General features: G+C 44.4%; 2 protein-coding genes and 3 pseudogenes across 3 annotated transcripts; 2 read left to right on the forward strand and 3 right to left on the reverse strand.

Moving 5' to 3' along the window:
* Nucleotides 1-62954: 62954 nt before the first annotated feature.
* On the reverse strand, nucleotides 62955-63019 carry LOC142447573 (U7 small nuclear RNA; annotated as a pseudogene).
* Nucleotides 63020-71900: 8881 nt separating this feature from the next.
* On the reverse strand, nucleotides 71901-185561 carry PRMT3 (protein arginine methyltransferase 3). The gene is made up of 16 exons (XM_075545969.1): nucleotides 185298-185561; nucleotides 184974-185109; nucleotides 183585-183667; nucleotides 182234-182283; nucleotides 179077-179179; nucleotides 170193-170352; nucleotides 168352-168487; nucleotides 164046-164111; nucleotides 157206-157327; nucleotides 143490-143589; nucleotides 132326-132404; nucleotides 120888-121075; nucleotides 119224-119310; nucleotides 92104-92154; nucleotides 91827-91914; nucleotides 71901-75547 (listed from the first exon to the last, which is right to left on the reverse strand). Exons 1-16 carry the CDS (start codon nucleotides 185323-185325, stop codon nucleotides 75438-75440), a joined length of 1587 nt encoding a protein of 528 aa, XP_075402084.1. The 5' UTR covers nucleotides 185326-185561; the 3' UTR covers nucleotides 71901-75437.
* Nucleotides 174160-174663, forward strand: LOC142446655 (ubiquitin-like FUBI-ribosomal protein eS30 fusion protein pseudogene; annotated as a pseudogene).
* A 1929-nt stretch (nucleotides 185562-187490) lies between the features above and the next one.
* Nucleotides 187491-206800, reverse strand: HTATIP2 (HIV-1 Tat interactive protein 2). Of its 2 annotated transcripts, XM_075545970.1 has the most exons (6): nucleotides 206673-206800; nucleotides 206053-206310; nucleotides 200796-200903; nucleotides 192237-192374; nucleotides 190237-190298; nucleotides 187491-188233 (listed from the first exon to the last, which is right to left on the reverse strand). In XM_075545970.1, the coding sequence occupies exons 2-6, from the start codon at nucleotides 206254-206256 to the stop codon at nucleotides 188005-188007; spliced, it is 741 nt and encodes a 246-aa protein (XP_075402085.1). In that variant the 5' UTR covers nucleotides 206257-206310; nucleotides 206673-206800; the 3' UTR covers nucleotides 187491-188004. The 2 variants fall into 2 exon arrangements, with proteins under 2 accessions (XP_075402085.1, XP_075402086.1); XM_075545971.1 differs by lacking the exon at nucleotides 206673-206800 and having other exon boundaries at nucleotides 206053-206438.
* A 48616-nt stretch (nucleotides 206801-255416) lies between these two features.
* LOC142447571 (U7 small nuclear RNA) lies at nucleotides 255417-255490 on the forward strand (annotated as a pseudogene).
* Nucleotides 255491-288358: the final 32868 nt, after the last annotated feature.

The following is a 288358-nucleotide window of genomic DNA, read 5'->3' on the forward strand; positions in this document are numbered from 1 at the left end:
GATGTCACTGAGATAGCCTGTGATCTCCTAGGGCTCTGCATCTCATTTCAGTGTCTTTGTGTCCAGCTAAACATCCTCCTGGATGGGGTTTAGAAATAGACAGTCACGAGTTTAATCCACTTTCAGTCACTCACTAGCTGTGTGGTCTGACTTGTCCTTAGCGAAGTGCGCCTTACTTCACTTTTCAGCGAGTCTGGTTCTTGCAGTGGTTCAGTGAGACGAAGTGTGTGAAAACCTCTCGCAGTGCTTGACACAGAATAAGATCTCCTCTCTTAACGGAGTGGGTTGGGAAATCACTGTCTGAGATTGAATATTCTCTTAGAGCATACCCAAATGACTCCTTTCTCTACAGTGAATTCCTCCCTACCCCGTATGATGAATGCCCCCAAATGTAATCTCTCAGAGACTTTTCATGAACAGAGTTAATGTCATCAAGTACTTTGTGATTACTTATTGCATGTGTGCCATCTAGGTTCCTACATTATCCAATACAGTTGCTGCTGGTCACTCAATAGCTACTTTATTGACACTCAATAGCTACTTTATTGGCCAATGCCAATTCCATCACTGAAGAACATCCTACTGGAAAATTCTACTGAAAATTCTATTTCCAACTTCTGACTCACAGCTACCCTATAGGACAGGGTAGAACTGTCCTTGTGGGCTTCTGCAACTGTAATTCTTACGGGGAGTAGAAAGCCTTGTCTTTCTCCTTGGAGCAGCCGAGAGCTTTGAACTTCTGGATTGCAGTTGCAGCCCAGCATGTAACCATGATGTCACTACAGGGTCACCCTGAGACTCAGTCGACTGGACGGCCGTGAGTTGAGTATTTCAATTTAGATCCAGTGGTAGTGGGCGCTGAATGTTACTGGACACGTGAATGAGGTGCATGGGATAGCCTCTTCACCTCGGACACACTTTCTCTAAACCAATTCAAAAATTTCAAGTCAGTTTTCATTTACTACATGTACATTGCAGAGAATTTCAAAAAACCTATAGAATGTTGAAAAGTATAGGTTTCAACCATCCCCACAAGTATCCTATTCATATCTTGGTGCATGCCTGTTAGAATGTCATTTTCATGGAAAGACCGTTTAGTTTTGTTTGTTTAATAAACCAAAGATCATCCTACTCGGTCTTTTGTAATCTGCCCCTATTCGCTTCCATTACTGACATAGCCCAGTCCCTTTGCCATTATATCGACCTTATCATTCTTAATTATTACCCAGATTTCTGTAGAATGGATATAACCCCAAATTAACTAATAATCAATTAGTGTTCATTTGGATTATTTCCAATATATATTAAAATATAGTACCTGCTGTTGTTTTGTTTTATTTGGTTGTTTGGTTTGGCTCTGTCTTGTTTCTGTGCATGTTATTATCTCCGCAGGTCTATCTAGATAAGATTGGCTGGATGAACAATCTGGAGGAGAAAGCAATGGGACTGACAGTTCCAGGGGGACATGGGAGAGGGGGAGGTGGGGGGGAAAGGTAGTGGTGGTAACAAACCCAGGGGCAAGGGAACAACAAGTGATCCAAATCAGTGGTGAGGAGGGAGTAGGAGGCCTGGTAGGGCGTAACCAAGGATAATGTAACTGAGAGGAATTACTGAAACCCAAATGAAGGCTGAGCATGATAGTGGGACAAGAGGAAAGTAAAAGGATATAGAGGAAAGAGCTAGGAGGTAAAGGGTATTTATAGAGGTGTAAACACAGGCATGTACATATGTAATTATATTTATTTATATATGAGGATGTGGAAATTGATCTATGTGCATATATTTATAGGTTTAGTATTAAAGAAGCAGATGGACATTGGGCCTCCACTCAAGCACTCCCTCAATGCAAGAATACTTGGTTCTATTAAACTGGCATTCCATGATGCTCACCTTCCCAACACTGTCGCTGAAGACAAAGCAGGTGCATTAGCAAATGTGGTGAAGAAAGCTGATGGTGACCAGCTATCAAAAGATATAGCATCTGGGGTCTTAAAGGCTTGAAGGTAAAAAAACGGTTGTCTAGTTCAGAAGCAATGAAGTTCACATGGAAGAAGCACACCAGCCTACATGTTCCTGAGGTGCTGAAGGGATCAGTTATCAGGCATCAAAGAACAAAAAATCCTATCATTACATACTCATCTGCCTGGTAGGATCATTGAAGACAAATGGGTGCATAAGCAAATGTGGCAAAGAAAGCTGATGGTGCTTGGCTATCAAAAGATATAACAGCTGGGGTCTCAAAGGTTTGAAGGTAAACTAGCAGCCATCTAGCTCAGAAGCAACAAAGACCACATGGAAGAAGCACACCAGCCTGTGCGATCATGAGGTATCAGGCATCATCAGAACAAAAAATCATATCATTGTGAATGAGGGGGGGAAGTGCGAGGTGGAGACCCAAAGCCCATTTGTAGGCAACTGTCCATCCCCTTACAGAAGGGTCTCAGGGAGGAGATGAGCCAGACAGGGTGTGATGTAGCAACGATGAAACATACAACTTTCCTCCAGTTCCTTAATGCTTCCTCCCCACCCCACTATCACGATCCCAATTCTACCTTATAAATCTAGCTAGACCAGAGGATGTACACTGGTACAGATAGGAACCAGAAACACAGGGAATCCAGGGTGGATAATCCCTTCAGGATCAGTGGTGAGAGTGGTGATTCCAGGAGGGTGGGGTGGAAAGGAGGAACCTATTATAAGGATCTACATATAACCTCCTCCCTGAGGGACAGACAATAGAAAAATGGCTGAAGGGAGACATTGGACAGGACAAGATATGGCAGAATAATAATTTATGAATTATCAACGGTTCATGAGGGCGTGAGGAGTGGAGCAGGAGGGGAAAAATGAGGAGCTGATGCCAGGGGCTTAAGTGGAGAACAAATGTTTTGAGAATGATGAGGGCAATGAATGTACAAATGTGCTTTAAACAATTGATGTATGTTTGGATTGTGATAAGAGTTGTATGAGCCCCTAATAAAATGATTTTTTTTAAGATGTTGCTTTGAGGACTAAGATGTGTCTGACCCAAGGCAAGGTACTTTTCATTGCTTCGTTTGCACGTGCAATTTGGACACTGAATAAGAATCCTTGCCTTGGGATTGTGGTGATGGAGAAGAATATTTAAAGTACCACGGAGTGCTAAAAGGACAAACAAATCTGTCTTGAAAGTACAGCCAAAATATTCTTTAGCGGCATTATATACTTTGGACATGTTGTCAGGAAGAGACCAGTCCCTGGAGAAGGACGTCAAGTTTGGTAAAGAAGAGGGGCAAAGTGAAAATGAGGAGGACCCTCAATGACAGGGAGTGACACTGTGGCTGCAACAATGGGCTCAAACACAGGAACAACTGAGGATGATGCAGGACCATGCAGTGTTTTGTTCTTCTGTGCATTAGGGTCACTCTGGGTTAGAACTGACTCAATGGTACCTAACCACAACATTACACACAAAAAATAGAGAAACAGGAAAATCAGGTTTCCGTTTTTGCCTTAAAATGTTTTGAGAACGATAACGTCAACAAATGTACAAATATGCTCGACACAATGGAAGTATGGATGGATTGCAATGAGTTGGTATGAGCCCCCAATAAAATGATTAAAAAAAATAGTACCACATGAAATACCTTTATCTATTCCTCCACGTGTACCTTTGCTCTTATCTCTACTGTATTCTTGCCATGGCTTCCTAAGCATGGGATTATGATGTATAGAAACGCTATATTTTTGAGAATTGGACCCTTGTTGGTTAGAACATTTCACAGGCTGCCTGCTTCAAGACTCAAACACGGGGCAGTGTATGAAAATGGGTCAGAGCCCTGCGCAGAGGGCGACAGTGGTCTGCGGTTTGTCTGCATTCCCGTTCCCAATGGTGCCCAGTTACCCGCGAAGGCTCTGGCTATTTAAAAACATCCCCGAGAACAAAGAAAACCGGTCTGTTTCCATAAAAGCGAAGCTCACTTTCTCTTTGGCAGAAAGGATTTTTTAAATGGGAAGAATATTACTTGGTAAATGCAAATATTTATAATTGTCAGCATGCACAATACCCGAATTTTATAACTATTAGGACCAAACAAATAAGCCCATCTGTTTACTCGGGAGTTAATTAAACAGTAGTGAGAAATAATGCAAACATTGTCAAAATATGCAGGATTTGTGAACTCATCCTCTGCAGCGGAAATGCCTGATTCAGGGCCGCCCCCCTCTCTGGTTTCTGCAGATTACATGGATGATGACATGCTTTTCCAAGTCATTAACTTGGGCACAGCTTTGAGGCCAAATGAGAAGCTACATCCAAACCTTTCTAAGAGTCTGGGTGATTGGTGGAGCCAACAAAGGCAGAATTCTCTGTTATTCACCACTGGGGGAGCATTTAGGGAGTGTGATTGCTTCTGAGGATGCATGGCTCAATGATTTTATTGTTTCATGAAGGCCTGGCTTTGTTGATACCAGGAGAAAAAGGTGGCCGGTGTCTCCACATAGGCTATTAAGGTGACATTGTCAAAGATATTGGAATGGATTTCCCCCCTCACCCCCCCGGGAACTTAATTGTCATTTTTTAACATTACAAAGTTTCCCATATTACATTATTTGTAAAAATAAATAAAAAGAAGAAAGGAAGAAACATCATCCCATAGGACTCTTCCAATTGCAAGGAAAACTCACTGACACTCAGGGTACCAAGTCACACGTCAAGACGGCGCTGGCCTCTGGACTAGGTCCAGGGGCACAGCATCAGGACCCTTGGCTTATATTCGTCCGCCTTTCACATGTTTTCAGGCCCTTGTGTAGCAGGGGCATGCAGCCCAGAGCTCAGGTTCTCCAGCTTATACATCGTAATCCAAGGAGGAAGCGATAGCTATAGGTCTACTTCCCACTTGGGAAGGTTAGGGAAAGGATTGTGTCTGAATTCCCTAGAACTGTCATAACAGAAAACCCGCAAGTGTGTGGCTTTAAGACAGAGACTTATTTCTCATCGTTCTGGAGGCTGGAAGTCTCCATCAAGGTCGCTTTGAAGCCCTCTGCAGCTCTTTCTCCTCGTTTGTGATGACTGCCCTCCATCCTTAGCGTTCCTTGGCGTTCTCGTCTTCCCCTCATGTCTACTCTGCCCTTTTCTTAACTCAAACGTAATTCCGTATAGGATCCATCCTACACTATCAGGGCTTCATTAACAAAAGATGATAAACCACCTATTTCCAAACAGGACACCAAAGTAGATATAGGATTTTACCTGTAGGTATATGATTATGTACCTGTAGATATACTGTCATATCTACAGATACAAGGGTTAGAATTTCAGCACCTATCTTAAGGGGGCAGAATTCAATCTATAACAGACTCTTATAGGCCAGATCCTAAAACCAGATCTTCACTGAAGGAACATTATTTGCGTAGTGATTCCAGGAAACACGAGTGGGGAATCAAGGGAAGCGCTACAAGGGAAGGAGGAGAGCAACCAAGTGTGTGACTGAATGAATGACCATTCGGGACAACGAGAGTCTGGACCCACCAGGATGCTCTGAAGTACCATGTGGAACACACACCAGGATTCTCCCGTCAGGAGACAAGGAAGTGAGAGTCTTTGTGCATAGACTCCCATCTTATTGGCTGGGGATCTTCCCTGGGGATGCTAAAGCTCCAGCTCTATATTTCGTAACACTGAAGAATGAACTATCTCAGAGAGAGAACTGGTGCTCGAAGTGAGAAGCTGTCAGGATGCCAGAACTTGTCTGGCACAATTATAGGTGCGCTTAGAAAATAGATGAAGAAAGGCAAAGAATCCATGGCAGGTGTTGTGCTCGGCTTCATTCGTCCTCCCCCTGAGACCAAGCACCATCTATTGCTCAGATGTAAGTTCAGGTTGAAGCTGAAGAATATGAAAAAAAGTCCACAAGAGCCAAATGTGACCTTGACTACATCTTACCTGAATTTTGAGAACACCTCAAGAACAGGTTTAAACATTAATGACACTCATTAGAACATTAGTGATAGAAGACCTGATGAGCTATGGGAAGACATCAAAACTATTATACATGAAGAAAGCAAAAGGTCATTAAAAATACAGGAAAGAAACGGAGAATCAAAATGGGTCTCAGAAAAGACCTTAACTTGCTCTTAATCATAGAGTAGCTAAGACAAATGGAAGAAACAGCAAAGTCAAAGGGCTGAACAGAAAATTTCAAAAGACAGCTAGAGAAGACAAAAGAAAATATAATTTAATGTGCAAAGATCTAGAGTTATAAGACCAAAGAGGAAGAACACGTTCAGTATATTTTAAACTGAAAGAACTAAAGAAAAGATTCAAGCCTCAAGTTGCAACATTAAAAGATTCTATGGACAAAACATTAAACAATGCAGGAAGCATCAAAAAAAGATAGAAAGAATAAAAAGTCATTCATTATACCAAAAAGAATTAGCTGGCATTTAGTCATTTCCAGACATAACATATAAACAAGAACCAATGGCCCTAAAAGAAGTTCAAGCTGCACTGAAAACATTAACTAAAAACAAAGCTTCAGGAACTGATGGAATACCAATAGAAATGTTACCAAAAATTGATGAAGCTCTGGAAGCACTCACTTGTCTATGCCAGTAAATTTGCAACTGACTGGAAGAGATTCATATGTGTACCCATTCCAAGGAAAGGTGGCCCAACAGAATCACAAATTATAGAATAATATCATTGATACCACATGCCAGTAAAATTTTGCTGAAGATCATCCAACAATGCTTGCAGCAGTGCTGACAGCAAGCTGCCAGAGGTTTAGCCTGTATTCAGAAGTGGATGTGAAGCAAAGGATACCATTGTTGATGTTAGATGGATCTTGGCTGAAAGCAGAGAATATAAGAAAGGTATTCAGTTGTAACCCATTGATTATTCACAGGTATTTAACTGTGTGGAACATGACAATGCATTGACAGCCTTGAGAAGAACGGGGACTCCAGAAGACTGCAGTATACTCAGCTGAACCTGTCCATGGATCAAGAGGCAATTGTTCAAACAGGACAAGGAAATAGTGCACGGTTTAAAGTCAGGAAAGGTGTGCATCACGGTTGTGTCCTCTCACCATATTCATCCACTCTGTGTGCCGAGCAAATAATCAGAAAGGTTGGATTACAGGGAGTATGTGCCATCAGAATTGGAGGAGGGCTTATTAACAGTTGACACAACCTGATTGCTGAAAGTAAGGAGGGCTTGAAGCCCTTCCCGATAAAAACCAAGGGTTACAGCCTTTAGTGGGTTTACAACTCACTGTAAAGAACATCAAAATCCTCACAACTAGATCAAGAGGTAACATCATGATAAATGGAGAATATATTGAAGATGTCCAGGAATTCATCTTGCTTGGATCCTCAATAATGCTCATGTAAACAGCAGTCAAGAGATCCGAGGATGCATTGGGTAAATCTGCTGCACAAGACCTCTTTTGATCATTGAAAAGCAAGGATGTTACTTTGAGGACTAACGTGCACTTGAGTAAAGCCAGGGTCTTTTCAATGGCCTCCTATGCATGTGAAATCCGGGCACCGAATAAGGAAGACCAAAGAAGAATGGACACATTTGAATTACGGAGCTGAAGAAGACAGAGAGTACCACTGACAGAGCCCGAGTGCTCCTCACAGGCAAATAGGGGAGACTTCCTCTCACCTACTTTGGTCATATGATCAGTAGAAAGACATCATGCTTGGTAAAGTATAGGGACAGGAAGCCCGGCCCACCCCGCTCCACAATAAGATGGATCAGCACAATGGCGGCAACAATGAACTCAAACGTAAGGCTAATTATGAGGATGGCGTGGGACCGGGCGGTGTTTCATCCTGTGGAACCTAACAAACAACAAGCCAATCACCCCCGTACCTTGACTCATCCCAGCTTGGCCATAGGTCTGTCTCTTCGGTGTGGTAGGCTAGCATGCCATGAACGGAAGTAAGGGAAGCAATTTCCTCCAGAAAGGATGAGGTAAACTGCTATTACTGGAGGAAGGGCAAGAGAGAAGACAGAGAAAATACTAATAACAATAAAACACCCACTTCCAAACTGTAATCCTCTCGAAGGATAATATCCACGGAATGTTTTTATCTTATGTATTGTTTATATCTATTTAAGCCTTTGTTCTTCAAAGAAGGGATGATGCCAATCATATATTATATACCTTCATTTTAACCTCACAATATTTAATAAACACTTTAATACACAGTGAACATTTTACTATGTTAACACACATATCATAAAAATAAAATACATTTATCAACACCTCTTAAGGAGCCCTGGTGATACAATGGCTTACTAAATTCAAGGTTCCAACCCAGCAGCCGATGCTCGGGAGAAAGATGAGGCTGTCTGCTCCTGTAAGTATTTCCAGTCTCGGGACCCTAGGGAGCAGCTCTACTCTGTCCTTCAGCATCACTTAGAGCCCAAGTGATGGCAGGGGGTTAGGCCTATCCATGTATTCTATACATTTTCTGTGTGTTTGTTTTGCTTGCATTTAAATACTAAGTGGTTCTTGACAAACAAGTCCTCCCAGGCTGGTAGGACAAAAATAAAAAATTCCAGCAGTAACTCTGCCCAGAGGGAAAAAATCCTTCAGGTCCCAGAGGATGCTGTGTTACTCAGTAAAAAGAGAACAATTAAATTGAGGATTGCACTCCTTCTCTCATCAAGAACTATGTGACCTTGTTCCCTTTATTTAATTTCACAAGGCCTCTGCATTCTCACATTGTATACGGAGCAAATAGCAAACAAATAGCTCCCAACTGTTATTATCATGCAAAAATTGAGACTCAACTCCATTTAATTGACAGTGTTGCCATGAGGCTTGGATTAGTCGTGCAGGTGATGTGCTCTGAAACACAGTACTTAATTAATAATAGCTTGCTACTAAGCTCCCTCTCTTAATTTCATTTTAAGGAAGACTGCTTTCCTGCCAGACAAAGCAGCTGGGAATCAGAGCAATATTTATGCCCAAAGTAACTCCCAAACATGAAAATCTTTCCTTTGCCCATTCCCCTGAAATTGCACCAATTCCAAAGTCATTCAGTGTCATAACCAAGATTTTTCCAATGAAAATGAACACACTCCAAGACTGATGAGACATGCACAGGGAGTGTAAACTTTATTAAGTGACCGTGCTCTTTACACCTAGTTAACATTTGCACTGAAGCCCTGACGGCTCAATGGATTATGAGTTGGACCACTAACCAGAAGGACAGTATTTCAAAACCACCAGTCGCTCTGCATGAGAAAAAATGAGCCTTTCTCCTACCATAAAAGCTAGTTTCAGAAACCAACAGGGGAAGTTCTACCCTGTCCTATAGAGTCTCTCCGAGTTAGAATCAACAACGCAATGCCAGGGAGAGCATTTGAATTGCCCATCAACCCTAGTTGGAGACGAGAGAAATGAAGATATCACTCGTTGGTTCCTTGGGTCACTCTGGTAGAGGGCCCCAACAGTGGGCAGTGAAAAAGAGAAAGACCTGCTTAAGAGAATAGACAGACAGGGTGGCTGCAAAAATGGGCAAAACTGCATCAAAGCTTGTGAGGATGTCTCAGGACTAGGCAATGCTTCACAGAGTCACTTTGAAATGAAAACGACACGACAGCACAGACCATAGCCAACAGTGGGGGAGCTCTGGATGGCCAAAGGAGGCATGTGATGATGGGGTCAGAAGACAGGTATGGGAAGATGCCTGAGAAAGACAAACCTTCTCTCCTGTTTCTTTTTTAAAAATCATTTTACTGGGGGCTCGTACAACTCTCATCACAGTCCATACATACATCCACTGTGTCAAGCACATTTGTACAGTTGTTGCCATCATCATTCTCAAAATATTTGTTTCTACTTGAGCCCTTGGTATCAGTTCCTCATTTTCCCCCTCCCTCCATGACCCTTGATAATTTATAAATTGTTATTTTGTCATGTCTTACACTGTCCATCTCCCTTCACCCACTTTTCTGTTGTCCGTCCCCCAGGGAGGGGGTTATATGTAGATCTTTGTAATCGGTTCCCCGTTTCTACCCCACCTTCCCTCCACCCTTCCGGTATTGACACTCTCACCACTGATCCTGAGGGGTTCATCTCTCCTGGATTCCCTGTGTTTCCAGTTCCTATCTGTGTCAGTGTACATCCTCTGGTCTACCCAGACTTGTAAGTAGAATTGGGATCATGATAGTGGGTGGGGAGGAAGCATTTAAGAACTAGAGGGAAGTTGTATGGTTCATCATTGATACACTGCACCCTGACTGGCTCATCTCCTCTGCAAACCTTCTGTAAGGGGATGTCCAATTGCCTACAAATGGTCTTTGGGTCCCGACTCTGTACTCCCCCTCATTCACAATGATGTGATTTTTTTGTTCTTTGATGCCTGATACCTGATCCCATGGATACCTTGTGATCACACAGGCTGGTGTGCTTCTTCCTTGTAGGCTTTGTTGCTTCTGAGCTAGATGGCCGCTTGTTTACCTTCAAGCCTTTAAGACCCCAGATGCTCTATCTTTTGATAGCCAGGCTCCATCAGCTTTCTTCACCACATTTGCTTATGCACCCATTTGTCTTCAGCAATCATGTCGGGAAAGGGAGCATCATGCAATGGCGGTTTAATAGAACAAAATGTTTTTGCATTGAAGGAGTACTTGAGTGGAGGCCTAATGTCCATCTGCTGCCTTAATACTAAACCTATAAATATATGCACATATATCTATTTCCCCATCATCAGATATAAATATATTTACATCTGTGCATGCCTGTATTTAGACTGCAACAAAGGCCCTTTGCTTCCTAGTTCTTTCCTCTATTTCCTTTTACTTTCCTCTTGTCACACTATCCTGCTCAGCCTTCATTTGGGTTTCAGTAATTCCTCTAAGTGACATTGCCCTTGATCATTCATTACCAGGCCTCTTACACCCTCCTCTCCACTGCTTTTGGTTCACTTGTTGTTCCTTTGTGTGTGGGTTGGTTAACACCACTTCCTTTCCCCAGCCTCTCCCTCTCCCATGTCCCCCTGGAACCACCAGTCCCATTGTTTACTTCTCCAGATTGTTTATTCAACCTATCTTATCTAGATAGACCTGCAGAGATAATAATATGTACAAAAACAAGACAGAGAAAAACAGAGCAACAAAAGAAAACAACAGCAACAAAAAAATGACGCAAAAAAAAAAGAAAAGCCTGTAAATTTTTCAAGGTCTGTTTGTTGACCTTTAGGAGTGTTTCCCGTTGAGTCTGATGGGGTGCCACACCCTGGCCCCAAAGTCTACTTTTGGTATTCCCTGGGGACTTCCTTGCTCTGCTCCCCTTGCTGTTCTGTTGCACGCCCTTAATGTTTTGCCTCAGTATGGTCAGATCGGGCATAATTCCCACACTGTGTCTCCAGTGTTGTCCCCTGTAGGACTATGGATCAGTGAGGGATGCCATGTCTCATAGTGGGGCTGGCCATATGGTCCTCTCTGTTCATTGGCTACTCTGCACAAGAATATTGTCCTCAAGGCTTAGTGGGCCAGGATATGCTCCATTCTCTCTCTCTCCCTTTCCCTTCATTTGTTCCTGTGTGCTCTGATCATACATGTCCCACTCCCTCAGCTGTAACTTCAGTGCTGTCCTCTGAAGTAAATTCTTCTGGGGGGGGGGGGAGTGGGGGCAGGTGTCCACGTAGTTGGGATTGGAGCTAACCCCTCAGACCTCTCTACTGGTTCCCTGCTTCATGCTGGTATATTGCATTCACATCTTGGAGCACCAGGTTGAAGTCTGGTCCCTCTTTCTCTGTGGAGATATAAACAATATCCTGCCCTTGGGTGGGTTAGTTCCCTGTTCTCCCACTACCCATTTCTTTTTTTTCTACCCCCTCCTCATTTTTAGTTGGCTACCATATGTATCCCTGGATTTGGTTCAGCCCATGCCATGCAACTTGGACCTTGCCCCATCTCTCCTATTTCTAAACTACTTTCAATCACCACTTCCCTAGAGTTACTAATAAGAACGGGTGGATTTGTTCCAGTTGAATTGAGTTCCAATTCCAGGTCTTTTCCCTTGGCTCTACATGGAAATAGCCCTAAAATGAGCATTAGAAGCCCTGAGTCTAGCACTTAGGAGTTTGTGACCTTGGATAAATTACTAACTTCTCTGAGACTCAGTTTTTGCATTTGTAAATTGGAGAAAATAAAGCTTGCTTCATCTAACTCTCAAAGCTGAGGTGAAAATTAAATAAGGCAATGAAACAAAGAGAGCTTGGAAAATTGTAAAATACTTTATAATCCTGCTATTGAATCTCTACTATCCATAGAATTAAGAGATCTGAGACTGAAGGTGTGTGTGTGTGTGTGTGTGTGTGTGTGTGTGTGTGTGTGTGTGTGTGATAGATAGATAGATAGATAGATAGATAGATAGATAGATAGATAGATAGATAGATAGAGAACGCCTGTGGGTGTTTCTTGGGAAAAGAAGCATACGTAGGAAGGTGATTTGTCTAAAGATCGGGCCATTGGTGGGAAAACAGTGTTTGCACCACTCTGCGAGCTGTATTCCTTCTTCCCGCTGTTGGTTCCTTTCTTCTTTCACACTAATTGAGCTTAGCCACCTTCATGGAAAATCAATTAATGATGGCATATTCGAGTGTTTATTGCAGCTAAGTAAGTTCTTGTGATCAACTTCTGGTCAACAGGATGGTATCAAAATGATGTGTGTTTTGAGAATCTCTTGCCCTTTAGAAGCCTGAGCATATTTTCCTCCTCCCTGCTAAGTACAGGGTCTCCCTCATTTCTTGTTGATTAGGAGATGGCAAGAGCAGCAGACATCACTTTGGAGCTACAATGAAGAGCCATGTGTTAAGAATGGCGATGAAAGAGAAAGAAACCCTACTCTAGTTGACCAACGGAGCCTGCCTAAAGTTAGAGCCAGGACCATTTATCAAATTGAGGTAGTGCACATGCCAGTCAACCGAAGGATTCTCTGCCATGCTGACTGACTAACAGAGCTTCCTCAATCCTTGTTCACGACCCCACATGGGGTCATGTAACCGAATGTGGCAGGCGCAAGAAACTGGGCAAGAGTAAAAGGTTTCTGAACATGCAAGGACTAAAACTTAATTCAAAATCGAATGCATAATGAATCTGAGGTGTGTCTGGCACTGCTTGAGCGGGTCACAAATTTTTCAGGCCAAAAGGAGTCACAAGTGGGAAAAGTTTTCAGAAACTCTAGAGACCAGTGAACCATTTCCTGTCATCCTGGCATGCCAAAGTCACACATGTGAGTCAAGCAGCAACTCGGATGGAGGACAGAGCATGAATCACGGCTAATGCTCCCTCTGCTGTGCCGCACTGAGCGAGTTTCCACAGGTTAAGCACAGTGTGTGCTCCTGAGTCATATCCCACCCCCCAATAATAACAATAGGTCTCGCGCGCCTGTTGTGATCCAAATGCTGGGTCTGACACATTAAACCCATACTCTCAAAGTAGGTGGCTTTGAGATAAAGCACGACTTTAAAGAGAGACAGATAACCCAGCCGGTTACTCTGGGTAAAGCAGCCCATAAGTAGTAGATGCCAGACAAATAGGGACCAGTGCTACTTCCACTGCATACACTAATTCAAGGCATGGTTTAAGGCTGTTTAAGCAAAGCTGGCTTCTGCCTGTTGTTCCCAGGTCCCATGAGGTCATTCTGACCCTTAGAGACCTATGCATTGTCGTCTACTGATGGCAGTCCTATGCTATTCTTACACTCATATACAGGGAACGCTATAAAACCCTCCTGCAAGAAACCAAAGGAAACACACACAAGTGGAACAAACTACCATGCTCCTGAATAGGTAGACCAGATATTGTGAAAATGTCAATATAACCAAAAACATTACAAATTCAACACAATTCCTAGGCAAATACCACCACAATTCTTCAAACAAATGGAGAAACTAATGACCAACTTTATATGGAAATGAATGAAAGCCAGCATAAGTAAAACACTATTTAAAAAAATAAAAACAAAGTAGGCGACCTTTCACTCTCAGTCATGTAATCAAAATAACCTGGTACTCAGACAAAATAAATAGGAAGACCCATGGATTAGAATTGAGAACCCCAAAATACAACCATATACCTATAGACAACTAATTTTTTTTACAGACACCTAATTTTATTTTGGTTTTAATAAATAATTTTACTGGGGGCTCTTACAGCTTTTATAACAATCTGTACAACAATTGTATCAAGCACATTGGTACATATGTTGCCATCATCATTTTCAAAATATTTCCCTTATACTTGAGCCCTTGGTATTAGCTCCTCTTTTTCCCTCCCCCTTGTGACCCCTTGATAAATTATAAATTATTATTATTATTTCATATCTCGCACCATCTGTCTCCCTTCACCCACGTTTCTGTTGTTCATCCCCCTGGGAGGGGGGTGTTACACTTCAATGATTGCGATCAGTTCTCCCTTTCTTCCCCTTCTCCCCCCACCTTCCCCCTACCCTCCTGGTATTGCTACTCCCATTATTGTTCCTGAGGGATTTGTCTCTCCTGGATTCCATGTGTGCGGGCTCTTATCTGTATCAGTGTACATACTCCAGTCTAGCCAGATCTGTAAGATAGAATTAGGGTCATGATAGTGGGGGAGAGGAAGCATTAAATAACTAGAAGAATGTTGTGTGTATTCTTGGTGCTATACTGCACCCGGGTTAGCTCATCCCTTCCTGTGACCCTCTGTGAAGAGATGTCCAATTGTCTGTAGATGGGCTTTGGGTCTCCACTATGAGACCCCTTATTCACGTTGATATGACTGTTTGTTTTGGGTCTTCTGATGCCTGATACTTGATCCAGTCCACACTTTGTGATCACACAGGCTGGTGTGCTTCTTCCATGTGAGCTTTGTTGATTCCCTACTAGATAGTCATTTATTTAATTTCAAGCCTTTAAGACCTCAGATGCTGTATTTTGTAATAGCCAGGCACCATCATCTTTCTTCACCACATTTGCTTATGCACCCATTTTGTCTTCAGTGGTCGTGTCAGGAAGCTGAGCATCACAGAATACGAGGTTATTAAAACAAATTGTTCTTGCGTTGAGGGAGGACTTGAGTAGAGGCCCAATGTCTGCCTGTTACCTTGAAACTTCACATATAAATATATATACATAGACCTCTATCCATATCACTATATATTAATATATTTACATATGTAAATGCTTATGTTTATACCTCTATAAATGTCATTTGCCTCCTAGTTCTTTCCTCTATTTCTTTTTACTTTCCTCCTGTCCCACTAATGTTTGACTTTCATTCGGCTCTCAGTTATTCCTCTTAGCTACATTGCACTTGATCAAACCCTACCAGATGTTCTACATCCTTCTCACCATAGATTTTAGATCTCTTGTTGTTCCCTTGTGCCTGAGTTTGTTGGCTCCCTCCTCCCTTTCCCCTACCTTCCCCTCTCCCCTGGCCCCCTGGAACTGTTGGTTCCATTGTTTTCTCCTCTGGGTTGTTTATCTTGCCTATCTTATATAGATAGACATGAAAAGAAAGAAGAAGAAAAAGGGCCTATAAGTAGTTCCAGGTCTGTCTGTTGACTATTATGTATGTTTTCCGATCAAGTCTGATGAGGTGCCAAGCTCTGCCTTTTGAGTCTGAAGTCTATTTGGGGGATTTCTCAGGGACATTTTTGCCTTGCTCCCCTTGCAACTCTGTTTTGCCCCCTTCGTTTCACCCAGGTGGGGGTAGAGGGTGTCAGACCGGGCACAGTTCCCAAAGTGTGTCTCCAGTGTTTTCCCTGCAGTGGGTCAGTGAGGGGATATCGTATCTCGTGGTGGGGCCGGCCCAATGATGCACGCTTTTTCTTGACTGCTCCGAGCAAGAGTGTTGTCCTCTGTGTTTGGTGGGCCAGGATGCAGTCCACTCACCCTACCTCTCTTACCCTCTTAGTTTGCTCTTGTGTGTTCTGGGCAGACCTGCCATTCTCCCTGGGATGTATCTTCAGTGCTGTCCTCTGTAGCACAATCTTCTGGGGAGAGGTGTCAACATAACTGGGGTTGGGGTTGCCTCGTGGACCTCTCTGTTAGTTTGCTGCTTCATGCTGGTATGTTGCCCTCAAGGTTTGGCATACCAGGTTGAGGTCTGGTCCCTCCCTCCTTTTCCCGTGGAGACATAAACATTACCCTCCCTCTGGGTGAGTTAGTACCCCTTTCCCCCCAGTATCTACATCCTCTTTTTTTTTCTTCCCTTTTCCCCTCCTTTTTAGTTGGCTGCCATATGCATCCCAGCATTGAGTCTGACCCTTGCCAGAGTGCCTGGACCTCACCCCAGGAATTTATGCATTCAGTGGCTTTTCCCCTATGTCCCTTGCAGACACCTAATTTTTTTATAAAGGCCTAAAGCACATTATGTGGGGAAGTGATAAAATTTTCAATAAATGGTGCTGGAGAAAGTGGATTTTCACATGCAAAATAATGAAACAGGATCCATACCTCATACCACATACAGAAAAACAAACTCAAGATGGATCAAAGACTTAAATATAACTCTCATACAATCAAAAGACCACTACTGAAAAAATAGGGACAAACTTAAAGGCCTTAATACAAGGCATAGACACAATACTGAACATAATGAAAAATATCCACACTACAGAAGACAAAATAACAGACTTGGACCTTCTAAAAATATTACATTGAAGCATAGTAAAAGGCTTCATCAAAAGAGTTCAAAGAGAATGATGATGGCAACATATGTACAAATGTGCTTGACACATGGATGGATGGATTGTGATAAGAGTTGTATGAGCCCCAATAAAATGATTTATAATAAGAAAAAAGAGTTAAAAGAGAACCCACAGATTGGGGGAAAAGAACAATTGGACTGACTATATTTGCATGTGTAAATTTACTTTCGCTGCAAATAGACTGATATAGTAGAGCATACTCTATACAAATAGACTGGTATAGTCTATACAAATAGACTATATATAGTATAGTCTATACTCTATATAATATATATAGTATACTATATATATATAGTATAGTGTATACTCTATACAAATAGACTGATATACAAGTAGACTGATATAGCATACTCTACTGATATAGTAGAGCACACTATACAAATAGACTGACATAGTAGAGCACACGGGTGATAACTTCTTGGACATAAGCAAACCCCTTGAGAGAATGAGTCGTTTTGCTTAGGAGGTCAGCACCATTGTCAGGGACACCAAAGTCATTGGCATAACATAGGTCACAGAAAACGATGTTCCCCATTCTAATTTGGTGAGTAATAACTGGGGTCCTAAAAGCTCCTGAGGCACGTTTTTTAAAATCTTGTGAAACATTTATTTCTAATGATAAATAAATGACATTTTGTCTTGAAGCGTGGTGTAGCATAGGCAACCGTCTTCACACCCATTCAACACTTTTTAAGGTACAAGGATTGTTCTCTCCCATCCGGAGGAAAGAAGAGGGAGAAAGTGAGAAGTCCAGTGGAAACAAGAAGTCCGAGGGATGATGCAAACATCAGGCTCCACCAGCTGAGAGCAGACTAGATGGTGCCCAGCTCCCACTGCCAACTGCTCTGAGGAGGATCACATGGTAGAAGGTTCTGGATACAGCGAGAGCAAAAGGTGGACCAGAACTCCAAGTCCTACAAGATGCCAGGCTTACTGACCAGATAGAGACTGGTAGAATGTCACAAGAGGACGGCCTTTACCCTTCACACCTGGAACACAACTCACTACCATGCTAGGGCAGTCAGCTCTTTAAGGTCCCAAAGGCAGCGTTCAACCAAGGACAAAATACAGGGCCTTAGGAAAGGAGGGATGCAAACAGGATGCACAGGGAGGAGGTGGGATAAGTGAGGGGACATTGAGGATACTGCAAGGGGTGAATTGAAACAACGTGTGTATGAATTGTTGAATGTAAAACTTTCCCTGTAAACCTTCACCCAATTCACAATAACTTATCTAAAAATTACTTTCTAAAGAAAAACCACTGATGTGGCCTCTGCTATGCATAATCTCAAACACCAAATTCCTGCACCTGCCTTGAAGGTCGTTCTTCCCGAAAGGGAAAGAGTGCGAATATTAGGCACATTAAAAGTTTCCAGCCGTCACGAAAATGTACACTTCTTTCTTTTCTCTTTGCCACATCTCCATGTGTGATAAAACAAAGCCAAAATGTTTAGACAAGAAATAGTGTCCTTCCTGACTCAGAAAACCAGTTTTCCAATTACTGCCGAATTTCTATATAGAAAGATACCATAATTGCTCAAGGTGAAGGGAATGAAAGAGATAAGAAAGTAAATTCTCGAGAGGATCGATGGCAGAAGCTTTCTCAAGACACAGGGAACATTTTCCCATCTTACCTGTCAGACATGAGGGGATAAAACTGCACACTCGGCAAAAAAAAAATATAATGCTCATGAAATCATTCTTGTGCCAGATTTTCCTTCCTTGCTTTTACACATACACACCAAAGAATAATTCTGTCACAAGTTTCCAGTCGATCTGAAGAATAACAGTGAGTTATGTGAGAGCCCAGAGAATCGGAGCTGCCTGCCAACAGTGGGAGTCGGGAGAGCAAGCATGGTAAATCACGAGACAGGAGAGGTACTGGAGGAATGGTTATCTGCAATGGTGGAGCTGTGATGCATTGTTAGTTCCTACATCCAATCTTTGATTACAGGCTCTATCTTTAGAAGGCCAGGCTTGGACAAGGCCAAGGTAAAATGCTTATGGACAATTGCTCAACACTGACTGTTGAATATTTTTTTGGCTGACCTAGTGATTTCTTTTTCTTGATTGAGTAAAGCTCTCTAGCTGGGGGCCTTATGAACACATGTGTATTTTGGTTTTTGAGCCAATGATGGGAATTCTTCTTGAAGAAGCTGTCTAGTGTTGACTGAATTGCTGACTTTAACATCTTTCACTGGCTTCATGAAAAAATAAAAGAGAAAAAGTCTTTCCAATGGGGATAATGTTGGATGGATTTATATTTCATACACTGCTCACACAGTGAGATATGCGAATTTATCTAATATGCATTGATGGTGTAGTGTCTCTAGGCCGACTCTTCCTGAGGACACAGCAATCAAGGAATTGCAGCCTCTGTATGCACAACATGTATGACCTGTCGGGGAAGGTCAGGATGAAACTGAGGACAATAACAGTAAGATTTCATTGAATAGTTGTCAGGAGACAGGTACAAAGAGCATTTACATAAAGCCATTCATCCACGACAATGATATAACGATGGTAATATTGTTATCCCCATGTCATAGATGAGGAAATGACGGGGTAAATAACCACCTAAATCACTAACTCTCATAAGTATAGGCTTGGGTTGTGAGCTTAGGCAGGCCAACTTCAGAGGTAGTGTTGTTAGAAATGATGCTTTCTTTTTTTAAAAAAAATCGTTTTATTAGGGGCTCATACAACTCTTATCACAATCCATACATACATCAATTGTATAAAGCACATTTGTACATTCATTTCCCTCATCATTCTCAAAACATTTGCTCTCCACTTAAGCCCCTGGCATCAGCTCATTTTCCCACTCCCTCCCTGCTCCCCCCTCCCTCATGAACCCTTGATAATTTGTAAATTTTTATTTTGTCATATCTTGCCCTGTCCGACGGCTCCCTTCACCCACTTTTCTGTTGTCCATCCCCCAGGGTGGCGGTCACATGTAGATCCTTGTAATCGGTTCCCCCTTTCCAATCCACCCTCCCTCTACATTCCCAGTATGGCTACTCACCACTGGTCCTGAAGGGATCATCCGCCCTGGAATCCCTGTGTTTCCAGTTCCTATCTGTACCAGTGTACATCCTCTGGTCTAGCCAGACTTGCAAGGGAGTATTCGGATCATGATAGTGGGGGTGGGGTGGGGAAGCATTTACAAACTAGAGGAAAATTGTATTTTTCATCATTGCTATACTGCACCCTGACTGGCACATCTCCTCCCCGAAGCCCCTCTGCCAGGGGATCTCCAATGGCCTACAAATGGGCTTTGGGTCTCTACTCCACACCTCATTCACTATGGTAAAATTTTTTGTTTTGATGATACCTGATCCCTTTGACATCTCGTGATCCCACAGGCTGGTGTGCTTCTTCCATGTGGGCTTTGTTACTTCTGAACTAGATGGCCACTTGTTTACCTTCAAGCCTTAAAGACCCCAGATGCTATATCTTTTGATAGCTGGACACCATCCGTTTTCATCGCCACATTTGCTTATGCACCCATTTGTCTTCAGTGATTGTATCAGGGAGGTGAGCACACAACTGGATGGTTTTTCTTTCTTTGATGCCTGATAACTGATCCCTTTCGCACCTCATGATCACACAGGCTGGTGTGTTCTTCCATGTGGGCTTTTTGCTTCTGAGCTAGATGGCCACTTGTTCACCTTCAAGCTTTTAAGACCCCAGATGCTATGTCTTTTGAAACCTGGGTACCATCAGCTTTCTTCTCCACATTTGCTTATTCATCCATTTTGTCTTCAGTGGTTGTGTCGAAAAGGTGAGCATCACAGAATGCCAATTTAATAGAAGAAAGTATTCTTGCATTGAGGGAGTACTTGAGTGGAGGCCCAATGTCTTTCTGCTACCTTAATACTAAACCTATAAATATAGGCACATAGATCTATTTCTTCATCCACATACATAAATATATTTGCATATGTACATGTCTTTATCTAGACCTCTATAAATGCTCTCTGCCTTCCAGCTCTCTCCTCTATTTCCCTTGACCTTCCTCCTGCTATCCCACTATCATGCTCAGTCCCACCAGGGTTTCAGCAATTCCTCTTGATTATATTACCCTTGATCATGCCCTATCAGGCCTCCCACACCCTCCTCACCACCCATTTGGATCACTTGTTGTTCCCTTGTCCCTGGGTTTGTTAACACCACTTCCTTTCCCTCCTCCCCATCTCCCATGTCTCCCCAGAACTGTTGTTCCCGTTGTTTACTCCTCCAGATTGTTCACCCAGCCTATCTTATTTAGACAGACCTGCGGAGATAATAACATGCACAAAAACAAGACAGAGCAAAACCAAGCAACAATATACAACAAAACAACAACAAACCAATGACAAAAAAAACCCAGCAAAACACAACAAGAAAGAAAAGCTTGTAGTTAGTTCAAGGATTGTTTGTTGGCCTTTAGGAATGTTTTCTAGTCCAGTCTGTTGGGGCACCACGCCCTGGCCCCAAAGTCCACCTTGAGCATTCCCTGGGGACATCACCGTGCCGCTCCGTTGTCTTGCTGTTCTGTTGAACCCCCCCTTAGTGTTTTGTCTCGGTGTGGCGGGATCAAATCGGGTGCAATTCCCACACTGTGTCTCCGGTGTTGTCCCCTGCAAGCCTATGGATCAGTGAGGGGCATCATGTCTCATAGTGGGGCTGGCCATGTGGTCCTCTCTGTAGACTGACTGCTCTAATTGGGAACATCGTCCTCAAGGCCTGGTGGGCCAGGATGTGCTCCACTCTCTCCTCCTCCCGCTTCATCTGCACCTTTGTGCTCCGATCAGCTATGTCCCTCTCCTGGAGATGCAGATTCAATGCTGTCTTTTGAAATAAATTCTTCTTGGGGGAGGGGCAGGTGTTCACTTAGTAGTTGGGATTGGGGCCGGCCCCCCAAACCTTTCCACTGCTTCGCTTTCATTAAAGTAGCTCCACAGGCATCAAATGGGGGAATGGAGTTCTTTCACCTGGTCCAGGCTTTAAAAGGTGCTGACCTTGCTGAGTCTTGAAGGGCAAACAGGCTTTAGCCTGGGTATAAATGTGCTTAGCTGAAAGGAAGGCAACCAAGCCAACGTGGCATGAACAGAGGACGTTATTCTGCTCCATAACAAGGTGGCTGGTGGAAAGTGGTTTTGAGCATGGCCCACAGGCTCTAGGATGTCAGGGTTCAGCTCAGCATCCCATGGATTTCTCACTGTGGTCTCACAACCCCTTCTGGACAAGGAGGTGAGGATTTGTCTGTGCATATAATCCTCTTGTTCAAAGGGGATATTTCTCCCAAATCCTTATAAATCATCCATCTGAAATGGTTTATCTGTTCCCTTCTAGACCGGAGCTGTGGCCGACCTTCCATGAGACCTGGGTTTCCAGGATTCTGTTCACAACAGAAAGAACGAATTTTGAGTTGGTGATCAGTAGCACCTTCCTGAGCAGAGAATGTTGTTCTAGGCAGGGTGGAGAGGCTATGGGTACAAAACGTGGAAGGAAACCAGAGCAGGACAAAAATTAGAGGTAGGACGATACTCAATATGACTTCAGACATGTCGTGACAGATGACAAGAGATGAGGCTGGAGAAGGATAGGGAACTCTGGTCATGAAGGGCCGTGCATGTCATGCTACGGACATTTGCTTTGTCCTCAAGATAAAGGGGATCCTAGAAGGGTTTTAGACAAAATCGTTAGAAACGAGATGACTTGTTTATAACGCTCTAGACACAGTGGATGATTGATACCAATAATTGTACACATGGAGATCCGCAAGGAATATGGCCTCGCGAGTGTTGAAAAGAAACCGGGACCTCTCCCAGAGCCAAGGGGAAGAGAAAATCTCCTCCTAAACGTGGCAGCCTCCTGAAGTGCGGCCGAGCCCGATGTTTGCCGGCACCACCCACTTCGGCATTTCCGTTTTAGCAGCATTAGACACCTGTATATCAATTAGGCGTCAGGGACCACTCCAGTTATTTCAACAGAAACAATGCAATAGAAAGACCTGTTCACCAGGTAAAACGAATGATAACCTGGGTGAGCAAAGGCACCAGTAGACAGGAGGGTGCCACAGAGGCAGCTACCTCGGAAAGCTCCTGTGAACAAAGGGCAGTGGCTGGGCGTAAGGAAACCTTACACCCTGGAAGAAGGGTTCCCAACCCTGAAACCAAAGCCCGGAGAAGTCGAAGAGAGGGGACGGTTGGCTAGTTCTGGCATCTCTGACAGGCACGGTGAAGCTGACTCTGCAGGTGTTGGCAAAACGGCACAGTGGGCTTCCCAGCTGTTGCAGGAAAGCTGCCAACTGCCTGCCAGTTGGCTGAACTGTGGTGGCTTGTGTGACGCTCCCCCGGTAGGGTCACCAGGGTGGAGGCTTTTCGATGGAGCTTCCAGACTAGGAAAGAAAGGCCTGATGTTTTCGCTCTTGAAAAGCAGCCGATAAAAACCCGATGGAGGTCAATAGAGCAGTGCTGGAAGAACACAGTAAGTCGCAAGGCACTGAAAATACACAGTAGCCACAATAATGGCCTTGGCATATCAAAGATCATGCAGGGAGTTGGGGACCAGGCAGTGTTTGGCTCCATTGCCTACGGCGTCTCCACAAGTTGGGGCCAATGCAACCAGAACGGGTAACAGCAGGGGACCTTCTGCTACCAGAGGAAAGAAGAGTTGCTGCCGGGATGCTTTCCAATTCTACTAGTAGACAGGAAGGCCAGAGGAAGCGAAAACACAAGAACAAATACGTTCCTTTGTCTTCAGCCCTCTGGTCTCTCTCTAGCACACTCTCCATTAGCAGTACGTAACAGGCAGGGTGCCCGTTGGCCAAAGTGAGATGCGATTTGCCGCGATGGGGAGTGCGTGTAATCAGTGTTCTAGGCTGCTTTCAGAACATATCACACACTGGGGGGATCAGAGATGTATTATCTCTGAAAGCTATGAGTCCGAATGCAGGGGTGTCGGTGGGGCCATGCTCTCTCTGTAGGAGATCCCGTGAGGTGCCCCTCAGCTTCCAGTAGCCTAAGTGCCCTTAGGCACTTGTCACATGCATTTTTCTCTGTCTCCCTGTCTTGTCTTTCAAAAGGACATCACTCAGATTAAATTAGGACCCACTCTGCCCAGTCTGACCACAAACCCACTGCCACGGGGTAGAGTCAAACTCACAGTGACCCTCCAGAGGACTTCTGATGCAATAAATCTTTCCAGCAGCAACAACCTCATCTTTCTCCCAAGGAGTGGCTGTGGGGTTTGAACTGTTGACCTTTCAGTTAGCAGTCCAATGCTTACCCAACAGCATTCCATGTTTCAGGGCTGCTTTTGGTATGGCCCCAGGCTAACGTAACTGCAGACACCCCATTGCTAAAAAGATCACCGTTGTACACACCAGGAGTTAGGGCACAACTGTTTGGAGGGACACAGTCCCATCTAGAGTAGTGGCTTCACTGCTGTAAGACACCTGACATACCCTGTCTTCTGGTTTCTATGCCTTTATGTTTCTTGAACATTTGATAACTTTCATCTGTTTGTTGTTGTTTTTAATATCTGGAAACATGTTTAATTTACCAGCCCCATGGTCATTTGGCTGATGATTGCAAGGATCAAGTGTGGCCTCTCCTATGAAACAGCTCTGCCTCCGTATTGTGAAGATGCTGCTCCATCCTCATCTTGGGTACACCATGCCACCAGGAGGACTTCTTTGTTTATGACTTGTTTTATTATTGGCTTCATTTGCTTAATCTTTTCTCCAGGAGCTTTTAGAATGTTCTCTTTATCTCTGCTGTCCTTAAATTCCCCCCAAACGGTTTGTTTACCTTTCTTCTAGTGTGGGGGGTTTTTTTTTTCTTTGATTTTAATTCATTCTGCCAAGTACTCAGTTGTTCTTTTCAAGTTGGAAACTCATTTACTTTTGTTTTGGAAAATTTTACTGGAATTCATTGGCTTATATGATAATTTCCCCCCCTTTCTTCTCTCGCGCTCATTCCAGATCTCCTTGTAGTCCGGTGGAGAAATGATCCAATTCCCTCATTCTTGTCCTCTTTCTGTCAATTGTGCGGACATCCTCGTTCCGGTCTTTTCGGCGTGGCGCCCCATTTTCAACAGTGCCTAGTATCCCAAGAGTCTTCTGGTTTGACCTTCCCACAGGCTGCATCTCCGGTGTCTGGAACGTGAGAGGGTACTTGTTTGCTTGTGTGGCACAGAAGCAAAGACCTAGAAGGTCAAGACAATGCTTCTAACACAGACTTTCGACACGGTTTCCTGGTTTAACGCTCCCGGTGTTCCAAATGCCAGCTGTGCTGGGTGCTCTCCGTGTGGCAGTCCCAGGGTTCTGCAGCATGAACTCGCTTCCTGTTTCATTTCTCCTAGTCCAGACGTTAGTACTAACAGAAGATCCACCTGCCCGGCCCCAGCCCGAATTACTGACTCACAAAATTAAGAGGGAACAAAATGGCTTTTTATCACAGGCCACTACGTTTGATGGGCAAATGGTAACGGATAGGTAGGCGATGTGCTGAAGGTTTCTCTTTCCTTTCTTTCGGGTTTCCAAATCACACAGAGTATGTTGTTTTTGTTCTGTGTGTTCTTGTTGGTTGAGACTGGTTTTTATCCCTTTATATTATCATTTTAATGGTGCTTTGGGAAGGACCAGAAATAAGCATGCTTGTCCTGTCCATCATATTTAACTTGGCATTTCCATTCACTTAACTTTGATTCGCCCAGCAGGTATTTACTGAGCACCTAGGAGGTGCCGGGGGTGCCAGTCACACAGAGTACTTATAGTGTCAAACCCACGGCTGTGAGTCAATCTGACCCCTAACAACCTTCTAGGACAGAGTAGAGTTGCTCATTGGGTTTCCAAGGCTACAAATCCTTACAGAAGCAGACAGACACCTCTTTCTCTCATGGAGCAACTGGGGGTGGAAGAGCCGGCCTTGGGCTAGCCATTGTCTCCTCAGGGCTGGCTGCTTCTACCACCCCTCTGGTCTCATGTTTATCCCCGCAGTGCTAGGTGTTTGTTTACCCCTGTCACCGAGGAGGGAACTTGGACTCAGGGAGGTGAAGTGACTTGCTCAAGGTCACACAACTCATAAGTAGAATTGTCAGGATCTGGGCCCTCGGTTGGGAGGGTCAATAAAAACCCCTAATATTTTCACTGCACTTGCCTGAACCAGATAATGGCTAGCAGAAGCACAACAGTGAGACGGACGCAAGATCAATCACAGAAGTAAAATTGACCGAAGGGCGGATTGGATAGGAGAGGGGAAAAGGCAAGGGTGCCTGATAAGTCCCCCTCCTATTGATCTGCCTTTGGCCCCATGGTCGGTACTGGATAGCACTGCTAACAAAATGGGACAAGAGTCATGGGCGACAGACAATTGGGGAAGATGGAAATGGTGCTTCTGAAGAGCTATGGGGGTGCTTTCTCCTCCGAAACTCCAAGTCAAGGTCCTGCTGAGCAGGGATAGGGATGTCAGCATTGTGTGTAGTCTGCTTTGGATTGGGGAAGATTGGTGACATTCCTGCAGGGTAAATGGCGGTTCCTGATTGTACCCCTTGGTGGTGGGTGTGGAGCTAAGCCCGTGAGGCTCATTAGGGTTGCCGGGCGGCAGAATGGTTCAAACCCCAGGCACTGCTTGGCAAGTACTCCCAAACACCTCCCAATGCCTCTGGCGCTCCGTGGAAGGGAAATTAGAGGGCCGAGAAGAGAGTGTTCAATTTAGATCCATCTGGTCTGTGCTGTTCCCCTCCCTGCTTCTTCTCCGAAGAAGGGCTATTCAAAGAACTCAGAATTGGCTCGGTGGCAGTGAGCTTATTCAAACAGAAGTACTTTGTGATCACGTGGACCTGGTAGGAAGTGAGGGAGCTGCCAGCCAAGCAGAGTGCAGAATGGCGAGGACAAAGGGCCCTAATTCTAATGGGTAATCAGACCAGCCCGAGCTGCTCATCATCCAGCAGCCTGGTTACCCAGGAGACGGCACTTGGGAGGAAGAAGAGCACCTGGTTTGAGAACATTGTTGAGCAGGATGAAGAAGGAGCCCGGCTGGAAAACAGTCTCACACATAGTACCTTTGAGCCAGGACATGGGGATTGGGAGTTTCGATGGCTAATGTCACTGGCTGCCGAATAAGAAAAGCAAAACCATTTACCTTGGATTTGCCGAGATGGCCTCCACTTCAACTACTCAGTATTGGGTCACAAGTGTGGAGCGGGGGAGGACAAGTCTATCTGCAAAGCACAGTAGTTATAAGGACAGGAGACCCTAACAGTGGACCCCCCTGTGCTGCTACGGTATGACACTGAGCCGACTCCGACTCATCATGACCAGGGCGATCGAGTGGAACTGCTCCGCAGGGCTCCCAAGGTGGTCATCTCTGTGGCGGCAGATCACCAGGTTCCTCCTCTTGCAGAATGCCTGATGGCTTCAAAGTGCCAGCGCTCTGTGATCAGCAGTCGGACACTTACCCGTTGCATCGCCAGGGACTCTATATACCCAAACCCACTGCTGCTGAATCGATTCCGACTCATGGTGATCCTGTACGGACAGTCATGCTTCCCCCACAGGGTTTCTGAGACAGCCTCATTTTTCTCCCTCAGAGCAGCTGGTGGGTTTGAACCCTAGACCTTGCCAGTAGCAACCCAAGCTTAGCACACTGCACCACAAGGCTCATTTGAAATACTATATAGCTGTTACAAAATTGAAGCCAAAAAAGTTCTGCAGTTGGCATCCAGTTGATGCTAACTCATGGTGGCCCTCTTTGTGTCGGAGTGAGCTGTGCTGGATTTTCAATGGCTGGCTTTGGGGAAGATTACTAGGTCTTTCTTGTGAGATGTCTTGGGGTTGCCTCCAAGCACCAAACTTTCCGTTAGGAGCCAAGAACATAACTATTTGCACCACCCAGGGACTCTGGAAGGGTGGTGGATAATATTAATTAAAGTTCATTAAGCAATCACCAAGTGCTAATCACTATTCCAAGCTCTTCCCTTGCGTTGCTGCCCCCAGCAGCCCTGGGTGCCTATCTCATCTCTTATTTGTATTGCTAAGTAAGCAGAGGCACGGGCGCTCTATGTGCTAAGCTGGGCCGTGGATCCAGTCGACTGGTTTCAGAGCCCAGGTGACTTACCTTAGGCTGGAGGCGGTCCAGTCAAAGAGATAGGAGGTTGCCTATGAGAAAAGAATGTCACAATCTACTTCATGAAATGCTATGTTTTATTTTCCCACCTTAAATAGGAGCTTTTAAAAATTTAATTTTTTAAAAGCAAAAGAGGAGGAAATGGGATAGTAACATAGCTCTCTCTCTCTCTTGCAATGTAGCTTTTTGAGTCCTGATAAAATACTCTTCTTACCTGTTTATTTTCGGCACCAGCCAGCCTCTAGAATAAGAGCCGGGAGCTGGGAAACGAAGAGAGAAGCCAGGAATCTGGGCACAAGCACATTTAAGGTGATTTATCTTCACAGTCTCTCGTCCATGTGGCCCGTGGACATCAGGGTAAGCAGTAGGAAAGTGAGCCCCTGGGGCCGAGCTGGTGCTGGTAGGGGCGGCGGGGGTGTCCGATCACAGCAGCCCTCCCTCTGTACTGCAGCTCGGCACATCGCCCGTCCGCCGCCATTCCCAAGCACCGCTTTCCTCAGCCCATCCTTGCGGCCACGGAGGCGATCGGTCCTACCCGTGGTGGGTCTGCCATCTTCTCACGGAACGCCTCCTTTCCCAAGTATGATATCCTTCTCCTCGCTCGGCACCTCCTGATAACACGTCTATCTTCCCTTCTAAAGAGGATTTGGGCCCCACTTCTTCCAAGATGACTTTGTTTATCCTTCTGGCAGTCTATGGACTATTTCATATTTCTCACCAACTCCCTAACCAAAGGCACCAGTTCCGTCTTCCTTATTCACCGCCGGCTTTGGTGTGCATAGGAGGTGATCGAAAATACCGCGACTTGAGCCAGGTGGGCTGTAGTCCTGTCCGTTACACCTTTGTTCTGAGTGTTGTGAAGCGGTCTTACAGCCGATTGGCACAGCACAATACCTGCTTTCATTGTTTTCCCTGACTGCAGTGTAAATGCAGAGAGCTCACACTCTCAAGGGGTAAGCAAGGAGGATGGTGAAACAGACGCATGGAGCCCAAGAGGAACGAAGGGGTAGAATACAATAAAATGTGGACGAAAGTCATTTTTTGTTGCTTTTTTTGAAGATCATGTTGTTGGGGGCTCTTACAGCTCTTATAACATTCCATATATGCATTGTATCAAACATATTTGTAAATATGTTGCCATCATCATTTTCTAAACACTTACTTTCTACGTGAGCCCTTGATATCAGCTCCTCTTTTCCCTTCTTCCAACCACCCCCCATGACTCCTTGACAAATTATAAATTATTATTATTATTTTCATATCTTACACCAACTGCGGTCTGTCTCCCTTCACCCTTGTTTCGGTTGCTCATCCCCCTGGGGGGGGGGTGAGGGCAGGTTAGGTGTCCATCATTCCCCCTTCCTCCCCCTCATCTTCCCCTGCCCTCCTAGTATTGCTAATCCCATTTCTGTTCCTGAGGGGTTTATCTGACCTGGATTTTGTGTGTCACAGCCTCTTCTCTGTACCAGTGTACGTGCTCCAGTCTAGCCAGGACTGAAAGGCAGGACGCGGGTCATGATAGTTAGAGGTGAGGAAGCCTCAAAGAACCAGAGGAATATTGTGCTTTATCGGTGCTATACTGTGCCCTGGTTGACTCATCCCTTCCTTGTGAACCTTCTGTACAGGGGTGTCCTATTGTCTACAGATGGGTTTGGGTCTCTGCTCCAACACCCCTCATTCTCAACAATCTGTTTGTATGTTTGTTTGGGGTCTTCTGGTGCCTGTTACCTGATTCTGTCAACACCTCATGACCGTACAGACTGGTGTGCTTCTGCCATTGTGGGCTTGTTGCTTCTCTGCTAGATGGCCGCTTATTTAACTTCAAGCCTTTAAGACCCCAGATGCAATATCTTTTGATAACCGGGCACCATCAGCTTTCTTCACCACATTTGCTTATGCACCCACTTGTCTTCAGTAATTGTGTCAGGAAGGTGAGCATCACAGATTGTCAGGCTGTTGAACAGAGTGTTCTCGCCTTGATGGAGGGTTTGAGCAGAGGCCTAAAGTCTGTCCACTGCCTCAATGTACTGCCATATAAATATGTGTACATAGGCCAATACCTCTATTTTTATGAATTAATATGTTTACATAAGTGCACACCTATGTTTATACCTCTATCCATAGCTTTGCTTCCTAGATCTTTCCTCTGTTTAGATTAAAGTAGTTTTGAGGCCTGCGGCAGGTTGACATGTTGCTAGGAAAAGGCAAGGGAGCTTATGCCTCGGCAGGAAGCCTCTTCCGTGGGTTGTGCTGGGTCCCCGGGTGTAGATAAAAGATGAGGTGGTAGAGAAAAGGCAAGGAGGGAGATGAAGATGAGCGAGAAGAGGAAGGTTGGGGGAAGAAGAATACCATATGACTTTGATGTCGAGGGTCTATCTAACATTTTGCAAGTTTATTTTCTGTGAAATATGCTTATTAGCACATAGCCCTCCCTTTCAGCTTAGTTATATGGAGAGCCCTCAGAGGATAGGGATGGGATAAGAATTGTTGGATTAGCGGGTCTATCAGGCATGTTTACTCATACCTGATAGAGTTCCTCTAGGTTAAAAAAATCCCACTTTAGCTTAACTGTTTTTTCCATATGATAAACTGAGTCAACAATGTCTTATTTACTACAGCACCATACCCAGCACTGGGCTTGTCACATATTAGAAACTCAGAAAATATCTGATAACTAAATTTTTTTTCTGAAATCTTTGAATAAATGAATATCATTGAGAAACACGTTGCCACATCGTGGTTTGTCTTCCATCAGTAATCTTCACTGTAGTGCTGGTCTTTTTGACGGCTAGCATTTAAGGAGTACTTAATAGGTGCTAACTCTTTGTTTGTTTGTTTTGCTAACTCTTTTTCTTTTTTCAAGTAACAAGAAACCCATTCAAATTTCACTTTAAAACCCCAAGGACACACCAGAGGTCATGTAAGGCTGAGCAGGGCACCAGCTGGCTTTTACTGTAATTTGGCTCTGCCTTATTCCATGTGTTGGCATGTCCTCAGGGTGGATTTACTCACAGGTGTACAATAGTTGCTGGCAGCAACTGCGGCCACGTAATCCTTCATTTAGATCCAGAAGACAGAGAGAGAGAAAAGGAGGGGCAGAAAGAGGAAGAGAAGGTGTCTCTTTCTACTATTTCACCTTCCTGAGCTTTCAGCCGCAGGGTCATCACCTTCACAAAGGTAACCACTTATCCTGATTGCTTAGGAAATCCCTGACCTGACCGTGGAGTTTGCGAAGACAGACATGGTTGTTGAAGAGGCAAATGAATGTCCACTCACTGAATCCTGACAACACGCTGGGAACTAGACCCCAGGAAGAGATGCAAACATTGGTCTCCAAGAAGCTGAGCAACACGCTCAAGAACACACAGCTAGAGATGGGCACCACTGGGATTCAAACCCAGGATCGTCTGACGCCAAAGCCCACATACTCGATCACTGAGATCTACCACCCCACAGTCAGACACTGTCCGAGTGTCTCAGAGGACTCACCTGTGGTGGGGAAACCCCTGGGCCCCAGGCCCGGATGTTTCTTATTCCACAAGAAAGGGTATTCCCACAGAGCTCAGGTGGTCAGAGGCGTTTCAGAGGCTGCAGATTCCAGCCTCGCTGTGAGGAGCAGGGCACGCTTGCTTGGGTTCTGACCCAGAGGCTGCTGTAGAAGCAGGACAGACAGTCCCTGTGTCATCGTGGTCATCCATCACGCGGTGACCAAGCAGCTGCTCTCTGAGGACCCATCTGTCTGAACCAAAGCCCGAAAGGCGGTTTCCAGTGTCCTTATCTGGTCTATAGTCTTCATCTGGTCCTTTGTTTATCGTGCCCAGGAACCGACTCCTCCTCGCCTGGGCTGACCTTTCTAGATTAACGTTCCTGGTCATCTCAGACCTGCACCCGCCTGCTTCCTTTCTTTGGACCAGGCACCCCTAAGATGGTACATGCAGAGACACATCTCTGCTGCCCCTTTCAGTCCCTCACAATGGCTGCCTCAAGAAGGGGGCCCGAGTCTGCATCCATCTCGGAGGGCAGGGCGCCATGATCTGTCAGCAAGGTCTGCCCTGGGAGGAGAGGGTGCGATGGGCAGGGCGGCTATCTGACAACCCGGCCCACATGCTCTCTGCAGTTTCAAATTTGGGACTAACAGACCCAGTGCCTTCTCCCTACTCCCCACAGGGCTTGAATTCTCCGAGGAGAAATGTTGGGTGGCAACACGTGATGTACAGTGTGCCCCTGATGCTCGAGCCTGCCTTGTCCATGACTCTGAACACAGTCATGCTGTTACATGTTAGGTACTGGAATGATGGTGAGGTCTGGAGAGGAAAACAGCAAGTGGAAAGAAGTCTGGCCTCGAGGCTGCAGAGCTCTGAGCAGTGAATTAGGACGTCTGGGTTCATGTGCAGCTAAGCACTAACTCACTCTGTGACTTCGGGCACGTTTCTGCCCACGCTGCAAAATGATGATGATGATGGTGGCTTGCATCAAGGACTCTCTCTGAAGGTGAAATCATTTCCTGAGGGCTGATGTGTAAATATGTAGGAACCCATTTTTCAGTCTGACAATGACTGGAGACTGCGTCTGGTGGTCAGTGGGCAGGGGACAGAGATGTTAAATATCCTACAGGGACAGTTTGTCACAGTAAACAAAACACTGTTCCCCATCCTGTGCATCTGTCATTGTGCTAGCCTGGGTAGACTAGAGAAAACGAATTCATAGACACTAATGTGTGTATAAGAAAGAGCTTTATACCAAAGAGTAAGAAATATATTAAGAAAACATCCCAGCCCAGTCCAGATCAAGTCCATAAGCCCAATATTAGCCCTTATGTCCAATACTAGTCCATTTCCTCTTGAGACTCACACGACACATGTAATGACACCAAATGCAGGAAACTCACAGGCCAGTGGGTGGAAAGTCTTCTGGATCCACTGGCAGTGGAAGCATCTCAGTGCTAGCAGGGGTTTCTATGTGGCTCCTCCAGGCTCTAGGGTTCTGGAATAGCTCCATGTGTCTTGTCATCAGGAATCCCAAGCAGTGAGTTTTTGTGTCCTACCTCCAGCGAGCTATTTATTTCCATCGCGCCTCCAAATGAGGCCATCAAGCAGCGATCTGATTGACAGGCTAGACTCCACCCCTTCACTCTTAATAGTCTCGAGTTGGCACCAGGTTATGTAACTACCACCATCACATATCCTACTGGACATTCAGGTAGGTGAGAACTCACAGATGTTCATAAATATCTGACTCGAACCTAGCTCTGCTTTAAATATGAACACAAGTCTTTTGGGAGGCACAATTCCAGTATATACCGTATTTCTGAGAAATGGGATTATTTTGTAAATCAAGGGGGAAGGTATACTTTGAAAATAGTTGTATTGAAGTATGATTTTTTTCATCCACTTTAGAGCGGTAAGCATGACCACAATCTAGTTTCAGAACTTCTCTGTGTGGTTGTGAGATCAGAAAATCAAGAGAACGCAGCTGCTAGCTGGAGAGCCAGAGCAGGCTGGAGATGCGGAGCAGGCCACGAGTCTGCGCAGAGCTCTTGTCTTCTCTCGACTGTGGACACCGAGAGCCAAGTCAGTTTCTGAGGGCATCCTCAGCAGACGGCAGCAAGGGGGTCAAACTGCCAGCCCTCACCTAGCCTGGCAACCCCAAACATCCAAATGACAGCCCTGAGGGTCGGGGAAGAGAGGGGGAGAGGGAGCTGAGAGCATTGACGACAGTACAAACCCACTCAACGGGAGTGAGCAACAGAGTTGTAAGTGGATGGATACAGTGGATGGTGTAAGATATTGCAAAAAAAATGACATAAATAAATAAGGGTTCCTGAGACCTGGGTGGGGGAGGGGTGGGATAGAAGAATGCTGATAACAAGGCGCTCAAGAGGAAAGAAAATGTTTTGAAACTGATGTGGCAGCGATTGCACAACACTGCTTAAGGTGGCTGAGTGTGGAAGGTTCTGATGTCTGAGAGCTCCCAATGAAATGGTTTTTGTACAAAAGAACTCTGTGTGTCAATTTGCAGGTTGTTCCAATTCCCATCGGGCAGCCTGAGGCAACCTCTGATTGGCTGGCTATCGCGGCGGATGTGTCCGCCCAGCCAGTGGAGTCCCCGCACTGGCCCCAGCAGAAGGACAGTTGTGAGGGGGCGCAGGGCGGGCAGGGTCTCGTTCGGCTGTACCCAGACTCCTCAGAGGAGGAACGGACTCAGGGCATCTAACAACGCTCTCCGCACGGTGCCTTCGAAGGATCCAGGCAAAGCCCTGGCCTCTGAGGGGCTCTGTTGGGCCAGTTACATTCCAGTTAGAGAGGTCAGCTTAGACGGGTATAGCAATTGTTCTTTGGGGTTCCCAAGGAATTATCTGGATAGATTTTTCTCAATGGATATAAACAAATCCCAGAAGGCTGCCTTGAAGAGATTTTTTTTTTCTGCCAAGGCAATGCAACTGCTTGGTCTTCAAGGGCAGCAAGGGCCACCCTATGAGACTTTCCAAGGGAACCCCCCCCCTCCCTAGAGCCCGCTGTAACAAGGCTTTGAAGGAATACAATTTGGATCTGTCACAGATGCCCGCACTACTGTTTGACATGGTGTAAAGCAGAGCACACACACTTCTCTGGGGGAAGGGTAGAGTGATGGAAATAGCGCCTTCGGAAACATACAGTCCTTGATAAAGGATATATCAAGAAACAGTAGCTCTGAGTTTTTGTCCTTTAGTTCAATAATGATTTCTATGATTTGGTAGCCAGATTTTGTACTTAGCATTTTTATAGTGAAGACATTATAATGGTTTTTAAAACCATGGGCGCAGGTGATGTGCCGGAGGAGTCCTGGGGCCTCGGGGTAAGCGCGAAGCTGCTAACTTAGGGGTCAGTGGTTTTAATGCACAAACCGCTCTGTGGGAAAAGACATGAAAACCTACTTCCATCAAAAGAAGAATTTTGAAAACCCCACGGGGCTTGAAGATCCTACTTTGTCCTTTAGGACCAACAAGGAGTTAGAACTAGCTTGATGGTAACAGGGTTGATGGTAACAGGGGGTGTTTTAAGCAACGATGGTTTATATTATTTATGAATGTTTTTAAGACTATAAAGAGGGCATTTATTTTATTTTATTTTTTTTTAATGACAGAGGAGCCCAGGGCCAGGTTAGGCAGGCCCGGTGATTCTAATTCCTGCTCCGTCCTGTGATGTGAGTATTTAAATCTCACTTTCAGAGAAGGCTTAATTAGAAAGGCAACTGGTATACCGGATTTGAAGCCCAACGCAAAGCAATCGTCTTGCACCAGTTGCTTTGAGCATCAGATTGTGGCCCAGTTCTTTGAGGCCAGACTTGGATAGACTGTGAGGCATAAACCAACCCAAGAGAACCATCAGGAAAATGTGCAGGACGATCTTTGGAGTCTATTGCTCAGCCCCGGTTTCAGAATGAGTCACAGGCTCACAGGCTGAGCCGGCAGGCGGGTCCTGAGAGACCCGTGCAGATTCGCATCCTCCAGAAGCCGGAAGGAGGCCTGGCAAAAGGGCGGCGGGGCTTGGCACAGTCACACAGCTGACCTGGAGGTCCTGCGAGCCCACAGTGAGATGTCTCTTCCATCACAGTCTCTAAATCTAGATACTCTAGTCATTAGGAAGCGAGGCTGATCCCTCTGTGGCAAAGGACTGTGATGAGAACAAGGGCTCGGCTTGTCTCCTCCTTTACTCAGAACTCTGGCCTCAGACCTGCCTCTCCACCAACTAATCCCACAAGGTTGGTGGTTCATACCCAGCCACTGCTCCTCTGCCGAAAGTCGAGGCTGTCTGTTCCTATAAAGATTCACAGCCTCAGGAACGCTGTGAAGGTCACTTGGAGTCACCTTCCTTTGAAGGTAAATGATGTTACTAAAGCAAACACCTTTGGGAGTCGCCCCCCCCCCCCCACCAGATTCAAATGGCTTAAAGAAGTACCAAAAAGAACCTCCCAGTTCAGTGCTCCAGGGCTAACTGCAAGGTTGGCTACTGAAACGCACCCGCGCTCCACAGAATGAGAAGAGCGGCGTGGCTCTTAAGAGCTTCTGTCAAAATTGACCACCTTGGGACCCCTGTGGGGCTGTCCCAGTAGGTGCCATGGGGTCGCTGGAAATCAAAGTAGACGCTACTATTAAAAACAGAGGGTTTTAAGGAAGAATCCCTCATTCCTTTTCCTCCATGGAGTTCTGGAGAATAGAGTGACTTGCCTCACCTGACATTTCCCAGCGTCTTCTCGCCTCTCCTGTGGGGACCTCAGATAGTCGATGGGCCCTTACTTAATCGGGGTGTGCTCAGCGAGGCAGGCTCGTCCCATGCCCTGACTGAAATACAGAGACGCCTTTCTTAGAGTAGTGAGCCTGGGTAGCGGTTACAAGTTGACCACCACACGCAGAGTCTGCAGTTCAAAACCAGCAGCCTCTCCGCAGGAAAAAGAAGGGGCTTTCTACTCCCATTCACAGTTGAGTCTCGGAAACTCGCAGGGGCAGTTCTACCCTATTCTACACAGTTGCTATGAGTCGGTGTTGACCTGGTGGCAGGGAGTTTGAGTTTGATCCTACGTCCTACCCCAACCAGGGTGCTGGGGGCACAGACATTGCCCTAGACCCCTTTCAGCAGCCTGTGGGTCATTTGTAGGCAGAGACCTACACGGGTAGGCTCGGTATCTCCAGGCCCCCCACCCCTCATGGATGGTCGTTGTGAAGGCAGGGGTCACGGGCTGAGTCTCTGTTATCCTAATTGAGGTCATCATTCAGCTGTTTTGAGGGACTGAAAATGCCTCCTTTGTTTAGCATCTACCCAGGCAGTTTCGTCGTGGGACACGGAATTTCTGTAAAGGCTCTGGTGTCCACAGCTGTCCTCCAAGCACGGTGACCTGCGAGTGGGAGTCCTCCCAGGGCCATAGTTTCTTTCTCTGTCACTCGGGGCTGGCTGTGGCCGACAGACATCTCTTCTGTCCAGCACATGGGGCTGGACAGAAGGTGCAGGGATCTCGGAATCCCAGGCTTGGTGGGCAGTCCAGAGAAAGGCTAGCACAGCATGGGAAGAGATAGAAGGGGAAAGGACAGGGAGGTGGACTTGGGAAAAGAGTGAGGCAAAGGAGGGAGAAGAGGACAACGGGGAAGGCAGAGATAGAAGACAGGAACAAGAGAGGCACGGGAATGGCTGTGGAAAAATTCAGGAGGCAGAGAAGGGCTGGGCAGGGAGGGAGCAAAGAGAGAGGCAGGGAAAAGTGGGGGAGGGGAAGGCCGCTGAACAGGCTGTGGAGGAGGCAAGGCCTTTCTGGAGGAGGGAGGTGTGGAGGGGGAAAGGGGACAGAGACAAGGCTGTGGAATTTTCACTGAGGCCAGCGCCAGGAGGAGGTCTCCGGAGAGGAAAGGTGACACGCTCCACACGCGTCCCTAGAGATCTGCTGGCACCCAGATGCCAGGCCGACCTCCTTTGCAGGGCTGTGGATGGTCTCAGGGTGAGACCATCCTAACACTGTGAAAAAGATAGAGCTGGTGGGGATCAGGATCCAGGGTGAGATGAGGTCCTGTGGCGCTCTTGCAGGCCAAGATGGTGTTGGCTGGAAGGCACAGAGGGCCAGTGCCTCAGGAGGTCAAGGATCCCACATAGAAGCTCCTATACCCACCATGCGGCCCAGGTGTCGATAAGAGACCTCAGTGCTGGCCTGGAGCCCAGATAGCCACACAGAGCCCTAGAGGCCTGCCAGGAGTCCACCTGTTCCCACAGACACCCAGGCACCTATGTGGATTTCTACTTGGGGCCACCGTACCACACAGTGGAGGCCCACATGCCATGTGGAACCTGCAATATTTGCCCACAGCTTGGCATTGACCATTCCATGGCAAGCTCCTAGGCTGGACTGAGGCTTCTCAGTTATAAATTCACCATAAGAGAATTTGGGGTCCTCTGTGAATCCTCTGTAATGAGCCCTGGTGGTACTGTGGGTTAGGCTTTGGGCTGTCAAGTACAAGGTTGGGGGTTCAAATGCAGCAGTTGCTCCACTGGAGAAAGATGAGGCTGTCTGCTCCTAAGGAGATTTACATTCTTGGAAATCTTATATAGGGTTACTCTGAGTCAGAATCAACTCGCAAAGGCAGTGGGTTTGGTTCGGGCGTCGTCTTCATTGGGCTCAGCTCCTTTGGGCAGCATAAGGACTGCCCATGGAGTGTGGGGGAGGGAGGGGGAGGTGGGAAGAGGCAGCAGCCAGAGCCGCAGACTCCAGCATGCGGACAAGCCTGCAGCGAAGGCTGTGCGTGAGCAGTTTGTCATCTCCCTCTGCTCACGACCTTCCCAGAGTCATGTTCCCGTGTTTGTGATGGAGGAGTCGCCAGCGTGGAACAATTGCAGTGTTGCAAGCACAGCATTATGACTGGAGGTGAGAGGAAAACACATTGCAGGGACTTTGAAATCTGGCTTCTGGGCTCCTGCAGCAAGCTTCCCACGTGAAGAGCATCCGGAGCTTCAGCAGCCCGCTGGGAAACTGCTGGATTACAGACATTTGTAGAAGCGAAAGCAAAAACCCAAGTCTGCATGGCTGAGATCAGAGGATCACATCCAGCCCCAGGGAACCAGGAGTGTGTGCCTCGCAAGCAAATGGTAGTGAATGCCCGAGCATCAGGCAAAGCTAAATCCGGGGCTTTGAAAAACGACAAGATTAACCGCCCCCTCTTCTTGCTTTTAAGAAACAGAGCAAGGAACGAAGGGGTTATTTTTAACTCAGTTCTTTGCTTACTGCTGATAAAGCACGTGGGTTCCCTTGCACGTGGGTAGAATAAAGAAAAAGCCGGGCTCACTGGAGAAGGGGAGGCGCACAGGCTTCGGCGGGGCCAAGCTGCCTGGTCTTGCATCTGGCCTCTTGACTTCCTCATTTTGTAAGCCTTCAAGCCTCCATTTCCGACAGCCTCATAGCGTTGTGAACATTCAATAAGGTTCAAACTCAGTGTTTTGGTAAGTATCCTACTGAACGTTAGCCAAGACTGATATCCCCACCACCAGTTTACATATGAGGCAGTTAGTGTGTAAACTAATTAACTTTCATGATCAAGCGGTGCCATTCTGTCAGTGCAAATACGACTTTCGTGCTAACGCCGACGGGCCATTCTTTTCCTGGGAAGGCTGGTCCCATTTCCACATGGACTGCTGTTCTTTCTATAGCATGTCAAACTGGGCAAAGAACAAGGTTTTTGTTCTCCACTGCCATTGAGTTGATTTGGGTTCATTTTGGATAAACCCTATTGGATAAATTGCAGGGCTTCAGATGCTGTACATTTTTTGTACAGGTAGACTGTCTCATTTTTCCACAAGGAGTAGCTGGTGGATTCGAACTGCTGATCTTGCAGTGAGTGGCAATCTGGTTAGCCCTCTTGGCCTCCAGGGCTTTTTCAAATTAGGCAAGATCTCAATAAATTATCTTGCCTAGACAATTTCATTTTTAAGTATATAATTTAATGATTCCACATTGTAGCATACATCAGTACTTCTTTATTATAAAATATTATTCGACTATAGGGATGGAGATATCACATTAAAAATAAATCTCTACTATAATAAATCTATTCATGAGTTGATGGGCATTGGGTTGCTTCCACTTTTTGGCTACTATGAACTAAGCTGCCGTGATCATTGGGTATAAATGAATGTCTTCTTTTGGATATACTAGGAATGGAATTGTTGGGTTTTAGGGTAACTCTATGTTTACCTTTTCAGAAACTGCTAAACTGGTACCCTCAGTGGCTACATCATTTTAACACTCCTTCCAGCAATATAAGGAGCCCTGGTGGTGTAGCGGTTATGCGTTGGGCTGCTACATGAAAGGTCAGCAGTCTGAAACCACCAACTGCTCCTTGGGAGAAAAACAAGATTTTTGCTACCGTCAAGAGTTACCATTTTCAGTGGAGAGGTCTGGGAGGCTGCCTCCAGCACCAAATATTAAGTGGATGCCTGCCCCTCCCCCCAGAAGAATTTGTTTCAAAGGACAACATTGAATCTGTAGCTCTGGGAGAGGGACATATCTGATCGGAGCACAGGGGAGCAGATGAAGGGGGAGGAGGAGAGAGTGGAGCACATTCTGGCCCACCAGGCCGTGAGGATGATGTTCCTGATTAGAGAAGCCAGGCCACAGAGAGGACCACATGGCTGGCCCCACTATGAGACATGACACCCCTCATTGACCCATGGCTCTGCAGGGGACAGCACCAGAGACACAGTGTGGGAATTGCGCCCGACCTGATCCCACCACACCAAGGCAAAGCACTGGGGGAGTGCAGCCGAACAGCAAGGGAATGGAGCAGCAAGGTCCCCAGAGAATGCTGAATGTGGACTTTGGGGCCAGGGTGGGTGCCCCAACAGACTGGACTGGAAAACACTCCTAAGGGTCAATAAACGATCCTTGAACTAACTACAAGCTTTTCTTTCTTGATGTGTTTTGTTTTGTTCTTTGTCAGTGGTTTGTTGTTGTTGTTTTGTTGTATACTGTTGCTTTGTTTTCCTCTGTCTTGTTTTTGTGCATGTTATTATCTCCACAGGTCTGTCTAAATAAGATAGGCTGGATGAACTATCTGGAGGAAAAACAATGGGACCGACAGTTCGGGGGGACATGTGATAGGGGGAGGTGGGGGGTAAGGAAGTGGTGTTAACAAACCCAGGGACAAGGGAACAACAGGGATCCCAATTGGTGGTGAGGTGGGAGTGACAGGCCTGGTAGGGAATGAAAAGGGGTAAGGTAACGTAATAAAGAGGTATAGCTGAAACCCAGGTGGGGACAGAGCATGATAGTGGGACAGGAGGAAAGTCAAGGGAAATAGAGGAAAGAGCTGGGAGACAAAGGGCATTTATAGAGGTCTAGACAAAGACATGTACATATGCAAATATATATATGAGGATGGGGAAATAGATCTATGTGTCTATATTTATAGGTTTAGTATTAAGGTGGTGGAAGGACCTTGGGCCTCTACTCAAGCACTCCCTCAACGCATGAATACTTTCTTCTATTAAATTGGCATTCTATGATGCTCACCCTCTCAATACAACAGCTGAAGCCCAAGCGGGTGAACAAGCAAATATGGTGAAGAAAGCTGATGGTGCCCAGCTATCAAAAGAGATAGCATCTGGGGTCTTAAAGGCTTGAAGATAAACAAGTTCAGAAGCAAAAAAGCCCACATGGAAGAACACACCAGCCTGTGTGATCATGTGGTTCCGAAGGGATCAGTTATCAGACATCAAAGAACAAAAAATCATATCATTGCGCGCACACCTCCGTGATACGATCGCTGAGGACAAACGGGTGCATAAGCAAATGTGGTGAAGAAAGCTGATGGTGTCTGGCTATCAAAAGAGATACTGTCTGGGGTCTTAAAAGTTCGAAGGTAAACAAGCGGCCATCTAGCTCAGAAGCAAGAAAGCCGACATGGAAGAAGCACATCAGCCTGTGTGATCACGAGGTATTGAAGGGATCAGGTATAAGGTATCATCAGAAAAAAAAAATCTTACCATAATGAATGAAGGGGGGAAGTGTAGAGTGGAGACCCAAAGCCCACTTGTCGGCCGCTGGAGATCCCCTCACAGAGGGGTCTAGGGGAGGAGATGAGTCAGTCAGGGTGCGATGTAGCACCGATGAAGAATACAGCTTTCCTCCAGTTCCTAAATGCTTCCTACCCCACCCCACCCCACCCCTTACTATCATGACCCAAATTCTACCTTGCAAGTCTGGATAGAGCAGAGGATGTACACTGGTGCAGATAGGAGCTGGAGGCACAGGGAATCCAGGGCAGATGATACCTTCAGGACCAGGGGTGTGAGGGGCGATACTGGGAGGGTAGAGGGTGAGTGGGTTGAAAAGAGGGAACCGATTAGAAGGATCTACATGTGACCTCCTCCCTGGGGGATGGACAACAGAAAAGGGGGTGAAGGGAGACATGGGACAGGGCAAGATATGACAAAATAATAATTTATATATTATCAAGGGCTCATGAGGGAAGGGGAAGCAGGCGGGGGGGGGGGGGGAGGACCTGATGCAAAGGGCTTAAGTGGAGAGCAAATGCTTTGAAAATGATGAGGGCAAAGAATGTACAGATGTGCTTTATACAATTGAAGTACTTACGGATTGTGATAAGCGTTGTATGAGTTCCTAATAAAATATGTGGGGAAAAAAGAGTTACCATTCTGGAAACCCACAGAAGCTGTCATACTCTGTCCTGTAAGGTCGCTGGGCCCTGGAATCGTTGCAATGGCAGTGAGTGAGCCCAGCAATACCTGAGTATGCTAATTCTGTTTCCTCATCAACACTTGTTATTGTCCGTCTTCCTTAATAACCATTCTAATGGGTGCAATGGTATCTTATGCTTTTGATTTGCATTTTCCTCATGGTTAATTTTCCCACTCATCTTTTCATTACTAGCCACTTTGAAGAAAAGTGATGCTAGGCATACTGAGGATTTGCAATCGAAGAGATGAAGCAAAATGCGTAAGAATTGTTGAATGTGATGATGGCAACAAGTGTCCAAATGTGTTTGACACGATGGATGGATGAATGGATGGATTGTGATAAAAGTTGTACGAGTCCCCAATAAAATGATCTTTTAATTGATTAATTAATTTTAAAAATGAATTCTTGAATGTAAAACTTGATTATTAGGTTGGCAAACCTTCATCCAATCTACAATAAAAAGCAATAAAATAAATATATAAATAAAGAAATCAGAATGCAAACCTAATTTATGGCCTGTGTGTTCATTCTGAAAAGGGGTTGGTCTTCTATTCGAGGCTAACAATGATAAGAATAGTTCATTTCTTAAAATTGCTGTCGGTCAGACACTGGATGACATTCACACGCATTTTCTACCTTTTTTTTGTTTAAGTTCTTTGCTAATCCCAAGACTCTGTCCTCTCCATATGACGATGGTAATTAGCTTTTCCATCTTTTTTTAAGATGAAGTTGGGATTTGGACCAGAATTGCATTATATTTGTAGTTGCTTTAAGCAGTATGGGCATTTTCACAATGTTAAGTCTCCTTATCCTGACACACAGGGTAGTCTTTCGTTTGGGTGGGCCTCTTTGGGTTTCCTGTCATAATGTTCTGTAGCGTCGGGGCACAGGGCTTTTGTCTCTCTGGTTGGAGGCATTCCGAGGTAGAGCATCTTCTGTGGCTAGTGCAAATGCAATCCTGTTCTTGCTGTCTCTTTTGGGCTCGCTTCACTGGTAGACAGGAATTTGACTGATTTCTGCTGGTTGATACTGTATCCTGCTACTTTAACAAATCGCTCCATTGTTTCCAACAGTCTTTTTGTGGAGTCTTTGAGGTTCTCTGCCTATAAAATCTCTGCAAATAGTGAGAGCTTTGCCCAGTTTTATCCCCCTGATTTCTTTTTGTTGTCTAATGGTTTGGGCTAAGATTTCTAGAACAATGTTGAATAGTGATAAGGAGCACATTTAACTCCCGTTTTCAGGAAAACTGTTTTCAGTTTTTCTCCACTGAATGTGAATTGGCTGTTGATTTTTCAGATATGGATTTTATTATGTTGAGGAATTTCCCTTATATTCCTGTCTTATGGGGTGTTTTTGTTACAAATGGATGTTATATATTATCAAATTATTTTTCTGCATTGATTGATATGATCATGTGATTCTTATTTGTCTTGTTTATGTGGTGGGTTACATTCGTTGTTTTTAACTATTGAACCATCCTTGCATCCCTGGTATGAATCTCACTTGGTCACAATGAATTATGTTTTTAATATGTTGTTAAATTTATTGGCCAGACTTTCTGAGAAATTTTACATTTATGTTCATGAGGGATATTGGTCTGTAGTGTTCTGTCCTTGCCTGGTTTTGGAATCAGGGTATGCTGGGTTCACAGAATGAGTTTGGGAGTTTTCTCTCCTTTCCTATGTTCTGGAATTGTCTGGGCAGAATTGGTGACAGCTCTTCCCTGGAATTTCCCTGGGAAGCCACCTCATCCTGGATTTTTCTTGGTTGGAAGTTTCTCGGTGACCTTCTCTATTTCTTCGTTGGTTATACCTCCATCTGTTCTACCTCCATCTGTGTTAATTTGGGTAGATGGCGTATTCACAAATGCTTTATATTTGCATTATTGTTTGTAAATAGGGAATGTTATCGTATGAGGATATTATGTAAAACGGAGATGTTGGTACTCAGAAAGCTTTTTCAGTAGCATGTCCGAAGTCAGACCCAGTAAAGAGGTGGGCTCTCGCTCTCTTTATAGGATATCCCATTAGAAACGCTAACATTTGTGGCTGACACTGTAATAAAGAACTTCTGACAAGCTGGGAACCTACTGAATGACATGAATGGGAACCAAACTGTCATGATCACTTCTTGTCACCTTTATGGGTACGTTCTGTTTTTGCGGGGCTATGCTGATTTGTGGCAGTGAGAACCCTGCCACCACAAAGCATCTGGATGTGAGGAAGTCATGATTCTTTTTCTTTAAATCCAATTTTCCAGTTGGTTTGGCGAGGGCAGGAGGATGTCAACTTCAGTGGCAGAGGTCAGTCTTAGAAGGTGTTTGTCTCTGCTTACATAATTCATCAGAACATTTCAGAGGCGTGGCAATCCATCTTCACAGACGTTCACTCCGTGAAGGGAATCTTCCTGCAAGAGGAGGGAAGCAATCCCAAGCTCAGATGTCCGTGCTCGCCACGTACAGAGGTCTCCATTTGTGGTTCCAATCGGGCATATTTACTTACATGTAGAAATTCCCGGTGGAGAGCTGAAGAAGACAGCTTAGGAGTGGTCCCCAAGCGGGACATTGAACAGCACACTGAGCTCCTTTTATTTCCATTTAATTTACCATCGGTATCAGCACCATCATTTTGCTAATCAGCTCACTAGCAATGATGTAACTTGGGACCAAGGTAATTGCAGCCAAATGGGAAGGATGCTTATCTGCAGTCGGCAAAGGCTTTCATTCACCTTTTTAGGGATGGATTTTAGTTCTCTATCCATGGAGCAAAGAGCTGCCCTGAAATGCTGAAGATATTAAGAGCCCCCTGCAGCTTAATGAACTCCACACTCCGTTGAAGAAAGGTTTCTGCGACTTTCAGCTCACTACTGCCTGCAACAGTATCACACGGCACAGTGAAGCCGTTTTCTGAGATTCTAACAAGCCCTGGTAAAACAGACCACGTCTGCCCTGTGGTCTAAACAAGGTGGAGTCCACGATCAGGACTTTGCCTGGAAGGAAGGACATGACTCCATTATTAGATAACGGTGTGCAAACTGAGGCAAGATGCTCTGAGTCTCTGTTTTCTTAGTGATTCTAAAGAAGGTGATACTATTGACCTCACAGAGTGCTGGGCATTAAATGAGGTCATATGGGCAAAAGGTACAAGACACTCTTTGGCCCCTGATAGGTGTTGAACCAATGCTGCTTCCTTGTAACAGAAGTGCTGGCGCGTGAGCCTTTTCCTTTGAGTGTCCCACAATTGTTTGAGAGCCAGGTCCACGGAGAGTTGTAAGGAACTACTGGCTGGAAGAAGAGACCCATGAAGACCTTTCACAGGTTCCGAAGGTGTGATGGGCGGGGCTTGGTCCCCACGATGAGTGCGTCCAGGAAGCGCCTTCGTTTGAGGGTAGAGACCCCTTCCGTGTCATCTAGCCCCTGCCTACCTTCGCCCTTCACGTTGCACTTCCTGGCCTGCATTGGCTCTCCCGTCACACTCAGAGTGTAGGGATCTTTCCACTTCTCCAGTGTGCGAAGTGGGTGTCTCTTCAGGAGGCTGCTCACTCTGTGGGCTCTGCTATCTCTCCCAAACCCCATCATTTAGGTGCTGTGGAGTCCTGTGTGACAAAGCAGAACTGCCCCGCTGCTGCAATCTCCATCTTTCTGGGAGCAGGTCACCAGGTCTTTATTCCACAGAGCCTCCAGCTGGGGTGGGGGTGGGGGTGAACTACCATCTTTTCGGTTGGCAGTCAAGCGATTCCCCCTAGCACACCAGCGCTCCCTGGCTCCCAGTCCCCCAATGTCCCCCTGATAGACTCACACAGAAGCCCCGAGGGCATCTCTGCACAGCACAGGCTGGGTGGTAGTCCAGCGGGCTTCTTTTTGAGTGCTTCCTGTTGTGTGGCTGTTAGGGGCCATCGAGCCAGTCCCTACACCTGGTGTTCCTCTGCACAACACGCAAACACAGCCCGGTCGGTCCCGCGCCATCCTCACATTTGACATATGTGAGCGAGCCCGTGGTTGCAGCCACCGTGTCAATCAAGCCATCTCGTGGAGGGTCTCCATCTTTGCTGCTGCCTACCACCAAACAACGGCCTCTTTAAAGGTGAGATCTGGCACTTTGGCTCCCCCCTCATCTCCCCCTGGGGGGTGTGCAGTAGTTGCTGCTGGATGACTTGAATAAATGAATGCATGAGGAGGCCTTTGAGGAAAATGAAAAGAGGGCTTTGATGCTGCCGGCTGAATTCCCGGTCTTGAGTTAAGACTTCGCAGCAAAGAAAGGAAGATGAATGTATTAATACAGGTGGACACAGCAGGCTTTCCATCAAGATGCCAGGAGCTGCTCTAAACACTGCGTTGTGCACTATTAGTTCATTTAAGCCTCACAGGGCCCTATTATTATGATCATCATCCACACTGTAACGACGAGGAAACTGAGGCAGAGAGGAGCCACTCGGAGGCAAAGCCACGACCTAAATGAAGTATCCTGGTCCCAGACACACACTCTTAGCCACTGTACTTGACCAGTACATCTCCTGCCGTCCTTCCCCCATCCTCTGCCCCCACCTCGCTCGCACACTGCCGGGCCTCAGTTTGCAATGGAAACAGTGCTTGTTTAGAGAGGCCTGCCCAGACATCAGAGCGGGCTCTGGTTCATCACTCACGGTGTACGGAGCCTGGTGTTCACAAATCCTGACGGATGACTTCCTTCCCAGTCCCAGGCCAGATCTTATTTATCTCTGCTCAAAAAGCATGGATGAAAATAGAATAATCCCATACCCTGAGAAGCCAACTGTTAATGAGGCCCAATTTGAGCAGTACCGACAATAACCATTACACCTACGGTATGTGTGTATCTAACCCAGCTACCCCCCACCTAGGATTACCTTATGGAGAACATCATTCAAGTACCAGACAATGTAAGTGCAAAGACTCCTAATAATGGCAAGAATTTTGGACGAACCTAAGAAGCAAGTCAATTCGGAACTGACTGAATAAATTTTGTACAGGTGATGGCAGAGTCCTGTCTGTGATACTGATGAAGGTACAAACAAGGCAAAACCAAATGAACCCAGCAGATCAGCCGTGACTTGATGGGGAGCTTACTGTGCAACGGGAACGACGCTCAATCCTTGTGTGCGCTTTGCTCACTTAATCTTTGCAACACTGTGAAGGAACGGCCTCGTTTGGTTACAAACCCCAAGTTTTACATGACTGATCTCTTGAGGAGCTTTATTCTTATGTGCTTGCTGGTGGTGCAGTTGGTTAAGCATTGGGCTGCCAACTGAAAGCTTTCTCCGTGGGAGAAAGATGAGGTATGAGGCCGTCTGCTTCCCCCCAGGTCTCAAGCGCGGAACCCTCGCAGGAAGCTTTCTGTTCTGCCCTCTCTTGGGTCCCCATGAAGCAGGCTCAGCTCAGCGGGGGGGGGGTGGGGAGGGGGGAGCTGATCATTTCTGCAGCCCAGGTTGCCAAGAGCGAGAGCCAATTGATGGGAACAAACAAGAACAGACTCGACTCAGTGGCTAAGTCATGCATCTCTCCAGAGCCTGTAATCCTTATCACTGGATTATCCAAGGGGACTTCCAAAAATCTTCCAAGAAAATTCCCTGAACTTTAAATTACATTGTTCCATGATCTTTTTGAAACACCCTTGTACTATCTCTGTGAGTCTATTAGGCAAGCTGGCATAAATATTGTGCTAGCTATTGCTAGTACCCCTGGAGATCTGTTTCTCTCATGGTAATAGGACCTTGAGCTAGGCACATGGCTGCCAGAACAAGGACTACATTTCCCAATGTCCCTTGCAGCGGAATATAACCATGCAATGTAAGTTAGACCACTGAGATATAAGCATAAATATATTCCTAGATTCAGAAGGCAACATTCTTTTTGTTCCCTTTTCTTTCTTCCTTTTTCCATACATCTTCTTGCTGTTGTCCAGAGGGCATATGCTGTCCTTTGGTTCATGACCCCAGCCCTGAACCACCCACCACCCCGTCTTCCCTGTGTGAGAGAAAGCAGCTTCCACTTGCTACCCCACCACTGATTGGGCCGTCTGCACCTGAATGGAGCTTCACACATGCTCCTGCATATGCACATGCACACGTGTGTGCGGGGGAGGGTCATCAGAATGTGACAGGAGTTGCCTCAGGGCTGTAGGATTTGCAGTGAGCTTTTATGTTGGCTTCGTATGTCTCCAGGCACATGGGTCCCTCCTGATAAACCAATCAACGCAAGCAACATGACATAGGACTCTCCACCTTCTGGCCTTCAGTTTTGGGTCGGGGGCCAAATTCTCACCCGAGCCCAGCGACAGCAATGTGACTGGCTGGAGCTCACTCTGGTTCTCTGGGGTGCATTTCTGCACCCTGCTTCTGGGGTGCCAGCTTGACAGTGAGGCTCAAGTTAATATCCCCAGAAAACAGGCAAGGGGTACCCGTCAGTTAGGAAGGGAAAGGGAGGTGACTCCACGGCCTCTTCTCCCCAGGAGGGAACACGGGGCAGTTTGTGTTTCCAGAGAGGAGCCAGATGGAAATAGACAGAAGTTTCATTTATTCTGTAATGATGGACCTAGGTCTCTCTGGACCCAGCTCTGCTCCAGGAGTCGGCTAGTTCAGGAGGAGAGAGTCTTTGTTCTCGTGCAGGCAGTTGACAAACATGCTTTTACCTGGCGCTGTCAGGTGAGCACTGAACTGCTAAATGAAAGCTTGACGGCTCAAACTCACCAGGTGCTCTGAGGGAAAAAGATGGGGCTCTGTGCTCCTGTACAGATTTACAGCCTCAGAAAATTCGACGGCGGGTCAGTACGTGCTGGAACTGACTCAATGGCAGTGGGTTCGGTTTCTGGTGTGAATGTGCTTTCCCAAGCCCATCAGGCCTGTGCCCCACGTGGTACTGTGAGCCCCACTTTCCACATGCCTCGCTGTGTCCTTGCTTCATTCACCCATTGCCACCCATTTCTGTCAGCTGAGGACATGTCAGGCAGAAATAGGGTATTCAAAGACGAGCAAGACAGGCTGTTCTCGAGATTCTGTCAGTCAAATGGGAGCATCCGATCAAAAGGCGGCAAGGTAGTTAGACAGGAGGGATGACCCCTCATGTGGGGTCACTAGGATGTGCTGAGGAGCACCCCCACGATGCTGGAAGGGATGTTCAAGGAAGGTTGGGGATCTTAAGAGCTCAGTCACTTCCTGAAGGATAAATGAAAGTTGCCAGGTTATGTCTCAGCCTGGTGAGAATGACGCCCCCCCACTGTGCAGACAGCAACCATGGTGAAATTATGTGGGCCTTTTATCTTCCAAGAACATCAGGGTCTCAGCTCAAGTCTCAAATGGGAGTCTGCTATGGGTGATAAGTAGGCGATTTAGCTTCTTAATGCTGAGAAGTGTCATTTCAGGAGAGTTGAAGAGGGAGGGAGAGAGGAAGGCAGGGTTGGAGAGAAGGCTGGGGTGTCTGCTCAGCCATCAGTCCCCAGCCTGGTCCCAAGGACTCATCTGAGCACTAAGGAGGGCAGGCAGAGGCTGGAAGAGCTGAGAGACTGCGTGAGACATTAGGAGAGGGGAATCTGCTTGGAGCACTAGTGGCGAAGGGGCAGGGGGATGCCCGCTCCCGGCATGCTCTAGTGCTGCACTGTGGCAGACACTGTTCACCTGCTCCGAATGCACCGCTTTCTGAATTGGACAGGGTCACAGGCCAGGGCGCAGGAGTCAGGCCCCTGGGAGAAGCAGGTGCCAATGGAGCACAGGTGGCAGGACGGGATGGAGAAGGCAGCTCCTTGAAGACTTCTCAGGCAGTGACTCTCAGAGAGGATGCCTGAGCAGAGGACATTTGAGGAAGGATTGTGCCAATAGGTAAGCTGACACTGAAGATTCCCAGAAATATTGGAGGAGCCGGAGGAAGAAGAGGAAGAGGGAAGGGAAAAGAAGGCACTGGCTTATGGGGCTAAGGCTGAGGTCCTGTGTTGGCGACAAGGACGTATGATCACCATGCGGTCCTACTGACTCATCATGTCTTACCCTGAGATAGAAGCTTACATGGAGGTAACTTATTTAGGACAATGACCGCAGGGGGCAGGCAGGCTAGTGAAACACGGAAAGGGACACGTGGTAGGAGGAATTGGTACAACATCACGAGCTGTTGGGTTGACCACACTCTGTGGGAGTTTCGGAGGAGCCTACAGGCATGTGTCTGCGAAAACTGCCTGCTAGCGATGAAATAGGCAAGCGTTGATCCAACGACTTTGGTGCCTTATGAGCCAAACGTGACCCCAGGAGTGCTAATCACCCAAATATACAACAAGTTCTAAGGTGTCTCGCCCAGTAGGGCAAAAGGTGAGTGACAGGAGGGGTAGCCCAAGGTAAGGCGCTGGCAGGTGCACCTGCTCCAGGCTAATGGGAGGCTGTGCTGAACCACTGCCCCACAGTGGCGATGTCCAAAGCGGGTTGAGAGGACGTGAGGCGATGGACAAGAGGGGTCTCTAACAGGGGCCCATGAGCTGGTGGGCCCCAGAACTTTGATCCAGAGGTTTTCAGAAACAAGGACGCACCATGGTGGTTGTTACTTCCAGTAATAAACAAGTTGCTATGGAGGGTGGAGGCTGACGCAGAAACCCCATGGATGTAGACCCGCTTTCAAGCGGCTGGGTTTTCAAAAGTAAAACACCAGGCCTTTCTACTGGGTTACCTCTGGGTGGACTCAAATTCCCAACTCTTCAGCCAGCAGCTGGGCACGTTAACTGCTGTACCACCAAAACATCAAGCCGAAACTCACTGTCATTGAGTGGATTCTGACTGCTAGTGATCCTATAGTACAGGGTAGACCTGCGCCTGTAACTTTCTGAGACCGTAATGCTTTGGGGGGAGGAAGGGAGGAGAAAGCCTTACCTTTCTCCCTTAAAGTGGCTGGTGGATTCAAACTGCTGACCTTGTAGTTAGCAGCCTAACACGTAATGACTACCAGGGCTCCTCCCTGTACCACCAAGGAATTCCATTCATAAATAAGAGCTGGTTGCCCACAAACTATGTATTAAGTCATTAGGGAGAAATCATTTCATTTAATCCCCAAAATACCTTTGCAACATGCATGACGATTGATCTCTATTTTACATGAGGAAACTGAGGTAGCATATCATTTCCTCAAAGTTGTGTAGCTTAAGTGCAGGGGAGGAGAGCGGCTACTTAGCTCTGGGAACAGGCATATCCCCCAAGCCTTTGACTGTCGACCCCCCCACTGCCAATGTTAGACGTTTTAAAAGAGCGGTTGCAGATATACAGAAATATTGCGCACAAGTAGAGTCCCCATCTCTCCCTTCTCCCCACAACTCGGTCCCTCCACTTATTAACAGCTTGCATCAGTGCGGTACAGTTGTCCAGTTGGTAAATCAATGCTGATACATCACTATGCATTAAAGCCCATCGATTCCAATCGGGCGCACTCTATGGGTTGTGGGCTTTGATGGCCGCCTAACGTCAATATTATGCAGAATAGCTCGACTCTCCTTACAATGCCTTGTGCTTCACCTGACATTGCTTTTCAAAGTATCAAGCTAGAGTAGCACTTGCAGGTCAGGAGATTCCCCTATTCCAACCATACCACAAATGACAGTCCCAAACCAGCATGCCCTGCCCCAGCACGCCCCCTCCAGCTCTGCGCGCGCCTGGACAGCGCCCTCTGCACTCCACCAAGGGCCCAGGGCCCGGAGCCTCAGCCTCTGCCTTCAAAGATTCCATTAGCCAGCGCTCTGACATTTCTTCACCTGGAGCTAACTGCAGGCGGTTCTGTGATTACAGTGGGTGGTGTTTCTGTTAAGGTTTGGTTTTTCAATAAAGAGAAAGGTTGAACAAGTAATGTTAACATTCAACCTGGTGTAAAGACATTTCCACCAAGACGTTGGAAATTGTGTGTGTGTGTGTGTGTGTGTGTGTGTGTTGAACAATCTGGAAGGCATTTGTTAGAAGTGGCTTATGTTCAGCTCTACTGGATGACAAGAGCGAGTGGGGGTGTCAATTGAGAGCAGCTGTTCTCCAAGTGTGCCTGTTCCCCGGAGGTCGGCAGCATTGGCATCATCTGGGGAGCTGTGAGGAATGCAACTTCCCAGGCTCACCTGCTGACCTACCAACTCAGAGACGCCAGGGTCCGCTCCAGTAAGCTGTGCTTTCACGAGTCCTCCTGCACACTCAAGCTCGGGAAACTCTAGTTTTGGTGGTCATATAGAAGTCATCTCTCAGGAAGTCAAAGCACATATGTGCAGAGTGAACTACCTGATAGAAAGCGACTTGCAACATTTCTATCCATCTTGTAGTTGTCAACAAAGCAACCCTTTCTCAGGAAACAGCTTCCTCTTCTCTGCTCCCACAGGCCCACGTACTTCTTCCTTTGCAGCAGTGATCATGGGTGTATTTTATATTTCTGCTGTATGGTCGCTTGACTGAGGTTTACGCCTCCCCACACGCTCTGCACCAGACTGTAATCTGCTCCGCTGGGCTACCATCCCAGGGACGTAGCCCACCAGCGAAGACCAGCTGGTGTTGAGTGGACTCTGACTCACATGAGCCCCTGTGTCAGAGAAGAGCTGTGCTCCGTGGGATGTGCAAGGGCTGGTTTGGCAAGCAGATGGCCTGGCTTTTCTCCGAGACGCTTTGTGGGTGGACTTCTGCTTCCATTTGGCAGCCAAGTGCATTAGTCATTGTATCACCACATAGTAGGCCCTCAGTGATAAGAGTGAGGGGTAAAGGGACACATCCTTGATAGAGTCTTCCCTGGTTCTCTAACACCTTCCTTAATTCCTTCATCAACGACGTCACCGCTTTTGCAGGTTTTAAATCTTGGTGACTGCTTGAACTTGCCATGTTTGTTCATCTCCGGGGACTCATCAGGCCTCAAGTGCTGAAGACTCCTCCATTGGAATGTCTCTACCTTGCTTTACCAAGTTACCGCCTGCCAACTGCTCACCAAGGCCCTCATCAGGGCGTGCCCAGGTAAGGGGACCAGTCTTACAGTTGACATGAACCTCTCTTCTGTCCACAGGGCCAATTTCTCCCAAATGGTGGGCTCACAGAGTCATGCATTGCAACCTTTGATATCTGGTCAGATCTTAGAGTTTCCAAAGTGCTGTCACTTATCTTAACATGCCATCTCCCATTTGTTGCTAGGCACTGATGGCGCTGCTTTAGGTACTTTGTTATTTTTTTGGGGGGAGGGGATTGTTCTGGTAACAATAAAGGAGGGGTATTTATTATTTGTCCTATATTTTCATGGAAGGGTAAAGTCAGGGTCAGAGAGAGCAAAGCCCTGGATCCCCAAATCGCTATGTAACAGGTAGGGGTTGATCTTGAATTCTGGCTGAGTCTGTGACCTACCCTCTGTGCTCTGCTGCCTTCCACCCCAGGGTCACCCACCTTCACTCAAGTTTTACCAGCTCAGGAAATTGGATCCCAAATCTGGTGCCTTCTGGTACTCATTCACATCACTCCTTCCCCTCGAAGGCTTGCAGTGGAAAGAAGCACAGTCCCTGCAAAGTGGACGAACATGGCAGACAGAAACTCCATGGCAGACAGACACTCCATGGCAGACAGACAGAAACTCCATGGCAGACAGAAACTCCATGGCAGACAGACACTCCATGGCAGACAGACAGAAACTCCATGGCAGACAGAAACTCCATGGCAGACAGAAACTCCATGGCAGACAGAAACTCCATGGCAGACAGAAACTCCTGAGAGCAAGTCTGAATTCTTCCACTCTCCTAGCTGGGGGATCCATGACAAAGGATCAGTCCTCTCTGCACAAGTCTGTTTCTCTATGAAATAAGGACCAGTATCACTGTGACCTCATAGGGTCCCTATGAAAAGTTAATGAAACCGTGCATTTACTAGAATGAGTATCAAAACAAACAAACAAACTCACTTCAATCGAGCTGATACCAACTCACAGTGATCCTATTAGGCAGGATAAACTGCCCCTGTGGGTCCCCCAGACTGTAAATGCTGACAGAAGTAGAAAGCCTCAAACTTTGAGGACCATAGTCCAACTCATAACCACCATGCCATCGAGGTACAACCCCCACCCCCACAACCCTAACTGCCCTCGAGTCAATGCTGACTCACAGAGACCCCCCTGTAGGTTTGTTTCTGAGACTAACTGTTTAGGGGATTAGAAAGCCCAGTTTTTCTCCCAAGGAGCTGCTGGTGGTTTTGAACTGCCAACCATGCGAATCATAGCCCCACACATAACCACTACGCCACCAGGGCTCCTTCCACCAAGATACTGTAAGCGTTACTTATTATAACTATAATTATATTTAGGAATTGTGGTGGTGCTCTTGAGTAAGCAGTGGGCCACTAGCCATAAGGACAGGAGTTCAAATCCACCAGCTGCTACTCAGGATACAGATAAGGGCATCTGCTGCCATGAAGATCTGCAGAGACCTGCAAGGCGCTGGAAACTCTGTCGAGGGTTCCTCTGAGTCAGAAATTGCTCTATGGCACTGAGTTTGGTTTTTTGGTTTATTATTATGTTTAAGGAGCTCTGGTCGCATAGTGGTTACACATAAAGCCTGCAGTTTGAAATCACCAGCCTCTCCCAGGGAGAAAGATGAGGCTTTCTACTCACGCAAAGAGTTACAGTCTCAGAAACCCACAGGGGCATTCTACTCTGTCCTAAAGGGTCACTATGAATCGCTATTGACTCAGTGGCAGGGAGATTTTGACTGAGGTGGGATAATGGGTTATTCATTGAACTGTTAATCACAGAGCCAGTGATTTGAAACTCCCAGCCGCTCCGAGAGGGAAAGATGAGGCTGTCAGCTCCCATAAGGATGCATAGTCTTCAAAACCATATACAGCAGTTCTCCTTGACCCTATAGAGCTACTATGGTTTGGAACCAGCTCAAGGGCACAGAGGGTTGTGTGTGTGTGTGTGTTTTGTATGGTTGTATCTAAACTTTTCATTTGTTTTACATCAAAGGTGACCTCTATCTACCTTGTGACTTTCCACAGACTCGTGGAGTCCCCTTCGACAGCTCACGTGTCGGCAGGTTGGCAGGAGTTTGACTGCCTCCCGGGCTGGGCTCCCCTGGGCAGCTCTAAGTCAGACTGCGGCTGTGCTAGCTGAAACTGGCAGGGGTGGCTCCACTCCATGTCTCTCACCCTCCTGCTGGGACCAAGGAACCAAGTGGGCATCTTCTTCTCATAAAGAATGCAGAAGTACAAGATGAGAAACAGAAACATTCAAAGTTTCTTAATATCTAGACATAATGTCACTTTAACCCACAAGCCATTGGCCAAAGCAAGTCACATGGGCAAACCCAAGTAAACCAGCAGGGACATATACTGTATGATGAAGCCAGAGAGAAGAAGTATACACAGCCTGGGGTGAAGAACTGAGACCAGCAAGTCAATCTAACACACACACACACACACACACACACACACACACGATTATTTCTGATTTTGATTTGTCATAATTGTGAGATATTGAGAACCTCTTGGTATGCGTCCATTTAAAAAATCATTTTATTAGGGGTTCATACAGCTCTTATCATAATCCATCCATCCATGTGTCAAGCACATTTGTACATGTGTTGCCATCATCATTCTGAAAACATGTTCTTTCCACTTGAGCCCTTGATTAGCTCATTTCCCCCCTCCCCAACCCTTCCATCTCATGATCTCTTGATAATTTATAAATAATTATTTTTCCATGTCTTACACTGACTACTGTCTCCCTTCACCCACTTTTCTGTTGTCTGTTATATATAGAACATTGTGATCGGTTCCCTCTCCCCCAACCCCCACCCCGCCTACCTTTCCCTGCCCCTCCTGGTATTGGTTCTGAGGGGTTTATCTCTCCTGGATTCTCTGTGTTGCAAGCTCTTATCTGTACCAGTGTGCTTGCTCTGATCTAGCCAGATTTATAAGAAAGAATTGGGTCATGATAATGGGGATAGGGGGAAGCATTAAAGAACTAGAGGAAAGTTGCGTGTTTTGTCGGTGCTATACTGCACCCTGACTAACTCATCACTTCCTTGTGACCCTTCCATAAGGGGATGTCCAATTGTCTACAGATAGTCATTGGGGCTCCGCTCCATACCCCCCTTCATTCATATTGATGTGATTTTTTTGTTCTGGGTCGTTGATGCCTGATCCCTGATCCCATCGACACCTAATGATCACACAGGCTGGTGTGCTCTTCCATGTGGGCTTGTTGCTTCTGAGCTAGATGGCCGCTTGTTTATCTTCAAGCCTTTAAGACCCCAGATGCTATATCTTTTGATAGCCGGGCACCATCAGCTTTGTTCATTACATTTGCTTGTGCACCCACTTTATCTTCAGCGATTGTGTCGGGAAGGTGAGCTTCATGGAATGCCAGGTTAATAGAACAAAGTATTTTTGCACTGAGGGAGTACTTGAGTGGAGGCCCAATGTCCCTCTGCTATCTTAATACTAAATCTATACATATATGCACATAGATCTATTTCCACATCCTCATATATTTACATATATACATGCCCTTTATGTATATCTCTAAGAATGACTTTTACCTCCACATTCTTTGCTCCATTTCCTTTGACTTTCCTCTTGTCCCACTATCATGCTCAGCCTTCATTAGGGTTTCAGTAATTCCTCTCGGTTACATTACCCTTGATCACGCCCTACCAGGCCTCCTATACCCTTCTCACCACCAATTTGGATCACTTGTTCCTTTGTCCCTGGGTTTGTTAACACCTCTTCCTTTCCTCCCACCTCCCCCTCTCCCATGTCCCCCTGCCACTGTTGGTCCTGTTGTTTTCTCCTCCACATTGTTCATCCAGCCTGTCTTATTTAGACAGACCTGCGGAGATAATAACATGCACAAAAAGAAGACATAATAAAACAAGCAACAAAATAAAACAAAAAACCAATGACAACAAAACAAAACACAATGCACCAGCTTTATCTTCAGCAATCGTGTCAGGGAAGATAAGGGTATGCATCCATTTTTATTGACTTGCCTCATTTTCTTCTTGTGATGAAATTTCAGAATCAAATTGCTAGTCAAAGAGCATATGCATGTCAACTATGGCCGGTCTCCTGAGACATCATGTGCTCCTCACAGCAGCCTGGGAAAGTTCCACTGCCTCCCACTTTTGCCACTACTAGGTCTTATCCTTTTTTAAAAAAATCTGTGTTCATTATGATAGAAGAAAAGTGATATGACCTTAATTTTATCACATTTTTTTCTGATTTGAGTTGCTGCTGCTGGTTGTTAAGTCTGAGTCAGGGTAACCTGCTGAGTATGGTGCAGTGTAGAACGATGCTATAGAATTTTCAACGTTGTGACCTTTCAGAATCAGATGTCTGTCTTTGGAGGTGTCTCTGGTTGGTCTTGACCTGCCAACATATTTATTAGGAGTGGATTGCTGAACCGTTTGCAGCACACAGAAACTCTTTAATTATTAGCTTAAAATATTTTTAGGTGTGTTGGTCATGTCTGTTTCTTTCTGTGAAGGACTTCTTCATGACCTTTACCTAAATCCAGTGAAGTTAGGGTGAAGTCATAGCTCATTTCTCTAAACCCAATGCTGTGGAGTTCTGTGTGCTGCGGCCTCATCACTGCCCCCTAACGAGGGCAGAATGCCGTGAGCTGAACTGGCAGGAAGGCCAGGCACTGGGAGGTCCCGTGCCCTTCGCCGGCCTGACAAAAGGCCATGGGAAGGAGATGGCCGGGAAGGTGAGGCGCGGGAGCTGGTCTTCTGTGAAGGGTGCTGAGTCTGGCTTGTGCTGGTGCTGACTCAGCGTGAGGAGGCCTTTGACAAGGCTGGGATTGCTTTCTGGATGACAACCCTCTACAACCAATGCTTTGGGAAAATGAGATCATTTGGTCTCTTGAGAGCCAGTTGTTATATTTTCAGGGATTTTGCAAGCAGATTGTTAAACTCATGCATTAAAAATTAATGTGAAAGATACTCAAACTTTTCATGTCCTAGTCATTCACGTACACTTAACTAGCATCTACGTTTGTGAGGGTATTTGTTCTATCGTGTCTGAATGGTAGGAATACTAGGGGGCTACGTTTCTCCCCAGCTCCTCATTCAATGATGTCACGCACGTTGGTAGCTTGAAGCCCACCACAGCAAGGGTGAAAACAGTTTTCACACTGTGAAAACTGGCAAGAGTTCCAAAGAAGGTGTAACAGGTTTATTGTGCCAACCTGGTCAATAGGAACATGTGGGATTAATCAGGTCACAGTTTGATTGGAGGGCAAAGACATAAATGACTCTGCAAGGCCTGCCTCTCTCCCTCTTGCTCTCTAGTGATCAGACCAGTGTGTGGCTCCTTTAGCTAGTTCTCTGCCTCAACTTGTGAGTTATACTACCTGTGGGACAGTCAGCCCATGGATCGTGTCACCAGAATTTGAGGTTCCTCGAGACCTGCTTTGCCATGCTGCTGGTGTGTACATCACTGAGCTTAAGGCTGGTGAATCCTCTCATCTTGCATTGCTTGAGTTCAATGTCCCATCCGGGCCTGCTTCGTCAAGCTCCTGAGCTGCTGACTGTTGGTGACCTGCCTTGGTGTTTGCTGCCTGTGGGTGGACTGCCTGCATTGCCCGAGGGAAGACTCAGCTGTCTGCTTCCTTGACCTTGGACTCAGCAGCCCTCATGAGTTGAAGGACTTCCAATATATTAACTGTTCCACAGAACTGAGTTGAGCTGAGCCTTCTGTACTACTGTGTGGACTAATTAGCTGTTATATTCCTCTGTGCTGTATAAATCTATGTATGTATCTAATCATAAGTGTTCTGGTTTTGTTTCTCTAGAGAACCCTGCCTAACACTGCTGGGTTTTCACATTTTGAAATATATTTAAGGAAATCTTGTTTTGGGGAGTTGGATATTAAATATCTACCAGCACACAACTGAAGACATGTATGCTTAAAATGCTGACTATGCTGGAATTCTGATTTGGGGAAAGGATTTGATATCTTTAAACTTTGGCTTACTATTTCTTAATACTGTTGTAAGGTTACTGTATTCAATTTTGGGGTTTTTTAGTGGTGCTATAACAAAGTACCACAAACTGGGGGTTTTAAACAGCAGAACTTTACTCGTGCTCACTTTTGGACCCCAAAGTCAAAGTGTCAGGGGCTCCTTCTCTCTTGAAAGGATGGGGGTGGGCGTGAGGGGTGAGGAAAGAATCTGTCCTGGGCTTTTCTGGCTTTTGGTGGCTCCAGTCTCTATAAGACAGAGCAGAACTGTCCTTGTGGGTTTCCAAGACTCAATCTCTAGGGGAATAGTAGAAAAACCCATTTTTAATCCCATATGGAGGCTGGTAGTTTTGAATTTCAAAAGCAAGATGTCACAGAACTAAGGTGTACCTGATCCAAATCATGGTGTTTTGTGTCACATACCAGGGGCAGGCGGTTTTGAATCGCTGGTCTTGTGTTTAGAAGCCCAATGTATTAGCCACTGTTCTACCAAGGCTCGGGAACCCAAATGATAGACTAGAATGGCCTCATAGGAGGTCGCAGGCTGTCAGCGTTGTGGATGCACATTGCCAGACCTTTTCTCCATCGGAGAGAGAGAGAGGCCCTTTCAGTTAGCAAACAAGAGCACAACCACCGCGCTCTCAGTGCACATTTCTATCCAGCCCCAACTCGCTGTCAAGTCATGTCAGCACTCATTGGGGTTCCATATGAATAATAATAGATTTCCTTGCACCTACTCTCTTCAACATCTACGGACCCAAACCAACTACGTTTAATTTTTAAAACAACTTGTTTCAAATTGCCTTCGGGGGTCGCCTTTAAATCTCAAAATAATAGGCATCTCTGTTTCTTGACGCATTCGTTTTCGACATTATCTATTGCTGCCTGTCTGTTGCAAACTACTTCTTTAAAGTGTTCGAAGCAAGATGTCACAGGACTTGGGGGCCTACCCAAACACAGGCTTTTCCACTGTTTCATATCCAAGGGTGCTTTAAACTGCACGGGAAGGTTTTATTTATTTTTATTATTTTAAATTCCGTTTTACATGAACTTTTTGAAGGTCCCTTGTCCAGGTGCACCCTGGACAATGAATAAGGAAAACCAGAGAAGAAATGATCCATTTGAATGATGATGCTGGCTAGGAATATTGGAAGTACCATCACGGGGTAGCTGTCAGAAGGACAAATACTTCTGTTGGAGGAAGTACAGACAGAAAGGTCCTTAGATTAAGGATGGCAGCACCTCATCGCATGCAGCTGGGTACATTTTCCGGAATGAGCAGTCCCTGGAGAAGGGCATCAGGCTTGAGGTAAAATGCTCAGAGGAAAGAAGAAGCCTCAAAGAGGAGGATGTGCACGGTGCCTGGCACGGTGGGCTCAAAGAGGAGGATGTGCATGGTGCCTGGTATGGTGGGCTCAAAGAGGAGGATGTGCACGGTGCCTGGTATGGTGGGCTCAAAGAGGAGGATGTGCACGGTGCCTGGTATGGTGGGCTCAAAGAGGAGGATGTGCACGGTGCCTGGCACGGTGGGCTCAAAGAGGAGGATGTGCACGGTGCCTGGTATGGTGGGCTCAAAGAGAAGGATGTGCACGGTGCCTGGCACGGTGGAAGAGCGTTGTTGGAGGGCTCCACAGTACTTCATTCTGTTCTACACTTGAGTCTGAATGAATAGCAAGAATAATGGCGCCAACAAAAGAATTAGCTCACGCACCCTACCCTAACCTACCTTTCAGCCTTCTCAGTGCATCTCATCATTCTAGTTCCATAGTTGTCTATGTAAAGTTCTATAATACACGTGTACAGCTCATTCCATCAACCCTCGACGGTTTTGGGTCCTCTTTCATATGGAAAACTTCAGAGCTCCTGCTTTTCCCTCTGCAACCTCTCAGCCCCGCCCCCCCCCCCCCCCGCCCGGCTCCTCCCAGCTAATGTCCTCGGGCTTTCCACGCGGTTAATGCCATGTGGGCTTTGTGGGAAGCCATCTGCCCAGACCTGATGGGGTTTTGAAGATCAAGTGGCCGCTGTGATCTTCCTCAAGGAGCACCGGTGGTGCCGTGGGTTGAGTACTGGCGATTGGTGGTTCGAGCCCATCAGCCACTCTGAGGGAGAAAGATGAGGCTGCCTGCTCCTAGAAGGGTTTCTAGTCTCTGGACGGGCTTGTGATTGCACAACTCAGGTTTAAGGCGACCTAACCGTGGACGGAGGGAGGGATGCTCGGACATGGATGAGGTGATGATTGTACAATTGTCCTCGATATGACTGAACGAATGAACGACTGAATTGTACCATATGTCAATCATGTGCCAATAACACTGTTGGGGGAAAGGATTCTGTCTCGGCACCTGAGTGGAACGGATGTACTCTGTCCTGTAGGTCACTGTAAGTCAGGGAGGCTTCAAGGGCAGCGAGCGGGTCTTAGGTTTGTGGCTCAGGGTTTTCAAGGCTGCCGTCAGACAGCAGGAAACAGTGGCGCAGAAGGTCAAATCCCCTTAGCAACACCTTTGCCTGTGCTAGGAAAAGAAAGCCCTCTCCCTAGTGCCCCCCTCCCCCTGCTTTTCTGGATCACAGGAGTTGTCTCATTAAACAGAACACCACGGAACAGCAGGAGGAGCCAGGGCAAAGGAAAAGGTGCAAAGGGAAGAATGCTATTAGGGCGCCCAGCAGGAGGCTCACTGGAGACAAACACGCTAATGAATGCAAGACCTGGAGTGCCATTCATGTGAATGTGCTCTCGGCTCCAATTCCGGACCAGAGAGCAAACCGTGCACAGAACATTCCAGAGACCTTGACAGACACACAAAAGGTTTCTGTCTTCCTTTAAAATACAAGTAGCGGGAAAGACACCTTTTAATAAGAGAATTGGTGCTGTTACTATTGTAGAAGTCTCTCGTGTTTAAAAAAAATGTACCACACAAGGGTTTTCATTAGCTAGCATATTCCTAGTAATTAGTAATAATGGGCTGGTGTATATGTTGAAGGTTTATACGTTTTGTAGTCACGATTGTGTCCCTCTTTGCTTATTAATTGGGAAATCAAACAGCATTAAAATATTCAAGAAATAAGTAATTTGACCCTTTCAGATGAAATCGTCCCTGTATCTCTGAAAGCAGTTTCCCACACTTACCAGGACAGCAAGATTAGCCTGTGTCCACTCAGTCATACACTCTTGGAAAGGACAATGAGAAAGTCGAGTTCAGAAGGATTAACATGTTTTGTCTACGAAATTCGACCCATCCATGTGCAAAGCCAGCGTTTCCCTCAGGACTCAGAATTATTTGATGGCCTTAGGCCCTGAATGTAAAAACACCCCAGTGGTTGTAGGGGTGGGAGGGTGAGTCATTTAAATACACAGTAATGACATGCAAGGGGTTCCTAACTCAGAAAGACAAAACAAAGCAACTCTTACATTAAAATAAATAAGTAATTTCCAGGAGAAACTATTGCACTATCATTGGGTAATTAGAGTAAGACCAGACCCATGTCTCGGCTGGTGGATGATCCATGCCTTTATTCATCCAACAGATATTTGGTGAGCTCCTACCATGTGCCAGTGCACAACACAGCCGTTAATACGACAGTAAGCCCCTGACTTCCCAGAGCTCGCATTGCATTGTAGTAGAAGGTGAAAGAAATTAGAGACACGGATTATTAAATGATATTGCTTAGGAGATGGCACTGAGTGCTAAGAAGAATTAAGCACACAGCAGAGGAGAGGGAGTGTCAGGGTGGGATTTGCGATTTTAAACGGGCAGCCAGAGAACCCTGAGGGCGGCTTTGGAGCTCAGACTGGAAGGAGTTGGAGGGAGCTATGTGGGCAGCTCAAAACTCAAGTTCACGGCCGTTTTACCTCCATTCTAACTCACAGGCAGGCACCCTGTAAGACAGGGTAGAGCTAACTGCCCTGTGGGTTTCCAAGACTCATAGCAACCAGAGGAGAGAGTGGAGCTGGCTGTGTGGGTCTCCGAGATTTACAACTCTTTCTTTGTCAAAGGTGGGGGGTGGTTTCTGGAGAAAAAAATGAAAACCCACTAGACAAATTCTAAAAGAGCTGTAATACTGCGAGACTGCAACTCTTTATGGGAGCCAAAAGCTTCACTTTCCTCTCGAGAAGTCGCTCTTACTGTCTGTGCTTGAGTCGATCCTGACTCCTTGTGACCTTACTGGACAGGGCAGCAGTGTTCCTGTGGGTTTCCAAGCCGAGACTGGAATCCTTTATGGGGGTAGAAAGCCTCACTGCGGATCTTCCAGCTAGCCCCCCAACGTGTGACCCACTCTGCTGCTCCCCCTGCTGATCCTGCAGTCCGCAGCCCAGTGCGGAAGGAAGCCACGATGCCGCCAGGCCGCCTTCCACGCGGCCCTCTGGGGAGGGCTCGGCTGTTGGCAGATGAGCTTCAGGCTGAAGGGTGCCTGACGGAGGAGGAGTAGCTGCTTCTGGGATGTAATATACAGATTACTTCTATACAGAGTCGACAGAGAAGCAAAGTATCTAGGCTACTGGATAGAGTTCAGCTTTTATTCTGAGTGAGATTGGCAGCCTCTGGGAGGATTTAAGTAAAGTAGGAATCGTCAGACTCACAGATTAACAGAATTCTTGTGACTGACACACTGGGAATAGAGACCAAGGGGGAAGGAAACAGAAGGGGAGAAGGTGGTGGGAGAATGGGCGAAGCCAAGAGCAGGGTGCTTTGAGAGTGAGCCCGCACTGGGGGCAGGGCAGGTCAATGGAGGCTGTGGGCGGACCCGGCATGAGCAGCATGCTGCTGGCGACTTTCCTCCACGTGGGGCGAGTCTGCGGCAGAAGGAAGATCTGGGCGTACCTATCAGGGAGGCTTTGTTCATGATCGTCCGAATCCGGAGACAACCCCAATGCCAGCCAACAGACCAACAGACAAAGAAGGCCATCCTATTCATGAAACGGAGTAATACCCAGTAAGTGCAAGGACTAGACGGATACACACCCGGACAAATCGCCCAACATCATCCACAGTGACCGCGAGGGCCGGAAGGCTGCGTGATGTGAGGCGCGGCCCTGCAGAGAACCTCCACGTTTGACTTTCCAGCCCCGGGTTGTCAGCCCTGGGGGGTGGGGCACAACTGGCAAGCTCCACACCAGTGTGGTCTGTAAGGGGGCACCCCCCCCAAGGGTTTAACCAGCATTCATTTAAAGACAGGGTCCCTTCAGAAGAGCTGCAGAGTCCCCCTGGTGAGGCGCAGAGGACATGCTAAGCATCGCTAAGATAATCCTTGCTGACAGCGAAGTGGGCCCCCCTCAGGGCGATGAGATGAGCAGAACTGTCCAGGGGACACTTGTCGTTCTCAGAGGGGAGACGGCCGCCACATTATAATTAGTCACTGTGTCCATCCTTGGGTCTCCTACATATTTCTTCTCAATTTGTCTCAGGTGACAATTCTATGCCACCGTAATCTCAGGCTGTAAATTCAGTCTGGGGGAGATGTTGCAGGATGTGCGCTCAGCCTTACCGCAGCGTTAGGACATTTACCGGGCTTGTGATCTCAGGGCCACCCTACCCTGCAGAATGTGCCTTTTCCTAGCCCGCAGCACGCTCGATCCCGTCCCGGCAGGGCGCTCATTCCGAGCAAGCCGGCGCTCCTCTGGGCAGGCGCGAGTTACTGCTCTGCCCGTGCTCCGTGCCAGTGCTACTCGATCCCATTTCTAGAAAGGTCTGGACGAAACTGCAGGTTGAAATTAGAGGAGGGGTTGCCTGGGAATCATTTGAAAGTGGCATCAACTTTTTGCGATATTCTACAATGGCAAGGTTGAGGATTATTACGTGGGTGTATTTGTGAAAACCGAACCAGCTAGGCACTGAAAACTGTACATTGTCAAATCAATCATACCACAATTCAGCTCTGCCATCCGGTCCATTCTGAGCCTCGGCGACCCTCAAGACAGGGTAGAATGCCCCCTGGGCATTGCTGAGGATGTAGCAGAGCCCATCCTTGTGATTGGAAGACCACATGTAACCACGAAGCCGCCAGGGCTCCGTTATACCAGTGTGGTTAGGGTGATGGAGTCAGCTCTAGCCCACAGGGCCTCTCTGCGCCAGAGGGAACACTGTCGGGCTGAGCCATCCCCACAATGATTCCTGTGCTTGAGCCTGAAGCGGTGACAATGAGTCAATCCACTACGATTTTACGGTGGAAATATCGTATAGCTAGAATGACAGACTTAGTTGAGAGGGAATTTAACTAGAAGCCCTCCACGGCGGTGACCTTGAGAAACAGGCCTCTAGCTTGTCTCACAGAAAATCCTGTGAGTGTCCAGGCACAACGTCTCACTGCTACTAAGCCAATGACCGCTTCTCATCGGAGTGCTATGAATCTTCCAGGCTTCCCCCTCCCCTCCCGAAGGGCCGGCACCTGCAAACCTCGTCCGTCTTCCCGACTTAGGGTCCCAAAGTAATGGAAGCTCTGTAACACGAGGTCTTTGTTCAAACAAAACTTCGTTTTCCTAGCTCGTACCTGTCACTCACGATTTGTGTCTGTCCGAAAGAATTGTTTCACTCGGCCTGTATACTGTACATATTTCTGTGTAAACCAAGTTTTTTGGCACATTTTTAATGCCGTTTTTGTGGTAAAATTAGGTGCCTTGGCTGATATTTGGGTTGGCTTATAGTCAAGTATATACGGTGTATATCCCGTGAGGACAAAGGGATGGGCTGAGGGACATTTAAAGGAGCCTCCCCTTCTCCTTTCCCCTGCATGTAAAAATAAAACCCGGAATCTTTCAAATCCCCCTGGTTTCTGTAACCAGGCATCGGTGAGCAGGCAGCGGGGATCTTCTAGGTGCCCGCCCTACAAGTCCACTTTTGGAGCCTCTCGTCAATCCAGCTCCTTGAGGACCACCCTCTCCTTTGCTTCTGCTCTTCCGTCTCTGCTGACATGTTCAAAGGAGGTAAGACAGTTTGCCATCTGAGGTAGTTTATTGTGCCAGCCTGGCCGGTAAACACATGTGGGGTTAACTGAAGGGCAGAGAGATAAATGGCTCTGTAAGCCTTGCCTTTCTAGTTCTCGGGTCTCTTGCTTTCTGATGGTCGGACCAGGGTGCAGCTGCCTTAGCCAGTTCCTTGCTTCAGATGGCAAGGCTCACTTCCTGCACGACATCCCTGAGAAGCCACATAGACCTACCCCGATGTAGTCCTGGGTGCTGGAGCATCCATGTGGAGACACCTGCCAGTGCTGAGATGCTTACACTCACCGACTCAGCTTCCCTCCTGCAGTCTGCATCATTGTGTTTTGTGAGATGGGAGGACTTTGTGGACTGGTGTTAATGTTGGACTTGTAGTCTTGGGCAGCACTGGGTTGGGATGTCTTCATGTGCACTTAACCTTTATATAAAACTCTCTTACACATGAGTTTCTGTAGATTTGTTCCTATAAAGTACCCAGACTAATACACCATCCTTGCCTCTAAGGGGGCATTCTGGCCAGACTTCTTCCAAGACAGATTTGCTTGTTCTTTTGGCAGCCCACTTTGACGACACTGTAATTCAAACGCATTAATTCTTCTTTGGTCAATGTCCTACTTTCACCTGCATGAGGTGACTGAAAATACCTTCACTTGGGTCAGGCACACCTTTGTTCTCAAATATCCTTGCTTTTCAATACTCCAGAGTGGCCAAGCACAGTGAATTTCCCTAATGCAATGTGTCATTTTTTTTTAATTAACATGCCTGTTCTTGAAGGATTTCAAGGTAAAGTGAGAAATGTAGCAACAGCAGAAAGGAGCACAGAACAGGACTCAGGAGGTTTTTGTTGTGTTTTTTAAAATTTTTTATACTGAGGTAGGAGAATAGCCTATTTGTATGCTGAGAGCTGGAGCAAGGGAACAATGGATGAGATTGGAAGACTAGTGGAAACTGAGTAAGAGAGGGAAGTGGGATGGGGAGCCCAGGGAGAGGTTGGCTTTGGCCTGAAGTCCTGGTTTATGCAGGCTGAGGCTGGAAGGCAGTGTGTGGACAGAGGCTGGCTGGGGAGTGGTGTGTTGTTCTTAAGTACCATCGAGTTTGTCCTGACCCATACCAGCCTTGTGCACAACAGAACCAAACCCTGCCCGGGCCTGCACCATCCTCACAACTGTTCTCATGCCGGAGCCCTTGTCGCAGCCACGGTGTCAATCCAGCGCCTCGAGAGCCTTCCTCTTCTTCACTGCCCCTCCACTTTACTTATCATGATGGCCTTCTCCAGGGACCCGTCTCTTCTAACCACCTGTCCAAAGTATTTCAGAGGAAGTCTTGCCACCCTTGTCTTTAGGGAGCAAGCTGGCTACCGTTCTTCTAAGGCAGATTAGTTTGTCCTTTCAGCAGTCCATGGTACTTTCATAGTCTCCAACACAATCAGTTTGTCGTACTGTGGTGGCTTGCGTGATGCTGGAAGCCATGTCACTGGTATCCCAAATGCCAGCTGGGTCCCCCAAAGTGAGCAAGTTTCAGCAGAGGCTCCAGACAATGAACGACTACAAAGGCCTAGCCCCCACTTTGGAGCAAGTAGCCTCTGAAGACCTCATCATGCATAGCTCCAAGTCACTGTCAGATACCAGACGCTGAATGAAAGGAGGCCTCCGGTTGGAGGGCACTCGGGACGGGACTGAGGTGGAGCTGATTCCTCAGGGTGGAGTCGACCACCGGGACCCGAGTCAGCTAAAGCCTGGGGGAGTGGAGCCTTAGGGGCCTTCATTTGCTGATGGGGCATGACTCCAGGTCAGGAAGAAACAGCTGCTAAAATCTGCTAATGATGGGAAGTTGGAATGTACAAAGTATGAACCTAGGAAAATTGGGAGTGGTCAAAAATGTAATGGAATTTATAAAGATTGACATCCTAGGCATCAGTGCGCTGAAATGGGTGTTATGTGAGAACCTGTGAACTTTTTTTTTTTTTTTTCCCTGCATGAATCTTTTTTCTTTAGCTGAGAGAAACCGTGGGGAGAAGGCACTGGAGATGGAGAAAAGGCCACCATGGAGACTGGCAGACTGAGCTCCGTGTGCCTTTACTCACAGCGACCTCATGGGCAGAGGGAAACGCACGGCCCTAGAGAGCTCCAGACCCTACTGTCCTTGATGAGCAGGTCACCAAGTATCTTCTCCCACGGACCTGCTTGTGGGTTTCACACTTGCCTTTCCTTTAGCAGCTGAGTGCTTTAACCACTGGGTCACCTTGACCAGGAAAATGAGAAGTGACTCTGGACACTGTACAAACCCCTTGAGCGCCGTTGTTAGCAACCCCATGGTGGGGTGGGTTAACAGAACCAGTCCAAAGGGTTAGTTTGCGCTGTGATTTGGGTGAAAATAGAGGGTTTCCTTGGCTGTAACCTTTTTATGGAAGCAGTTGGCCAGGCCTGTTTTCTGTAGAGCCAGAGTGGGTTTGAGCTACCAACCATTGCTAAGAACTTGTTCTTTGACCTCAGATTCCCCAAACCTGACACTTGAGAGTGCCGCAGAGGGCAGAGAAGATGTGCTCCTGAGGGATTCCAACGCAGTGATCGTTACAGAAGCACACAGCTTCATCCTTCTCCCTCACAGTGCTGGCCGCAACAACATCAGGCTCACTGGAGATTAAAACCCCAAGCCCATGCCATCAGGGCTCCTTCATTTAGGATGAGGGGCCAGGAATTCAACACCGAGCCAGCCAGCAAGGTTAGGTTTTACCCTCCAGCCCCACTGAATTAGACGTAACCTGGATTATGAGGTAGTTCAGAATACAGAAGAGAGGCATGGAAGTTGAATATTGATGACAGGACTTCTTTAGGATGATGGACCATGGCTTTCAACGGAGTAAGAAGAGAAGGGCAAACATGAAGAGGCCATGGTGCTGAAAATGTGGTAAGACTCAATGGATTTTGGTCTTGGTGGATTGAAGGATTGCTGGAATTGGGATACTAAAGAGGGAGGTGAAAGATGGGCGGTAAGAATGATACTCAAAATTGCTATTACATAGGAGATGGACTTATGGGTAAATAGTCTGTGGGTGGTACGAGTAGCCGGTAATTAGCTGCTAATTTGGAAGGTTGGTGGCTGAGCCTGCCCAGTAACACTAGCGCGATCTGCTTCCATAGAGATTAGTCAAGAAAACCCTATGGAGCAGCTCAATGCTGTAACACAGGCTGGGGGCAACTCAAAAGCAACAGCGTTAGTTTTTTGTTTTGGGTCGAGGGAAGTTATCAAACCAGGAGTCACTGGGCGGTGCAAATGGTTAGCATTACACTACAAACTGAAACGTCGGCAGTTCAAACCGGAGGCGCCTCAGAAGGCAAGCCAACGGCAACTAACAGGAGTATGTGGGGAGTGACAGTGTTAAGATGGCTGGATTAAAGGTTACGGAGCCACGCTTTCTAAGAAATGAAAGCCAGTTATCTTATGTCAAGGTAGCGGGGATGGTGGCTCAGTCTTGAACGGAACAGATTAAAACTGGGGTGGGGGTCCAGGAAGGGGAGGATGTAACACAAAAGAAGCCATCCATTTCCTATCCAAGCCTAGAGGTACGAACGGTATGTGAAAGACAGGCCGCCTTCTCAGAGGGATGCAGAAGAGGTAACATCTTTCTAAGAAAGCAAGGCACTTTGTGGGACAGAAGGGGGGATATACAGAACTGCACTGAGACAGGAGGTGAACTGGGAGACCTGGGTTGCTTATGACCAGTGGAGAACAAGACATCTAGTTGTGACGGTGCCAAGATAAGTGGTCTCAAGGCTGTGAACACTGGTAGAGGGTAGGATTTTGCCAAGTGTGCCGTTCTTGGGCTTCCATGTGGACTGAACTCATGAAGGGGCCTGGTGGGCACATTTCTAGTGCTGTCACTGTGCAAACAGGATTGGACTTGCTCAGTTGTATTTGTAAGACCTTTCCACTCTGCAACATTATTGCAAGGAGAGGTGCTCGAGGAGTCCCTGCAAATCCAATCCTTTGAACACAATGTTATCTCACACTGGTACCCTGGCCATAGGAGCCTGCTCTGGGGACGGGTCTGTTGGGCTGCTACTGCAAGGGCAGCACTCTGAAACCACTGGCCACTCCCATGAGGCTTTCTATTGGCATAGTGTCTCGGAAACTCACAAGGGCAATTCTACCCTCTTATAGGGTCACTATGAGCTGGAATCAACTAGATGGTGGTTGGCATGGCGTTGTGAAGCCTCTCAATGTTTTACGAAGGCATATGTAGATTTTTTTCTTCTAGTGATTATACTTCATTATGTTTGTTTTTAAACCTAACAATTTTATCGTGAATTTTCCCACATTTCCAGGCCTCATTATTCGTGATGCATACTACTCCATGAAGTGAATGACATACTTTACTCATCTCTGGTCATTGATTAGAGAATGTTTGTTAAGCAGTTAGAACTCACTATGGCGTTTGTATGCATTTTAAGCTATGCTATTAGATGATCTTAAGGTGATAAACATCGCCCGTCTGCAGTTTTCTTGTCAATTTAGCTTTTCCTAAATTGGTCTATCTGGAAGCACAAGGTAACTAGATGACATTTCTGCAACATTTTCAGTTTCTGCCAATGAGTTAGGATGTGGCTGAAACTCGAGTGTTGCATGGTTGACATGTAGAGGGACCTACCCCCCAAAACCCCAATTGTGCATGCCAGAGCTTTCATAGTGTGACTTTCCCTGCTAGGCGAGCGCTGACGTCTCACTCTGAGGCACTGCACACAGTGAGGTCACCTGGGAAGGTACTCTGGTCAGAGAATTTTTTCATAAAAGCCGTTTTGGTCGAACGTTGTGTTTGTCTTTTTGTGATGGCTGATTTAAGAGAACAGTGCACAACTGTGAAATTTTGTTTCATGCTCAGGAAAAATGCTGCAGTAACTGTTGTGATGTTGAACACGGTGCTATGGGAAAAACCCAAGCGTATGTATGAGTGCTTTACGTGTTTCAAAAAGGTTCAATGTTGATTGAAGACAAACCTTGCTCTGGATGTCCGTCAGCGTCCCAAATGGACAAAAATGTTCTCGTAGTGGATTTGGAGTTTTGTTTCACCAGGTCAGGCTGTTAATCAAGCTTCCTATTTAGAGTTTCTGAAAAGATTGCCTACCAGTATGTGATAAAAAAGGCCTGATGTATGGCAAAACAAAGGACTGGTTTGCCACTGTGGCAGTGTACCTGCTCACACAGCCATCCCAGTTTCAGGGGAAAAAAACAGCATGCCTCTCTTGCCCCACACCCTTATAGTCACCTGACCTTGCTCTGTGCTACCACTTCTTGTTTCCGCAAATGAAGAGGGACATGAAAGGACAGTGATTTGAGGAAGAAGAGACGAAGAAAAAAACGAGGGAGGTGCTGTCAGCCATCCAGATGAGTTTGAAAAAGGTTTCCATGTATGGTATCTCAGATTTAACAAATGCATGACGTGTAATGGAGTACTCTGAAGGTGATAAAATTGTTTTCTAAAAAAAATTTAAATACACAGCTTTGGGGGTCAGGGATCTGAGTTTTTTGGGGTTCCCCTTATATTTCGGGGTATATATCTGCAAGACAGAACACCCTCAGTGTTGGAGTACTGTGGGTAAATGACAGCCCAGTAGCTCAAACAAGAATTTCAGACATGGACAGAAGCTCACTTATCACCCTGTGGTAAATAGCCCCGTTGAACACTTTTAGCAGGACTGTATTAGCCCTCTTCCTCCCCTGGGCAGCATGACTGCTCAGAGTCCTGATTTGAAATCAGGACAGTCACGGAACACATTTCAGGTAGTGTTTCAAGAAGTGCGAAGTAAACACTGGGCACAGGTGGGCCACAGTGGTCCCTCTACACCAGGGGTCCTCACACTTTTTAAACAGGGGGCCAGTTCACTGTCCCTCAGACCGTTGGAGGGCTGGACTATAGTTTAAAAAAAAAACTATGAACAAATTCCTATGCACACTGCACATATCTTATTTTGAAGTAAAAAAACCAAACTGGGCAAAAACACCTGGTGGGCCGGCTAAATGTCCTTGGTGGGCCGCATGTGGCCCGAGGGCCGTAGTTGTGAAGATGCCTGCCTACACTCCAAAGTAAGCAAGCTCAACTGCCATGGAGGTGATTCTGAGTCATAGGACTCGACTCCACAGGACAGGGCAGAACTGCTCCTGTGGGTTTCTGAGACTAACTCTTGGTGGGAACAATGAGAAGTACAGCAATTCTGTGGGACTGGGGTTTCACCGACCCTCTAGCAGAGACTATCTGAAAATGCAAACTGTGCTCGACGGTCCCGGTGGCTGCTTATCTGACGACTCTTTGCTGACCCAGAGTTCTGTCCTCTCGAAACGCTTCTTTGCAAAGGACTCACTGTAGGAAGGACAGTTCCACTACAGACCGATGACAAGCATTGTCGGATGAAACCAGCAAATTACCACATAATGTTAGTTCCCAAAAAGCAAGGAGAAGAATGTATTTTCTTAATGGAAATACAATAAAATCCTTGAGCCAGAATAAATTGCTACCCATAAACTTCCATCTGCCACAGCATGAAAAGGATAATGTATTTATCATTGTCATGGGCTATGAAGTACTTATTTTTCACTGCAATTTAATAGCAGAAATTCCAGTTGGAGAGCTAACAACTGGATTCCCGTGTGCTCATAAAATGTTTAGGTACAAAAATAGAAATGTTCCAGCCTGCAAAGACTAACTGAAAAGAATGAAGTTCCAACAACTATGGCTGGGCTGACACCGTTAGACGAAAATCAGAAGGAAAATCCATAAAAAAAAATCAAAGATGACCGGAGATGGGGGGACTTTGATATTTTAAAATATGCACTTTTAAAATATATCAAATAGTGGTTGGTGTACTGAGAAGGAAAAAAAAAATCAAAACTATAAACAGTGGTTTTTGGCCACTTAAACCAAACTGAACTGCCAGTGATTTGTTGCCAACTCAGCCACCCTACAGGACAGGGCAAACCTGCCACTGTGCGTTCCCGAGACGGTGACTCTTCAGGGGAGCAGAAGACCCCATCTTTTGCCCGTGGAGTGTGGTGGTCTCAAACGGCTACCTTGCAGTTAGCAGCCCAACCTGAGATAACTACTATATTGAATCTTATCATGGGCCTCCTTAATTCTATTATCACCCCAATCGACTAAAATCTGTACAGTCAACCACCCAAGAAAAAATGAGGAGTGCTTCGAGCTGTAACATTAGCACTACACATTTCCAATAATGGTGTGGATTTGAACCCACAGTGAAGAGAAATGACACTTCACAAATACTCATCTCCAGGCCCCGCTACCACCACCAGCGGCTCTGAAAGGGACCACAGCAGAAGGTCCTCAGTAGAAAGGGGAAAAATACGGAAGAAAACTCAAAATTACAACCAACGAGGCTTATTGATTAGGTAGACTGGGGGAAACCTCACCCTCAGAGCAGGGTCCTTAGTCAGCTCCTCTCTGGCCTGAAACGGCCTTCACCCTGTGGCTCCATCTTCAGCTAAAAAAGGAGAGACGGGTCCACCAGGGGGATGGTAACTCCAGTGAGGTGTGCTCTCTGGAGAACAGTCCATCTGAGACCGAGGGCAGCATCGCCCCGAGGACAACATCCAGGGGCTCAGGAAGGAGAGGAAGAGAAGGTATTAATTAAACGACGTCACATCGAGGGGCGGGCAATCAGCAAGGTACCAGCCTGTGTTTAGCTATTGAATCTAAAAATGACAGGCAAAAATATGTACTTTTAATATTATCATTTGATTCTCTCTCCTCCTGTTAGTTTACTCCTCTAAAGACAAAAGACAGTTTATCTTCAGCAGCAGATGTTGCCATTTTAAATGAATTTACTTTTAATCCCCTATTTATGTAGATTGAGAATTATTTTATGACCCGGTCGACAACTGTCAAATGGACCTACTGTGTTGTTACGCTCTTGCTCAGCCGGTGAACGTGAGTATGAAAGAACCAAATGCTGTGTGGTCCTGCGCCGTCTTCACGGCTGTGGGCATGAACTCGTCCACCGTGGCCGTGTTCCAGTGAGGATTTCCCTCATTTTCACCAATCCCTTTAGATGACTTACTGAGCAGGATGGCCTTCTCAGTCAACTGCTCTTTGCTCGGGCATGCAGAGTAAGAAGCAAAGGCCAAGGAGCCTTGTGGTTGTGTTTCTTCTAAGAGCCACTTGGCCCTTCTTCGGGAAGTTCACGGGCCGGGCGATATCCTTGACAACGACACGGATCAATACATGGATTCTTCTGTCTTCCTCGGTCACCACCCAACTTCCTGAAGCATGCACATGGGTGCCACGGATTCTTAGAAAGGGGTTTGCCTGGGCGAGAGGGAGGAGACTGGCACCGAACACAGATGGCTATCGGTGTGGCAGGCAGTAAGTGCTTAGGCGTGGACTCACCCAGACGGTTACAGAAAGATTAAGGTCTGGGACTAAGTTAACAGAGCAAGCAGAAGTGAGGAGGCCAGCCTTTGAACTTCAGCACTGAAGCCACAACGCAGACTCCTCCACCCTGTGCCACACACGCGTGGGCACGTCCCATGCGGACGGAGAGCCACTTGCTGAATTAGGAACCCGGTGCCCGCTCTCTTTAAGATTCTTGTTTTCTTCACGACGGTTCTCTTGTAGGATTCACTCTCCATGCTTCCAAGTGGTTTTACTAAAGATTTAGTAAGTTGACACATCATTTTAAAAGGCTGTTCTTTTATACGTTTCATTAAATGCTTTCCATTCTGCATTTCAGTAATTGTAAATGGCAAAATTGTATAGAGTGATATAAGTATATTTAACCTCTGCACATAGATCTAGTTTGAAGAAAGTCCTAGTAAATAAGTAGCATATATATATGGATCTTTAAAAACTTGTACGAAACCTAAGATACACATATTGAAATTAGAATTCCTGGACAGTACTAAAAAATTGTATGGCCAAAGAATATGTACAAAAAGAGCAGCAGCTTCAAAATGAGAAAGGTAGGTACTGCCAGAGGGGATGCTCACTAAGCTACTTTCCCAGCAGAAAGATCTGTGCACGAAGGCCAATGCTGTCTGCTCTGTATGTTTGCTCTTTGCTCACGAACACCCTGATATTCTCGCAAATAACACCATTAAAAACGGTTCCTTCCCCATCTGCAATAAAATGTGTTTAACACCTTGTGCATGGCTACTGGTTTAATAAAACATAATCCAAATAGCTAATCAACACCATTGTTTAAAATTACAGTAGGAAATTTAATTTTCCTACTAATATTATAATAGGAGACTTACTAAAAATAACAAAAGATTATCTCTGTTCCAAACTTGGGTCAATTTAAAGGATTTTCACTAGAGCTAACCTGCATGTTTGAATTCCTTCCAAGAGTAAGTTTACACAAGGGGGTGGCCACGGATCATCTGGTAGCCTTTCTCAGCTGAGTAAGGCCAGGCTCCTCCTAAGCTTCCCTCTGACTCAGCACATTCCTCGGGAGAAGGTTCCAGACCCTCTCTGGGCAGCCTCTTCCCCACCCCCCACAGTGAAAGCTATACATTAGTTGTGCTTTTGTGATCTTTTCACTGGAGACCGTAAGTCTGTGTTGAATTTTTCAATGTGAGGGTCACAATGAGAGAACGTGGATCTTTCTTATTCTTGTGAACTGTGATCTTTCCTTTCAAGGTCTCACCTAGGTGGGAAAAAAAGGTAAAAAATATGATTTAAGATCTGCAGGCATAGAGTTTAGCAGATACATAAAAATACGCCTAGTACTTCCCTGTACTTTCACTTGAGGGGGGGTGTTCATGTATGCCCCCCCTTTAAATTGTGGTACAAACACCCCCCCCCCCAAACATCCACCAACACAACCACCATATCCACGTTTCAATTTCGATGATCTTGACCGCATTTTCCATGGCACGCACGCTCATCACTCTCCTCATGAACATTTCCACCACCATTGACAGAAAGCCCGAGGCTCCTCAAACAGCAGCTCCTAATAACCCTGGTCAGAAACCAAACCAAACCCAAACCAACCCAATTCACTGCCATCAAGTCGCTTCTGACTCACAGCAACTAAGAAAGCATGATGCTTCTTTTTTTTCTATATACCTACCTCTTTCACATCAGTGAAAACTATACAAGATTTGCCCTTTGCGCCGACTCACGGATCTCAGTACATTTTCTAGGTACTTCCACACTGTGGCCACACACCTGAGCCTCACTTCTCTTTACAACCACCTAACCACCTAACTCCCGTTCCATCGCATGCACACACCAGATCCATTCATCTGTTCCCACCTCCTGGCTATTTTGAGAAGTGCTCCGGTGACTAAACACTAGTCCGATGGCTGCTTGAGATCCTGCCCTCACTTCCTACCTAGGGGCTGGGCCTAGGCTTGCGGTTGCACTCCGTCACACAGGAGTTTCATGAGGGAGCTTCAAAAAGTTCATGGAAAAGAGAAATTCAAATGTAATTCTTTCACTTGTTTCAATTAAAACATCATTCTAGTTTTCCACGAATGTCTTTGAAGTCCTCTTGTTTCTGGGGAAACTCAAGACTTTGCCAGTAGCTCCCCCACGCTGCCTTCCCAGCAGGCTCTCGACACCCCTTCAGCACGGATGACTTTCTGGATGAGGATGAGGTGAAACGACACCTCATTGGGGTGTTCACACCTATCTTCTCATGGCTTCCTAAGATACAGTGGTGGTGTAATGGCTAAGCATCTGGCAGCTAACCCAAAGGGTGGCACTTCACCCCCCGCCTGTGGGGGAGAGAGACCTGGAAAGAGGTACTTCTCTCAAGGTCTCTGGAGCACTTTACACTCCTCACGCGTGCTTCGTACACGTCAGCATTTGCTCAGCAGTCCCTAACAAGAAGGATGACTCACGCAGGATGGGGAACATTTTTCCAGATGCTTGCTTGCTGGCTGGCCACTGACTAGCCTCTTTGGTGAGTCATTCCTTTACTCATTATTTTAAAAAATCAGGTTGTTGTCGTCTTAGGTTGTGTAATATATATAGTGTGTGCAATAGGCCTTCTCTGATACATGGTTTCTAAAATGTGTCTCCCATTGTGTAGGCAATCCTTTCATGCTGTGAACAAAATCCCCCTTGGTGAACAAAAGCGTTTATTTTTTGTAAAGTCTTATAAATCTACTGTTTTCTGGTGTTCAGGCTTTTGTTCTATCTGATATTTTATCACCAGTCAGTCAGTCCCCAACCTCACCTCTCCATTTTCTTCTAGAGATTTTAAGGTCTTAACTTCACATTTAGATCCCTGAGCCAATGTATGGCGTGAGACAATGACACACAACATCATTTATTACAGAGACCCTAAGAGACTGTGCCTTCTCCATTAAACAGACTTTATCGTCCTTGTTGGAAACCCGTTGACCATGGATATAAGGACTGATTTCTGGATGCTCAATTCTATGTGACTGACCTATCTATTACAACACACCAATGTGCTTGTTACAAGGAGCCTGGCAGCATAGTGCTTAAACACCTGGCTGCTAATCAAAAGGGTTTTGAGCCCCGCAGCAGTTTCACGTTAGAAACCACCTGGCATCTGCTTCCGCAAGGATCACCAACTGGGGAAGCCTCTGGGACCAGCGTCACTGTGTTATATTTAGGGCGCTAGGAGTCAGAATTGAGTCAATGACACACAACAACAAAACATGTCTATTGCTACATAAGTACAAGGCTGTTTAAACTACTGTGGCTTTATAGTGTGTTTGAAATCGGGAAGGGAGTCCTCTTTCTTCATTCTTTTTCAAGATAGCTTGAGCCATTCCCTGTCCCTTCCAGGGTTGACTTTCCCATTTCTGCAGTGCGCACTGTTGAAAGTGTGATGACTATCGCATTGACACAGATGTTGCTCTGGGTAGGTAGCAGCGGCACCCATCTCTTACCACGTTAGCCTTCCAAACCATGAACCTAGTCCTCCCATCAACTTTGGGCATCTTGGTTTTAGTAATGCTTTACAATATTCTGCTTCCAAGTCTTTATCACAGTGCTAGTGAAATTTATTAAGTACTCTTTGCCGTTAGATGCTGTTATAAATAATTCCCTCTTCCATAATGTCCATAACTGCTCATTGCTGGCATATAGAAACCCAACTGATGTTCGAGTGCTGACCTGTACCAGCCACCTTGCTGAATTCACTTATTAGCTTATAGTCGGGATTTTCTATATGTAAGACCATGTCATCTGCAAGACATGATCCTACAAGAAGGCTCTTTCCTTTCCAATTCGGACACCTTTTCTGGTTTTTCTAGCCTAATCGCTGTGGCTAGGACTTGCAGAATGATGCTGACAGCAGCGGCGAGAGCAGGCGCTCTTGCCTCAGTCTTGATCTCAGTGAAGACTCCCAGGCTTTCTCCACGAGCATGCTGTTAGCTGTGGGTTTTCATAAATGCCTTTGAGGGATCTCCTTTCTAGTTCTGTCTTGTTGAATACTTTTATCATCAAAGGTTATTAAATTTTCCAAATGCTTTTTGGGCACTAATCAAAATGATCATGCCATTCTTTCCCTTCATTATTAATGTGGCATATTATTACACTGAGAAGGCCTGGTGGCATAGTGGTTACCTGTTACGCTGCAATTCACAACTTAGTGGTTCAACACCACCAGCTTCTCTGAGGGAGAAGACAGGGCTTTCTACTCCCGTAAACAGTCTTAGAAGCTCACAGGCGAAGTTCTACCCTGTCCAACAGAGTGTAAATGAATTGGCAATGACTCCACGCAGTGAATCAGAAGTAGCAGCTTTAATGAACTCCTGAAGAAGCCATGGTAATACTGTGAGTTACTGCACTGTTAACCACAAGGTTGGTGGTTCAAATCCACTAGCTGCTCTGAGGAAGAAAGATGAGGCTGCCAGCTCCTATAAAGATGTATAGTCTTGGACACCCTAGTATGGCTGTTATGAGTCAGGGTCAATTTGATGACAGCTGGTTTGATCTTGGTGTTTGGTAACACATGAAAAAAACCCAAACCAAAAACCAAGCTATGGTTCAAGCCCTAGCCAAGAGCGAATGAGGATCTTTCTTATAAGAGTTGTAAAAGGCCCCAATAAAATGATCTTTTAAGAGTTGTATGAGCCCCCCATAAAATTATTAAAAATGATCTTTTATTTAGAAAAGAATAAAGAGTAAAGGAAGAGCAATAGCCACATCAACAACTACAAAGAGGATGTGTCTAATATGTCCTGGAAGGGAGGCTTGGGAATGGATGGACTGCCCTCAAACCAAGGTTAACCAGGGTCAAGGACAGGCATGTAAAGGGAAGGAAAATACGCACATGGCATATTTTCAAGACATGGCAAATTAAGGAACTAATTATTTTTTTTAAATCATTAAAAAAAATCATTTTATTGGGGGCTCGTACAACTCTTATCACAATCCATACATCCATCCATCGTGTCAAGCACATTTGTACATTTGTTGCCATCATCATTCTCAAAACATCTGCTTTCTGCTTGAGCTCCTCATTTTTCCTCCTCCCTCTCACCTCCCCCTACCTCATGAACCTTGATAATTTATTAATTTAAAAACATTTTATTAGGGACTCATACAACTCTTATCACAATCCATACATACATCAATTGTGTAAAGCACATCTGTCCATTCTTTCCCCTCATCATTTTCAAAGCACTTGAACCTTGATATTTTATAAATTATTATCTTGTCATATCTTACACTGTCTGACATCTCCCTTCACCCACTCTTCTGTTGTCTGTCCCCCAGGGAGGAGGTTATATGCAGATTCCTGTAATCCGTTCCGCCTTTCCACCCCACCCTCCCACCACAAAGAACTAAATAGCTAAGAAAACTTCAAATAACCTTGTATTTTATAAGTGCACATGATAAAGCCCTTGGCCTTTAAGGAACTGATATTTTAAACAGAAAAAGAACATACTCAGATGAACAGTTAACACAAAACCATTATAAATCTGTGTAAAGGTATGTGTGATTTCCTAAAAGTACTGGATGCTCCACATTGTATACAGAATGCTCGGACATTCCAAAATAGAATTACCTGTGTGCTTTCCTGATTATAAACATCTCAATTTTTTCCATTATTTAACAAGAGTCAATTAAAAACAGAATTAAGAGGGTGCCAACTTTAATACACGTGCATTTCTGACTTGGTAGTAAGAATAAGATCAAGCTACAGAGTACCAGGTGTGTCTAACTAGCTGCGCAAGCACCCTGGGAGTCTACATAAAATGGTGACTGCGCTATCTAAGTGAAACTACCCACAACACTGAATCAGCAGCTTTTTAAAACTGTAAACCCCAAATATTGCATCATGCGTTTGAATGCTTTTCAAGATGGCAGTAAAACAATAGAAGCAGAAACAATACAAAATATGTCTATTTATTTTTGGAGTACAAAGATCACATTATGAAAACATCCTATAATCTTTGCAAAACAGGGGGGGCGGCGGCTCACACACTATAATAAAAAATTCGGGAGTTAAAGTAATGGAAAAGAGAGAGTGGCACCGGTACACTCAGTTCAGCAAACACAACGACTGCATGTGCTTCATGTGCAGTACGTGCTAATGCACACAGGGGACTGTGGGGTTTGCACCTGATTTTTCTACTATGTTATTAAGAAAATGAAATGAACTTGCTTCATATGACATGCTAATGCCTGACATGGGGTGGGGGAAGACTACCAACAAGATAGTTCTGTAAACTGTATGGATGAAATTCATTCATGATAACAGCTTTCAACAAGCTAGGGAGAGAAGGAATCTTCTTCAACCTGACAAAGGAAACCTATGAAACACGACCACGACCGATAACATCATTCTCAATGGTCCAAGACAGAATGCTTTCTTCCTAGGACTGGAATTAAAGCATGGATGTCCGTTCCACTAGATGTGCCCCAGCTAGGACATTATGGCAAGAGGGTGTGGGGGCTGAACACAGAGCTGCAGCTTGGAAAAATGTTGTAAGCCCATCTGCGTGTGTAGGCTGTATGCTCTTACACATAGACAACCCTAAAGCAATATACTACAACTGTTCGGGTACTACAACTGTTGGAGGGGGGCGGCAAGTTCTTAGGAGAGGAGGTCAAGATACAAAACCATTTTAGCAATGAAGAAATTATAAAAATTCAAATAGAAAACCCCAACACAACATTTAAAATAGCATCAAAAAGTATTAATTAATTAGAAATAAATATAAGAAACACACAAGAGTCTTATCCACATAAAACTACACAAAACACTGCTGAGAGACATTAAAGATGATGTAACATACATAGACTGGATGGAAAGACTCACTCCTGTTAGATGTCAATTCTCCAAACTAATCTACCGACTCAACATAATCCTAATCAAACTCCTCTTAGTCTATTTGGAAATATACCAAGGTCTCAGAACAGTTGAGTCTTATCGGTCGATGGAACACACACAGACGTACACACGCCGCACTGTCAATTTTTGACAAAGGAGCCCCGGTAATCGGATAGGAAAAGAACAGTCTCTTCAGGAAATGACGATGCAACAGCCAAACACCCATTTGGGAAAAGACGAACCCGTCACTCTTTAAATTAACAGGATCAAATACCTAAGCAGAGAGGCAAAGACTATAATTTCTTAGAAACATTTAAGAAAATCTTTGCAATTTTAGGGTAGACACATTTCTTAATTGGGACAGAAAAGAGTTAACTATAAAGAAAAAATTACTACATTGGGCTTTGTCAAAATTCATGAAGATTTCTGCTCTTCAAAATACACGAAGAAAATGGAAAGGCAAGAATTAAAATGAAATTGTCAGCAGCACATGTATCTTACAAAGAACTTGTGTTGTAAGTATGTATAAATTTCATACATGCACAGTTCTTTACTCTGTTTAAACCACTGAATTGGATATGTGAATTACATGTTAATTGCAAAAAGTTTTGCAATTCAGTAACAAACATACAATCCAGTAGACAAGACTAAGAAACGTTTAAGCAGAACCCGCACGCCAACTGCATGCCTTACAGGATAGCTTAAATTAAGAGGGCGGATTTCTTAACTATTGGCAAGGGCGTATGACCACAGAACTCACAATAGTAGAAGAAGGGTAAAATAGTATAATCATTTTGAAAAGCAGTGTGGTACCTTCTTATAATGTTCAGTATGTACATTTATCATAACGTGCGGTGATTGGACTCTGAGGCATTTCTCAGGAAGGGAAACTGTCGCACACACACCGCTCTAGGCACAGTCGTGGCAGCTTTGTCCGTGAAGGCCCTTAGTGCAGCCATCCAAAGGTCGAGCAGCAGAGGAACGCAAAATCAAAGTGTGGCGCGTCCGCAAGAAGGACTACGAACTACTTGGCAACAAAGAGAAACAAACAATCGACACACAGATGAAGCTCAGAATCCAACAAAAAAAGCTAAGCAACCGTAGCTGTAGTACATTTTCCCCCATTTTCCTTTTTTTAAAATTAAGGGATCATTTTATTGGGGGCTCTTACAACTCATTACAATCCCTACATCAATTACATCAGGCACATTTGTGCATATGTTGCCATCATTCTTTTCTAGACATTTACTTTCCATTGAGCCCTTGGTATCAGCTCTTCTTTTTTCGCTCTCCCCCACCCGACCCGATAGATCACAAATTATTTTTATTTTCATCTCTTACACCGACCGCTGTCTCCCTTCCCCCGTGGTTTCTGTTGTTCTTCCCCCTGGAGGGGATGGGTGTGTGTGGTTATGTGGTGATCATTGCCATCGGTTCCCCCTTCCTCCCCTCCTCTTCCGGTATCACTATTCCCATTCCTGTCCCTGGATTCCATGTGTCCCAAGCTCTTATCTGTGATCTGTACCCGTCGTGTACATGCTCCGTCTACTCGGAAGTGAGAGGCAGCACTGGGGTCATGACAGGGGGGTGAGGAAGCCTCGTGGAACCAGAGGAATACGGTGTGTTTCAGTGGTGCTTTATTGCACCCTGCTGGACGCGTCCCTTCCCTGTGAGCCCTCTGTGGGCAATGTTTGCTGGAGTACGTTTTACGGGATCCCACTAGTATAAGAGCCTCAAAGAGCTAATACTAACATACAGGTGTCAAAAGGGTTTTCGTGGTCTGGAGATTGCAGTGTGGGACGAGGATTTAAGGAGGACTTTGGAGTGGAGAAAATGTTCTACAACCTTTTTCTATGGTAAATGTCTTATATCTTACAGAGTAGTGTAGACATTTGTCAAGGATAAAAATGTGTACATTTTATAGAATGTAAATTGATACTATCATAAAGTTGTTTTTAACAAGTAGTACATCGAGATAAATACAGAGATAAATTGCATGTCGTATAGAACCTACAACAGAGATTATGAAGATTTAGTAGACAATCAATGGGTATATTTAGGCGCCCCATGGCCCAACAGTTAAGCACTTGGCAATCGGGAGGTTGGCAGTTGAAACCCATCCAGCATCTCTGTAGGAGACCCAGCGGTCTGCCCCTGCGCCAAGATGACAGCCTAGAAAGCCATGTGGGGAAGTTCTCCTCTGCCACGTGGGCCTCTGGGAGTCAAAACTGACACCACGGCACCGACAATAACAATGCCCACAAAGGGATAGTTTCAATTACCAAGGAAGAGATTCCATGAAATCATACCAGGACAACTGGCTGTCCACTTGGGAAAAGAGGTTACATCTTAAATTGCTGAGAAAAAGAAAAATATGAAAAATAGAAGAAAGTTATATATTCAAGATGAAATAAATAACATAGTCATACAATTTTTTAGTGTGAAACCAAAAATCAAACACCAAGAGACTGGTGTACTGTATAGACTCATGTATAAGCTTCTCCGCACATTTTAAATGCAGGTCTGTGGTCAAGTGAGGTGCCTGGGCCGATATCCGGCTCGACTTATACTTGAGTGTATATGCTATTTAATTTCATACAAGTTTTAAAAATTGTATAAAGAACGAAGCATTTTATTATTTTTTATTATTAGAACAAGTTGTTTTTTAAAGTCTAAATTTTTAATTCATTCCTTAAATTAGATGGTCAAAAGAATTTCTTGGTAAAAAGTATAAACATTTCCTCTAGACTTTGTGTATAATAAACTCTGATCTTATATTCGATCATTTTAAACATTGGGTGGTATTAAAAGCCCAACTACATAAGAAAATAATTAAATGCATACAACAAAGAAAATGTACCTTTGTTATTTAGACAAACAAAAACCACAACCAGATTACTGTGATTTAGATTTCAGCAGTTATCAATGGGGATGGGTAATCAGTGGTAATTATTGATAATGTGTCGCCCACTCTGTCCTGTACCCCCAAATCTCTTGTGCATTTATATACCTTAGCAACCTTCTGGTTGATGTATGTGAGGTATCCTCACAAACACTGTCTCTTCATTCATCATCCCTAACGGTTGCTGCTTACAGAAGTTGTTTTAAAGTGTTTTTAAAATGTAAGTTGGTTTGTTTGTAAATAATCTATTCAGATATTAGTATAAGGGTTAAAGCTGAAATGTTTGGGGGTATTTATTAAAGGTTTTCTAATCCTGTATTTCTGTTTCAAATAAAAAGCCCACAATAGTTACATATACCCCACAGCATGGAATGTAATCCAAATTAGGATGACCTAGGGGCAAATACTTTTTGGTAAATTTTCACAAAAGAAAAATTGTTAAACACTCATACTAAACAAAAACCTGAATGTTAAGCCATCCTATTGTTATATGTAAAAAAATTGCTACTGTTTTCATGTCTTAAGACTTAGGTAAAATAGCTATTTCCACAATAATCTTAATTTCAAAGAGGGAGTGCCCACACCCATTTATGTTAATTAAATAGCGTGAAGGGTCAGAGTAATAAATACATAGTTCACAATGCCAAACGCCCTTCAATTGTTCAAACCTGAATAAAGGGCCAAGGCAGGGGCTGTAATGCTGGTCTAGATCGAGGCAATTAATCAGTGTCAAGGAGACGTCAGATGAATGATGTCTGTAAGCCCGCGCACTGTGGTGAGAGCCGCAGAGCACACTCCTGGAGTGAGCGCGGCTGCCTGGTTGGCACTGTACGCAGATGGCCACAGGCCGCCACAGAGCAACACTGCAGTGCAGTGAAGGGAAACATGCATTTCCTTTCAATCCAATAACAGTGTTATCTAAAAATTATTTCTTAGGGAGCGATGGACTTTCCTCAGAATGAAAAACACAAAAAACTCTAACCTAACATCACTACTAAAGCCTGGAGTTATATATATATATATATATATATACATATATATATACATATATATATGTATATATATATATGGAGGTACCCAAAAAACCCTGGAATTTTTTTCAAAGATATGTATTTAATTTTTTTTAGAAAACAACTTTACCCCCTTCAAAATACCCTCCATGATTCTTAGTAACTTTGTCAAATTTGCGATTCCATTCTTGGAAACATTTTTCAAATGCATCTGCTTGGATGGCTGACAGTAGCTCCCTTGTTTTTTCTCCACCTCTTCTACATCATCAAATTACTGTCCTTTCAGGTCCCTCTTCATTGGTGGACACAAAAAGGAGTCTCACAGAGTGAGGTCAGGTGAACAAGGTGCATTGTTGTGGCGGCAAAACCAGTCACTCTTCTGCCACAAATCAGCCCTGTTTTGTCCCACACTGATACACCATCATTTCAGAACCTCTAAATGGAAAGCTTGATTGGCAGTCTCACCTGGTGGATAGAGCTCCAAATGCACTACAAATGCACCCCTTAGGGAAGCTGACAAGACATCCTGAATGAAGCTTTCCATCAATCAACAATTCACCTTTCAGAAATGAGAAAACCACTTGGGTTTCCCCTAGTGCTGTCCTTGTAATCTGTGTTCAACATCACAACCTTTCTGTGGCATGTTCCCAAGCAGGAACAAAATCTCAAAGCTGCATGCTATTCTCTGAAATCGGCATCACAAAAAATGAGGTTTGAGTAAAACAACTTTTACAAAAAAATTCACTGTGACCAGAGAGAACCTTCCCAGGCAACACCACTGGGCACACTAACTCAGAGTTAGTTGTTGATGCTCGCCTAGCAAGAAATATACATACTACAAAAGCTCTGCCCAGTGCACTTCTGTTTTTGGGTGATACGTGTGTGAGTGTGAGTAAACGTTTAAACAGATGTCTCTGTAGGGAAAGAAACCAACCACTGTATTTCTAAAGCCTAATCTATGGGGGAAAATTGGACTTTCAAAGTAAAATCTGCCACATAAGCTGGTATAAAATGTCATTATTATTTTTTAAAACTGTGATTACTAACAAACCAACATAAAATCCTGAGTAACCAAATGTAGAATTTTTAAGTCTTAATAATTTCTTTATTCCCACTGTCTTTTCTGCTTTCTAAAACTCAAACCTATAGATCAGCATTAGTGTAGACAGCGATGCTCACACACACACAGGCAGACTGATGACTATAGATATGCTGATAATAGCTTACTTTTTAAATCCTGTAATATTACCTTTGGTACACTACGAAGCATTTTACATAATATACTTTCTGATTAGAGTCAATAGCTACAGCATGTGGGTCAACCAGTCACTGCTGAGACAATTCAACGCATGGTGACCCATGGGTGTCACAGCAGAATTGTGATCCACAGGGCTTTCTGGGGCTGATTTCTTACATCTGCAGGTCTTTCTTCCGAGGTGCCACTGGGTGAATCTTAATCCCCGCCCATTCAGTTAGCAGTCAAGTGCATTAATTGTTTGTGCTAACAGGGATTCTCAACCAAGTACAGAGTCTGATCAAGTTAAATGCCTTTGGTGTGGTGAGGGGAGGAAATTACATTGCAATGACTTCAGCTATGTAACTATTTATTCAGCTGACTGTAATATGTCAATTAGCAGATCAGACCAAAAAGGAACGAGCGGCAAAGAGCTCCTCTGTCTCCCATTAGACCTTGACCCAGCACACCATGTGTGCACGATCTGACCGGGCGAACAAAGCAGGCCGCAGCCAATGCTCCAAGAAATCCCGGTTACAAGTGACCCACGTGGCGGGGTCACAAAGGGTCACCCGGGACTTATCAAATGCGAGTCAGCAAAGCGGCATGTATTAGAAGACTATCTTGGACAAAGAGAAAGAACGGGAAGCAAAGCTTTGCTCAAAGAGTAAGCAGTAGGGTTGCAACGCCAATTTATGCCGTGGCTTTCAAGAAACTGCGCATCTGCAAAAAGCCCGTGTATGCCCAAACACCTCAGGGGATCTTGTTCTTAGGTTTGGAGGGCTCAGTCATGGTTTCTTGGCACCTACTTCTTAATGGGGTACATCACATGGTTAGTGCTTCTATTCTACCTCCGAGTTTGTTGCTCTGGATCTGAAAAGGCCGCAAAACAGCCTCAGGCACAACACCTGGTGTCAATTCACCTGGAGCAACTGAGGAACGCCACTCGGAACGGAAGGATGAGATGGAATGTGTGGGTTTGCCCAAGACCAGAACTCAATGTTGCCTCCACATTTTGATCAAAGGCTTTATAAAAAGTGCCTTAGTAAACAGAAGAAAATGAACAGCTGAATTGTAAATTCTCATGGACTCCAGATTTTCTGGGGCCAAGGAGGTTAAATGAAGCCACAGAACTATTGCTCTGATTTAGACTTTAAGCCTTAAGCCAAAAACAGTCCGGAAGTTGTCTTAAAACTAAGTAACAGGTTAGCTTATGCTTTTAAGACCTCTCTCTGAGATCAGATGGCCATCAGCTACTCAAAAGATAAGCCAGCAATCTTGGAGGACAGGGTGTTAGCAGTTGGGGAACTCGGAAAAGGAGGGTGAGGATGGCGCACAGCTGGCGAAGGTGACCGACGTCAATGAACCACAGAAGATACCGACCCAGGTGTGCATTTGTAACATCTGTAACAACAATGACCAACTACTTACCTAAAAACAACGAGCAACGCGGGGTGAAACACGAGGGGCGTGCAACAGAGCAGCAAGGGGAGCAAAGCAAGGAAGTCCCTGGGCAATACCAAAAATAGACTTTGGGACCAGGGCGTGGCACCCCATCAGACATGACTGGAGAACACTCCTAAAGGTCAACAAACAGACCTCGAACTATTTATATGCTTTTTTTTTCTTTTGTTGTTTTGTTTTGCTCTGTCTTGTTTTTGTGCTTATTATTGTTTCTGCATGTCTATCTAGATAAGATAGGCGGGATAAACAATCCAGAGGAGAAAACAATGGGGCGATGGTTGGTGGGCTGGACATGGGAAAGGGGGAAACAGGGGAAAGGAAGGGGATATCGATCAATCCAACGACAAGGGACTAACTAGTGATCTAAACTTGATGATGAGGAGGGCATGGGATGCCTGGTGGGGCTTGATCAAGAGCAATGTAGCAGAGAGGAATGACAGAAACCCGAATGAAGGTTGAGCATGACAGTGGGACAAGAGGAAAGTAAAAGGAAACAGAGGGAAGAACTAGGAAGCAAAGGACATTTATAGAAGTCTAAATACGGGCATGTACATGGGTCAATATATTATATATAATGATAGGGAAACAGATCCATATACATATATTTATATGTATTAAGGTAGCAGACAGACATTGGGTCTCTACTCAAGTACTCCCTCAATGCAAGAAAACTTCATTATAATAACCTGGCATTCTGTTAGGCTCACCTTCCTGACAAGATTGCTGAAGACAAAATGGGTGCTATATAAGCAACTGTGGTGAAGAAAGCTGAAGCTGCCCAGCTATCAAAAGATATAACGTCTGAGGTCTTAAAGACTTGAAGATAAACAAGTGGCCATCTAGCTGAAAAGCAACAAAGCCCACTTGGAAGAAGCACACCAGCCTGCATGAACATGAGGTGTCAATAGGATTAGGTACCAGGCATCCCAGACCCAGAATGAAAAATCATATCACTGTGAATGAGGGGGAGTGCGGAGTGGAGATCCAATGCCCATCTGGAGACAATTGGGCATTCCCTTACAGAAAGGTTACATGGAAGAGACAAGCCAGTCATGGTGCAGTATAATACCGACGAAACATACAACTTTTCTATAGTTACTTGATCCTCCCTCCCTGTTCACTATCATGATCCCAATTCTACCTTACAAATCCCGCTAGACCAGAACATGTACGCTGATACAGATGAGAGCTGGAAACACAAGGTATCCAGGACAGAACCCTCTCAGGACCAATAATGAGAGTAGCAATACCAGGAGGGGAAGAGGAAGGTGAGGGAGAAAGGAGGAACCAAAAATAATGATTTATATAACCCCCTCCCTGGGGGACAGACAACAGAAAAGTGGGTGAAGGGAGCCATCAGTCAGTGTAAGATACGTAAGAAAACATTTATAAATTACCAAGGGCTCATGAGGGAGGGAGAAGGGGGGTTAAAATGAGGAGCTAATACCAAGGGCTCAAGTCAAAAGAAAATGTTTTCAAAATGATGATGGCAACATATGTACAAATGTGCTTGACACAATGGATGTAAGTATGGATTGTGATAAGAGCTGTAAGAGCCCCCAATAAAATGATTTTTGAAAAACCTAAAAAACAAAATAAAAATAACGAGCAACTTGGGAAACTGGAAGGTGTGATGGGTTTATAATGGCTAAGGAGTGGGATCGCCGTCAAAAGTGATGGATGGATGACAAAGAACCAGTTAGAAGTGTGGATTTTATCCTGAAGCTACGAACTATCCAGTGAAGATTGTATTAGAAGCACACTGAGGCACAATTACAATCAAATATGCACATCTTAAATATATCATTTTATAGATTTCAACAATATTGTTTGCACAACTCAGTCTCATAAGATTTATCAATTCTATTAACTTTTAGTTCAATAGTTTTAGCTTTTTATTTCTTCTTTAGTAATTTGTCCCTCTAAAGTTTCCAATTTAGTTGAATAAAATTATCTATTGTATTTTCATATAATTAAAAAGAGAACAAACATCCAAACATATGGTTCTATGGTTACACTCCCTTTTCACCTAACATTGTTTATTTTGTCTTGACGAATCCAGTTCTTTTGTTTATTTGCTTTATTAGGCAAAGAATTTCTTTTTGATTTTCTGAAATTCACTATCACTTTCATTTTTTAAAAATTTATACATTCATTGACTTCATCATTCTCAAAACATTTGCTCTCCACCTAAGCCCCTGACATCTTTTCCCCTCCCTCCCCCTCCCTTGTGAACCCTTGATAATCTATAAATTATGATTTTGTTGCTTTATGACTCCAACTGCTCTGATCTGTTGGTTCCTTCCTTTTACTTTCTTGAAGGCCATTCTATCCATGGCTACAGAAGGCCTGGCAGCATCACTGACCCACAAATCTCACAGGAGAGTCTAATGCTCTATTAGGGGCCCTTGTGGTGCAATGGTTAAGTGCTCATTCAGTTGCTAACCAAAAAGTTGGCAATTCAAACCTCCCAAAGTGTCCTGCTGGAGGAAGGCCTAGTGATCTGCTCACGCCAAGCTACGGCGTAGGAAACCCTATGGGGCAGTTCTACTCCGTCACATGGGGCCACTGTGAGTCCGAATGACTCAATGGCATACACCACCACTGCATTACAGAATGTGTGAAGGAATCACATGACCCCAGTCTTTTAACCTCACTTTCTGGGATAACGAGTTCCACTTCAAATTGTTGGCCCAGAGCCTCAAAGCATGTACCTCCCGCCGCAAGTACTGTAGGATTCCACTTAGAGCAACTATTCAGAGGAGGCAAATGCACAGAGACCAAAGTTTACCGATGGTTAGCTAGGGCTGGTGGGAGGCTCCAGAAAGTGGGGTGTTGCTTAAGGGGTGAAGTTTTTGTTACAAGTGATAAAAAAAATGGATGCAGAGAGTTAGTGCACATCCTGGTGAAGGAAGTGAAAGTCAATGGAATGCATGTGTGAAATGGTGGAAATGCTTTGCCACATATTATTTCACCACAAAGATGAAATAAAATACACTTTCCTTCTTTTAATACCATGACCACTCTCCCATCATCTATGCTCCAAGCCCAGAGCATTTTCCACCACTCCGTGTTCATCCAACACTCGATGGCTCTTAGACCCATCCTCCTTTCCTACCCCAACCAGTTCGTTACCGATCATCCACGCGATCCTCGCATTACCTTCCACAACCACCTCCAAAGCCAAATCATTCCTAGGCATGCTACAAAATCGCATTCAGCAAGGGACACTATATCTTTCTTAAACAGTTTTGATAAATGCTTCTCCTTACTGTAAAATCCTCAGTGCCTCCCAATTAAACCACCAATTCTTCTCCTAGTTAATAAAATCATCCATTCTCCGCCCTCCTTCCCTTCTGTCTCTAACTTCCTCTCTACTTCTCCACGTGCACCTCCCTGCACTCAGCCTGGTCTCCGCACAGACAGCTGCGCGCAACCCTAAGCCTGCCAGCCCTTCAGTGGCCTGCCTGCTCACAGGCCTTACACCGTGTGCCACCCTCTCCTCGTCTCCAGTTCAATTCTCACCCAGTGCTCTCAACGCGGCATGTACATTCCTTTGTTCCAGACCGCAACAGCTGTGTGCTGATGCGCCTACATACTTAGCTTCAAGAGTTAAAAAAGCCATCACGTATACATTTTCTTAAAGAGTCCTCTGGGGTAATAACGTGGTTCTGAGCACAGTTATCACTGATGCTTAATAGACTGGTGGCATCTCTCTAAATTCACTTGGCAAATGGGAATATTTTTAGTTACATTTGCAACTTCTTAATTACTGTGGTACAGCCTAAAGGAAAGCTTTATGAGTTATCTTGAGGAACTTCAAAATTAAGAGCTACATATCACATATATTTTAAACTGGTAGGAATAACACTCAATGACTTCTTTAATGAAATGTGCCATCTAACACTTATGTAGATGGTAATCTCTAAGTAGTCGGCATCTGCTCCACTGTTGCCCATATAGCACCATTTTTAAAGGTCGCTGCCGAGTGAGTGCATGCTGGTTACTGCAACAGGAACGAGAAAGCTCTGCCCCCTCCTTTTCTCTCACCTGCTTTGACTGGAAATGGCTTCTCCAGGAGAAACAGCGTTTGCTTCCAGTGTGTTTTGGTACTCTGGGGACCCGTAGAAAATGTAACCTGCATTGGTAGAGTCAAAAGTATTTGATGAGGTACAAGATTTTTAATATCATGCTACATTAATCTACTACATCAAATGCAAGCTGCAACTGCTTACACAGCAACATGCTTATGATCAAAACACCTCGGGGCACAAACACATGATACAATGCAATTCACATTATTAATAAGATAACTCATGATACTTACCCTCTTGTGGCAATTCTTCTCAAAATATATATCAAAGTAACCAGCAACTGCCTATTTAAAAAAAAGTGAAAGAAAATGATCATTATTCTAATTACATGCAGTAATAATTGATCACACATACAATCTTTTAAGACTCTTTTTAATTCCTAGGAAAGATGCCATTAAAAAAAATGAAGTAATGTTATTTGGTTGTCCCCCCAATACAGCAGAAGGGTAACTCAGTTAATCAAACAGTCAACATCTGGTTTCATGGCACCCATGTAGCAGAAGCTCAGCCAGTCCACAGCAGATCCAGATTCCCCACTGAGACACCAACATGTGGACAGAGCCACCTTGGACTCTCCAGCTCTGGTTAGGTGCCCAGACAACTGTAGCCGCATGAGCGGCCCCAGGGGAGACCCGCATCCCAATAGCAGGCTTCCTGGATACGGCTAGCACAGAGTGCAAAACCATGAACCAATCAACTGAAACGACAGTAGCTTCAAGCTACTCAATTTTAGAGTGGTTTCTTCTACAGCAATAAATAACTGATGCACACGCTTTTATATGACACTAGTTCATTAAAGTTCTTCTGACCTTGTGCACCAATTTTAAAGCAAACTACGATGAACATCTGTGATGAGCACAATGGAAATACTTTAAAAGGATTTCTTATATGGGTTGGCTTCTTTGAAGATAAACTAAGTCAGTAGCAGTCCTCAGACAAAACTTACATTTAAGCAAATAACCAAAGGAGAAACTCCAAAGTAATAAAAGGCTATTAGGCAGACGAAGTCTTTTAGAGAAATAAACATATTCAGAAGGAATAATTTTTACATTTTTAAAATCTAAGTAATACTATGACTTTTTCTTTTGCTAATGCAAGTAACTCAACTTAAACTACTTTTAAAGTTGGCATTAAATAAAGCTTACAATGTATTAAAACCAGGACAATTATTATTGAAAAATCACTAAAAAACTAATTTGTGTAGTATACTATTTATGTTCAGAATGTGAATTTTTATTCGTCTCGTAGGGCCAATAATGATTAGATACAAAATGAATTCAATATTTAACCTTGAGGTTCATTAGAGTTTTGATACCAAGAGAGAATGGAATTAGTATATAGGATTCTGTTCAGCAGAATTATAAACTAATGTAGCTATACAACTGAGCTACAGATGATCATACAAAACCATACAGTGAATCAAAACATTTTTAAATTTAACTTTCCCAGTAGATTTCCTAATACTTAACATACTCTTCTAGAAGAATCATTCAAATGAGTCCTTATAGGATGTCTTTATTAGCCATCTATATCCTCAGGGCCCAGAGCAGTGTGGGGCACACAGACAGAAAGTATTTGCTGAAGGTATTTGCGCTATGTAGTTCTAATAGTGCTTACCTTACTATATTACAGTTAATTAGCCCTATCAGACTTCAGTCAATTTAAGAGCAGGCTCTATGCTTATCTCATATTTCTACATTCCTTATCTAGGATACTCACTCCTTGACATGGCTCCGAGCTCAAGACAAGGCTCTTATGTGAAAATGAGTATAATGCAAAAATGGAGGATGATCACATCAAATAAAAAACAGAGGATAACTACATCATTACGCAACTGCCAAATTTTGTTTTGCCAAACTTGACTGTCAAGTCAGTAAGAATTATGACCCAGCTAAGCTGACACATACCTTTAACAATCACAGCCAGCACTACTTACTCTCAACTAGCACCATGGGGGGGTTCAGTACTGCCAGCCGTTTGTTGTTAATGTGCAAGGTAGATAGCAGATATTTCACTATGATTAGGAAGGTGAAATGTCGGTTAACAAAGACAAACACGCTTAGTGAGGAGAAGGGGTAGCAAGATTCTCAGTGATTTTAGTAACATTTTCTAGTCTAGCTACTAGCTAGCTTTAACATGAGCTGCTGTTATCAGGTGCAGTCGAGGCGACCATAACTCACAGAAACTCCATGTGACAAAATAAAACTGTCCCTAGGGTTTTTTCCTAGGCCACAATCTTCATGGGGACAGATGATCATGTCTCTCTCGTCCAGTGCTACTGGGTGGATTGTAACTGCTTAGCTTTGTAGCAGCTGAGAACTTAAATCACTGAGCCACTCACAGGGAGGTTAGCTGTATTACGTGGGCAGTAGAATTTGCTAAGTTGTTGACTGACTGAACTTAGATAAAATAATCTTCAACTCTGAAAAAAATGGGATATGGAGGCAAATACAGAAGAAAGAGAAGATGAGAGGGTCCTTTAAGTCCATGTCTAAAACTGCACAAGCCTCTGTTTAATCCCTGAGTTACGCATATTCGGCTAAAACAAATTCAGAAAGCAAAAGCCTCAATGAACTGCAGTCTGATTCACTGACACAAGTTTCAGGCTCACCATCTGAGTGAGACATGTGCAGGAAAGATGGATGAGAACTGAGATGGAGACTGAAAAATGTACACTAATCTTAGACTAGCCTTTACACTCTGAATGAACAGCAGAGTGAGGGTTTCTACGCTGAGATCTGAACTACTGTCTGACTCGAACTTGGGTGTCTGACTCGAACGGAGCTGAATGCCTGCTAAAGCCAAACAAGGCCCTTAGTCTACAAGCACAACATGTACAGTGAGCAGGATGTCACCCAAGATGACTAACTACACAAAGAACAGGACAACGTGGCCCACTCTCATGAGCAATGATCGCCAACAGAGGCTATTTCTAAGAGGACCTACATTATGCCACTACCAGGCACAGATTTTAAAATAGCAATTTAACCGTTCAATGAAGAAAAACAACATACATGGAAGGGGTTAAAAGACAGGGATTTCAAGCAGAGAAAATAGGAAGCCATTAATCAAAGGAGAAAGTTACAAAGGAAAAAATTAACTCTCTGAGTTGAATAGCAGAATAGAGACGAGAGAAAAAACAAAGAAAAATACAGCACTAGCGAATATGAAGGTCAACAGAAATGATCACTTTTGATGAACCAAGGGGAAAAGGGTGAAATAAAATACAGTCAATGGGACTTGGGGGTGTAACACACGTATAACTAGAGACCTAACTGGAAAGGAGAGACTGGAGCCAAAGAAAGCTCCCAGAATTAAATATGTAGGAAAAGTATTTTTCAGGAATGAAAGCAATTAAAAGACATTTACAATCAAAGGAAAAATCTTAAAATTTATCGCCAACGACTCGGTCAAAATAAAATGCACTGCTACTAAGTGACCCTCTGTAGGTTTCAGAGACTATATCTTTATGGGAGCAGGTCGCCTCATCTTTTTCCAGTAGATCAGTGGGTGGGTTTGAACCACCAATCTTGGGGTAAGCAGCCTGATGCTTAACCCACAGTACCACCCACAGGGTTCATTAAACCGACTCTATTAGACATTTCGAAGGAAGTTCTCTTAACTGACGGGAAATAACAGGTGAAAATCTGGAATATAAGGAATAAAGCAAGAACACAGAAATGGTGTGTGTATACATACATAAATATGAAAATAAAAGAATGCTAAATCTCCCTCATTTTCTTTAAAACATTAATAATGATTTAAAGCACAAATGAGAACCTCATTTAGTAAGGCTTTCAATGTAGACCAGTGATAGGGGTCAATCAATAAAAACAAGTGTTCATAGTACTTGAAGGTAGAGAAGGTATTTCTTCACTGTTAAGTATAACACACAGGCAGAAACGTATGATAAGGAAAGCTATTACAAATCAATAAGAAAATGATGCACTCCAAAAGAAAACTGAACAAAAGACAACAGAGAAACTCAAGTGATTAATTTAAAGTCTGTGAAAAAACGTTTGGCCTATTTAGAACAATAGTAAATTAGACCCACCAGAAACAATTTTCCCTTATTATGTTGGGGAAAACCAGTCTGTCCAGATAAGAGTTGTCCCTGCGATAGTAGAAGAAGCTGGCGAGGGCTCCGAGGTGAGCGTCTGCACTGCCGGTTATAGTCTGCGTCTCAGGTTGAGAGTGAGTGTGTGGCAGTATTTGCTGGGTGTCTGTCTGTCTCTTAGATGTGTGTTGTACACCGGTGACAAATATCAAGGGATGTCCAAACCCACTGACTGTATAAATATAAAACTTCCCAAACAGTTTTCTATGGATGTTGTTAAGTTTACTTGCAAAGATTTAGCAATGTTAATTTTAACACGTCCGAGCAGGTTTCAGAAAGTTCATGGAGAAATGGAAGGAAGTAATATTAGAACTCTGCCACCCATTTTTTGAAAGCTCCTGGTACTTGCACAGGAAGTGACTGGCGCACTCTTAGCGGTGCAATAACGCAGCCTTTCGCTGTGAATAGAGACAGGTGCTTTGAAACCGACCCCCAGCCGCCCTGCAGCTGAAAGAAAGACTTGTCAATTGGTTTCTGAAAAACTGCCAAGAAGACGTTCTGGGAAAGCTGTGTGTCACTGAGGACCACTGTGAGTTGAAATCAACTCGACGGGCACCGCCATCAGACCAAGTGCAGAAATAAACCTGTACAGCGCAGTGTTAACAAGTGGGGTGATGTGCACAGAGAGGTAGCACACTGGGAACACGCTATACTTTCTGCACCTAAAACGGCTTTAAAATACACACCCTCTAAATAAATCAATAGATAAGAAACGACCCAACCTAGCAAACAGTTACCCTGTAGGAAAGTACTTAGACTTGATAAAACACTCACAACATGCACATAAATAAAAAGCAGGTATGTAATACGTTGTGTTTATTTGCAAAAATCGTCACCAAGCTATTGGGAGAGAGAGACACACTTGGAGCACTCACCGTGTGCTTCTTTACAGTTCCTATAATCCACAAAAACTAGTAGCTTGTGTCATGATTTATTATTTTTAGTAAGATTTGCATTATCTGTTAACACTGCAGGGTGAAGCGCTCAAAATTCGCCTGCTACCTTTCTCCTGGCCCAGTCACTCATCTCTGCAGCCTAATGAGCCGGGCTCTACCTACCACTGACAGGCACTCCTCACTTGGTAACTTGGTTAACGTTCCAAAGACAAGCTGTGATGTGAAAATGAACGCTGGGCAAAAATCGAGACGCCACTGCCAGATTTCACAAAATTGAGGACGGCTGTATCAGTACATAATTTACTGCCAAAGAGTCTACACACAAGCATAGCCACCGTATCACAGAGCAGAACTGCCCCGGGGTGTCCGAGACTGTAACTGTTTACCGGATAGAAAGCCTGTCTTTCTCCCAAGGCTGCTTGTTTCAAAGGCCTGCCTGGAGGATCGTGGCCCAATGAGTAACTGCAGCATCTGGGCTTCTCGAGCACAACCAGCTGCCACGTGACAACAGTGCCCGAGACCGATGACTCCCCAGGGTGACACCTTAACCCTCACAGGTAGGACTGCTCTTACCTCCACCTACGCACTGCCAGGTGCTCACTGCTACTGCACAACGCAGTCGGAGAGTGTGCTTTTACTGTGGTCAATGTGACACTTTAGGTAGCAGAACAGTTGATAAGTGAGGAGGGGTTTAGTAAGAAATGAAAGACTTTGAAGAATGACGATTCTTATAAAGACAAAGTTATAAAGGATAAAATATGGCATTATATAAAGTAGCAGGAGTAATGAAAAGCTAAGCCATATGAATACATTATAAATGTTTAAGAAGGAATTAAAGTGAATTTCACAGGGGTTCACTTTATAATAATTATTGTTTAGGTATATATATACTCAAATGTTGAATGTAATCCTTATATTCTGTCATCAGGAAAAAATGGGAGAAAATGTTAATAAAACCTTTTATTAAAAAAGCAAATATTTGGTTTGATATACTAGTAAGTAGCAGCATTAGGAAATGTAAATAAATTTGAAATATACAAAATCTGTGGGAAGCAGCATCATAGAAGTCCTGATTTAAAAAAACGGAGGCAGAACAATCTGAATGATAGAATAAATTTCTTACCACAGAGTGATGCATAGGAATTTACAACAAAAAAGAAAAAGAATTGAAACCCCAAATCCAGAGAAACTACTAATCCCACCCATGCAGGCAAAACAAATGGAAAAATTCGGGAATTTCACTAAAACAAACAGTTCAGCTAAGCAGTACCTGAAAAAGTTAGAACTACTTATGACTCAGCAATTCCTCTTCTAGGTGCATGCTGAAAAGAATCCAAAGAAAACCCAGTCAGCTATCCCTCCATGCTCATGTAACACCCTTCACAGCAGCAGAAGTGGAAACAATCCACACATTCGTCAATAGAGGAGTGGGCAAGCAGTCGGCCTGCTACTGATAAATGCCACACACAAGACCGACAGTCGGACTTTTGAAAACGTGCTGTGTGAAGAATGAGGCTTAACAGGACACACAGTATATGACCCTATTTCTAGAAAATATCTGCAACAAGGCTGAGAGACCAAAGTTTCTCAGTGGTTACCAGGAACAGGGTGGGGGGATCGGGAAGGGTGGGTACCGTTTAAGTGGTACAGAGTTTTTGCAAAGGGTAATGGGAAAATGTGGAAATGGACCGTGGCAGTAGGTACATGCAACCGGATTGCATATGTAAAAATGCCTGAAATGTTGTTACATAAATTTCGTCACAATTAAATAGATAAACACAATTTTCCAAAGAACTAATGAGTGTGATAGTGGCTAATTTTGATTGTGACCATTTAGCAGAAATCTAAGACAAAGGTAAATCTGACAAAGCATATTTTGTAGCTTCCTTTGAAAGGCATCAACTTATCTTTATTTCTTATTCAGATTTACCTTGAAAACCACGTCCACAGCACACCTCCAAGAGGAAGCAGAAGATGAGGGAGAGTTAGGGTGACCTTCAACTGGGGTTAAAAAGATAGATGTGTGTATATATAGCTGTAAAAATGACCTTTAATAATTACAAGAGATTTTTTAAAAAAGAAAAACCACCACAAAAAAACCCTCAAAATGTAGTTACCTAAACCAAATGATTAGTTTTAACCTGCAGTAAGGAACAATTGAAAATACGTGGTGATACCAAGTATATAACCAACCAAATATGCCAGTTGACTCAGTAAGAAAACAAGATTTTTTGGCCTGCAGCACACACCCAGGCTTTTCAAAGACACAGGACTTTCACTGGCACCACTTTGACAGCCCATCTCGGGGTCTTTTAGATGTTAATTTCAATGAACTTTACTCTCTCTGTGAGTCACTGGAATATGAGCGGCAACAACAAGCGATGGGAAATTGAAAATGATGACTAATAAACAGTGGTAATAAATAACTGGAGCTACAACTTGACATGTGCTGGAGAAAGATCAGATAGGTTAGGAGGCCTAACCACAAAATACATTCATATCTTATCAGACCCGCTGAGGGGGAAATAAGGCATTACAATCAAGGGCTTCCAGGAGCTGGGCTAAGCTTCTAATACAAGGTCACAATTAAATGATACTACAGAGAGGAAAAAAGAGTTAAAAAATCAGGGTGGTGGTGCAAGAACACCAAGTTAGAGGAGGACAGTGAACACGTCTGGGGCAGGTTGGTCACTTGTGAAATCTGTGAGAATCCTTTCACGACACTGAAGCACACAGGAAAATAAACATGCATTGCTGCTTGACTGTATGCGTTGCATGTTCCCAAGCACTGCAAGAGGGATTCAGAATGAGCTGCTTCCCAGTTCTTTGTAGATTTCTCAAAAGGATGACGATCTCTCTCGGCATTTATAAAATGAATTCTTTAAAAATCTGTCATAGGCCACATTTTGCTAGTGTATCATTTATGCATAAAGGTGAATCTAATTCATTTCACACATGCCCATTTGAAGAACAATGGTTTGAAATAAAAATGAATTCCTTTCTTGTGTAATTGGCATGATGCGTATTTCTTTAAAGGGGATGCATCACGTATATATTTAACAGGACGGCAGTCAACGGAAAAAGATCAGACGCAACCTTATGAGGAAGAAGGAAATTAAAAATGATCATGATCACTATCACCTGCAGGGAGTAATTTATCATCCCTGTTCTGCACGGGTATCATGTTCCAACAGCGTGTGGTTACAGCAGATACAATTAGGCAGCTGGCCACAGAAGGAGGAGGATAATGCGCTTTTGATGGAGTTTATCCAAGCATGGAGATAGAGTGCTTGTAATCCACGCGGCACAGTCACTGTAACAAAAATACAATTCATTTTTGTTGTTGCAGTATTTCTTTCAAAATCCTAACACGGAATTCGAAAGCCAACTGAGAATGAGTCTGAAGCAACCAAAGGAAGAGTAAGCAGGAAATGCATAAAAATGCTTAGTACAGATTACATCATTGTATGTTAACCGACCAGATGAAAATACAAACATGAGCCATACAAGCTGCTGCACATGGAGCATGAACCCTGCTTGTGCTAACTGGTGTTTAAATGAAGAAGACATAATCGACAGATATGAAAATTATGCAGGATGCTTCTCTCCCAGTATCAACTATACCTTAAATTATGGACTCCTTCGTCTTCAATTAATTTCCTATTTTATCCCAAGAGAACATGGGCGTCTTTTGTTTCTTTCATGATTCCTCTAGGGAACAATACACATTAAGTGCCATACACGTCTCAAGGGATACTGCCAGAGTGAGTGATGTTGGGAAACAGCCCAAGCATTATGGAAAGTAGCAAACCAGACAATAGGTCTAAAAAATTTAAAAAGAGACACTTTTACTGGAAAATGCAACATAGTTCATTTTATGAGCTACTTATTTCCAGAGCATAGCACAGAGTGTAAACTCCTTTTAAAATAATAGAGCACTTCTTTGTAATTTCAAAATTGCTTAAGGAAGTGCTGGTCGGAGTAAAGAAATTGTCTCTTCAGTGACTAACAATTTTGACGTTTTATCAGTTGATACCTACATATTCTAAATGCCCCAAATTTCTTCCTAGCTAAAAAATATTATTGCTTACACAGTCAATGTGGATATTGATATCTATCCTTTTTTAGAAACCCACTTAATGTATAATATACATTAAAGTCCGCATAAACATACATCTCAATACATTTTCAAATTGAATGTCTATGTAACTAGCACTGGGATCAAGAAACAGCATGCCGCCACCCTAGTAGCCCACCCCCTCCTTTCACACCTTACTGATCCCAGCTGCCTGCCCTGACTCTGAGTCAGGGTGACCCTCTGTGTCAGCGTGGGGTTCCCAGGGGCTGAGGGTTTTGGAAGTAGATGGCTGCCCTTTCCCGAGGCGCCTCTGGGTAGACCAGAACCTCCAGCCTTTCCATTAGCAGTCAAACTGTGAAGTGACTTGACCCATCCATGCAGGATGTTCAGGATACTTAAACGGAGCGTCTGGCTTGTTTTGCGTGCTATTGTTGGTGACGTGCATCACACATGGTCATGGCGGTCAGAGAGCACGGCAGGTGACTGTCTACACAGTTGGTTTATCCAGTCTGCCGATGCCGTGCACTGGGAGGTGTTGAGGTGCATGAACAGCGCTGCTCTGAACATTCGCGCACACGTCTTTTGGTGACCACAGACGAGTGCACTCGCAGCTTCTGTGTCCACGGCCAGGCGGGCACTGCCAGCATGCACACATGTATGGCTCTTGTTAATCTGCCTGCCATGCTGGGGTCATTGTCTGCTTGCCTCAATATCCTTTGGTATGGGTTTGTTGACATAAACTCTCTCCATCTGAAAATACCTTTCGGTTCATTCTTAAAAGCTGTTAGTTGCTGGGCAGAACTCAGGGATGGCAATCTTTTTCTCAGCACACAGAGAATGCCATTGTCTTTAGGATTCCATTGTTTCCAAAAATGATCTACCGATCGACTTATTATTCCTTTTATGGTAATTCCAACTCCCTGGCCCATCGTCAGTTTCCATGCTTTCTCTTTGGTTTTTAGTTTTACTAAGATGTGTGTCTAGGTGTGGATTTCTTGTTTAAAATTGAGGTACCTAAACAGTCACTCCAAATGTATGTCAGTATTCACAGAGTTGGGAATGCACTGATCTAGTTTTGAAACATGTCCATCACCCTAAAGAGAAACACTAAGCCCATTAGTAGTCATCCCGATGCTTCCATCGATAGAGATTTGCCTCCTCTGGAGTCAAACGCCATGTGGTTGGTCTTCTGTGACCAGCTTCGTTCACTCAGGGGCATGTTTTCAAGGTCCACCCACGTTGTAGCACGTGCCAGGTCGTCACTGTTACTGTGCCCCCAAGCCGCTGCCAGTGAATGGATGCCAATTCACAGCAACCCTGGTTTCTGAGAACGCTACCTTCACAGGGTCAGGCAGCGGCACCTTTCACCTGAGGAGTGGTGGAAGGGCTGTGGGTTAGCAATAACAACACCTGTCCCACAGCACGGCCTGGCTCCTTGTCTTTATTGAGCCAGGTCACAGAGGTTGGGTCACACTTACTGCTCTAGCTTTATGGACAGTGCTGCTACGAACATTTATGTTCAAGTTCTTGTGTGCACTGAAGTGTTAACTTCTTTTCAGTATTTACCTTGGCAGTGGGTGAATTTAAAAATTTTATCATGAACAGGGGATGCTGTGAATGTTAGGTCTTGTTGACTAGAGAAACACATCCAGAGACAATCGGGTATGTGTGATAAAGAGCTTTATATTGAGGAGTAATTATGTCTCAAGAAAACATCCCAGTCCATAATAAGTCTGAGATTAGACCGCAAGTCCTCTCGAGACTCGCGCAGCCACATGCAAGAATGCTGAATGCAGGCTGGTGGGTGCAAAACCATGTGGATCCAATGGCTCTAGTAACATCTCCAGGGCTCTGGCAGCAACCAGGGTCTGCCAGCAGGAAAGAGAAGGCAGAGAGAAGGGGAGGTTCCCAGGACGCTCCTTATGAGAAGGCCATGCCCACAGGGAGGCCCCGTCAGGCAGGTGGCATGAAATTGTTAGTACCACACTGAGCTGTGCATCTTAGATTGCAGCTCAGTGTCTTTCGCTTGTTTCGGAAGATCCTACTTTTAATATTCTCAACCTCCTTTCCTGTGAGGATGTACAACAGACCTTCTCTTGTGCCCCGTCTTTTGGTTGTTCCTCTGCCTCATTCATCCTTGTATCTCTGTTTCCTTCTGGGTGTTTTCGCCTGACCTAAAACCCAGCTCACTGATCCTCTCAATACCAATATATGGAGATCTGCTATTAAAACTCGTGTTTCGTTTAGTTAGAGAATGTCTGTCTCTTTTTTGTCTGCTGCATCCTATTTTAGAAAGTCTCCAATCCTTTGTTTACAGCTCAGCCTCCTTTCTCCTCCAACTTAGTAGGCAGAGCAAATGCCCACTTCTGACAGCTCTAACAACGAGCACTCCTGGGCACGCTTCCTTACCTGTCTCGGCTGGTTCTGGATTCGTGCTGTCTTATCTACCTCATGGCTTTTGAGTATGTTGTATTGGAAAACTGCTTGGAGAAACAATTTGAGACCGCTAATTTTCTTTTAGAAGGAATGCTTGTTTCTGCAAGGAACGCAGGGACACTAGCAAACCAAGATGACCATCATCCAAGAGCCAGCTCTAAGAATTTCCTGGGCCGCCCAGATGCCATACAAGGGCTCCTGGATTCCCGCTACTCTGTTCTTGTGTACAGTCTTAAGAGGATCCCAGCACAGCTAGAAGAACGATACAGTGGGGATCGCTGTGATGCTTAGCTTCTACCTAATCTTCAGAAAAGAAAGTCAATATGCCGTTACTTCTTTTTCAGCTTTCCATTTTTTTCCTTTAAAACTGAAATCTAAAAAACAACAACAAAAAAGCCAAGATCCAAGAAATTTCTCCTAGCATTCCTACCAACAATAACAAATCAATCCCCTGTAATACACAGTGTGCGCAGCACTAGTAAGGCTTTCTGGAAAAGCCAGACCTGTGGTCAAACCAGAAAGGAGTAGGGTTATTGAGATGTGAAAGTAAGAGTGTGCCAGTCCTTGGAAACGTCTTATGAGCCCCTACGTATCAGATCACTTTACTACAGGGCACCAGAACCCAGCTATCTTTGTAGATGTTGACACCGTTGACATCGCGGAAGTCTTTGGGGGCAGGAACGACATTTCATTCTGTGAAGTATTCACAGTACGTATCTCCCACGGAAGTTTATATGAGTACAATATTTAAAACATGTTGATAGAAAAGGGGGTTGAGAGAGAAAAAATAGGTTTCCAATTAAAAACCTCTTGCAGGCCACTGCTTTTCTAGATTCCTATCACACATCACCAGCTTTGTCACTGCTGGACAGTGATGCTCTCTGCTTTCTTATCACCCACTTTCATGCTGCTTTCCAGTGCTCCCCAAAACAGCCACGGAAAAACGATCTACCCCACACTAGTTTCTCAAGTGGCAGAGAACACTGCCAAGGAAACCTTTCATTCTGAATGGTGTTGCTGCTCGGTGCCATCAACTTGGTTCTCACTCACAGGTCAAATCACTGCTGTGGTGGTTACGTAATCTGGTGCCAACTTGAAATTATCAGTAGTGAAGGGGAGGAGTTTAGTCTGTCAATCAGGTCGCTGCTTGAGGACCTCATTGGGAGGCACTATGGAGATAAATAGCTTGCTGGAGGCGAGACACACAAACCCTCTGCTTGGTGTTCCTGATGACAGGACACATGGAGCTGTGCTAGAGCCCTGGAGCTGGAGAAGCCATGTGGAGACCCCTGGCAGCGCTGAGATGCTTACACCGCCACTGGATCCACAAGACCTTTTACCCACTGGCCTCTGATCTTCCTGTATTTGGCATCACTGTATGTGTTGTGTGAGTCTGAAGAGGAATTTATAGATTGGTATCAGACATATGAGCTAATATTGGACTTATGGACTTGATCTGGACTGGGCTCTGAATTTGTTTCTCTAGTCAACCCAGACTAACACAACTGCCCAGTCCTGTGCCATCCTCACAACTGTTCCTGCGCTGAAGCCCACTGCTGCAACCACGGTGTCAAACATCTCATTGAGGACCTTCCTGGTCTTCGTTCCCCCCGACTTTACCATCCATGATGTCCTCCTCCAGGGACTAGTCTCTCCTGACAATATGTCCAAAGTAGGTAAGATGAAGTCTAGCCAAACCTGTCTCTTAGGAGCACGCTGGCCGTACTTCATCCAAGACAGAATTATTTATTTATCCTCTTGGCAGTCCATGGTACTTTTTAGTATTAGGAAGACACATTAACTGAACAAGAAAACAGTTATACACACACCAAAAAAAAGGCAATACAACAAATAATTTGGTTTTTGGCAGGTAGGTGATGTAGCTTTACAAAATACTACTTATCTCTTACAAGTCTTTGGGTGTACAAAATCAAGAGAAAGAACCCTGAAGACACTCTTTACTAAACTGGGGCAGGAAGAAGAGGTTAGAAGGAAGCAGCAGACTGGGTGTAGGGAATGTGCTACATCTTTTAAGTTTCAGAAATAAATATGGCTGTGGGAAGTGAGGAAAAAGATGCCTACTCCCCAGTAGCCAGCATCTGGGGTATGAATTAAAAATCTGCTCATCTTCATTGATAAGTTGCAGTTATACCAAGAAGGCATTTATATTAGTTATCATACATTTTGACTTTTTAATTTTAAATGTTTATGTGCTTGCAATGTTTGGACACTAAGGCCCCAGGATTTGCCTGGCCATCCCTTAGCTATGGAGTGGGATGGTGGACGAAGGAAGAGAAGGGAAGGGATCAGATTGTGGTGCAAGGCGTTGGGAACAGTCAGGATATATCACTAATTAAAGGAAAGGGCATGTGTAATAGTTATGTCTTTCTGTATTACTGACCTAGAAACACAACCTCTTGCAAAACTGTAGTAGAAAGGATAATTTTGCTTTGAAAAGCAGTTGGAATGTTCTTAATGAAAGTCTTTCTTTAGTACATTATTAAGTAATCAAGAATATAAAGAGGTCGCGGAATTTTCACTGCATACCTTAAAAGGGAGCCTGCTGACACTGGGCTCCTACCTACAAGGTCAGTGCTTCAACCCACAGCTGCTGTGTGGGAGGGCTGAGATGTGCCTCCGCCTGTAAAGGCTTATAGCCCTGCAAACCACTGGTATGCCTGACAAGCATGTTGAGCGAGTACTTAAGGCTTAGCCCAGTCATCTTCTTGGGCTGAAGTCCTTGGCCCAATCAGCCTGATTCAATCCCATGGAGTAAGTAAACTCCACCTATGAAATCTCTACACCTAGAAGGGGAAATTAAAACTCAAACCAGCCTTCATTTAAGAACAAAGATAAGGCAATGAATAGAGATGGTAAGTAGATTAATTACAGAGCATTTTTTATGCGGCAACCAGGTGAAAACTGTTTGGGTGCACTGTCTCCTTTAGCACTTCAAGTCAAGTTCCCACCTATGAGGTGAGTTTTGGTATCACCACTTCTGAGACCCAAACCACTGAAGTACAGGGGAGTGCAACACTTCGTCTGACGTCACACTGGCAAACCAGGTCCACGGGCTCGAAATAGTAAGTGTCATACCACAGTTCTGCATTCCCACGTTGGCACTTTCCTCCCGTGTCTTCTTAAGCTAGAGTAAGCCACCGTGGCTGCATCAAGGGGCCCCGGCACAGAGCGTGCGCTGTTTACTTTGTTTGGGCATTGGGTCGCTGTGTCAGCTCGAAGATGCTTAACAATAACTTGTACTTATATACAACTATTTTAGACAGAACTGATTTTCAGACAACTCCGTTTCATTTCAAGGTTGGTCCTTATCTCAATCAGCTTTCTAAAAAGAAAGATAAAAGTGATTTGGGCAAATATTAGTAGAAACTTGTGAGCCATTTGATATAAGACGTTAAGTCAGAAATTATAAAACAATGGGCAAGTGGCAAAAGAGGACACTTTTTCCTCAATGCATCCTTCATCCAGATCAGTGCTTCCCAAAGCTCACTTGGAGGCTACTGGAAGGATCTGGAGGTAGCAAAGGCAGGCGCCCACACTTTTTCCTGGATTATGGGCTTCAGCCTGGATAGGGGGTGGGGGGTGGAGGTAGGGGGGCTTAGTGACTCTGTTCTGAAAAGGGGGCAGTGGCAAAATAAATATGCTTCTGAAGGTGATGTTTCCATCTCTTTAACCCTGTCCTGAAGCAGTCTGAGCTCTTCCGTTCCTGCCGCAGCAAACAGGCAATGTGGCATCCTCAGGGACCCCCATCAGGTTCCTTTTCACCAGGCTCTGAGTGTGAAGTGCAAGGCCAGAGCCTCAGGCACACTGTCTAGAAAGGGAAACATTTCCTTTTTTTGGGTGGTGGGTGGGGGGCATTTCTTAGCACAACTTTACTGGCCTTTCCCTCAATAATACAGTTTTCAATTTTCCTAAACCTGCTTCCTAGTAAGCCCCCATGACTGTCCTGTGTCCTTTGAGAAAATCTGTCTAGATCCCCTTTGGTGACCCCAAAACAGTCCCCCTAACCTTCTGCGTGGGCCTTTCTGCCTTGAATCTAGCTGCCCTGGCAGGTCCCCCAAGGCTGCTGCTTTCATGGGACTTTTGTTAAAGGACCCCTAACAAGACGAAGACAAGTGTATGACTGAGAGACGTTGTCCACTCAGCCACTGAGGACACATTTTGTGTGGGATAAACCCCTGTCTGTATGAACTGAAAGCCTAGTAGCAATACTTTCTGATTTAGCCTCATAACAAAAAAGTTATCTTTTCGACTCTTGGCTCCTCTTTCACGAGGACTGATTCTTCTTGTTACTACATACAAACAGCTCAGCCTCTGGAAGCATGAGGGGGGTTGGGATTACCAGGCGGTCTGGGTGCAGTTTGCACCATGGTTTCTGCTGGGACGAGAGTGAAAGGAAAGCTGACCTGGGGAGATTATGGCCTTCTGGGGCTCCTCCCAGGATAATCGCCTGAATCAACGCGGAAAATACCTGCTCACACTCATCTAGTACCACAATCGAATAAAGCTAACTGGCAGCCACAGTGATAAGTCCACAGAGATCCTCTGACATCTTTCATCAAGAGTCCACTCTTATTGATTACTTGATAAATAAGCCATTTCTATGCTTATTGCTAGTCTTGAGAGGGAGAATGTAGTCCTGCTTGAATGAGATTACGTCTCCTGTAAACTTTATTGATCTTCACCACTGCTGATTCTGAGCACGAATTACATTGGGGTAGGAACGTAGACTAAGAATTTCAAAATCCACTCAAACTGTATAGGAGACTTGCGTCAGTGTCAATAGACTTTTAAAATGTAGGCCCAGAGCCCTTTGCAGCATGGCTTTCAACAGAGGACCGGGCGCTTATCTCCAGGAGTCTACAGACAAGCCATTTACTCAACTTCCTACGAAGCCCCACACACACTGCCACGGGGACTGATTCTGACTCAACGTTTATAGGTTGTCATTCTCCGTGACTAGGTTTAAATATTGCAGAAGATTCCTTCCACTATTCAACATAATGAACATGCATCTCTAAGTTATTATGAGGTGGGAAACATCTGCCCTTTAACCACAGGATTTTCCCCAATGGTATGTTTACAAGGAGAGAATGGAAGTCGACAGGGGCGTAACTAAGGATAAAGAATGGGATGAAGAAGGGCAGATTTTTAAATGCTTGGAAACGTGGGCATTTTCCTCTATCGCTCTATGGCCTATAATTCTTCTCAACTGCTCTTTGGTTATCTACTATCGATAGGGTGAATTTCAATATCTGCCCCCCCCCCAATTCGTACTACTTGAATACAGAAATGGGTTCAGATTATTATCTTCCCAATGGCTCAGAGCCCTTTGTACACAATGCTACTTAAAACACATTTCCTGAGACTAAAAGGACCCCTGGAGACATAGTGGGTTTTGAGTCCAGCTGCTAACACAAGGTCAGCAGTTTGAAGCCACCACTCTCCACGAGAGAAAAATGAAGTTTTCCACTCTAGTAAAAAGTTATAGTCTTGGAAAGTTCTACTCTGTCTTTCGGAGTGGCTATGAGTTTGAATCATCTCGATGGCAGTGAGTTTGTGTGTTTGTATTTTGAAGACGAACTGAAGAGATTTAAGTGTTCTCATCCCCCGTTAGCACAACTCCCCAGGGGTGAGTTTCCGAGAAGCGCAGGAAGTTTCCGCCCATGGTCATTCAGACAAGGAGAAACTCAGCACCAACTGGAGACGTAGAATCACGGAATTAGAAATGCTCCCTCCCTAAAACATAAAATTTACTTAATGGTGCTATTAAAATATATACCAGATGTCCCACTGAAATCTATGGTGCAAGTTCAAAACAAATCTTCCTATTTCTAAGCAGCACAGATGTGTTTTAATAATTAGTTTCGTTAGCTGATTAGTTCTGCAAGGTCAAAATTAGGTCAATTTAGACCCCAAAGTAGTAAGAACTGATTTAATGTCTAGGAATGCGTTTGGAATTAACAGGTTTCTACTGTCTGAGATTTGTCAAAGCCGTGAAAAAGGAGTTAAACAATGCAATTGTACAGAAATGGCTCATCCAAATGTCCTTTTCTTAAGCTATTGGAAAAATTTAAAGCTTAATTAAAACGTAAAATGAAAGCAAAGAGGACTATGACTAAGGAACCAGTAAAGTTTGCATCGTAGACATTCTAAAGTGTCTTTTTAATAGTATTTGCATTGGCTTTTAAAACCTGGGGAAAACTGGAAGACCTTTTTTATACTCAACCCAAAGCAAAAATGACCAAGACCTCTTAAACATGTTTTCCTACCATTTATCAAGCATAGGGTATTTTTAAAAGGAGTCAAATTGTGACTTGAAAATATGCTATTTGTTTTTGGTTCACTGATAAACTTTAAAAACAATTGCGGTAAAAATATAAATAGGGAAACCTTTGCCATCTCGATCACTTATAAATGTAGAGTTAATGACCCTAGTTAGGCGCACTGTGTTGTACATCATCGCCACTTGCTTCTAAGAGCACCTCAGTCACCCCTACGCAGTACAGACATACTGCAGAGTCCACGCCACTGCAGTAAAGGAAATAGCTTAGTACACCAGCCCCACACAGATTTTGGCTTCTCAGTGGACATAAAAGCCTACTGTAACCTGCGAGGTGTGCAATAACATTATGATAAAGAACATATGACAAAATAATAATAATTTATGATCTATGAAGGGTTTATGAGGAAGGTGGGAGAGGGAGTGGGGAGGGAGGGGGGGAAATGAGCAGCTGATATTAAGGGTTCAAGTAGAAGGCAAATGTTCTGAGAATGATGATGGCAACAAATGTACATAAGTGCCTGACACAATGGATGTATGTATGGACTGGAATAAGAATTTTACAAGCCCCCAAGAAAATGATTAAAAAAACATTATGATAAAGTCTGACATATTCTGATCTTACCAAAATGTATCATAGAGACATAAAGCGAGTGAGGGCATGCTGTTGGTAAAAAGGCACCGATACACTTGCTTGATGTCGGCTTACTGGAAATCAGTAATAAACGATGGTGGCTATGCACCTGCCCATCCTAAATATGTGGGTAATTCAGATAAGTCAAAAAGCTCTGCTCTTAGGGTGCTAGTACATACATGCCCAGGGTTATCCAAAACACATTTATATATGTCTGTCCTTAAAAAAAGGTCCCATCAAAGCAGCAACTTTGGAGGGGATCTGTGAGGGTAGTTAAATTCAAAGCACAGAGGTCAGCTCAGAAGGCTAGGGCAACTGTTTTTTGGGGACTTTGGGACTTTGAAGGAATGACCTAAGAAGCACTGGTGGTCCAGTGGGCTACAAAATATGCAGTTTGAAGCCACCACGATGAGGCATTCTCTGTCTTGGAAACCCATGGGGCAATTCCACTCTGTCCTACAAGGTCGCTTTGAGTTGGAAACATTTCCAACTGTAAATGAGTAAGGGGTAATAATTCTGATAGATTCTGAAGGGCAGAAGATGATCATGAATACTTACTGAGAGTAAGTTTTTAGAAAACGGAAAACTACAGTGTTGAGAACAACGCCAGGTACATTGTGCCAAGGCTCTTTTGTCCTCATGACAATGTCCGGCTCATGCTTCAAGGGTAGAAGGACTGTCCTGCGAGATTTGGAGAACCTGGGCAAAGCCACAGTACAGTGCTGATCTTCCCCCCTACCCCCACCCCCGACTCTTTAAAAGCAGCACAATTTGAGACCTTTGAGGATGCCAACTGCTGTTTTGCCAAGGTGTACATCTAGAGCATAAATTTCTTCAGAAGAATATGTATGTGCCATGTTAAAAAAGAAAAGCTTCACATTTTGATGTTTTTTTTAACACGGTTTCTCTGATTTTGAGACAATACTCTTTGCCTTGCCCTTGTATGGAATGAGACCATACACTTTCTGTCTCTAACTCATGTCACTCCGCGTGTCTTCTAGATTCATCCATGTAGTATGATTTCTTTCACTGGATGCGTCTGCCACATTTTGCTGACCCATTCATCTGTGGCTATGCATGTGGGTTGTGCTGCAAAGGACACGGACGTACAAGTGAAGTATCTGTTCGCATCCCTGGTTCAAGGTGTTTGAGCAGATGCTTGGGAGTGACACTGTAGTAACACAGGAAGACACCACATGAAGAAAGCCACAGAAAAACTCACATGATCATCTCAATCACCAAAGAAAAGGCAACTGATGAAAGTAAAAAAACAATCAAATCCAGGAATAGAAGGGAAATTTTCAACAAGGGTGTGAGTTCTAATCAATAGAGAATAATCTCTAAGGATGATGGGACTAGTTCTCCACATTCAAAAGAATTAAGTGGGTCCGTATCTTATATCATATAAGAAAATCAACTCGAAATGTATCAACCACCTAAGTGTAGGAGCAAACCATTAAATTCTTGGGAGACAACACAAGAGTAATGCTTTGAGGCTTAGTTTTGGATCATGTATTTTTAGATATGGCACTGAAAACAGAAACAGAAAGCAGAAGAGACAGATCAACCAAACCTCATCAAAATTTGAAACTTTTTCATCAAAGAACTTAGTTAACAAAGAGAAATCATACAAAATAGGAGGAAATACCTGACACCAATATATCTCATAAGACTATCCAGAATATATAAAGAACTACAACTTAACAGGAACATGGCAAACAATCCAAAGACATGATTTTAATAAAGAAGGTATACAAACAGCTAACAAGGACATGAAAAGAAGCCCAGCATTATTAGTCATTAAGGAAATGCAACTCAAAACCATAATGAGAGACCACTTGACTCCTACTAGGATAGCTAGTAACAGGAAAAAAGTTGTCAACAAGTACTCTCTTTAAAGATGTCTGAAAATTGGAATCCTTGTCCACTGCCACGGAGACTGTAAAATGGTGTAGCACTGGTGGAAAGTTAGGCAGGTTTTCAAAAGTTAAAAAGAATTACCAAATGATCTACCAATTTCATTGTTTAACGGCTGTTAACTTACTTTTTCTGGTGTGTGTGTGTTTGTTTGTTTGTTTTACAATCCTACCTATGCAGGCTCAGATTTATTTTCCAGATTGATTCTTTTTAAAGTAAAAACTCAGGGTGCTTCTATTCCAGTTATACCCAGTTGCAAAACACCCTCATTCTGATGCAGCAAAATTAATAAGTTAACCCATCGTATTTTCTCATTAAAACCATCAGAGAGCCTTGGACGCAAAGAATTCTAATATGCTTTGAAAAGGAAAATGAACCATTCCTACATGAACAGATACAAGCTCGTGGCTTTCACCCTGGAGAGCATTTGCCCAGGTCTGCCCATGGGGGTAGTGTTCAAAGTATCAAACACGTTGCAGAGCCTTCTCTGTGCACACTAGGTCTCACTGATGCTACTTATGAAGAGTATTTCTTGAGAGACAGACAGAGAGAGAGAGAGAGACAGAGACAGAGAGGGCGGGGGAGAACAGGGAAGCTGGTGGCTGAGTTGCGAAGCAGGCAGGGCTCGGATCCCCAAGTGAAAACCGCCTACACCCTCAGAGTTCATTGCCACAATTAATCTGCCTTTACTACTCAACTTATTGCGACTCCAGAAACACGTTCAGGAAGATGAGGTTGTTTGCTTTAGACATTTCATGAAAATCCATTTATAAGAACAAGAGACTTCTCAACAAGCCCCAATAAAAGAAAAATAAATACCCTCTTCTTCGGAACTGTTTATACTCGAGACTTACTTTAAAACCACACTCGCTCTGTGTTTACCTATTTTCAACTACGAGGCCACAAACCATGCTAAATCCTAATTCTAAAAAAGGAGGAGCTGAAACCATATAGAAAGAAAATGTTTTGGAAATGATAATGGCAACATATGTACAAATGTGCTTGACACATGGATGGATGGATGGATGGATGGATGGATAGTTTGTGATGGGAGCTGTACGAGCCCCCAATAAAATGATTTAAAAAAATCCCAATTCCAATCAGGACCCTTCCCTCTTTCCTCCAGTCTTCCCACTCCTGCACAGAGAGACCCACAGAGCTCTTTGTCTGCCATCCTGGGAGCCGATCCTAAGACTGCCAGCTTTGGTTTGGGGTCTGTGCAGCGAGATGGGCAAGAGGAAGAGGCTTAGTCAATATTCAATGTGACATAATCTCCGTGTTGGTGGTGACTATGCGTTGGGTGGGTAACCACAGGATCAGCAGTTTGAAAGCACCAGGTGCTCTGCAGGAGAACAGGGGAAGCTTTCCACTCCTGGAAAGATTGGTCATCTGAAACCCAGGGAAGCAGCTGTACCTTATCCCCTTGAGTCCCTCTGAGTCAGAATCCACTTGATTGCAGTGAGGTACTTTAAAAATGACCCTTTAGTGAGCAACAAGGGACTCCCTGGTAACAACAATAGGGAGGGCGGGTCAGGATTGCAGGCCAGAGCCAGCTCTCCACCACAACCAACAACAAAGGGACACTGAGCCCCGAGCCCTGCCCAGACAGGACTGATTCGATCAGAGCCACCCTGCTGCCTGACAGGAAAGGTGGGAGCCCTTCTGGGTACAATACCATCTAAGCTGTATGTGTATACCAATCTTTTACACATTACCGAAGACAAAACATAAAATTATGATACATGAGAAGAAAACAGGGTAATCCAAACCCATTGCCTAGAGGTGATTTCAACTCGTAGGGCCTCACAGGACAGAGAGGAGCTGCGTCCCAGGGTTTCTCAAATGGCTGTGGGTTCAGAGAGTCAGCCAGAAAGACGTGGCAGTGTGTCTGTGCAGTCTAAGGCCATGGGGTTAGGGGCCAACTTTTCCTGTCCCACGCACTCCTCTGGTGAGAGATGTGGGAGTCTGCTCCAGGAAAGGTTTACCAAACTGTGCCCATTTTCAGGACTGAAAACGTGTACGTGTCTGTGCCTACACCGTGTTACTCTGAAACATAAGGAGTCACTGAGTCAGAAAAGAACTGGTTGGAAAAAAAAAAAAAAGAACTGGTTGGACCCAGCACACATTATGTCAAGGCATGAGAATAGATAAGTAGAATAAAGGAAAAATGCTACGTTGGTTGAGTTTAAAATCTGAAATGCAAACTTGAAGGGAAGATGATGTTTCAAATAAAATTTATCGAACATATTAATGTCTGAATATGTCATTTGATAAAACCAACTTAAATTACTTTCATTTTTTAGGGAAATAACTCACTTGCTATACAAACTCCATTATAAAAAGTCATTTAATGTCTATCTCGGATTATGAAAGACCATGCTACCCCACACCTGCAAAGAACTTACAGACAGATGCCAATGTAAATACTGCTGCGTGCACGGTGAGAGGACATGATGCAATGACACAAATGACATTAAAATAAATGAACACTCAAAAGACAGAACATATTGATAATCTTATAGCCTTAAACCACTTGTCTTTGAATACATGTAAACTTTCTATAAAAATAATGGCCCTTTAGAATCCATTTCCTGCTAGGTTAGGCAGGCTGATGTGGTAGATGGACCGTCGGCTGCTAAATAAACCTTCATATTCATTCCATCATAAAAAAGGCAATTTTATTTAAACTGTCTTTAATGTCATATATTACAGTAAAAAATGCTTAGGACATGGCTACATATGTTACTGGTGTTCACTGGGAATTTTTCAATCAACCATTACATTTAATCAAGATTCAAGACATTTACCTATATTATGGTAAATTTCTAAAATATAAACTAACGTTTATGAATGCAAAGCAGTAAATAAATAATGGTACCACATGCCTTTCCTTGTCTTCTGTCTCAATGAGAGCAGGGAGCCTGCAAAGAAGAGTGATCCCACCCCCCCCCCCATTAACAGTCCTCTCGACCTCGAGGAGGTCACTGAAAAACAGCACACGTGTGGTTAAAATTAAATGCAAATGGGGCTTTAACTTTGAAAAATCCAGTTTACTCCAATTTTTAAATTATGTCACACATTCAGCATCTCATTAAGAACCACATGACTGCACATATATTGTTGAATCACTCAGAGAGCTTCCCCAGCTCACCTTTGAACTCTGCATTCAGGTTTGAGGGAATAAGAGGGGAAACCATTTACTGCTGCATGTGTACCTCTCACTCAGTCTACAATGCTACCCCTCTTTCCTCACAAAGTGACTTTCTCTGTCCTCATGCCCGGCTTTGCGCCCCCGTTTCTTCAGTCAATTCTCTCGACAAGCTGAAAGGGGACAGTTTCCGTCAGGCACTTGCCCCTTTCAGACATCTGTGATGGAGTCTTCCTGAGCACGCAGGGTGGCCTATCGGCTTGGAGCAGCCTGAGAGTCCAGACTGCAGGAACCCCGAGACACTGGGAGGGTAGGGGTAGAAGTAATTGACTTCACCCTGAAGAGCCAAAGATCCCTGACACAGAGATGGGTAGCTAGTTAGGGGCCACGCAACTAAAACGAAATAAAAGCATTAGGTAAAACAAACACCGCATTCACGTCAGACTGAAGAGTGAACCTGCTGGGAAGGAAAAGTTTCCAAGAAACTGAAATGCCGACTCAAACTCTGAAATGGGAATGGGGTGGGGGTGGAAGGAGAAGAGCCTGAGATATATTTTTTCCCCTTCCTGCTGCTAAAGATAGGATTTATCACTTATTTCGCCATATAAACTTGCCAGTCTATTCTGGAAGCAGGAGAACATTTTAATCACATACAAGGGAGCTTCAAATAATTCATGGGACAATGCAATTACCTTTTAATTCCATTTTCCCACAAACCTTTTAAAGCTCCCTCATCTATCTTCTTTCCTCCTCCCTCCCAACACCAGCTAGACGACGAGCTGAAGGAAGCACCTGCACTCGGCTCAAACGGAGCACGCGCGTCTGCAGAGCCGTTTCAAACGCGACACGGAGCCTGGTTCCTTCAGCACCCGGATGTTTACTACATCTCTTTAGTAGTCTGTGCATCTCGAGCAAGGGATTTTTGGTCAGTGGAGAGTAAACAGGTTTTATTTCAAAAGTAAAACATTACAATGATTTGTCTTACTTTGCTTGTAAAACGAGAATGATATTAGTAACCAAGCCACGTTTGTAGAGTGACCAGGCTCCTTGCCTGGGATGTGCGTGTTCAATGACTGAGAGATGTTCTAACACTGGAAGACGACTTATCCTGTCAGAGTCAGCAGAGAGGAGTGAACAGTCAGGGCTGAAGTACTATAGTGTCTATTTTTAGGATCTGACGTGCATCCAATAAACATGGGTTGAAAGAAAGCTTCCTCATGAGGTGTTACACAACTCTGCCAGTCAGGGGCCGCCAGACAGACAAAAGCCCATTCCCACCGCCGGCCCAAAAGTTTAGGTCTGCCTCTTTCCTCAAAAAACTTTTATTGAAATCATCCAGGCAAGTGGGGAATAAAATCTAAATCTAAAAGGTACTTTACAGATATAAGATAATTTAAGTTTACTTCTGATCATTTTCTTATGGAATGCTTGGATCAGTGTAGTAAGCACTTATGATTAACATAGCGTATTGAAGCACCTGTAATTAACATAAATAAAGCTAACGGCATTCAGTGCCAAAATGCTGCTTAGGATCTGTGGATTGAACAGTTTGCCAGCACTACTTTCTCTTCTTATTTTCTCTTTACGCTTAAACACCATATAACCAAGATCATCGATAGTTTCCTTTAACATGACATTTCCCAACTGCACCCCAAATAAGAGGAAGTAAAAGGCAATCCCACACTGTTGTAAAAGACCCTTTCTGTACCACTGCCATGCAAACGACTTTCCAAGACTTTTTGCTACAATTCCATACGACTTGGGGTCCAGCCATCCACATGTGTGGAATGAAGACTTGGAAGAGAACCTGCCTACGTGGGTCGGGGCAGGCCACATGAACAGGGAGGTAGTGAGAGGCTTTGGGGCCTGGGGAAGGGCCTGGGGAGGGGCAAGAGCTCCACTGAGTGAGTGGGCCCAGAGGCAGCAGGGTTTCAAGCACCTGGTTTAGTGCAGGCAGCTTGCTAATCCTAATAGGCAGGTTTGTGGCAGGCCAGTTCTAAGGTCTGGTTTCTGAGAGTTGAAAATCATCTGTTTCTTTAGGGCTTATTCTTTCTGCTTAGACAACTTGAGTTTTTTAATCTGAAACTAGGAGCCTGATGAATAAACAACAGAAAAAGGACCATTACCGTGAAAGTCATTGACCCTCTATTTAGTATGAGTGATCACTACTATCAAGTCCATTCTGACTCCTGGTGGCCCTGTAAGACAGTTGACTGCCCTGGGGATTTCTGAGACTGTTAGGTCTTTATAGGAGCAGAAAGCCTCATCTTTCTCCTTCAGAGAAGTTGGTGTTTTTGAACTGCTGACCTTGCAGTTAGCAGTTCCACGTATAACCATGACGCCACCAGGGCTCCTTCTGTCTATACAAAGTTAAAAAATATGCACAACTAAAATGGACAAACACAATTTTAAAGATTTTTCACTAGTTTTTCATCTGTTCTATCTGATCTATGTGAAGATTGTGTGATATCCCAGGTAAAAATTGAAGTTATGAAATAATATAATGACGATATAACAGTTTTTAAGCACTGATGTTTTCATTAATCAAGACATTCTTTTTTCAACTCTCAAACATTATGAATATTGAAATATATGGTAGATTTAGGAAGAAAGCATATAAATTAAATTGATCCAATAGTTTTACCTACAAAAGAACCAGAAATAGAAAATCTGGGGGAAATAGGGAGAACGAAATTTTACTGTCTATTAATTAAAAAGATGGATATAATGGGTTACCAAAATTACAAATCTGAAATCTAGAGGACTAAGCTTTAAAACATTATAAAATCAAGTTCACCAAAGCGAAGACCTCCTCAGAGCATCAAAACACATTGTTACAAGAAGCCATCAAGCCTGCATGTAATCTGAACAACACACTTGAGAGGCAGGTTGAAGAGTCACCATGACTTCAATCTGTTTTACGCATTGTGCTGGCAATACAATATTCATAAAATTCTGAGCTTCTAAATACATGATGTGCAAGCCTAGCTAGAATTTAGAATATGCTCATACCACTATCACCTGTTTAAGTCCATATTTTCTTAGTAAATGCCCACACTATACTAATATTCTAAATCTCCTAATAAATATAAAAGTTGTTATTTTAACACTAATATACATTTAAAAGTTTCTCAAGAAAAAAACCACCTATTTTTAATAGCCTATAATTTCAGGCTATATATAAGTACTTTCACATATACAATCTTATAACAATTCTTCAGGATAAACATAATTTTTCAACTTAAAACTGATGAACAGCCCCTGTACCGAGTATGTAGGTAACTTAAACAAAAGAGCAAACTGGTAAATGACAGAACCTAACCTGAATTCAAGTCTGGCTAATTTTTTACAAAGCCTATACTTGTTCTATATACCATATGAATTAAGCTAGATCAAAACCAAAGTCTTAGTTCTTTTATATAAGTATTATAAAATATGTTAGACTGAATTTTACTTGCACCTAAATTATGTTTAAGAGTTACTGGGTTGGGGATAGTTATGTAGAGAAGTAGTACAGGAGCATTCATCATTGAAATGCTCTCAATTAATGAACTAATTATATTACAGGTAATAATGGGAGAATGTATAAACACATTACGTAAACAGGCTTTCATAATACTTTCTCTATTGAACTAGAACCAGACCAACTTTTGAGGTCTACCGACCTATTACTAAAACATATCTATTCAATGGCTAAGGAAAGGCAAAATGGACTGTCAAAGGCAATAGTCTTTTTCATTTATCACAAGTCTAGTAATTAGTACATTAGCCAGCCAATCAGCTACACTGCTAAGTGAAACTGTGTAAGTAAAATTAAATACCTTACCGTGCATATCGATGTCCTTGTGATTTTCAGCGTAAAATCTGAAGAAAACTCCAAATCTGAGATGGATGTTGCATGACAATCTATACGCTGCCCATTCAAGAAGGGGAGAAGTGATTCAGGGGTGGGAAAAAGATGAACATTACTTTTAAATATATTTATCGCTGAGGGATATACATTACTTGCTATCTCCTTTAATCAAATTTGCTTGATGTAAGCAACAATACAGGAGAGGACTTTCAAAAGTTTATGGGAAAATGGAATTAAAAGATAATGGAATTTTTCCACAATTTATCAAATTATGACTTTGGTATACTAAAGTTTCCCTTACAAAAAAAATAATACATAGTGAATAATATAAAAACATGTTTCTCTGTGTTCTGCCTAAAATAATTTTGTACTCCCTCAGCTTATTCATTTGCTTTTTAGAAAACATGCTACACATGGTGATAACAGTAAAGATTCTTCTAGCAAACATCAACTTGAAACATATGCTCATGGAGAGTATTTCTTTTGAATTCATCTGTTACTGCATTTGAAACCACCCTGTGTGAGGTGCTGCTGTTACAGCAGCAAAGAGAAGCCACCCCAGCACACACGCTTGGTTTGTCAGTCCTAAATGCTCTCTCTCTCTCTCATTCACTCCTAGCAGCGCTTTGGCATCAAACAGAGAGATCTCTAGAGAGAGAAATCAGTCCCAGGCCCTCGCTTTCTTCTCAGCCTTAAACCGATTCTGAGCCAGAGTGGAAGCAGATCCCTGAACACCATCAGTGTACCAGAGCAGTCCGAGAATTATCGAGCGGGCTGCACTTCCTTTTCCTTAAAAGGTGAAAGCAATTATGTCAGCTGACTTTTGTTGAGAAACTTTACATGTGTATCACTCAATGTTAATTGTGGATACTGTAGTCATTTAAGGAAATTAGTGAACATATACAGATTATCTTCTCTGTGCTGAAAATAATTACTGATGCCACAGAAGTAATACTGTGCCTAAAAAGTGGAGACATCACCCGGAATCATATTCTGAAAAACTGTAGATTTGCTGGTCTACTTGGAACAGAAAGTTTAATAAAAGCAATATGATTTTTCATTGCAAAATGTGTAGATTCACAAGAAACCTATTAAGATAAATATGGTAAAGAGTAAGACACTAAAGCACAAAGAGTTAACTGAGACATCCTAACATAGTACGGCTTTCTTTCTAGGGGCAAATCTACAAGTACTTAATTCAGGAAGGCTGGAAGCAATCTGAATGAGGAAAGTTAAATTGTGTGGAATAGATGACATGAGTGAATAATGTGGCTGTTAATGAGAGGAAAATAAAGCCAGAGGTGCTGACAAAGCAGAAATAACAAAACAGTAGCCTTAACTACACCCAAGAAAATGACTCAACCTGTTGTGAGTTACATTTAAAGGATTATAAACATGTGTAAGGAATTTCAAATATAGAGAGAAACGACAGCAGGGGAGTGATTTAGACAAATGGTAAATATTAGGACCTCAATATGTGTAAGTCTGATTAAAATGAGGAGAGTTATTACTGTTTGGAAGATCCACTCATAAAGTCAATGTATCAATGTATTAATTTTAAATAGTAAATTCATAAATGAAAATTAATAAAAATGGTAATACTGCTCTACAAAACGAAACTGTTAAAAAGCACCTACCTTAATACAACAAGGGTCAGAAGTCAGGGTCTTTGGATCTAAAACTTCCACAATCGCTTCTGGAATAACTGCTTTCTTCATGCAAGACATGTTGAAGCCGTAGACATCATCCCAGAAGGCAATTCTTTCAGCGTGTTTATTCACATCGCTCACTGCCACCAGGCTGATGGTGCAGACATCAGGATAGACTGCAACAAATACCATGTCCGACAATTCAAGATTATCTCCCTTTATGACAGAATAGCATTCTTTTAGGGGAAGTACAAATATTACACCTATTAAATTGGATTATTAACAGGAGAAAAATCTCCCCAAAGTAGAGTCAAGAGTAAAAAAGTAACTAAGAAAGAAATTCTACTATAATTGTCCAAGTACTTTTTTTCTTTAATAAAGGACAATATTAAGTTTGTCCTTCAAATATCAACTTCTAAGGAGTCTCTGAATTAAAGTATAAACCACATTTCCCATCTCAAATTTCATGGCAGTGAGTGAGAGAGTAATTGAAAGTGAGTACAAATGTAAGGATAATTCTCTCTCTCGTCAGGGCAGCATAAACACAAATAAATCCCATGGATAGTCAACCAGCTTTCCAACTTAAAACAGCAGAGGAAGTGCCCCCTCCTTCCCCCGACCTCTGTTTCTATGCATTGCCTTTGACATATTCCTCAACAGCAGCAGTAAGGATGAAGGTCCACTGACTTATCCCTAAATAAAGGTCACGATAAGATCGGCAGTCATCACAGCAATTGCTTCTTCCAAACCTGACAAGTAAGGCACACAGAAAAGATACCTATGTCACTGATAAGATGTCTGCAAGTTTCCCTAGGATCTTGAGGAGGGTGTGTTGACTGACACAACTTCTTGAAAGGGCCCGATTTATTTGTTATTCAGATGCGCGTCTCCTACAAGTGAAAACCATGGGAAAGCACGGCACGCTTAAGTCTCTTGAACTAAGACGAGAGGCAGGGAACAAATAGCATTCTCCGGCGGCAACTTTAGCTATGTGGCTCATTTCTTGATAAATTATTTGAGTGGGTTAAAGTTGGGTCATAGCAGCTTTGCTGCATGATGCTCTGTAATTTCATCCGTAAAGAGCCATATGATAAAGGTACAGATTCAGAGGCCAATGGACACTATGGGCTTCGGGGGATGGTACAGGGCCCCCCTGCTGCCAGGGTGCAGTCATCATGAGAACACACAGAAGCAAGTGAGTGTGGCTGTGTCCCAAGAACTTTACCTGCGAAAACAGGTGGCGGGCCAGAGACGAGAATGCTGACCTAGAACAGGTAAAAATAGATACAATCCTTGTGAGGGCCACCACCACACTGCACCACTGCAGGTAGTGCTATCCATGCTGCGACGGCAGTGGGCGCTGGGTTGGCTAAAATTACAGCAAGCCCAGAGAACTTGGGTTTTCTGGGTTACCGTCTTCTTGGAAAGGAAAAGATCGTTCAGATCACTGGGTAATTCCCACGGCAGTCTACAGAAACGGATACCCTCTGCTGGCGCATAGCACACGGATTCCAGGTAGTTGACAGTTCGCAAAATGATTCTAGCTTTGAGTATTGGGAAAAATCTTGTTGGGGCTTTCAAATGCTATTAGCCTCTCTGTCAGATGCTGGCAAACTACGGTATGTCCATGGGTTTATACCCAGCTGGTTGGATTTTACTTATTTCCGTAATTAAATAATTACAACCTGGCATGCTCACTTGTTTACTGATGCTTTCTGCTGCCGTGGCAAAGATGAGTCGTGAAGACAGATCACACGGCCACAAAGCTGAAAATATTGCCTAGACTTTTAGTCTAGATAATAAAGTCTGCCAATCTATGTCTCCATCAAGTAATGTGAAATACTAGCAATACCAATAATAAAGACAACTTTTTCTTAAGTAAAAACTGCAACTTACTGAAGGTAACTTAAAAAGAAACACTTAAAAATATGTTGGTACTAAGAAACCAAAGCAAATTGTGACATTTTCTAGTGCTGAGGCTTACAAAGTAACTCAAAAACAATTGGTACAAAACCACAGAATCCTTTATTAAACAACAAAATCAAAACGGGAAACTATTGTTTCTCTACATAACTCTGATGATGACGGCTCCACCTCTCTAGCCCTTTCTCAAAGAACTCTTAATTAAGAAATCATTTTATTGGGGACGCTTACATCTTTTATAACAATCCATACATCAATTTGTATCAAACAGATTTATACATAGGTTGCCATAATCATTTTCAAAACATTTTCTTTCTGCTTGAGTCCTTGGTATTGGCTCCTCTTTTTCCCCTACCTCTCCCAACCTTCCCACTCTCATGGACCCCTGATAAAATGTCCATGGTGTCCCTCTACCACGTTGCTGCTGTTCATCTGTGTGTGTGTGTGTGGGGGGGGGAGTTGTGGTAAGGGGTGGTGGTGTGTGTGTGTATCTACGTACCCAAAGCATTTTATGCTCATTGATTTATACCCTTGTTAAGATGTCAGATTGAGCATCCTCCAGGGATCCAAATCGTCTTTGGGGCAAAAGGATGTCTAAAGGCGAAAGATGAGAGCTGTAGGGTGGACAGGTAAGATTTCCCATCGGAATTCCGGCAGGCCAGCTTCTGCTAAGCTCAGAGAATGAAGAGATGCCCTGCCATGCTGTGCAAAGTTCCTCACCTAAATTTCCTGGCCTTCAGCTCACCAATGCAGTTTTCAATTTTCTTAAAACTCCTTCTTCAAATCTGCCATCATTGTCCTGCGTCCTTGTAGAAAATCCATCAAGAGCACTCCTAGTTGCCGTTAAGTGGCATCAAGTTGGCTCCGACACACAGTGACCCTATGTCCCAGAGGACGGAACTCTGCACGGTCCTTACCCTCCTCACAAGTGTTGGTGGTTGAGTCGCGGTGTCAATCCATCTCATCAAGGGTCTTCTTTTTTACTGACCCAGGACTGGTTTCTTCCCAAGACTGGTCTCTTCTGATGTGTACTAAGTACATGGCACACAATCCCTTCTAAAGAGCATTCTGGCTATACTTCTGCACAAAACAGATTTATTTGCTCTTCGGGTCATCTATGGTACTCTTAAGATTCTTGCTAATGTCACAATTCAAATGCACCAATCCTTTTGTGATCTTCCTTATTCACTGTTCCACTTTCACACGCATATGGCGATTAAATATGCCAAGGCTTAGTTCAAGTGCAGCTTAGTTCTTAAAAGTGACATCCTTGCTCTTTCTTCAGGCTTTCAAATGGCCTGTGCAGCAGACGTGCGCAACACCACTCACCACGGGAATCCTAGACTGCTGTTCCCAGGAGCACAAATTGTAAATTCAAGCAAAGAATATTCCTTGGGGAGCCCCCAAACATAACCTTCATAACACTCTGAGCAGATCTTTTTCGTTCCAAATATCCCCTCCAAAATCATATTTAGATTTTATCTTTTTTTGGAGGTACCTTAATAATATTTATATTATTGATAAAGTGTCTGCAGTCATCCACCGATATCAGAGACAGGTTTAAACATATTTTGTTTGGAATAAATCTGTACATGTATAAACTGGAACCTTAGTGGTAACACTTCGTACTTTTCAAGTTGTGATAATTTGCATAGATACAGAAAATGATAGATTTTCTATATATCGGGATTTAGAAATTAAATATTTCCTCTGTAAGTCAGTAAAATCTATATAAACAGTCAAAAAGGATTTGCAGACCAGTACCCCAAGTCAATTTTGTTGTTTCCACCTTCTCACAGCTGGCTAGATTTTGGGGCCACCTGCCAACATCCTAACCCTTTACCCTCTCACTCTGACACATTTGTCATTTCCTTTTTGTCAGATCAGGGCTATAATTGAATAATTATTCTTCCTTGTAGGTGAAATTAACAAAGCACTGATTGGACGAGAGCCCCCTCTTAACAGACCATTTATAAACCCATGCCTTTGACATCTGTGTCCTTCTCGACTCGCTGCCCAGAATTCATTTGTCACCAGAACAGCGCACGTGGTGAGTAGATAAGATGGGAAATCCTTTATTCCTTAGAAATGTCTCACAAACTTTTGGACACTAAAGGGTAAGCCTGAGAGGCACAGAGAAGCAATTTCTGGTACACATCACTTATTGTATATATATAAAATCAAAAGGTAAATTAGATTTTGGAAATAAAGAATTAATAATATGATAAGTGAGTCAAAATAAACTGCCTTTTTCACAATATACAATCATTCTTACCTGATAAAAAAGAAAACATTCACTAATCACATTCCTAAGCATAAAAGGAAATGGGCTTTTATGCCAGTAAGCAGGATATCTGAGGGATTCAGTAAGTTTAAAGTATAGTTTATAATTTACAAAGTAAGACTGTCTTAACAATTTAAGTGCAAACTTATTTGGAAACTGGACACATTATCCCATAGTTAATTTACGAAAAGTAGGCTGAAATATGCATCGGAATGTGATTTGTTGAAGGAAAAAAAGGCAGAAAATTATAATACTATTCTGCAATATTGTTGACCAAACTTAAAACAGTAAGAGTAGAAAAGCAGATTTGAATTGAAGCTAAGACAGTGAATTTCAGAAATACTAAAGTACGCCTCCAAGCACTGTGAACCAGTACCTGTGTTACTATTACTGAGGTAATTTATGAAAAGCACAGGGAATGTGAAGTGTTGTCTAAAAGTAATACCATGCTGTATAAATTCATTCCAAAAGTTTTATGAAGTATAATAAACCAAACACTAATTTCATGTCTAACAGCTATGACTAGGACTGTAAGTAACATTTGTTGAATGACCACTTTATGTTACATATCTAATTTAGAATCCTGACTGATTCTATAGAGCGGGCTTATTTAGAACCTTCTTTTTACAAATAAGGGATCTGCAGCTCAGTGTCGTAAAGTAACTTGTCCAGACTGTTGGTCTTCATCAGAGAGCTAACGAGCCAGCTGAGGAAGCAAAGATTCAACTGAAGAGCTCACTGTTAAATCCACACGCTTCCCATTAGACCACAGTACCACATTTTATGCTATTTAAATGGAAAAGAAAAAGAATTTCCCTAGGGTGAATGGGCATTTGCTGGAAGAGAAGGAGGAAAAAGAAAGGCATTTGAGCTCTATTGGAAATTAGCAAAATCTCAGGCCAAAAGAGGAACACGAAGAAGTCTAGCATGACTAGTTTTCTGAGCGGGCTTAATGAGATGACGGGCAGAACCAAACACTGAGGTGAAAAGCAAGCAATGAAAAGTGGGAAAGCAGCAGGTAAAGTAGGCGTATGATTCAACTTGTCAACACGCTGAAGGAGTTCACCAGGTTCTTCATCTGAAATTTCTCAGACATGTAATCAAGAGGCATTGAAAATTACTACTGAGTGGAAAGCAAGTTGGAAACAAGAGGAAAGATCAATAGTTGGAGAAGTGCTGGAACTGGATGTCAAAATGAAGGTACAGACTGCATGACAGAATTTTCTAAGGCCAATGACTTCTTCTTCCCAAGTGCCTGGAATGTAAACAATGACTACAGACACACGTGAACCTTGTGAAGAGAGTATCAACTGTTCACATACAAGTTCAGGTTAAAGTTGAAGAAAAGCAAAACAAGTGCTCAAGAGCCAAAATACAACCTCACACATCTCGCACCCCCGATTATAGAAAGCATCGCAAGCACATATATGATTCATACAACGCTAATGACCAAAGACCAGACTGTCGTGTGGGATGATATTATGAACTTCATACACGAAGAACCAAAAATGGTCATTAAAAGGCAGTGAGGAAAGAAAAGAAAAAACAAAAGACAAATTAAACATTATCATGAAAAGATAAAGTAAAACAATGAAATGTGCAAAGACTTGAAGCTGGAAGAACACACTTGGCACATCTCAAGCCAAAAGAACTGACAGAATTTCACACCTCAACTTGTAATCCTGAAGGACTGCATTGAATACTGAAGGCAACATATCACATGATGCAGGGACATTCAAAAGATGGAAAGGACAAACAGTCACTGCACAAAAAAGTATCAGTCGACCTTCAGCCAATTCAAGAGATAGCTCATGGTCAAGAACAGATGGAAAAGAAGGAAGAAGTCCGAGATATACTGAAGGCATTAGTGAAAGAGAAGGCTCCAGAAATTGATGGAACACCAGTGAAAATATCTGGAAAAACAACAACAACAACAACAACAACGCCAATGCACAGCTGGAAGCACTCACTCATCTCTGTCAAGAAATTTGGGAGATAAGTTAGCTGGACAACCAATTGGTAGAGATTCATATTTTTGCCCATTCTGATGAAAGGTGGTCCAAGAGAATGGTAAATGTTGAGTGGTATTAATATCGCATGTAAATAAACTTTTGTTTAAGATAATTCACAAAGTGTTGAAGCAGTACATTGACAGGCAGGTGCCAGAAATTGCAGGTGGATTCAGGAGAGTATTTGGAACAAGGGCTATCACTACTGGTATCAGACGTAGTCTGTCTGAAAGCAGAGAATAACAGATAGATGGTTATTTGAGTTTCAGATTACGTAATGGCATTTGACTACGCAGATCCTAACAGCCTATGGATATATGTCATAAAGAGTGGAAACTCCACAACACTTGTGCACAAGTGGAATCTGTATGTAGACCAATAAGTCGTCATCCTATTAGAACAAGGGATTATCATGTAGTTTAAAATCGGGAAAGGTGTGCGTCAAGTTGCATCCTTTCCGCTGACTTCATCTGTGAGCACAGCAAATAATCAAAGATGCTGACTGCACGCAGAAGAACGCCGCTTCGGGATGGTAGAAAGGCTCGGGAGCAAGACGTCAAATGAGGATGACACAATCTTGTTTGCTGAAAAGCAAACAGACTTGGAGCTCTTACTGAAGATCAAAGAATATACGGTCTTCAGTATGGATTACAACTCAATATAATCCAAATTTCTCACACATAGACACCCATACATATCATTAACAGAAAAGATTGAAGTTGTCACTAATCTAATCTTACTTGGCTCCCCAATCAATGCTCAAGAGAGCAGCAGAGAGAAATCCAAGGCTGTGCTAAACTGGGCAAATCTCTACAGAAACCCCCTTCAAGCTTTGAAGAGTAAAGCTGCCACGTGAGGCCTGACGTGGGCCTGATCTGAGCCAAGCTAGTTCCCTTGACCGCTAATGTATTTAACACCGGACACTGAGTACGGAGGACTGGAGAACTAGTGCCATTTGAATTATGGTGTTGGCAAAGAATACTGACAGTCCTGTGGACTGCCAGAAGAACACACAAGTGTGTCTTGGAAAAGTATAGTCAGAAGGCTCCTTGGAAGTTAGTATGGCAAGACTGTTTGACATGTTATCAGAAGGATCGTCTCCTGGAGAGGACTTCATGTTCCATAAAGAAGACACTCAATGAAACAGAGGAAGACTACCAATGAGATGGACTGACACAGTGGCTGCAAGAATGGCTCACACCACACCTAACAACAGTTGTGAGAAGGGCTTCAGACCAGAAAGTGTTTTGCTCTGTTATATGTACGAACACCGAGTTGAAGCTGATTTAACAGCACCTGACAGCAACAACAGAAGCCATCCATAGTTCTGATTGTGGATGAAATGTTTTTAGTTTTCCTGTTAAATAGCAAGATAAACAGATAAATACTCTATCATATAAAGTAATATCCTAGTACCCATATTAATTGAAATGTTCTTCAAATAATAAATTTGGCAGACAATGTGCGGGAATTGCGCCCGATCTGACCCCATCACACTGAGGCGAAACACTAAGGGCGTGCAACAGAACAGCAAGGGGAGCAGAGCAAGGAAGTCCTGAGGGGGTATCAAAAATAGACTTTGGGACCAGGGCGTGGTACCCCATCAGACTCAGTGGGAAAACACTCCTCAAGGTCAACAAGCAGACCTTGAATTATATATGGGTTTTCTTTTGATTGTCATTGGTTTGTTGTTGTTTTGTTTTCTTTTGTTGCTTTGCTTTGCTCTGTCTTGTTTTTGTGCGTATTATTATCTCTGCAGATCTATCTAGATAGGACAGGCTGGATAAACAATCTGGAGGAGAAAATAACAGGACTGCCAGTTCTTGGGGGACGGGGGAGGGGGTGGCAGGGGAAAGGAAGTGCATGTTAACAAACCCAGGGACAAGGGAACAAGGAATCCAAAATCAGTGGTGAAGAGGGTGTAAGAGGCCTGCTCAATGGCAGTGTAACCGAGAGGAATTACTGAAACCCAAATGAAGGATGAGCATGATAGTAGGATAAGAGGAAAGTAAAAGTAAATAGAGGAAAGAACTAGGAAGGGCATTTATGGAGGTCTAAATTCAGGCATGTACATATGCAAATATATTAATATATGACAATAGGGAAAGAGATCTATGTACATATATTTATAAGTTTAGTATTAAGGTAGCAGATAGACTTTGGACCTCTACTCAAGTACTCCCTCAACACAAGAACACTTTGTTCTAATAACCTGGCATTCCATAATGCTCACCTTCCTGACACGATTGGTGAAGACAAAGCAGGTGCATAAGCAAATGTGGTGAAGAAAGCTGATGGTGCCCGGCTATCAAAAGATATAGCGTCTGGGGTCTTAAAGGCTTAAAGATAAACAAGTGGCCATCTAACTGAGAAGCAACCAAGCCCACATGGAAGAAGCACACCAGCCTGTGTGATTACGAAGTGTCGAAGGGATCAGGTATCAGGCATCAAAAAACAAAGAATCATATCATTATGAATGATGGAGGAATGCGGAGTGGAGACCCAAAGCCCATCTGTAGGCAAGTGCACATACCCTTTCAGAAAAGTTGCAGGGAGAAGATGAGCCATTCCGGGTGCTGTGAAGCAATGATGAAACATACAACTTTCCTCTAGTTCTTTAATGCTTCTTTTATCCCACTACCATGATCCCAATTCTACCTTACAAATCTGGCCAGACCACAGGATGTGCACTGGTACAGACAGGAACTGGAAAGGCATGGAATCCAGGACAGATGATCCCTTCAGGACCAGTGGTGACAGTGGAGATAAGGGAAGGGTGGAGGGAAGGTGGGGTAGAAAGAGGGAACTGATTACAAGGATCTACATATAACGCCCTCCCTGGGGGTCAGACAATATAGGAAATGACAAAATAATAATTTATAAATTATCAAGGGTTTATGAGGGACGGGAGCTGGGGAGGAAGGGGAAAAATGAGGAGCTAATACCAAGGGCTCAAGTAGAAAGCAAATGCTTTGAGAATGAGGAGGGCAACAAACGTACAAATGTGCTTGACACAGTGGATGTATGTATGTGTGGTTGATGAGTTGTATGAGCCAATAAAATGATTTAAAAAATCAAATTCTCATTGACTCTAGACGTTCTGGAGTCGTGGAAGGTAAATGGACTCCTAAAACAATTACCCTCAGGTAATTTTTAAACATTAAACAAAAATCATCCTGAGTTTTTGTAAAACTTAAAAAGTTATTGTTTAAGTCATAAAAAAAGGTCTGCCTGGAGCATTAGGCTCTTTTAAAGTGAAGTGATCAACACAGGTTCAAATTGACAAGTGATTAGATAGGAACCTTAGGAGGCAGTGAGACTGCACTACTGAGAGAAACACTCAGAAGAGGTGGAGTCAGTCATTCATTTCGAGGCATGTGATTAAAGTAGACACGTCTGAGCTGGTCTCTGCTGTGTTATGTATGATTTGTTTTAAAAATGAAGAATTTTCTTTGTCGTTCACATTTTGGTCTTACTTATTTTGACTTGTACCATAAGGGCCAATGTACTTCATAGAACATGAATGGGTAAGAAAGAAAATATATGGTGGGATGCTTTATGCAGTAGTTCAAAGATCTTCTCTTTTCATCCACTTCCACGTCGACAGTTCCATTCAGTGTATTCTGATCGTGGAGCCCTGACTGCTGACTGGAAGCCTTGAAAAAGGAAGGTGTAGGAAACATCCGTGAAGGGGGGCAGATGCTCTTCGCTGCAGTTCGAATGGAAAATTCAGTAAGCATTATGATGGCTCAATCTATATTCTGGGGGCTACGGAGCATGCGGAAGAATCCAGGATGAAAAATACACAATCCTTACCCTAAAGGCGAACACTGTATTTGCGTACAATTGTTCACAGCCGAAGGCCTGTATAAACATAACCTTACTCTGGGTATATGGAGTTAATAGGATTCTGAGTTTCCCAGAGATGGAAAAAGAAAAGCCTCCCAAATATACTGGGATCTGCTTGTACAGTAAGCTGTGCTTTCAGGAACTACTCAGTATTCTAAATGTTCTCATTAAATCACAAAGAAGTCACACTTATGGATTTAATGTAGCCATGGAAAACCTCCATTAAAGTAAATAACTTCCATCTGCATATGGAATATGCCCATCACAAGGTTGGATATATAGCCCCCCATCCCAGTGGGCGGTCGAATAATAGAAAGGTAGGTGAAGGGAGACAAAGGACAGTGTAAGACATGGAATAACAATAATAATATGTAATTGAGCAAGGATTCATGTGGGTGAGAGGGTGGAGAGGGAGGGGAATAAAGAGAAGCTGATACCAAGACCTCAAGTAGAAAGAAATTGCTTTGGAAATGTTGATGGCAACATATGTACAAGTATGCGCTTAATACTATTGAAATGATGGATTGTTATAAGATTTATAAGAGCCTCCCCTGATAAAATGATTAATTAAAATATATACTAATAAAGTAAAATAATTTGTAATTGTATCAATAAATTATAAATATAATTTCATATATATGAAATATGTTACTGGGGAAAGAGGAACCAAAAGCCAGGAAGATTGAAAATGAAAAGAGCTTCTGATGACCCCTTGGGACAGGGGTGAGAGTGGAGATAGCAGGAGGGTGGAGGGAAGGTGGGGTAGAAAGAGGGAACTGATAACAAGGATCTACGTATAACTGCCTCCCTGAGGGACAGGCAACAGAAAAGTGGGTGAAGGGTGACGGGCAGTGTAAGATATAACAAAATAATCATAATTTATGAATTATCAAGGGTTCATGAGGGAGGGGGGAGAGGAGACAGAAGGGGAAAAACGAGGAGCTGATTCCAAGGACTCAAGTAGAAAGCAAATGTTTTCAGAGTGATGATGGCAACACATGTACAAATGTGCTTGACACAATGGATGGATGTATGGATTGTGATAAGAGTTGCATGAGCCCCCAATAAAAGGATTTTTTAAAAAAAGAAAAAATTTCTGTTGAACTTTGACTTGACTATCAAAACACTCCCAAAGTCTAGTCCTCAGTATTTTACAAAATGTGTTCGAGAATCCCATGGACTGCTTATATAAGGTTCTGTCGACAATATGGTAGCTGACTGTCTTTCAGCTTCGTCTAATGGAAACATCCGTCATCTCTATTGGGAACTTTCTCAGCCATGCATAGTTTACTTTAAATCTAAAGGTTCATTTGGTTCTGCCAGACTAAAATTATATTATTAAAATTGAATTTTATACTCACCCGATCCTCCTTTTGCCAAGTATTTGTTCTTTGCATAAAGGACAGAATCTAACATGGATTCAAAGAGAAGAAAATAACCCTGCGTGAAAAAGGGGGGAAAATGCACTTTAGACAGAGGCAAGATACTTTTAAGAAGATCAATGAAAACGTCTGGGTTATTTCTTAAATAAATATGTACTTCTGTCTTTATCATATAATATTCTATAGTTGGAAAGCAATTTTGTTAAATGGGTCTGTATAAAATATTAGAAAATGCAGGCCAGTGTATAAGGTGGACTTAGAGGGTGCCTTTTCTGTAGCGCCCTTCTTTGAGATGACTGTAGCGTTCCCATTCAAAGTTTCATGGGCAGTCTGTTAATGTGCCACATGGAACTCTCAGGGAAGCTGATGTAATATTACACTAGGGGACACTTGAGAATACCTGATGACCTTTCTGATGAGCCTAACTGAAGGGACATCCCAAGGGTAGAGGCTAAGGAAGCGGCTACACATCCTGAACTAAACCAAGATGGTCCCGTCCAACAGAAAGCTATCCTGCCTGAAATACAACTAATGTTGGGGTTGAGGAATTCTGGTCTGAAGCACCATTTCCCCCCAAGATCTGCTGCTTAGTGACTCTCTCCTTGGTAAAGAAAAAGATGCAAAGTTCTGAGATGTGCTGCAGGCAAGAAAGTTATTGTAGCCACGATACCATTGTTGACAACGGAACTCTTTTCTGCTATCCAACGTCTACCGACACCTTGAAGAACTGGTGTTGCCTGAAATACGAAGAGGCTTCAAAGGATTGAGGGAAACATGACATTATCTTTTAGTTCCATTTCCCCCAACTACTTGGCGGTCCCTGTATAGCTTGTGCAACACTATCCTGGCAATATTCCACCAAGAAGGGATCATCAGCCTGAAGGAAAAAGAAAATTTGAGGCTATTCATGTCACAAATACAGTCCCCTTGAATGGTGTATCACACAGCTTATTACAGAAACGACCAAGTGATCCTGATGAGAAATCCATGCCAACTCAGTCTTTCTCCTTCAACGTCACGCTCGGCAGAGTGTTAAGACTGCATACAGCATCGTTAAGCAATGCGAGTCTGTCCTCAGGTGAACATTCTAACACAAACTTGTCATCATCACCCACTCATTTGTTTTGTACACAAATAATTATTCTTTAATCATATGAATAAAAATTCTTAGGTTTCTCCAGAACAACAAAAAAATAATCACAACAAACACATTTGCAAATCCAGAGTAGATAACCTTCACAATAAATAAATGTAAAATTCTTTAATTTTTCTGAGTAAACTTAAAATTATAGAAAATATAACTCATGCTTAAATCATTTATAAAGGAACTTAATTAAATTCCTGCTAGCAACTCTACACCCCCCATCTTACACACTAATTCACTGATAAGAACGTAATTGCCTCCCACAGAAAAACAGCAAGAATGCTCTTTTATTAATGTGTTTATATTTGGAAAATTAAGGATTCAGAGTGTGCAACACTGACTGGGGAGACTGGAATCGTCACCATGTGTCACTCTCAAAAGTTAGTCCCTTCCCAGTGTCATCCATGTAGCAAACAAGGAACTCTTGGAATTCACATGAGAAGTCCAACAATCTAACAAGAATTATGCAGATTTATATGCATAAAATGCTTACAAATAGGCATCTGTCTGTTGATTACATGATTACAATGTATGTGGGAACAATTACTGCAAGAGGGGCACCTACTCGCTTTCTGGGGGAAACGATCAGCAGCAGAGCCACCTAATAGATGAGGCAAAAAACAGCCCCCATTTGCAAGACTGCTGCATATTAAAGAAACATGATTAAGTTAATAGACTCACTCTGGTATGAATTCAAGTATTCACTACACTTCCATCTTTCTTGGAAGAGGGCAAAGCCAGTTTCTTATTGAACTGACATGGTGTCAAACTGGTTTTAAGTATTACTCTTTCCAAGTGCTTAGCTAAATCTACGTATTTCTGCTTCCGTTTCTTCAAATTCCATTTCACTTCCATATACTACAAATAACAAATTTTTGAATCAAACTAAAGTAATGCCTTCTAGCAATATGCTTAGTTATGTCCCATAAGACAAAGTTATTATTAACAAGTCACCAGAGATTTAAATTATTCCATATTTTAAATCGGTATGGTCAGTATGAATAGTACGGTGGTTAAGAGGGTGGATGTCTAGGTCTGAATCCCAGCTGAGCCCCTTCCCTGATGTGACCCAGGGCAAATTAACATAATTGTGCCTTGGCTTCCTCATCTTTAAAGTGACAATAACCATTAAGGAAAAAAATAAAATCAGTTACCATTCGATTCTGACTCACAGGGACCAGGTGTGTCAGAATAGAAATGTGCTGTTGGACTCGCGTTGGCGGGCTGTCTAAAGGAGATTGAGGGACCAGGTGTGTCAGAATAGAATTGTGCTGTTGGACTCATGTTGGCGGGCTGTCTAAAGGAGATTGCCAGGTCTTTCTGCCAGAGCACATCCAGCGTTTGGTTAGCAGCTCAGTTTGTGAGTTATTTGCATGAGACAAGTACTATATGTTTGAACCACAGTGTGTTTGCTGGAATTATTGTTAGGATTAAATATGTAAGTATGCATAAAAGGTTTGAAACAAGAAATATTAGCTTAAACTAAGAAATCAAAACTCACCGTCATTGAGTCCATGCTGACTTATAGCGAATCTATAGGACAGAGTAGAACTGCCCCTATTTATGAAAGGCAATTTGTATTTAAAAATTATATTTAAGAAAATCGAAAATAAAGGCTTATGAGACTATTTAGAATCATATAGCATTTATTTAGTTTACATTACAATCCCAGATTCAGGATTGAAATCTAGTTTTCATTCAGATGTCTATCAGAATCATTTCCTTCAGTCATTTATTTTTTTAGATATGCATAGGTATATGCATACAACATGTTTTTATAACCACTCAAAATTTATTTATAACCAAGAAAAAGAATTCAAAAATAAATTACATGGATCAACTCGGCCGTATCAGTGCTGACTCCAGCTTCTTCATGCAATGGAAATCACAAAGAAGCCCCCCTCCCTACCCGTGGTGAAAACCCAATCTTCCTTGATACTTCAGGTATTTCCATGTCTTCTTCCATCTGAAATAATAAGCATTTGCCATGGACTCCATACTTTCAGCTAAGACTAGAACCCTAACCAGACAATATTAGAGATCATTCCTAAGCAGTCTTAACTTTTACATTAACCAGGCTCAGAGAAGATACGCATACTGCTTTGTTGCTGGCTGACAAGAAGTCCATGAGAGCTTGTCATTGTTACAGCAAGAGGGGGAGACTAGGGAGATGCAAGGAAGTTCAAGTTAATTTCTGCAAGAACTCACAGAAGCAAACAGGTGGGTATGCTACATCTGAAGTGCTTCGAAATTCAGTCAAAATCAAGCATGTTATATGGATTAAACTATGTGACAAAAAAGCAGGCTTTGCACAGGTCCCAGGAGGTGATTCATAGGTTTTACAATGGGCAGGACTGTCAAGCAACGGGACAGAGAGAGCAAGGTTCACAGGAAAATAGTTTACATTTCCCTACTCCAGGCATTGTCAGTGGGTATCCTCTATGGTTTCTAAGTTTTAGGGCTCTATTACTTATCTAAATGTTCCTGCCTTCCCTTTCCTGAAGTAGAGCATCTTTGAATAATCATCAGTTTTTACAATAGGCCCAGGCCTTGAATAATGAACAGGTTTCAAAGGTTTGTTTTTTTTTTTTACTAAAGGGAGGGAGCTGTTACTTCCTGGGTCCTATTTAACAAACTAAAACTCAATAAACCAAATCCCAAGTGGTTACATTTCTAGTGTTTGATTAACAGCAGACTAACTACTCTTCCCCCTCTACCGGTTTCAGGTCCGACCGTGGGAGAAACGACACTGGGAAACTTCCGGCTCTCCTTACAGAACACTGATCTAAAGATTAAACCCACACTACTGCCGGCCGACCTCAGCAGTGAGAGGGTGAAACGGATAAGCGAAAATCATCTTGCCTAGCAGCAAAAGCAGTCATCCATAAATGCCATGCCTTTGCTTCTCCTGTTCTCAAAGGCAGCCATTTTTAGCTAAGAGAAGCTCTCAGAGTAGGTGGTTAAAATACGTCTGTGACACTATCACAAAACCCCATGGGAGACCCTACCGCCGACTCTAACCTAGCAGTATAACCATATAGGATCAGCTGCTTTCGTCTTCGTGTATTTCATCTTTCCTTTTTCCTCTGTTTGTTCTGTCCTTGGCCGTTAGAGGACCTTGAGTCCCTGCCAACTCCTAGCGACCGCATGCACAGCCGAGTGCAAGAAACACTGCAGCATCCGCACAGTTACCTTCGAGCTCACTGTTGCGGTCTCTGTGCCACTGCATCTCTTTGATGGACTTCCTCTTCTCTGCTGATCTTCCGTTTTACCAGGCATGATGTCCTTTTCCAGGGACAGGTCTCTTCGAATTATGTCCAAAGAACGTGAGAGTGTCTCACCATCCGCACCTCTAAGGAGCATCTGGTTGAACTTCATCCAAGGCAGAAGTGCTCGTCTTTTTGGCAGGTGGAGGGACTTTCAGACTCTTGCATGATTCACCATAGTTCAGGTGCATCAATCCGTCTGCGGTCTTCCTTTTTACTGTCCAATTTTCACATGCAATTGAGGTGACTGAAAATAGCATGGCTTTAATCGCGTTCCCCTTAGTCTTCCAAGTGAAACCTTTTCTCTTCAACACTTTACAGCTCATAGCCGATCTGCCTAATTCATTTATTTGATTTTTGTCATGTTATTTGATTTGGTTTTGGCTGTTGCTTCCATGAGCACTGCTTGCGAATCCAAACAAGACGAAATCCTTGCCAGTTTCAATCTCTTCTCTGTTCATCATGGTCCTATTGGTCCAATGGTGAGGACTTTATTTGCTTTACATTGAATTATAATCCATACTGAAGGCTGCAGTTCCTGATCTTCATCATTAAGTGATCCAATCCTCCTTGCTTTTAGTAGTCAAGGCTGTTACCTGCATACTGCAGGTTTTTTAATGACTCTACCTTCTTTCCTCTCTTATACGAAAAAAAAAATATTTCAGGTGAAAGTATACACGGCAAAGTAAGTACCTATTTGGCAGTTTTAATGCAAATCTCTATACGCCATTGATTATAATTTTCGCAATCTGTCAAAATTTTCATTGTTAATCTTAAATTAAAGAATAACTGATTTGACAAATCAGTAAGAAAGCATCTTCTCATATCGGGGGGAGGTTAAATATTTTTAAACATGTTTAATCAAGATTGACTATTCCCTTGGTCATTCACCAGTATTCAGGTATTTGCTCAACCTCTGCCTCCTCAGAAAAAACAAAACAAAACTTTCCCAGTATCTCCATAGTTGCTGAAATGGTGATGGCTTCTGTTATTTTTCTCGTTTAAATTGAAACTAGTTATTTAAAAATCATGTTTCATCTTCTAAAATTAAAATTCTCAAATAATAATGGTGGAAATTACTAAAATGTGTTGTAATAAGTACCTTTATAATTATTATCTAGTTCTACAAGAAAGAAACTGAAACTGTATTTTACTGTTATCCCCATTTCATTGGTGAGGATACTGAGGTTTAGAAAGGTTAAATAGTTTAAAATAATATGGACCTAAAAACAAATCTTATTTCTCACTCTTATTCAATAGTGAGTAAATGAGTCATAATTTAAACCTTGTCCTGTCTAGACTAACTACAGATGTCAAGTTCTGAATTACTACTCTATGTTGCTTATTGCATTGCTATGCCAGGTTGAAAATATTATTTGGTAGTTGTATTACAATAAACTACATTTATAATTAAGAATCCAAGTGTTCACAAATGGAAACCTGCCCAGAGCATACTAAATAAGATTAGAATTTATTATACGTTTAAGTCATAATATTGCTGAGTTGTTGGCTTCTGGCAAACAATCATTGTGGAAATATTAATTTTGAAAACCAATGCTATATGCTACAATACACATCAGCCACTATAAAATATTAGTGAGAAATTAATATACCTAGGTAAAAATATCATCAGATGAAAAACTGCCTTTGTGTATTCCGAACAGTACTTGTCCTTTTTCTCAACTTTCCACTTTGTTAAACTTCATTTTACTATAGACTCCTTATGTGAGCCTAAGTTCCTGGGAACTGTCCTTGGTTCTGAACCAACTCATTGATTACTGCTATCAGGAGGCTGTGCTCCCAGTGCCCTGCTCATGTGCAGTGTAATTCAGACTGCAATTTCACAGGCTGCTGCCTCACCTGTAGGGTGCCATCTGGAAAGAAAATTATACTCGACATTTTCTCCCATGATGCTCACGGGTATTCTTCTTTACAAACTGACATTTACTTTGAAAAATTAAAGCTTGCATTCACACTTCAAAAATTAATTACTATGAGAGAAACATACTGAATTAAACATGGGACTAGAATATTACCATTACTCATTGAAATGAGAGCCTTCCTTTTTAAATGCCCATTCATAATATATATTTTCTTGGAACATCTAGATACATTAGTGACGAAAGTACATGTGATATACCTTTAGTATAAAACATTTTTTTAACTTCAAATAGCTGAATTACTGACAGGTTTAAATAACAGTTAACTACTTAAAAAAACAGGGAAAAGGGAATTATAAACAAAACATTTAATTTGCAAAGTTAATTTTTATAATGCCTGACTAGTAATCTGGATTTTAAGAATAAAATGAAAGAGTACCTGCAACAAATAAAGCAAGGCTACAAAGCGTAAACCTGATTTCTATGTAATATACATGTACATGTCAGAGTTGGACATCGACTAGGGAAGATCACAGAAAATCAAAGCATGGATGCATTTGATCTATGTTGTTGGTGAAGAATATTCAATGTAGCATGGACTGCTAAAAGAACAACCAGATCTGTCTTGGAAGAAATATAGCTAGAAACCTCCTGAGAGGCAAAGGTGGTGAGACCTGGTGTCAGGTACTTTGGTCATGTTACAGGAGAGACCAGTCCCTGGAGGAGGATAGTATGCTCGGTTAAAAAGAGGGGCAGTGCAAAAGAGGAAGGTGCTTAACGAGAAGGACTGGCACAGTGGCTGCAACGATGACGTCAAACAAGAACATTGGGAGGATAGTGCAGGACTGGGTTCGGTCATCATGATGAGTCAGAACTGACTTCACCGCACCAGCATCAGCAGCAGCAACATATATCAGAATAATATTTGATGACTTTTATTCTTAATACTATTCTCCTCAATTCTGTAAGTTTTTACTATGACCAAAAACCCATCGCCACTGAGTCAATTGGGAGCCCTGGTGGGGAGATTACAAGGTGGGCTGCTAACTGCAAGGTCAGCAGTTCGAACTCACCAGCCCATTAGTGGAATATGAGGCTTTCTACTCCAGAGAAGAGTTACAGTAGGAAATTCACAGGGGCAGTTCTCCCGTCTTATTGAGTTCCTATGAGTCAGAATTTACTGAATGGAATTTCAGTAGAATAAAGTAAAACTTTACAACTACTACAAGGAGAAATTATCAGGAGGTACATGAAGTCCACCCATTTTTTCTTGGTTTCCTAACAACTGGATCCATTCATCGCCTCAGGCTCCTGGGACTTGGAAGGATGCCACATGCCTTCTGAATAAAATTAGAGAATACACCCAACTAGTTGCCCAGATTCTATCTATTGAAGTCTAACCAAAAGAAGGAAAACAACACAGACCACTTAAAATAAGAGGAAAGCAATGCAGGAAGTTGGTTTGATAGATACTAAAAGATAAATCTGTAAGAAGACAATGAGACAAACCGAACACTAGCAAAACCAGAAGGAGCTACCACTTCTAGGCAAAAGAAAGAGGTAATGATTGCTAAAGAGCCCAGAGCCAGGGTTACACATTCAATGCTGGAATTATGAGACTGATCCAGTAGGAGCTGGAGTCACAAAAGGCACGACTTCTGCCAGCAAAGCAACAGAGGCAAAGTAAGAAGGGAAGAAATGTCCTGGGTTCTTCCTCGAGTCTTCTATGAGTGCTTCCTACTAATGAAACCCAGTGGAAAAGAGCTGTCACTGGGGCCTGGGAAAGGGAGCCTGCAGAGTGACTGCCCTTCAGAAGCAGGAGCAAGTGTTCTCACCATTCTCACTTCGAAGGAGCATTCTGACTGTGCTTCTTCAAAGACGGATCAACTTCCTCTCCTGACAGGCTGTTCAATACTATTCACCAATACCCAAATCCCATGCATCCGTTCTTCTTTGGTCTTCCTTATTCATTGTCCAGCTTGCATATGCAAATGCGACTAAAATACCATGGCTTGGGACAGGCAGATCATGGTTCTCAAAGAGCTACACATGCTCTTTAACACTAAAGATGTCTTGCACAGCAGCTTTGTCCATCCTTGGATTTCTTGAGTGCTGTTAGGTAGCTAGATTTAGGGACAGGGGAGTTGACCCTCCCATGCCTGTAAAGAACCCCAAAGAGGCGGTTGGAAAGAAAGCAAACACACCAATTGGGCTCTCAAACAGAACATACACAGACACCAACCCCCAAGGTCTAAGGTAAAACCAATACCTTGGGCACATCCACCACCTTAGGTACCAGCAAATGACATCACACAGGTGGGCCTAACTCAGCCAGTGAGGTCGACCATGCCTCCCCAGCCATAGGGGTGGGGAAGATTAAGGTAGGGAGCACGCTCTCTTGCCTCCTTGGCACCCCCTTTAGGCATGCCGCCAGTCTCTTGCTCTGCCCTTGCTCCGGGGTATGCGGGTCTCTAGCAGTCATGCACAGGCCTGTGTGCCACTTCAGAGCATCCCCAGGGCTTACTTGGGCCCACAGGCCCTTGGCCTCTTGGACTTCAGGGATTCCTCAGTTCCACACGCATGCATGTTCTTTTCCACGTGAGTTTTCGTGCCCAGTTGTGAACCCCAGAGCAGCTTCTGTGTGGCTTGGCATGCTCTCCAGAAATAGCGGGTACCCTTTTGCGACTGTAAAACCTGAAACTTTTCCTGTCCTTCACAAAACCTCACTTGGATTCCAAAACATGCTTCCGCGTGAATTCTTTCAGCTTGCGAGAACCGAGGTATTACCCACTCCATGAACCTAACACTTCCTGAGTGCTGCCTATGGGTCCCAGTGAAATGACATCCTTGACAACCTTAATCTGCTCCCCATTAACCATGAGGTTGCGTGCTGGCCCAGTTATAAGGATTTTGAGTTTTGTATTACATTGAGTTGTAATTCATAACGAAACCTGTAGTCTTGATCTTCTTTAGTAAGCGCTTCCTACCTCCTTGGTTTTGATTACACAAGGTAGTGTTATCTGCATATGGCGGGTGGTTAACAAGCCCTTCCTCCAATCTTGATGCTGGCTCTTCTTCACATGGGCTAGCTTCTCAGACTATTGGTTCAGCATACTTGTCATGATCTTAAACCATGCACTATTTCCTTGTTTTGTTCCTTGTCTACATGGGACCAACCAGGAGAAGGAGTAAGTTTTCTACTCCTCTAGGGAGTTCGTCACAGAAACTCAAAGGAGCGGTTCTACTGTATCCGAAGGGTTAATGTTCTACTGTATCGGAATTTATGTTAACGAAGGAAGGGACCTCAGAAAGGACAGGTGAAAATGATTATATAACTCAAAGACTCTAACTGCTGTCCGCTAAGTTATACATTAGAGACCGCAGACTCACAACAATGAAGAAAATTCACAGAAACGATGTCGGCATCACAACTTTTAGCTCCTATCACACAGACGCCCCCATATGCTTCCTCCAAAGTACCTTCTGACAGTCTTTCTAGAAATGGTAGGTCTTTCATTCTATACAACAACAATGATCTCACCAGTCAATTTGTAGAAGACAGCACAGTGCTGATAAAAACCTTTGGTATACGCAGAATAATCACAATGATTAAGAAATGTTAAAAGCCAAGCCCAGCATAGAAAAAATAAAGCCAACCCATCGCTTCCCATGTAAGAGAGTAAGTACCATCTACAGTGACTTAAAATCTGAAAAACTTTAAAGTTCTTTGAAATTACTCTTACTTTGTTAGAAATATTATTATTTATAATTGAGGTACCGTATATACTGGAGTTTAACTAAATATCAGTCGAGGCCCCTAATTTACCACAAAACTGCATTAAACATGTGCTGAAAAACTCAGCTTACACATGAGCATAAACAGCAATTGCTGAACAAAACATATTGTTCTTGATAGATTCACTTAGCCAATGTATGTACTAAACAGTTTTCTGTGTTTCTGTTTTTAAAACAAGCTTTCCAAGTGGTTAAGAAACCCTTGTTTACTTAGCAATACTGTTTATTTTATCTTTACACGGCTGTTGCATCAGTAAGTCAAATCAGATGTCAAATGCAATCAACTTTCTTTTATATATATTTTAAAGTACCATATATACTCATGTATAAACTGAGTTTTTCGGCACATTTTTAATGCAGTTTCTATGATAAAATTAGGTGCCTTGGCTGATATTTGGGTCAGCTTATACTCGACTCAAGTATATATGGTAAATTTTCTGCCTTGATGTTTACGATTTGAACAGAAAATTATACATTATAAAGTTGCAATATGTAACCTATCTGGTAATGCAATAACTTTACTTTGTTATTTTACTAAAATCAGTATGTTACACTTCAGTGAAGTGATTGATTACATGGCTGAACAGATTAGAGTAGGCAGAAAGACCAGGTCAGCAACAGCAGCGTCACGCTAATTCTTGAGTAGCTGTAATCAGCCTCTTACGAGCAGTGGAGGAGTGGAGGTTTCAGGCAAACACATGAAGAGGGGGCTTCAAAATGTTCATGGAAAAATAAAATTGAAAATTAAAACTTTTGGACAAAATTATTAAACCCCTTGAATTTAGTCTCTACAAATTTCTAAAGTAGAAAAAAATTGTAATTTGGTTTTATAATTTATTTGTTATTATGATTTAAAGATTTAAAAAGGTCTTTTGTTTAAAAAAGATGAATAGTCATTAGTTGCCATTTCAGAATATATTAGCATGAAAAGATTATAGCTAATTTTAGAACAGTCACCCATTCTGCTATGTGTCAAATAGAATTGTTGAAAATTCACTGCTTTATTGAATGCTTTACAGTCTTAATAATGAACTCGTCTATGTTCTGTAAACACTCACCATCCACTCAGATATAATGACATCCACTTGTTCCACAGGAAGATGGACTTCTTCAATCTTTCCTTTAATTAGCAAAACTGTGTCTTCGAGTTTATTCAGTCTGAAAATTACCATAATAAGTTCAATGAATACGTTAAGTAGATTCTAAAAGTTAGTGAATTATCATATATACTCGTGTATAAGCTGAGTTTGTCAGCACATTTTTTTAAATGTTTTATTAGGGGCTCAAACAACTCTTATCACAGTTCATACATATACATACATCAATTGTATAAAGCACATCTGTACATTCTTTGCCCTAATCATTTTCTTTTCTTTCTTTTTTTTTTCCTTTTCTTTTTTTACATTTTATTAGGGACTCATACAACTCTTATCACAATCCATACATATACATACATCAATTGTAAAAAGCACATCCATACATTCCCCGCCCCAATCATTCTCAAAGCATTTGCTCTCCACTTAAGCCCTTTGCATCAGGTCCTCTTTTTTTTTCCCCTCCCTCCCCGCTCACCCCTCCCTCATGTGCCCTTTGTAATTTATACATCGTTATTTTGTCATATTTTGCTCTATCCGGAGTCTCCCTTCCCCCCTTCTCTGCCGTCCCTCTCCCAGGGAGGAGGTCACATGTGGATCCCTGTAATCAGTTCCCCCTTTCCAACTCACTCACCCTACACTCTCCCAGCATCGTCCCTCATACCCTTGGTCCTGAAGGTATCATCCACCCTGGATTCCCTGTACCTCCAACCCTCATATGTACCAGTGTACAACCTCTGCCCTATCCAGCCCTGCAAGGTAGAATTCGGATCATGGTAGTTGGGGGGAGGAAGCATCCAGGATCTGGGGGAAAGCTGTGCTCTTCATCGGTACTACCTCGCACCCTGACTGACCCATCTCCTCTCCTAAACCCCTCTATGAGGGGATCTCCAGTGGCCGACACTTGGGCCTTGGGTCTCCACTCTGCACTTCCCCCTTCATTCAATGTGGTATATATATATAAACATATAAACATATATATATATAATATATACACACACACATATTCTTTTTTTTTTTTTTGCAAGATGCCTTATACCTGGTCCCTTTGGCACCTCGTGATCGCACTGGCTGGTGTGCTTCTTCCATGTGGGCTTTTTTGCTTCTGAGCTAGATGGCCGCTTGTTCACCTTCAAGCCTTTAAGACCCCAGACACTATGTCTTTTGATAGCCGGGCACCATCAGCTTTCTTCACCACATTTGCTTATGCACCCATTTGTCTTCAGCGATCCTATCATGGAGTCAGCACATTTTTAATGCAGGTTTTGTGGTAAAATTTAGGGACCTTGGCTTATACTTGAGCATATATGGTATGTAACTTCTAGCCAACAGTTTTGTGGAACTCAAAGTACATTCAATCTTTAGGTATTTGTTAGTCCCTGGACATCATTATATTTATTTTTGGGTCACTCCACGGATGCCCAACAATACTGCCCATTAATATTGCTAGTACACTGTAACAAAATATTGGATTTCGCCCCAAAAAGAAATCAGAATTTATTGAGAATGCATACCAAAAAGTTAGTCTTCAGAATGTTTTTTCTACAGGGAAGGGGAAGACAACTAGATCAGATTCACACATGAACAAAACCAGGGTGTACACAGCAGTTTCACTCTCTCAGCTGAGTGACCAAATGATTTCATCTCTCTGAGCCTGTGTATGCATGTAGTAAAGGGAGAGCTAATATCTGCCCAGGTGATTTCACAGACTATGGTGGGGATCTAATCTTTGTAAAAGCTATGTATACAACCTTAAGCGCTATATAATGATAGAGATTTTATCAAGAGATTACTATATGAAACTGGAAATTCTATGGCCACTATAAATTATTTAACCTTGCACAGTGACATTCATTCTATTTATAAGTTAATTGTAAGATTAATACTCTCGGTTTTGCAATTTGAGAATTAAAAATAATTTCAGAAAGCTATGAGCAAGTTGTTCATCAAGTTCATATTCAAATTCACTAAGTGAATTTTCAATCCTCTGAGGATGCACAGCTGAAATACAACCGATTTCTCCTGCAGCAAAGGAGGGACCCTCGTCTCCCTGAACGCTACGGAGGCATTACTGGTATCACCCAATACATGAAGTACATGAATTATAAGGTTATCTTGTGCAAAACACGCGCCCAGGTAGCTATCACCCAAGCCATATGTAAGACACTCTCAGCTTCCCCCGAGATTCATCAGGGTCTCTTTCCAAAATATCCCACCACTTCCAGGCAGCCATGGATCTATTAAATTTGAAACGTGTAATGTTTCATGATCATAGGGAATGTACTCTTGCGTCTGGCTTTGATCATGGAGAGAATAATTTTCCGAGTCATACATGTGGGAGTCAATCGTTGGCAGGGCTCAGGAATGCCACACACTTCAGTGTCAAGGTCTGCCATCATCTCTGGGTGGGGCACCATCAGCCTTCCTGGGTAGCTCTGCATGGGCTCTAAATCTATTGTATGCGTATGTAAACGTGCCCACGCTGTTGGACCAATCTTGCTTGCAATAACTTCTTTATTACATCAATTTCACTTGGCGCATGTGCAGATTTTAAATCACTGAATGAGCTTCCAGCCTTTCCTTGCACTAAAGTAAGTCTAAACGAGAGCCTTATGTCTAATCAACTAGAATGGCCCCTAACAAATTTGTGTGATATGCACATAATCCCTCCAACTGTTACATAATTTAAGACTCCCTCTGACTCAGAGTACACGCAATGGGACACAGTAGACGTGTCCTGCCGGATTTCCTAGGCTGTCACTTGTGTGGAAGCTGGAGCATGAGCAGCTGCGCTCTAACAACTGTGCCACCAGGGCTCCATGGGATGATTTTTCATGTTAGGTTCTAGTACGACTATTCCTCATTTGTTCTCTAGTATTTGACAGATTTTTGTATATAGGAGGGGCTTCCAAAAGTTCATGGAGAAGTGAAAGTAAAAAGTAATACAGAATTTGCCCACAAACGTTTTGAAGCCCGCTACATGATTATGCTCTTTAATTTTCGGTCCTTTGTCTACAGAGTTCTGGTTCTTAACAAAGATAGCATTTCAAAATAAAAAGAAATGAGGGACGTTTGCAGTCTGTGGAGCTGGACACCTGGGTTATCAAAATAGGACAAGAGAAGAAGGAAGGAGCCAGGCCAGTACTCGATGCCACATACAAAAATCAGTGACGAGGGGGTTAGACACCCAACTGTCAAAAGTGAAACTGTAGAGGGTTTCAGAGGGAACCCTGGAGGAAATCACTATCATCTCAGGCTAGGGCATGATTTACAATTCAACTCACACACGGCTCCAATAATATAGAAGTACGCGGCCATATTACTCAAGACTTGGAAACCGGATGGGGCAGCGTTCTATCCTGCCTCTAGACGCACCATGAGTCAAGCTGAACTCAATGGCAACTTCTTTACCTTTAAATTTATACAGTAAACACGGTTATTTATGTTTTATATATTTAACACACACACACAAAGTCAAAAGGATGCTTAGACCACAAAAGGGTACCTAATAAAATTCTTTCTGGTGAACTTATTGTGGTTCCTTTCCATATATTGAAAAAGCACTTTGAGGATTTACAAAGCACTTCAAGGAAGACAAGCTTCTTTGAAAAGAGCAGAATGCTCCCCCTCCCTAGCAATAGCGTCTCAATGGTGGTGCTGAAACAAGAGCAGCGTGCCGGACGAGGCCATCTGCTCTGGCTGTTTACTGTCTGCTACAAGTCGCATTCCTCTTCGCATCAGTAACTACCTGTTGTTCAAATATGAACATAACAGCAAAGATTATGATTTCAGGAATACACAAGAAAAAAGACAAAGCCATGCAATCCCTAGTAATTCTACATTAAAACTCTTCACGACAGGTATAGTTCATGAAGTGAAGCTCGTTCTTCAGAATGCTAATTGCTACCTGAGATTTCCCATTCATGGAAAATGAAACGAGGGGGAAAGGAAGTGGTGTTAACAAACCCAGGGACAAGGGAACAAGTGATTCAAATTGGTGGCGAGGTGGGTGTGGGAGGCCTGGTAGGGCATGATCAAGGGTAATGTAACTAAGAGGAATTGCTGAAACCCAGGTGGGGACTGAGCATGATAGTAGGACAGAAGGAAATTCAAGGAAAATAGAGGAAAGAGCTGGGAGGCAAAGGGCATTTATAGAGGTCTAGATAAAGACACATACATATGCAAATATACTTATACATGAGGATGGGGAAATAGATCTATTTGTCTATATTTATACGTTTAGTATTAAAATAGCAGAAAGACAATGGGCTTCCACTCAAGTACTCCCTCAATGCAAGAATACTTTCTCCTATTAAATTGGCATTCTATGATGCTCGCCTCCCCGACACAACCACTGAAGACAAAGTGGGTGAATAAGCAAATGTGGTGAATAAAGCTGATGGTGCCCAGCTATCAAAAGATATAGTGTCCGGGGTCTTAAAAGCTTGAGGGTAAACAGCGGACATCTAGCTCAGAAGCAACAAAGCCCACATGGAAGAACACACCAGCCTGTGTGATCATGAGGTGCCGAAGGGAACAGTTATCAGGCATCAAAAAACAAAAAAAATATATCATTGGGTGCACACCTCCATGATACGATCACTGAGGACAAACGGGTGCATAAGCAAATGTGGCGAAGAAAGCTGATGGTGCCCGGCTACCAAAAGAGATAGCATCTGGGGTCTTAAAGGCCTGAAGGTAAACAAGTGGCCATCTAGCTCAGAAGCAAAAAGCCCACCAGCCTGTGCGATCATGAGGTGTCGAAGGGACCAGGTATAAGGCATCAACAGAACAACAACAACAACAAAATCTTACCATAGTGAATGAGGGGGGGAATGCAGAGTGGAGACCCAAAGCCCATTTGTCGGCCACTGAAGATCCCCTTGCAGAAGGATCTAGGGGAGGAGATGAGCCAGTCAAGGTGCGATGTAGCACCAATGAAAAATACAACTTTACTCTAGTTCCTAAATGCTTCCTCCCCCCACCCCACCCCCACTATCATGATCTGAATTCTACCTTACAAATCTGGCTAGACCAGAGGATGTACACTGGTACAGATAGGAACTGGAAACACAGGGAATCCAGGGTGGATGCTCCCTTCAGGACCAGTAGTGTGAGTGGCGATACTGGGAGGGTAGAGGGAGAGTGGGTTAGAAAGAAGGAACCGATTACAAGGATCTACATGTGACCTCCTCCCTAGGGGATGGACAATAGAAAAGTGGGTGAAGGGAGACATTGGACAGGGCAAGATATGACAAAACAATAATTTATAAATTATCAAGGACTCATGAGGGAGAGGGGAGCGGGGAGGGAGGGGCAAAATAAGGAGCTGATGCCAAGGGCTTAAGTGGAGAGCAAATGTTTTGAGAATGATGAGGGCAATGAATGTACAGATATGCTTTACACAATTGATGTATGTATGGATTGTGATAAGAGTTGTATGAGCCCCTAATAAAACGATTTAAAAAAAAAAACCAAAACGAAGTTAGAGATTATACCTATTTTCTCTTGTGGCTCATCACCAAACCATACCTTAACAAAATAATATTCCAAATAAACTATCTCTGGCAATATTTGCTCATAAACCACTGTATAGCTTTCATCTATAGACATAACGTATCAACTAGTTATATAAAAATTTTTTTAAAATATAAAAAAAAAAAGAAACGAAATAACGTATCAATAAAGAGGGCTTTTTCACTCATCTATTGTGGGGGCAGTGTTAGCCACGGCCCATACAGCTCTATGTAAAACAGGAAGCACTGCCCAGCCCTGGGCCATCCTCACACTGCTTTTTCTGTTGGGATACTCTGAACCCACTATTTCAAGCACTGTGTCGATCCATCTTGTTGAGGACATTCCTGTTGTGCGCTGCCCCACCTTTTACCAAGCACAGCGTCCTCCTCTAGGGACTGGCCTCTCCTGATGACATGCCCACATGCCCAGATACGTGCGAGGAAGTCTCACCACCCTTGCCTTCATGGAGCATTCTGGCTCTATTTCCCCCAAGAGACCCTTTTGTTTGTTCTTCTGGCTGTCCACAGTACTTGCAATATTCTCTGCCACCACCGCAATGCAAATGCATCAACAGGTTTCTGGCCATCTTCATTCACTGTCCAACTTTTATTTCAAGATACAGAGATATTATGAATTTATTTTACGATACAGAGATATTATAGACTGTGCCCCTCAAAAATATGTATTCTAGATCCTAATGCATGCCTGTGATTATGAGTATAATCCCATTTGGGAATGGGTCATCTTTGACATACTAATGAGCCATGATTACTGTAGGCTGTGCCTGAGCCAATCTAAGACATTTAAGAAAGCAGATCAGAACAAGCAAGCAAGCAAGCAAAAATGGGGGAAAACTCATGCCAAGCTACGTGGAGATTGCCAAAGAACCAGGAAACACAAGCTCAAGACACAAGGACCTCCTCCCCAGAGGTGACAGAGAACCTTCTGCCAGGGTTGGCACCCTGAATTTATTCACACTCCTGGCCTTTTAAATTGTGAGAAAATCATTGTTTGTTAATGTCATCACTCGTGTTTCTGTTCAGGCAGCACTAGGTAACTAAGAAAAGGGCTATCATTCTGATGAACCGCTTTATACTCAGCATGAATAAAAGATACAGCCCGTGAACTGAGGAAGAATGCGGTCTACGGGAAACAGCATAAGGCACCATGAGAACTCAAATGATAAATGTCTAATCAACCAAGTGAGGGTCACCCCAGTAAAGCCTGAGAAGCCATACAAAGGTCTGAGGTTGGGGCAAGGCTGTGCGTGCCTGATTGCTCAGGGTAGGGGTGAGGGAGTGGGTTGACAAAGACAGAGTTAGAGGTGAAGTAGGGACCCTTGAGGTTCAGTGGTTAAGTGCTTGGCTGTTAACAGAAAGCTCAGCAGCTCTTTCATAAAGTTTTGGCTTTGACTCAAAAGCAATGAGTCTGGTTATTGGTTTAGAGATAGAGGATGCCAAAGAGTCTAGGTTTTACTTGAAGACAATCGTCATTTTAACATTTTTAAATGCACTTCTGCCAGATATAATTTAGATAAAAGGCAGTGGTCCATGTTAAAACAAAACAAAATAGACCCAAAGAAACTGATGCTCCCAAGGATTCCGTTCTGTTTGAACCAACGATCAGCATCCTGGAAACAACAGTCAAGAAACAAGCAAGTCTGGCCAGAGTGGTCAAATCTGCAAAAGACTTCTTTAAAGTTGTGTGTTATTGTTAGCAGATCAGGCTTCCATTCAATACGCCATACACGTTTTGCTCATGTCACTGACTGTCATCTCCGCAAGGTTGCGCCACTCATCTCCTCTTTCTCTGTGTCCCCCGTGTCTAGTCCTCCACCTTTCTGAATCCTGCTGAACTTTGGTCTTGGGTGCATGCTGCCCTTTTGATCTCCAAAGGCTGATCAATCCCACTTGTGTTCTAGTTCTATTTATATACCTATTATTTGGCTGAAAAGGAACCATCGACAGGAATTCATTTCTAGACCTACATGGTGACGAAGGGTTATAAACTTTGGGGGTTCCCATGGTCTCCATCCTACCAGTTAGATTGGTCTTTCCGATTTTTCGTTCCGTTCTACATTTTTCATCCATTCTATGCAAGACAGGGCCCGCCTAGTTCTTCTAGTATTCAGGTCATGGAGACTGATATTCAAGTGGTCCATTAGTCCACTGGACTACTTGTTACTATGTGTCTCCCATTTCCATCACTCTTCTGTCCTCTGGACAAGAAGAAACCAATAGCTGCACCTGATATGGCCACTCACCAGCATTGGAGACTCTAGGCACTACTTTCCAAAGGAAACACAGAACCGTGGCTTTGTGGGTTATTTTAAGCCAACTGACCTACGTGTCCCGAGGCAATGGTCCTGAACTCCGAGGCCCACAACTCATCCTCTCTGAATGTTTGGTTATACCTAAGAAATTTTACTAATTTTGCCTCATTTGCTTCTTTAAAGTTTTAAAAGGCAAAGACGTTACTTTGAAGATTAAGGTGTGCCTGACCCAAATTATGGCCTTTTGGCATGCGCATGCAAGGGCTGGACAATGAAAAACAGAGGCTGTAGTATCTGAACTATAGTTTGGTGAAGAACGCTAAGCATATTGTGAGCCCCTCAGTACTAGAAGAAAAGCTCCTTCCAGAATGCTCCTTCGGAAGGAAGGAGGCTGAAGTTTCAGTTACTTGCTTTTAACACTTCATTAGGAGAGACCAATGTGCAAGGGGAAAAAGCAATCACAACTGATCAGCTAAAGAGGGGCAACCTTTGAGACGGCTTGGTGAGCAGTTGAAGCAATGGCGTCAAATATACCAAAGATGCTGAAAGTGACATGGTCCAGCACCAGGGAACGCTTCATTCTGTTGGATTCAAGGTGACCAAGAGTCACGCCGACGATGGTAACCAAGATCCCTCCAAGCACACTTGTTCATTTCTCTTCTGTCCCTCAGCTCCAGTGTAATAGCAGTAAAGAACTATGACATGCACTGTATTCATGAACTGGTGGAGATTTGGGGAGGGAAAATTACAGAATTCCAAACTCTCAAACCACACCCACTGCCATCGAGTCAATTCCAACTCAGAGCAAACCTGTAAGACAGCGTTCACATGCCCCTCCCTGCAGGTCTCTGCGTCTTTAAGTACTCCCAGGAGTAGAAAGCCTCGTCTTTCTCCCTCAGAGCAGCTGAGGGGTTCAAACTGCTGACCTGACAGCGGCCCAACGTGTAACCTACTACTCTACCGGGGTCCCTTAAAGAATATTTAGGAAGGGAGGTTGCAGGAGATGAGTAAGACTATCTTTGCAACCTAAGCAGCATCCTGTGCTTGGTGCACCCCTCGGGAGATGGCAATGGAGGGGGGCGCCATGCTGAACACAAAGCCCTAGAGTCAGCAAGTCCAGAAAATAGAAGTGAGAGAGGGACTGCAAAATGGATGGTGGATTGCTTATCCAACCCAGCCTTCTCCCTCCAACGCCCTAAGAAGAAACCTTTATTTAAAGGTACCTTTATTTAAAAACCCCTCCCCAAGAATCCCGAATCATTTGAGGTAGAGTCGGGGGCATCCATCCATGAGAAATCTAGGCTAGCACCTAGGTGATTCCAAGGTCCAGCCTGGAAATCAGAACGTCACTCCATGACCTCCTCCTTCTCTCCCAGCTCCATCACTGGTATCTACAGGTGTGGAGCTACAGAATTACTAACACTAAGAACATTGACGTTTTTGAAATGAGCCACAATTTAGTTTCCGAGAATAAATCAAAAGGCATTAAACACCTTTTAATGTAATGTTAAATATATTAAACCATAGAACATTGTATTAAGCAAACATACCAGAATGTGAATCTACTGTCTCTCAACACACTGCATGTATCCGCATTTAGAAAGACAGTGTTTCCATCTCTCTAGCCCTTCCCTGACGAATTCTAAAGTCTTCTCTTGATACCACATCAAAACAGCACTTTAGCATCCTCGAGGGACTCCAATCATATTCCTTTTGAGTTTGGAGACAAAAGGCAATCTGAAAGGGCAAGACGAGGTCTGGGATACGCGGTTAGGTCTCCCATGGAATTCTCATAGGATGGCCCTTGCTCCGCCAGAAGAAGGAATAGGTATACTGTTGTGAAGGGAACGAATTCTTTGGCAAAATTTCTTTGGCCTTTTTCTCAACAATGCAGTTTTCAACTTTCTTAAAAATTCTTCATAGTAAGCCTCCTGACAGTCTCATGTTCTTTAAGAAAATCTATCAAGAGTATCCTGTTGCAGTATCAAAAACAATCATCAAATCTTCTGAACTGAGCTCTCTGCCTTGAATTCAGCCCAGAGCCCTTTGAGAGTAACTGCTTTGGCTGGACCGTATTTGGAAGGCACCCTAATGAGATTCAGTGTATTACTGAAGGGAACTTGTCTGCAGCCATCCACCGATCAGAGACATGCGTAAACAAGTTGCTTGGAATAGACATGCCTGTGTAGGTATGGAGTGGAACCCCAGGAGCAATGCTTTTTGACTTACCCTCATACAGTACAGAAAATAAGTGGTGAAATCATTCAAGCAGAGTTTCCCACTTTGGTTAGGATGTTTTAGCTCCTATGAATGTTTGATCGCCTCGGCTTTGGCCACGCATTCATTGTTCGTGCGGTCTACCATGTGCCAGGCATCGTGACAGGTGCTTGGGGCACATCAGTGAACAAAAGAGCAGAATTTTCACTTAACCTGGGGGAGCCCTTCAAGCTTACATTTCTTAGGGACTTCACATCCTGTTCAACTTCAGGCTCTATGACCAGCAAGATATATACCAAAGTATCGATACTGGTCTATGGCAGTGAGATCATAAGGTAATTTTTAGTTTCTTCTTTATGCTTCACAATATACATACAAGTAATTTATTTTCCTTTCTTCCTTTTTTCTTTAAAAGGGAGGAAAATTGGGTGAGAAAATTCATCTCCCCACACTAGAGAGAAGAGACAGTGAAGAGCCGTCTCAAGACAAATTACACCCAGCAGGGCTAACAGTGCACAGGTGCATGAGTTCAGGTGAGAGATGGAAGAGCACACATTAAGGCACCGGTGGGAGAGAGACTGGAGAAGAACCGATACATCTAAATTATAGGCTGGCAAAGAACACTCAAAGTACCATAGGCTGCCAAAAGAACAAGCAAATCTATCTTGTTCAGCCAGGATGCTGCTTGGAGGCAAGGATGGCGGCAAGACTTTGTTTCACGTACTTTGGACATGTCAAGAGAGACCAGTCCCTGGAGAAGGACATCATGCTTGGTAAAGTGGACGGTCAGCAAAAAAGAAGGTCCTCAACAAGATGTACAGACAACAACGGGGCTCAAACATCAGAACAACTGCGAGGAGGGAGCAGGACGGGGAAGTGTTTCGGTCTGTTGCACACATAGTCACTATGAGTAGACCGTGACACCCAGCAACAGTAGACAGATTTAAGAAGCATCAAGGATATTCAAGTAACAGCACTCGATCTCCAATAGGATATGTTGGGTAAAAAAGGTTGAACTCTGGGATTCCAGTATGAACCTGAAAGCGCAGAATGGTGCTCGACTGTGTTCCTCAATTCCTGCTTATCCATCCCTATGGCCTATGCCATGACCCTGGAGAACAACATTCCTGGACCAGTTAGTTGCTGAGCACTGATGTTATTCTAAATTCAAAAGTGCTGGGTCAAGATAAACCAGGCTGACAGCATCTGAAAACAAGCGTGAAGAGTCATGATGTGCAGGTGGTGCCTGCTTTAGGGTCTGCACCAGCTGAGGACATGACCAGCTCCCTGTGAGGTCCCCAGAACTCTCAGGACTCTGGTCAACTTCTCTGAAAAAGGAAAGCTCACATATCACCCTGAGGTTCACAGATGGTGAAAAGTGCATGTCAAGACTCTTACAGAGTCTGAGGAGTCTTGTATGATTCTTGGAAGTCTGCACTTGTTCTCTACAGATCTTTTTTTTTTTCCTGTTGTAAGCTTTGTTTTAATAAAGCTTAATCATGAGCACAACTGAAAGACTTATTAGTTCGTCCAGTGAATCACGGGAGTAGTGGGTGGTCATGAGATTCTCTGACTGGACAGGAAATGAAGATGTTCTGAGGGTAGAGTGTGAAAGGATATGAATTTCCTTTACTGTGACGTGTCTTAAAGCTCCTTTGGTCACTTCAGTGAGTCCTATGGCTTTGGGAACAACAAAATACACTTTTGCCTTTTTAAGTCCCGCCAACTATCTATATAGTCCTCTTCAGCCTTGACTCGCCCTTGATGTTTCTTTTTGTTAAATTCAGCAATAATATAGGGAGCACATCCATCCATTATTCCAAGAGTTTCTGCTGGTTTATATTGTGATCTTAATCCAAATCGTAGATATATTACATTGGTAGCCTTAAAAATCATTATTTTAAGACAGTGGTTCTCAACCTGTGGGTTGCAACCCCTTTGGGTGGGTCGAACGACCCTTTCACAGGGATTGCCTAAGACCATCAGAACAAATATTTCTCAATATATAACTACATATTGTTTTGTGATTAATCACTATGCTTTAATTGTTTAATTATGTTCAATTTGTAACAATGAAAATACATCCTGCATATCAAATATTTATCTTACGATTCCTAACAGTAGAAAACTTAGTTATGAAGTAGCAACAAAAACAATTTTATGGTTGGGGTCACTACAACATGAGGAACGTGTATTAAAGGGTCATGGCATTCCATCAGTTCTGCTCAAAAACTTCCCTAAGCTTCTGCCAGTGTCAGATGCTTTGGTCGGTGCATTAGGGATAAAAGATGAAGAAGATAAAGCTCCTGTTCTAGAGCCCAGAGAAGGGCACTTACATCAATATGACAACAGATCAAAATAGCCTCCAGACTTGTCTGGTGGTTTCATTTCTAACAGTATTCTAGACACAGGCAATATAAAAGATTGCATCTTTAACGTCTTACTGAGATTGAAAGTACTGCACTGCAGCTACATGATGGATCAACCTACTCACAAAACTCTTTCACAGTAACATCCAGAAGGCTGAATAATGAGTTATTTTGTGGCTGAGTCTATGAGAAACTAAAGGCAGCCAGGGTGATGGTAAAGATTTCTAAAGCTACCTCTGCTCCCTGCAGGCCAGGCGATACCAGGAGGGGAAGGGGAAGGTGGGGGGAGAAAAGGGGAACTGATCACAATGATCTACATAAACACCCCCCAACCAGGGGATGGACAACAGAAAAGTGGGTGAAGGGAGACATTGGACAGTGTAAACATGACAAAATAATAATTTATAAATCATCAAGGGTTTGTGAGGGATGGAAGGGAAAAAATTGAGGAGCTGATACCAAGGGCTCAAGTAGAAAAAAATGTTTTGAGAATGATGATGGCAACAAATGTACAAATATGCTTGACACAATGGATGTATGTATGAATTGTGGTAAGAGTTGTACGAGCCCACAATAAAATGATTAAAGAAAAAAAAAACAGTCAGAGGTTCAAATCTGCCAATCACTCCTCAGGACAAAGCTGAGGTTATCTACTTTTATAAGATTTACAGTCTCTTAAAAAATTTTTTACATCCTCTGAAATCCTATGTACAGTCTCTATAAGTCAGAATCCACTCAATGACAGTGGGTTTTTGCTTTTGTTTTTTAAAGACTGGCTCTATAAGCTATATCTGAAATGAAAGCTTGCTTACTATTTCCTAAATAAGTTAATTTTATAACCAATCATTGATGAATTAACCTAACAAAACTACTGAAGAAGAGACATATTTAGAGACTAAAATTAGGCTTAAGGAACAGGATGAAGGGCTCATCCTTCTCCATGGAGCAGCTGGTGGGTCCAAACTGCTGGTCTTGGGATTGGCAGGCCGTGGGCAGCAGCCACTGCACCATCCGATCTCCTCTCCCTGCCAACCATGCTCCATGTGACAGTCATTTCAAAATACAGAGTTAGAATATTCATACCCGTCATTGGAAAGCAAGACTACTCCAGAAAAACAACTCTCATCAATGTGTACGATTAACAGCTCAAACATGTCTGTCTCAGTCCAACTTAAAATCTTGCTATTCTAGGATAAATTTTTACTAAAAGACAAGTATCTTGAGTCTAAAGATAAGAAAAAACTTCTAAATAAACAAGGGTCAACTTTAAAGAGAATCTTAAAGCCAGCCTTAAAATGCACCTACCTTATGATATCCATTGCCTGGTAAAGTATTTCAGACTGATCAACACCAAGAACCTTCTTTGCACCAGACTTAGCAGCAAACATAGCGAGAATTCCAGTTCCACAGCCAACATCCAAAACAACCTATTATAGTAAGGGAGGGAAAAAAAGGTGTTATTTCAAGATCGTGCATTTTAAATTATATCAGTACATTATGGTATTTCTGGTCAATTCACAGTAAAATAGAAAAAAACTCATCAAGAAAACAGTATGCAAATAAATAAAAAGCAGTATGCAAAACATATGCAGATAAGCTCTTCTTTGAAAGTGCTTAGTTTGCACTCAGTAGTTTGAAATGATTTATGTAATTCTTCCAGATGATGGGATCCTTTCCCTACCCTCCTACTGTAGGACTCACTGAGCACTAGGTGATGAGGCAGAGCAACCAGCAGGACCCAAGTCCCTGTCCCAGTAGTTTACCGCCTTGGGAGACACTGAGTAAGCAAAGGCAAAGCTGTTGGTAGCAGGTGTGGCAATGAAAACAGAGCAGAGGCTAGAGCAGGAAGAGGGGCTATGTCCTTTCAGAATTTTAAATAGGTCTGACAAAAAGAAAAGATTAAAAAAGGAAAATATAAAATGCATTAAACACCATAACAAGAAAATATCATAAATTTGAATGTTATCATGATTGGTTACATTACACCAATCTAAAATATAATAAATTAAAATACATATACAACTATTGCTAAATGCTATGATCCCAAAAACTCTCATTGAAATACTTGATAAAGTACACAATGAAACAAGGTTGCTGAGGGAATGGTATTTTGGAATACCAACTCTCCACACTGTGGAAGAGATGTGGGCTCTAACTAGAGTGTATCAGAGCCAGTCCTCCCCTAGCACTGGGCCTCGCTGCTGTCCTCTCCCAGAGAAGAAGGTTCGCATAGTGTTACATGCGGCATTTGGTCCCCTGAAGAAACAACAGGCAGTGGTGCCAACAGTGGATACAGGGGTCTATACATACACACAATTTACAGAGAACTTTTAATTTTTCTGTAAACTCTTATTTAATCCTCACGTTGTAAGTGCAGAAAAAGAGCTTCAGAAAGGGAAAAGACAGAGGTAAATGACAGAACTGGCCGTAGGTGTTTTAATTATAGCTTTTATTTTCTATTGGGAGGCTAACCAGGAGGCCAGCTGTTTGAAGCCAACAGCGCTCTGAGGGAGCAGACGAAGCCTCAGAAACCCCTACAACAGCGGTTCTCAGCCTTCCAAATGCTGTGACCCTTTAACACAGTGCCAAATGGTGTGGTGACCCCCAACCTGGCTACTGCGTAACTATAATTTTCCTATTGTTATGAATTGGGCAGCCCCAGTGAAAGGGTTGCTCCACCCCTGAAGGGGTCGCGACCCACAGGTTGAGAACCACTGCTGTACAAGGTCACTCAATCAGAACAGACTCAAAGAAAGCAGGTTTGGTGGTTTTGCTTAGTTGAGTATTAATTAATACACTGAGCCAGGATTAAATGATTAGGCAAATACACTAAAAACTGACAGAAATTAAGAGGTGGAGCAAATAAATGGGGAGGAAGAGAGAGTGGAGCACATTCTGGCCCAGCAAGCCTTGAGGACGATATTACTGCTCAGAGCAGCCAATCCACAAAGAAGACCAAATGGCCGGCCCCACTATGAGACACGACATCCCTCACTGACTCAGTCCTACAGGGGACAACACTGGAGACACCGTGTGGGAATTCCGCCCGATCTGATCCCACCACACCGAGACAAAACACTAAGGGGAGCAGAGCAATGGAGTCCCCGGGGAATACAAAAATACACTTTGGGGCCAGAGCTTGGCGCCCCAACAGACTCAACTGGAAAACAATCCTAAAGGCTAACAAACAGTCCTTGAACTAACTACAAGCTTTTCTTTCTTGTTGTGTTTTATTCTGTTTTCGGTCATTGGTTTGTGGGGGTTGTTGTTTTGTTTTATTTTGTTGCATGGTTTCGCTCTGTCTTGCTTTTGTGCATGTTATTGTCTCCACAGGTCTGTCTAAATAAGATAGGCTGGATGAACAATCTGGAGGAGAAAACAATGGGATTGACAGTTCCGGGGCGGGGGAGTTCCGGAGGTGGGGGGGAAAGGTAGCGGTGTTAAAAAACCCAGAGATAAGGGAACAACGAGTGATTCAAATTTGTGGTGAGGAGGGTGTAGGATGCCTGGTAGGGCGTGATCAAGGGTAATGAAACCAAGAGGAATTACTGAAACCCAAATGAAGACCTGAACATGACAGTGGGACAAGAGGAAAGTCAAAGGAAATAGAGTAGGCAAAGGGCATTTATAGAGGTCTAAATAAAGGCATGTACATATGCAAATATATTTATATATGAAGATGGGGAAATAGATCTATGTACATATATTGATAGGTTTAGTATTAAGGTAGCAGATGGACATTGGGCCTCCACTCAAGTACTCCCTCAATGCAAGAACACTTTCTTCTATTAGATTGGCATTCTATGATGCTCACCTTCCCAACACAACAGCTGAAGACAGCGGGTGAATAAGTAAATTTGGCAAAGAACGCTGATGGTGCCCAGCTATCAAAAGTGATAGCGTTTGGGGTCTTAAAAGCTTGAAGGTAAACAAGCTGCCATATAGCTCAGACGCAACAAAGCCCACATGGAAGAAGCACACCAGCCTGTGCGATCACGAGGTGCTGAAGGAATCAGGTATCATCAGAACAAAAAACCCTATCATTGTGAATGAGGGGGAGTACAGACTGGGGACCCAAAGCCCATCTGTATGCAACTGGACATCCCCTTACAGAAGGGTTGCAGGCAGGCTCATCAGGGTGCAGTATAGCAATGATGAAACATACAACTTTCCTCTAGTTCCTAAATACTTCCTGCCCCTCTCCCCCCACTATCATGATTCCAATTCTACCTTACAAATCTGGCTAGACAAGAGGATATACACTGGTACAGATAGGAACTGGAAACTTAAGAGAATCCAGGGCTGATGATCCCTTCAGGATCAGTGGTGAGAGTGACAATACTGGGAGGGTGGAGGGAAGGTGGGGTGGAAAGGGGGAACTGATTACAAGGATCTAAATATAACCTCCACCCTGGGGGACAGAAAACAGAAAAGTGGGTGAAGGCAGATGTCAGACGGTGCAAAATATGACAAAATAATAATTTATAAATTAGCAAGGGTTCATGGGGGAGGAGGGAGTGGAGAGAGAGGGGGAAAAAATGAGCTGATGCCAGGGGCTGAAGTGGAGAGCAAATGTTTTGAGAATGATGAGGGCAATGAATGTACAAATGTGCTTTGCACAATTGATGTAAGTATGGATTATGATAAGAATTGCGAGGACCTGATGCAAGGGGCTTAAGTGGAGAGCAAATGCCTTGAGAATGATTGGGGCAGGGAATGTATGGATGTGCTTTATACAATTGATGTATGTATATGTATGGATTGTGGTAAGAGTTGTATGAGTCCCTAATAAAATGTAAAAGAAGAAATGAGAAAAAAATGATTAGGGCAAAGACTGTACAGATGTGCTTTATACAATTGATGTATGTATATGTATGAACTGTGAAAAGAATTGTATCAGCCCCAATAAATTGTTAAAATAAATAAATAAATAAATAAAGACAAACAAACAAACAAACAAACAAAGAATTGCATGAACCCCTAATGAAATGATTAAAAAAATGAAATTAAGAGGTGGAAATAATAGAAAGAACTAACCACATTTTGTAAAAAGACCGACTTTGCTGAAAACAAGGTAAAAAACCAACAACAGTGGTGCCATTATAACTGTAGATAATAATCAAAAGCATAAAGGCGGCGCCTACCCGGGAATGTCTTCCATGGCCCACAAAGAGGAATTAATGATGAGTGGCTAACACTAAGATTCAACGCCACCCAAAGTTAAATTAACCCAAAGCAACCATATGGCCTCCACAGGAGCTTTGTGAGCAGAAAACAGTATAAAGAAGGCAGGGAGGGCGAAGGGAAAGAAGGAAAGCATTTCCAGTTAGTAAGGACACTTGAGAAACGCATCTCCACTGTACGCTAGATAGGATGACAGAGAAGGCCGCATGGTGATAAGATTTTCCACCCCAACAAGCAGAATCGTGGGAAACATTGTTATTTCATATCTTTTCAAAGGGTAGTAACATAGAATTCCATGAGCATAGTCTGTCATGGCACACACAAATCATATAACCCACAATGTAAACTAACATGGAAGCGACGGATCCCACTCTACTTACTTAGTCTACATTAACACAGAAGTCATCTGAATGGGTGGCACAGGGCTAAGGGCACTGGACTAGGACTACAAAGCCCCAGGGTTTGTTTTTTTTTAAAGTTGTTTTTGAAGCAAGTCAATTAATCTATCGGTTTCTAGTGTCCTCAAGTGGAGATAAATACTTGCGTAGCTTGTTTATAGGAATACTGTATAAGACAGCATAGCATGCTTGAATGTAATCTATAAATTATCAAATACTATCTAAAGATGTGCTAGTCCATCTCCAGATCTGTTGCCATAGTGTAATAAAAAGGTACCCGAAGAAAGCTGATGGTGCCCGGCTATCGAAAGAGATAGTGTCTGGGGTCTTAAAGGCTTGAAGGTGAACAAGTGGCCATCTAGCTCAGAAGTAACAAAGCCCACATGGAAGAAGCACACCAGCCTGTGTGATCACGAGGTGCCAAAGGGATCAGGGATAAGGCATCAAAAAAAAGGTACCCGAAATCATTGAGAGAGAAAAGCCTCTCATTATCTAGCATTGTCCTGAATATGCAGTAAAAGGTTGAAAACTTTCTGTATTACAGTATACTTTTGAAAAACCATGAATGAGAAGAAAACTTAATATAGACTGGTAAATTAAATGGCAGATAAATCTCAGGGGAATTAGCAAGTTAAAATAAGCCAAGCTTATTAATAAGATTTTTTTCTGACTTTGACAGATTCTCTATTAAGAGGCGGGGGAAACATAATAATTATATATTTTTCATGGTCATAAACATTATGTAAAAAGGTACAATATATGCAATATTTCTATAATATACATACATTTAATACATGCACGTAAGAAGCCCTAGCAGTGCTGTCCTTAAGGCAGCCAGTCGCTAACCGAAAGGCCAGCTGTTCAAATCCACCAGCCATGCCCAGAGCAAAGGATACTGCAGTCAGCTTCTGATCAGCCTTGGAGATCCTGTGCACAGCATCTTCTGCATTGCCTTGTTGGATTGCTTCGAATCAGAACGGACTCCGTGGCATTGGGTTTGGTTTCATAGTTTTATATACATGTGCATTGTATTTACAGATATATCAGAATTATAATTTTAAAAATTAGGAGCAGAGAATGACTGTGTATAAGACTGAATCTAGCAAGATTAGTTCCATGTGCATAGAAATATTGACCATTACTTAATTTCTTGATGATTAAGCCAATGATTATTAACATTTGAGTATCCATATCATTAAGTGTTAAGAGGAAACAGCTCAAGGAAAAAACACTGTTGGTGCCTTTATCGTTCAGAAATCGTAGGATTTTAGAACCAGACAGATTTAAAAAGTCATTTTGCATGAGGCCGAAAGAGAATCACCAGTCCACGCAAAGTTCCACAGCTGGTTCCTGACCAGCCAGGACTCGTGAGTCCCAGGCCAGCAGAGGCTAATTAATAAAAACCTGTGCAATCATTTACCTAGAATTAGAAAGCAATACTTTAGATGACAGTAACCTACTTTGCAGCACTAGAAACAGTGGTCTTTGGAACAGAATTCATTAACATTAAAGTAAAAAGCTGTGCTCGCTACTTGAGTGCAAATTTAACAATTATTGAAAAATACGTGATAACTACTGCAACATCATATAAAACATATGTATGAAAAGTACAAAGAACTGCTAATTACTAGGACTTAAAAATTTGTTTTTCGAAATTAGCAAAACAAAGAGACCATCATAAACCTCTTGTGGTAATTAACATTTTGGCCAAAAGAATATTAAAATGCCACACACATCAATTTCTGGTCCTTGGAGAGTTGCCCAATTAGGTCACAAGTCAAATACTGCTTAGATAGATGTAAAGGAAATGAAAAACAAAGTAACACCCAATGTAGAATACATTCAAAACAGTATTTTGTAAGTCATGACAAAACCTTACAAAAGTACCTTTTAAAGTGCAGGTGTGAAAAGGCAATGTTAATCACTGGAGACCTGAGATAGTCTCAGTAAGATGTTCTTGAGACGACAAAGGAGGGAAATCCCCAAGCAAAGGTAGGTAAAGGGCAGAGATGATAATTTTCTTGAATAAATAGAGGACTAATTCCCAATAAGCACACATTTAAACTCACATATACACTGTTAGGATCATCTTTGAAATCAAAGGCAGGATTTCTGACTACTTAAAGGACATCAAATGTCTCACGAAAGAGTTAATAAGGTTTTAAAAGAAGGCACATAAAAGAAATTCTACCTTACAATACTCTACTTTATTCACAGATAAAATTTAAAACATTATTTTAAACTAACTAAAACAAGAATAATAAATAGTTGGTGGCCTGATAGATCTGAGATTCACTAAAATTAGTATCACGCAAGACTAGTGTTTAACCAAGATTATCTTGGCAATCAGTCTAACTAAGCTGTATCACTGGAGTCAATGAACGGATTTCCTGGATGGTGGCACCAAGCAGCATTTGCTATAGTATTTGCCCCACCGAGCACCACCCCCCAAGGCTGCCGGGAAATGAAGCCAGAGAACAGTAAACCAGCTGCTCTCACGACCGAGGAGCCCCAGTGCCCGGGAGCCACATGAAATGGACAATCATGAAGCCAAGCGACTCACCTTGTCTTTGAAGATATGTGGATTCTGGTATATAAAATCTCGGTAACTTTCTGTTCGCACTTTGTCCTGGGACAGAGAGGGAAAACATCATGTTCACGGGATAGTCTGAACAAATACATTTTAAAAAGAAGATGAGTTATTTTTTATACACATTGCTGGTTTTCCACAGATACCGTTTTCCTGGAAAAGTGCACTTATTTTTCTTCCCTCAAAGAACACAATACAGAATAGAAACAGTAACAGCTCACAAAAGAAACTTCCACTTGTAGCACGCATCCCTGAGAGTCAAGTAGGGCATATACAATTAAAAACGTAACAGGCTCCTCCTTTATTTCCGTAAGGCTTCAAATGGTAATTATGGGCAATACAAAATGAGAACAATAATTCAATCTTTAAATGGGAGCTGAATTCTAGAGCCCGATTCCCTGTGGTAGAGCAAGATTAAATATTGGGAGGCAGGGGAGGGCCAAACTTGCTACGTATGAACACTGTAGTTACATATGAAAAATCGAGTATGTTTTTCTGAGAAAGTCATTGATCACCTCCTATCTGATTTATGAGCCCATTTTGTTTCTAGCAATTTTAGCACTAGGAAATGATGCTTACATACCGGTGAGCCTGCAGCCTACGGTATGAGATTCCTAGAAGAGTCTCACATGACCTGTGATGGACGCAGACATTCACGTCTAGCATTTATGTTCCATTATGAACAGAACTGATCCCCTTTTAAGTCACTGAGATTAAGACACAATCTGACATCATGGAAATAAAATATGAATATGACCAAAAAAAGACTGTTATCCCAGAATGAGAATCTGGTTAGGGATTTCAAACTTGATGAGAAAATAGTGGGCGTACACTATGAGAATGTTAGATCCCAGCCCTAGAAAACATTTTATGGCAACACTGGATTTTGTTTTTAAAAGTATATAAAGTAGGTCTTTGTTAAAAGCAAGTCTTCTTATTTTTATTACCGGGTCTGAAAAGGGAAGATATCCATAGGATTCCCATGATTTCCACCTGGAAATCACCTGGTGATTCTAAGTATAAACACAGCTCTGGTCAATCATTTCCAATTGGTTGGCCAACAACATTTTAAATCAAGCTTATTAAATCTATCTCTGACCATTATCTCTCAAAAGTATTCAACAATCTAGTGCTTAAATAAATTCAAATGTATACTAATGGTCTAATTTTTAAACTGTCCTTTTGTTTAAAAAAAAAAAGCCCTCCATTCCATGCTTGTAGACCTTTTATATACTCTCCTCCATCACTACAGGCATGATCCTTGCTGAAACAACACAATCTACAAAGGGTGGGCATCGGTCCGCAGAGCAGTGGCGTAGAAAGTGCTCACCAACCACACGCCGTACTGCTGCTCTGACCGGATCAATGGAATCCCCGCCACTGTCCTAACTCCACGCACTGCTGCTCAACCACACTGGTTTCTCTCCAGCTCTGCCTGTATTCACCCACGGCCTTTCCTGCGCTTCCCTCCGTCAGACAGAACAAAGAAATAGCAAACACACTATCGTGTGCGTAGCAAAGCATCAATTAATTAACTGAGCTTCTGAAAGGAAAACTCACGTAGTCATTAAATGAAAGACTAGCCCTCTTGTAACCATTTCTAAAACATAACTAACAAAAGACTGACTAATGCTTCAATTCAAAACAACGGGGTAATAAACAGAAGCAGAAACATAATTTTCACCAGCTTGGGAAAAATGAAAAAACACAAAAGAACAGCAAAACTAGGGCTCACATACCAAAGAGCAACATTAACAATTGCTAAAGATTAGAATGGGTCATGGAATTATTCCTAGAGATGTTTTTCTCAATATATTTTTACTAAGTAAGAATGCAGCTAATAGCAGCAGATAAGTTATGTAAATAGGGAAGTCCATATTCGATGTACAAAGAAGACAGTTTTGAAATGAATATGCTCAGGAAGGTGGACAGAATAGCTGAATCCCTGTATAAAATGTGAGACAGGTAAGAAAAATTATTAACATTCAAAACAAACAAACAAAACAAGAAATTCCACATTACTGAAAGGTATTCTGATCTGTGCCAATTGCTTGCCAAGGTGAGCATTGTTTTTGAAAACAGAGAAGGTGGTGATCTCAGAGTTAAGCAATCAGCCAACATTGACCCTTCAAACTTTTTAAACAAGGGCCAATTCACTGTTCCTCAGACCCGTTGGAGGGCCGGACTACAGTTTAAAAATAAAAACTATGAACAAATTCCTATGCACACTGCACATATCTTATTTTGAAGTAAAAATCAAACAGGGCAAAAACACCTGGTGAGCCGGATAAATGTCCTTGACGGGGCCGCATGTGGCCGCCAGCCGAAGTTTGAGGACCCCTGGGCCAGGTGATTCTAAGTATAAACACAGCTCTGGTCAAGCTGATTTCTCAAATCTACATTATTCATAAAAGTCAGGTGAGAGTATAGTCAGAGTACCACCTGAAACTACTTATGAATGCTAAAAATTGCTTGAAGAAACAGATAAAATACAGCTTTGTATATATAATATTTCATTTTATCTCAGCGTTTACCTTCACAAAATATAAAATTAAGTAGATCCATTCTTTCCTGTACACACTCATTCAAGCCGTCTCCAAAAGGGAACAGTTAACTAGTACCACAAGTACGGGCAACTATAGTCCAGATAATGACAGCCAAATCCAAACTCACTGCCATCAAGCCGATTCTGACTCGTGGCCCTGACAGGACAGGAAGAACGGCCCCCATGAGCCCTGTCTTTCTCCGTGGAGCAGTTTTGGTGGTTTCGAACTGCCGGCCTTGGAGTAGCAGCCCAGCAAGTTATGCACTACACCACTAGGGCTCCCGCAGAAAAACGGATTCCTAAATTATTTTCTTAAAAAGGAAGAAAAGATATTTGAAAGGCTGAAAACTTTGGCACTTTCTAAGTTTATGTACATCAAAAGGGGCTTAACCACATCCTGTCCAGGTAATGATCTTTCAGCCTGGGGCATTCTCTATAATTCGCTGTATCCAGGACAGAGATCTGTCCCACTGCTCCAAGTCTCAGTGACCTGTACCTGCCTGAAAACAATAAGATAATTTCCATACCTAGAAGTATTCAAGGTGTGTTGCATGTACACTGTAGGGGTACAATTAATAAATATATATATATAATGATAAACAGATTTAGATTACCTCCTTTAAATAAAGTATTTTGGACACAATAAAACTAATTTTAACAACAAAACATCAATTCCTTTTCCATTCTAGACTTAAAAATCATTGATTATTGCTAAGCTCGTTATGTGTAATATTCTGCCATTGCTGCCGTGGTAAGCAAAGCCACAGGCCCAGCAAGGGTGGGGAGGCTTTAGTACAGTAGCACCATGACGCTGCTGTCCAAGGCCCCCGGAATGCAAACACTGTGAGTCAGCAAACTCCCACCGAGCCCGCCAAAGTTACCTAACTAAATACCTAGGTGTTACTAAATACCCTTGGTTATTTTCACTGCATAGGCTTTACATAAGCTCCAATGAAAGAAGACGACCTTTTGAGAATGGATAGAGTAATTTCTTTAAAGGAAAACGGGCTGCTGAATGAATAAACATTTCAATATTCTAAAAATACTACTCTTTATATTCCAACTTTTACTTTATTCCAGTTAGACATTTTCAGTTTCCTAGTTAAAATGACATCGTGCAATTGTGAAACCAGAATACTTTGTACACATGTGTAAAGCAGACAGCGAGTTCCATCTATCTGCCCGTGGAACCCTCCTAAGGAATGTAAACCACGCCGGTCGGAAGTGCAGGAGCAGCTCGGCAGTTCATGGGACTCCCTGACCTAGTCATTCCATTTTCCAGGCATTTTGAAGCCCCTTCGACCTTGATTTGACCAGTTAAGGAATGTGCTGAAGATTCTAAATAATGATAATTTTAAAGGTGCCATGTAACTGGGAGAATTATTAATCATGGGAGTTTATACCAAGAATTATTGCCGGCCTGCTGTTTAGACCCTTACAATGGATCACCTCCTTTGTGCCGAAACAAATAAAAATCTAATTGGTCCTATTTAACTGATAGTTGCTCTTGAAAGACTAAAATCAACAGCAATTATTTTTTCCCTAAAATTCTACTTAAATAAAAATGTGACTTAATAATTACTCATAATGATCTTAAGTGACATTGATGCTGCCGCCGCCGCTGCTGCTGTTTTTGCTCCCTTGCTGACCCAAGGCAGGTTTTTTTTACAACGCAGCTCTCCAGCCGGGGATTCCCTGCGTTTCCGCGGGCCTGGCGCAGGTGCGCCGTCTAACCTTCAGCATCTCCTCGTGTATCCCATAATGCCCGTACGAGCTGAAATAAACGCCGTCCTCGTCCTCCTGCAGGTCCGCGACGGACGACGAGCACGGTCTGACATCGGCGTTCATCACAAAATCCTGGGCAAATTGTCTGTAATCAATTTGAAATACACCCTTGAGACAGGTTTACCGGACCATGAAAGAGGAAAGGCTAGAGGTTGCGGGGAGGGGGAGGGGGAGGGGAAGGAGGAGGAGGAGGAGGGGGCGGGGGAGGCGGAGGGAGGAAGGGAGGGGAGGGGAGGGGAGGGGTGGGGCGCCTTTCAGCAGCACGCAAGCTGCGGCCATCGAAAGCTCCCCCTGCTGGGCCCAAAGAGCAGGGCGCCAAACCGGGTTTGCGCATCTCTGCGGCAAGGCAGAAAACCGCTGTCAACTGTGGGCTATTGGAGCGCCTCAGCTTCCACCTGAACAAAATGAGCCCATTACCTCTGTCCAGCTTCATCTTGTTACTGCTCCAACTCATTTCCTACCAGCTGACTCAACAGAGCATATTTCAAGCCAATTTTTAAAAACCACCTCATCTCCTGAGAGGGGGTTCGGTGGGCAGAAAATGGACCCAAATGGAGAGTGTTTGCATACACCACCACCAGATACTCTAGTTCATCACGCAGCTCCCTCAAACCGAGGCACATGAAGATTCTAGTAGGCATGCATGGGCGGAGGAGGGCACAGGAGAAGGTAGGTGGAAGAGCTGGACTTGGTTACGAGGGCAACTGGCAAACAAATCTCCGAATCACAGGAGACCTGGGTGGGCTACATTACTTCTGTTGGCCGTAGGACATACCCCTCAAATGGATGGTATGTAGGCAGTAGCTAGCAACCCACACACCAGCAGCGGAAGCCAGCCCAGAGGTATGCCCACAGCTGAGCAGCACTGGCATCCCGTGGCCACCTCAGCCCTGTGCAGGCCGCCTACATCAGAAGCTCCCGCCGTACAAGAGCCCCGTGAGTTTCTTGTTAATGCTAAAGCGTGAAAAGCATCACACGGGCATATGCTTACTCAACGGACACACATCCCCTTGTATCTGGCTTTTCTGATGAAATACATCCGCTACATTCCGATCCTTTCAATGTAAAAGTTTCCATCCTGTATTTCCCCCAAACCTATAAAAACAGCAAGCCTTCCACTTCCAAACCCAAGCTAGGACATCCACTAGAGCAATCTATTACAAACAGAATGTCAAAGGCAAGCATTATCAAGGAGCAAAATCACTTAAGAAGTCAACACTCACCAGAACAATTACAAAAATAACTACAAAGATGTTGGTGAGACTATGCTCCCTCTACAGCAATGCATTTTTAAAAGGGCTGCCATCTCTTTAACATAATAAAACTCTTTTTAAACACAAGAAGATTTCAAAAACTTCATGGGAAATTTCCATTACCATTCCTTTTTTCTGAGAGTTTTTTGAAGGCCGAGTCTATAACATGTTTTCCTCTACTTTAGAGCCCTGCAAATTGCTAACATGCTCAGCTGCTAACCTAACGCTAGAGGCCCACGGCCACTCCACAGAGCCTCAGAAGAAAAGCCTGTCTGCTTACTACTACTTTTTTTTTTTTCTTACTTCTGAAAGACCAGCACAGTTCTACTCTGACCCAAGTGGAGCCACACCATGTGTCAGCATGAATTCAACCACCATTGTTGGTATGATTTGGGGGATCTGAGCAACATAGCAAGAGCCCTGGTGGTCAGTTACGTAAATGCTGAGCAAGATCAGCAATTTGAATCCGCCCCCTCCCCCCCAACCACTCCATGCGAGGAGGAGGCTTTTAAGAAATATATAAGATTGATAAATTACTTCATTCTTTGCAGATCTTCCTGTGCTCTAGCTAATGCAGCTTCAGCAGACAGTGCCCTGGCTTCCGTGTGCTTCAATTTTTCAACGAGAGATGCATTTTCACTGAGTCCATTAGGGTAGGAGAAGGGGACCGACATCGGCTCATAAAGGTCTTCCACATCTAAAGAAATACAGAGACGTCATCAGCCCAGCTTATAACAATGAAACATGAATAAATGTTAGGAATAGGCTGATCCCAGGTGCCTGTTACATGCCCAAATGAGAGAAATCCGTAAATGTACTTTTAATTAAATAAACACCTGAGATGTTCTGACTTTAATGCAGAGTGTGCTGTTAGTCTGGTTTTTCTTTAGTCACATAAAATGGTAACAAAGGTAAGTATTGGTTATACTAAACCAAACCCAAGAAGGGGGGAAGACAACAATGATGAGTTGAAAAATTCATATTTATTGAACAACAGATATCTTTCAAGAACGTGTATGACTTAATTCATTCTAAACACAATTCTAAGATGTAAGCACTTACCCGTTTTCGGCATGGGAAATTTTTCAGAGAAATTAAGGGACCCGCCTACAACCACAAACTCGGGCCTACCTGCGTATAGACCATATTCTTGGGCTACACATGGCCACTCCTGAGGCCCTGCATCCTTTTCTGTCAAAACACACACATTATATTTAAAGTTTCCTAAGACAATGTCGAAAGAAAAAAGATCATATCATTGTGTTCACCTTCCCAATACGATTGCTGAAGACAAATGGGTACATAAGCAAAATTAGTGAAGAAAGCTGATGGTGCCCAGCTATCAAAAGATAAGAGGGTCTGGGGTCTTAAAAGGCTTGAAGGTAAAGAAGCGGCCATCTAGCTGAGAAGCAACAAAGCCCACAAGGAAGAAGCACAACAGCCGGTGTGATCACTAGATGTCGAAGGGATCAGGTATCAGGCATCAATGAACAAAAAAATCAAATCATTGTGAATGAGGTGGAGTGCAGATTGGGGACCCAAGACCCATCTGTAGACAACTGGACATCCCCTCACAGAAGGGTCGCAGGGAGGAGATGAGTCAGTCAGGGCGCAGTGTAGCAACAATGAAAGATACAGCTTTCCTCTAGTTCCTAAATGTTTCCCACCCCCCTCCCCAGCCACCTGTACTATCATGATCCCAATTCTACCTTACAAATCTGGCTAGACCAGATCTGTACACTGGTACAGATAGGAATTGAAAACACAGGGAACCCAGGGCAGATGATCCCTTCAGGACCAGTGCTGAGAGTGGCAATACTGGGAGGGTGGCGTGGAAAGGGGGAACCGATTACAAGGATCTACATATAACCTCCTCCCTGGGGGACGAACAGAAAAGTGGGTGAAGGGAGACATTGGATAGCGTAAGACATGACAATAACAACAATACATAAATTATCAAGGGTACATGAGGGAGAGGGAGTGGGAAGGGAAGGGAAAAAGTGAGGAGCTGATACCAAGGGCTCAAATGTTTTGAGAATGATGATGGCAACAAATGTACAAATGTGCTTTATACAATGGATATATGTAAGGATTGTGATGAGTTGTATAAGCCCCCTATAAAATGATTTTAAAAACTCGGACAAAAACTAATGTCGAGATATAGAATTCTGTATTTTTTATCCTGAGCAAGGAGTGAAATCTATAAACCAAGATAGTCTTCATTTAAAATTCCCGATTCAAATTCTACTTCACTATATATTAATCATTTACATCTGCTGTAGAACTAACTGTTCTAGAAGCAGAATAAATGGAGCCGATGATTTTTACAAAATCCCCGTGTCTATATTCTAACCTTTCAGATCAACCTAAATGAAAATCACAATTCAGCTCTTAATTATGTTTTATGTGCATGATGACTAGGGGGCAGGGGGTAGGGGTAGTGCGTGGGGTGAAGGGTGTGTGTGAAGACAGCAACATTAATCTGGGGCGTTTTCCTGCTGTATTAGTTCTGGAGATTCTTCTTCAGAGTTGGTACAAAATAGCTAAGCTTAGAAAAATAAAATATATGATATTATAACTTTGAGATTACAACTTCACTTAGACTTATTATAAAAGCCACTAAATATATATAAATATATAATACCACTAAATCAATCTTTATTCAACCTAGAATAAAACTAGATTAGCAAAATACTGAGTCATTACTTTGTATAAAAGATTCATTCACTATTTAATTCACCCAAAATTAATGAGAATGACAACAAAAATTTTAATCACAATTTTAAAACTGCCTGTCTGTGAGGTGAAAAGTATCTCAATGCTGTCTAAAGTGGACAACGCTCCAACATAGCGTTTAAATTCTTTTCCATGTTTGGTGACCTTTTTAAAAATCATTTTCAATAGTTTGGTCTTATATTGCCCCCACTTTTTAATAGTTTTTGGTCCATTGTTCCAAAATTTTTGAGCTTCCTACCTTAATATAAAAGATGCTAAGCTTTTGTGAAATATGATCCAAATATTAAACTACATTTTCTTGAACAAGACTCCTATTTTATTTAGATTTCATGAGTTTTTCCCTACCATCTTTTAACTGTTTCAAGACTCCACCCAAGATACCACATTACATTCAGTTGTCATGTCTTCCTTAAGCAACTCTGGGCTGTGACACTTTCAGGCTTCCCTTGCTTTTTGGTGACAATGAGTTTTAAGGAATAATGCTAAAGAATTCTGGAGGACGTTGCAGTCTTTATGTCTCATTATTGGCCTGAGATTGTGGCACTTGAGGAAAAGCAGAAATAGGGAATCAACCTTGTCATGTCACATCAAGAGAACCTGCTATTAACATGGCTTAAGACTCAATGTTCATCTTGATGCCCCAGCCAAGGTACAATTTGTCGGCGATGCCCATTATAAAGTTACATTCACTGTAAAGTTACATTATACTTTGGTGGCCTAGCATCTTGATCATGTCTTTAATAACTTAACCATCTCCATATCCTCAAAGACTAAGACCAAGGAGATGTTCAATACTTGCTGAAAGAAGGTGAAATAATTAGTCGAGAATGATGGCCCTCTCTTCCATCTGTCCCCACCAATGGCCAAGAACACAGACAATACAAGAGACTGGGGGCAGTGCACTCCAAGCATGCCCAGTGTTTAAGTCCCATTGTTTTAACTGGGTCTCTGTGCTGGACCTCCATCAAGGCATCTTCATGTAAGTAACTTCCGTATTCACTAACAAGAAACTCTCATTTATGAAGCCCTTACTAGGCAGTCGAGACTATGAAATTATGCATCTATCTTTGCAATAATCTTATAAACTAGGTCTCATTACCTTTTCATACATTAGGGTACTTTTAATAAATTAAAATTAAGGGTGGAAGAGGTTAAGCTTATACACCTTTGGAGAGTTAAGAGTTCGATACATGTATGCCGTGTTTAGTATGTTACACTCAGGGATGTGCTGTTGGGCAAGGTTGTCTCCTCTTGGGAACTGTACCTGCCCTTTCTACGTTCCTGGAACTTATCATAGTCTACTTGGTATTATATTAGAGGATAAACATTAACAAAAACAACACTGCTACTACACTCTGATCTTTGTGTTCCTAAGGCATTTAAAACACTATTTTCAGCCTGTGAGCATTCAATAGTTAATTCTGAATTTAGAAAATCGTGAGAATTAGTGACTGGTGCATGGTCATTCATCACATAGAACACTTTGGTCACACTGAAGAAATAAGATTAAAATGATGCTGTGACAATCTGGGAAAGAGATCACTAGAGAAATCATCTAATTTTAGAGCTAGAGTCTCAGAAATCTGGCCCTAACTCCTCACTTTACAATGAAAACACTTGAAACCAGAAAGCTTAGTGCTTTATCTATTAAGATTCTTTCTCTTTTTTATAATAATTTTATTGGTGACTCGTACAACTCTTATCACAATCCATAAGTCAATTGAATCAGGAATGACTATCAAAATTCTTATTGCGAGTAGTGACGCAGAATGCAGCAGAGGTGTGGACGTGCGCGCCCCCGTTCCTTCCTCTTTCTCGCCTCCATCTTCGCCGCAGCCGGAGCAGGCGCTACCTTTCAGCCGCCATTATGCAGCTCTTCGTCCGAGCCCAGGGGCTACACACACTCGAGGTGACCGGCCAGAAGACGGTCGCGCAGATCAAGGCCCATGTTGCGTCGCTGGAGGGCATCGCCCCCGAAGACCAGGTGGTGCTTCTGGGAGGCTCGCCTCTGGAGGATGGGGCGATCCTGAACCAGTGTGGGCTGGAGGCCCTGGCTACTCTTAGAAGTAACTGGCCGCGTGCTTGGAGGCAAAGTCCATGGTTCCCTGGCTCGTGCTGGGAAAGTGAGAGGCCAGACTCCCAAGGTGGCTAAACAGGAGAAGAAGAAGAAAAAGACTGGCCGGGCCAAGCGGCGGATGCAGTACAACCGGCGTTTTGTCAATGTTGTACCCACCTTTGGCAAGAAGAAGGGGCCGAATGCCAACTCCTAAAGCCTTTGAACCCCTGGCTTGCTAATAATAAAGCCATGTCGCCCAGGCAAAAAAAAAAAAAATTCTTATTGCAAAAGTACATAACCACAATTTAGGTTGACTTCTCAAGGAAATTGGAAGTTGTGTTTTTTTGTACAGTTCTTGCATCAAAGAACTATGAGTAATTTGCCTTCTATAGATCTGATCTATAAAGCATCTCGATAAGGCCAACAGGAAGTCCACATTATTCTCTTCAACAGGAATGGAACAAAGTACAGAGCTTCTTGTTACATGCCATGGAATTTGCTCTAACTCACCGCAACCCGACAAACAACACGAAACACAGACTGCTCCTGAAAATCCTCACACTGCTTGCGCCCATGGTGCAGATACTGTGCCAATCCAATTCCTCAAGGGTTCTCTTTTTCATTGACCTTCATCTCTCCCGACAACATGTTCCAAGTATATGAGACAGCGCTTCTCCATCCTCACTCCTAAGGAGCGGTCTGGCTGGAGTTTCTCCAAGACACATCTGTTTGTTCTTCTGGCCGTCCCTGGTACTTCCAGCAGTCTTTGCCAACACAGCAATGCTAACGCATCCATTCTGCTCCTGTCTTCCTCACTCTTGCCCAGCCTTCAGATACATATAAGGCAACTGAAAATACCGTGCTTGGGTCAGGGGAACCGGAGTACACAAAGTGACGTCTTTGCTATTTTTAACACGTTGAAGAGGCCTTTTGCAGCAGATTTCCCCAATGCTGACTTCTCGACTGCTGCTTCCATGAGCGTTGACTGGATCCAACTGAAATGAAATCCTTATCACTTGAGGTTTTGTTCTTTTTCCTGTTTATCATGATGTTGTCTGTTGGTCCAGTTGTAAGGCTTTTGGATTCCTTTCCAATGAGTCGCAACCCGTGCTGCGATCTTTGATCTTCATCAGGAAGTTCTCTTCATATGCAGCAAGCAAGACCACGGCTACGTAGTGCAGGCTGAAAACGAGAATTCGAGGGCTGCTAGCTTGGTGAACTCCAGCTCTCAGGTCACCCGCTTGGCATGCACTCACTACATATGGTGAAAGGAAATAACCGCGATGGATGTTTTTCTTGATTTTAAACCCTGCAGCACACCCTCGATCTGTATGAAAACTGCCTCTCCGTCGATGCATAAATTCCCCGTGAGCACAACCAAGTGCTCTCTGGCCCAGTGGACAGACACACTGACAGCTAAGATCCACCCCTCGGCAACGACATCCCTACTTCCCTGTCCGCTTCTGAATCGGCTTGCATTTCTAGCACCTTCCTGTCAACGTACTGCTGCAACCATTTTTAACTTTCTTGTGCAAATTTTACTTGTATGTGATATTAATGATACTGTTCATTAATTTCCTCATTGTTAGCTCACTTTTCTTTGGAGTGGGCACAAATACAGATCTCTTGCAGTCGGTTGGCCATGTAAATATCTTCCAAATTCTTGGTATAGATTCGAAAATGCTTCCAGCCCTTCCATCAATTGCGGGAAATTTTCAATTAGTTTTCCATCACTTCCTAGAGTCGTGTTTTTCACCATTTTTCACCATCTACAGTGAAGCTGGCAATTCTTCCTTCAGTACCATAAGTTCTTGATCAAGTGCAACCTTTGTAAATGGCTGAATGACATCACTTTTTGGAATGAAGACTGCATTTCTTCCATCTTCTTCGTTTTTTAATCGTATTCTGGGCTCACACAGCTCTTATCACAATCCATACATCCATCGTGTCAAGCACATTTGTACAGTTTTGCAATCAATTTCAAAACATTTTCTTTCTACTCGAGGCCTTGGTATCAGCTCATTTTTCCCTCCCTCCCCCATCCTTGATAATTTCTAAATTATTATTTTTTCATGTCATCCACTGACCAACGTCTCCTTTCACCACTTTTCTGTTACATGTAGATGATTATGATCAGTTCCCCTTTTGTCCCCCACCATCCCCTTACCCTCTTGGTATCGCTACTCTCATTATTGGTCCTGAGGGGTTTATCTGTCCTGGATTCCCTGTGTTTCCAGCTCTTATCTGTACCCATGTACATGATCTGGTCTAGCCGGATTTGTAAGGTAGAACTGCGGTCATGATAGTAGGGGAGAGGAAGCATTAAAGAACTAGAGGAAAGTTGTATGTTTCGTCGGTGCTATACTGCACCCTGACTGGCATCTCTTCCTTTGACCCTCTGTAAAAGGATGTCCAATTGTCTACAGTTGGACTTTGGGTCTCCACTCTGCACTCTCCCGTCATTCACATTGATGTGAGTTTTTGTTCTGGGTCTTTGATGCCTGGTACCTGATCCCATCAACACCTCATGATCACACAGGCTGGGGTGATTCTTCTATGTGGATTTTGTTGCTTCTCAGCTAGACGGCTGCTTGTTTGTTTTCAAGCTTTTTAGATTCCAGACGCTGTATCTTTTGGTAGCTGAGCACCATCAGATTTCTTCACCACATTTGCTAGGCACCCATTTTATCTTCAGCGATTGTGTCAGGAAGGTGTGCATCATGGAATGCCAGGTTATTAGAGCAAAGTGTTCTTGCATTGAGGGAGTACTTGAGCAGAGGCCCAATGTCCATCTGCTACCTTGATATTTAACATATATTACATAGATACATTTCCCTATCATTATATATATATTTACATATGTACGTGCCTATATTTAGACCTCTATAAATGCCCTGTGCCTCCTAGTTCTTTCCTCTTGTCCCACTATCATGGTTGGCCTTCATCGAGTTTCCATGATCCCTCTCAGTTACATTGCCCTTGGCCAAGCTTTACCAGGCATCCTACGCCCTCCTCGCCATCGATTTTAGATCATTTTTTGTTCCCCTTCTTTCTTTAAAGAGGAAGTTTTTGTTTTTGAATGTTAAAAGGAAAATATGGGCAGAAAAAAATTCAGTAGAATAAATGAAGTAAGGCATGCAAGTATGTGGGAAGCAGACATGAAAAAACATCATGACCAAGCAGTAATAGATCATAGATTTTACTTCAATGTAAACACCTCATGGGACTGGGTGATGAGTAAAAACTAGGGGCTATTATGGTTACTGCCTCAGAGAACGTTAACTCCTTCTTCAATCTGCCCCTTTCTCGTAGATACAGTAGTGGGCCCTACGGAGCCCTGGTGGCACAGTAATTTAAGTGCTTGGCTACTACAAAACAATTCGTGGTTCGAAGCCAGCAGCCACTCCACAGGACAAAGATATGGCAGCCCACTTTTGTAAAAGTTACAGCCTTAGAAAATCCTACGAAGCAATCCCACTCTCCCGTCTTCTTTAGATGTTTCTCGAATTAGTCAACATTGTGCCCATGTTGCTGCCTGGTGCCATGGAGTCCATTCCGACTCACAGCAACGCTACACACAACAGAAGGAAACGCTGCCCAGCCCCGTGCCCTCCTCACCATTGTTCTTATGTTCGGGCCCACTGACGGAGCCACCGTGTCAGTCCACAATGAGGAAGCCCCTCGAGTCTCCCCTTTGGCCCGCCTTGCAACTTGCTCTAGAATCCTTCAATATCGAGGCTCAAAGCCTGAACTTTTTCATTGGGTCTCTCATTTTGAGATGCGCTGAGCATGTTTCTTCCTTTATGGCTTTCTACTTCCAGGTCTTTGCATATCACATTATAGTGCTTTATTTTATGTTCTCAAGTTGCCATTTGACATTTTCTGTGTACCTTGTCAGCTATAGCACGTCTTCTATTTGCTTTGATCTACATTTCAAAGTGAGTTTCACAGCCTCTTCTGATTCCACTTTGGTCTTTTCATATGGTTTTCAGTGGCTAATCCCTCAGAAATGACCAGTCATTCTCTCTGCCTGTTCTTAGTCTGCAAGCTCTGGGGCAACTTGTTCACCCTGAGTGACTGCTGAAGTATCAGGGGCAGACCACCCAGAGTCATAGCAAAATGCAGTTCACCACAGCATAGCAAACTAAAAGACAAGTGGGGACAGTCAGAGCAAGTAACCGAAAGAGAAAATGATATTCATAAGGTCAGGAAAGTTCATGAGTGTATGACGGTCAGCCCATGAAAAGCTGAATGCAGTCTCTCCGTCCTGAAACAAAATCTAAACAAATTCACTGCCTTAAGAAATTACCAATCTGAAAGTAACAGAAGAAATGTTAGCAACTATTAAATCTACTTTAAGGCTTCTGGAATCTGTGTCCAGCAACTAAAGTTGATTCCTCTAGATTCCTGTTTCAAAATACTGTATATAAAATGTTTCACCAGGTTCCTATCTCTACATTCCTTCCTGACAAGTGCTAGGGTGACCATTAGTTTTAAGCCACTTAAAAACAACAACAACCAGAGACCTACGACTCGGTGTGATCTTTTTTAGGTAATTCAGGAAATCACACATTTTCCTAGGACCGAGCCATGACAAATAGGTAAGTGCATAAAGTAAGGTCTTCTTACCAAACTGGAGTAAAAGATCATCTTCCAATACTGGCTTCAAATATTCTTCTTTCTCCCAAGGCACTGGGTTGTAGATGGAATTCATATACTCAACTGTAGGATTCTGCAGATACAATTAACTCATGTTATCATTCACTGAATAAAACTGCAAAGTAATTGCTAAGCAAAAACTACAGAAATTAGACCTAAAAAAAGGAAATCGTGTCCATACTTAACAAAATCAGTCTATCTCAGAGGAGCCTGTGTTCACCAGTCATTTTTATCAGCTTGTTTCATAAACACTTCCAATGCAGCGTTTGGATCCGGGGACACTTGCAACATAAGACGGTCACTCAAAAGACCTCCCCCACCAATAAAACCTACGAAATACATCACACTTGATGCCATTTTCAATCCACTGAAATATTATCTATCAGTATTTTCCATTTAAAAAAACAACAACCCAAGATTCTTGGAAGATATTCCGTTAAGAATGGTCTCGAGTTCTAAGGGCGTCCTCACACCGCTTGGTTTCAATCCCATCTTGAGGTAACAGTAAGGACAGAGCCCTAGGCTGCTCAGCAAGGAGGCAGGGTTCCAGTGCCCCAGGCACTCTGCAGACCACTCTGTTCGGTGAAGCCTGACAGTCTTGGAAACACTGCAGGGCAGTTCTGTTTTGTTTGATGGGGTTGCTATGAGTTAGAATTTGACTGAATAGCAAAGGCTTTTGGGTGAAATGCAAGAGATATGTCATCTGACACCGAACTGTTTCCGACAGAACACTTCAAATCTTCAGAGGCACTGCAATGTTGCTAAAAATGACAATTACGGACTATCTGTAAATGCATTTACTTGGTACGTTTTGTTGTGCTAGTTCCTAATTCCTGTGATTTTGACAGTAGGCTGAGTGCCCCTCTTTAACTTTCCCCTTTAATACAAGAATGAGTGGAACAGTATCGCCGCCACTAGGGCTCCAGTTCCTACATGCACTGGTTTCTTTCAAACGAAACATGTTGCTGCAAAAAGAAGTGCCTGGAGGCAAATTTTCTCAGCAATACACTTTTCTTGAGCTTGTTAAGGTGTCTTTGGGAAAAAAAGACATACTTTTTGGGGCCATCAAAAAAACAGACTTTGAAAAAAAGAAAACTGACTATGAGCCTGGACTAACACCAAAGTTGCATCCAAAGTGAAGTGGACATCTTCCCAAATCATTAAAGCTTTGCAACAGGTGTATAAGCTGCTGCCCCACAAAACAACTGGGTTTTTAATATTGCATCAAGCCTTTCAAGGATGGCCAGAGTGGGGGAACAGAAGGATTTCTCCCAAGTTGTCTCCCCAAATATATGCCAAACTTAGCTGCTGCAAGCAACCAGATGCTTGGAGGTCATCAGGAGTAGATCAGGGGTCATTCTCCCTAAGGGTTACAAGTCAACGCCAGCAAACCAGATATCACTGTTTATCCCACAAGTAGGGTCCACTCCCTTCTGATAAGGATACTAGTTGACTCTTTCCTTGTAGGAGACCCCCACAAAGGTCAAACCCATCCAAGAGTGGCCAAGGTTAGGCCGCCATCCTAAATCTAGGATCCGCCCATCTTGTCATATGTAAACTCCTAGATTGTCCTCCCCCCCCCCATTGCTGTATAACCTAGAGGAACCCCTTCTTGTGACATGTCTTTACCTATAATTAGTGGGCTTGCACTCCCCGCCAAACATATAGACCTGGGTTAGCAATAAAGGGTTAGCTCTCTCAGCTCCTCCCTTGGCCTCTCGTTGGCTCTCCCTCCCCTCTCCCATCCTCACTCTCCTGCTCCCTTTTCCCTTGTCCTCCTTCCCTCCCCACTCTCTCCATGTGGATCACCAAGCAGGGCTGAGGTGAGCATGCACCATGAAATGTGTCTGACTCCAGTATTTCAATCTCTCTTCTATCCCTCATGTTCTCCATGACTTTAATATATTTACATATCTCAACCATACAATTGTGCCTATCGAACCCATGATTAGTCGGGGGGGAGGGCTGGCACCCCCTCCAACCACAAGAGATGAGTTAGGAAAGGGAAGGTCACTCCCGACAGATGAAGAAATGGGCGGAGGTCCAGAAAATGGTGGAAGACGACCAGAGAATCACCACTGATGGGACAGCTATGAGAGTTGGGATCACAGTTCTTATTTTAAGTGAACATCTTTGGCCCGGGCAAACTCTCGGCTCATCTTCCCATCTGCCATTTAAGCCTGGGCCAAACTAATGACCACAACTTCATGGGGCACATGAAAACCACGAGTGAATCTTGGCTTAGCCAAGATGCCTCAGAGCAAGGTTCAAGCCGCTCAAAAGTAGCTTCCCAGGTCATCTGCTGGGCCAGCCCCCTTCAAGGCAGAGAGGTCGCTCAGATGATTTGTGGGGACTGTTCTTTGGGGTTCCAGAGAGACAATCTTGGTAGATTTCTCAAAGGACACAAGACAATCAAGCACAGGGGCTTATTACGAGTGAGTTATAAGACAACTGAAACTATTGGTGAGAGAAAAGCAGCGAAGTTATGATCAAGGAATTTAATTCCATCACAAAAATGTAACTGCTCAGGCCGCCCTGATGGGAACTTCACTGGGAAAGGTTCTCCCATCCACCCCAGGGCACGAATCTTGCCTTTCAGACCGTTTCTTGGTCTCCAAACTCAAATAACTATGAAAAGAAACACGATGGTTTTGGACCTTGAGGGCGTCAAAACTGCCCCGTTGCCTTAGGGTACATGCATACACAGATGACCCCAGTTTTGGGGGGGCAGCGTTAAGAGATGGAAGCACAGCTTCCCAAAGTGTGCAGCCTTGGAGGTTAGGTGGCGCAATGATGGCTTCATGGTTAAATAAAGATGCCTCTTACTTTGTGGCGCAGTGGTTATGCAATAGGCTGCTAGCCACAAGGTCAGCCATCTGAAAGCACCAGCCGAGAAAGAAGAGGCTGTCAACTCCCGCAGTCACAGCCTCAGAAACCCACAGGGGCAGTTCCGCCCTCTCTTACAGGCTGACTGTGAGTCAAAATCAACTTGGTGGCAGGGGGAAAATATATTTTGTAGCTATATTTTCTTGTTTGTCAATTGATAGTCAATCTATTTCCCTAGCTTCTAAGCAGTTACAAATTAAGCTACCAGTTAAAATAAAAGAAAATTAAGCCACCAACTTACCTTAAGTCTAATAAAATTGATTAGCTTAATATAGCCATAAAATTCCAGACCTATAAAGGAAGGGGAAGAAAAAAAAAAGATTGGCAAACTGACCTCATCTACAGAGTATTCTTTGGTTGGACAATATTTCCATCCTTTCGACTATTATAATATTTTTAACTTCCTTCTAAGATGTGGAACAGTAGCTTGGATACTGCTAAATGTTTTAACTGAAAAACAGCCATCAATGACTTTTTTAAGTGTTTTCCTTATATTTCTGAAAATATACTAATTTTTAAAAGCAAACTAAATTTTCAGAAAAATACACATTAGATTCTTAATTATGCCAAGCACTTTCCTGTTAACATTAGAGGTGAAAGTTTCCAAAGTACCCATTTTTAGGGCTCCTACCAGATTGCGATTCCGACAGGACATGAAAATAGAGACCCTGTGGTGGCGTTTCCATAAAGTTCAACGATGGGAGCGAAAGCCCTCTGGTTCACGGGCTCACGCGTCTTCAGACGCGCAGGTACAGTTGAACTCGTGTTTTACACACATATTACATCACATTTTCCAAACAATCTACTTAATGGTTGCAGTTTTCCAATAAAGTCCTGGCTGGTTGTTAGTAAATACAAGAACCAAAAACTTAATACTCTCTTTAATTTTCTTGGAATAATGTTGCCCTTGGTACCCATCCTAGGTGAGAAAAGGAGTGCTTTCCTTTTTGCCTAGTCAAGCTGTAACAGGGGCATCCACTGACCAGCTGACTGTATTTGCAGCATGCGTTCTAGGAGTTACCACCTCAACTTCACCACCCCTATCCCATCCCTCTTAAACAAGCTTATTAAAATTCCACCTTGGAAGCATGATCCTAAAACTGCAGAAACTATTTTTTGTATCCTGCCTTTTCTTTCCCGGAAACTCAACATCTGTTGTCCTTCCCACATCTTCTTCGCCTTTCTGGTTTTTTCCTAATTTTCCTTCAGCCTAGTATCAAAAGCTGAACATGTCCCTGTGACAGAAAGGCAGGCCCTGATGTTCTCTGGATGGTCTTTTTCCATAATGACCCGCCTCTCCCAGAGTCCACCTCTACTCTTGCTGGCCCAACACGCACAAAGCCATCACAGTCCACTCAGCTTTTACATCACGAAGCCAATAGAAGCTTACATATGGTGAATCTCGTCTAGAAGAATGCCTTATGGATCTTTCCTCAAAGGCCACTTGTCAAAAAGACTTACGCACATCTGCATCAGACGAACTGTTCCCTGATATTTCACTAGGTTGCACTTACATAGAAAAGGGATGGTTTGAAAAAGTGTAACGTTTGAAATTCACAGCCAAAAACTGTCTTTATTTTGAGAACACTCACCATGTTTATGGACCATGTTATCAATATTAAACTGGTGCTCAGACTTACAGTGGGAAAATGTTTCTTCGGCAGAAGTGAATAACCTGAAAAATCAAACAGCATCATGAAATACGCCCAGAGAAATACAAATATTGATTTCATCCTAAATAACAAAAAGCATCGTCAACTCTTGCTCTGCACAGCTCATGTGGCTTTTGGAACTAAAGCATGTCATTTCACAGCTGGCACTGTCCCAGTGCCAGCACATTTCAATAGTGATCCTGTCGCATTTCCGACGTACTTGCATTCCTGACTCCGTGTAGCCCAAGCTTGGTGATGTGACTTGCAAAACTGAAGGGCACAAGGAACGGAAGACCCAGCTGAGAAGCTGCTGCTGGCCTTTTTTGAGACGCCCAGCGCATCCACAGCTGTTCATCTTAATCAAGTGTTGGCTGAGATAGGTTATGTGCAGAATTTATGGAGTCGATCACAGAGCAATGTGTTCGGAAAATATTACTTTATGATACCAAGAGTACAGGTAGGCACACTGCAGGAGAACCTGGAGGAACCACCACAAATCAGCGCTGTGCTCAAACATAAGGGACACTGGAAAAGGGTTTCTGAAAGAATTCCTACCTCGTCCCAACTCTGTCTCTCTCATGCCCATCAAGCCAGAACATTAGCCAAAGGCAAAGCTTCTGGAGGTGAAGAGAGCATTTTACGTGGAAGCGTGCAAGTTTGGGATGAAGACAAACCACAACTTTGTAACCTTGAATAAGTTAAGGATATGGCAGTCTGTTTACCTTCTCCTTAAGTGGAAAAGGCACCAATTCTTTCCTTACGAGAGGGAGCCTTCAAAAAACAAAAAAACAACTGAACTAGAAGGCTATTTCGATGGCACCAGTCTCAATCGGAAATTTTATGTGCAAAGCTCCCTCCACGTCACAGAATGGTAGTGCTGGGAGGGCCCTTAGGGATCATCTAATTCTGTGACTTCCAAACTTGTTTCTCATTAGCACCACCCAACAGTGTCTCTGTAAAAACTTGGGGCTGAGGTTGAGGTGTAGCCTTCAGCACCTCTATGGGTTTTTCTCTTTTCAAGTGTCTCTGGTGACAGGAGTGCACAATCGTTATTTGGAAACCACATATCCAGTCCAACCTTCTTCATCTTACTGAAAGGGAAACTGAGGCCTGTGAGCGTGGACTTGTACAACCAGGTTTCCGGTTCTTGGCTGCTGCTTCTACGTGACTCTGGGTCTCAGTCAGCGAGCCCTCAGCCCAAACCAAAGGGTACGGGCATTCAAGGGCAAGCCACTCTGCTTCGACTGGACCGGTCTTTCCTGGACAGACACACCGAACCCACGCGGCCAGCAGCCCCAAGGCTGGGGCCGGGCACTGAGAGGGACGAACCTGTCACAGAACAGGCAGGGAGTCTGCCGCTTGTCGTGGGGGTGCTCGGCCTCGTCCTCATCCTCCCAGGCGGCCTCGTCACCGCTGTCCGACAGCTCTGGCAGGTCCTCCTCATCCTCCACGGCGCCCCGGCCGCCTAGCACACGCACAGCCATCAGGTGTGTCTGGGGCCCCCGGGGATCGGGGTCGAGCGGTCCCCTCCCCGCCGGCCCGCCCCCAACACCTCTCCATCCCTCTGCTGGCCCTCCCCCCCTGGCTGCGCGCCCTGCCGGCGGCGGGGCCCGGGAGCTGGGCGAGCCGGGGTGGGGGGGCCGCGGTACCCACCGATAGCGCCCAACGCTAAGGAGCACATGGTGGCCGGCGGAGCTGGGGCCTGGGAGCTTGGCGAGCCCGGGGGGCGGGGATCGGGCTGGGCGGCGCGTGCGCGCGGAGCCGCGGCCGAGGGCTCTGGGCCAGGGGACCTGGGGACCCCAAGAATGAGGGGGGAAGCGAGCGGCGGCAACGCAGGGCCGGGATTTGGGAAACCCCGCGCACGCCTGAAAACACGAGAGCGCGCGCGCGCCGGTCGGGAGCGCTTCCGGTCTCGAGGCCGCCTGGCGGGTCGTCACGTGCGTCTGGTAGGCGGGACGATCTTGGGCCCCGCCTCCTCCTGCCGCAGGGTTGTCGCAGTGCGTGCCGAGTAAGCGTCGTGGTGCGTGGAGGCGCGCCGGTGCGGAAGAATCCTGGGTTAGCCTCGGCCTGCGGCAGGCCCGCCTGGAGGACCCCGCCCCGGGCTCGGAGCCCAGGGGCGGGGAGACGCCCCGCAGCTTTGCGGTCGCTAGCACGCCCTCTGCAGGCCTTATTGTGGAGAGAGTGGCTGTTAGGGCCGACCGGCCCGCGCGCGCCCCCTCGTGGCAGAGGAGGCCAGTCGCAGGCTAGCGTCTGGGTACCAATGGCCTGCTGTAAGGATTTAAGTCATACAAGTCCAGTGGCTAAGTGAGCGCATTGACTCGAGCCCCCCAGACTGCGTTTGAATCCTGGTTCTGCCCCTTTCTACCTCCGTCAGAAAGGATTACCTGACCTCTCTGGGACCCAATATCCTCAGCGATAAACGGGGATAATGACTGGATTAACTAAAGGGCCAGAGAACGCATTGCCTTCCAGTGAGTTCTGACTCACTGTGACCCCATAGGACAGGGTAGAAATGTCCCCAGTGGTTTCCGAGACTGTAACTCTTTACAGAGTTGAAAGCCTCATCATTCTCCCATGGAGAAGCTAGTGGTTTCAAAGAGCGAACCTCATGGCCAGCAGCCCAGGGATAAAATGATTAAATACATGTGAAGTGCTTTGCTTTATTTGTCCTAAGCAATGGAAAACAACAAAAAAAAAGAGGTGAAGCTATCAGATGTGGTAGGCAAAGCAACGTTCTGGGTGCCCTGTGGTCAACACAACACCCCCAAACTCCCATTTACCTGTTTTTTTCCCTCCTTCCTAGTATTTAGGGGCCTTGGACACTGTGATAAGGCAGCGGATGTGTCTATTCAAATGGCAGAAAGTGGGAGCAGGCAGCAGGCATTTCCGCAGGGAGGGTGCTAAGCTCCAGTCCCCGTTTATCTTGAAGTGTGTTTGGTGGGTACGCTTATCCAATTCAATTGACCATCAGGCTTTGCATAAGCTTGGCTAACTGACATTCCAGCTCAGCTCAACCCTTCACCCTGGGTTCTACTCTCCAACCTTTCAGCTGATACTAATTGGCAAGGGTCACTTATATTTAGAGCCCAAAGGCCACAGCATATCCTCTCAGGTCCCCAGCCTGGGCTGCTGCCCTGCTGGGGGCCCATGTTTGTTTCCACTGAAATACAATTAGGTGCCCCAGCATCCAACCCTCAGGGAACTCCAGCTGCAAGAGGCCTATCTATGTTCCATCTCCTCTCAAATGGCCACATCCCAAGATCCTCTTCTGCCTTAGAACATGCCTCTTCCTGGGGAGGCTGACATTGGGAGGCTGACATTCCTTTCTATGGTTCGAGAGCCCTTTTCTTGTAAACGAAGTATTCATCCAGTAATAATGAATGAGAACTCCCAGAAAGAGACACATAAAGGCTGCTCTTGCAGACTGGTTAAAAATACAAAGGAAGCCAAGAGGCAGAGCTAGGTTAGAATCCCGGGTTAGGCTCTGTCACAGCCTAGCTTCAGGTCTTCAACTTTGGGCCCTTGGGCAAGAAAGGCACTTAACCACCCTGCGGCTGCTTGTCCATCTAAGCTGTGGGGCAGTAATAGAACTGCTAAGAATGGAGGGCTAAAGGGCAGGTAACACTTACAGTTGCTGCCACTTAACAAGTGCCAGATACATACCTGCTATGCTTTCATCCCACCGCCCAAATGCATGCATATTACCATTGAGCTTTGGACATGTTTTAATTATCTGTGGCTCCCAAGGCTTGTCCATGTATGGGTACTCTCCTATTTAACTTGCCCCATGTATTATATACCCTCACTAGGGAGAGTCCATTTTTAGCATATACTTGAAAACATAGGTAAAGGCATAATGTTTATTTACACAGTTAAAAAGTTAGCACTGGACCACGTCAGAGACGTGAATGTCCGCAGTTTGAACACAGATACACAGTTACGCTGGGGCTCTGCAGACAAGCGTTTCCAAAGCTGATTTCCCAAACAGTGACTCAGAACCAGCAGCAGAAGGAACATAACAAAACATTCCTTTGCCCAGGCCCCAGAAATTCTGATTCCAAAGGCTTGAGGCAGAGGGTCCTGATTGCTTTTTCAGAAGCTCCCAGGGGTGGGGTGAAGTAAGAATGAGTGAGTGAGTGAGAGAGAGTGAGTGAGAGAGAGAGTGTGTGTGTGTGTGTATGTTTTCAAGGCTTGAAACCACTGAGGATGGGCACAGTCATTTCTGGATTGGATAGGTGGGTGACAGGAGGCTGGGAATAGCAAAGCAACAAAGTAAAAGCACGCTGACTTTTTGGGAGCCTGGGATCCCCGGGTGGTAAAGCTTGCAGTTAAAAGCACGTTCTTGAGAGTCTCGTCCCAGCTATGGTATGAGAGCATCCTCGGCTTTCCCCAGGGCATAGATGGCCTTGTTGTCCAGCAGCTCTGTCTTCTCAGGGCCTTGGGGCCTCACTGCGTTGTTCAGCATGCCTCTCACCACGGTCACCACAGGCACCGAGTGGGCACTGGCCCAGGATTCTGGTAAGAAGCCAAAGATCTTCCTGACCAACCATTCACTGGGGCGAGACTCCTGCCTGTCACATAGGAGGACGCTAAGGAGAGGGAGAAAGGGTGAGTTAACATCCAGTCACAACGGGCATAAGGTTTTATTTGGTGCCTAGAGATTGAAAACATGTATGAGGGGGTACCCAGAAAAACCTGGAATTTCTTTTTTGTTGTTGTTCAAAACTACATATTTAATTTTTTTAAATACAAAACCACCTCATCACCTTCAAAGTACTCTTCATTATACTTAGTACATTTATCAAATCTGCGAGTCCATTCTTGGAAACACTTTTCAAACTCTGTTTGGATGGCTGACAAGCACCTCCCTCGGGGTTCTTCCTTCACCTCTTCTATGCTGTCAAATCGCAGTCCTTTCATGTCCCACTTCATCCGAGGAAACAAAAAGAAGTGGCATGGATCGAGGTCAGGTGTGTGGGGCAACGGAGGCTTGCTGTTTTTTGCCAAAAACTGACACACTGAGATGGCTGTGTGAGCAGGTGCATTGTCATGGTGGCAAAACCAGGTAACCCCTCCCCCCCACATGTGCCACAAATCATGCCTCTTTTGTCCTCCACTGTGATGCAATGTTTTCAGAACCTCTAAACAGAAAGCTTGATTGACAGTCTGACCTGGTGGAACAAACTCCAAATGCACTAGGAGTCGACATTTTTCACCCATTGGGAAGCTGATGGACGTTCACAATGAGGTTTATCATCGATCAACATTTCACCTTGTTTGAAATGAGAAAATCACTTGTATACTTGAGTTTTTCCCATAGCACCGTCCTTGTCAGTTTTGTTCAATATCACAACAGTTTCTGTGGCATTTTTCCCAAGCAGAAAATAAAATTTCACAGTGGCACATTGTTCTCTTAAATCGGCAATCACAAAAAACAAGGTTTGAGTAAAACTGCTTTTCCAAAAAAGTTCACTATTGTGGGATACAGAAGGATTTCTCCCAAGCTGTCTCCCCCAAATATATGCCAAACAGCTGCTTGCAAATGACTATACACTTGGAGGTCATCAGGAGTAGAGCAGGGGTCATTCTCCCTAAGAGCTATCAGCCATCTAGAGCAAGCAGACACCACTATTTATCCCACAACAAGTAGGGCTCACTCCCTTCTGATAAGGATAGTAGTTGTCTATTTCCTTGTAGGAGACCCCAGAGAGGTCTAACCCACCCAAGGATGACCAAGGTTAGGCTGCCATCCTAAATCTAGGATCCGCCCTTCTTGTCACATGTATACCCCCCAATCCCTCCTCTTCCTATTGCGTGTATTTCCCTAGACCACCCCCTCTCATTGCTCTATAACCTATAGCACAGCCCGTTCTTGTGACGTGGGTCCTCACCTGTAATTAGGGGGCTTGCATGTCCCCAGAGAATATAAAAGCCTGGGCTAGCATTAAAGACTCTCCCTCCACGTGGACCATCATGCGGGGCTGAGGTGAGCATGCTACCATGAATTGTGTCTGACTCCATTTATTCCAATACTTCTCTTCTATCTCTCATGCTCTCTATAACTTTACTATGATCTTTACTTATTATCACTGTACAATTGTGCCTACCGGACCCATAATGGTGTGTTAGGGGCTGGCTTCCCCGGACACACTATGACCTGAGAGCACCTTCCCAGGTGACGCCACTGGGTGCACTAACACATAGTGAGTTTCTTGATGCTTGCCTAGTGAAAACACAGTTCCGGTTTTTGGGGGTGCCCCCTGGTATATAGCAGACAGTCAGTACTACCCAGGAATCACAGATGCCCTGAAGATGGCCCTGACATCTACTAGACGTCTATCCCTTTTCTCAAAGTCAAAAAGGTAGGATCTCTCTCCAGCCAGTTTTTCGTATATTAGTTATGTTGTTGTCACCATCTCCTAGGGAAAAGCTTGTTTCTAGGGAGTATACAACGCTGTACTGTTAGCCAGGATGGGTACTTAGAACCTCATCTCTCTTCTGAGGAGTGGCTAGTGGATTCGAACTTCTGGCCTTGCAATTAGCAGCCCAATGGGTAACCCACGATGCCACCAGGGCGCTGAATGCTACTTACCCAGGCCTAAATATGGAGTAACGATCAAACTTTAGTTCTTCAACCTTAGCTTCCACTTCTCCCTGTTAGTGAAAACAAAACAAAAAGCTCCACATTTTTACTATGTAATCAAGATCTGGTTTGGGCAAAATATAAGGGGGAATAACTTGGGGTTCTGAAGTTCATCTGCTCCTGCAGGTCTCAATAGCCAGCAATATTGTTATCTGGACCGCCTACATTCTTACAAGTCTGGAAAGCTAAAGAGGAAATAATTTCATGCTGATATATCATAGAACCCAAACCCACTTCCATCAAGTCGATGCTGACTCGTACAGAGCAGCCCTATAGAACTGCCCCTGTGGGTTTCTGAGGCTGTAACTCTGTTTTCTTCCAAGGCTGTAACTCTAACGGGAGCAGAAAGCCCCATTGTTCTCCTGCAGAGTGGCTGGTGGTTTCAAACTGCTGATCTTGCTTGTGGTTAGCGGCCCGGTGCATAACCACCACGCGACCATGGCTCCTGAGATACAAGGTATGCGGCACTTTAAAAGTGCCGAGGGAGAAGATAAATGGCTGTAAAGCTGGTCTCGTCCTCTCGCTGAACAGAGCGTAAAAGAGAACCGGGGAGGGGAAGTGACACATCCGAGGCTCATCACAGAGGAGCTGCCTCCACGTCAGTTCAGGCCTCATGCTGCAGGCTGGCAGACCTTTTGGGGTTTGTTTTTTTAACTTTGTATTTTTGGTGTACAAGCCACTCTAGTGGGTCAGAAGACCCACACACCATCATTGTTATTCACTTCTTGAGAGCCCCACAGAACTTCCACGGACAATGAGATGATATCTGGATGATGAATTCACGTGCCATGTGTGACACGTGCCATGACTTTGTCCCAGGCGTCTCTGTGCACAGAAATGCCACAGCGAGGCCGGTGGTTCAGTCACACTCCCTCTGCGCTTCTGCTCCTCCTCCACCCGAGCTAGCGTGTTTTTAAAACATCTCTTCCTTAAGCATCGCTGTTTCTGGTGCACTGGGGAGGTGTCCCAGCATCGTCATCACAGCTAAGTTAGAAGACACGGAGCAGAAGCTGGTCGGCCGTCTGTGTAAGGGCTTCCCACTGGAACGGCTGAACGGCCCCTCGGGTTCTGCTTCTCCCTCTGTGGATCTGGGGGGCGCAGAGGGTATTGGGAGGGCTCCGGAAGCGTGAGGACACATGGCCCATCTGCCCACAGCCTCAGTGTGCCTGCAGGGAGTGAGGGGAACCCTCTCTAGTGCTAAAATAAAGGCGGCATGCACGTCATGCAGAGCATCGAATGCACGTGAATTTTTCAGAGAAAAAACACCAGACTTCTCAGGATGTTGACCTGGTACCTAGCAGACTGCTGCTGGCTACATTTCCCCGGATGCCCAGAAAAAGATAAGCTCATTCTCTTCAACCACTTGCGGAAGTCAGAGGAAAAAGTTTTAAGAATTCATGGTTCTTCCAAAGCTAAGATTCCACTCCGAGAGTCAAGGTGAGGCCCACCACATCTCACCCTATTGATTATTAGATAACTAGTTTCCAATGTCTTTCCAATCATTTCTGAATAATAAAAATACCCCTGTAAAAACAGTCCCTGTGGCTAAAGTGTATAACCAAATGTTTACAGTGTAGTTACCACTGAGTTAGCTCCAGCGCAGGGTGACACCACATACACCAGCGTCCCATAATCTGCGGAGGTCGGAGCCCTGGCAATCCGGACAGTTTCCAAGGCTGGCGTTCATGAACCAGTCACCAGGCCTTTCTTCCCTGAGACCTGTTCCACATCCTAATGACACACACGGCCCCCTGATGGGCACGCGGCGGCAGCTGTGCGGGGGGTGGGGGCGAGGGGGAGGGGGGGTGCACGGGCTGGTCTCAAACCCAGCTGTCCTACACGGCCATCAGGAGTTCTGCCACGAACCACCACTGCCCTCTTGTATTATTTAGTGCTGCCAATTAGCAGGGGTCCCCCAGGGCCTAGGAAAGATCAACACGTGTACAAACCTTCACTTGCAGGTACAGAAAACTGCTTGACTTATCGGCCCCTTTAGAGGAGAGCAAGTTGAAGTGTGCGCACCCTCCAGCTTTTGCCAGCTCTGCAGACTTCAGCACATAATCTCGGTCAACGCGGACAAATCCCTCCTGAAGGGGAAAAAGAGGTGTTATGTTCAAAAAGCTGCAAGTTCATCTTCAAGATTACAACTAAGCTTCAGAGGTGGGCCCGGAGCCCTGGGCGGGGGTGGAGGGGGGGTGGAGAGCTAACTAAACTGCATTCAAGCGATGCATGAATGTCAAGCTTAGACTCCGGGAATGGCTCCAAGAATGGTCCAGGACGGACATGCCAGCTCTCGCAGCAGGGCCGGCTGCAGTGGCAAAACAAGGGCAAAGACATTGCAGCACAGCGGCAAGACAAACCCCCGGGGAGCGAAGGTGATGCCAGGAAACTGCTGACATTGCAAATTACATCTCCTGTCTGACCTGCCAGAGCTGCTCGCTCTCTGTTTTCTCTGCCTTTTCAGTGTTAAGTCTAAGGTGGCAGGGTCTCAAATGGCCCAGGCCACTCACTGCCCAGGCACTATGAGAGCAAGGTCTAGAATAAACGCTCATCTTTTTAATTCCCGAATTTTATGCATGCTCTAGAACACACCTTGTGCATGAAGGCACATCACTGATTATTTTAGTTTATTTTGTTGCCGATGCTGATGGGTGCATGATCAGAAATGCACGGAGCTCTTGGCCTAGACTCCGACCAGTGAGAGGAGCAGCAGGCGCGTTCTCCCTGATTCACATCTCAGCATCAGGGCCTGCACAGAAACCTGTGTCTGAAAGAATGAATGAAAGTCCAGTGGCCCTTGAATCTATTACCTGCAGATTCCTTGTAAGCCTTGACCTGAAACCATTCCCTGAAGTCATCTTTAAATGACACGACAATTTAGCCCGTTTAAATCAAGAATATTCACCTGGAGCATGGCCACTTTCAGAGAATTATCTGGAGGAGGTTAAATGGATAGTGGTCTCTGGAAAACACAGCAGAGCACTTCAGGGGGCAGGGAGCCCTATAGGCAGCGACCGGGAGAATGGTGAAGAAGGGCTAGTGGTGTAGCCAGTGTCAGGGCCACACAGTTAAACAATGTTGAATGGATGTATGTTTTGTTGTGTATATTTTCACCAAAGGGTGGGGGTGGGGGGCTCAGTGAAAGGTGAATCAAGTCAGAAGCAAGGAACTAAACAGTGGTAAAGGGAGAGGGGAAGCAAACAATACAACAGAGACACATCTCTAGGACTCAGTGAAAGGACATGGCGTCTTGACCCAGGAAAGTAAATCCCGTGGAGTAATAGCTTCCTGGGGCCACTATAAGCTCTCTCAGAATAAACCATGTTCTCTAACATCAAGTCAATGCTAAGGCATAGCGACTCCCGACCCCCTGTGAATTCCCAAGACTGTAACTGTTTACCAGAATAGAAAGCCCAGTCTTTCCCCTTCAGAGCTGCTGGTGGTTTCAAACTGCCGACCATGCAGATTGAAACCCAGTGAGTAACCACTACACCATCAGGGCTCCAAAAGCCCAAGGCAACTGAGGATAAGTCTACATTCTACTGAAACCAAAACTCTTAGGTAGCTACAATTATATAAATGAGGTCTTACAATGAGGGAGATTCCAAACTGGACGATTGGATGACTGCCCCAGGGATGGCCTTTTTTCTTTGGTCTTTTTTAATAAAAAATTCCTCTACAATAGTTATTGCTCTTACTTTTTCAATTTGTTGTGGCAACACGTAAAGGGACCTTACGAAATACTCCATTGAATCCCCTCCCTGTGTAGATGTGAAGAAGGGTCCAATGAATAGAGGAACTGCAGAGAAGAGACTGGAGACCAACGCATCGAGAGGTAGGGCAACGGGTGGGCTTCGCAGCCCACAGAAAAAAGGCAGAGGCCCAGGGATGGTGGCTGAGGACTGGTACTGCTGTAGACCAAAGACTGCACCCTCCAGTTACATGATCCTGGCTGTGGAAGCCTGTAGTTGCCCTAAGAAGCCCGCGTCACTGCGCGTGTTATCGAAGAATTGTGTGGGACTGTTGCAATGGATTACTGAGCCTAATAGAATAGAGTGCCCTGGGAGGGCCTACTGCCATCGGTAAGAGAAGGAGGGAGGGTGGACCGCTGCCTTGTGGCAGTTGGCCTTGGGCTGGTGTGGAGATGGATTTCCCCTTCTCCCTAGGAAAGCCAGAGAAGGCCAGGTGTGGCCCCTGCCACTTCCTCACTGGTAAGCCCATACACGCAGGTGACTAGGACACTCCTTTGTTGGCTATTGCTCATGTTGTGGCCAAAATATGTGTGTCCTGTTTTTTAGTTCCAGTACTACCTTCTTAAGAGGCTTTATGCAGTCACGGCTGTGTTCATTGCCCCCACATTGAGCGCGGTTGTTTATACACTTCTGACGTGAAATCCTAAACATCTCACGCGCTTTTGTAAATCCGTGTGAAGCAAACTGAGTTTTGTCGTCGGCCCATCCTGACAGAGAGAGTGAGTCTCCGCAGAACCATGCTCCAGACCCGGGTCTTACGTGTGCTGTAAGTTTGCCAGGGAAAACACTCAACCCGTGACAGAAAAATTAAAAATCGAAATCTCTAACGGCTTTTCTTCTACTTCTATTACTTTGCTTCATTCCAATTCACCAGCACCCTGGTTTCCAGAAAAGATTTATTATTTATAGAACTCCATAGTGGACTAATGACACAGCAGACATAGTAGAGTACCGCCTTTAAAAGATGTTTTTGTACATCTGCTTGGAAAGATTCTTCTAGCAGTTTTCTGTTAAAATGCCTTTTTCTTTCATCAGCTAATTTTAAAAAAAAGTGGGGGGCGTGGGTAGGACTCAGCCAATGGAAAGTCTCCAGACCCACGCTGCCTCTCTCGCTTAATCCAGGGCCAGTAAAGGATAATTTGATTAAACTGAGACCCTAATTTATTTGGCTTTAGTTCTGGATCAGTCTCTCTGTAATAGAGTGCTGCCATCTCTGATTGTTTGATGAAAATTAAAGTGACATCAATACCATGGGACTTTTTCAATCTGATTAGTCAGCGGAGGCACATCAATAGCGCCCCAGCCATCAGACGCCCGCGTCCTGCCTTTCACCCACGGCGCTCACAACTGACACCGGCTCCTTGAAGGCCGAGCACCCACGCTGCTGCGGAGACCCCCACGCTTAGCCCATCATCCCAGCTCAATGGGCCCTGGTGACAAGGTGCCCACACCTTTCTCCACCGCGGGTCTCGGGACAAAGCTAAATAGTGTTTTATTAGCAATCAATGGCTGTTAATCCAAAGCGATTTCACAAATCCTCTGAGCCCTCAAGCTGATTATAAATGCGGCGTATTGCCAAGCCCACTAAATTTCGAATCTCACTTCCCGCACCCTGAAGCGTGGCCTTTCCGCTGGTGAATGGGACTCAAAAGCAAAAGGGTCAACAGCTTTCAGGGACCAAGAAATCAGATGCCGGGCATGGGGCCTGTGACTGACTCAGAGAGATCATCCCTCCCTGTTTTCACCCTTTGGGAGCATGGACGGGTCCATTGAGAGATAGAAGGGCGCTATCTTTGAAACCTCATTTAAAAACCAAGAGCGAAACAACAAACAAACTAAAACAAGCCAGGCAATAGCCAAGGAAAACAATTTTTAAAATGCATATTCCCTTATCCATATGACGGGGAGCCCTGGTGACACAGTGACCAGCCTTTGTCGTGAACGGAAAGGCCAGCAGTTCAAACCCACTAGCTGCTCCACGGGAGAAATACGTGTGGCCATTTGCTTCCATAATTACAGCCGTGGAACCCTATGGGGTAGCTCTACTCTGTCCTATAGGGCTGCCGTGAGTCAGAATTGACACAGTGGTAACAAGTTTGGTTTTTGCTTTAACCAAATGCAGGAGGGAAAATGTCTCTTCTGAGTCTTTACGATTCCATAGCCTGTGTTTCCTACTCTGAGCTAGGACTCGGAGCTCATTGTAGAAACTAACTGAAGTCGTTACGACATGCGTCCTTTCCCAGCACCCCTTGAAGAAAGTAAAATGATGAAAAGTAAACTGGGGTGCAACCCGTGGTGACTCCAGGTGTGTCAGAGTAAGGCTCCTCGGGGTTTTCAGAGGTTGGTTTCGGGGAAAGAGATCATCAGGCCTCTCTTCTGAGACACTTGTGGTTGGGCTTGAACCTCCAGCTTTCCAGGTAGCAGCAGAGAGCTTCCCACTGCCACCACCCAGGGGCTCTTCAAGAAAATAACACACCATGCAGCAGACAGGTCCTCCTAGGCTCCATAAGCCAAATCTCTAACTACTCTTATCTTGGTCAAACCCTAGACAGCCAGATCGTTCTTCTGCACCAGTGCCTGTGACCTGGGCGCAGCACTCTGGTCTCAGAAGACCGCGTGCTGGCAGAGCGCAACACCTGCTGCGACGAGCCCCGCAGGTCAGAGGCATCTTTTCCAAGAAAAGAGGATCCATCACTCGTAACTGATCCAACTGAGCCATGTTTCTCCTTCAGATGCTTTCTCCTTCGCTCCCTTTACAACCACACCCTCCAAATTAGCCCAGAAAACACAGATGCTGGCCAACAGCCAATGCTCTAGCCCGAACCCCCCCTTGCTGGCGTCCTGCTCAGAGACCAGGAGTCTGATCTGGGCTACAGAAGGAGCTCTATGCAGACAGTTAGCACCCAAAGCACGCCAGGGCCGATCCCTGCCTCCTCACTCAATGTTTCCCATCGAGGTCACTGCCATTCTGCAGCTGGGAGGGCACGTGATGTCACCTGCCTCCAAGGACAAAGCAGCAGCCACCCACAGAGGCAAAACCGTGCACCCGAGGTCCCATGGACACCTCGTATCCAAAGAAAGCCTAGGTTTTAGGTTTCTTGAGTGAGCCAGACTTCCACTTTACAAAGCCCTTCCTAGACATCAAAGAAACAATATCCCACTGCCATCAATGCTGAATCATCACTGGCTCGACACAGCATTTCTGAGACCATGAAGCTCTACAGGAGCACATCGCCTCATCTTGCTGAATGGCTGGGGCTCTCAGCCACCATTCGTGTAGTGAGCAGCCCAGTCCCTAACCCACAGTGCCAACTAGAGACCCTTAGGGATGAAAACCCAGAACACAACAAAATACCTCGCTGCCATTGATTGAACTCTGATTCACAGTGACCCGATAGGACAGCGTAGAACTGCCCCTCTGGGTTTCCAAGGCTGAAAGCCATCACCGGAGCAGAAAACTTCATCTTTCTCCCACGGGACCCACAGGCATTGCGGCTAGCAGCCCTACAGGTGTCTCACAACAGGAGTGGGCAAGCATCGCCTGGAGAGGATCACACAACATGTGTGTAAATACTGTCGGCTGTGCAGGCCCCAGGCCAGCGTCCCAAGGACTGAACTCTGCCTTCAAGGCACAAACAGAGCACTGCTGTTGCCTGATACAGCCGTACTTACGGACACTGGGGTTTAAATGCCTTATATTTTCTTGTGTCTCCAGTTAATCATCCTGATTTTAAAAAGATACAAACATTCTTGGCTTGCAAGCCATTCACGGCAGGCAGTAGACTGACTGCCTTTGGTCCAGAGGCCACAGTGCACACACCTCTAGGTTAGAAGAGTCCAGCATTAGAATCCACAGCCATGAGACCCTACTGACGCACAGTAAACACAAACAACGCTGAAGCACTGATCACTCCTAATGAAATCCAAGACCCTGGAGCAACAGACAAGTGAATCCTCATCAAACCACCCTAACTCACTCACCACGCCCCTCTCCTAAGAGACAGTGTCCTCTGTGGCTCCTGTGAGTTTGTGCTCTGCACTAAGGGTCAGTGTAGACGTCTTAGCTAAGAGCATGTCAACCCTCACTTCAAGCAAGGTGAGCGCCACCTGGGGCGAAAGTACCTGCCAAACCAGCAGGTGAGGAGGGCTAAGACATCCCAGTGTTTCCTGAATGCAGATCCCAAAAGACCAAGGGTTAGCTGCATCCGAGTCTCAGATCCATCCATGGATCCATCCTCCTAATAAATGGAGACACCAGCCTTCCAACCTCAGCGTTCCTGACACATCCCGCCACAAGGGCCAAGTCAGGAGCCGTGGCATTGACTACGTGCCTGTAGCCAGCGAACATGACAACAAAGATGAGCATCTAACCACCTACTGCTGTGGGAAATGAAGGAAGCCAGAAGCAGCTCTGCAGAAATCTGGGTCTATTCATATTCTCAGGAACACTGGTGGTATAGTGGTTATGTATTGGGCTGCAATCTACATGGTCGGCAGTTCAAAACCACTAGCCGCTTGGAGGGGGGAGCACTGGGTTTTCTACTCCCATAAACAAGTCTCAGAAACCCAGGGTGGGGGTGCGGGTGGGGTGGAATGGGGTGTTTGCTACGACTCAGCATCGACTCCATGGCAGGAAGTTTGTTTATTGCTATCACTGGAAAGGACGCTAACTGCTTCAAGGGTCAGCACACTGAGACAAACCCCCTGAATTCTGAATACAAGTCAGGGTGAGCTTGGAAATCCACAGCAGCCTTCCCTGCAACTCCTTCCCAACAGGAACTGTGACCTTGCCATCTACAGATTGTACCCCATCGAAGTGAGTTTCAGAGGAAAAAGGAAAAACAACTTTCTGAAGGAAGAGTCCATTTACTTTCTGTCACTAAGCTCTTAAGCCATTTCAACCTTAAAGTGGAGGCCCTGGGCGGCTCACCTCAGGGTTGGCAGTTCAAACCCAAACAGTGGTGCTGTCGAAGACAGTCCTGGCGACAGGCATTTGCACAGAGACCAGCCGAGAAGCCCTGAAGCTCAACTCCATCTGCCACACTGCGGTCGCCAGAAGTCCCAGCAGACACAATAGCAACTGGGTTGGCTTTCATTCTGAGACTCTGACTTGGCTTACCTGCCTTAATCCTTAATTACTCATTCATTAGTTTTTATCTTTCAAACTGATTCTGAAGGAGAACATGAAGGTGTTGAGTAGTCCAAAAGTCAGGGAGCCATCCCAATTAAAAAATATATCCTGGAGGGGAAAGGGGGCAAAAATACCCAGTTCTTCTGATTAAAACCACATGACAGAATTTGAATATTTGAATACAACAAAGCCATTTAGACTATTCCCCACCTGGAGCGCTCTCTAATGAGATTTGCCTGTCTGGCAATTCAATGGCTCTATGCCGAATGCAGAGTTTGTCTTTTGCTGAGTCACCAGCAAAACTAGGTTGGCCCCTGAGACAGTGGAACCCAAAGGTACTGCAGCAAAAGTTTCCACGCTTGTGGGGGGCAGACAGCCCCTGGGCCTGTGCCCGGGACGGGAAAGGCTGCACTCGCTGCTGGGCAGCAAAAGGTCCTTCTCCAGCAGCGATGGCATGCTGGTTCCCGGGAGAGCCAAGCTTCTTGGTAGTATACCCTTTCCTCAGCCCAGCTGTGTCCCGGTGGGTTTGTGGAACTACAGAGGGTCTGGACTGCATCTCAGCCTGCCTCTTGGGTTGACCGGAGCCAGGAGTTCTTAACGATGTGTTCCCTGCTGAGGATGATAAATCACTGGTACGTCCCGCTCAGCTGAGTCATGGTCCTGAATATTGAACAGATAAGCTCAGCTCCTGCAAGTACATTCTGCTAGAGGGATAAACGTTAGTGGAGATATAAATGAGAGATCGTAACACTTGTCCAAGGTCGATGTCGTAAGCCAGAGCTTCTAACTTGGTAGTAAACTATGGCTTCTGGACCGGGGCGACTCAGTTGAGAACATCATTAAAAAGAAAATAAAACGTGTGTGACAACATTTCCGCGTCACTTTCGGCTGAATCATCCCAGGGCTGAATCACGGCCTGCGACTGAGTCATTCTGGAGGCTGGCTGAATCGTGCCTCTGTGCTTCGATGTTCTCGCCCAGAAGTTTAAATCTTGGCGTGAAAATAGGTTGAAGCAAATCACTCAAGTGAGAGAACATTTCAAGTTTAAAATATTTACAAAGAAAAAAACAGGATAGAGAGGAAGGGAGCTGACCGCTAACAGCGGGGGGCCAATCACTCTTACTCGGACCCAGTGGATTGTTTTAGGAGTCTCTGAGTGGTGCAAACGCCGCAGGGAAAATTTACGGTTGAGTCTGCCCAAAGGTGCCTCTGAGGAAAGGCCTGGCAATTGATCTATTTCCAAAAATGCAGCCATGGAAAACCATATACCCCACTATTTGGGGTGGCCACAGGCTGGAAGCAGCCTGATGGCAAATGGCAGTGATGATTTGTCTTAGTCAGAAGACACAGAGGACACAGTGCCAGCAGTACTTGCAGGAAAGAGTATATAATTCTCACGATGACGCCAGCTCTCAGGCCTGAACGCTAGGGTCGCCTGAAGGAAAAATGAACAAACCCATCTGTGCTATTCACAGCACAGCAAAGGCTGGAGCCGCACATGGAAGCTTCAGCAACCAGAGCTCATTTACATGTCAGGGCTGCAGCAGGCACAAGGAAAAGGAGCGAGCAAGAAAGGGACCCTGGACATTCACAGGCAGCGAGGAGAGAAGCGGGTCCGTCCTTACCGCGCCGGCTTTTTTTCTGGTGGTACCCAGGCAGCAGAATCCAACGTCGTGGCCTTGGAAGGCAGACGCATAGTCATCCAGCTTTTCAAAGTCCACCACTTCTTGGTTCTAGACAACGAGAACACAGTGGGGTATCACTCACTGTTATTAAAAGACAAAACATGAGGGTCAGCCCCAATCCCAACTACCTGGACAGCCCCCATCCCCCGGAAGAATTCACTTCAGAGGACAGCACTGAAGCTGCAGCTCAGGGAGAGGGACATGTCTGATCAGAGCACACAGGAAGAAATGAAGGGAGAGGACGAGAGTGTGGAGCACACCCTGGCCCACCAAGCTCTGAGGACGATTTTCCTGCTCAGAGCAGCCAATGCACAGAGAGAACCATAGGGCCAGCACACCACGAGACAGGATGTCCCTCACTGCCCCATAGCGCTACGGGGGACCACAATGGAGACACAGTATGGGAATTGTGCTTGATCTGACCCCATCACACTGAGGCGAAACACTAAGGGCGTGCAACAGAACAGCAAGGGGAACAGAGCAATGAAGTCCCCAAAGAATACCAAAAATAAACTTTGGGGCCAGGGCATGGTGCCCCATCAGACCAGAAAACACTCCTAAAGGTCAACAAGCAGACCTTGAACTATTTACAGGCTTTTCTCTTTTTTTGTCATTGATTTTTGTTGTTGTTTGGTTTTTCTGTCTTGCTTTTAGTGCGGATTATCTCTGCAGGTCTATCTAGATAATATGGGTGGGATATAAACAATGTGGAAGAGAAAATAATGGGGCTGATGGTTCTTGGGAGACGTGGGAGAGCGGGAGGCTGGGGAAAGGAAGTGGGTGTTAACAAACCCAAGGATTTGGGAACAATAAGTAACCAAAAATCGATGGCGAGGAGGGTGTGGGAGGCCTGGTGGGGCGTGACCAAGAGCAATGTAACCGATAAGAATTACTGAAACCCAAATGAAGGCTAAACGTGATAGTGGGACAAGAAGAAAGTGAAAGGAAATAGAGGAAAGAACTAGGAAGCAAAGGGCATTTATACAGGTCTAAATATAGGCAATTATATATGTAAATATATTTATATATGATGATGGGGAAATAGATCTATGTAGTACATTTATTTGTAGGTTTAGTATTTTTTTAAAATATATTTGATTAGGAACTCATACAACTCTTATCACAATCCATACATACATCAATTGTGTAAAGCACATCTGTACATTCTTGCCTGTAGGTTTAGTATTAAGGACATTGGGCCTCCACTCAAGTACTCCCTCAATGCAAGAACACTTTGTTCTATTAACCTGGCATTCCATGATGCTCACCTTCCCGACACCATGGCTGAAAACAAAGCGGGTGCATAGCAAATGTGGTGAAGAAAGCTGATGGTGCCCAGCTATCAAAAGATAAAGCATCTGGGGTCTTAAAGGCTTGAAGATAAACAAGTGGCCATTTAGCTTAGAAGCAACAAAGCCCACATGGAAGAAGCACACCAGCCTGTGTGATCAAGAGGTATCGAAGGGATCAGGTATCAGGCATCAGGCATCAAAGACCCAGAACATAAAATCATATCAGTGTGAATGAGGGAAAGTGCATAGTGGAGACCCAAAGCCCATCTGTAGACAACTGGACATCCCCTTACAGAAGAGTCTCAGGGAGGAGATGAGCCAGTCAGGGTGCAGTGTAGCAATGATGAAACAAACAACTTTCCTCTAGTTCTTTACTGCTTCCTGCCCCCCGCCCACTATCATGATCCCAATTCTACCTTACAAATCTGGCTAGACCAGAGCATGTACATGGGTACAGATAAGAGCTAGAAACACAGGGACTCCAGGACAGATAAAGCCCTCAGGACCAATAATGAGACTAGAGATACCAGGAAGGGAAGGGAAAGGTGAGGGGACATAGGGGAGCCAATCACAATGATCTATATATAACCTCGTCCCTGGGGGACAGAAAACAGAAAAGTAGGTGAAGGAAGACATTGGACAGTGTAAGACATGAAAAATAATAATAATTTATAAATTATCAAGGGTTCATGATGGAGGGTGGGAGGGGAGAAATGAGCTGATATCAAGGGCTCAAGTAGAAAGAAAATGTTTTGAGAATGATGATGGCAACAAATGTACAGATGTGCTTGACACAATGGATGGATGGATGGATTGTGATTAGACTTGTACGAGCCCCCAGTAAAATGATTAAAAAATAAAAAAGACAAAACATTCCTCTAGATTTCAAGAATAAATTACAGGACCATAGTCGGGTCCCTATGATCTTTTTTAGTTTGTTTTTGTTTCATGTTGTACCTTTAATGGTGGTGGTATAGATGAAAGTTTATAGAGCAAATTCATTTCCCATGCAATAATGTATACACACTTTGTCTAATGACATTAGATGCAACATCTTCAAGGTCACAGTGACCTATCCCCTTCCTAGGGTCCCCCGTTTCCATGAACCCTTCCATCCCGCCCCTTAATGCCTCAGAGTTTTTGGTTGTTGGCAAGCACTGCCCAACGTTTGCTTCAATGTTCCGAGTACTTTGCTCACAGGTGTTCTTGTTCACTTTGAAGGCCCATCTACTGTTAGGTGGAAAAGGGATCCCCAGTGGTAGGTTCAGCTCCAGGTTTGTCGAAGGGCCATAGTCCCAGGGGTTCCACCGGTCTCTATCAAACCAGTAAGTGTGATCTTTTTATGATTTCAGATGTTGTTCTACATCATTTCCTCCGTTCTACCCAGGACCTCCTTATGATGGCCTCAATCAGAGCAGTCAGTCATGGAAGCTGAACACTATCTCGTTCTTCTCGTCTCGGGTCAGTGGAGGAGCCCTGTGGCGTGGCGTGGTGGGTTATGCATCTTGCTGCTAACTGTAAGGTCAGCAGTTTGAATCAACTGGCTGTCCCACAGGAGAAAGAGGGGGCTATCTGCTCCGATAAAGATTGATCATGAGTCAGACCATCTATGAGTTGGAATTAACTGAGCTGGAATGGACTTGGAGACCGTGAGTGTGTGGTTCATGTGGTCCAGCAGCACTGTTCCTGTCAGTCTATGATTTTCTTCACAATTCTTTGTCTGAATGGGTGGACAGACTATCTTGGGACACTACAGCCTTGGGCCATTCACTCAAGCCCTATGTTTTCTTTGCCCATCCACTCCACAGCAGAGTTATCAATGAATCTGAAAATGTTACAAGGTTATTCATCTAATGCCAAAGGAAAAGGGTCTACTCATCATGTTCTCCCACCAAAAACGATTCATATGAATTCAAAGTCAAAACAGATCTGTGGTACGTAGAGTGGAACTACGGGTGATCCCAGTTCCTAAGTTACACTGAAATATAAATATCTCTATATAAAAAGATAAAAAACCTTTTAATATCTGACCAGGAAGATGCCAACATGGCATACTGTGGGAGCAGGAGAGAGTGTTTGGAATGTCAGACACTTAGGTTCAAAATTGGCCTTACCACGTAAAGCCACATAATCAGGGCAAAGTCTTCTATCAAATGCCTCAGTTTCCCAAGTGTGAAACAGGTGATCATTTTCCCTTCAGTCCAATCCATGGACCATCTACAGTAGAATCTGCCAGAAGGTATCAGTATTTCTGAATCAGAAGTTGCAATTCTAACAGAGCTTCATGCACACTGAGATTGACGGGTCTTTACCTAACCTTACACGATTTTAGGAGGGAAGCATACAGAAGACAGTTTTCAAGAGGTTCCCGCCCCCCAGGAGATGAAATGAGAGGTGGCATTCCTTCTCTACCATCACCTCTTGTTGAGGCATTCCCTGACACCAGACCCAACGCCGGAGGAAGATACCTCTCTCACTGAGTGCCTGGTCACAAGCTATGCCACTCAAACCTGACGCTCAAAACACAGAACTCCGGTGCACTTGCTGATGATCCGGAAAAGCCAGATTAGAAGAACAACAAATTATTTCCTCCACAGGCAAATCCCGATGGGCCAAAGACATAGGAAGAAAATGACCTGGACACAGACCTGCAGAAAACACCAACCATTTGTTTTGCTACAACATTCTTCTTCTGAAACCTTTGGGGCCAAATTCAATCGTTGCAACATCCCAGGATCACGCCATCTTTTGGGATGTGCTGCAGCGCACAGAGAACTGCTGAACTGGAGAAAGGCATTGACAGGAAGCTCAGGCTCCGCTGCTAATAGAAAAGGTTGGAGGCTTGAGTTTACCCAGAGGCGCCTTAGAAGAAAGGCCTGGTGATCTACTTCTAAAAAAAATCTGCCATTAACAAGCCTGCGGAGCACAGTTGCACTTTGATACATACCGTGCATCTGTGTCAACTCAAGGACAACTGGCTTTCTGTGAATAGGACGTTATGTGATTTGGACACTGTGTGATCATATGTTTGGGGACGGGGCAGTGTCAGGCATGACCTCTTTCCCAGAGGCTGCTGTGGGTCATATGGCTTGGGCAACTTCTATTGTGGAAGCCTCAGGTCCAGCCTCGCTGTGTCTGCCTTCTCTGCTAAGCCAGCCACAGAGCAGCTCACCTGTGAGAACCTGCCTGACAGGTCAGTGTGGGCCAAGGAGGCTAAGGGTGGATGTGCCATGGTTAGCGTGGGTAGGGTGCCTGGCGCTCACACCTTTCCACTGTTGCTCTAGAAGGCCACACCAGGCAAAAAGTGGAGACTAGACCCACTGAGTCACAGGAGCCAAGGGGGCTGGGGTTGGGAGTTTGGGCCTGGGCCTCCATCACTGCAGATTAGGTAGCTTCCAGACTGTGCAGAGCAGCTGGGTAGAAGTCCACCATCCTGGCCCCCAGACGCCTGGATGCCTGCTCCACACACATATAAGAGGCCCGACATTGCCTGCCCTTAAGAACACCTATGTTCTAGTTACAAGCAGAAATCCTGGGAAGTCAGCAGGGCAAATTCTCCTGAGGAACCCACCTCGCAAGGTCACCTCTCCCACATCTGCATTTTCAGGTCCACAGGCATGAGTGGGCAGAGCACAGAGAAACAAGTGGTTGGGCAAAGGGCCAAAGCTTATAGGCCTGACTACCATCAGGATGGGTGGTCTTGAAAGCCATGCTGTTCCCTGTGAATACCCGGCCCTTTCTGAAGGGCCTATCTAGGCTGCCCAGACAGTCGTGGCTCCAGCTGCTGCCAGTTTCAGGTCTCACGGGCCAGATCCTGACACCTGGCCACACCTCCACCACTGGTCTTCACGGATGAGGGGCGTTCACCTGCAGAGTGAACGGTGGCTTCCCGCTCAAACACTCACCACATTCTTATAGGCTTCGTCCTGGAAGGGGAGCGTCCTCCGGCCTATGAGCGTGACTTTGGAAAACAGGCGTTGTTCCAAGATTTCTTTCAGGAGCACTTTGCCGGTTTCCCCGCTGGCGCCCAGAATAAAGACGGACTTATTCTGCATCCTAAACTCTTCCCGAAGCTTAGGGAGCGCTTCTTCCATGATGGCTTCGGTCATGGGCAGGTGCCGGTCTTAGGAAGCTTCCCCCAGGGGAACAGGCTGCTGGGTGATCTGTTTGGGAGGAAGGTGATGTTATTCTCTGCGCTCTGTTGTCCTCCACAGTCGCCAGGAGAAAGTGCCCAGTCACCGCGACGGGGCGGGGCACCCAGTCCTCCAACCCCCACTGCCCAGGAAACGGCGGGCAGGAGGCACAGGTGCCAGACACGGCGGGGACCACGAGGTCCCGTTCCCCGCCGAGGCCCCGATTTAAAAGCTCATCAGGGCCCCTCCCGTGCTCAGCCCCCGTGCCCCCAACAGCGGGACACCCCGACCCCCGCATCCTCGCATCGCAGTGCAGGCGGGGCCGTCACCCACACGCCGCCGCCGCCGCCACTCGCAGCCCCGCGGCCCTCGCCCCTCGGCCCTCGGCCCACCTGCTGGGCGCACGAAGCCCGGGCGCCGGCGCCCACCCTAGACTTCCGGGTGCCGGCGCCGCCCCGCCCAGGGAGGCGGGGCCCGGCGCGAGTGCGCGCGGCAGGCGGGCGCGGCCCCGGGCCGTGGGAACACGTACTCGGCGGCGCCGGGTGAAGGGTTCGCGGCGCGGGTCCCTCCTAGATGTTGGGCATGGCCTGAAAGCTGGCTCGCCCTCCAGCGGCCTACAGCGGCCTTCGAACTGCACGCAAACCAAAGCAAACTCTCTGCGCTCGAGCCCAGGCCGCCGCCCCGAGAGCCTGTGGAGCAGGGCAGAGCTGCAACCTGTACAGCAGGGCCTGGGCCTGCATGCACCTGGCCTCAGTGAGAGCGCTTCTCCAGACTGGGCCTGCATGCACCTGGCCTCACTCAGAGCGCTTCTACAGACTGACCTGCTTGGGAACCCTAGACCTGGGCTATCAGCGGTCTGCCCTCATTCTCTTACATGACATGTCCCTCCCACCTAAACACCCAAAGCAGAAGGAAACAAAAGCTGAGCCGTGGAGTGGGGGTGGTTACGCATGGGACTAACAAGGCCAGCTTCACACTCCTCCGGAGCTCCACCGGACTGTCTGCTCCCATCAAGAGCCTGTCTGACCACAAGGTGCAGAAGGGACCAGTGATCAGACATCGAAGAACTAAAAATCATTTCAATCGGTGCCCACTTCCCTGATATGATCAATGAAGATAAACGTGTGCATAAGCAAATGTGGTGAGAAAGCAGATGGTGCCCAGCTATCAAAAGATATAGCGTCTGGGGTCTTAAAGGCTCGAAGATAAACAAGTGGCCATCTAGCTGAGAAGCAACAAAGCCCACATGGAAGAAACACACCAAACTGTGTGACCACAAGCTGTCGAAGGGATCAGGTAGCAAGCATCAAGGAACAAAAATCATATCATTGAAAATGTGGGTGAGTGCAGAGTGGAGACTCAAAGCCCAATGGTAGTCAACCAGACACCCCTTACTGAAGGGTTGTGGGGAGGAGATGAGCCAGTCAGGGTGCAGGGTAGCAACGATGAAACATATAACTTTCCTCTAGTTCCTAAATACTTCCTCCCCCCTACTATCATGATCCCAATTCTACCTTACAAATCTGGCTACACCAGAGCATGTACATAGGCACAGGTAGCAACTGGAAACACAGGGAATCCAGGACAGATGACTCCTTCAGGACCAGTGGTGAGAGTGGCGATGCCTGGAGGGTGGAGAGAATATGGGGTGGAAAGGGGGAGCTGATTACAAGAATCTACGTATAGCCTCCTCCCTGGGGGATGGACAGCAGAGAAGAAGGCGGGGAGAGACATCAGACAGTGTAATATATGACAAAATAATAATAATTTATGAATGATGAAGGGTAGGGGGAAGTGGGGAGGGAGGGGAGAAATGAGCAGCAGATATTAAGGGTTCAAGTAGAAGGCAAATGTTCTGAGAATTATGATGCCAACAAATGTACATATGTTCTTGACACAATGGATATATGTATGCATTGTGATAAGAATTGTATGAGCCCACAATAAAATGATTTTAAAAAAAAGGAACTGCAATCTAGGCAGCTCATGGGACACTCCCCCTCCCCCTCCCTGAAAGGGTCCCTGCGGTGAGATTGGTTTTTGGTTTGCCCCTTAGCTGATTAGCCCTGGTGGCCTAATGGGCTACCGTTCCTGCAAGCTCAGGGGAAAGATGAGGCTTTCGACACTTGTAACACCTTGCAGTCTTAGAAACTGCCCTGTTCTTTGCTGTCCGAGAGGGCACTGTGAGTCGGAATAGACTTGAAGGTGAGTCTGCCTGTCTTCCCTCTTGTGGGTGTACAAGAGCTTAAATTCTGAGTACTGGGCCTGCAGAAGGCTGTGGCAATGGTTAACAGGGAAAGCTCAAACCCCGTCTGTAGAGTCCCCACATGGATGAAGCCTCCATCAAATTCCTTTTGCCCACAAACCAGGAATGTGGACAGCCCTGTCCGCAGGCAGAGCTCAGAAGGGGATTATCTCAACCCCTAGCCAGCCCAGGGTGGGCCAGTCTCCCTTAGGGGCTTGGCTGGGCGTATCTTTGATGTTGTTAGATGCTGTTCCCACCCAGAGTAACCTTATGCACAACAGAAGGAAGCACGGCCAGGTCCCGGGCCATCCTCACCATCGTTCCTGTGCCTGAGCCCATCTTTGCAGCCACAGGGTCAGTCCATCTCCTTGAGGGGCTTTCTCTCTCCTCTGCCACTCTACCCTACGGAATATGCTGTCCTCCTCCAGGGACCGGTCTCTCCTGACAGCAGGTCCAAAGCGTGGAGGACGGAGTCTCGCCATCCTTGCCTCGAAGGGGCATTTTACCAAGACAGATGGATAGGACACAGTATGACAAACTGACAGACAAGTGGTGGTGACTCCTTGATGGAAATTGCCATATTTGTGTGAAATAAGCACGAGCCATGCCCTAACTGCCTGAATCTTGTTAGCCCTTTTGTGTAGCATCATGCATGTGTCCCAATCACGGTCCCATTTCCATTTCTTCAGTTCTCCTTGCAACTGTGATGTACTGAGCTGCCACCAATCATGTGTCCACCATGTGACCTCCTCCCTGGGAGATGGATGGCAGAGAAGGGGCGGAAGGGAGACTCCGGATAGGGCAAGATATGATTATCAAGGCCTCATGAGGGAGGGGGGAGCAGGGAGGGAGGGGGAAAAAAAGAGGACCTGATGCAGAGGGCTTAAGTGGAGAGAAAATGCTTTGAGAGTGATTAGGGCAAAGAATGTACGGATGTGTGTTATACAATTGATGTATGTATATGTGTGGATTGAGATAAGAGTTGTATGAGCCCCTAATAAAATGTTTTTTAAAAAATCATGTGTCCATGACCGTTTCCTTTGCCCTCTCATGTCTAATTTTAAACTGTTGGTTCTCTGTTAAGAGCCTTGCTGGTGTAATAGGCTACATGTTGGGCTGCTAACTGTACAGTCAGCAGTTCAAAACCACCAACTGCTCCCAGGAGAAAGATGAGGCTTTCCACTCCTATAAAGATTTACAACCTTGGAAATCCACTGGAGCAGGTCTACTCTGTCCTGTAGGGTCTTGTGGAACTGCTGGGTAGATTCAAACCACCAACCTCTGTTGGCAGCTGAACGCTTAACCATTGCACCTCCAGGGTTTCTTAGTCTTGTTTTAGGGAATCCCCAAATAAGTGGGAGGCAGTGCCCCTACCTCCCATTCTGGAAGCCAAGTGAGATAGAGTTCCCTGACTAACTCCTTGGAAGTTAGTATGCAAGTGAAGCCTCCTCTTCCAGATGTGGCAGAGACTCAACGAGTACCCAGGGGAATAACGAAAAGTCTGAGCTAGAATTCAGCAGCCAAGAAATCAAGCAACTTATGCTTCAAATGACCTCATTGATGTGCTCAACCGGTGAAAATGTCCCCTTGCAGACTAAGGTGTACCTGACCCATGCCATTGTATTGTAATTGCCTCATATACATTCGAAAACTGTACAAGGAAAGAGGAAGCACTGATACTTCTGAATAATGATGCTTGTAAAAATTATTGAATGTATCCTCAACTCCCAGAACAAACAAATCTCTCTTGGAAGAAGTACAGCCAGAATGCTTCTGAGAAGTGAGTGAGGATGCTGACACTTGGTCTCGTGTACTTTGGGCCATGCTTGCAAGAGGAACCAATTCCCAAAGAAGGACACCATGCTGGATACAATAGAGGGTCTGCAAATAAGACGAGGACCCTTAATGAGATGCATGGGTCCATGAGTGACAATGAGGACCAGCCAGTGTTTTATTCTGCTGTAAGTAGGGTCACTATGAATCAGAACTGACTAGACAAGTGATTTTCAACCTTCCTAATGCTACCACCCTTTGTTACAGTTCCTCTTGCTGTGGTGACCCCCCCTCAACCATAAAATTACTTTTGTTGTTACTTCATAACTGGAATTTTGCTGCTGTTATGACTCGGGTGACCCCTGTGAAAGGGTCATTCGACCCCCAAAGGGGTCGAGACCCACAGGTTGAGAACCGCTGGACTAGACAGACCTGAATACCATCTTATTATAATAATTGACTTTGTGAATTTCAGAGTGTCATGGCAGCAGCTTGAAAGTCTCTTGTCCAACCTCTTGAAGCATCACAAAAAAATCAAACACCTGGGTGCAGCTCTAGACCTCTGGCTGAAGATGGTCAGTTTGTAAGGCTCTGGAGGTGACCCCAAGGATCCCTGGTGGGACAGGGGGTGACATGTTGGGTTGCCAGCCACAAGCTTAACCGTTGGAACACACCGGTTCTCCAGAGGAGGAAGGAGGCTTTCTGTTCCTGAAGGGGCCTTGTGACTCGGTCCCTTATGGTCATTATATATGAAAGTGCTTTATATAAAAGAGTTTTGTACATTGAGAAAACATCCCAGCCTGGTCCAGATCGAGTCCATAAGTCTGATATTAGCCCATATATCTGATACTAGTCCATAAATGCCTCTTTAGATTCCTGCAGTGCATGCAATGATGCTGAGTGAAGGAAGATCACAAGCCCGTGGGTGGACAGTCTTGTGGATTCAGTGGCAATGAAAACATCTGAACGCTGGCAGGGGTCTCCATGTGGCTCCTCCAGCTGCAGGGCGCTGGCCGCCTCAGTGTAGCTCCAAAGAATCAGCGTGTGCCTGGCCTCCAGTGAGCTATTTATCTCCTAGTGCCTCCAAATGAGGTCATCAAGCTATGAACTGATTGACAGGCTAAACTCCACCCCTTCACTCCTGAGTCTCAAACTGACAACAGATTATGTAACTACCACACCCACTAGGGCACCTTTCCTTTGAGTAAACCAAAAACCCAAACTCACTGCCATCGAGTCAACGCCAATTCAACTACAGAGACTGTGACTCGAGTCCCATCTTTCTGGAGCGACGCTGTTAATGGTTTCCAATCACTGACCTGCGATGAGGACTGCTACCTTCATTCAGAGCCAAACACATAAGCACTTTGCCACCAGGGCTCCAGAGAGGAAGCTCATCTGCTTTCCTTTCCCAAAGAGAGCAACGTGAGCCTCATGAGGAGTTCAGAGCCTTGGCCTCAAGGGGGAGGAAGAGGGAATGAGAGGAAGAGTGTGATTAAAATGTTTCACCAAATAATATCTGTGAGACACCCCCCACCCCCACCCGTGCAAAAAAACCCCAAACACACGCAATCAAAAAATTGTGTAGGGGAGGGATGGCTTATGAATATCTTAGTAGTTGTCCCTCAAGGAATTCATGCGGATAGAGGAGATGATAGGCTAGTGAAGGATGGGAAATCCAGGCTACAGGTTCGTATTAGAATTCTGGATTTAAGCACTGATTAGAGTAACAAACAGATAGAGGGGAGAGATGTTTTTCTGTGTGTGTGTGTGTGTGTGTGTATGTGTGTGTGTGTGTTTACAATGCAGACATAAACCTGATTCTCCTTTGCACAGCATGTGCACTGACAAGTCAGAAAGGACATCCGTTTTAGTTTCGCATCTCTACTCTTGGTTGATTGCATCTATAAAGCACTAGAGGGCGCAGGAGTGGGTAGGACTGTTACTGTCTTGGTGACGCACTCAGTCTGGGAAAATCCTGTCTTTATATATACACAGATGTTTTACTAGTAGTTCTTTTGATTTTTAAAAAATGGAATAAACTACCCAATCCTTGATGAACCACACCATGGACTTAGACCATAATGACCTTGGACGCTGACCTTGCAGGCAGCTACACTAGAAGGACTTTACCATAGATGCAAGCCTGAAGGAACGGAGCCCTGCCTCCAAGTTGCCTGCACCCTTGCACTGAGCACTAGGGCATGAGGATGGGAGAGGAAGCAGAGAGTGGCCGCCCCGGGGCAGTGGAAGTGGCAGTCATTGGACCTTGGGGAGGGGGGACTCCTGGCTGGGTGGGTGTTCAGTGGAAAGGGACCCAGAATCACCATATAGGTAGTACCTCGATGCCCCCCTCATAGTGAGTGACATGATAGGTTTCAATCTGCTGGGCAGGGACCTGCACTTGGAAGAAGTGATGCAGGAAGGTTCCCCAGCATCACTCCCCATACGTAGAGTAAATAGAACACAATCCCATGGGAGACTGGGTGAGGCTCATGGTGGAGCTGTGCTCCCATAGACTCCTCATACCCACAGTGTCCGGAGAGCCATGTCATTGGAAAAAGTGATGATGTTGTCAGTGTAACCACCTTGTATGCCAGGGAGATGATAGACAATGTTTCGCTTTTTTGTTTCTATGGATTTTTTTGAGCCTTTAGTTTGTTTGGTTTGGTTTGGTTTTCTGGTTGGTTTGTTGCTGTTGTTGGTCTTATGGGGTTTTGATTTTGTCACAATATGACTGCCAAAGTAAACCTGAGCCGTGCATATCCTATGGACAAGCAGATGGATTCTGAGCTCCCAATTAACTCTAGCCTCAATCCAAGAACAACTAGTTCAGATACCATGACCCTGTTAAATATTCACCTTCATAAAATGATCACTGGAGATAAGGGTGCTATAGCAAACAGTGGTGAAGAAAGCAGATGGTGCCTGGCTATCAATTGGAATCATGTCTGGGGTCTTAAAGGCTGATATTCAAAGTAGCAGCCATCCAAATGAAGAGTCAACTAAGTCCACATAGAAGAAGCACACCAGCTTGTGTGATACAAAGATGACAATTAAAAAATTAAAACATGATGAAGTATAGGAGTTTAAATTGTGAACACTCAATTAGTAGAAGGCTATGGAGGACAGTGGGAGCCCAAAACCCACCTGCAGAGTAGCTGGGCAGACTAAGCCGCTGGCAGATCCCCTGTAGCCACAGGCAAAGGTCTTGAACAGCTGTACTATCAGTTGGAGAACATTGTAATCTTGGTTATGTTAGATAGAACTTGATATTTGGTCTCTTGACCTTCCTCTTGACCCAACCTGAATTTGTTTGAGGTACATTTCTTGCTTGTTCCATGACAAAAATTTCTTCCCTGACTTTTCACATATTGATGGTGGTCAGGTCATTATTTGTATTTTATCTTTGTATTATTATTATTTCATCCCTACCACTTTACTTATTTATTTATTATTGTTTCTGTTGGTTTTTCCAGTTGGTGAAGCACAGAGGAGTAGATGCATAAGCAAGGGTATATATGGGGATCTGGGGTCGGGTGGGAGATAGGAAGGGTGAGGGGATTTGGGGAGCAATGTATGTGGGAAGGGAGAGGGTACACTATGATTAGGTATATTCAACTCATTTTAAAAGCGATTTAACCATAAAAAAACACATTTTCCAAAATTGATTGTAGAATTCTTCTTGAGATGATTGAACTATTGGATTGTATGATATGTGGATTATGTGCCAATAAAATGTGAACCATGGCATAGCTCTGAAAGTCAATTTCTTGGCTAATATGGAGGGTAGACTGCACGTCACAAAAGCTGACATAAGTTAGCAAGGTTGGAGAATGCAGAGTGTAAAGGTGATTACTAGTGATCCGCTCATCCACCGAGCATTGATTAGTGGCTTTCTGTATGCCTAGAAGTGTGTTAGTTGTGGTGGACACAAAGCTAAATGTACCCCCAAATCTTCACGGAATCTGTTACTGGAGGAGGCTCGGAGTTTCAAGTCTCTCCACTCCTCAGTCCTTGTCCCTCTCAAAAGAAAAATTTGAGGGACAAAACCTAGAAAAGTTTTGAACAGAAAGATTAAATTTATTGAAGAGGATACTTTAGAAAAGAAGTCTAAAGGGCCCTTCGCTAGTCTAGAAGACCCAGCATAATGTGGAACTGAATCTTGTATTTGGCTATAGGTGGACCTCCACCCCGGGGTGGCTATAGGTTGGTCCTGCGGAGTGCTCCTCCTCTTTCCCAGCACTCAAGACTTAATGGTGTGCCCTTGTCTCAAACCCAAAATCCAAGAGTCTCTTGAGTCATGGAGGGGGTAGTGTGAATATCTTGCCTCTCTAGATCTCTATCTCTGTCAGCCTTCACTATCTGTGGCCTTTTGCATTGATAAGGAAGTGGCTTCTCTGCCTGTCACTCTCCTTTGGGAGGTATGTGGGGCAAGCTGTCTCCACCTCTCCTTTGTGTTGAGAGGTATTCATCCCGCTATACCCCTGTTACAATTTCTGCCAGACTCATGCCACCAACTCTTCTCCCTTTGCTAGCCTCTTTATACCTCATAGCAGCCCCCATGGTTTAGTGGTTACTTATTGGGCCGCAACCCACAAGGTCAGCAGTTCAAAACCACCAGCTACTCTGTAGGAGAAAGATGGGGTATCTATCTACTCTCCTAAAGAGTTACAGTCTTGGAAACTCACCAAGGCCATTCTACTCTGTCTTATAGACTCATTATGAGTCACCATCAACTCAATGGCAGTGAATTTGGTTTAACAAACCCATTAGTATTATTTCAAGTCCCAATATCCAAACTCAAACTTTCCTTATCTTCATTGCCTATTCACCCTTTAACTTCTTCAGAGGAAATATGTGTCATGGTTAAGTAAACGGCTCTTGAGTAACTGTAAGAACAAAATAAATAAATCAAAACCCCCAACTTACTGCCGTCAAGTCAGTACCAGCTCATAGCGACCCTATACAACAAGGTAGAACCGGCCCCTGTGAGTTTTCCAGACTGTAACTCTTTACAGGAGTAGAAAGCCTGGTCTTCCTTCCTTGGAGTAGCTGGTGGTTTTGAACTGCTGACTTTGTGCGGATTGCAGTCCAATGCAGTACCACTATGCGACCATGGCTCCTAGAGTAGCACAGCTGGGTTCAATCCCAAGTTCGCTGATGTTCTAGCTATTGACCTTCGGGTGCCCTCATTCCCTCCTGTGTAAAGCAAAGGACATTAGTACCTACCTCTCTGGGTGTTGTGAGGCAAAGCAATGTGCTTGAAGTCCTATTCTGTGTATGTGCATGCTCAGTGCGCGTAGGAATCCTTTTTCGAATACTACTACTGTTAGGCTAGAGGAAAGAGAGAAACTGGAAAGAATCCCAGGGCAGAGGGAGGCAAAGGGTAGGGAAGACCCAGTTCTTTTATCAATAGTTTTCAAAAGAGAAGGAATTCTCAACACAGGGAGGCAGTAAAAGGGCGTGGACTAGAGGTGTGCCCAGCCCCATAAATGACTTCATTGACCTACAGTAGCAGGAGAACCCAGCCAGGGCTCTGTCCCAATGACAAAGGCATAGCATGGACTCTTTTTTGGCGGAAAAGCCAGCCATAACAGAAGGTCTGACCTGACATGAGCAGGAGAAAAGTCTGATTTCCACCCAGCTTGATACTTACTGGGTTGCTCTCTGCACAATCTGTGCTGGAAATAACTTAAATAAACTCGTCTCCTCGGTTGGAGCCTTCTCCCTGTCTCCCAACTGAATACTTCCTTTCAGCGTGACGAGATCCAAGAGAGGAGTAAATCTTAAGCCCATCGTCGTCCCCCTGGTGACACTGCCCATCCTCTCGAGTCTGGCTGAAGTCCGAGATGCAAGTGACCATAGAACGGGAAAGGAAGACAGAGCTAAACTAAGCTCCTCATCTTGTAAATGAGAAATCAAGTCTGCTGCTTGCACACTGGGTAAGCTAGGAGAAGTTTCTTTCAAAGCCGGTAAACTGGAACTAATACTGTACCTCTATATTTCCCGGGGCTGTTGAAACAATGTAATGAGGAAATGTACTAACCCAAACCAAACTCACTGCCACCGAGTCCTTGGCGACTCATAGACACCCTATAGGATAGGCTGACTGTCCCTGTGAGTTGAAGAAATATACATAAGACCCTAACTATCACACAATCCTCCCTCGCTTCTGTTATCCTATAGCAGATAGAGCAAAAACAACATACCCAAGATAAACAATGTACTCCAACACACAATAAGCCCCGAGCTTCCAGGGAAAGCTGTGCAAGTTGCTGGAGGTTGTACAATCATCTTCCAAACAAATGACAGACTGCAAAGTCTTTGCTAACATCACCCATGCAAAGAAGGGGCCGTCTCCTCATACCACAAACACAGAAATCATGACGAGAGACAGGAGAGACTGGAGACCCCCACACAGCATGAACTCCTTCCCTCCCGTGAGAAGGATGATGAGGCAGAGATAAAGCCAGAGTGAAACACCAGGCAATGTCCAGAGAGGCTCAAACTCAACCCCAGCCAGGCTAGATGTGTCAGTCCAGGTTGACTAGAGATACGAATTCAGGGAGACTCATGTTTGTAACAATGTATTGTGTATTAAGTAAACATCCCAGCCCAGTCCAGGGCATGTCTATAAATCTGATATTAGCCCATATGTCCGATACCAGTCTATAAATTCCTCTTCAGACTCACGCAGCCATGCAATAATGCCAGATACAGGAAGATCACAGGCCAGTTGGTGGAAAGTCTTGTGGATCCAGTGGCAGTGGAAACATCTCTGCGCTGGCAGAGGTCTCCATGTGGCTCCTCGAGCTCCAGGCCTCTAGCTGCCATTGGCATTGCTCCATGTGGCTGGTCAATGTGAATGTGTAACAGATCGATGGAGCAGAGAGAGAGAGTATATCTGGTCTCTAGTGAGCTATTTATCTCCATCATGCCTCCAAAATGAGGTCATCAAGCTGCAACCCGATTGACAGGCTAAACTCCACCCCATCACAAGTTGACAGGAGATTATGTAACTGCCACACTATAGAAATAAGGGTTAAAGACCACTGTTTTGTTTTTCTGGTAGAAAAGGAAGTTGGAGACAGGAGTTCAAGGAGAAATATTCGAGCCAATTGTCTCTGTGAACAGAAGCTTGGGTGTGTGTGAATGAAAGTTCCACTAAAATGCAAACCCCATGAAAACAAGTTTTCACAACTGTCTCTTCGCTGCTAACATTAGGGCCTGGCACTTAGTAGATCCTTAATATGCGTTGAAAAAACATATTGAAATTCCCCTCCCAGCAGTGACCCTTGAAAACATCTCCTTGGAGCTTGGAACCACCACAGTCAGAAATCTGTATGAAATCATATGCGTTGTCTTTAAAACTTCATGTAGATTTTGCACTCTGCTCCATCACCTCATCTATAAGTTAATATAACAAACATAGTAGACAGTCGTTGATTTTTATTGCCCAGCATCTATTCAGATGACGTCTCTGATGCACGTTGCCGCCCCCACAGCCTCCTCCTCCTCCTCCTCCTCCTCAGTCCAGCAGGTGCCTATGGCATCAACTCCCCCTTGAGCTTCCACAGTGAGCAGCTAGAAGGTTCCTCTGCGTGGCTACAGGCAGGGACGGGCACATGATCCAATTAGAGCTCAGGAGACAGACTCTGAATTTGGCTGCAACTGGCGAGAGAGGCACTGTCTTTCCCACGTACCTGGAACTATGAGGAGGTGTGCCTCATGCAGGCCATCATGACACCTGCGGAAGAAGACTCGCCCTAGAGCAGTGGCCCCTGAGCCCACACTGATCCCCCCTGGTCCTGGGTACAGGGCCGGGTCTCTGCAATTAGGATCAGCAGACTCGTTCCACACTTGCACACTGTACTACGGATGGACTATTTTACTAGAACGAACAGCCTCTGCAAGCTGGGGCTTTATTTCGCTCCCTGTTCCATCCCTGACACGTAGAATCGTGCCTGCAAACCCTAAGCATTAACCAGATATTTGCTCAATAAATGCATGGAAAGATGTGGTTCCATTTCCCTGGGTTACCATGGGCACCTTGGCGAGCAGGTGGACACCTGAGAGCATTGTTGGTGTGGTGAAGCCCCTTCGTTTTTTTTCTTGCCTATCTCCCTATTGCAGAAGTCACAAAGAGCACGTGCTGTATCATGTAAAATGTTTTTGTTTCCTCACAGCAGGAGCCCCTCTCCGGTTTGCACCCCAACACTGGGCATCGACAAATTCCAGCCTCTGGCATTCCAAGGCTTTCTCCAGCACGGACTTTCTTCATCACATGGTCCCTCAGAAGGAAGCCTGGGGTCCCACAGTTCCAGCGTTTGGAGCTGGGGGAGGGGAAAGCACTGCATGGGGGGGTGGGGGAGGGGTGGGGGTGGGGAGGGGTGGGGGGTGGGGAGGGGTGGGGGGGAAAGTGCTCTCCCAAGGCACCCGGGGGTCTCCCCTCTAGGACTGCTTCAAAGATGGCACATCCTTGGAGCCAGGCAGGGGGATGGAACACCGAGCAACCCCACGATCCATGTTACCCACACGCTGTGTACATGGTCCCATCCAGTCATTTGGGGGGAGTTACATTTACTTGCGTAGAAGAGCCAGACTAAGAAATGTCCACCACAGCTACCATGGTCAACCACTCACCACGATACGAGGTCCTGTTTAGAGTGAGGGAAAGCGGTAGAAGGAAACGTATAAAACAGGCCTAGCTTATTGCGTATCCCTGAAGCAGCCCCTGGAGCCAGGCCAAGGAAACCGTTTGACTCCATAATAGATTGGCTTATAAAATGACAGGAGGACGAACCAACAGACCATTCGAGTAGCAGAGACCAAAGCACAGCATCTGTGCAAAGGTGAAGATGAGTGGAGAGGGGGAGGGGCAGGACACATGGAAATGGGGCACTCACAAAACAATCTGCATCAACTATGGAATGGGAAACTCATTTGCTATGGGAACGTTTACCTGAAGCACAGAATGTTCCCCTCCTGAAAAGCAATGAAAACGCACACCATAAAACAGCAATAATAAAATAGCAAGCTTTGCAAAGGACCCCCACACTGGATCCATGCTATTTCTAAGTAGATGAGATTTTTTTTTAATCTCATTTTCTACCAGGAGGGTGGAGGGAGGGTGGGGTGGAAAGGGGGAACTGATTACAAGGATCTACATGTGACCTCCTCCCTGGGGGATGGACAACAGAAAAGTGGGTGAAGGGAGACATCAGACAGTGTAAGATATGACAAAATAATAATTTATAAATTTATCAAGGGTTCATGAGAGAGGGGGAGCGGGGAGGGAGGGGGAAAATGAGGAGCTGATGCCAGGGGGCTTACATGGAGAGCAAATGTTTTGAGAATGATGAGGGTAACGAATGTAAAAATGTGCTTTATGCAATTGATGTATGTACGGATTGTGATAAGAATTGTATGAGCCCCAATAAAATGGTTTTTAAAAAGGAAAATAAAATAAATCTTCATATGCAAAAAAGCTGTAAGAGCCCCAATAAAATGATTTTTTAAATCCCATTTTCTTTAAAAAAATCATTTTATTGGGGGCTCATACAATTCTTATCACAATACATACCTTCATCCATTGTGTCAAGCACATTTGTACATTTTTTGCCATCATCATTCTCAAAACATTTCTTTCTACTTGAGCCCTTGGTATCAGCTCCTCACTCCACCCCCGTTCATGAACCCTTGATAATTTATAAATTATTATTTTGTCATATCTTACACAGCCCGATGTCTCCCTTCAGCACACGACTGAATTCCTTCCATTGATTGACTGTGTGGATAGCCTAGGGTTTGGTGAAAGGCAAGTTGAAAAGAATTTAACCAAATACCATTTGGAAGAAAGTGGTTGGAATTAAGTTGGCCCATTGGCCAATTTGGTCAAAGGGTCAGTTTGGTGAAGAACATGGGAATGCCCTCAGTTATGTTTTGCAAGAATTGCTTATAAAAGTTTACTTTGATGGATGGGGGATCTTTTATATCTTTCAGAATTTTCATCATTTAAAAGAATTTCTCAGGGTTCTCTCTGTTAAAGTTATTTGAAGAAGGTCTGACTCACACGTCTCATTGGGTCGGCAACTCGGCAGATGTGGTTCCTCAGGAGATCTGATTCACATCGATCAATTACTTATAGCTGAGAATCCATCACAGAGCAACCACCTAAATGAATTACCAAGACAGTCAACTTCTCAGTGTGACAACATTACAGTTTCCCCTTCAAACATTTGGGCTTTTGGAAACGGAGTCTTTTTACTACTTCCGTGCAATTTACTGTTAAAAGAGAGCCATGAAGGGGAGCCTTCAGGATTCCAGAATGGACAAAGTTATCTAAGAGCCTCCTCAAACCTCCATTTAAATGAAAGACCGTGGCTAGCTCTGCTGTTGAAGGGGTAGAGGCCACACTGGGTGGGAGGGAGGGAAGAGGGTCTGGCTGGATGCTGCAAACTCGATGGGAAACACCAGAGGGCAGTGCAGCGCTAAATATCTCTGCATTGACGTGAAGCTTCTGGCCTTACAAGTTGTCTTAACTTAAAGATGACATTAAAATTCAAGGCTCTGGGGGTCCCGATTATGTATAGCATCTAATTGGGAGGCTGTTAAATAAAATACCTCCTAGGAGTTTCCACTTCCGTTCTTTTATTATGAAAATATAGAATTGTGCACAGAATAGTAAGACTCGTATATTGCACCACCATCCCCATCACCCAGACAACACAGATCTCAAGACTTTGCCACACCTAGACAGCCCGGGTGGTGTAGTGATTACAAGCTGGGCTGCTAACTGCGAGGTCAGCAGTTCAAAGTCGTCAGCTGCTTAGCAGGAGAAAGAGAAGGTTTTCTAGTCCATAAAGAACAGCAAACAGCTCAAACCCACAGGACCAGTTAGTCCCACCACGCCCTCAGTCACTGTGAGGTGGAAGTGATTTGATGGCAGAGTTTGGTTTTGCTTTTACCACCTGTGTTTCATTTCTCCTTTTTCCTTTGGTCTATCCCGCCCCCCCCCCTCGGCCCCCTGAAGCCATTTCATCCGTAGCTACTTCTGTGTGCATCCCTAAAGAAATATGAAGTTAAAATAACAACAACAAATGCCATCATTATCACTTAGGATCTTAATCCTTGGTATTCTCTAATAGTTGGTTCACATTCAGATTTATTCCAGTTGCCTCAAAATGTCATTCTAGCGTTTGGTCTGAGCCAGTAACCAAACCAGGTCAATCAACTGCATTTTGTCCTCTGTTGCTCATGTTCCTTTAAGTCTAGACCGACCACACTCGGCTTCCCCCTAACTCCCATCACTGTCTTTCCCCAGAAATGTTTCTGCTACCATTGGCTCATTGAAGCAAGAGCAATATTCTGGAATTATTTGCTTGCTTCCTCCTGATATTTACAAGTAGCTTAAGAGAGGAAAAAAAGAATTATAAAAAAGTAAATAAGCATTGCATTCATTTAGGATCATTAGAGAAAGTGGACTGTGGACTTTGGCACATCATACCAGTACCATTCTCAGACTGTTGGCCTCAGACAGATCTATGTTCAAATCCCCGCTCGACCGCTTACTAGCTGGACATCCTTGGCTATGCGAATTCACCAGTCTCAGCCTCAATTTCTCTCTCTGGAAGATGGATCTCTTGGAATCCAGGGCTCTTGGGAATATTAAACAAGGCGTGCATAGCAGGCCCCTGGTACAGGGTAGCAGCAGCGTCACTGATACTAGCACTGTCACCCCATTCATTAGCATGACGCCTTTTCTGAACAAGACCAGACACATGCAACATGGCGGCGACAGCAGACACCTCATTTCCATCCTCCTCGCCACGGTGAACGCGTCATCAGTTTAGCCGTACCACGTTCGTTCTCAGGCTGGAAAGCCACCTCGCCGCCGGAGAAACCAGCTTCACACAGTCCATCGCAACAGAGCCTTTGCGGAGGAGAACGACGTGCGATGGTTGCTCTTGTCAGTTGTCACCGAGTCTGCTCCGACTCAAGGCCCCCTTAGGTCTCATAGAATGAGGCTTGGCTCAGTCCCGTGTCACCCTCATGAGAGAAAGGTTTACAAACCCGGCCAGCCAAGAATTCACAACCCCTGGTCTTCATGTCACATCCCAGTACCTGATCCAATAATAAGAGTAACAATAATAATAATGATAATTAAAAAAATTTGTCACTAGACAATTCACGTAGTTGGTGAAAAGGTTTCACCTGGGTATCCGGCAGCCCTCCGTGCACGATGTCAATCATAATAAATGACAGGCATGTGATGAATCAGCAGTACGTGCGTGTGGGCGGGCTGATGAGCATGTAAAAGAGAAGATGCACCCAGTCCCTTCACTCTCCAGGCCACGAGAGCACAAGTGCAACATTTACAGGCAGTGAGTTTTCTGCACTTTCACAAAGGCCCTTTCTACAGCCGCCCGTGGTCAGGGTGACTTCCACGTGAATCAATCCTTCATTTGGAAACCGAAGCGTGGAAAGACTTACCCCCCAAATGGCAAAAAAGCAGAAAGAAGAGAGTGATGCTAGCTGCTGGCACTTTATGTTCCTTTTATTGACCTGACATGCATAACTGGCATGCATTTAAAAAATCTTATATTTTTAATTAAAATCTGCTACCCTGCCTCGAATCCTTCTCTGGTACAAACTTAGGTATATAGAAGTGAATGAAATAAAATGAAAACATTACGTTTTCAAATGTCCAAGAGCTGTCTATGTTGGTATACTTATATATAGTTGTGAAGAAAAAAACCCAACATGCATTCTTTTATTTTAAGATAATGTCCTTTGGGCAATAGATTTGCTATACTAAAGCACACACACATTTCCATATATCCATGATGTACATTGGAGATGATTCACCATCTTCCCCAATAATTTCAAAAGTATCTGCTTTAATTAGTGCTGCTTATAGCAAAATATTCATTTTGTTTCCTACTATGCTGCAAAAATTGCCATTAATTTCACTATTTGAAAATGTACGGTCCTTTTGTAGTAAAATACATGCTGCAGTGTTCTGAGCTATCAGGATTATGTATGGAAAAAACAGATATGCACACACATGTACATATACTCTCAAAGAAACACAGTAAAACTATGAAATAAAAACCCAAAACACATCAAAATGCCTGATGAGACTCAGTTTTTCTAATAATTCACAAATAAAATCTGTTCTCACCCAAAGAGGGATGCTTGTCCAATGGATAACTGGTATCAGATCCATGGATCATTTCACCCGTGAACCAAAGTCTGCAATTTAAAATTGGATGGCCCCTTCCCTTGAAATTGCACCGGGAAGAAGATACTCTTTGACCAGGGCCAGCATGAATTCGTTTGCTCAGCGTGACTCTTTCCCAGGGCAAAGCCCGCGGCCGGTTTCTTCTGAGGTCATGGTTAGAAAGTGGAACCGAGAGTTCATAACTCGTGCTAATTGTCAGAAATGCATGTCTTACAGTGGGTTTGTCATAGTGTAATCAAAGGTTTGGGAATCTGCTCTTCAAAGAGGGATTCCAGAATTCCAGAACTTCCGTCATTTAGCTCTTGGTCCTCCAGCCTCTGTGCAGATTAAGTTTAGAGACTCCTGATTTTGTGAAATTCCCAGAGGAGGAGGATTCCATCCCTAGTTTACTAATCCATTCTAAGGGCATGCGAATACAGATGTCCGCGGTCTGTCCTGGAGACCAAAGTGAAGCTGACATTTTTATAAACTTGCTGCTGTTCTGTCAATTCTGACCCACAAAGACCCTATCGGACCAAGTGGAACACAGCAGGCACGCTGTGGGAGGAAGGGGTGGGGTCTGCTTCTGTGAAGGCCACGTCCTCGGGACCCCGTGGGCCCATTGGTATAAGTCAGAATTGGGTGGGTGGTTAGACTTTTCTCTTAAGCCTCCGGGAATTTGGGAGGTTCAAAAGGAGCAGAGATGTGGGGTTTCGGGTTAAATAATGATGCCGCTAGGGATTTCAGGTTGTCTTGCTTCCTGTTAACCACACCCACTCAGGTTGTGGCTCCTAGGTCTGAAATCTATACAATTCCAACACCCATCTGTGGCCATCAAACCCTTTCACAAACATTTTCTGAAGGGTGAGTCATGATGCAAATTATGCCACTGCAGGAAACCATAAGACCAACTGATTTTGGAGGGAGCGGGGAGGGAGGGGAAAAAAAGAGGACCTGATGCAAAGGGCTTAAGTGGAGAGCAAATGCTTTGAAAATGATGAGGGCAAAGAATGTACAGACATGCTTTATACAATTGATGTATGTATATGCATGGATTGTGATGAGTTGTATGAGCCCCTAATAAAATGTTAATAAAAAAGAACAACTGATTTTACTGAAGCCAGGGAGCCACCTGCTTCAGAAAAACCTTGGGCTAGAGCAGCGGTTCTCAACCTGTGGGTCACAACCCCTTTAGGGGTTGAATGACCCTTTCACAGGGGTGGCCCGATTCATAACAGTAGCAAAATGACAGTTTTGAAGTCGCAACGAAAGTAATGTTATGGTTGGGGGGGGGGGGGTCACCACAACATGAGGAACTGTATGAAAGGGTCGCGGCATTAGGAAGGTTGAGAACCGCTGGGCTAGATTGTTTGCTGAGGGCTGGGCTGCGGAGGCCTGTTTGGAACCTATGACCCATGTCCATGACACACGAATCCACTTTCCAAGGAGCTTGACTATTCAGAGAAGCACCTCATCTGGAGATGCTAGTCAGCATCCGTCCCGCAAATCAAAGGTTCATGCTGACAGGCAATGGTAGCAAGGGGAAGAAAGGTGTTTTTATTGTGTTTTGTTCTTTTCAGAGTTCTTCCATACAGCACAAACCCAACGTATGACTCTCGTCATGAGAAAGAATGATCTCAGGTGAGAGGTGGCAACAAAAACATATAGTAAATATCTCAAAGCGCCACTGTATGATCGTATACAAACGTACGCCCTCCAAACTGAGCGATCAGCCTATCGCCCAGAATCAACAGTGGTGTCCTTTAACCAACGGAATGGAGATGTGTGCTCACTTAGCCTTCATTTCCCCTTTTATCCGTTCCTAAGTTTTCTTTGGGACGACCTAATTCATTGCCAAGCACCTGCGTCCTTTGGGCAGTACTGACCTCAGTGGACGCCGATTGTTCTCCAATGTCAATACCAATCTGCATCATGCGGCGTGGCCCAATCACAGTGAAACTCTGAGTTTGGTCTGAAGGATGGGGAAAGCTTCTCTTTCCCTCTGGTAGCAAATGAGAATGCGTGTAGCCCTGCTGTCTGGAGACAATGAATGACATCACCCAGAGGACAATTCCCAGGACGGCAGAGCAGAGGTTCATAGAGAAATGAGGAGACATGTAATTCACCTCTCACTTTCCACAAATGAAAGCCAGTACGTTCTCCCTGTATCTGTAAGCTTGTGCCATAGAGCTAACTATATCACGTCGGATGATTTGGGTTGCAAGGAACAGAAAAACCATTGCGTAATTACAAATCCCTGGGTGCACACTGGTTAAAGCACTCAGATGCCAACCAAAAGGTCAGTGGTTGGAATCCACCCTCTACTCTGTGGGAGAAGTATGTAGCAGTCTGCTTTTGTAGAGAGCTGCAGCCTTGGAAACCCTATGGGGCAGTTCTGCTCTGTCTTCTATGCCCGCAATGAATTGGCTTAGTGGCAGTGGGTTGGGCTTGGGTCATTGCATAATTGGGCATTTACAAAGATTCTGTGGAGCGAGTATTAATCCTGTTTTGCAGACGAGGGGAGAAACTTAGAGAGGCTGTGTGAGCTGCTTAGAGTACCAACAAGGTAGGCATTAGAGCATGGGCTCTGTGTTAGTCTGGTTGACTAGAGAAACCAATCCAGAGGCACTCAGATGTCTGTAAGAGAGCACTTCATCTCAAAGAGCAATTGAATCTTGAGAAAACATCCCAGCCAGTCCAGATCACGTCCATGAGTCTGATGTTAGCCCATATGTCTGGCACTAGTCTATAAATACCTCTTTAGACTCAAGCAACACATGCAATGATGCTGAGTGCAGGAAGATCGCAGGCTGGTAGGTGGAAAGTCTTGTGGATGCAGTGGTGAGGAGGCATCTCAATGCTGGCATGGGTGTGCATGTGACTGCTCCAGCTTTCTGAGTGTCTTCTCCATGGGAAGGTAAAGCAGAGAGAGAGAGGGTGTAAATTGCCAGAATCCGCAGAGAAGGCCATGCCCACAAGGAGGCATCATCAGGCTGAGACTTGGTTGACAGGCTACACTCCACCCCTTCACTCAATACCCTCAAGTTGACATGAGGTTATGTAACCACCACAGGCTGCCACACACTCATTTGATCTACCGTCCCCTTTTCAGATAAAATAATTACTCGGCGCCGTCCTGTAAATTAAAAGCGTGTACTATATTCCACAATCCAAGATGAAGTGCTGGCTGTTGTTAGATGCCAGTCGAGGTGGCTCCGGCTCAGTGACCCTATGCACAACCATTGCCAGGCCCTGTCCCAGCCTCACAACTAGCCCTCTGTCTGAGCCCACTGTTGCAGCCAGTGTGTCCGGCCATCTCCTCGAGGGCCTGCCTCTCTATCCCTGTCCCTCTACCTAGCATGATGCCCTGCCCAGGGACTCTCTGTCTCTCCTGACAGACGACATGTTCAAATTAGATTTTAGAAAATATAAAATCTAATTTTGGGGTTCTAAGCAGTGGTTGGTCCTCCCCCTCCCCCTCCATTAAAAGAATCTGATTGTCAGGTGGGCCATAGGCTGTGGCCTCCGCAGTGCTTTACAGTGCTACATCTGCACTGTGCCCCAAGCAGCAATATTTTAAAAAATATTTATTTATTAAAAGATCATTTCTTGGGGCTCTTACAACAATTCATACCTCAATTGTATCAAGCATATTTGTACATATGTTGCCATCATTATTTTCTAAACATTTACTTTCTATCTGAGCCCTTGGTGTCAGCTCCTCTTTTTTCCCTACCTTCCCCCCCCACACTTGTCACCCCTTGATAAATGATAAATTCTTATTATTTTCATGTCTTACACCGACCACTGTCTCTCCCAACGGTTTCTATTGCTCGTCCCCCCAGAGGGAGGGGATGTGGTAATGTGTTGATCATTGTGCTCGGTTCCCCCTTCCTCCCCTCTTCTCCCCACCTTCCCTCTGTCCCCCTGGTGCTGCTATTTCCATTCCTGTTCCTGGATCTCATGTGTCCTGAGCACTTATCTCTCATCTGTAACCTGTCACATGCTCCAGTCTGGCCGGCAGTGACAGGCAGCACTGGGGTCATGTTAGTGGTGGGTGAGGAAGGCTCCGGGAACCAGAGGTGCTATGCGGCAAAGGTAGCAAAAGTTATTTGCAAGTTGGAAATACAAACCTCTCCTGGGTAGTGCTATTAGTTCAGCTGTGAAGAGTATCCAGTGGAAATCTTCAAACTGCTCGTAATTTCAAAGCAAGATTAAACCTTATATCAACCTGCTGTTTTATTTTTACTAAAAAGTCCATTCTCTACCATTAAAAAGATGGTCCTAACAGTCATCTAAGAGAGGAGTCAACTAAGTCCACACAGAAGAAGCACATCAGCTTGTGTGACCCACAGATGACCATTAAAAAATTTGAATATGGTGAATGGAAAAGAATCAGAGCTTAAATTGTGAACACCCAATTTGTAGAAGGCTGTGGGGGACAGAGGGAGCCCCAAACCCATCTGCAGAGTACCCGATGAGACGGAGCCAGGAGTTGATCCGCTCTAGCCACAGGCAAGAGTCTGTAACAGCCTTGTATCGGGCAGCGACCATTGTAATCCTGCATATGCTGAACTCGATCCTCAATCAAACGACCTCCCTATAGACTGGGTCTGAATTGGCTCTGGGTATAAGTATTTCTTACTTGTTGCATGGTGGAAATTTCTTCCCTGGCTTTTAGAAAGTTGATGAGAGTCTTTTCGTTCCTACTCATTTTTTGTAGCTTGGTCTTTATATTATTATTTCATGCTTACGATTTTGGTTTTTTTGTTTCTGTTGGGTTCCCCAGTTTGTGAGGCACAGGGGAGGTGGATGCACAGCGGTAATAACGGACACAGGGGTTGACAGGGGGTGCAGGGGTGGGGAGTGGGCACACCGTCTCTACTCCCCTAGACTGGCGCCATAGAGGGAGAGGCGAGTCCAGCGGAGGAGGACATGGTGTGCAAATGTCTCCATGAACACTCACCTGCGGCAGGAGACCAGAAGCCCGGATGGTGCCTCGCAGCCGTCAGGGAACATGGCGGTCCGAGATGTCACGGAAGCGTCTGATCAAAAGGGGGAGAGGAAGAACAGCATTCACAGGTCTCACAGACTCGGTCTGGGGGAGCCCTGGAAGATGTGGCTGCACTCCTGAAGTCATTTCCCCAAGACCATCTGAGATAGTTAGTTTATTGTGCCAGCCTGGCCAATAAACACAAGTGGGACTAATTCATCTTGAAACCTTAAGTTAAAAATAGCCTCTGAAGTCATTTTAAAATCAAGTTCTGCTTCCCCACCTTGTGCACTAGGCTCTTTTAAGAACCATCGAAATGGGATCACACTGACAACCACCACAAACTGAGGATCCTCACGGGGCAGAACGTTCATGTCCGAGGGGGGCGGCTACCAAATCAGAAAAGAAAGGTAAGAATCATCGCACCAGCCAGAGACCGCAGAATCGGTATCACGAAATTGTACACGTAGAAGCTGTTGAATTCATATACGTTTGCTGTGTATTTTCTTAATAACCAAATAAATAAATAAAATTTAGGGGGGAGACATTTTTGGCTTTAGCAGTCCTTTCTCAAACAAAACACTGCAGAAAGCCTTGGTATCTAAAAGTGCAGCTACTCTGGTTGCAGCGGGGTGGGGTCCGGGATCACTTGTTCAACCTCCCCTGCTTTCTCCACTCCTTCCCTGCGTCCCCTACCAGGTCTTGAAGGCCCTTTGCGAGCTATTTGTTGTGACGGTTCATTGCCATGACTCCTGGTGACCCCATGTGTGCTGAGTACGACCACTCCATAGGATGGTCAAGGCGGGACCTCTGATAAGCTGAATGCCAGGCCTTGCTTCGTGGCATCTCTGGGAGAGTTTCCACTGCCACTTGTCAGCAAGCAGTCCATAGTTTACCCATCGGTGCTGCCCAGGGTTCACCCCCCACACCTAGCCATTGCTGCGATAAAGTTGTATAACAAACTGCGCCCCAAGCTCAGTGGTGTATAACAAAGAGCACTTGTGTTCTCTGTTGGTTCTGTGGAAGGCATGGGGCTGTGATCTTGGGGCGGGGGGGTGGTAGGAGAGGGAGGGGTAGCTGCTGAAGTCAGGGTCAAGGCGAGCCAGGCAGACCCTGCTGCCTAATGACATAATGCAAACACATTCTTGGGGGTCTCTATCTTCCGCGATCTTTAATCAAGCTTTGTAAATTCATGGCTGGCCTATTTTGTGTTCAAGCCTCTCCTGGATACTTAGAAATGAAGAAGCAATATATCCTTTAGAATTGGACCTGTAAGAGGAGATTTGGGCATTCATCAATCAACACGTGAGTGACTAGGACTTGCAACTGCAGGAGGGTGGAGGCAGGCCCCCGCTGGGAAGACCGGGACACAAGAAGGGTGCTGAGGGCTTCCTCGGCCAACTCTGCAATGGTCTGTATCTCATTCCTTCCACCAAAGTCCCCAGAACTGGTAACACAGCCGTGTGCCTGGTCCGTGCTCAGCAGCGAAGCCTTCACTCATTTGTCCGTTCAGCGAATGTGTGTGCATCTGCTATTTCCCCGATGGCAGGCTTGCCACTTGACCGATCTGACTAGCAAAACAGAGAAACTCCACCAGCTTCTCATCATTTTTCTTCACTCCCTACGTCCGTGCGGTGCAGGTCTCAAAGATTCAACCAAAGGGGTTAGAGGGCCAGTCTCTGTGAACTAGAGTACTGGGAAAATGCCAGAAACTTCTATTAGGAGCCACACGTTTCTATCAATAGCATTATGAAGTAGAGCCGAGAGACATAAAATAGGGCCCCAGCCCTCAGGTTTCTGAAGAATAGAGACTGGTGTGGTGAAGTAGAAATCTCCCCTCCACCCTCGATTTTTAAAATTGTACTGCCAGGTGCTATGATTGCTTCTTGGATTCCATCGGATTGATTCTAGCGCCCAGTGTCACCGTGTGGCGGGGGAACTTCTTCACAGGGTTCTCTTGATTGTAACCTTTTAACATGTTTGCTAGGTCTTTCCCTCGTGGAGTGTCTGGTGATTGAGAAACCGCCAACCTCTTGGCTAGGAGTCAAAGGCTGAGCCGTTTGCACCACGCTAGCTGCTTGGCAGGATGGCAGGAGGTGGGATAGAGAGCGAACGAGATGGACAATTTCATGGCCCGATGGAACTTACAGTCCCAAGGACTGACTGAGGGTGTTGGGACATCGTTTCATGAAGTTCGTCTTTACTAAAAGTTTTTTCTCTGCTAGGCTATGTGCTAGGGCCCCAAGGCACTGAGAGCAAAAATGAAACATAGGAAAGAAAGCATGGAAACAGGACATACAGAGAGGAATTGGAACGTGGGACATTATATTGTGAGACTTGCAATCAGTGAGATGAAACAGAATGTGTATGAATTGTTGAGTGGAAAACTTATCTGCTCTGGAAGCCTTCACCCGACCCACAACAATACTTTCTTAGCGTTTTGTTTTTTAAGGGAAACTCAAACGACAGGTTAAAAGGGCTGCAAACGCAGATGTGCACTCGGGATGACAGGACACAAACAAGGCCACTGTGACTTCTCATGGTGGTGGGGGGGTGTTGGGAGGGAGGGCGGTTGGTGGAAGCCCAAGCAAACGGGGACTTGGGTGTTTGGGGTTTGTTGCGTGGCCGGCATGCCCACTTCTCCCTTATTTGAACTTTCTCGCTCCTAGATGTCTTTTGCCAGGTGAACAATGACGCATGGGAGAAAGGGAGGAGAGGAGGGTGGCTGGGGGTGGGGGCGGGCAGCACACATTCCTTTGGAGATTAGAATCCAGTGGAACAGAGATCTCAAAACGAACTGCAAGGCACTGCCCAAATGAGACACCAGACTAGCCTATTGGAAGATTCCAGGGACGCATGACCCAGACAAGCAGCCCATCAGCCACAGAAGAAAGGTGATTGAGCCTCACGTCTCAGTTAACTCCCCAAGCAGCCAGCGACCTAGGCTGTTGCTCTCTGGGCTGGGAAAACGTGTTACAAGCATGTTGAACGGTGCACCCTGTGCACGCCACCATCGGGAAATCCACATGCCACCGCTGAGGGACACAAGAGAAAAACCAAAGCAGACCTTTCCACAGCCAGCAGAAAGCGTGTGGACAAAACTGGGCTGTTAACAGCAAGGCCAGCGGTTCAAAGCCATCAGTCGTTCCACGGGAGAAAGCTGGAGCTTTCTACTCCTGCAAAGAGCTACAGCCTTGGAAACCCACAGGGGCAGTTCTACTCGGTCCTGTAGGGCCGCCAGGGGTCAGTAACTACAGTTCCATGAACACAAACAAAGTCTTCAACTCCTTTAAGAGAAGAGTGGGACGAGGCTCCGGGGACAAGGACAAAGCCACCCAGCTTCTCGTCGCTATGGCTGAACCCTAGAAAGTTCTATGCCTGGAAAAGGTCCGGATCTCAAGCAGCTGCACATGACTTGATTTCCCTTCCCCAGGGTTTTGCCTTTAAGCTGCAGCGCGACAGGCGTCAAATGACACCCATCCTCCTGCCACCGGGGCGTCGGGGGAGAGTTTTTTCTGATTCACAGCTGAACCAAACTTCACAATGAGCCGCGGAAGAATTGGTAAGCGGCTGAGCTAGAGTGACGGTCCGCAAATTGGAATACTAATGATGCGCTTTAATGAAGCCTGACAGTACAATCTGCTTCTCATTGTTGCTTAAGTGCAGGCTCCCAGGCACACCCTGGCTTTCGGTGCGGGGACAGCCCGGGCTAAATGGGCCCTGCTGGTGAGCACCGCGGGCGCACAGCTGATCTTTCAGCTAGGATTAAATTAATTAAAGAGATTCTCTCGGCCACAGAATTAGTCTTTTTATCTGTCATTATTGTATTGTTTATTAATCTCCAATGGGGGCTAATTGGTATCTGAGCTTCTGGGGGCGAGGGACCTTGGAGTGATGTGGATGGACTTGTCCTCAGTTGGAATGGAGAAAAGCATTAAATTACCCAATCAGTAAGGTAAGCACCAGCTTACTTGTGCTGACTTACTGATCTGCGATAGTCAACTTTACATTTCTCCCACCATATCAAAGACTCTGCTTCTCAGTCCAGCTGCCCCTGTCTTCTCTCCTCACCCCCGGCACCTTCCCACGGAGGCAAAGTCTCTCTTCAAACAAGCAATCCCGGACAGGGACACAGTGCCCAGTAAGCAAGGCTGGCACACGTTGACCAAAACTCAAAGTCACTGCCATTGAGCCATGAGGCTCCCTAAGCCCAGGCTTTACTGGTGCTTGGTCACTACAGATTCGTAAGTAAGCACAAGTAAATCTGTGTGTGCATACCTTGCTTATTGGGTATTTCACTCCTGAGTGGAAAGGTTGGCTTAATTCAAGATTGGAAATTAGTTTGCTACCTTAAAGCCTTCATCAATGTCTCTAAAGACCCCAAACAAGAGCCCTATCAAAACCCATTCTGACTCAGAGCGCCCCCCGTAGGGCACAGCGGAACCACCCCTGTGGGTTTCTGAGACTGTAACTCTTGACAGGGGCAGTCAGCCTCATCTTTCTCCTGTGGACAACTCGTGGTTTTGAACTCTGACCTTGTAGTTAGCAGCCCAGTGTGGTTACCCACCATGCCACCATGGATTAAAGAGATGCCCCTGAGCCACCTGGGATGCTTAAAAGATAAGCAAAAGGTTGACCCTGTCCTGGAAGCTGCGTGGGAGAGACCTGAGGATCATGTTCATAAAAACCATAGTCTACCCAATAAATTGTTAAAATTTAAAAAAGAATTGTACGAGCCCCCAATAAAATGATATTTTTTTAAAAGAAGAAGAAAAAAAACAAAAAACCATAGTCTACAGCACCCCCAACATGGCAATGCTACTCTGTCATATGGGGCACCAGTGTGCGACACTGGCTCGATGGTACCCACAACCACGACAAGGCAACGATCGTCAGTCAGTAGCGATGAAGTTGAACAAAGCTTGCTGTTAGGTACCAGCAAGTCAGTTCTGACTGTAGAACAGAGCACAACAGAGCGCCCTGCTCTGTCCTCACAAACCCTGCTCCAGAGGAGCCCACGATGCCAGCCACCGTCAGCCCCTTTCATTGAGGGTGCTCCTCAGTTTTGATGTCCTTCTCCAGAGACTGGCCCCTCCTGATAAGACGTCCAAAGTACCTGAGACGAAGCCTCGCCGTCCTTGCTTCTAAGGAGCATCTGGCTGTACTTCTTCCAAGACAGGCAGTGCTACTTGTCCCTCGGGCACTCCGTCTTCTTCCCCAGCATGGCACTGCGTGTGTTCTTCTGCAGTCTTCCTTAGTCCTCATCCAGCTCTCACATGCTGTGGTGGGAGGCCCTTGAAGATACCATGCATTGCATCAGCCACACCTTTGTCCTCAAAGCGATGTCGCTGCTCATAACATTTTACAGAGGTCTGTGCAGCAGATTTGCCCAATTCAGTGTGTCATTTGAGTTCTTGCTGACTACTTCCACGAGCATTGATTATGGATCCAAGTAAAATGAAATCCTTGACAACTTCAGTCTTTTTTTATGACGTTGTCCACATATGAGGATTTCTGTTTTCTTTACATTGTTCAAGATAACCATCTGTCACAGGCTTAGAACACTAGAAAGTCCAGGGAGCCCCAAACGAGTGCGGTCCCCCTTTCTATGCCACTGTCAGTTCTACTCTCATGGAAGGATGATCCCCTGGGGAGAAGCTGAACAGGGAAGCCACGGGAAGGGCACTTATCCAAGGTCTCTTGAGACAGCCTAGCCAGGAGAGGAGAGAAGGGAAGTTCTGTTTGTATTTGCAGAAAGTGACATGGAACTGGAGAGGTGCAGATCTGACCTTCTCTGGCTTCTCTGCTGCCACAAGGCAGATGTCAGACCCATCTGTCTTCCTTGGCCTACTCTGACATCAACGGCTCCTTGCACAGCTCTCTGTGTCAGTCGCCGCACGGAAGTCACAGACAACACTCACAATCAAGGGGGATTATTAGGGAAGTTATCAGGATCCCTGGTGGCATAGTGCTCACACGTTTGGCTGCAAACAGAAAGGTCAGCAGTTCAAAACCACCAGCCACTCCTCAGGAGAATGATGAAGCTTTCTACTCCCAAAAAGAATTGGTCTTAGAAACTCACAGGGCTCAATTCTACTGTATCCTATAGGATCTCTATAAGTTAGCATCAGCTTGATGGCAGTGAGTTTATGAGGGAAGTCAACAGGTGACCACAGTCAGGCAGGATCAGTGAACGTTGAGGATACAGTCACTGGTTCACAGCAACACCTCTACTCAGCAAGCAGCCCAGTCTCCCTCTAGTCCTCAGCCCACTGGTCCACTTTTGAGGATTTAAGTTGTCATCACACAGGTTTGTAACCCACACTGAAGGCTGCAAATCTTTGATCTGCATCAGCAAGTGCTTTAAGTCCCCATCATGTTCAGCAAGCAAGGTTGTGTCATCTGCATATGGCAGGTTGTTAATAAGCCTTCTTCTGATCCTAAAGCTTCTTCATATAATCCAGATTTGTTGATGATTTGCTCAGCATGCAGATGGAGTAAGCATGGTGAGAACATGCAGCGGTGTGGGCCTTTACTGACTTTAAATCATGTAGTACACCCTTGCACTGTTTTCATACTTGTCTCTTGATCCGTGAACACGTTCTACCGGAGCACATTGAAGCCGCTTGGAATTCCAATTCTTCTCAAGGCTACCCATAATGTGATGGTGCACACAGTCGATTCCCGTAGCATAGTCGATCAAACACAAGTGAACAACTTTGCTTCAGCCTAGATCCGGCGGACATCAGCAATGATATCCCTTATTCCGTGTCCTCTTCTGAATCTGGCCTGAATTTCTGACAGCTCCCTGTCATTGTACTGCTACAACTGTGGTTGGATGATTTTCAGCAAAATTTTGCCTGTGTATGATATTAATGATCATTTCCAGAATCAACAATATATCACAAAAGGGATTATGGCAAAGGGATTTGGCTAGCAGGGACATATTAAGTAATGGACTACATCTCAGGATTAGTAAACAAAGGGGAAGAGTTAGGGGTGTACGCCCAATAGGAAGGGGGAGACCCTAGAGGTATGCATGTGACAGGAAGGCATCCACGGAACAAGATGGGTGGGCTCTAGAGTCAAGATGGCAGCCTAACCTTGGCCATCTTGAGTTGGCTTGACCCTAGGTGTCTTTGGGCCTCCTTCAGGGAAACAATCCATGATCCTTACCAGAAGGGAGTGAGCTCTACCAGGGTGGGACAGACAGTAAGGTCTGATTGCTCTAGACGGCTGATAGCCTTCAGGCAGATAACCTTTATGGAGTTGACCTCAAGTGTATGGTCAGTGCCTTAGGTTGGGCATATATGATGGGGAATAACTTCTGTTCCCCACGAACCCCCCTTTTGTTTTATGTATTAAATTCAAAAGAGCTGCAGAGGCAACACGGTCACTTTCTATACATTGAAAGCTGCCAAGGCAAAATTAATGACAATAAGTAATGCAGCCAAACCAAAAATGTGAGCGGTGGTAAATATCTTGAATCCAGGCTCGGGTGGTTAAAGCGCCCCCAGCCCATCCACTAACGGGGGGCAGGTATGAAGGGTGTTTGATGGCACAAAAGGATAATGTCTGCTTCTGTAGGTAAGGCTGCTGGCTACATAGCAATCAGCCAAGTGCTTGTAAGAGGTACCTTGAAGGTAGCACCATCATAGGAGGGTATAGTGGGAAACAATATTAATTATGAGAATGTGATTAGGACTCACCTCCAACTCACAAGAGTGAAGGCCTCCCTCCACCCCAGAAACCCAGCCTTCCAAGCTCCTTAATATATGAGACTAAAGGGTTCATCCCTACATCCTCTCTGCCCATTCTCTGCTGCCCAGTCTTTGTTGCTGGTCCTCTCACCTATGGGTGTGTGAGAGGAGCAAGGACTTGCTTGTTCACTCTTCAGCTTTCATATGTACATGAGGCAACTGAAAATACCCCGGGCTGTCAGGGGCAGAAAGCTGTATTTGCTGTTTCACACTTACAAGAGATCTTTTGCAGCAGAAATGTCCAGTGCAATCCCATTTTATTTCTTGACTGCTGCTTCCATGGGTGTTGATTGTGGATATAAATGAAATTAAATCCTTGGCAGCATCAACCTGCAATACAGCTATATTATTTGATCTTCACCAGTAAAGGCTTTACATCTTCTTCACTTTCAGAAGACAAGGTTGCATCATTTACATATTGCAGGTTGTTAATCGGTCTTCTTCCAATCCTTCTACAAATGGTCCAGTTCCTTGGATTATGTGCTCATTATAGAAACGGAATAAATATGACGAAAGGCTACAAGCCCGATACACACCGTTCCTGATGTTAAAGCATGCAGGATCCTTGTTCTGCTGGAGCAATTGCCTCTTGGTCCATGCACAGATTCCACCTGCGCATAATGAAGGGTTCTGCAATTCCCATTCTTTACAATGTTGTCCACAGTTCACTGGAATCTACCCAGTCTGACATATTTGCATAATTAATAGAACAAAAGTAAACATCTTTCTGATGGTCTCCACTTTTAGCCAAGCTCCATCTGACATCAGCAAAGATATCCCTCATTCTAAGCCCTCTCCTGAATACGGTTGGAATTTTTTGGCAATTCCCTGTTGGTGTACTACCCCATCCATTTTAAAATTATCTTACACATAAGTTTTCTTGCCTCTATGGTAATGGTGGGTGACTTTTGCATTCCTTTGGAACTGGGCAGTCAGCCTGGCGGTTGCCGTCCAGATTCCTCCGAGGAAGGGCTTCCAGCTTTGCCGAAACATTTCAATGTCTCGAGTTTTCTTTCTCATCAGTGGCTTCTGTACCATTGTTCCTTCAATACCACTGGCTCTTGTTCAGATGTCACCTCCTGAAATGGTTGAACCCTGGCCACTTCTTTTTGGTACAGTGACGCTGTGTGCTCTTTCTGTCTTCTTCTGACGCTTCCTGCGCGGTGTCGTTTTTGTCCACAGTGTTCCAGTTCAAGGCTTGCCTGTCTCCCCAGTTCTTGCAGCTTGAGAAGTGCTGCCCACTCTTCCCTGTGGGTCTTTGCACATTTCATTATACCACTTCAGTTTTTTCCCTTGAGCTTCCCTTTGAAAGCAGCTCTGTTCTTTTACTCTATCGTTTCTGCCATTTGCTTTAGCTACTCTATGTTCAAGAACAAGTTTTAGTCTCTGTTGACCTCCATTTTGGTCTTTTCTTTCTCTATCTTTTAATGACCTTTTGCTGGTCTTTGGTCATTAGCGTTCAATATGTCAAGTCTATTGTTGAGACGTTCTCTAAGTTCAAGTGGCATATACTCAAGTTCATAATTTGGTGCTCAGAGGTTTGTTTTAATTTTCTTCAACTTGAACTTGGCTAAGAGTATTCGACAGTCTGTTATACAGCCAGCCTCTGGCATTGTTCTAAGCAACATTACCGAGTTTCTCCATAGCATCTTTTCATAGAGGTAGTCAATTTGGTTCCTGTGTCTTCCACCTGGTACTGTATTTTCCAACTACTACTCTTTCTTCTATGTTTTCAACCTTTGTATTCCAAGCACCAATCATCATCAATGCATTTTCATTGTACATCCGATGAACTCCAGACTGCAGAAGTTGGTGAAATCTTCAACATCTTCATTTTTCGGTATTAGGGATTGGGGTGTAAATTTGAATAATAATCATATTCACCACAGATACTATAGAAACAATAGAAAATGCACACAGTACTTGCTTGTCAGAAACTTCTAAGTGCTTTGTATCTACTCAATTTCACAATCATCCTCTCAGATAGGCACTAATATTATATCCATTTTTAAGAAGAGGAAACGTAACAAATGGGTACAGTGGCAAGCCCAGCATTATACACAGCTAATAACTCACAGCTAATACGTGCAGGAGCTGCGATCTGAACCCGGGTAGTCTGACTCCAGTCTATGCTTCCACCGCCTACACTTCATTGGCCCACATATTGCCATCAGACACCAGTGATATCAGTTACTGGGGGACGGATCCAACCCAGACTACCCGCATCACACATTAAGTACCTGCCCCAAAGCAATACTGCAATGTATTTAGCCTATTGTTGGAATAATGCCGATTGGTATAAATATCTATAGTAGCCCATACAGCTACAGGGATCTTTGTTTTCCATATTTTCTTGCTATTCATATAAATACAATTTCTTTGCCATTCACATAAATACATACACACACACACACACACACCCCTCCTTTAAAAAATCCTGACCATTATGTCTGTCTTGCTGAATTCTTCTGACTCTTCGCACTTGAGGCTTATAGCTCCTTGAGTTGCAATATGCCTGAAACAAAAGAGGAGATCAGTTGAAAACCATGAGTGGATTTTCTTGGAAAATCACATGCCTTCATCCTAGCGCCGTCGGGAGGATCAAAGCCAGCATGTGCGTGACGCCGCTTTGAAGCCCCAAAGGTCTGCACAAACGCCAGGGACTGTGACTGCCGCCATCCCCCAAACAAAGCGCCCAGCCCTCCCCGCCAAAATAATTCCCCAACACCAAATCAATGGATAAATCTTTCTTTTTACCATCACGGGCTAGAGAGTCTGTGCATTGCATTGATGTTGCTATTTGTCTGACTGGCGTTGCAGGCCGTTGAACAAGACTTGCGCGGCCTCATGCACACAGCATTAAGATTCATTTATGAGTTGGCTCAACAGAAAACACTTCCCCCACCAGGGAAATTTGCATTTGTCCTGGCGATCATTGCACTCGCTTCTCAACACAATTAACGGATCCGGTAAGCCTCAAAGACGTCTTTGTGTTGTGCCTGGGATGAAGAGTGTGCCTTTCTGTCCAGGCCAGACCGATTCTGCCGGGAATCGTAGTGAGCTAGTCAAAAGACATTAGGACGACCTTCCAGGTTGGAGCACCTCGGTTCAGCTCGCTGAGGTGATACAGTTTTTCTAGCTAGAAATGGGAGAACAGATGAGAACTTTGTGGCCTCTGCAGACTAGGATTTTATAACTTTAGGATTCCTCCCTTCCGAGGGTTCCGAAAGATTAGAGGGGGAGCCACGGCCCAACAGTGGCCGAGAGCTTGGGGCTCAAAAGGAAGCACGGTGAGGCGCCCCCTTTCCCCCCCTCGACTTGAAAGTGTGCTTCTCACCGTACAGCTAACACTGTTCCTGTGCACATCTTACCCCACGCGGTCCCTGCGTGCACTTTGAAACAGTGATTATTTGTATTTTATGTGACACATGGCAACACGGAGATTCAGGGTAGATTAGTGTGTGACACAGACTTCCACATAATCCATTGTGAGCCCAGAATTCAAAACATGCATTTTAAGGCAGTGATTTTTCAACTTGTCCTAGGAAGCAGTTGGGCTGCTAACTGCCAGGTCGGTAGTTCAAAACCACCAGCCACTGCATGGGAGAACAATGAAGCTTCTCCCGTGAATGGTTAGAGTCTTGGAGACCCACAAAGGCAGTTCTACTTGGTGCTCCAGAGTCACTATGAGTCGGGCTCAACTCAATGGCTGTGAGTTTGATTTTGACTTTTGGTCTATCGGTTGAAAATGTCAATATTCAAAATTATATGGGTGATCCGTTTATTCTTTCACGAAACAATGATTAAAAATTAGATGAGGCAATTTCTCAGTGTTATCCAGCCTATGTTACAGTCACTGTGAAGCGAAAAGTCTCTCAAAAGAATTAAAAGCTACATATACCGTAATATCCTTCCACTTTTGAGTTAAGCATTGTTACCGAGTGCCTAAAATTGTTAGGCACAGGGTCAAAGGACACAGCATCGAAGGAGGCTAAGCTTCTGTTCTCATAAGATGTGTGGTCTAACAGGAAAGGCAAACTGAGAGCGGGGTGAAGGATGTGCTAGAAAATGTGTAGGGTGCTGTGGGGTCACAGAGAACACATATGAACCTCCCTGGAGAGTCAGAAAAGTCTTCCCAAAGGACACGGTGCAGAAGCTGAGAACTGGGGAAGGAAGGGTGTTGCCTAGTAATGTGAACCGGCACTGCACCCAACCTGTGTGTGCATTCTGACTCACCGCGTCCTGATGCGCAGAGGAGAACTGGCCCGGAGCAGTTCCAGGGCTGTCAAGCTTCCTTTCTTTTTCAATTCTGAGAATCAAAGAACTCATTATTATTGTTATTATTGCTAAATCCTTACGTCTTCTTATTAGTGTTCTCTTTTCCAAATTTCGCTCCTTTTCCTCCTGTTTTGTCGATCTAAAATTCACATATCATACAGTTCCACAGGTAAGTCACCTTTAAAAAGAATTGTATATACAGAATCACAACCAGCTCTTGTGCACCCCCCAATGTACTCATTATTTTCTCCCCAGTGCCCCTCAACCTCCCCCATCGCTGACAAGCTATCACATCAGTTATCGTCTCTCAGCACCCATTTCTGCTGTGCTTCATAAACTGGGAAGCAAAGCCAAAACAATAAGAAACATTTTTAAATGAAAAGAAAAAGAAAAGACCACCAGCAATATTAAAACAAGGAAGAGAGAAAATTTCTATCGTGGATCAGGTGAGAAACATTTAAAACCTAGAGCAAATTCAGGATGTGTCAAGAGGGACGTCACCTGACCACAGGTATCATTTATTTTTTACAGGTGTCATTTATATTGTAGTTCTACCCACCATAAGCAAGCGTACAATGACCTTTTTCTGAGAAGAAAACTGTTCAAGTCCCTCAACTGTGGCCAGAGGGGATCTGCCAGCGGCTTGATCCGAATAGGTTCTCTGCAGATGGAGTTTTGGCTCTCGCTGTCCCCCACAGCCTTCTGCAAACTGGGTGTTCACAATCGAAGCTCTGACAGCGTTTCCCTGCTCATGTTCGCAAGTTGTTATTCGTCATCTCTGCACCACGCAGACTGGCATGCTTCTTCATGTGGACTGAGTGGATGCCTCACTTACATGGCTGCTTGTGTGAAGACAAGTCTTAGGACCCCAGGCACTATTTGAATTGATCACGGCTGTAAATCTTCGTAGAAGCAGGCTGCCCCAGCTTTCTCCTGTGGCGTCGTTTGGTAGGTCTGAACTGCCAGCCTTTGGTGAGTAGCCAAGTGCCTACCTACGCTGTCACCAAGGTTCCTTTGTACGGTGACAGGACAGAGAGATGCTCCATGTAGAAGAGTTTGTACAAAGACAATCTTGGTTTTACGTGTGTAAAGTCACTGCCTTTCTTCAAATACATTCCTAAAAGGTGGTAAACTTCACAATGACATGAGCATGTGGTGTCAAAACACATAATGAAAAGGTAGAAAGAGAAAAGGCCAATGCTCACTCCGTCTCTACTTTTCCTCCCACGTCCATCCCGTCTGTATTCGTAGCTTTCATGTACAAACTTTCTCTCCCTTTGCGTCACGGTTCTCACGTCACTAATTACTTTTTATATCTTCAGACGTCAAGAGTGTCATAGTGCCCATGTCGTCTTTGCTGGACGTCACACCCTCAGTCCTTTGCCCTAATCCCGAGGGGCTCGTCTCGGACCAACCCAGGAGCACTTCGCTAACTCGTGTAGCTCAGAAATGGACTTGCGCTGGTAAAATCAGTAGCTTGTTAGCATGTTTTTTAAAAATCATTTTATCGGAGGCTTATACCGCTCTTATCACAATCCATATCTACATGCATTGTGTCGAGCACATTTGTACATTCATTGCCCTCATCATTCTCAAAACATTTGCTTTCTATTTGAGGCCTTGGTAATAGCTCCTCATTTTCTCCCCTCCCTCCCCACTCTCCCTCTCACATGAACCCTTGATAATTCATACATTATTTTTTTTCATGTCTTATACTGACCGATGTCTCCCTTCACCCACTTTTCTGCTGTCTGTCACCCTGGGAGGGGGTTATATATAGATCATTGTGATCAGTTCTCCTTTCTCCTCCCACCTTCCCCTTCCCCTCCTGGTATCGCTACACTCATTATTGGTTCTGAGGGGTTTATCTGTCCTAGATTCCCTGAATTTCCAGCTCTTATCTGTACCCATGTACATGCTTTGGTCTAGCCAGATTTGTAAGGTAGAATTGGGGTCATGATAGTGGGGGTGGGGGGTGGGGGGAAAGAAGCATTAAAGAACTAGAGGAAAGTTGTATGTTTCATGGGTGCAATACTGCACCCTGACTGGTTTGTCTCTTCCTTGTGACCCTTATGTAAGGGGCTGTCCAATTGTCTCCACTCTGCACTCCCCCTCATTCACATTGACATGGATTTTTTTTCTGGGTTTCTGATGCCTGATACTTGATCCCATCAACACTTCATGGTCACACAGGCTGTGTGCTTCTTCCATGTGTGCTTCTGAGCTAGATGGCCGCTTGTTTATCTTCAAGTCTTTAACACCCCAGATGCTGTACCTTTTGATAGCTGGGCACCATCAGCTTTCTTCTCCACATTTGCTATGCACCAATTTTGTCTTCAGTGATCTTGTTGGGAAGGTGCGCATCACAGAATGCTGGGTTATTAGAACAAAGTGTTCTTGCATTGATGGAGTACTTGAGAAAGAGGCCCAATGTCTGTCTGCTACCTTAATATTTCACATATAAATATATGCACATAGATCTATTTCCCTATCATTATATATAAGCATATTTACATATGTACATTCCTGTATTTAGACTTCTATAAATGCCTATTTACCTCTTAGTTCTTTCCTCTATTTCCTTTTACGTTCCTCTTGTCCCACTATCATGTTCAACTTTCATCCCAGTTTCAGTAATTCCTCTCGGTTACACTGCCCTTGTTCAAGCCCTACCAAGCATCCTACGCCCTCCTCGCTATCGATTTTAGATCACTTATTATTCCCTTGTCCCTGGGTTTGTTCATTGATTTTAGATCACTTATTGTTCCCTTGTTCCTGGGCACCCCCCTTCCTTTTCCAAGCCTCCCCACTCCTGTGTTCCCCCGGAACTGTCGGTCTCGTTGTTTTCTCCTCTGAATTGTTTATCCCACCTATCTTGTTCAGATAGACAAGCAGAGACAATAATAAGCACAAAAACAAGACAGAGCAAAACCAAACAACAAAAGAAAAGAAAACAACAACAAAACAAGAGAAAAGCCTATAAATAGTTCTAGGTCAGTTTGTTGACCTTTAGGAGTGTTTTGCAGTCCAGTCTGAGGGGGTGCCATGCCCTGGCCTTAAAGGTCTATTTTGGGGGACTTCATTGCTTGCTCCCCTTGCTGCTGTGCTGTGTGCCATTAGCCTTCTGCCCCGGAGCATGTTGTGAGTAGATGCCAGCCAGTGGGTTCTGAATCATAGTAACCCCATTTACAACAGAACGAAACCCTGCCCTGTCCTGTGCCATCTTCACAATGTTTGTTAAGTGCTGATGACATAAAGAAGCAACTACTCCTTGAATGGTGAGCTGTCCTTAATTCAAGTCCGACGCATGGGGACCCCATGTGTGCAGAGTAGAAGTGCTTCACGGCGTATTCAAGGTGTGACCTTTCACGGGCAGAGGCCCCGACCTTCTTCAAAGGCAACTCTGGATGGGTTTGAACTGCCGACCTTCCTACTGGTAGTAGAGAGCTTGACTTCTGGCCTTGTTCTCAAATGCATTCAGTCGGTTCTTTGATTTCTCTATTTGGTTCTCATAGCCTATTTATTTTTGTGCTGATTCTGTTCTGTGAGAAAAGTAGACTTCAGGTAAATCTTAGTAACTAGAAAATAGATTTCATTATTATTTGTTATTTATCAATAAAAATGATTTAATCAGGTGGAAGGACCCCAAATAAGTTAAATAGAAAAGCTTATCATTCAAGCAGGAAAAAAGAAATGGAAAGGGGCATTAGATTAGTTTTAGCTAACGGCATAAATTTGGAAACGTCTTTCTTTTCCTCAGCTTCAATCTCTCATCTGCACCAAACAGGGGTTGCTAATTGCCACCAGCTCCACTGTTGTGCTATAAGATCCTAAGGAAATAAGAGGTGCTGCTTATAAATTCTAGAAGGCTCTATTCATGTCAGTTATTATTACTCATATATGTTGTAATTTGGGAGGCTTCTTCTTTCTCTATGGAATACGTATGAATACACAAGCATGATATTTTACGAAGTGTCACAGAACTGATTTTGTGCCTTTACACTCAGAATAGGCAAATGGTCTCAGCCAACTGCCATCGAGTTGATTCTTGCTCGTGGCGACCCACACGGAGGGTAGAATGGCCTGTAGGGTTTCAGAGACTGTAGCTCTTTACACGAGTCAAAAACTCTTTCTCCTTCAGAGCACCTGGTGGTTCTGAACTCTGGACTTGGTGGACTGCAGCCCAACTCTTAACCACTATGCCACCGGGGCCCCTGGGTGAATGGTCTACAAGGAATTAGAATCACACGTGTCTTCAAATCCCCTGGTCAGCTAATTGGAAGGAACTACAGAAAATGGAATGTCTGCAGAGAACAATATCCTATGGAACAGCTGCGGTCCCAAATCCCCAGGTTAAATAGACTGGGCATCCCTCGAGGTGGGCCTTGCCTGAGGAGACGTCTAAGCGGATCATCCTCCCAGGGCTGACTGGGTAAAGGGTGAAAGGTTAACAGGCCAATCTCAGGACAAGGTGTTGGTCCAGATTAGGCATTTAGAGCATTTGCTAAAGGACTTAGTAAGGGGAGTTCTTTATTTCCAACAGCAAAAGTGTTTACAGAACAAAACCAAAAAAGAGACTCTTGTGTAGAAGAATTCTAGTTGGTACTGCTCTTCTCCAAGGGGACCCAAAAGGTCAGAATGTTTTTCTTCTTTCACAGAGATTGTCACAGATGAAAACCCTAGAAGCTTGTTTTGTGTTCTCAGAACCAATGCCGTCTGATCAATAGCTTTCACTTGAAATTGCTCTTTCATAGAGTCCAATAAGAACCATCAAGAACCATCCAGGGGTGTGTATGATCATCCGAAACTCTGGCATCTAGCTAAATACTTCTCTGAGCAGTCTTACTTTTCAGGGAAAGAGACCCTCTGGTTAAATCGAGGGTTGGGGCTGGGGCAGAAAAGGGGAGAAAACTTTAAAGTTTGCAGGGGCTGTGTGCTAGATATCTGCCCCTGAGCTGTACCCCAACTCCCATGCCAAATCCCAAACCAGGGAAGGTTTCATCTGCTAAGCTGTGATGGATTCAACACTGGGTTTTGATTATGCTATTGTCCAAACATGGAATTCCACTGAAATGAGAACATGGACCCAAAAAGGGGTATTTTTGAAATGAGAGAGTCACTGGTGATGTAGTGGGTTATGCACTGGGCTGAACACAAGGCCAGCAGTTCAAAACCACCGGCCGTGCCAAGGGAGAAAGATGAGGCTTTCTGCCCTGTAGAGATTCATAGTCTCGGAAATCCACAAGAACAGTTCCCCTGTGCTCATTAGGGTCGCTCCGAGTCAGAATAGACTTGACAGCTGTGAGTTCTGACATGAGAGAAAATAAACTCTTCTGACATTTAGACAACAATCTCTCAAGCACCAACTTTATCTGGCCAGCGTTCTTATATCACCTTTCTCAATTCTGACAGTGTTCGTATAGAGAGAATACAATGACAATATTGGCAAGGTCCATGTGAAACTGACTCCCTCAGGAAGAATTTACCACGGGGTGCCATGACAGGCCAGAAAAAGTGAGACAAAATCAAAGCCAGCAAACGCAAGACAGGCCCCACATTCTGTCACATCATTTAGACCATCACATGCCTATGAAAGTCCAATTCGTACAGAAGATAATTTTTCTTTGGTAGTTATTTCCTTCAGAGAAGGATAGAATTCCTTCATAGAACAAAATTCCTTGTTAATTGTTTGAAGCAACTGGTTTTTGACACAAAGCAACCCCGAGTTCAACCGAGCAGAACACTACCCAGTCCAGTGCCGTCTTCACCGTTTCATTCTTGGGATTGAGACCATTGTTGCAGCTACTGTGTCAATCCATATCCTGGAAGGTTTTCTCATTGATTACTTACTTTACCCAATACGAAGTCCTTTTTTAGGGACTGGTCCCGCCTGATAACATGACCAAAGTACATCAGATGGAATCTCACCATCCTTGCTTCTAAGGAGTATTCTTGCTGTACTGCTGCCAAGATAGATTTATTGGTTCTTCTGACCGTCCGTGGTGCTTTTGATGTTCTTTGCCGACACCATCATTCAACGGTGTCCTTTTTTTGTGGTCTTCCTTATCCATGGTCCAGCTCCCCATGTGTGTGAAACAACTGAAAATAAGGTTTGGTCAGTATATATATATATATATATATATATATATATATATATATATATAGAGAGAGAGAGAGAGAGAGAGAGAGAGATCGATATAGATATTATAACATATATATGTGTGTATACATATATGTACATATATATGTATAGTAACATTCAGACAAGGTTTTTTGCACCAGATTTTCCCAGTGCATTATATTGTTCGATTTCTTGACTGCTGCTTCTATAACTGTTGATTGGGGATCCATGTAAAATGAAATCCTTCACAATTTTAATATTTTCTCCATTAATCATGATATTATTTATTGGTCTGATTTTGAGGATTGTTTTTTCTATAACAAAGAGAAAGCTATACTAAAGACTGTATTTTTAAAAATTCATCAATCTGTGCTTCAAGTCCTCCTCATTTTCAGCAAATTTATTCATGAACCTTCTTCCAATCTTGATGCTGGTTTTTTATCATTCAGTCTAAGCTCTCAGATTATTTTTTAGCATAGCTATTGAGTAAATATTATTTAAAGATACAACCAAGATGATCACCTTTCCTGATTTTCAGTCCTGCATTATTCTCTTATTCTGTTTGAATAGCTGCCTTTTTGTCTATGTACAAGTTCCTCATAAACACAATGAAATGTTCAGAATCCCCATTCTTGTAAATATTATCTATAATTTGTTATGATCTATACAAAATGTCTTTGCATAATCCATAAAACACATGCATTTTTATTTTCAACTGCTTTCAGTCAGATATAAGCAGTGATATCCCTAGTTCCATGGCCTACTCTGAATCTAGTTTGAATTTCTGACCGTTCCCTATAGATGCACTAAATGAGCTTTTTAAAATGAAGATGCTTAATGACTTTAAATAATACAGTGTACAGAAGATAGAAATGTGGGCCACATACCTTCTGCAGAAACGGAAATAAGCCAAACCTATCAGTCCCGTCAAGTCAGCACAGGCTATTGGTGGCCCTGTGTCTGTCCGAGTAGAACTATGCTCTGGAGAGTTGTAAGTGACTGATTTTGAGGGGGGGGGGGGGGGACTAGACTGCCAGGCCTTTTTTAAAGGAGACAAGTCTGGGTAGGCTCAAATCACCAAACTTCTGTTTGAGCCTCTTGTTGTAGCCACCGTACCAGCCCGCCTCATTGAGGCTCCTTCTCAGTTTTCATGATGCTCTGCTTTCCCAGCCCCCATGGCCTTCTCTGTGGACTGGTCCCTACTGCTAGCTTGTCCAAAGTAAGTGAAGCATTCATCCTTGTGTCTAGGGAGCATTGTCGTTCCTCCAAGCTGGATTGTTTAGTTCTTCTGGCAGTCCGTGGTAAATTCAGTCTTTTCCCCCCAACATCACAAGGCTAGACAGTCTAAGACTCTGTCTAGAGAGCCATCTCAGATGATCCCAGACCCCCTGGACCTCCATGCCCCACATCTCTCATGCATCCTGCTTGCTTTCCTTGCTAGACTGTGATTCCGGCCGAGCAAGGAACTTCTGTTGGTTTCCTCAACACCCAGGCAAATATTGGCATGTGTATAAGTTCAAATCCATGTTATCAAAAAAATAAAGCAAGAAGGAAGTGAAAGGAAACCTCAAGCTCTCCAGAAGTTTGTAGAAAAGGAGGCTGCTAGAGTCACAATGATTCAACCAACATTCATGACATCCCTCAGACGCTGTGCTAGGTGCCAGGGATAAGGAAGAGCAAATCCCAGTCCCTGTCTTCAGGAAGCTTGGAATCCCCTAGAATGGCCAATACACTTTCATAATGGAGGTGATGAGACAACCGGCGGGGGTGGGTGTGTGTGTGTGTGTGCAAGGGGGGTGGATACATGGCGTGAGGAAGGGCTTCGTGCCTGGAGAGAGCTTGTGTCATCTCTCTCAGTCGCTCAGAAGCTGTGTTGCCATGATAAGCAGTTAACGTGAGTCTAATTTTCCAAGAGTGATCTAACCACTCTAGTGAACCGGGGTGTACTTGTGTTGTCAGATAGTTATAAGAACGAATATGATGAAGTATGTGACAATGTCAAGCACAAGCAGGTATGCAGAGCTCAGCAATGCTGGTTTCTCTGGCTGCTTGAATGGGTTAAATGAGTTCTATGCAATGATGACCATTCTGTAGTACTGATGTAGACTTGTGGACGAGGGCTGAGAGAGACCATAGGAAATGAAAATAAAAACTGTCTCGGGCCGTATGTGTGTTGGGGGTGGGGAGTGGAGGATTATAGGTGATTTCCCCCCCTTTTTTTCTTTTACATTTATTATACTATTTCTTGGGAAATAAATAAAAATTAATGCTTTTACCATTACAATCTAGCATAAGGTTGGCCTTGAAAGACACAACACAATTCTTAATGAAAACAAACAAAACCAAACTCACTGTCATTGATGGATTCCGACTCCCAGTGAGCCTATAGGACAGGGTAGAATTGCCTCTGAGGGTTTCCCAGACGGTCACTCTCTATAGGAGCAGAAAGTCACATTTCTACCATGGAGGGGATGGTCCTTCCAACCTGCTGATCTTGTGGTTAGCAGCCCAATTAATCACTGGGCCACCGGGGCTCCTCTTAATGATAATAGATATGTAAATCTGCTATTTTCCAGAAGGCCTGGTTTATGGAAAAATCAAACCACAATCCCCAATGGCCTCTTATTGATCAGAGTATTTAAAAATCCTTAAGTCTGGTTTTGTTCTTATGAAAGCCCCACTTTTTCCTTTTTGTGCCAAAGATCACTTACATTTCAGAGATGTTCAGACCAAAGAGGATTCCCAAAGAAGCTTTGATGCGTCCTTGGTTTGGGGTCGTGTGAATAATTAGAACACCTGCTAACCCAATGACTGGAGATTTGAGTCCACTCACAGGTGCCTTGGAAGAAAGGCCTGGTGGTCTATAGCCATGGAAATCCTCACGGAACACAGATACAGGCTGATACACACGGCGTCACCATGAGTCAGCACTGCCTTGGCTGTAACTGGTTTTTAGTTAGCTTCCCTGTCAAGAGAGATACATTCCCCGGGAGAAGACTTTGTCACCTCATCTTTGGCAGGTTCTCAGACTTGATGCTCAAAGGGCCAGGCAGGCAGCATCAAGGTATGAATCAGAGAAAGCAGGAAACAAGAAGGGAATGGTGAGCCTGGCACAACCGAGCCTTCACATTCCAAATTTTTTATAAACCCAGTACCAACTGAGGAGAGCTCCTGGGTCTGGGCTCTGGACAAATATGACTACGGACCCCAGAGCAGAGTGGGCTTTCTAAGTTGCGGATCATCTCATGGCGTGACCCTGCTGGAAGACCTCCTGTGGCTGCCAGGTGTCATGGGGAGGAGATGAGCCAGTCAGGGTGCAGGGTAGCAAAGATGAGGCATACAACTTTCCTCTAGTTCTTAAATGCTTCCTCCCCATACCTCTCCCACTATCGTGATCCCAATTCTACCTCACAAATCTGGCTAGACCAGAGGATGTCCACTGGTACACATAGGAACCGGAAACACAGGGAATCCAGGACAGGTGAACCCCTCAGGATCAGTAGTGAGAGTGGTGATACTGGGAGAGTGGAGGGAAGATGGGGTAGAGAGGGGGAACCAATTACAAGGATCTACATATAACCTCCTCCCTGGGAGATGGACAACAGAAAAGGGGGTGAAGGGAGACGTGAGACAGTGTAAGATATGACAAAATAATAATAATTTATAAATTATCAAGGGTTCATTAGGGAGGAGGGAGCATGGAGGGAGGGGGAAATGATAAGCTGATAGCAAGGGATCAAATAGAAAGCAAATATTTTGAGAATGATGATGGCAACAAATGTACAAATGTGCTTGACACAATGGATGGATGGATGGATGGATTGTGATAAGAATTGTACAAGGCGTGCTGCTGGGAGTTGTTTGGAGGTTGGCAGCGAGGGTCCGAAGTCCCTCAGAACGAGCGTGTCGCACAAGCAAATTTACTATTCGGACAAATACGACGACGAGGAATTCGAGTACAGGCACGTCATGTTGCCCAAGAATATAGCCAAGCTGGTCCCGAAAACCCATTTGATGTCTGAATCTGAATGGAGGAATCTTGGCGTCCAGCAGAGTCAGGGATGGGTCCATTATATGATCCATGAACCAGAACCTCACATCTTGCTGTTCCGGCGGCCGCTGCCCAAGAAGCCAAAGAAATGAAGCTAGCCAGCCACTTTGCAGCCTCAAGCTGTTCCAGCCTTCCTTTCTTGCTAACATCTTTCTAATAATGTTGTCTTCTCTGACGTTTCTTACTCTGATATTTAAAGGATGTTCCCTGCACTGTTTGAATGTGCCGATGCATGCTTTGCCGCGTGTGCAGAGCCACACCGCCCTGCCAGCTGTGCTCTGTGGCCCCAGTCTCAGCTGCCCTTGTCCCCAGCAGCCATGGTGGGCTGTGTCCAGCAGAGCACCCCTGGCAGGCAGAGAAAGCACCTGGGAAGAGAAGATCACAGGGCTCAGTTTACAGGCGTTGTGTAAACTTGCCGTTGTTGGTGTTTGTGTTTCTATTTTTCATTTTCCCTGTTGAGTACCGTGTGTATGGCGACTGCTGGTGTGTGTTTTGATGTATTGGAAACTTTCCATTTTATTCAAGAAATCTGTTCCGTGTTTAAAAAAAGCCCTTGATTAAAGAAGACATTTTTATTAAAATAAAAAAGAATTGTACAAACCCCCAATAAAATGATTTCTTTTAAAATGAAAAAAGCTGATATATATATCTGCTGACATTTGCAGTATTAAAAATCAAAACTGAAAAAAATACATCTAGCACATCCATCTATCAATTCATCTAGAACAATAGTCAGAAATGCATTGTCTGCTAACATCGATGACCTATTCTTCTTTAAAAGAACACCTGTTCGTCACAAACCATATTTAGGAAGCAGAGTGGCACTGTGCGGCTGGCTTAGCAGAAGACTGATCTGGTTCTCAGATCCATTCTCTACTCAGTCTGTTGACAGGTGTTATCTAGGTGAATTGTATGCAGAAAACCAGGGACACCCACACCCTGGTCACTGGGAAGTTCTCTCTCCTCTTGGCTGAGGCTTATGCAATGTTTTTAGCGAGATAGTCTCAGACTGATCTGGTTACTCACCTCCATAGTTCATTTTTCAAAGATTCAGTCTTTTAAAAAAGTTTTTTTTTTTAGATTTTTCTAAAATGAGGATTTTATGTATGTACCCTACATAAAACCCTCAGCACCATCTACAAAGCTTTTTGTATTCAGACATTTTCTCCAACAACACGTGTAAATGAACTAAAAATTCATTGCCATCCAGTCAATTCCAACTCACAGCGCTCTTACACTTTGTTTCTGACCTTGTGACTCTTCAGAGGCAAAGCAGGGAGCCTCATCTGTCCGGCAGCGGCTGCTGAACTTGAACCACCAACCTTCCATTACTTAGCAGTCGCATACTTATCACACACCGCCATCAAATGCTGTTTTCAGGTGTCATGAAGTCAGTGCCGACTCATGGAGACCCTACGCCCAACGGAACGTCACGCTGCCTGGTCCTGCACCATCCACATGATTGTTTGAATGTCTGAGCCCAGGGGTGCAGCCCGTGCCAGTGCATCTTGCCGAGGGCCTTCCTCTTTGTCACTGCCTCTCCACTTTATGTACCAAGCAGCGTTTCCTTCTTGAAGGACTAGCCTCTCCTACAGACATGTCCCAAGTACCCTTTGGGGAATCAAGGTTATCGGCCGCTTCATGTCAGTGCATGTTGCAATTGGTGCACAATGAGTTATTAAACAGAAAAGCCCCAACAAGCCCACACCTGTGAGTTTCTGCACTTTGGGGACTTCAGCGTGACAGAGGATGACGACAGGCTTGTATTGACCTCCAGTGGTCTGTGGGCTAGCAAGCTTGGGCTTCAGCCCCGTCTAGTCGTTACCTCACCCTGGAAACTGCCCGCCTTGAGCCGCTGGCCTTGCTCGGACACGTCTCCAGCTGTCCGTCCGCAGATCTGTTGCACGTGCTTGTCCTCTGCAGTCAGGAAAGCATAGAAGCTCCTGGAGCCACAAGTCAAACCAAAAGGGGCTGGGGACTGGGGGGGTGGTGGCAAGGGTGGGGTGCAACTCCCAGGTAGTGTTGGCCTGCTGGAGTCTGGGAAGGCAGCGGTAAGCAGTGACTCCTGCAGAATATCATGCGCCCTCGTTGCTCCCTTTCTCGCTGTGGGGAAAGAAAGGAGGGAAGGGCGCTCCCACGAAACGGCTCCCATGTTGCTGGGTATGCCTGCACACCCAATGACCGGATTTATCGACGCCATGTCTTTGAGCAAGGGGTTCATGTCAGACCTACCGCAGGCCTAAAGATGGCTCCTGCTGGGCCCCAAAGAGGACAACCCGTTAGGCTAAGAGTGCGGGCGCAGCCTGAATAGGCCTGAAACAGGCCGCGCCTAATACCCCGTTTACGAACACCTGTATCAGTTCTCTATCGCTGCAGTGAACTGCTGTCGGACAAGCCGTAATCCCCTAAGCTTCCATTTGCATAGCCCTCATTAGCTGATTAAAACTTGAGGAAGGCAGGTTTCTGCAGCTGGGGTGCCCATTCCCCCACACGGCCTGCCTGGGTGGCTCTGCAGATGAAGGCATGCGGTGGGTGTGCGGTTTATATGTAGGGAAGGGATTAGAAGCATTAGGATCGTGTGAGCTGATGGGGCCATGGTCTCTCTCCTGGAGCCCAGTAATTGGATGGGAGGAGAGATGGCAGACCCATTAGTTTTGTCTGTTGACTCAGGAGCAGGGTGCTAGAGATTCAATTTTGCTTTCTTTGGCTCCCTCGCCTTTGTGCTGCGGCCCGCTTTGTCTCTTCGGGCCCCAGCACCTCCAGACACCAGCCCTGCGCAGGCGATTCCACCACAAAGAAGAGGCGCTGGGGACCAGGGGTCTGGGGAGGAGAAAACACAGCCCGACTCAAGTACTACTTGAAGGCAACCCAGGCCCGCCGAGTCCAATCCCGGATAGAGAGCAAGAGATCATTGAAACTTATAAACACTTCTGGGAACTTTTTTATTTTAATTATTTTATTAGTTCTCCATGTTTGGGATTACCACCCCTCAGCATCAAACACGCCGCAGGCCACTTACTTGGGAAGTGAATGGTTAGCCGACTCAGAGCCTCCACAAAGCAATTGATGGATCTGCCCGGTTTGCATAATTTTAATAGGCGAAAAATAACATGGTGAAAAAATCCATTTCCTGTGCTGTTTGTGCAGCTGGAGACAGAGCCCCTGGTCCTTGTTGACGGCAGGGATGCACCATTGTCCAATCCCCCACCCCCCACCCCCACAGGCCCACTAATGTCGTTCACAAAACCGGACTGGGGCAGTTCTGCAAACTTTGAAGCTGAACATTGTCTCCGGAGTGTATGGTGGGGACACAGACAGGGTGATGTTTATTCATCAGTGGGGCCGGGGTTTGCAAAACTAGGAGGTCTAGGGCCTGGACCAGCAAAGGATGGAGAGAAATGTAGATGGATCCCCAGAGCGGGTTTTGCAACTAGAGGGTGAAAGAGGGGGAGGAGGGAAAAGGGGGCTGGGGAATTTTCTTTATCTGCCCTAAAAAACACTGGAGGAATGTGGAAGACTATTTCTACTCTCACCGAGTCTCTGGTTTGTTTTGCTATTTTTGACTTGCTTTTATAAAAGCCACAAACAGCCCCCCTGCCCCCCCCCCCAAAAAAATTTTGACTTGTGAAACGTACAGTGCAAGCCGTTCCACTCCTTGCTGAAAGGCACCATTTCCCTCTGGTTTGCATGTTCAAATGTCTCTCGTGAAGGATTACTCAAGCACTCACCACATGCAGATCCAAGTTTCTTCAGTTAGGTCATTTGGTGTCTTCCTTGTTCTGGGTTTTTTAAATGACATCATTCTGCAAAATTAAGGCATTCCGATGAGACCCTCCCAGGTCATCTCAAAAGGCACAGCAATGCCAATCTTTGCCAAAGGGTCTCCTGCCGCGGAATCAAGATGGACGCTTCCTAAAACAACACACAGAGAACACTCCCTGGATAAAGTTGCGTATGTCTTACCAATCGGTAAGACAAGCAGCTCGTGCGGCTTTTCCATTTCTGGCTCCCTTGGCCTTCATTATCCTAATGATTTTTTCCACTATTGTTCCCATGATTAGTGAACGCCATTGACTCGTCTATGCTTGATGCTCAGTTAACATTTTTGAGCCCTGACTCGGTGCTAGGTTTAAATCGGGGTTAGAGAAAGGCTCATCCAACAAAGAATGCAAGATTTAAATCACAACTTGGTATTTACAAAACGTATCCAGGCCTAATTTGGGGGCACGAAAGGAAATCAGGTTAGGAAGAGAGTAAGGACAAGGAGATGGAAGGAAGTTTTATCCTGGCTCATAAGATGATTCGTGCAACTGGATATTCATGGTTCTCAAGACCAGAGGAACCTTCAGTACATCCTTGCAACCAACATTCTAATTCCCTTCCTAGCAAACACCCAATATTATCTATTTACCACTTCTAAGCACCTGTGGCCTATCTTGTTCAATTGTTGTCATCCTGATCTACAAGTTTATCTTTCCATCTCCTTCAAGCATATTTTTTTGCAAATTATACACTTCACGGGGACAAAGATGAGCGTATTTTGAGGATCTACCTACACAAGGAGGCCTGGCAGCACTGTCCGGTGCCGGACTGCTAACCGAGAGGCTGGCCGAAACCAGATGTGGAGTTACTACGAGTGGGAATTGACTTGGCGACAGTGGTGGGTGGTACTTACTAGAAGGCAGCTGCTAAGAGTTACCGCTCTTTTAGAATTTGTCTAGGAAGTTTTCTGTGTTTTGTTTTTTTTTTCTCCAGAAAACCCCTAATAAAAAAAAAAAAAAGTAAACCAGCTGCTAAGCAGGCAGTGGAATCCCTAGGTGGTGCAAACAGTTAATGCCCTTGACTGCTCACCAAAAGGTTGGAGGTTCAAGTCCTTCCAAAGGCACCAAAGCTCTCCTTCCAAACGGAGTCTTTGAAGACTCCAGGGGCACAGTTCTGCTCTGACACGCATGGGGCCGCCATGAGTCAGATGAGCAGCCATTGGCTGCTGGTGAAGCATTCAGTAGTCTGCGAAACAAGAATATGTCTCCCCATTTATAAATAAGGAAACCGAAGCACAGGGAGGCTAAGCGATGTACTCAAGAACACATAGCCGCTAAGCAGATGAGCCCTCAGGTCTGATCTCTGGCCACCTGAGCAACCGTTCTAAGTGTCTTGGTTTCCAACAACCTTCATGCTGCTCTTTGTTGTAAAGCCGTAATTTGGCTGGGAGAGTGCCGGCCAGGGCTGGCGGGGAAGTGGAGGATGGCCTCACTCACATGCCTGGGCCTCAGCTGGAATGACACAAGGCTGGGCCTCTCTCTGAGGTCTAACCGCCACCAAGCACGGTCACCTGGCTGCAGCTTTCCCAGAGAGCAAGCAGGGGCACTGCAAGCCTGCTGCGGGTGAGCGACAGGACTCCTGGTCACTTCCCTAGACAAAGTAAGTCACAAGGACAGCCCAGGTCCGCGGGTAGAGTCACATGCCCCCTTTCATGAGCGGAGGAGCTGCGAGTAACTTTGGCCCTTGTAGTTGAACACATGGCTCTAGCCGGATCCCGGGCTCCTCACTTTGAAGCCAGTCTGTGCTCAAAGCTGGACCCTCCGAGCTGTTGACTGTGACCCGTGGGGGAAGTATTAACGTCTTCCTCCTTCTCAGAGGACCTATGAAATGGAACAACAACGGCAACCTCCTCAGAGAGTGGTGACGAGCCTTGAGTGGATATAAGAAAAACCCTTTGTGTACAGCCTGGACCGATCAGCACAGTGCTGCTGGTGCTACTGTTAGCCAAGACCTGTACTGCTTGCCTAACGTGTTGTTATTGTGAGTGGCCATGTTCCGCTCGCGGAGACCGCACGTGTTATAGAGTAAAACTGGTCCATAGAGTTGTTTTGATTGTAATCTTAACTGAAGCAGATGGTCTGGCCTTTTCTTAATGTGCACTATACAAGGGGATACCCCCCGCCCCAAAACGGATTTTTTTTTCAAAGCTATGTATTTAAATATTTTTACAGACCAACCTTATCACCTTCAAAGTGCTCTCCCCTTCACTTAGTATGTTGGACAAATCTACTATTCCTTTCTTAGAAACACTTCTCAAACCCGACCGCTTGGATGGCTGATAGCACCTCCCTCCCTTTTTTGTTTTGCTTTTTTCTTCACCTCTTCTATGTCGTCAAAGTGCTTTCTTTTCATATCCCTGCTCATTTACGGAAACAAAAAGAAGTCACACAGAGCAAGACCAGGTGAGTAAGATGCATGAGGCAAGAGAGGCATGCTGTGTTTTGCCCAACACTGAGCTGGCTGGGTGAGCAGGTGCATTGTCATGGTGGCAAAACCAGTCCCCCATCTGCCACAAATCAGGCTTTTTTTAGATCATTTTATTGGGGACTCTTACAACTCTTATAACAATCCATCTACCAATTGTATCAAGCGTATTTGTACATATGTTGCCATAATTTTCTAAACATCTACTTTCTATTGTGCCCTTGGTATCAGCTCCTCTTTCCGGCCCTGCACCATGGTGACCCCTTGATAAGTTATAAATTATTATTATTTTTATATCTTACACTGACCACTGTCTCCTTGCTATGGTGGCCAGACGTCCCACTATGGTGACCAGACAGTCCCGATTTTTAACAATTTTCCCAGGTCACGTGGCGTTTTAAAAACGTCCCAATTTTTGGAAAAAATGTACGACAAGCTAGGGTATACAGTTTTCGGCTGTCATGTGGCTATTTTGCCAGGATATGTGTTTCATCAATGGTATCCTGCTTTACCAATGTCAAAATCTGGTCACCTTACCTTCACCCATGTTTCTGTTGTTCATCCTCCTTGGGAGGTGGGGATGGTTAATGTGTTGATCATTGTGATTTGTTCCCCTTCCTCCCCTCCTCCTGCCAACACTCTACCCTCCTAGTATTGATACTCCCATTTCTGTTCCCAAGGGGTTTATATGACCAATCAGGCCTTTCCTCTCACATGCTATTACGTAATCTTTTCAGAATATCTAAAAAGAAAGCTTCATTAACAGTATGACCTGGTGGAACGAACTCCAAATGCACTACAAGTCAACATTTTCTTTCTTTAAATCATTTCATCATGGGCCCACAGAACTCCACCACAATCCGTACACCCCTCACCTGCACAAAGCACACCCATACATTCATTGCCCTCACTACTCCCCAAACGTGCGCTCTCCACCTAGCATCAGGTCCCCATCCATTCCCCTCCCTCCCCGTTCCCCTATCCCTCATGAACCCTTGATAATTTATAGATTATTATTTTGTCATATCTTGCCCTGTCTGACATCTCCACCCACCTACCTCCCTGTCCTCCAGGGAGGAGGCCACATGTAGATCCTTGCAATCGGTCCCCACTTTCCAACCCACTCTCCCTCTACCCTCCCAGTATTGACACTCACACCACTGGCCCCGGAGGATCATCTGCCTTGGACTCCCCGTGCTTCCAGCTCCCACCTGTACCAGTGTACATCCTCTGGTCCAGCCAGACCTGTAAGGTAGGATTCAGATCATGACAGTGGGGTGGGGGGAAGCATCTAGGAACCAGAGGAAGGTTGTATTTTTCATCATTGCTACATCACACCCAGACTGGCTCATCCCCTCCCCGAAACCCCACTGCAAGGGGACCTCCAGTGGTCTTGGGTCCTTGGGTCTCCACTCTGCACATCCCCGCCCCCATCACTCACCATGGTAAGACCTTTTGTTCTGATGATGCCTGATACCTGATCCCCTCGACACCACATGATCTCACAGGCTGGAGTGCTTCTTCCATGTGGACTTTGTTGCTTCTGAGCCAGATGGCCAACTGTCTACTCCCAAGCCCCCAAGACCTCAGATGCTGCATCTCTCGATAGCCGGGCACCATCAACTTTCCTCGTCACATTTGCTTATGCACCCATTTGTCTTCAGCGATCATATCATGGAGGTGAGCTCACAATGATATGATTTTTTGTTCTTTGATTCCTGATAACTGATCCCTTCGGCACCCCGTGAACACAGAGGCTGGTGTGCCTCCCCCATGCAGACCCTGCCACTTCCAAGCTAGATGGCTGCCCGTCTACCCCCAAGCTTTCAAGACCCCAGACGCTAAAACTTTTGATAGCGAGGCACCATCAGCCTTCCTCACCACACTTGCCCATTAACCCGCTTTGTCTTCAGTGGTTGTATCAGGAAGGTGAACATCATAGAATGCCAATTTAATAGAAGAAAGCATTCTTGCATTGAGAGAGTACCTGAGTGGAGGCCCAACGTCCCTCTGCCACCCTAATACCAAACCTATGAATATATGCACATAGATCTATTTCCCCATACTCATATATTTGCATATGTACATGTCTTTATCTAGACCTCCATAAATGCCTTTTGCCTCCCAGCCCCTTACTCTACTTCCCTGACCCTCCTCCTGTCCCACTATCATGCACAGCCCCGACCAGGGTTTCAGCAATTTCTCTTTGTTACATTACCCTTGATCATGCCCCACCAGGCCTCCCACACCCACCTTACCACCAATCTGGCTCACCTGTTTTTCCCCTGTCCCTGGGTTTGGTAACACCACTTCCTTTTCTCCCCCCTCCCCTGTCCCCCCCAGAACTGTCAGTCCCATTGTTCCCTCCTCCAGACTGTTCATCCAGCTCATCTTATCTAGACAGGCCCACGGAGAAAACAACATGCACAAAAACAAGACAGAGCAAAACCAAGCAACAACATACAACAAAACAACAACAGCCAACCAATGACAAAAAAATGAAACATAACACAACAAGAGAGAAAAGCCTGCAGTTAGCTCAAGGATCACCTGTTGGCCTTTAGGAGTGTTTTCCAGTCCAATCCGCTGGGGTACCACACCCCAGCCCCAAAGTCCACCCCCAGCACTCCCTGAGGACCTCACCACTCCACTCCCCTGCCACTCTGCTGTAAACCCCCAGCGCCCTGCCTCGGGGTGGTAGTGTCAGATCGGGTGCAATTCCCACACTGTGTCTCTAGTGTTGTCTCCTGTAGGGCTATGGGTCAGGGAAGGATGTCATGTCTCATAGTGGGGCTGGCCATGTGGTCCTCTGTGGACTGGCTGCTCTAATAGGGGTCATCCTCCTCAAGGTCTGGTGGGCCAGGATGTGCTCCACTCTCTCCTCCTCCCCTTCATCTGCTCCCATGTGCTCTGATGAGATATGTCCCTCTCCCAGAGCTGCAGATTCAATGCTGTCTTTTGAAATAAATCCTTCTGGGGGGGAGGAAAGGTATCCACTTAGTAATTGGGTTTGGGGCCAGCCCCCCAGACCTCTCCACTGGTTCCCACTCCACATTGCATTCACATCCTGGAGCCCTGGGTTGAAGTCTGGTCCCTCTTTCCCTGTGGAGAGATAAGAAATACCCTCCCCTTGGGTAGGACAGAGCCCCGTGTCCCCACTACCCATTTCCTTTTTTATTATATTTTTTCCTTTTCCCAAATCCTCTTTAGTTGTCTACCACCTGCATCCCTGGATTTGATCTGGTCCCTGCCAAACCCCCTGGTCCTCACCCAGGAGTGCCTGCATAAAGCAGCCTTTCCCTATGTGTGCCTCTTTTGCTTTTTTTTTTAAAGCTTACCTCAGCAGACTCATGTTGTACTTGTCCTTTTGTGCTTGAACAAGTCAACATTTTCATCTGTTCTGGATGTCCAGAATGAGGTTTGTCATCAATCGACCTTTCACCATTTTTGAAACATTTTGAAAGCCACTCAGACACTTGAATTTTTCCCATAGAGCTATCCTTGTAAGCTCTATTCAACATCACAACAGTTTCTGCAGCATTTTTCCTGAGCAGAAAACAAATTCACAGCCGCACAGTGTTCTCTTAAATGGACTACCACCCAAAACTGAGGTTGAGCAAATTGCTTTCACAAAAAACTTCACTGTGACCAGAGAGAACCTTCCCAGGCGACGTCACTGGGTGCCCTATCTCAGAGTGAGTTGCTGGATGCTCACCTAATGGGAAAAATATGTACTATGAAAGCTCCTTTCTGCCCAGCATCATTCCGGTTTTGGGGGGGGTACCCCCTCATAAGCTAAAATATGATGAGACTTCATCTCACTTTCTTTGGACATGTTATCAGGAGAGACAAGCCCTTGGAGAAAGAAATCATGCTTGCTAAAGTAGAAGACATCAAGTAGATGTCAGGTAGACATGAAGAAGACATCTTGATGTCTAAAGTAGACATCAAGAAAGAAGAAGACACTTGACAAGAGGGATTGGCACAGCAGGTGCACAATAGGCAGTGTTTCTTTTGTTGTTTGCAGTGTCGCTGGATATCAGAGCCAACTTGACAGCACATGGCAACAAGAGATGTCAATACAACACATACAAGTTGGTTGGACAGGATTTGATCTTTACCATCTATTTATGCTGGCTGCTTTACATAGAACACTTTTATATAAAACATAGGGTAATCTACATAGAACATTTAATCTGGTTCTTACAAGAACCCAGTAAGGTAGGTATTATTCTTTCTAATGACAAGTAAACCAAGGTGAAGGAGACCTGGTCTGGGCTATCGATGGATTTATGTTTCCTAAAAATGTATGTTTAAGATGCAAGTCCTGTATCCTGTGACTTTATTTGGAATAGGGTCTTTGCGGTGTGATTCGTGAAATTCACATGACTCGATACTGGAGTAGGGAGGGCCCTACTTATCAAAGTTCCTTATCAAAGAGGCGAGAGCAAGAGACTCAACGGCAAGATGGGCATAAGAAGATGCTTGCCCACTTAAGAGGTGGGCAAAGGACTTGAACAGAAGTTTCACAGGGGCAGAAATTGAAATGGCCAACAAACATATGAGAAAATGTTCCCGATCTTTAGCCATAAGAGAATGCAAATTAAAACAACAATGAGGTACCACCTGACACCCTCAAAGGTAGCCCAATTCAAAAAATCAGAAAGCAACAAGTGTTGGAGGGGCTGTGGGGAGACAGGAACTCTCATCCACTGCTGGTGGACTTGTAAGCATGTACAGCCACTATGGAATTCAATCTGGCGATATCTAAAACAGATGGAAATAGAGTTACCATATGACCCAGCAATCCCCCTACTGGGCATATACCCAGAAGAGGCAAGAAACAAACCAAGGCCAGACATCTGTGCTCCAATGTTCATTGTGGCACAGTTCACAATTCCAAGGAGTTCGAAGCAACCCAAATTTCCATCAACTGACGATTGGATTAAAAAACTGTGGTATATACATACAATGGAGTACTACGCATCACTAAAAAGCAGTGATGAACGTATGAGACACATAGCGGCATGGGAAGAACTGGAGGAAATCATGCTAAGCGAAGTAAGTCAGGCACAAAGGACAAGTACAACATGAGCCCGCTGAGGTACGCATTAAAAAAATGCAAAAGGGGCATACATAGGGACAAACTATAGTATACAAACATTCTTGGGATGAGGACAGTGAAGTATGGCAGGGACCAGATCAAATGCAGGGATGCACATGGCAGACAACTGGGGCTGAGGTGGGGAAAGGAAGAAAACAAAAGGATAAATATAAGGAAGAAATGGCTAGCTGGGGTATGGGGCGCTAACCCACCCAAGGGGAGGGCATTTTTTATGTCTCCACAGGGAAAGAGGCACCAGACATCAACCCAGTGCCCCAAGGTGTGAATACAACATTCTGGGAGTAGGAGAGCAGTGGAGAGGTCTGGGAGGCTGGCCCCAACACCAAACACTAACTGGATGCCTGCCCCTCCCCCCAGAAGAATTTATTTCAAAGGACAGCATTGAATCTGCAACTCCAGCAGAGGGACATATCTGATTGGAGCACACAGGAGCAGATGAAGGGGGAGGAGGAGAGAGTGGTGCATATCCTGGCCCACTAGGCCCTGAGGACAATGACCCCAATGAGAGCAGCCAATCCACAGAGAGGACCACATGGCCAGCCCCACTATGAGACATGACGTCCCTTACTGACCCATGGCCCTGCGGGGGACAGCACCAGAGACACAGTGTGGGAATTGCACCTGACCTGATCCCACCCACACAGAGGCAGAGCACTTGGGGAGCACAGTGGAACAGCAAGGGAATGGAGCAGCAAGGTCCCCAGGGAATGCTGAAAGTGGACTTTGGGGCTAGGGCATAGTACCCCAACAGACTGGACTGGAAAACACTCCTAAAGGCCAACAAATGATCCTTCAACTAACTACAAGCTTTTCTTTCTTGTTGTGTTTTGTTTTGTTCTTTGTCAGTGGTTTGCTGTTGTTTTGCTGTATATTGTTGTTTGGTTTTGCTCTGTCTTGTTTTTGTGCATGTTATTATCTCCACAGGTCTGTCTAAATAAGATAGGCTGGATGAACAAGCTGGAGGAAAAACAAGTGGGACAGTTCCAGGGGGAAGTGGGATAGGGGGAGGTGGGGGATAAGGAAGTGGTGTTAACAAACCCAGGGACAAGGGAACAACAAGTGATCCAAATTGGTGGTGAGGTGGGTGTGGCAGGCCTGGTAGGGCATGATCAAGGGTAATGTAGTGAAGAGGTATTGCTGAAACCCAGGTGGGGACGGAGCATGATAGTGGGACAGGAGGAAAGTCAAGGGGAATAGAGGAAAGAGCTGGGAGGCAAAGGGCATTTATAGAGGTCTAGACAAAGATATGTATATATGAAAATATATATATATATATGTATATATATATATATGGATGGGGAAATAGATCTATGTGCCTATACTTATAGGTTTAGTATTAAGGTGTTAGAAGGACATTGGGCCTCTACTCAAGTACTCCCTCAATGCAAGAATACTTTCTTCTATTTAATTGACATTCTATGATGCTCACCCTCCCGACAACTGCTGAAGACAAAGTGGGTGAATAAGCAAATGTGGTGAAGAAAGCTGATGGTGCCCGGCTATCAAAAGAGATAGCATCTGGGGTCTTAAAGACTTGAAGGTAAATAAGCAGCCATCCAGCTCAGAAGCAACAAAGCCCACATGGAAGAAACCCTCCAGCCTGGGCATTCACGAGGTGTCGAGAGGATCAGGTATAAGGCATCATCAGAACAAAAAAATCTTACCATAGTGAATGAAGGGGGAAATGCAGATTGGAGACCCAAAGCTCATTTGTCGGCCACTGGAGATCCCCTTGCAGAGGGGTCTAGGGGAGGAGATGAGTCATTCAGGGTGCGATGCAGCACCGATGAAGAATACAGCTTTCCTCCAGTTCCTAAATGCTTCCTCCCACCCAACTACTATGATCTGAATTCTACCTTGCAAGTCTGGATAGAGCAGAGGATGTACACTGGTGCAGATGGGAGCTGGAGGCACATGGAATCCAGGGCGGATGATACCTTCAGGACCAGGAGTGTGAGTGGCGATACTGGGAGGGTAGGGGGTGAGTGGGTTGGAAAGAGGGAACGGATTACAAGGATCTTCATGTGACCTCCTCCCTGGGGGACAGACAACGGAAAAGGGGGTGAACGGAGACGTCGGACAGGGAAAGATATGACAAAATAATAATTTATAAATTATCAAGGGCTCTTAAGGGGGGGTAGAGGGGAGGGAGGGGAAAAAAGAGGACCTGATGCAAAGGGCTTAAGTGGAGAGCAGGTGCTTTGAAGATGATGAAGGCAATGAATGTACGGATGTGCTTTACACAATTGATGTATGTATGGATCGTGATAAGAGTTGTATGAGTCCCTAATAAAACGTTTTAAAAAAAAAGTAAGTAAGGGGACAAAGTCAACAACAATGAAAAATACAAATATAGCAGAAAGGGAAAGATTGGCCAACACACAAATCAGTTCCAAATCCGGCGATACAGCCAAGTGCTGCTGGCACAGGCCGGTGGGCTGCAAATGCAGGTAGTTTATACATTTTATCCTGGATTGTGGAAATTTGTAGTCCAAAATTTTTTCCATCGTCACGGGGTTATTGAATAACTTTTTTTTCCTGAAAAGGGGAATGTAGGTCAAATAAGTTTGGGAACCTATGATAGGTTAAAAACATATCAAAATCATTCCTAATTAAAATCTTTCTTGAAATTAAAAAGCAAGTATTTGAAATTAAAAAAGAAGAAGAAGAAGATGCAGCACAAATTGCAGCTATTCTGCTACAAACCAACAAATGGCTGGGCTACCAGAAGCTGGAAGGGGCTAGGAAGAGTCTCCCACTCTCGTCTTTGGAGAGAACTGGCCCTGCTGAAAGCTTGCGTTCACATTTCCAGCCTCCAGATCTGTGAGAGAATCCATTTTGGCTGTTGTCAGCCACCTAATCCCGGAATGTTGTTCCAGAGCCCTGTCCCCCAGGAAAGCAAGCCACCATCATGCTGAGTTGATTCTCACTCATAGACGTCCTATAGGGCGGAATTCAACTGCCTCATGGGGATTTGAGGTTACACATCTTTATGGAATCAAGTGGCCTCATCTGTGTTCCACAGACCGACTGGTGTGTTTGAACAGTTGACCTACGGGTTAGCAGCCTGATGACCAGAGCTCCTTACATTAGGAAACTAATATAGTCCCTTGTCTCAAAAAGCTCAAACTCCAATGTGGTGTACATTACAAAATATAACACTTGTTTGGTGATTTCACAAGGCACTCACTTATGTATATGCTGGTAACTCAAGGAGCTCAGTGGCGTGTTAGTCATGCCAAGATGCTGGGGAGTGCAGAGACATTGAGCACAAGAGATCACATAGCCAGGATGGAAATGAGCCCGGACTAGGATGGGTCTCTCTGTTTTCTGTGCTTTAGATTTCCCCTTCATGCCCTGATGTCTCCCTCGCTTGTTTAAATTAACACTTGTCACATGAGGAGGAAACTGTCCTCAGAAACTGCCGAGAAAAACTCGATTAAGTAAAAGCAGAACAGCTAAATGAGGCATAATATGAATTCCCAACTCTTCCAGTTGTTTTCGGAAATCATCGTTTGGAAATGGTATGCCTGTTAAGCTGACACAGCAGCACTACTGCACCATGGCCTTCTCAGGACCAGATTTATAGCGCAGTTTATAAACATAAAGCAGTTGCGTTGCTGGCTTGGAGAATAATCAACTCACAGATGCAAAACATTAATCAAAGACTAGCGTAGACATTACTGGAACAACTTTAGACAAACCCCGGAAGGCCTACTTAATGCAGAGTTCCCCCCAGCTCCCAGTGAAAGATGCATGTGGCCTCCTCTGGGGGAGGGACCAAGATAAGCCATCTGCACGAGCAGGGGGTTTGGTCCCGTGACTCTGCCACTTACGTTCTACCATATTGGGCAGGTTCCTCCCTCGGTGAGTCTGGATTTGCTCATCAGTAGTAACAGGCACTTCCTCAGATGACTGCTATGAGAGCATTATTGCACATGAATGAAGTGGATCCTGCATGTGACATGCTTAGTACCATGCCTGGCACACAGTAGGCCCTTTTTTTATTAGAGAAGGACGAATCCATAATATTAGAGTAAGTAACATCCTGGCTTTTCAACCCAGGACACCCAAGACTGCACTGTTATCACCCCACCGCTTGAGGGAGCTAACCATATAGAGCAATAGCAAATGGAAGTCAAAGTACCAGGTTGGTATTTGCTGTTAGTACATCTGTGCTGGTGGTGTAGTGGTTACAAAGAGAGCTGCTCACCTCAAGGCCAGCAGTTCAAAACCACCAGGCACTCCTTGGGAGAAAGGCAGGGATCTTTACTCACATAAAGAGTTACCGTCGGGGCAGTCCCACGCTGCCCTGCAGGGCAGCCCTGAGTCAGAATTGAGTTGGTGGCAGGAAGTTTGATTTTGTTTGTTTGTTTCTGCCTGTATCCTGAGTTCTGGAAAATTTGCTCTGGAGAATATGGGTTTAGCGTGAGGACTTCTGCCTCTCCTCCGAAATATAAATTGCAGAATCGCCTAACCGCTGACTGACTTGATAGAGAGAAGAGATCAAAAAAGAGAGGAAACCTGGCCACCTCAGCCCTGCCTGCCTGGCACCTTGTTTTCCAGCTTCACAAAACTGAGCAAGTTTCAGACTTTTCTATTGAGGATGACAAACAGGGAGCAAACATTCCAGGCACATCCTTATTGAAGCAGGCTTTTTTTTTTTTTTAAGTCCAGTGTTTCTTCAAAAGAGTAGGTTTTATCTAAAAAAATTAAAATCGTATCCTACTGTAGTATATACTCCCGTTTACATTAATTAAGCTGTTCTGTGTAGATCGCTCACTTGAAGTAAGTAGCCTGTGGTTTTTGCACGGTCGATGTCACACCTGTATCTTCTTGTGTGTGCTGTTTCTTCTGCCAGAAATGGTCATTCTTTGCACTTCCTTCCCCTCTGGATTCCCTTGTATGAGCGAGTGTACAGAGATCAGAGTTTATCAGTAGTTATTAGGGTGGGTAGGCATAGTGGTTCCTTGTTGGACCGGGATCCACAAGGTCAGCCATTTGAAACTACCAGGAGAAACGTGCTCACTGCCATCAAGTCGATGCCGACTCTCAGCTACCCCACCGTGGGTTTATGAGACTGCCACCATTTACAGGAGTAGAAAGCCCCGTCTTTCTCGGCGGGGGTGGGCTTCAGGAGAAAGACAGGACTTGTTTCCTTCCATAAAGAATGTCAGTCTCAGAAGCCACGGGGAGTGCTACCCTGTCCCACAGGGTGGCTATGGGTCAGAATGGATTCAGTGGCAGTGAGCTTGGTGTTTAGAAGGGTGGATGTGGGAGGAGGCGGACTCAATATTTAGGGGCTGTTGCGGGTTGTGGGAACATTTTGGAAATGGATTATTACATGTGTAATAAACCACATTAAATAAAAAATAAATGAATAAAAAATTTTAAAACCACATTACTGACTAAGCAGACTTAGTCATACTCTAGCACAGCGGTTCTCCACCTTCCTCAGGCCGTGACCCTTTCACACACTTCCTCATGTGGTGGTGACCCCCCCTCCATACAATGATTTTCATTGCTACTTCATCACTGTCATTTTGCTACTGTTATGAATCGTCATGTAAATATCTGATGTGCAGGATGTATTTTCATTGTTACAAATTGAACATCAATGGAGAATTGTGATTCATCCTCAAAACAATATGTAGTTATATATTGTGAAATATTTATTTCTAATGACAAATCCATGAAATTTTGTCTTGAAGCATGGTGTAGCATGGGTAGCAGTCTTCACGCCGGGTACTTGCTTGTAGGCATATCTGCATGTGGGCAGACCCACCTGGAGACGATGCAGGAGCAGTGTCTGGGTTCTTAAGACTTAAGACCATGAGAAATTTGTTTTCCTGATGGTCTTAGGCGACCCATGTGAAAGGGTCGTTAGACCTTCAAAGTGTCACAACCCACAGTTTGAGAACCACTGCTCCAGTATGATCCACACGGAGAGAGGAAGAGAAGTCTGTGTGCTCCCATAAAACCCCTCGGAAGGTCTGTATTGGGTGGTGGTGAGTCAGAATCAACAACATTAGAATTTAAGTCTGCTATAGTATGTAATAGTGGTTACATGGTGGGTGACTAGCCGCAAGGTCAGCAGTTTCAATTTACTGGCCACTCCTTGGAGAAAGATGAGGCTCTTTGCTCACATCATCTTTACATTCTCGGCCACCCAAAGGGGCAGTTCTGCTCTGTCCTCTCGGGTCCCTATGAATCAGGGTTTCTCCATGGCAGTGAGCTGCTTCCTCTGCTTTGGTGTATTTAAAGGTCCTGTCTAAACTCGTGTGTTTGGGGGGCGGGTGTGGGGGGAATGGTTATTTCCTTACAGTATCTTCTAGGGAAGTTTTGGCAGTGTTGTGAGTCACTGCTGCTATAACCATCACACACAGCCTCCCCTTCAGGGCTCAATAGAATGCGTCATGTGTAATAGTTGCTCATTAAGGGTCAGATGAAATGAACAAAATGATGTTCGCCAAATGAAGGTCCCTTATCACAACAAAGCAAAGGACTCCTGCATCTCCGTGTTCACCCCCTGAGCCGCACCTCACTCCAGTTCTAAGCTGGACCCAGGCCTCTGCTAGATGCTCAGTACAAAGATAGAGGCCACCAACCCGAGCCATGCTAGCCAGGAAAACCCACTGTCAAGGTCCCAGTGGCCTCTGAAATGTCAATATCGTGGTTTGATGGCAAGTTTTGCAACCCTCCCTCCTGCCCCCCACTATCAAATGCCCATTCGCTTCATGTTTTGTCCGGTCTGTCAGCACCATTTACTGCTGAGCAGGTCCCTTATCTTTATTGATCACTTAATTTGTCTTTTCTTAGCTGCCCTCGCACCGTCTGGTGCGGTGTGTCCGTCTGTTGAAACTGTCATGACTGGTTTGCTCTTGAAATAATAGGGGCAGCAGGTGGTGTGACTAAGTCAACCCTGCACAGAATGGGGGGCCATTCCCTGTCCCTGTCTCAACCTGCCAGCGAGTCTACACCCGCCCAGCTGTCCCACATTAAAGCAGTCAACTGTGACTTTACAGTCTGAGTGTGACACAACTGTTTTACAAACTGGGAAGAACGGCTTTTGTTACCAGTTCTTTGTCAGGCAGTAGAATGTGGGGGGGGGGGAGCCAGTTCCGAGATTTGGTGCATTTTAATGAATATGCAGATAAGCACACGCCCCTTGACTTTGGTGAAGAGGGTGTGGGTTGGGGCCGGTGACTGACTGGGAGGAAAGAGAGCGAACTGACTCCTGGCTCTGGGGACAAAACTGACTCCTGGCTCTGGGGACAAAACTGACTCCTGGCTCTGGGGACAAAACTGACTCCTGGCTCTGGGGACAATTGAGTAAGAAGAACCACAGTTCTTCCAACACTTGTTTCTGCTTCGTTTAAACAGAGCCTCACACCGTGAAAGTCTTCATAGCCTAGTAAAGGGGAAAGCAGGGCAGCAGCGAGGGAGAGCCCTCTAGCCTAAGGCCAGTACCCCGGGGGTGGGGTTTGGGGTACAGGAAGAAACTATGCCTTTGGGATCAAAAGTCAAGAGCCTCTATGATTCAGAGCTTGTCATTACGTGTGAGTAATTACGTGTGATTAAGAAGTGTGAGTGGCCATGAGATGGAGCAGAGTTTTGTGTCAGGTTGGCCCAGGCTACAAAAAAATTAAGTGACGTCAGTAGAACTACTAACGATAGTTGATATTAAAATTTCTTTCTGAAAATCGAAATCTTTGCTATGACAATTTTGTCTGATAACCAGAAGTTAATTAATCAAATGCGTTCAACAATTAAACTACGCTCCCTCCCCGACCCTGTTATTTTGGTTACAAGCTAAAAGGCAAGGAAGAACATGATTTAAACTGAGCAGGGAGACAGAGCACATGGGCAGGAGTCTGAAAACCTTCCTTGCTCAAATTCTAACAAACTGGTTTGGATTTAAGAATCATCATTGAACTTCGATGCGCTTCAGGAAGTCAGACTCAGAGACGGGGTTTTCTATTCCTGGGAAGAGTTCCGGTCTCAGAAGCTCACAGGGTAGTCCTGCCCTGTCCTGTAGGGTGGCTATGAGTCAGCATCGACTCGATGGCAGCGTTTGGCTGGGTTGGGTGATATCAAGGTAAGGAGTTGAGGAAGGGCTAGCAATGGAAGAGGAGGTGACAGGGAGCATGAAATCATTGGCTGGTTCTCGCTGTACTCAGATTGGTCCACAGAATGGGAAGGTTTCCCTTCTGTAAGTGCTGGGAATGTACCTCCACACTCTACTCTCCCCAAGGTAGAGAGTCTGCCGGCCCCTTTCTCCTGGGTGGTTTGGGGGATTAAGTCTGCTGTTTCCATAAGGCTTAGTCTTCTCTCCTTAGCAGGCCCACAGGTCATAGGATCAGTAGGCTCCCTCTAGCCTTTACCTCGTCATCCATCTGGTGGGCAAATCTGGATCAGAGCTCCAGTCTCAATTAAAGCAAAGATCATCAAAGTTCAATTTGTTGGCTGAAATGTTTATTGTTAATTCATCGTTAACACTGACACTCTCATTTAGCATTAGAAGCCTATCAATCCATATGAATGAATCATTGAACTGTATGATATGTGGATTAGGTGCCAATAAAACTTTAAAAGAATTTATGAATCCAGTCTAGATTAGACAAACAACCCCAAAGCAAGATTAACAAGCTCATTTATCAGATTCAAATCTTTAACTACCGATGCAGTTTAGCAAACAGATGGAAGAGAGGTAATTATAGCTTTAATGGTGATGTGAGAAGAGAGCTCTTCAAATATATTCTGAATCAATAATCTAAGATCCTACCTTAAGAAAATTTTAAAAGAACAACAAATTAAATTCTATGCGAACAGAGAGAAAAAAATAACAGATAAGGAAAGAAATTTAAAAATTTAAAACAGAAAAATAGAGAAATCAATGGAGCCAAGAGCTAAGTCCTTGAAAAGAGCAATAAAACTGGTAAACTTGTAGTCACACACACAGAGAGAGAGAGAGAGAGAGAAAGGAGGAGGAGATGAAAATGAAGACGCTAGTAGCAAGGGGGCATCACTGTAGAGTCACAGGAAACAACAAGGAAATGCTGCGACCATCTCTATTCCAATAAACTGGGAACTAGAGATCAGGGCTTCTTAAACTCCACTCACAAGCACTTTGACCCAAGGAATTGCAATGCAGGCAAGCATTGCCAGTCACACCTAAGTCGTTACGCATTCGATTTTGAATTAATTTTTGGTCTTTGTTCAGAACCCTTGTACTGTTGTCAAATTTTTCATATCTCCACAGTCAGTTATGCAACCCACAGTTTAAGAAGCTTTGTCAGGATCACATGGAACATTTTCTTGGAAGATACAAACGAGCAGAGCTCATTTAAGAAGATCAAAGTAATCTGAATTAGTCCTTATTTATTAATGCAATGGAAAGCATTTAGAACTCTTGCACAAAGAATGCTTTAGACTGAGAAGAATTCACCAGAAATTCTATTAAATAATCCCAGCCAACCCAAGCTCACTGCCATAGAGCCAATGCTGACTAACAGCAAACCTGTTTCCGGAAATATAAAGCCTGGTGTTTCTCCCTCGGAGCTGCTGGTGGTTTCAAATTGTCTGCCATGTGACCACTCCACCACCAGGGCTCCTTATCAAACAATTAAGAAAGAAATAATAATTCTACACAAGCTCTCTTGAAAATAGAAGAGGAGTAACTATTTCCTATGCCGTTTTATGAGGCCAGCATTATCATGAGAGAAAAACCAGAGCTACCTTATCAGGACGAAAGACAAGCTGATAGTCCGCATACTAAGACAAAAATATTGGACAAAATTTTATCAAATTGAGTCTTTTCATACATAAAAGGATGGTAGGTCATGGCAAAATGGAAGTTCGCCCAGAAATTCCAGGTTGAGTTAGGATTTAAAAATCAATCATCAATCATGCCCTGAGAATAAAACAAAACCGCAAAATCACCACAAATACTACGAACAGCTCAACAGATACAAAGACACATGTGACAAGATCAGAATCTACTCATGATACAACGTGTTTTGCAGACGAGAAGTAGAAGCTAACTTCCTTCACCTTAGAAAGGGCAACTGTGAGAAGCTTGTAGCTAACACCACACTGAAGGATCCTGCTGGTCCGGTGTTCAAGTGCTTGGATGCCAACGGGAAGGTCCCTGATTCAAAGCCACCAGTAGCTCCTTGGGAGAAAGGAACCGGCGATCTATTCCTGTAAAGACTGTGACCTAGGAAACTCGATGGGCAGGTCCACTCTGTCCCGTGGGGTTGCTAGGAGTCAGAATTGATCGACACCATGTGATGACAATATCATCGTGCTTTCTTCTCTGAAAGGAATGCCTAACACTCTGGGCGTCTTCCCTAAACCCAGAAAGGCCAGGGTACCTTTTTGTATTACTCTGGCATTGTACTGAAGATTGTGACAGCCAAACAAGGGGAACGAACGAAAACGACCTTGATTGCAGACAAAATAATTACCTACATAGAAAATCTCAACAAATCTTTTAAAAGAAAACTACTGCTACTAGATGCAAAATATAAATTTAGCAAGGTGGTAGGATATAAAAATACTGTGCAAATCAATTGTACTTTTATATCTGGGGAAATAAAAACCAGAAGTTAATTTTGAAGTATGTATCATAACATTTTAAAAATATTAAATAGGGAACAATATAAATAAGTATGTGCACAAATAATTTGTTTGTTGCATTAACAAACAGAACTTTATTATCTCAGTATGTGCACGGATTATGATTAAGACAGTGAAACACTGATGAATAAACTGAAAGATAGGTAAACAGACAGATAATAAAACCATATTTGTGGATTGCAAGATTATGTAGAAAAACTATGCCCAAATTGATATATGGATTTAAATCCATCCAATAGAAACCTCACTAAAACATTTTGCAGATTTTTTAAAAATAATTATTTCATTGGGGGCTCTTACAACTCTTATCACAATCCATGCATCCATCCATAGTATGTCAAGCACATTTGTACATTTGTTGCCCTCATCATTCTCAAAACATTTGTTTTTTTACTTGAGCCCTTGGTATGAGCTCCTCATTTCCCCTCCCTCTCCCCGCTCCCCTACCCATCATGTACCCTTGATAATTTATATATTATTATTTTGTCATATCTTACACTGACATCTCCCTTCACCTGCTTTTCTGTTGTCTGTCCCCCAGGGAGGAGGTTATATGTAGATCCTTATAATCAACTCTCCCTTTCCAACCCACCTTCCCTCTACCCTCCGGGTATCGCCACTTTTACCAATGGTCCTGAAGGGATCATCTGTCCTGGATTCCCTGTGTTTCCAGTTCCTATCTGTACCAGTGTACATCCTCTGGTCTAGACGGATTAGTAAGGTAGAATTGGGATCATGATAGTGGGGGTGGGAAGGAAGCATTTAAGAATTAGAGGAAAGTTGTATGTTTCATCGTTGCTACATTGCACCATGACTGGCTCATCTCCTCCCCGTGACCCTTCTGTAAAGGGATGTCCAGTTCTCTACAGATGGGCTTTGGGTCCTAAATTTTCACTGCCCCTCATTCACAATGGTAAGATTTTTTTATTCTTTGATGCCAGATCTCTTCGACACCTCATGGTCACACAGGCTAGTGTGCTTCTACCATGTGGGCTTTGTTGCTTCTGAGCTAGATGGCCGCTTGTTTACCTTAAAGCCTTTAAGACCCCAGATGCTATATCTTTTGATAGCCGGGTACCATCAGCTTTCTTCACCACATTTGCTTAATCACCCACTTTGTCTTCAGCAGTTGTGTCGGGAAGGTGAGCATCATAGAATGCCAATTTAATAGAACAAAGTGTTCTTGCATTGAGAGAATACTTGAGTGGAGGCCCAATGTCCATCTGCTACCTTAACACTAAACTTATAAATACATGCACATAGATCTATTTCCCCATTATCATATATAAATATATTTACATATGTACATGCCTGTATTTAGACCTCTATAAATGCCCTTAGCCTCCTAATTCTATCTTCTAAAAAAATTCTTTTTAAAGTGTTCTAAAATTTATATGGAAAATTAAGGACTTAAAGCACCCCAGAACAACTTTGGGAAAGAATACCAATTGATTTCAAGACTTACTGTGCATATCAGTAGACCTCACTTTGCTCTGTCTTGGTTTGGTGATGGGGACACGGTATGTCAGAGATGTGGAGTGACTGTCAGAGAGATGGTTTGGCTGAACTGTCTTCCTCTCACATAGATCACTTGAAAAAAACAAACAAAAACTTGCCTATAATATGCTGAGTGTCGAGTCCGTCCCAATGCACAGAAATCCTGTGCCACTCTCACAAGTATTGTGTTAAAGCTCACTGTCACAACCACTGCGTCAATCCACCTTCTTTTCCCCAGATGCTCTGCTTTGCCAATCACGATGGCCTGTTCTGCTGGGTTCTAGCATTTGTTGCAATGGCTGCACAACTCACAGACAATCCTCATGATCAAAGTGTTTATTAAGAAAGTCAGCAGTTTGCCGTGCAAGTGAAAAATGCTCATGGTATAGTTGTTCATCGGGACAACTTTCAAAGTTCTTCCAGGGGTACCAATAAATGCCCAAAGATCATGCCACTCCATGGTAAGCCTCAACCAAAAGGCATTCAGCTCAAGCTCCGTGGGTCAGCAGGCCCAACTCCCTCAACTAAGTGCCCAGAAGCACACCAGGCCACCAGCCAGCCTCCAGCCCCCGAGCACTCAGCTTTCTGCGGGCTGGGAGTGCGCCACTCCGGCTCACGCTCTGGCTTCTGGTTCTGCTGCTGCTTCTGTGCTGGCATACCTGTGTCTGGATCCAGGGGTTGCTGCCCAAGAATCTTCAGGCCAGAGGACACGCTCCACCCCTGGTTCTTGCTGGTAGCGGGACTCCCCTCTCCTGCCTCTCAAAGGGATATTTTATAGCCAGCAGGATGGCATTCCAATGAACCCTGCTCATAATTACTCACAGGGGAATCCTATCAGTATCTCCCCCCACCTTTTTTACCCAGACCCATGCAGGAGAGGTCATTTGGTAGGAGGTATGAACTCTGGCTAGAAGAGCCACCTTAAAGAATTCACTGCCCCTGCACCAATCATGACGTTCTTTTCCAGGGAATGGTCTCTCACCATGAGGTAAGTGGTTCAAACCCACTAGCCACTCAGCATAAGAAAGATGAGGCTCTCAGCTCCTGCCAGGAGTTACAGGCTTAGAAACCCTGTGTGTGTGTGGGGGGGGGGCGTGGGGGGGGCGGGGGGTGTCACTATGAGTTAGAACCAACATAGCGGTAATGGGTTCTTTTGTTGTGGTTAATATTGATGCAAAGATACACACAAAGGTCAAAGAAGTAGAACAGAGAGTTTAGGAACATGCTCACAGACACACTGTCAATTAATCTTTGGCAATGGTGTCTAAGCAATTCAGCAAACGCTAAGGAAACATTGAACACCTATGTGTAAAAAAAAATAACACACAAAACCAAACCCCACAATTCTTATTCATAATATTCAAAATAAGTTAACTCAAAGTAGGTCAAGCCTAAATCATAAAAAACTAGGGGGAAACAGAGAAGGAAAATCTTACTGAGCAAGGATTAGGCAAGTGTATTTTAGATGGGACACAAAAGCCCTGAATGAGTAACGAGAGATAATTTGGGCATAATTAGAACCATCACCAGAAAAAACCCTGCTCTTTAAAAGACATTAAAATGCAAAACACCAAACAACAAACTGGGAGTAAATATTTGTAAAACACATATTTAATAAAGGGTATATGCAAAAATAGAAATAATTTTATGATTCAATTATAATAGCAATTAAAAGTGGATGTAAGGTTTTCACAGACACATCATGCAAGAAAATATTGGGAAAGTCAATAAGTATATGCAATGTGCTAACATTATTAGTTATTGCCTTTTGTCCTTGAATCAATTCTGACCCATAGGACTTCACAGGACAGAGTAGAACTGCCCCATGGGAGTCTTTATGGGAGCAGACTGCCTCATCGGTCTCCTACAGAGTAATTATTGGGCTCAAAATGCTGACTGGTTAGCAATTGAGTGCTTAACCACTGTGCCACCTAGGTACCTCACTGGCAAAATGAAAATTAAAATCCAAATGAGTAGCACTCCACTCTTGTTAAAGGGCCCAAGGAAAGAAAACCGATAATACCAAGTGCTGACAAGGGCGCAGAACAAATGAAACTCTCCACCATGCTCTCCAATGTGCAGTGTGCAAATATTGCAGTTGCTTATTAAAACATTCCGACGGTTTCTGAACAAGTTAAAAGCAAATTTACCATGTGGTTGTTTTGTTGTTGGGCGCTGTGGAATCAGGTCCTTCTCATAGCAACCCTTTGTCTAACACAGAGGTTCTCAACCTGGGAGTCGTGACCCCTTTGGTGAAACACCTATTTCAGATGGAAATAGGAACTGAGACACCATTCCTTTCTCCGTCTGCAGGCGGGTCCACCCACGTGCAGATGCGCCCACATATGAGTACCATGCTTCAAGACAAATTTTCATTTATTTGTCATTAGAAATGAATATTTCACAACACATAATTACATATTGTTTTTGATTAATCACTATGCTTTAATTATGTTCCATTTGTAGCAATGAAAATACATACTGTGACTCACTCTCTCTCTCTCTCATTCACTCACTCACTCACTCACTCTCTCTCACTCTCTCACTCACGAACTCACGAACTCACTCTCACTCACTCTCACCCACTCACTCTCACTGACTCACTGACTCACTCACTCACCCACTCACTCTCTCTCACTCACTCACTCACCCTCTCACTCACCCACTCACTTACTCACTCACTCTCACTGACTCACTCACTCACTCACCCACTCACTCTCCCACTCATTCTCTCACTCTCCCATTGACTCACTAAAAAAAAAAAAAGAAAATACATCCTGCAACAACAAAAAAAAGAAAATACATCCTACGTATCAGATATTTACATGACAATCCATAACATTAGCAAAATGACAGTCATGAAGTAGCAACGGAAATAATTTTATGGTTGGGGGCTCACCACCACATGAGGCACTGTATTAAACCACTGGCCTAACAGAATGAAACACTGCCCAGTCCTGTGCCATCCTCCTAACCGTATGTTTTAGTCCATTGTTACACTGCTGTGTCACATCATCTCCTCGCTGGTCTTCCTCTTGTTCCGATGACCTACTTTCCCATGCATGATGTCCTTTTCCACGGTCTGGTCTTTCCTGATAACAGGTCCTCTCAAGTCACCTGTTGAAATCTTCTGTTCAGTTCTTTCACGTTAATGCTTAAAAGTTAATGTTTTAACGTTAACAAGAATCAATGCATCATTTTTTTAACATAAAGAAAAAACAATTTGTCTGCCTGTTGTAGATATAAAATCTGTAATGTAGTTGGCACCACTGTTTGTCTCACAACACTGTCTTCATGCTACGCCTCCCACAGCACACTCTACTTTTCTGCGGGGTCTAGTATGAGATCAAGTCTCTCCATCCTTGCTTCTGAAGGCCCTTCTGACTATACTTCTTCCAAGACAATTTGCTTGTTCTCCGGCTGTCCAAGGTATTGAAAATATTCTTCCCCAGCACCATAATATAAATGGATCCATTCTTCTGTGGTCATCCTTATTCATTGTTCAAGTTTCACATGCCTATGATGCAATTGAAGATACCAGGTGGTGGGTCAGGTACACCTGAACCCTCAAAGTGAAATCTTTGGTTTACAATGGATCTGCCCAGTGTAGTACATCGCTTGACTTCTTTACTGATGCTTCCATTGGTATTGGCAGTGGATTCTTGGAAAATGAAAATCTTGACCATGTCACAATTTTGTGCACTTCTCAGATGTTGCTTTTTGGTCCAGTTGTGAGAATATTTTGTTTTAGGTTAAAATATGATCCATATTGAAGGCTGTAGGCTTAATTTTCATCAGTATTTCATGTCCCCTTCACTTTCAGCAACCACATCTGTGTCATCTGTCTCTGGCAGGTTGCTAATGAGTCTTCCTCCCATCTTGGTGCCACATTCTGCTCCAGAGACTCATATTTCTTGAATTATCTTCTTACCATGTAGGTTGAATAATTATGGTGAAAGGGTACTATCCTAGCACACACTTATCTGATTTTAAACCAAGCACTAGCTCCTTATTCTATTAGGGTTGCCTCTATGTTCTAGAATTGCCATTCTTCATAATATTAACCATGACTTTTCTTTCTTTTTTATTATTAATCATTTTGTTGCCAAAGGTGGGGGGGGCTCTTAAACATCTTATAACAATCCATCATTCAATTGTTTTAAGCACACTTGTACATATGTTGCCATCAACATTTCCAAAACATTTTCTTTCTACTTGAGCCCTTGGTATCAGCTCCTCATTTCCCCCCCCCTCCCCTTCATGGATCCTTGACCAATTATATATTATTATTGTTATTTTGTGTCTTAAACTGTCCATTGTGTCCCTTCACCCACATTTCTGCTATTCCTCCTCCTGGGAGATGGGCAATATATCCAAACTCATGATACGTTCCCCCCTTTTCCCCTTTCCCCCATGCCCCTATCCTCATGATATTGCTATTCCCAGTACTGTTCCTGAGGATTTTGTCTTTCTGGAATCTCATGTGTTGAGAACTCTCAACTGTACCAATGTATGTACCTGTCTAGCTGTATGTGTTAAGTAGAACTGGGTCATGGTAGTGGAGGGGAGGAAGCATTTAGGAACTAGAGGAAAGATGTGTGTTTTGTCGGTGGTATACTGCACCCTGGTTGAATTGTCCCTTCCATGGGCGGATGTCCAATTATCTACAGATGGGCTTTGGGTCTCCACTACAACCCCACTCTTTCACATTGACATAATTGTTTGTTTTGGATCTTTTGATACCTGATACCTGTTCCTGTCGACACTCATGATCACACAGGCTGGTGTGCTTCTTCCATGTTATGAACCATGATTTGTCACATATTCAAATGGCTTTGTGCAGTCAGTAAAATACAGGTTTCATAATAGCTTTTTAATATTCTCACTTCAGCCGAGTTTCATCTAATATTAGCAATACTATTCCTCATGCTACATACCTTTCTGAATCCAGTTTGAATTTCTGGCAGTTTCCTTCCAATGTACTGCAGAACAATTTTACTTGTGTGAGATATTAATGATTTGGTTCAATAATTGCTATACTGTTAGATCACCTTTGTAATATGGACAAATATGAATCTCTTCCACTCATGGCTAAGTGGCTGTCTTTCTAGTTGCTTGGCACATAAAAATTAGTGCTTCCAGCATTGTCGCTATTTATTGAAACATCTCACTAATTCCTGGAGTTCTGTTTCCACCCATACCATGAGTGCAGCACGGACTACTTTCCATACCACTGGTTCTTGATCAGATGCTAACTTTAGAAGCGGTTGAACATGGGACCAATTCTTTTTGGTACAGTGACTCTGTGGCTATCTTTTTCGATGCTTACTGCGTTGTTCAGTTTTTTGCCCCTAGAATCCTTCAAGCTTGCAACTCGAGGCTTGGCTTCTTTCTTCAGTTCTTCCAGTTTGTGGAACCTCCGGGGTGACCTTCCCCTTTGGTTTTCTAGCACTAGACCTTTACGCATTTCTTTTTTTTTTTTAACATTTTATTAGGGGCTCATACAACTCTTATCACAATCCATACATATACATACATCAATTGTATAAAGCACATCTGTACATTCTTTTCCCTCATCATTTTCAAAGCATTTGTTCTTTACTTAAGCCCTTTGCATCAGGTCCTCTTTTTTTCCCCCCTCCCTCCCCGCTGACCTTTACTCATTTCACGATCACACCTAATTCGGACTGCAGTAGATGAAAAATCTGCAATGTATTTGGCACCATTTTATTTCTCACAGCACTGTCTTCTTGCTAGGTCTCCCACAGCAAACTCCACTTTTCTGCTGGGTCTAGAATTCATTGCAATAGCCACCCAGAACTCAGACAATGCTCATCATCATGAGGTTGAATAGGGACGTTACTTAACAGGTTATAATTCCAGTGTGAGATCCTCCGGATCCAGTTAGTCAATCAGGATAATTTCTTCTCTGCCGTGTCTGCAGGCAGGCCTCTCTATGGCCCTCGGCCTGTTGGACTGGCCTCTGCCCTGTCAAGGCAATGGTACAAATATTTTTAGAGTGACCAATACATGCCCAAAGTCATGTCACTCCACTGTACACCTCAACCAGAAAGCACTCAGCTCCAGCTCTGTGGTTCATCAAACCCAGCTCCCCAATTAAATGCCTAGAGCATAGGCTCCCAAGTTTATTAGGCCTACTGCACTCCTTTCAGAAAAAAAATTACTCAGGATCCCCCAGCAATGAAAAAAAAAATTGTACTATACCCTGTAATCCAGGTTAAAGTGTAGATATCTACTTTTGAAGCCCCGACACCTGCCCCAGGTTATTCCAGCCCCCACCTCCCCAGGATCCTTTTTTGTCCATTGGAAACACTGGCCTGGAGGCTATCCACTCCACAAGCCAGTCTCCTACCTGAAGGCACTCAGCTTTTCTTGCTCTGGGGGCCGGGAGTCCTCCACTCTGTCTCTTGTTCTGGCTCCTGGTTCTGCTGCTGCTGCTCCTTTGGTGTCAAGGTGTCTCTTGGATCAAGGAGGTTCAGTGCATAAGAATCTCAAGGTCCACAGGATGCATGCCACTCTTGCTGGTAGTGAGAACCCCCCAACCCCAACTCCTGCTTCTGGATGGCTGATTTTATACCCAGTAGGCGGCTGATCACATGAATCCTGTTAACAACCACTCACAACAGTGTGTTAGTCCAGGTTGACTAGTAAAACAAATTCATTGACACTCACATTTGTGTATGAGAAAGAGCTCTATATAAAGAGCAATTGTATATTAAGAAAACAGCCCGGCCCCGTCCAGATCAAGTCCATAAGTCTGATATTAGCCCATATGTCTGATATCAATCTGTACAGTCTTCGTCAGACTTACAAAACACATGGAACAACGCTAAATGCAGGAGGATCATAGGCCAGTGGGTGGAAAGTCTTGTGGATCCAGTGGTGGTAGAAGTATCTCAGCGCAGGTGTGGGTCTCCACGTGGCTCCTCCAGCTCCAGCGTTCTGGCTGCATCAACGTAACTCCGTTCACCATCATTAATGTCTCACAGGTAGTGAGCATGTGTCCCACCTCCAGAAAGCTATTTCTCTCCTAGTGCTTCAAATGAGGTCCGCAAGCTGCGACCTGATTTTGAGAGGCTAAGCTCCACCCCTTCACTCTTCATAGTCTCAGATTGACACCAGATTAGGAAACTACCACAAACGGAGTCCTTCCAGCATCTTCCCCCACCTCCTCTTCCCCAGGCCCATAGGGTAAAGTCCATTTCATGAGAGTTACAGACACTATCAGAAGAGCCATATTAACTAATTGGTTGCACTCCAGAGAGCAAATACAAATACAACTACATTCTTGATATCATGGACTGTATGAGTTTCAGGGATCATCATTTTGTCGAGCAATTCTTATCAAAAGACAAGGTGTAAATATTTTGAGGGTGTAGACTTTGCCTTGCTCACGCTCCAGTCAGTGCTACACAGAGGTTTAGATATATATTAGGTGCCTATAACCATTTCCTGGGTAAAGGACAGTGTCCCGAAGTGGTGAGCAAAACTAAGTGTAGGAGATTTAACAACTCCTTGGAAAATTTTAGAATTTTAAAAAACCAGAAGAATGTTCACGTGAGGCTTTGGTGTGGTCCATCATACCCTTCCTTCCAATGTCAGAGATACTTGAAGACTAATGGGTTTACTACAGTTGCCACCTGCCCGTGGAGAAGAGAGATTGAGTGTACAGGACGGTCTCTGACCCAAATTAATTGCCAGAGAAACCACTCACAGAGACATACACTGGTCTGTAGATCAGCGCTTCTAGAATGATCTGTGCTAAAGGATCAATTCATCCTATTGCTATTTCATTATCGACCTATGAATTGTCACCTCCTCAATGTTTTGCCATATAAATATATGTACATAGGTTAATACTTCTATGTTTATGAATTAATATATTTATATAAGTGCACGCCTTTGTTTATACCTCTATTCATAGATTTGCTTCCTAGATCTTTTCTCTGTTTCCTTCTTCCTGCCCCACCATCATGTTCTCCCTTCTTCTGCCTCTTTGTAATTCTTCTCAGCTAGATGCTATTGCTCCAACACCACCAAGATCTACGTCCTCCTTGTTGTAGTCCATGGTACTTGTACTATTCTTCGAACAATGGCAACATTAAAATGTACCAATCCTTCTTTGGCCTTCCTTATTCATAATCCAACTTTCGCTGCATGTGATGTGATGGAAAATACGATGGTTTGGGTCAGGCTCACCTTAGTCCACCAAGTGACATGCTTGCTCTTCAACACTTCGAAGAGCTGTTTGCAGAAGACTTGTATAATGCAATGTAACTGTATTTCTTGACTGCTGCTTCTATAAGCATTGATTGTGGATCCAAGCCAAACAAAATCCTAGATGACTACAATCTTTTATCTGTTTATCATGACATTATCTATTGATCCATTGGTGAAAGATTTTGTTTTATTTACATTGAGTTGTAATCTATACTAAAGGCTGAGTCCTTGATCTTCATTAGCATGTATTTCAAGCCCTCCTTGCTTTCAACAAACAAGGCTGTGTCATGTACATATAAAAGGTTGTTGGTGAGCCTTCCTCCAATCCCTAAGACTCCTTCGTCATGTAGTCCATCTTCTGGAATGATTTACTCAGCACACGGATTGAGTAAGCATGGGGAAAGGCTACAACCCTGATGTACATGCTTCCTGAATTTAAACCAGGCAGCAGTCCCTTGTTCTGTTCATATGAATGGCTCTCGGTCCACATACAGATTCTCCATGAGCATCAGGAAGTGTTCTGAAGTTACTTTTCTTTTCAATGTTAACCATAGTTTCTTACAATCCACATAGCTGAATATCTTTGCATACTTAATAAAACACAAGTCAACATCCTTCTAGTGTTCTCTGCTTTCAGCCCAGATCCATCTGACATCAGAAATGATATCCTCTATAACGCACCCTCTTCTGAATCCAGCTTGACGTTGGGGCAGCTCTTTGTGGATGCACACTGCCGCACCTGTTGTTGAGCCATCTTGCAGGTGATATTGATGCTGCTGCTCTATAATCTCTGCATTCTCTTAGGTCACTTTTCTTTTAACTGGGCACAAATATGTATCTTTTTCAGCCAGTTCACTTTCTTCCAACTTCCGTGGCCTTGGTGAGTGAGTGGGTCCAGTGCTTCATCAGCTTGTTGGAACAGTTCAGCTGGATCTTGATCATGTGCCACCTCTTGAAATGGCTGGATGTCGACCAGTTCTTTTCAGTGTGGTGACCGCATTCCTCCCCTCTTCTTTTGATATTTTCTCTGTCGTTCAGCATTTTGCCTCTTGACCTCTTCAATATTTCAACTTGAGGCTGGAAAGTTTTCACCAGTCCTCTCAGCTTGACAGATGCTGGCCACCTTCTTCCTCTGAGAGACGAGGGTCAATTAAAAAGAGGACGACCCTCATTGAGATGGACTGACATAGCCCACCAATGGGCTCCAAGATAGCAGTGCATGTAGTGTCCTGTCCTGCTGCATGTGGGGTCACTGTGAGTCAGGACGTACGCCGTGGTACTTCACAGCAACCACACACCATTAATAGTACACAGACCCTCCAGCTTTTATTCCTGTTCATTAAGGCTTCCACTGTTGCCGGCTAGGGATTGTTATCCATGAATCTGAGAGACTTCATTCCGAAAGGGACCGATCATTGTCTGTGAAGCTGCCACGTTCTTTTAGGCATTCACTTGATTTTTTAAAACATTTTATTGGGGCTCATACAAGTCTGATCACAATCCACACATATGCATACATCAATTGTATAAAGCACATCTGCACATTCTTTGCCCTCATCATTTTCAAAACATTTGCTCTCCACTTAAGCCCTTGGCATCAGGTACTCATTTTTCCCCTCCCTCCCCGCTTCCCCCTCCCTCATGAGCCCTTGATAATTTATAAATTATTATTTTGTCATATCTTGTCCTGTCCGACATCTCCCTTCACCCTCTTTTCCATTGTCCATCCCCCAGGGAGGAGGTCACATGTAGATCCTTGTAATCGGTTCCGGTATTCGCTTAATTTTGATGTACATCAGTTTCTTCCATTTTCTTAGTTCATTATTATTATTATAGGCTTTCCAGTGAGAATATAGCAACAATTGCCTCTGATTTGTTGATATTTACAAATAGTGAAGTGTAAGGTTTAGAAACCAATCCTAATTTCCAGGCATTTCTTCACTGAAATGTGAAGGCAAGAACTTGACACAATGATGACATATGTTTTTCATTTTTTAAAACATTTTATTAGGGGCTCATACAACTCTTATCACAATCCATACATATGCATACATCAATTGTATAAAGCACATCTGTACATTCTTTGCCCTAATCATTTTCTTTTTTTTTCTCTCCTCTTTTCTTTTTTTATATTTTATTAGGGGCTCATACAATTCTTATCACAATCCATACATATACATACATCAATTGTATAAAGCACATCTACACATTCCCTGCCCCAGTAATTCTCAAAGCATTTGCTCTCCAAACCAATCATTTAAGAAAAACTCAACCATCTATAAAGAATGTCATTTTTCTTCACACACTATAGATATATGGTGTTCCTTCAAACTAAGGAAACTGATCTATCTTCTCAATAACATTGAGAGAGATTGGGGGGAAGGTAGAAAAATGTGTATGTATATAATTTTAAACCCCCCAAAAGAATGTTTTTCTGGAATTTGCTTTTTTTTCCCCAAGGAAAGGCCTGCTTTCTTGAAGAACCAGTGCACTTCTATGTATCATAAAATAGGAGCTATTCAATTTGCCATATATCCCCTTTTGTTTTAATTCAAATGCATCATTTCTAGTTCACAAGTACTATTTGAGTTTTTACTTCTTACTCTGTCTTGCAACTTTGTTTGCACTGTCTCATAACTTCTGTGGAAGTTAGCAGGAACATCCAAAAGTAAGCTGAATAAATTAATAATGCAGTTTAGGTTTTATTATATATTTCACCTACTTTCACTACTGTTTTGTTTAATGACATAGTTTTTGGGGGCCTTAAGATTTTGTGGAAATGAAATTAATTTAATAAGGTAAGATTAATACTTGTTATGCAAAATTATTATTTCTCTACTAATAAAATCAAAGGTTACTTACATGCTTTCAGAAAAAAACCCACATTTTTAAAAATAAAAAACAAATTTTTAAGAAATTATAACCAGATACTGGGTAATATTATACCCTAACAATGTACTAGTATAAATATGGGAAATTATTTCTTAAGAATACAAATTTTAAACAAGAGGAAAGACATCGATCGGGACACTGTGGATAGTGGGCAACATGCTTTCTTAAGGACAACATCAAAAATTTAACTGAAAACCAAAAATTGGGGTCATGATTTACCTCCAAGCATAAATCTCAGAAAAAAGGATAGATTTCTAAAATGTCCTATCCCTCCATCAATTTTAAAACAATGAGAGCAAGCAACCGAAACACCTTTCCATTACTCTGAAAGCCAGGCTTTTTCTGAACACTGTAAATTAAAAGTTCTCCAGTTGGTGTCATGTACTGTGGTCAGACCATCAAATAATGGGGTCTCTCACCTCGAGAGCCCAGGGTGTAAATTTCAGTGAAATCTGAAGTGACCTGCGTTTGGTGGTCTTGTCTCAGACCCTGATGGACATTTGTCTGCCTCACAAAAACTACCATACAATCGGGCTCAATATGTCACCACTGACAGTTTTGCTTTAAAGAGGCCCAAAGCTGGGCTGGCACAGATGTCATAGTGATTATCCCTTCTCCATTTGGGCCAGAGGAAATCCATTCACTATAGTTAATAATTCCAAGCAATCTGTCCAATCCAACCTATGAATTTTTTCTACCTTCCCACCATCTAGCTCCATGTTATTTTTGAGAGATCCGTTTCTTTAGTTTGAAGCAACACCCCCCTACACACACACACACACACACACACACACACACACAAAACACATACACACAGCCATTGCCAGAACTGACCCTGAAGGGGACCTACAGGGACACAATAATTCATGAACCACTAGAACAACTTTTTGAAAAACAACAACAAAAACAAGCTCAACAGCCATCCGCAGAGCAGGCTCTGAGATGCTAGAAGGCAGAACCTAGCATTTATCCATTGTGTCCGATTCAGTTGAACCTGCCCTAGCCTAATCATGAATGGTACATAGAACTGACAGAGCAGCTTTTGCCAATGGGCCGTTTAGCTCCAGTTGCCTTTCCACGAACTTCAAAGAAAGCCCAATTTGTAATCAGACTTCTAGAGCAGGGCCATCAGAAGGCACGATCACAATAGTTTTTTGTGGCAAAAGTCATCAAACTCCACGTTGTGTGTGTATGTTTGTTGTTGTTTGTTTGTTCCCAGAAAGAAAGAAAGAAAGAAAGAAAAAATGATGGAGGGGGAAAATAACATGCAGGCGCCTTGCAGTGAGTACAGTTTCCATATAATTGTCTTAAGAGTAATTGAATCTGTCCTTTAACAACTCACAAATTATCTCCTGACAACTCAAAATAATAGACCTTTTTGTTAAAAGGAGAAAGCTTGTGGAGACCAAAGGTTAAACAGGTCTTTTCATCATGATAAATCACTGGTTAATGAGGTCACAATTGTTGGGTGTTATGGCCATTCCCTTTAATGCCATTACCTCCTGGTTGTTAAGCTGACACGACTCATGATCTGCATTCTTTGAACTTTTCCACGATATTGACTGGCTTCTCCGAGCAGATGTTCCTTGCATTTGATTCTGAGAGAGACGACAATTCTAAGTCATGGAGAGAGCTTCGAGCAAGCTTGTAGAATCCAGACTGTCTGAGCTGTCGCAGAACAGCAGTAAGAGATAGTAGGAAAAACCAGAGCAGAAGCTTTAGTTCTGAGAGAGGCTATCAATTTGCTATGAGAACCACAGGCAATGTCACGTGATAACCAGCATCTAATAGTCTAATGAAAGGTCATTCATCAGAAGGAAGGTGATAATTACATCGAGTATTTGAATTACTCCTTAAACATGACAACAGAACACAGGATGTCCTTTAACCCTTACAACTCCTCTAAATTCCAAATATGATTCTCGCTGTTAGCTGGGGAGTTTGAGAATCTCAGTCCTGAATCATGTTTGTAGGTCCTACAAATATTAGTTGAGGAGTAAACTCTTGACTCCAAACTTAATTTTCTCTCCGACCTTCACTACCATCAGCAGGACTTAGCCAATTACTACATCAGACTCTGTGGCTAAATGTTGAGAGTCCCTTTAAATACTTCCTTTATAAATGACAATTCCACAGTGGAGGAGGGAGGGGGAAATAATGAGGAGCCGATACCAAGGGGTCAAGTAGAAAGCAAATGTTTTGAGAATGATGATGGTAACAAATGTACAAATGTGCTTGATAGAATGGATGGATTATGGATTGTGAGAAGCACTCTATGAGCCCCCAATAAAATGATTTTTTTAAAAACCCACAATGGAGTAGTTTTCTATTTGCATCAGGACCTCAAACCCATTCATTCCTGTTCAATCCCCAGCTTAGAATTTGCTGTTTTCCATCCCAGATATAGGGGATCAGAATCTGCAGTTCAGTAACATTTCCAGGTCATTCTGATAGGTTCAGGGAAACGCTAAGAATTACCCAGGGACCTTGTGGAGATGAAGATTCTGCTTCGGTGTACGTGGGTAGAAAAGGAAATTCTCAGCAGAGGGTGAAATCAGAATGTAACCATTGGATGCCCTGCTTCACACTGGATGATTGAACAGAAGTCAAACTACAGAATCGTCACAATGGAAGGAATTTTAGAGACCCATTACTTAGGGTCTTGCAGTTCCTAGTCAGGCCAGGTGACAACACTCAGTAAGATAACTGATAACTGTCTTTCATGTCACATTTATAGCATCATGGTTAGGGCAGACCGGCTTCCAGGGCACATTTGCAGTTTTTAAATCCCCCTTCCTTTTTTTAACCTGAAATAAAAAAGGAAAAATTGACTCAATAATTCACTGCTGGTATGAAATCAAATATACCCAATGCTTTCCAAATGCACACATGACAGGTATTGGCAAGCTATCCAAATATGCTGGTATGAACATACAGTCTATTCAACATATACCATTCACTGCTTTTGTGGGAGAAGAAAATTTTATATA

This window comes from Tenrec ecaudatus, chromosome 4 (assembly GCF_050624435.1).
Source record: "Tenrec ecaudatus isolate mTenEca1 chromosome 4, mTenEca1.hap1, whole genome shotgun sequence".
NCBI classification, from domain to species: Eukaryota; Metazoa; Chordata; class Mammalia; order Afrosoricida; family Tenrecidae; genus Tenrec; species Tenrec ecaudatus.

What these genes read in the sequence shown, in the direction of transcription:
- PRMT3 (XM_075545969.1), bottom strand. Translation starts at nt 185,325, where the DNA reads ATGTGCTCCTTAGCGTTGGGCGCTATCG. An exon ending in TAACATGGTCCATAAACATG is followed by an intron (nt 182,284 to 183,584) that starts GTGAGTGTTCTC and finishes CTTCCTTTATAG; the next exon opens with GTCTGGAATTTTATGGCTAT. An exon ending in AGAAGAATTGCCACAAGAGG is followed by an intron (nt 91,915 to 92,103) that starts GTAAGTATCATG and finishes CTACCAATGCAG; the next exon opens with GTTACATTTTCTACGGGTCC.
- HTATIP2 (XM_075545970.1), bottom strand. Translation starts at nt 206,256, where the DNA reads ATGACCGAAGCCATCATGGAAGAAGCGCTCCCTAAGCTTCGGGAAGAG. An exon ending in ACGAAGCCTATAAGAATGTG is followed by an intron (nt 200,904 to 206,052) that starts GTGAGTGTTTGA and finishes CTCGTTGTCTAG; the next exon opens with AACCAAGAAGTGGTGGACTT. An exon ending in CCAGAAAAAAAGCCGGCGCG is followed by an intron (nt 192,375 to 200,795) that starts GTAAGGACGGAC and finishes TTTCCCCTTCAG; the next exon opens with GAGGGATTTGTCCGCGTTGA.